Genomic DNA, 251174 nt, shown 5'->3' with positions numbered 1-251174 from the left:
CTCCAACCAGAACGACAGGCACTGGGGCTGAATCAGAGAACCAACCCATGCCTGTAGCAGTCGCCCCCATACACAAGAAGAATATTATGATTCAGGACTAGAGGGGCCCTGCCTCCAGCCAGGTGGAGGAAAGGGATAACGGGATTTACTGGACTGTGGATTAGATGGCCTGGCACATCTGACACACAGGAGTAGAAAGCTTTAGTGGACACTGGTGCACAGTGCACCTTAATGCCATCAAACTATATAGGGGCAGAACCCATCAGCATTGCTGGAGTGACAGGGGGATCCCAGGACCTAACTGTATTGGAGACCAAAGTGAGCCTAACTGGGAATGAGTGGCAAAAGCACCCCATTGTGACTGGCCCCGAGGCTCTGAGCATCCTTGGCATAGACTACCTCAGGAGAGGGTATTTCAAGGACCCAAAAGGGTACAGGTGGGCTTTTGGTGTAGCTACCTTGGAGGCGGAGGAAATGAAACAGCTCTATACCTTGCCCGGTCTCTCGAAGGACCCTTCTGTTGTGGGGTTGCTGAGAGTCGAAGAACAACAGGTGCTGATTGCCACCTCAACAGTTCACCGGCAACAATATCAGTGCACCAACCGAGACTCTCTGATCCCCATCCATGAGCTCATTCACCAACTGAGGAGCCAAGGAGTCATCAGGAAGACCCGCTCACCCTTTACCAATCCCATATGGCCCGTGCGGAAGTCTAATGGAGAGTGGAGACTAACAGTAGAGTATCGTGGCCTGAATGAAGTCACGTCGCCTCTGAGTGCTGCTGTGCCAGACATGCTAGAACTTCAATATGAACTGGAATCAAAGGCAGCCAAGTGGTATGCCACAATTGATATCAATAATGCATTCTTCTCAATCCCTCTGGCAGCAGAGTGCGGGTCACAGTTTGCTTTTACTAGGGGGGCGTCCGCTACACCTGGAATCGACTGCCCCAGGGGTGGAAACACAGTCCTACCATTTGCCATGGACTGATTCAGACTGTACTGGAACAGGGAGGAGCTAGAACACCTTCAATACATTGATGACATCATCGTGTGGGGCAGCACAGCGGAAGAAGTTTTTGAGAAAGGGAAGAAAATAGTCCAAATCCTTCTGAAAGCTGGTTTTGCCATAAAACTAAGGTGAAGGGACCCGCACAAGAGATCCAGTTCTTAGGAATCAAATGGCAAGATGGACGTCATCAGATTCCAATGGATGTGATCAACAAAATAGCAGCCATGTCTCCACCAACTAGCAAAAAGGAAACACAAGCTTTTTTAGGGGTTGTGGGTTTTTGGAGAATGCATATTCTTAGATTACAGACTGGAAACCCTCTCTATCAAGTGACCTGGAAGAAGAATGATTTCAAATGGGGCCCTGAGCAACGACAAGTCTTTGAATAGATTAAACAGGAAATAGTTCATGCAGTAGCCCTTGGGCCAGTCCAGGCAGGACAAGATGTAAAAAATGTGCTCTACACTGCAGCCAGGGAGAATGGTCTTACCTGGAGACTCTGGCAGAAAGCGCCAGGGGAGATCTGAGGTTGACCCCTAGGGTTTTGGAGTCGGGGATACAGAGGGTCCAAAGCCCGCTATACTCCAACTGAAAAAGAGATATTGGCAGCACATGAAGGGGTTTGATCTGCTTCAGAAGTTGTTGGTACTGAAGCACAGCTGCTCCTGGCACCCCGACTGCCAGTGCTGGGCTGGATGTTCAAAGGGAAGGTCCCCTCTACACACCATGCAACTGATGCTACATGGAGTAAATGGGTTGCACTGATCACCCAGCGAGCTCGAGTAGGAAACCCCAGTCGCCCAGGAATCTTGGAAGTGATTATGGACTGGCCAGAAGGCAAAGACTTTGGGATATCACCAGAGGAGGAGGTGACATACGCTGAAGAAGCCCCACTGTATAACAAACTGCCAGAAGATGAGAAGCAGCATGCCCTGTTCACTGATGGGTCCTGTTGTCTTGTGGGAAAGCATCAGAGATGGAAGGCTGCTGTATGGAGTCCTACATGACAAGTCGCAGAAACTGCTGAAGGTGAAAGTGAATCGAGCCGATTTGCAGAAGTAAAGGCCATCCAGCTGGCCTTAGACATTGCCAAATGGGAAAAGTGGCCAGTGCTCTATCTCTATACTGACTCCTGGATGGTGGCAAATGCCCTGTGGGGCTGGTTACAGAAGCGGAAGCAGAGCAACTGGCAGCGCAGAGGCAAAGCCATCTGGGTTGCCACATTGTGGCAAGATATTGCTGCCCGGGTAGAGAACGTGGTTGTAAAGGTACGGCATGTGGATGCTCACGTCCCCAAGAGTCAGGCCACTGAAGAACATTGGAACAACCAGCAAGTGGATCAGGCTGCTAAGACTGAAATGGCTGAGGTGGATCTGGACTGGCAGCATAAGGATGAATTATTTCTCGCTTGGTGGTTTAGCTGGCAACTCAGCCCCATACAGCCACTTGCTCACTCCCCCACCGGTGGGACAGGGGAGAGAATCGGAAGGGTAAACCTCGTGGGTTGAGATAAGAACTGTTTAATAATTACAATAAAATAACAACAACAGAAATGCAGTGGAAAGGAAAACAGTGAGAGGCACGAAACCTGGGGCAGGTGGAAAGGGGGTATGAACCACCAAAACAAACCACATGTGATGCAGCTGCTCACCGCCTGCCAACCCGCCGCCGCCAGTCCCCAAGCTGCAACAACCCCCGCGCACCAACTGCCTCCGACAATATACTGGTCATGGCGTCACATCGTATGGAATGAACATCCCATTGGCCAGTTGGGGCCAGTTGTCTTGGCTGTGGCCCTGCCCCTCCCGGCCTCTTGCCCACGTGGCAGAACTTGGGAAGCTGGAAAGGTCCCTGACTACTTCAGGCACTACCGTGAAGAGAATTAACTTTCTCAGCCAAAACCAGCAGAACACCCCAGGCCATCAAGGGAGACATGGACCATACAGAATGGGCTTGTGATTGAGACGTGGACTTGACCATGGACGCTATTGCACAGGTTATCCGTGAATGTGAAACATGCCCTGCAATCAAGCAAGCGAAGCGGGTAAAGCCTTTGTGGTATGGGGGATGATGGCTGAAGTATAAATATGGGGAGGCCTGGCAGACTGATTATATCATGCTCCCACAAACCTGCCAAGGCAAGCGCCATGTGCTTACAATGGTAGATGCAACCACTGGCTGGTTAGAAACATATTCTGTCCCCCATGCTACTGCCCAGAACACTATCCTGGGCTTGGTAAAACAAGTCCTGTGGTGATATGGCACCCCAGAGAGAACTGAGTCAGACAATAGGGTTCATTTCCAAAACAACCTCATAGACACCTGGGCCAAAGAGCATGGCATTGAGTGGGTGTATCACACCCCCTATCATGCACCAGCCTCTGGAAAAAGTGAACGGTAGAATGGACTGTTAAAAACTATGCTAAGAGGAGTGTTGGGTGGAACATTCAAGCACTGGGATACACATTTAGCAAAAGCCACCTGGTTAGTGAACACTAGGGGATCTGCCAATCGAGCTGGTCCTGCCCACTCAGAAATCTTATGTACTGTAGAAGGGGGTAACGTCCCTGTAGTGCATGTGAGAAATATGCTGGGGAAAAGAGTCTGGGTTATTCCTGCCTCAGGCAAAGGCTAAGCCATTTGTGGAGTTGCTTTTGCTCAAGGACCTGGGTGCGCTTGGTGGGTGATGTGGGAGGATGGAGGAGTCAGATGTGTGCCTCATGGGGATTTGATTTCGGGTGAAAACAGGCAATGAACTGAATGGTATACTGTTTATTGCTATATGGTGTTGTACGCCATCACTCCTATGGTTGCTATATGCCATATCAATGGTATCATGGTCGGAATCTCCCAAATTAATAAAAAATGAACTTTTCATTGAATCAAGCAAAGTCATGGAACAAGGACTGAGTTCAGCATGCAGTAATCCAACACCACACACACTATCTTCCCTGCCCTGAAAGACTTATGATAGATGGAGCCTGAAGTCATGGACTAAATGAACTCAGTGGAAATTTCATGCACATTTGACAGGCGTGGTCCATAGATTAAGGGAATGATAAATGGAATCTGTATATTCTGTTAAAGGATGAGATGGCAGGTAGGGGTTATTGAAGTTGTATTGGATAGTATAGGACCTGAGCATGATGTAAATGGTATGGAATAAGGGGTGGATACTGTCATGGTTTTAGCTGGGATAGAGTTAATTTTCTTCACTGTAGCTGGTATAGTCCTGTGCTTTGGACTTAGTATGAGAATAATATTGATAACACACTGATGTTTTAGTTGTTGCTAGGTACTGCTTGTAATAGTCAAGGATTTTTCTAGCTTCCCATGCTCTGTTGGGTGCACAAGAATCCGGGAGGGGAGGGAGCACAGTTAAGAGAGCGGATTCAAATTGGCCACAGAGATATTCCATATCACATAACGTCATGCCCAGTATGTTAATTGGGAGGAGCTGACCAGGAAGGGAGGCAGTAATCGCAGCTTGTGGACCCACACCATGGGTGGTGAGGAATTTTATCTTTTGTGTTTATGTTTTTTTTTTCCCCTTTTCCTTTTTATTATATTATAATTATTGTTATTAGTATAATAATCATTATCATTATTATTTTATTTTAATTATTAAACTGTTCTTTTCTCAACCCACAAGTTGGTTTTTTTTTTTGCTTTTTCTCTTCCGATTCTCTCCCCCATCCCACAGGGGGTTGGGGGAGTGAGCGAGCGGCTTCGTGGTGTTTAATTGGCCGACTGGGGCTGAACAATGACATCAATGTTACAACCATGTCAGAGAGCAAACACATTGGAAGGACGCCTCTGTTTCTGTAGACTGTAAATAATTCCTGTGATTGCTTTGTAGTAGCTTGCTTAGAAAAGACAAATTAGCCAGGTAGCCAGATAGTTATCCCAAAGGGATAACTGCTCCTTTAAGGTTAAATTAAAGCAAAAGTGGCTGATTGATCCCAGCATTTAAATATATTAATTGAAGATCAAGCTTAGAATCAAGATATCATTCTTCCTTTAAATTCAGATCAAGCAAAGATCTGGCCATTTGAATTCTGAAGGTTCTCGGTTCTACCATCAAATCAAGAGTGCTATGATATTTTTTTCCAGTAGTTAAGGCTTATTCTCTTCAGTCTGGGAGGATATTAAGAAAGCAAAATTTTCTGGGACCAGAGGGAACCTGGTTCTCACCCAAAGCTACTCAACAGGATTCAAAGCTTCTGGAAGAGTTCAGCCATTCTATTCTTAACCAAACTAGGTGATACTTCAAAGCATCCAAAAAGACTAGGGAGTTTATGTACAGCTGTGACCAGTACCCCCTGCTCCTGACCCCTGGTAATATGGTTAGCATAACTAATGCCATTTTATAAGGTAAACTGCCATTCTCTGTTACCAAGCTGATCCTGTACCAATCCTCTTTCCCCTCCTCATCAGGCCTTGAAGGTCCTGCACACCTGGCAGATGACTTCTCCCCTTCCCTATTGGCCTCCAGGTTTCTGGGCACCAGGCTGACTACTCCCCTCTTTACTAGCCTTGAAGGTCCCAGGCACCTGGCCAACCAAGTTGTGATGACCCTGACACAGAACAGGGAAGTGTACCAGCACCCAGAGCACTGTCTATAAAATCAGGACTTGTAACTGCTTAAGTGGGACTTGGACTGGAGCTGCTGCTGGATGTCAGAACCTGTGATCCTCTGGTGGTCAGGGATGCCTCCACTGTCTTCTGCTTCTTCCGAGGATTGAGTGACTCATATTCTTTAATGTATTTCAAGTCTAGATTATGATTGTTATATTGATATGGTAAGTCACGTATTAAGATTTGACATGATCTGCAGAGGGTCCAGGTGATTAGAAGCCCTAAGCTGTGCTATAAAATTCTGTGCTATGCTACTTATAAAATTGTGCTACACTGATTCTGCTTATTAAAAATCCTGTGCTACTCTGATCGTAATATTCTATGCTATGCTAATCATAAAAATCTATTTTAAAATAAAGCTTTAATTGAAACTACAAGTTAGCGTCATCATCATTTTGCCAAGGATCCCTAAAAGAGCCTATCTGTCTGTCGTGGTTTAGCCCATCAGCAACTAAGCACCACGCAGCCGCTTGCTCACTCCCCCCTGGTTGGATGGTGGAGAGAATCGGAAGAGTAAAAGTGAGGAAACTCATGAGTTGAGATAAAGACAGTTTAATAGGTAAACCAAAAGCTGCACAAGAAGCAAAGCAAAACAAGGAATTCATTCGCTACTTCCCATCGGCAGGCAGGTGTTCAGCCATCTCCAGGAAAGCAGGGCTCCATCACGTGTAATGGTTACTTGGGAAGACAAATGCCATCACTCCAAATGTTCCCCCCCCCATTCTTTCTTCTTCCCCAGCTTTATATACTGAGCATGACGTCATATGGTATGGAATATCCCTTTGGTCAGTTTGGGTCAGCTGTCCTGGCTGTGTCCCCTCCCAGCTTCTTGTACACCTGACACAGCATGGGAAGCTGAAAAAGTCCTTGACTAGTGTGAGCACTACTTAGCAACAGTGTTTTCAGCATAAATCCAAAACGTAGCCCCATACTAGCTACAATGAAGAAAATTAACTCTATCCCAGCTGAAACCAGGACACTGTCCTTGTAGCATCAGGTGACAAAAGCACTTAAAAAACCCAAACCAAACCAAAACCAAAAAAACAACCCAAACAAAAAGGAAAATGTTCAGGATATTATTTAGGTTAAGTTGCATTTTGGTTTCACAATATGATGGCCTTCAATCAAACCCTTCTTGACTCAAATAAAGAACTCTTCGTGGCTGTCTTCATGCACTGAAGTTTCTTTGTCTTATGATGTTGCAACAGAAAAATGTCATATCATGTCATGCTATACCTGCCAATGGCTACTTTGAAAAAAATACCCATTAGATTTGTTAAGGCAGACTGTGCCTCAGCTGCTCACTTGTTTTGATTTTTAAACCAATTACTTGATTTGATAGAGAAGAACATAATCTTACTGATGTTTTCCATTTTATTCTTTGTCAATCTAAAGCTATGAACAGTGCTTGAAGTTATATCCTTGAATAATGTAGAAAATGTGATAGACACTGATTTGGTGACAGCGCATCTTATTTTTATCATTTTGTCTAAATCTTTATTTTCATTTCTAGTGGGCATGATATAAATTATTGAGACCACATATTCATTAGGAGCTAAGAACATTATTAGCATATAATTGCTGCATCATTATCTGGAGACCCAAGACCGCTATTAAGGGCAAGTGATCAACTAAGATAATTTTTGCAAGAACAGAGGTTTCCTTAACAGAAGGATCCATATCTAAGAGAAACATGAATTGCTGATGCCTAATAACTTTGCAGAAGTTGATGACGGAAACATCTGGATTAACAGATAAACCACGAGGATGCTGACAGATAATGATGCTGCAAGGCCTACATAATATATTTTTGTAATGTATGTTACTATGCTGTACCACGTTTATGATTGGATAATTAGAAATATGCATTAGTAGGTAATTGGATGATTCATATCATACCCTTGTCGTGAAAGGTATAAAACCTCTAAAGAAAAATCCCTTGGGTGCACCCAGTTTGGCTGAGACATATCATGCACATGAGTAAATATTTACCTTTGTAAATCTATACTTTGTCTTAGCTTCTCTCCTCAGTCAGCACGGGCCGAATTTGTAACACAGGATATCCATAGCTGATTTTTCTTTCTTATGATGGCTTACACATTTTCTTTCCTATGATTGCAAGGGGGCAGCGGAGAGCCGCTGGCTCCCAAGGCCTGTTTAGGGAGGCGGTACCGCTGTCAAATCACTGTGGCCACCCCGCGAGGCAGCACTGGACTCAACACGGTGGGCCGACGGACGGGAGAAGAAAGGCGGATATTCACCGCCCCAGGGCCTACTGGCGTGCGTTTGGAGAAGGGCCAACAGACAACCAGCTGCAGACAAGCCCGCGCCACCCTCCGCTACGACCGCCGACAGACAGCAGTGGAGGAGGAGGGACGGCACAACTACGGGCGCGACTACGCGCTAGAGAATAGTGGTGGACTGGGTGGATGATTGCTTCCTGTGCTCTTGTCGCAGTTCGGAATTTGCAGTGCGCCTGCGCGTTGGTGGAGGAGAGGAGGGCGGTGTCCGGCCCTGTGTTTTGAACGTCTCGATGCGGGTAGCTCACTATTTGGCAGGAAGGTGAGGAGGTCGCTATCCTGGCGGCGGAGTTCGTGTACGGAGGGGACGTTCCAAATGTGGCAGAGGCGAACAGGAGGCAGCAGTGGTGACGGTGGAGGGGGACAAACGAGACAAGAGGAGCAGCTGTCCTTACTACTACAGCAGAGAATCTGAGTAGCCTAGTGAGATAGGAGGACTGCTGCGGCTGCAGTGCTAACGTTCCTAGGCCGTCCTCCTGGTACTCCCAGGCGCCTATCCCCCCCAGTAGGTAAGTGAGTAGCGAATGCCCGGGGGGGGGAGAAGCAGGAAAATATAGCCAGTCGCGCCGCCCTTGGCCTGACTTAGCCTAGATTAGTACTTGACAGAGCCGGAGGGAGTCGCTGTGGAATGAGCTTGGAACTGCTGCTCCTAGCTTTACCTCCTCTCCCCCGAGGCTGACGTTATTTATATACTTGCGGTGTTCCGTCTCTGTTACCTTTTCTTCATTGCCTGCCTCAGTGGCCCGCCCGGAAGCTGCGAGAGGCGGGCGAGAGTGGGGGCCCTTGGGCTCGTGTTGCCGTTTCTATGTTCTCTTCCCACGTAGCGCCCCAGCTCCTGGGCAACCCCTGCTCTTCCGGGCTCCGGGGGACTGCTGCCTTCCTTTAGCACGGCCCCTCTTGGTATTCTCCACACCCACCTACCCCCCTTTCTGGAGGGGTCGCAGCTGTACATCCCCCTTCCTCTCTGTGGAGCTATTGTATTGTGGGCTGGGGCCCGCTGAGGGGCTCCCGGCAGATAAGCCTCTCTGTCGATAGCGCATGTTGGGAGGGGGCATGCCTCTACCCTGTCGTCCGTCCCCTCTCCCCACGAGAAAATGGGGCGAAGGGAATGCGAGGGTGGTGGCGGGGTGCGGCTGCGCTGCGGTAGCCTAAGGCTGGAGCTGGGGGAGTTGCTAACGCGCCGGGCTGGCAGCGCTGGGGTTGCACACGCCACTACCGCTGTCTGGGACACCCAGAGTGTGAGAGAGTGTGTGTGCGCGCGCGCGCGCTCTGCTCGGTTCCTTTGTCTACTGCTGCCGCCGCCGCTTTCTCCTCCTCCTCCCTAGATTCCCTCTTTCTCCTCCCTCCTCTCCTTTCTTTCTCCCTCCCTTTTTTCTCTCTCTCTCCCAGACTCAGAACGGTGCTGCAGCTGCAGGTTTGTAAATACTGGACCAACACAAACATGGCTGACGTTCGCCCTGCTCCTTCACCAGGCTATGCTCTTTCTCCCTCTGTTTCCGTCGCTTAGCCTCTCTTTCATTTAGGCTTTTGTTTCTTCCCCTTCATCTCCCATTAAAAAAAAAAAAAGGAAAACCAATTCACCCTCCTTATTGCGCGCATGGTGGGATTTCAAGGGTAAGGATCCTTGCTTTGGAGGCTTTCTCCTTTCGTTTTGCTGTTTACAACAAAATGAAACCTAAAATCAGAGAGGATTTGAAAATCTAGGAAGGCCTGGAGGGAGGGGGTGAATTGGCTGAGCCCTGCTGAGAGAGGCTTGATTGGAATGCGCGTATCTCGGGGCTGCGGGGGGGCTGGTGCACAAAAGTGACGGCGGAGATTAAATACTGTATTGTGCTTGTGAAATTATCTAGTGCCGTTTCTTTCATTTTAGGATGTATTTCAATATAAGGTATCAACTCGGCACAGTCTTATTAAAAAGACCTAAACTAATTATGTTAGAATAGGCATTGTGTACTGAAAAACCATACTATAAGTTTTTTGGGGGGTTTCTTGGCTTTCTCTGTATCTCCTTGTCAGTATCTTAAATAGTTTGCAGATCACAGGATATAAAACTGGAGTTAACACTTCCCGGGTCTCTTTGTGGTGTTAGTTTTCTGTCACAGATTAACTTGTCCTTGTGATGATAGCACAAAGGGAAGCCTCGTTGTTAAAAGGAGTGCCTTTTAAAAAAAAAGTATGGCATCGTGAACTGAAGTGTGATACCGAACTACAAGACAGCATGTTTCTGACCTCTCCTAACACGAGGCAAATGTTCAGTTCAGCACCTCTCAACCTCAGTTATTCAGAGTACCCCCTTCTGGCTTCAATTAAAATAGTTTTGGTTTTCTGTTGTTTTTTTTTTTTTTTCTTAAATGACATAAAGCCAAATTAACATTTTATTTTCTTGGGCATTTCTAAAATGATCTGCTGGGGAATAGCGTATCTAGGTTTTAAATTAAGGATGAATGCTCAAGGTGCAAAGGATGTGATGCTTTCTAAACATATGTTACTATAACTCATAGTAGATGTTTCATTTTTCAAGTATTATATTTAAAAACACAGTCTTTATTCAAAGCACGTACACATTGATAGCCATGACTTAGCAGTGCCCTAAAGTAACGTCCTAACTCTTTGGCTATTTTGCTTTGGAAGTTTCTAGTGGAGAAGCACTGGCATAGCATAATCATAGTTGGTTTTTTTTGTTGTTGTTGGTTGTGGTTTTTTTTTGAGATAGAAGTAGTTACTGCATTTTAATGCTAGAATTAAGTATCATCTATTAAGAATTTCTTTAATCTGTTTGGTTTTTCTCCTGCTTTTTCCATCCCCATTAAAAAGTGTTAATTAACTGGAGGAGAAAACAATTAATAGTATTGAGTTTACCACAATGTAGAACTTGAGTGGAGTCATCCAACTTGCATTTTGGAATGTGTATTCATGTCATGGCTCCCAAGCCAACTGTACTACTTCTAGATGGAAAAGACTGAGCAAATGTCCGTAACTTGATGTGTCAGTGGATTTGTGCAGAACTCGGTTACTCATAACTATTGTTAACTAATTAACAAATTAGTTCACTAATTTGTATTTTATCTATGAACAACGAAGAATGGGCCTGGGATCACTAAAGTAACTTTCAAGTAACGGTGAAATAATTTGAATAATATGCAGTACTTATTACTGTTTTCACCATGTGACAGTGGTTGGATTTAACTTTTTGTCTTAATCTAAAATGTGAATTTGGTGATGGCATGCAGAATTTAGGTGAATTGATTTGGCTACCAGAGAGGTTGAGAATGTTTCTACAATTGGAGATGGCCTTTTTATATTTCTTTTGTGTAATGTACGTTGTAAAACTGCTGTAAATCCATGTTATGCAAGGCCTTGTTTGACTTGCTTGCTTGGAAACTTTATTGTATGTATTTCAACAAGCTGTAATGGTTCCACAAATTGTTGTCGTTAACTGTGGTGACTATATTAGATTTAAGTGTTACCTAATTGCATTCTAGTATTTGCAATTATTGCAAGGTGGTTGAGATGTGTTGTTAAATTACCTTTTATGATGGGATTTTCTTGGAGATCTATCTGTAAAATAAGAGCTACTGACAGTATACTGTGAACATTTACAGGTAGTTTTTTATAGTCTTTTTTTGGTAATGTTAGCTTTTAGTGACCTCTGTGGGAGAAAGTTGTTGACTGCCCTGTACTGGTTACAGTTGGCTCCAGCTAGATCAGCAATAATCCCATCGCAGGCCAAAGATGGGCTAATTGGTGAACTTTGTGGTGCCGGGGAGGGACATGACAAAACAACAACAAAAACAAACAAAAAATCCACCAAACCCCAGCAACCAAACAAAAAAACCACAACCACCCAACAACTAAAAGAATGGTAAATGCTGGAGGGGGGAAAAACAAAAAAAGAAGAAACAACACCAGAGCAGAGGAAAGAGGAGTCAGAAGACCATGCTGGAACAGGAGGAGAGCTGGAGCTCAAGTGGTAGCCTGAGCAGGGGCTGAGAGGTCTGACTTTAAAGGGACTGCTACCAGTAGAGGAACCACCACATGCTGACCCCAATTTCCTGCACCACCTTTTGCCCCATCTAAGAGACTGTTTTATATGTGGTGATGGGATTGGAGAATGAACAGGGGGCAGGAGAGGTTTTGCAGAGGCAAGGGATGATGAGGTGGATTGAAAACTGGCAGAATGGCAGGGCCCAGAGGGTGGTGATCAGTGATACGAAGTCTAGTTGGAGGCTGGTAACTAGCGGTGTACCCCAGGGGTCAATACTGGGTCCAGTCCTGTTCAACATCTTCATTAATGATCTGGATGATGGGGTGGGGCATACCCTCAGCAAGGGAGGAGCGACTGATACACTAGAGGGTTGTGCTGCCAACTAGAGGGACCTGGACAGGCTGGAGAAATGGGCTGACAGGAACCTCTTGCAGTTCAGTAAGGGGAAGTGTTGAGTCTTGCACCTGGGGAGAAACAACCCCATGCACCAGTATATGCTGGGGGCCACCCATCAGGAAAGCAGCTTTGAAGAAAAGGCCCTGGGGGTCCTGGTGGACACTAGGTTGAACATGAGCCGGCAATGTGCCCTTGTGGAAAAGGTGACTAATGGTATCCTGGGGTGCATTAGGCAAACAAAGCATTGCCAGCAGGTGGAGGGAGGTGATCCTTCCCTTATATTCAGTACTGGTGAGGCCACACCTGGAGTATCATGTCCAGTTCTGGGTTCCACAGTACGAGAGACATGGGCATACTGGAGAGAGTCCAGTGAAGGGCCATGAAGATGATGAAGAGACCGGAGCATCTCACATCTGAGGAAAGGCTGAGAGAGCTGGGAATGTTTGGTGTAGAGAAGAGAAGGCTCAGGGGAAATCTTGTATATAAATACCTGAAGAGAGGCTGTAATGAAGACAGAGCCAGGCTCTTTCCAGTGGTGCCCAGTAGCAGGACAAGAGGCAATGGGGGCACAGTGAAATGCAGGAGGTTCTGTCTGAACATCAAGAAACACTTTTTTAGTGTTAGAGTGACCAAGCACTGGAACAGGTTGCCCAGAGAGGTGGTGGAGTCTCCCTTCTTGGAGATACTCACAATCTGTCTGGACATAGTACTGGGCAACTGGCTCTAGGTGGCCTTGCTTGAGCAGGGGTATTGAACCTGATGACTTCCAGAGGTCCCTTCCAACCTCAACCATTCTGTGATTTTTGTGATTTCTGAGACTGAATGAACATGTTTGGTTTTTGGTGGTGTGTTGGTATGGTGTTTTTTTTTAATTTCAGTAAGAATTGATAATTAGAAATTTTGTAGTTGACAAATTAAATTGAAATTCCCCAAAAATCAGTAAAATTTTTTTGGCCCACAACACGTTTATGTTTTCTTGATATCCTTTTTCAAATGCTGTGTCAAACATAATGTCTACTAAAATTCAGTACAGTGCTTAGGTTTCTGGTATGCTTAGGTAATTATCATACTGATGAGTGTTTTGTCTGTTCTTCTGTATATCTGTAACTTATCTTTGGTCTTCAACTTGAATTGTAAAATGTTTGGAGAGTAAGGTGTCTTTTTTTTTTTTTTTTGAATTTTCTAGGAATGATACAAATAATGAAAATAAGACTTGGAGGATGTAGGTTGGTTAACCCATCTTGTACTCAAAAGACAGTCAGCTACATCTGTATGATTCTGGATGGTTGTTTGCCCATCCTGTTCCTTAATCTCATGTATTTTGGGCAGTCAGATCTTTGTCTTAATGCTGAAAGAAGACACAAGGTTTTGTTAATGTTTGGTTTACCATCAGTGGAACTGCAGTTATAAGAGATCTCATCTGTCAAAATATATGTTGACAGGAGTATCTTGAAAAAAACCAGCTTAACAGAAAACTCTTGTGTGGTGCAAATACTTTAAAAAAAAAAATCTGACTCTTAAATGCTTTTCGAGTTAGGGACTACATAGGTGTTTGGAAACTGGAGACCATTGGGTACTTAGAGTTGACATCATGTGAGTAGGGGGAGCATTCACAAAGGCTGACCTCAGACACCAGAGGGTTGCCTCTCTACTGAGGAAAAGTCTTTTTCTAGAAGTGAATTAAGATAGAAGTCTCTCTTATTCCATTGACTGCTGAGGGCACCTCAAGTGACTACTGTCTTGGTTTTTTGGTGGTGGTGGTATTAGGTTTTGTGAATTACACATCTCTTGATCTTCTGTTCCCCCCTTTATCAGTATAAACATACTTTACTGTTAGGTGTCAGCCATAAGACAGAGGGCAAGCAATCTCTCATCTGGTTTATGTGGATTCATTCCTACCCTCAGTTACAGCAGTGTTGGTTTGTATAGAGAGGTTGATGAGGCAAACTTAATTCATATGACTAGAGATGTAGCTGTATCAATATTGGATGAAAATTACATTTTTAAATGGTAATGACTTGGGACAGGATTCTTTTCTGTGAACAAGCATCCTAGTTGTCAGCCATGCTGAGGCCTCTAACCACAATTCTGGGAGACTATGTTTGGGTGGGGGTGGAGCAAGTTTAAATATGAAGCAGGGATGTGGTGGGTTGGCCCTGGCTGGCAGTCAAATTCTCAGCCAGATGCTCTTTCACCCCCTCCCCCAGCAGGACAGAGGGAGAAAATAGGAAGAACAGGAGCAGGAAAGCTTGTGGATCAAGATAAAGACAGGGAGATCACTTACCAATTAACTGTTACAGGCAAAATAGACTTAATTTGGGGAATTTAACTTAATTTATTGCCAATTTATATATGTATAAATATAAAAAATTACGGATTCAAGTATTGGGAAACAGAAACAAAACAAATAGTAAAAGACTTACGGAGAACACACTTAGGGAAAATACTTTTCCTTCCCTTTTTCCCAGGCTCAGCTTCACTCCAAACTCTTCCCTTTGCCCCTTGTTATGTCTGCAAGTTACACTCAGTCCCTTCTATGATGCAATGTGTGTGTGTGGGTTGTTATGGTCAGCATATAGCAGCTTCTCTCTGCTGCTTATTCCTTCTCACCTTTTCTCTGTTCTGGCATGGGTTCTCTACAGGCTGCAGTTCCTTCAGGAACATCTGCTCTGCCATGGAGCTCTTTCTGTTCTGACCTTGGTGTTCCCTCTGTTTTTCACTTCTTTTTGTTCTCTTCTCCCCTCTCCCTCTGGTGTCCTCTCCAATACGTTTTCAGAGGTGCCACCAGCTTTGCTGATTGGCTTATCTTTGGCCTGCTGTGGATCTGTTGCTGAGCAGGCTGGAACTGGCTGTGAAGGCACAGGGCAGTCCCTGACCTCTTGCTACATACACCCAATGCACCGTGAAAGGCAGAGGTGTCTGTTCTTGTGTATGCTCTGTTAACTATAGGATAGATTTCCAGAAAGCCTCACCTGTTTATAAGGGGAGGGATACCCTGCTTTCTGAGATCCTGATTTCCCCCCCCCCCCCCCCTTTCTGGGTTTCTGTTTTCTCCCTTTCTCTACACTTCAGTTCAGTAGACTCAACCTTATTTGAAGTACTAGAAGATAATTAGATAATTTAATCTGTCCCTCTGCAAATAAGTATGTGTCTTTCCAAAAGAAAAAAAAGCTTTATTACCAATACCTATATTTATGCAAAATCTCAGGAAATAGAAGACATAATTAGGTGTTTATGTTGCTGAATCTAGTTCAGGTCAGATATAAAGCTTTCTGCAAACATTTTCAAGAGAGGAGGATCTACCTTGTGTCCCTGCTAAAAGTTCTCACTATGAAGTCCTATCTTGATGAATGTAATTCCCCATTTATTTTCAATTTGTGCTGCATGTACAATAAATGAAACAATTTAGAAGCAGGGTTTTTTATAAAGAAGTTTATTATCAGAGAAAGAAATGAATACACATCGTCTGTAGGATAAGCAAGGTGTGGTGGTGGTGGTGGTAAGATTCCAAGATAGTCTTCATTCTTAGTCTTGACTTCCTTGTTGCCATAATTTTTCACCTCCCTGCTAATACAGGACAAGAGGAATCAAATGTTTGAGGCACGCTTTTTTTTTTTTGTCTGTAGAGGCAATTTCTCAAAGCCAAAGCCTATTCACAGGCAGTCCTTCCAGTTATATAATTTTTTGAAGTATAACAACATAATTACCTTCTTTCTTTGAATTCTCACATCTGTAAAGTACTTCTAGGTGTTGGTAAATGCTATCAAATACTACTCCAGTTCACAAGGGGGTGTTGTTTTCCCAAGATGCTAGGTATCTTGCATTCTAAAAAAAACATTCTAGCAAGGGGGGGGCATGAGTGAGCACTGAATACAGTGTGAATTCTTGAGCTACAGGTTGCTTTCGACAGTTCAGTTTAAAGAAATTCCTTGGCTTAAACCAGTTTTACTAATCTCTGAAGCAAAAAACTGTTTATAATACAAACTCATGCAGGTGTTCCCTGAAAGTACATTTTTCCATAGTCCAATAAAATAACTTCACACAATAACTTGAAATGGTTAGTCATCCTCTTAAATACTTCTTAAAGATCATCTGCTTCTTATTTTGATGGATATGCAAATATGCATATCCAAGACCTGTACATAAACAGAAAATAACATACAGTGTTATGATGCTGAGGGGTTTAATCCTTTGTAGGAAAAAAAACACAACCCCAAACCCACAACACAACAGTATAGTAAGCAGTTTAAGTTCTTTTCACTTGCCCTTGCTGATGATTTCAGTGTTGACTACAGTATTTAAATTATCAATATTGCAGGGCTCTGATTTCTCCTTTAAAGCTCTACTACTTTTCTACAAGCAACACTCTTCACTTTAAAGAACTATTTTTCACTGACCCTTCAAATTTATAAATATATATATAGAATAGTTAGCTGTAGTTAGAGCTCCTAATATAATGCTGAATTTTCTCAGTGCCTTACTATTACTACATTTATAACGTTGATAGCTAATGCAGCTATTCACTATTTAAAGTTGATAATCTCTTTAGGCTGAGATTTGTATTAATGTTGTAGGCAGTGAATATTCTGCTATTGGTCTGGAAATTAAGAAAAAGTCATGTTATTGGGTAGTACCCATGGCAAGACTTAAGTGAAAGCATTTGCTGTTAAATTCAAGTGACTGACTTTCCCAATGTAAAGTTACTTGAATGTGTTTACATGAGAACTGCTTTAATCTAAGCTAAAATGACTGATTTCTTAATTGTGCAAAGACAATGACACTTGCCACTGATTTTTAATTCCCTAATCTCCCAGGGAGAACTGATAACTGCTTTGTGTTTTGGGTAGGGGCTTATGAATTCTGTATCGGTGTCGTCGTGCATCACTATGCAAAATGCTAATGTTTACTCTTTCACTGCTAGTAACTTCTAATGAAATTATTTATCCATTTTATTGTGACTAGAGGAGGTTTCTTCAGTCCTACTTTACCCAACAGCTTCATTCTAATTCTTCCCCCAACCTACAGTTAGCTGATTTAAGAAAGATAATTAAGTTTTCTGCAGTCAGCATTTGGGTAGGATAGAGACCCAAGTTAATGCCTGTAATAAGCTCAATACTGTATGCCATGACTGTAGTTACTGTGGTGATGATTATGGAAGAAGTTTAAGAATGTGTGTCTTAAATCTGTTTATTCACTGATTTTTTTAAGAACAGCTTGTCATCGTTTTGATACAGAGCTAATATTGTGTAATTCCTTTTTCTAAACTGGTCCCTCGATGAAATGTTTTGTGGCTTTTTTTGGTGTGTCAAATAACTTATTTTTCATTATCCTTATTAGCTATTTAGCATTTGATTAATCTGAAAATGAATCTATGAATAATAGCTTGTCGTTATAAGAAATTTGAATGTTTATGGATTTTATCTACTTGCAAAACTGGTTGCTGTAGCACAAAATTAATAATGTATAATACACCATTTTTTGTATCTTCCAACAGATCTCTGGCCCTCTCCTCCAACTTGGTGGCCTGTCATTGCTTACCTTTAAAGACAAATAGTGATTATGTTGCAACGTGTTGTAATTGGGTGTAGACCCTAAGAATCAAGGGTTCCTAAAGCATGAACTATGCCACCTCTGAATGCAGGAAACAAACAAACAAAAATGTTCTTTATTGTGGCCCTTCATGAATAAAACTGTAGGAACCTGCTGCATTAGAAGAAATTTTGTTTCAAGTATGTCAGCAAGACATTTGCTCTTACAAAAATAAATGACCTCACAAATTAAGTGTAATTAAAATATTTTCCTAAACCAAACTTGTCACTGAAATTGGGAATAAACCTCTTAATGCCAGTGTAGCATTAAGAAGCAGGCATTTTCTTTATTGCAGTGCTGGATGCATGGGGGATTCTTCTGCCTAATGTGCAGACCTACTGGGGTTCATTTTTAACTTTTATGTATAAATGTCAACACACCATGGGTATCTAATACATAATAATTCACCTGACTGAGCATCCGCTTCTTCCATTGGTCTCTATCTTCTTTGCTTAAATTTAAAGCTACAGTGTGATTTTTTTTAATTCACTGAACATGCTTGGGGGGGTAGTCCTTTCGTCCCTCAACTGAGTCGGTGGTCGCAATCTCCCTCTGCCAGAATTACCTTTGGAATTACCTTTCCCCTAGCTTCTGTGCTTCAGCGCCTTCTGGGCCAAGATGTTCCTTTTTATCACTGCTGACTGACTTGTGGCCTTCCCTTACCTTCACAACCTTCTTTGTGGCAGGATGTTTCCACTGTCAGTCCTTGAAGTTCTACTGATTTGTATTCTTTTAGGAGGTTCTTGTCAACGAGGCATTAATTACTAATACCCTCCTATCTGGCCTAAGCATTATTTACTACCTTGTTAAAATTCTCAGGTGTTAGTTTCCACTCTGTCGTGGTTCAGCCTCAGCTGGCAACTGAACACCACGCAGCCGCTCGCTCGCCCCCCCACCCCACCCCTGTGGGATGGGGAAGAGAATCGGACGAGCAAAAGAACTTGTGGGTTGAGATAAGCACAGTTTAATGATTACAATAAAATGATGATGATAAATGATTATGATAATAATGACAATAATGTTAATATAATAAAAGGGAAAAGGAAGGAAAGGGAAAACAGGAAAAAAAACGCAGAAAACACGAACGATACAGCCGCTCACCACCCGCTGACCGACGCTGCCCGTCCCCGAGCCGCGATTGCTCCCTCCCTCCCCCGGCCAGCCCCTCCCAGGTAGCATACTGGGCATGACGTTACATGATATGGAATATCCCTTTGGTCAGTTTGAATCCGCTCTCTTAGCTGTGCCCCCTCCCCTCCCAGCTTCTTGTGCACCCAGCAGAGCATGGGAGGCTGGACATGTCCTTGACTAGTATAAGCGCTACCCAGCAACAGCCTAAACATCTGTGTGTTATCTCAACAGGATTTTTTTTCCCTGCTAATTTCAAAGCACAGCACTATACCAGCTAGAGTGAAGACAATTAACTCTATCCCAGCTGAAACCATGACAGTATCCACCCCTTATTCCATATCATTGACATCATGCTCAGGTCCCATACTATTCAGTACAAATTCAATAATCCCTATCCATCTTCTCATCCTTTAACAATATATATATATCTATACAGATTTTCATTTATCATTCCACTAGTCTATGGAACACCCCTGTAGAATGCCTGTGGAATGTCCATTGAGTTCATTTAGTCCATGACTGGATTTCATCTCTTGTAAGGGTCCTTCAGAGAGGCGGTGTGCGTGGGGTCAGGTTGTTGCATGTCAGTCCTTGTTCCATCACCGCTGCACTGGTAGTTCTTGTTCTCTCACTGCTGCACTTGGCCTGGTTCCATTGAAGGTTCATTCGCTATTATTATTAAATGGGAGATTCCCACCATGATAACATTCCATTGATGCAACCATAGTAGTGATGACATACAACATCATATAGCAATTAACAGCATATTATTCAGTTCATTGGCTGTTTTCACCCAAAATTAAATCCCCCTGAGGTACACACTGGAATCCTCCATCCTCCCGCATCATCCACCAAGTGCACCCAGGTCCTCGAGCAAACGCAATCCCACGAGTGGGTTTGCCTCTGCTGGAAGCAGGAATAACCCAGACTGTTTTGCCTAGCATATTTTTTATGTGCACTACAGGGACTCTATCCCCTTCCACAGTACGTAAGGATTCTGATTGGGCAGGGCCAGCTCGCCTGGCAGATCCCCTAGTGTTGACTAACCAGGTGGCTTTTGCTAAATGTGTATCCCAGTGTTTAAATGTTCCACCCCCCATTGCTCTCAGTGTCATTTTTAATACTCCATTGTATCTTTCGATTTTCCCAGAGGCTGGTGCGTGATAGGGGATGTGATACACCCACTCAATGCCGTGCTCTTTGGCCCAGGTGTCTATGAGGTGGTTTCGGAAATGAGTCCTGTTGTCTGACTCAATTCTCTCTGGGGTGCCATGTCGCCACAGCACTTGTTTTTCGAGACCCAGGATAGTGTTCCGGGCAGTGGCGTGGGGGACAGGATATGTTTCCAGCCAGCCAGTGGTTGCTTCTACCATGGTGAGAACATGGCGCTTGCCTTGGCGGGTCTGTGGGAGTGTGATATAGTCAATTTGCCAGGCCTCCCCATATTTATATTTCAGCCATCGTCCCCCATACCATGGAAGCTTTACCCGCTTCGCTTGCTTGATTGCAGCACATGTTTCACATTCGTGGATAACCTGCGCAACAACGTCCATGGTCAAGTCCACCCCTCGATCACGAGCCCACCTGTATGTTGCATCTCTCCCTTGATGGCCTGAGGTGTCATGGGCCCATCGAGCTAGAAATAGTTCACCCTTATGTTGCCAGTCCAGATCCACCTCAGCCACTTCAATCTTGGCAGCCTCATCTACCTGCTGGTTGTTTCGATGTTCTTCAGTGGCTCGACTCTTGGGGACATGAGCATCCACATGCTGTACCTTTACAACCAGTTTCTCTACCCGGGCAGCAATATCTTGCCACAATGTGGCAGCCCAGATGGGTTTGCCTCTGCGCTGCCAGTTGCTTTGCTTCCATTGCTGCAGCCAGCCCCACAAGGCATTTGCCACCATCCAGGAGTCAGTACAGAGATAGAGCACTGGCCACTTTTCCCGTTCAGCAATGTCTAAGGCCAGCTGGATGGCCTTTACCTCTGCAAACTGGCTCGATTCACCTTCTCCTTCAGCAGTTTCTGCTACTTGTCATGTAGGACTCCATACAGCAGCCTTCCATCTCCGGTGCTTTCCCACAAGGCGACAGGACCCATCAGTAAACAGGGCATACTGCTTCTCCTTTTCTGGCAGTGTGTTATACAGTGGGGCTTCTTCAGCACGTGTCACCTCCTCCTCTGGTGATAATCTAAAATCTTTGCCTTCTGGCCAGTCCATAATCACTTCCAAGATTCCTGGGCGACTGGGGTTTCCTACTCGAGCCCGCTGGGTGATCAGTGCAACCCATTTACTCCATGTAGCATCAGTTGCATGGTGTGTAGAGGGGATGTTTCCTTTGAACATCCAGCCCAGCACTGGCAGTCGGGGTGCCAGGAGCAACTGTGCTTCAGTACCAACCACTTCTGAAGCAGCTTGGACCCCTTCATATGCTGCCAATATCTCTTTTTCAGTTGGAGTATAGCGGGCTTCAGACCCTCTGTATCCCCGACTCCAAAACCCTAGGGGTTGACCTCGGGTCTCCCCTTGTGCTTTCTGCCAGAGGCTCCAGGTAGGGCCATTCTCCCCGGCTGCGGTGTAGAGCACATTTTTTATATCTTGTCCTGCCCGGACTGGCCCAAGAGCTACTGCATGGACTATTTCTCGTTTAATCTGTTCAAAGGCTTGTTGTTGTTCAGGGCCCCATTTGAAATCATTCTTTTTCCGGGTCACTTGATAGAGAGGGCTCACGATCAGACTGTAGTGTGGAATATGCATTCTCCAAAAACCCACAACGCCCAAGAAAGCTTGTGTTTCCTTTTTGCTAGTTGGTGGAGACATGGCTGTTATTTTGTTGATCACATCCATGGGGATCTGACGACGACCATCTTGCCATTTTATTCCCAAGAACTGGATTTCTCGTGCAGGTCCCTTAACTTTACTTTGTTTTATGGCGAAACCAGCTTTCAGGAGGATTTGAACTATTTCCTTTCCTTTCTCAAAAACTTCTTCTGCTGTATTGCCCCACACAATGATGTCATCAATGTACTGTAGGTGTTCGGGAGCTTCTCCCTGTTCCAGTACAGTCTGAATCAGTCCATGGCAAATGGTAGGGCTGTGTTTCCACCCCTGGGGCAGTCGATTCCAGGTATACTGGACGTCCCTCCAAGTAAAAGCAAACTGTGGCCTGCACTCTGCTGCCAGAGGGATGGAGAAGAATGCATTAGCGATATCAATTGTGGTATACCGCTTGGCTGCCTTGGACTCCAGCTAATATTGAAGTTCTAGCATGTCTGGCACAGCAGCACTCAACGGTGGAGTGACTTCATTCAGGCCACGGTAGTCTACTGTTAGTCTCCACTCTCCATTAGACTTCCGGACTGGCCATATGGGACTGTTAAAGGGTGAGTGGGTTTTACTGATGACTCCTTGGCTCTCCAGTCGATGAATGAGCCCGTGGATGGGGATCAGAGAGTCTCTGTTGGTGCGATATTGCCGCCGGTGCACTGTTGTGGTGGCGATCGGCACCTGTTGTTCTTCGACCTTCAGCAACCCCACAACAGAAGGGTCCTTCGAGAGACCGGGCAAGGTAGACAGCTGTTTAATTTCCTCCGTCTCCAAGGCGGCTACACCAAAAGCCCACTTGTAACCTTTTTGGTCCTTGAAATACCCTCTCCTGAGATAGTCTATGCCAAGGATGCACGGAGCCTCTGGGCCAGTCACAATAGGGTGCTTTTGCCACTCATTGCCAGTTAGGCTCACTTTGGCCTCCAATACAGTTAGGTCCTGGGATCCCCCTGTCACTCCAGCAATGCTGATGGGTTCTGCCCCTATACAGTTTGATGGCATTAAGGTACACTGTGCGCCGGTGTCCACTAAAGCTTTATACTCCTGTGGGTCAGATGTGCCAGGCCATCGGATCCACACAGTCCAGTAAACCCGGTTATCCCTTTCCTCCACCTGGCTGGAGGCAGGGCCCGCCTAGTCCTGATCATAGTATTCATCACTCGCTTCCGGTAAATATGAATCTCGGGTGTCTCTGTTAAGATCAGTCAGGACATCAGCACTTCTGCTCCTCTGTCTGGAGAATTGCTTATGGGAAACTGGGGCAGCAGCTCTCCTGGAGAAACTCCCCTGAGTAATTGTTCTCCCTTGCAGCTCACGTACCCGTGCCTCTAAGGCTGAGGTAGGTTTTCCATCCCACTTCTTCATGTCCTCTCCATGATCACGCAGGTAAAACCATAGGGTGCCCCGTCATGTGTATCCCTTCTCTTGAGCCAAGGGACGATTACTCCTAATGGCTGAGATACTGGTCCGTACTGGTGGGGAGTAGGACATATCTTCTTTGAGTTGCTGGACCTCTCGGGACAGTTTCTCAACAGCAGAGACGAGCGAGGAAGAGAGATTCGCTTCATATTCCCGGAGTCTATCAATCAACTCAGCCACCGTTGGTGTCTCGTCATCTTTCCAGGACATCACTGCCAATGAGTTTGCATACGAGGATGGTGCGCTCCGTACAAACTTCCGCCACATGGGTCGTGTGCACTTGGCTTCATCTGGATCTTTGGAGGACCGTTGATCGTCCAGGTCACCATAAACCACCTCAAGCACAGTTAATTCCCTTAGATGCTGAATGCCTTTCTCCATGGTCATCCATTTTCCTAGGCGAAATACAATATCTTCTTTGAAGGGATACCTCTCTCTCACTGCGGACAGGAGCCGCCTCCAGAGGCTGAGGGCTTGTGTTCCTTTTCCAATTGCTTTATCAATACCCCCTTCCCTAGAGAGGGATCCCAGTTGTTTGGCTTCCTTCCCCTCTAATTCCAAACTACTGGCCCCATTATCCCAGCATCGGAGCAGCCAGGTGATAACGTGTTCACCTGAATGACGCCCGAAATCTTTCCGTATATCCCGCAACTCACTCAAGGATAGAGATCGGGTAGTTTCCGTTTCTTGTACACATGGTTCCTCCTCCTCTTCTCGTGATGGCCCTGGTTCCTCGAAATCTCTTTCTAAACGAGTTGACCTTCTCTTCCATGATTTCTTCTTGCGTATAGGGGCGACTGATACTGGCACAGGTTGGTCCTCTGGTTTAGCTGCAACGCTTGGCACTGGGGTTTGAGTAGCTGCAGTGCCTGTCGTGGGGGTTTGAGTGGCCGCCGTGCTCGTCACCGGGGTTGGAGCAGCTGCAGTATCTGTCGTGGCGGGTTGGGTGGCCGCAGTGCTTGTCACTGGGGTTGGAGTAGCTGCAGTATCTGTCGCGGCGGGTTGGGTGGCTGCACTGCTTGTCACTGGGGTTGGAGTAGCTGCAGTATCTGTCGTAGGGGGTTGGGTGGCCACAGTGCTTGTCGCTGGGGTTGGAGTAGCTGCAGTGTCTGTCGTGGGGGTTTGAGTGGCCGCAGTGCTTGTCACGGGGGTTGGAGTAGCTCCCTTCTCTTTCCCTTGGGGGTACTGAATAGTGTTAAATAGGGCCCGATAGGCATAAGCCAGACCCCAGCACATGGCAGTGATTTGTATCTCTCTGGCATTGCCAGGGTGACAACATACTTCCTCCAAATGTTCTACTAATTTTTCAGGATTCTGCACTTGTTCAGGGGTGAAGTCCCACACCACGGGGGGTGCCCACCGTCTTAGGCATTTGCCCATACTTTCCCACATACCCTGCCACGCATAGCTATCGAGCCTTGGGACCGATCTCTGGATTATATTCTTAACTTGCTTACTAACCTTAGACAGATCTGATACCACCTGCCAAAGCAATATCAACAGATGTATCTTAACTACCCAAGGATGTTCAAGATACTGAAAAGTTGTTGTAATGAAGGAGGAGGCATTACATAAGATAGTAGCTACGGTGCCATTCTGTATTTCCTCCATAAAAAACTCCTCAGAGGAGGAGGTATAATTGCTAATTGCCTCCATGAGGTGGTAGCTGTAGTACAGTAACGGCTTCCATGCAAAACCTAAATAACCGATAACAGTCAAGGCCAGTGTTTTAATAACAGGTCTCCTAGGCAAAATATCTCTAATCACTGCAGAGCACAGCAAACTGACAAAACCAACAGCAAGTTTTAACATGTACTTTACAATCAGCATGGTAAAGACTGGACAAACTAATACTGCGAGCAGATGAATCAATGCTGTGACCAGCAACTGTTATTATCTCAAACCCTTCGTGCCCCACGTTGGGCGCCAAAAATAGACTGTCGTGGTTCAGCCTCAGCTGGCAACTGAACACCACGCAGCCGCTCGCTCGGCCCCCCCCACCCCTGTGGGATGGGGAAGAGAATCGGACGAGCAAAAGAACTTGTGGGTTGAGATAAGCACAGTTTAATGATTACCATAAAATGATGATGATAAATGATTATGATAAGAATGACAATAATGTTAATATAATAAAAGGGAAAAGGAAGGAAAGGGAAAACAGGAAAAAAACGCAGAAAACACGAACGATACAGCCGCTCACCACCCGCCGACCGACGCTGCCCGTCCCCGAGCCGCAATTGCTCCCTCCCTCCCCCGGCCAGCCCTTCCCAGGTAGCATACTGGGCATGACGTTACATGATATGGAATATCCCTTTGGTCAGTTTGAATCCGCTCTCTTAGCTGTGCCCCCTCCCCTCCCAGCTTCTTGTGCACCCAGCAGAGCATGGGAGGCTGGACATGTCCTTGACTAGTATAAGCGCTACCCAGCAACAGCCTAAACATCTGTGTGTTATCTCAACAGGATTTTTTTTCCCTGCTAATTTCAAAGCACAGCACTATACCAGCTAGAGTGAAGAAAATTAACTCTATCCCAGCTGAAACCATGACACACTCCTAACTGTGATCCTTTCTTAACTACTACTAACTCTGGCGCTATTCCATTTCATCCAAGAATATATGTATGTTTGAGGTAACATCACTGCAACACTAAATTGAAGATATATTTTCAGTGTATTGGACTCTTAAGGTCTGAAAGTGCATGCCCTAGAATAACTTGTTACTTATGGTCCAAAGGCCACTGGAGAGCCAAAAAGCTTGAAAGTGACCTGTCAAATGGCAGATCTATTCCCCCCCCCCCCCCCTTTAAAAATATGTTATCAAACAATATATTGCCTCAGAGTTAGCAGGTATGTGTATATTGGTGTCTGCTAACCTGGATAGTTGAGAACTGGCTGTCAAATGCTGCTTGGCACTTATTTTAATTAATCATTTTACATAAAATTCTTTAAGGCTTCTAGCTAAGTGGTAGTAACTTATTATTCTGCTACCTTCTTTAACAGCAGGGACATGTATGTTTGCACTGCACATTCTCTTTCAGAATGATTCGATGAGTCTCTTGATTTTTGGAATGATGTTTCTCAGACTTAGATAATATCAATTAAATTCAGTCTTCATACCAAGGCTAATGCTCTTAATATCATGTATGAGAAGACTCTTAGAGAATAGAAAATATTAAAATGGATGTTTCCCCCTCTATTTTCCAGAGATTTGTCTTCATCAGTGTTAATCAAACAAACCTATGTAAACTTGCTCACAACTATGATAAATTATTTGGGTCAACTTCATTTGTAAGAGAATGAATAAGGACAAAATACTTTCATTCTACTACTTGAAGTTCACCCACCAAGCTGTTCTGTCACTCCCCCTTGCCAACAGGATGGGGAGAAAACAAGATGAAAAACTCATGGGGTGAGATAAAGGCAATGTAATGAAGAAAAGCAAAGGCTATGCACAGAAGCAAAAAAGCAAAAAGACTTATTTTCTACTTCCCAACAGCAGGCAATGTCCAGCAACTTCCTGGGAAGTCCTGTCTAACTAATTTGATATCCTGCTATGATAAGGTCACCCACCTGGTGGATGTAGTTCAGGATTTTAGTAAGGCTTTTGATACTGTCCCTCACAGCATCCTTCTGGGACAAGTTGTCCAACTGTGAGATGAGCAGGTACACAGTGTGCTGGATGAGGAACTGGCTGAAGGGCAGGGCTCAAAGGGTTGTAGTGAATGGGGCTACATCTGGCTGGCAGCCAGTCACCAGTGGTGTTCCTCAGGGCTCAGTTCTAGGGCCAGTTCTGTTCAATGTTTTTATCAACAATCTGGACCCAGGAGTTGAATGCGCCCTTAGCAAGTTTGCTGATGATACCAAACTGGGAGGTGTTGTTGACTCTCTTGAGGGGCAAGAGGCCTTGCAGAGGGATCTAGATAGATTGGAGCATTGGGCAGTCATTAATGGCATTAAACTTAAGACCAAAGGCTGGATTCTGCACCTGGGATGGAGTATAACCCTTAGATGACAGTATAAATTGAGAGAGGAGTGGCTGGAGAATAGGCCTGTAGAAAGGGATATGGGGATGCTGTTTGACAGTAGGCTCAATAGGAGTCAGCAGTGTGCCCTGGCAGCCAAGATGGCAGTCTGCATCCTGGGGTGCATCAGTGTGTTGTGCTTTAACCCCAGCTGGCAACTAAGCACCACACAGCTGCTTGCTTGCTCCTGCCCAGTGGAATGGGGGAGAGAATCAGAAGGGTAAAAGTGAGGAAACTCGTGGGTTGAGATAAAGACAGTTTAATAGGTAAAGCAAAAGCCACGCATGCAAGCAAAGCAAAACAAGGAGTTCATTCACTAGTTCCCATCGGCAGGCAGGTGTTTGGCCACCTCCAGGAAAGCAGGGCTCCATCATGTGTAATGGCTTCTTGGGAAGGCAAGTGCCATAACTCCAAATGTCCCCCCTTTCCTTCTTGCTCCCCCAGCTTTATATGCTGAGCATGATGTCATATGGTGTGGAATATCCCTTTGGTGAGTCGGGGTCAGCTTTCCCAGCTGTGTCCCTTCCCAGTTTCCTTTGCACCCCCAGCCTGCTTGCTGGTGGGGTGCTGTGAGCAGCAGAAAAGGCCTCAACTCTGTGTAAGCACTGCTCAGCAATAATGAAAACACCTCTGTATTATCAACCACTGTTTCCAGCACAAATCCAAAACAGCCCCATACTAGCTACTGTGAAGAAAAATAACTCTATCCTAGCCAAAACCAGCACATTCTCCACCCCTAGTGGGTGGTTTCCAACGTGGGGCTTGCAGGGTTCCAGATAATGACAGGTTGGATTGGAACCAGGGGAGAGTGAGCAAGTGGCTGTGTGGTGCTTAGTTGCTGGCTGGGGTTAAATCATGGCACACAGTATAATGAACTGGTCAAAGGATGTGATTATCCTGCTGTATTTAGCAATGGTGAGGCCTCACCTTGAGTATTGTGTGCAGTGCTGGGCCCCACAATTTAAGAAGGATCCTTGAATGCTTCCAGAGGAGGGCAACAAATCTGGTGAAAGGGCTGGAAGGCATGTCCTATGAGGAGTAGCTAAGGACTCTGGGTTTGTCTAGTTTGGAGAAAAGGAAGCTGAGTGGGTGACCTCATTACTCCTTGCAGCTTCCTGAGGAGGGGAAGAGGAGAGGGTGGTGGTTATGTCTTCTCCCTGGTATCCAGTGACAGGATGCATGGGAATGATTCAAAGCTGTGTCAGGGGAGGTTCAGACTTGATGTTATGGAGCATTTCTTTACCGAGAGGGTGGTCAAACACTGGAACAGGCTTCCTAGGGAGGTGAAAGTAGAGCCCCAGTATGTGTAGTGGTTGCTTCTGAGACAAATGGCTTAATAGAGATTGTTACATGTGCCTCCCACCCTTTCTTTTAGGTTTTTATTGCTGAGTGTGATGTCATATGGTATGGACTATACCTCTGGTCAGTTTAGGTCGGCCGCCCTGACTTTTTGGGTGGGTGGGGGGGGTTGGAGAGGCAGCCTTGATGCTGTGCAAGCAGTGGTCTGCAGTAGCCAAAACATTGGTGAGCTACCAATGCAAAGCACAGCACTATGAGGGCTGCTATGGAGAAAGTTAACTTCATCCCAGCCAGACCCAACATAGTCTCCACCCCTTTCTTCTATACCATTTGTGTTGTGCTTAGGTCCTACATAATTTGATACATTTACATATCATCCCTTGTATCTATTTTGCATTACGGAAATCTCTTACTATGTGCTTAAGTCATCTTTATACCAAACATACAGATTTATATGTTCTCATTAACTACTGTTCCCTGCCCCTTAACAGGTAGACATTACTTTCCCATTCCATGGGCTTCCACTATTCCCCCAGATGTTCATAAGAACAGGCTATGACTTGGGCCCCATCAGTCAAGGTGATCTCTTAGGACAGGAGAAGCAGCATGTTCAATTGTTGGGCACAAACACCAGCTTTGTTTGAGACATCACTGCACTCGCCTGATTCCTTGTGAAGCTCGCTCTTCATTGGTTCAGGTAGTTCCTGCTATGCTGCTTCCTACAACATACAGCTCACATCACAGATTATTTTCCCCTAAGGTATACACTGGGTCTCCTCATCCTTCCATATTACCCACCAACTATACACAGGTCCTTGAGTGAAGACAACCCCCTGAATGGGCTTGCCTTTTCCCAGGGGAGGAGCAATCCACACTGCTGTCCCCAGCCACTTAGAGGTCTTTTTCAACCTTTATGATTCTATTCTATGATTTGAAGATCATCAAGTACAACCGTCAACCCAACACTACCATGCCTCCTAAACCATGTTCCGAAGTGCCATGTCTATGTGTTTTTTGAACATCTTCAGGGATGGTGACTCTACCACCTCTCTGGTCAGCCTGTTCCAATGCCTGACCACTCTTTCAGTGAATAAATTTTTCCTAATATCCAGTCTAAGCCTCCCTGACGCAGCTTTAGGTCATTTCCTCTTGTCCTATCGCTAGTAACTTGGAAGAAGAAACTAACACCCACCTCAATACAACTTCCTTTCAGGTAGTTGTAGAGAGCGATAAGGTCTCCCCTCAGCTTTCTCTTCTCCAGACTAAACAACCCCAGTTCCCTCAGCTGCTCCTCATAAGACCTGCTCTCCAGACCCTTCACCAGCTTTGGTGCCCTTCTCCGGACATGCTCCAGCACCTCAATGTCCTTCTTATACTGAGGGGCCCCATACTAAACACAGTATTCAAGGTGTGGCCTAACCAGTGCTGAGTACAAAGGGAAGATCACTTCCCTACTCCTGCTGGCCACACTATTCCTGATACAACCCAGGATGCTGTTGGCTGCCTTGGCCACCTGGGCGCACTGCTGGCTCACGTTCAGGTGGCTGTCAACCAACACACCTGGGTCCTCTTCTGCCAGGCAGCTTTCCAGCCACTCTTCCCCAAGCCTGTAGCATTGTATGGGGTTGTTGTGACCCAAGTGCAGGACCTGGCATTTGGCCTTTTTAAACCTCATACAATTGACCTCAGCAGTTGACTTCCCTTCCTTGGCTTCTGCTGAGTTTATATCCCAGTGCCCAATGCTCTCAGTATAGTCTTTAACAGTCCATTATACCTCTCAGTCTTTCTGGAGGCTGGTGGGTGATAGGCTATTTGATACACCCACTCAGTGCCGTGTTTCTTGGCCCAGGAGTTTATGAGGTTATTTTGGAAATGAGCCCCATTGTCTGATAATTCTTTCTGGGGTACCATGTTGCCACAAAATTTGCCTTTCAAGGCTTAAGATGGTGTTTTAGGCAGTGGCATGGTTTACAGGGTATGCTTCTAGCTACCTGGTAGTTGCTTCCACCATGGTGAATATGTAGTGCTTGCCTTTGTTGTGTTTGTGGCAGCAGTTCAATATAGTCAATTTGCCAGGCCTTGCCATATCAAAAACCCAGCCACCACCCTCTGTTCCAGGGGGATTTTACTCACGTGACTTGCTTGATTGCAACATGTTTCATATTCATGGGTGACCCATGTGATGGTCTCCATGGTCAGGTCTGCCCCTTTCCCATCTGTATGTTGTGTTTCTCCCTAGATGCCCTGATGTTTCGTGGGCCCATTGAGCTACAGATAGCTCACCCATACACTCCTAGTCCAGGTCCACCTGAGCCACTCCAATTTTGACAGCCTTTTCTACTTGTTCGTTGTTTCGATGTTCTTCAGTGGTGTGGTTCTTGGGCATGTGATCATCTATGTGCTGTACCTTCACAGTGATATTTTCTACCTGGGTAGCCATGTTTTATCACAGTGTGTCACGGTCCCTTTGGATCTCTCAAATTTACAGGACAACGTACTCTGTAAATTAAACTTATTTTATGAGCTCCTATAAGAAATATAACAAACATGACAAGCAAGGGCTCAGTCCCCTTTGTACAGACTAGTCTATCACATGAATTCACTTATTTACCATGTAAGTCATGAGGTTTCATAACTTATAACCCCTAACTTCTAACTCGTGCACCTATGAGCAAAATAGTTACCTAGCTGATGGTGAGAGTGCTCATCCTTCCTCTGTCATGGTGTGGGCATTCCCTGTATCACACTGGGAAGCATGAAAGCCTCAGCAGTCCAGCTGCTGTTGGATCTGCTTCAAAAGCTTTTTGGGTAAGCTGATGGTTTTATACCTTCTAACTTATAAATGGTATAGAGAAAAGTTCCATGAGCTAGTAGATTCTGATGAAACTGACAGATGCCAATATATAATGATGAGGCTGCAGGAGACAGCAATCTGCAGGTAATCGTGGCTGTATAATGGCCTTTTAGCTCTTTCTGGCCACCTGTCCTGCCTATGTGGTGCTCTCACTTTGACCTAATGGCACTGCTCCCAGCATATATTATCAGGGCTAAGCATGAGCTGTGATAGCCAAAATCTGAGTAGGAATTGAGTAACCAGTCACACAATGCGGCAGCCCAGATGGGTTTGCCTCTACGCTGCCAGTTGCTTTGCTTCCACTGCTGTAGCCACCCCCATAGGGCATTAGCCACCATCCAGGAGTCAGTATGGAGACAGAATACTGGCTGCTTTTCTCGTTCAGCAGTCTCTAGGGCTAGCTGGATGGCTTTCACATCTGCAAACTGATTTGACTCATGTTTTCCTTCAGTGGCTTTGGCAGCTTGTCATGTGGGACTCCATATAGCAGCTTTCCACTTCCGATGGATTCCTACCACATGACAGGACCCATCCAGTAAGCAAAACATAATGCCTTTCATCTTCTGATAACTCATTATATGGTGGTGCCTCTTGGGCACAAGCCACCTCCTCAGGCAGTGTTCCAAAATCTCTGCCTTCTGGCCAGTCCGTAATCTCTTCCAGGATTCCAGGGCGGTTGGGTTTCCCCAAGCAAGTTTGTTGCATGATCAGTGCTACCCACATACTCCATGTAGCACTGGTTGCGTGATGTGTAGGGGGGATGTTTCCTTTGAACATCCAGCCCAGCACAGACATTCACAGTGCCAAGAGGAGTTGTGCTTCTGCACCAACAACCTCTGAAGCAGCTTGAACCCCCTCATAATCTGCTAGTATCTCTTTTTCAGTTGGGGTATAGTGGGCTTCTGATCCTCGATACCCCCAGCTCCAAAACCCTAGACATCAACCTTGGGTTTCTCCTGATGTTTTCTGCCAGAGGCTCCAGGTGAGACTATGCTCCTTGACTGCAGTGTAGAGTACATGTTGCACAGCTGGTCCTGTCCGGACAGGCCCAAGAGCTACTGCATGAGCTATCTCCTGCTTTGTCTGTTCAAAGGCTTGTTGTTTCTCAGGGCCCCTGTGCTGGTTTTGGCTGGGATAGAGTTATTCTTCATAGAAACTAATATAGGGTTATGTTTTGGATTTGTGCTGGAAACAGTGTTGATAATACAGGGGTGTTTTCATTATTGCTGAGCAGTGCTTTCACAGAGTCAAAGCTTTTTCCGCTCCTCACACCACCCCACCAGTGAGTAGGTTGGGGGTGCAGAAGAAGCTGGGAGGGGATACAGCTGGGACAGCTGACCAAAGGGATATTCCATACCGTATGACATCATGCTCAGCAATAAAACTAGGTGGGAGGTTGGTGGGGGCGCCGCAGTTCAGGGACTGGCTGGGCGTTGGTTGGTAGTGAGCAATTGTTTTAATTTGTATCACTTGTCTTTCTTGGGTTTTATTTTCCTTTTTGTTACTTTTCTTTTCATTGCAAATTATTATTTTATTTCAATTATTAAACTCGCTTTATCTCAACCCATGAGTTTTCTCGCTTTTACCCTTATTCTCTCCACTGTCCTGCTGGGGTGGAGTGAGCAAGCGGCTGTGTGGTGCTTAGTTGCTGGCTGGGATTAAACCATGACAGTCCTTTTTGGCACCCAACTTGGGGCTCGAAGGATTTGAGATAATAACAGATTGACCAGAGTGTATTAGAAGAGATTTGTATCTATTAACAGTTTTGGGTCATGATATTGATTAATCTGTTCGTGATATTAGTTTATCTGATCTGCACCATGCTCTTTTTTTTCCTATACATGTTAAAGATTGGTGTTGGGTTTTGCAGTTTGCTGTGCTCTGCAATGTTTTGCTTAGGAGATTTGTTTTTAAAACACTGGCCTTGAGCTTTATCCTGTATTTGGTTTTTGTACTGAAGCCATTACTGTACTTTGGGTACCATCTCATGGAGACAATTAGCAATTATCTTTTCCTCTGAGAGGTTTTACAGAGGAAATACAGAATGGCACCTTTGCTACCTTCTTCTGTGATATTTTCTCCCTTGTTACAATAACTGTTCAGTATTTTGAAAGTCCTTGGGTAGTTAAGATACTTCTATTGGTATTTCTTAGGAATATTGCTTTGGTTTTGTCTAAGGTTAACAAGCAATTTAGGAATATGATCCAGGCTCCATGTCAGGATGGTCATGGGTGGCAAGGCATGTGGGAGAATATGGGCAGGTACTTAGAGAACTCCTCACCTCCAGTGGTCTGGAACTTCACTCCCGAACAACTGCAGGATCCTGATGAAGTGATAGAATGTTTGGAAAAGAAAAAAAAAATGGTGCCCTGGCTTTTCTGATGAGGCACAACTTACTGCACTGTGCTAGGCCTTGGCTAGCACCTACTAAATACTGCTCAATATTATGCAGCACTCTCAAGAAGAGAGGGAAAACAAACCAACAGACACTATGGCTAAACCATACACTATATCAGTCACCCTTATAAAAAGAAACAATTGAACTGGAAGTCAATTAATTTAGTAAGGGATGAAGAAGCTTCTCCTAAGAGGGAGCAGGAGAAAGAATCAGAAGAGGCAGCCTCTTCTGTAGCAGAGCAGTCACAAGAACAAGAGGAAGAAGCAACTGAAATGATAAATGAGACAGAAACCACCCGATCCCTATCCCTAAGTGAGCTGTGATATATATGAAAAGATTTTTAGCTGTCAACCAAGCGAGCTAATTCTCAGCTGGTTACTCAGATGCTGGGATATTGGGACCAATAATCAGGAATTAGAGGGTAAGGAAGCCCGGCAGGTGGGATCCCTTGCTAGGGATAAGGCCATTGATAAAGGGATTGGAAAAAGGGCGGGTGTCCTCAGTCTTTGGTGGCGACTCCCGTTGAGTGTGAAGGACAGGTCTTCAAGGAAGATCTTGCAAATTCCTGAAGCAAATGGACCACCACTGAGGGAGGTATCCAGTATCTGAGGGAATTAGCCGAGATGGAGGTGATCTTATAGCAACCTGGATGACAACCAGGCACCCGAAGACCTGGATGAAATCTGGTGCAGGCGGTCCACGTGGCAAATGTTTATATGAAATGCACAGATGCCATATGCCAACACCCTGGCGATAATGAGCTGGACAGACATGGAGGCACCAACTGTAGATGGACTGGCCAGACAACTCTGAGAATATGAAGATAATCTCACTTCCTCCATGTGGGTCTGCGTCTCAGCTGTGAAGGAACTGACCCAAAAAATGCCCAAGCAAGTCGAGAAGGACAGATCTTCCTCACTCATGCCAGCCAAAGTCTCAGCTATTAAGAGTCAGCCTTTTTCTGTTCAAGAGAGAGGGAGGTACTGGGGGTGCACACCATGTGTGACTCTGTGGTTCTTCCTGTGTGACCAGGGGAGGACGTGAGGAAGTGGGATGGTAAACCTACCTGGAGACTAGAAGCTCAGGTACAGAAACTGCAAGGAAAAACAACAGCCAAATGTATCTGTCCAGGAAAATGATTGCTCCAGTGTCTGTTGGGCAGAGTAGAAGTGTTGATTGTAATTTTGACACTGATGAAGGGACTTGTATTTTATAGCTTAAAAAACCCAAATAATAAAGACTCCAAACAGGAATAGAGGCACCCTCCCTTTGGCCAGGAGGAGGAAAGGGACAGCTGGGTTTACTGGACTGTGAGGGTTCAATGGCCTGGTACATCAGCCCCACGGGAGTATAAAGCTCTGGTGGACACTGACGATCATCAAAACAACTAGCAGGTGGATCAGGCTGCCAAGATTGAAGTGGCTGAGGTGGATCTGGACTGGCAACATAAGGGTGAACTATTTCTAGCTCAGTGGGCCCATGACACCTCAGGCCATCAAGGGAGAGATGCAACATACAGGTGGGGTCGTGATCAAGGGGTGGACTTGACCATGGACGCTATTGCACAGGTTATCCGTGAATGTGAAACATGCCCTGCAATCAAGCAAGCCAAGGGGGTAAAACCTCTGAGGTATGGGGGACGATGGCTGAAATATAAATATGGGGAGGCCTGGCAGATTGACTATATCACACTCCCACAAACCCATCAAGGCAAGTACCATGTGCTTACCATGGTGGAAGCAACCACTGAATGGCTGGAAAGATATCCTGTTCCCCATGCCAGTGCCTGGAACACTATCCTGGGCCTTGAAAAACAAGCCTTATGGCAACATGGCACCCCATAGAGAATTGAATCAGACAATGGGACTCATTTCCAAAACACCGTCATGGACAGCTGGGCCAAAGAGCATGGCCTTGACTGGGTGTGTCACATACCCTATGATGCACTAGCCTCCATGAAAATCGAATGATACAATGGGCTGTAAAAGATTACACTTAGAGCAATGCAGGGTGGGACATTTAGACACTGGGATACATATTTAGCAGAAACTACTTGGCTAATCAACACGAGGGAATCTGCCAATCGAGCTGGCCCTGCCCAATCAAAATTCCTGTGCAGTATGGAAGGGGATAAGATCCCTGTAGTACATCTGAGGAACTTGTTAGGAAAAACAGTCTGGGTTATTCCTTCCTCTGGATAAACCTATTTGTAGGATTTATTTGCTAAAGGAGTTTGGTGCGTTTGGTGGGTAATGCAGGAGGATGGGGGAGTCCAGTGTGTACCTCAAGGTGATTTAATCCTGGGTGAAAATATTCAATGATTTGAGTTGTATGATGGCAGTATTACGTGGTGCTCTGTGTTGCCGCTGATGTGGCTGCCATATATCAAAGTTGTTATAGCAGGAACCTCTCACCACTAGCCAAGCTAGAGGCAAGAGGAGGAATTCATTGCAGTGTTAAAACTTAAGGCCTAGTCCAAAGGGACCAGGGGTGGGGAATGTAATGGATGAACCTTTAAATTGTTGTAACCTATTATTTCAGTTGCATGTTATAGGAATTACTATAGCAGGAACCACCTGAACCAATAGAGGACAAGCCTTATAAGAAGCAGTGACCTGATCTGAGCTGGCTTTGTTGCTCGGTAAATCCACGCAACACGCCACCTCTCCTGTACTCAGTGACCACCATACCAGGTGCAGCCCAAAGTCATGGACTAAATTAACTCAATTGACATTTTATGGATTTATTTTTTTTTTACAGGGGTGATCCATAGAGTAAGGGAATGATATCTTTGTATTATATCAAAGGATGGAGATGGGAAGGGGGGTAGTGGTTAATGAGGTTGTACTGGATAGTGTGGGATCTGGGCATGACGTAAATGGTATGGAATATGGGGTGGAGAATGTGCTGGTTTTGGCTGGGATAGAGTTAATTTTTGTCGTAGTAGCTATTATGGGGCTATTTTTTAGATTTGTGCTGGAAACATTGTTGATAATACAAGGGTGTTTCTGTTATTGCTGAGCAGTGCTTACACAGCATCAAGGCCTTTTCTGTTCCTTATACTGCCTCGCCAGCAAGTATGCCGGGGGTGCAAAAGAAGTTGGGAGGGGACACAGCCGGGACACCTGACCCTAACTGACCAAAAGGATATTCCATACCATATGACATCATGCTCAGCAATAAAACTAGGGTGGAGGTGGGCAGGGGGGCTGCTGCTTGGGGACTGGCCAGGCATTGGTTGGTTGGTAGTGAGCAATTGTTTTTGATTTGTCTTTCTTGGGTTTTATTTCTCATTATTTTCCTTTTCATTACAAATTATTGTTATTTATTTTTATTATATTCATTTATTAAACTCGCTTTATCTCAATCCACAAGTTTTCTCACTTTTACCCTTCTGATTCTCTCCACTATCCTGCTGGAGTGGAGTGAGCAAGTGACAGTCCCACTCAAAATAGTTCTTTTGGGTTACTTGATAGAGGGGGCTCACAAGATGACTATAACCTGGCATATGCATTCTCCAGAATCTGACAAGGCCTAGGAAAGCTTGTGTGTGTTTCTTGTTAGCTGGTGGCGACATAGTTGCTGTCTTATTGATCACATCCATAGGGATGTGACTGTGTCCATCCTGCCATTTTGCTCCCAAGAACTAGATCTCCTGTGCAGATCCTTTGACCTGGTTTTTTTTTTTTTCCTTAATGGCAAAAACAGCTTTCAGAAAAATCTGAATTATTTTTTTTCTCTTCTTAAAACATTTCTGCTTTGTTGCCCCACATGCTGATGTCATCAATGTATTGTACAAGTTCAGGGGCATCACCCTGTTCCAGGCTGTGATAGTGTACTTCTGTCAGACTGGCAATATGGGACTATTAAATGGTGAGTCAGACCCAGGGAGTGTTGGTTGGTGCAATATTGTTGCTGGCGCACTGTCATGGTAGCAATCAGCACCTACTGTTCTTTGACCTGAAGCAACCCTGCAACAGAAGGGTCCTCTGAGAGACCAGGCAAGCTAGACAGCTGTTTAATTTTCTCTGTGCTCATGGTGGCTACACCAAAAGCCCATCAGTACCCTTTTGGGTCTTTGAAGTATCCTCTCCTGAGGTAGTCTATGCTATGTATACACAGGGCCTCCAGGCCCATCAGAATAGGGTGCTTTTGCCACTTGTCTCCTGTGCACTGATGTCTTAACAAAGCTTTGTACTTCTGTTGGTCTGATGTTCCAGGCCATTGAGTCTACACAGTCCAGTATACCCAGTCATCCCTTTCCTCTTCCTGGTCAAAGGCAGGGACCCTCTATTCATGTTCTTGGTCAGAGTATTTACTGCCTGACCCTTGCAGAGCCAGACCAGAAGTCCCCGTACCAGAATCAAGGAAGGTGATCTCAGTCCTTCTTCTATGTTTGGGAGATGGCAGATTGCTGCCTTGTGTCTCTATAGCAACTAAACTGACAGCCTTCTTGGATGGCCCCTTCTTAGCAGCTGTCTTCCCCCTCAGTTTGTGTACATGGGCTTCCATCTTAAAGGTGGGTTCACCATCCCACTTTCTCATGTCCTCCCCGTGGTCACGCAGGAAGCACCTGTCATGGTTTAACTCTGGTAGGCAGCTAAGCACCAAACAGCTGCTTGCTCACTGCCCCATCTCAGGGGGATGGGGGAGAGAATCAGAAGGGTAAAAGTGAGAAAACTTAGGCACTGAGATGAAGACAGTTTAATAATTAAAAAAAAAGGGGGGGGGAAGCTCAACACAAAACCACAAGAAAAACGAGTGATTAAAAAAAACCCAAAGCAACCCCACAATTGCTCACTACTAACCGAGCAATGCCCAGCTTGTCCCTGAGCAAGGGCAGCCCCTGCCAACCTCCACTCCCCAGTTTTATTGCTTATCATGATGTCATATGGTATGGAATATCCCTTTGGTCAGTTAGGGTCAGCTGTCCCGGCTGCGTCCCCTCCCAGCTTCTTATGCATGCCCAGCCTACTTATTGATGGGGCAGTGTGAGAAACAGAAAAGGCCTTGACGCTGTGCAAGCACTGCTCAGCAGTAACTAAAACATCAATATGTTATCAACACTGTTTTTAGCACAAATCTAAAACATAGTGCCTTACAAGCTTCTATGAAGAAATTTAACTCTATCCCAGCCAAAACCAGTACAGAACCTTAGGGTGCCATGTGGCCTGTGCCATTCCCTATAAACAGGGTTGGAGGGGACTGGCTCCGTGGTGTGCCCCTGACAGTGTTGGCCTGTGGGAGCAAGGAGGGAGAGAGATTTTCTTCATTGTTTTGGAGCCAGGAAGACACACTGTCCCCAGTTGGTGTATCTGAATCTGGGCAATATATTGTTGCTAAGCTGTTAGAATATGACACTAGGGCATTTGGGATCATCTTTCTTCATGTGGCCTGCATACACAGGATCTTTGGAGACCTCATCGTTGTCTAGATCACTGTAGTTGATTTATAGCACTGCTAAATCTCAGGTACTGGATGCCTTCGTCCACGGTAGTCTAATTTCGTTGGTAGTTCACAAGATCTTCCCTGAATGGATATCTTGCACTCACACTTGAGAGGAGCCATCTCCAGAGACTGCAAATTGCCTTTTTTCCAATTCTTCTGTCAATTCCCCAGTTTCTAGCAAGGGATCCCAGTTTTTGGGCTTCCTTACCTCCTAATTGCTGACTGTTGGCCCTGCTTGTTGGTTTAATAGATGAAGTAGTGTGCTGGTTTTGTCTGAGAAGGGGTTAATTCTCCTCACTGTGGGGGGGTGGGTGGGCTACCTTTCCAGCTTCCTGCGCTCTGCCTTGTCGGCAGGAGGCTGGGAGGGGCCGGACCACGGCTGGGGCAGCTGACCCCGACTGGCCAATGGGATGTTCATTCCATACCATGTGACACCATGACCAGTATATTAAGGGGGTGCAGTTTGTGGCTTGGGGGAGGTGTGGCATTGGGTCGACGGGCAGTGAGCGGCTGTGTCGTGTGCGGTTTGTTTTGGTGGTTCATTCCCCCCTCCCCCGGGGTTTTGTGCCTCTCGTTGTTTTCCTTTACATTGCATTTTTGTTGTTGTTTCTTTTAATTTTAATTATTAAACTGTTCTTATCTCAACCCACGAGTGTTACCCTTCTGATTCTCTCCCCCATTTACCGGTGGGGGAGTGAGCGAGCGACTGTGTGGGGCTGAGTTGCCGGCTAAACCACAACAAGAAATTTGGCAGAAAATAAAAACCCTTGCAATCCAGCTGGTCCTCAGATGCCAGAGGGGCTGGGGGTGGCTGGCTAGGCTTAGATTCTGAGTGATACCCAAGTTAGCACTGTTAGTCCACGAGGGATTCACTTACAGTACAATCACTACTAGCCTAGTTGTGCCCAATAAATCTTCATGGCCAGATTCCTGAACAGTGATATACAGGTTCCTGTTCGTCCGTGAGGGTTTCACTAACAGGATGATCAGTATTATTCTAGTTGTGCCCAATAACCCTTCACGGCCAGATTCACTAATAGTGTGGTTTATTGAAGCAACAGAAATACAGGTTCTTATTGGATTGCCGGTGATAAATACGCTGTCTGCAAAGCACATGCAAGTATAAAGCGCTAAAACACAAAACACAATAACAAGCTTATTCTCTAAATTTCCTGGGGGAATCACTCAGTATAACCAAGTGTTCGAGTCTTACCCAATAGGCGTCCCTATGGGGGAGAAGAGAGGTTCAACCCGTAGACTGATGCCAGTAGTCCATGATGGTATCTTCCCTAATGTCCCTCTCTTGGGGTAATTTTTATACTATTTTATGTTTTAGATGGAGCTTGAGTGACTCTAGTCATGCATACTTTCATTATTGATTGGTGTAGAAATTCCTTGCTTCGATTTAAAGGTATTGTTGTGGTTTAGCCAGCAACTCAGCCCCACACAGCCGCTCACCCACTCCTCCAACGGCGGGATGGGGGAGAGAATCAGAAGGGTAACGCTCATGGGTTAAGATAAGAACAGTTTAATAATTAAAATAAAACGATAACAACAACAGCAACAGTAATGCAATGAAAAGGAAAACAATGAAAGAGGCATGACACCCGGGGCAGGGGGGAAGGGGGAGTGAACAACCAAAACAAACAGCACGTGACACAGTCGCTCACTACCGCCTGCCGTGCCGACCTGACCCGACCCGACACCACCAGTCCCCAAGCTGCAACTGCCCCCCTGTGCGCCAACTGCCCTGGTTAATATACTGGTCATGGCATCACATGTTATGGAATGAATAGCCCATTGGCCAGTTGGGGTCAGCTGTCTTGGCTGCAGCCCTGCCCCTCCCGGCCTCTTGCCTACCTGGCAGAGCATTGGAAGCTGGAAAGGTCCCTGACTATTACAGGCGCTACATTGAAGAGAATTAACCCTTTCTCAGCCAAAACCACCAAGACTAAGAAAAATTCAGAGCACACGCTCAGTGAGGGGTGGTCATACCTTGGAGGCAGGTAACTTTGTGATGGAGGTGTGTGTTTTAGTTTTATAATGAGGTTATAATGAGCAAAGTTCACCCACAGGGCATGATGTCCGGGCACGGTTCTGTGGTACCATCCAGCCCCCATGTCTGCAGTGATTTATGGATGAGTTTGGCCATGAAGCCTTCACTCCACTCCCTCCTCCAGTTATCTCCCTTAGATTAGAACACCAAGCTCCCTCAGTGTTCCTAACATCTAAGAGTGCAGGTGGTGTTGCTTAGGGGACAATCACAGAACCAATTTCCAGCATGCCAACCACATTCCACTCTGGAAGTTAACTTTTATGAAATGTGGATATAACTTTAGCCTCAATAATTTCAACCTCAGTAATTTTACCCCCAGTAATCATTCCACACTGCTATCCCAGCATTGGAGCAGCCAGGCAGCAATCTGCTCACCTGGCTGGTGGCGGTAATCTTTCCGCATGTCTTGAAGCTTTTTCAAGGTCAGTGTCCTGGTTCAGCCTCATTTGGGAAGTAAACACCACACAGCCGCTCGCTCACTCCCCCCACCCCTGTGGGATGGGGGAGAGAATCGGAAGAGCAAAAGCACAAAAAAAAAATTATTGGGTTGAGGTAAGAACAGTTTAATAATGAAAATAAGATAATAATGATGGTACTATAGTAACAACAATAATGATAACATAATAAAAAGGGAAAAACCCAGAAACCACAAGGAATACAACCGCTCACTGCCCACCAACCAACGCTATGGGTCCCTGAGCTGCAATTGCTGTCTGCTTGCCCCGGCCAGCTCCTCCCAGGTAACATACTGGGCATGACGTTACATGATATGGAATATCCCTTTGGCCAGTTTGAATCTGCTCTCTTAGCTGTGCCCGCTCCCCTCCTGGCTTCTTGTGTACCCGGCAAAGCATGGGAAGCTAGAAAAGTCCTTGACTAGTACAAGCACTACCTAGCAACAACCAAAACATCTGTGTGTTATCTCAACATTGTTGTCATACTAAGTCCAAAACACAGCACCGTACCAGCAACGGTGAAGAAAATTAACTCTATCCCAGCTAAAACCATGACAGTATCCACCCCTTATTCCATGCCATTTACACCATGCTCAGGTCCCATGCTATCCAATACATTTTCAATAATCCCTAACCACCTTCTCATCCTTCAACAGAATATACAAATTCTATTTATCATTCCCCTAGTCTATGGACCACCCCTGCAAGATATCTGTGAAATGTCCATTTAGCTCATTTAGTCCATGACTTTCGGTTCCATCTGTTGTACGATTCTTTCAGAGAGGGTGGTGTGTGTGGTGTTGGATTGTTGCATGCTGAAGTCAGTCCTTGTTCCATCACCACTGCACTTTTCTTGATTCAATGAAAAGTTCATTTTTTAAAATTAATTTGGGATATTCCCACCATGATACTATTGATATGATATATAGCAACCATAGTAGTGATGACATACAACATCATATAGCAATTAACAGCATACTATTCTGTTCATTGGCTGTTTTCACACAAAATCAAATCCCCTTGAGGTGCACACCGGACTCCTCCATCCTCCCACATCACCCACCAAGCGCACCCAGGTCCTTGAGCAAAAGCAACGCCACAAATGGCTTAGCCTTTGCCTGAGGCAGGAATAACCCAGACTCTTTTCCCCCATATTTTTCATGTGCACTACAGGGACTTTACCCCCTTCCACAGTACATAAAATTTCTGACTGGGCAGGGCCAGCTTGATTGGCAGTTCCCCTGGTGTTGACTTACCAGGTAACTTTTGCTAAATGTGTATCCCGGTGTTTAAATGTCCCACCCCGCATTGCTCTCGCTGTAGTCTTTAGTAGTCCACTGTATCTTTCGATTTTCCCAGAGGCTGATGCATGATAGGGGTTTTGATACACCCACTCAATGCCGTGCTCTTTGGCCCAGGTGTCTATGAGGTGGTTTCAGAAATGCATCCTGTTGTTTGATCCAGTTCTCTCTGGGGTGCCGTGTTGCAACAGGACTTGTTTTTCCAAGCCCAGGATAGTGTTCTGGGCAGTGGCATGGGGCACATATGTTTCTAACCAGCCAGTGGTTGCTTCTACCGTTGTAAGTACATGGCACTTGCCTTGGCGGGTCTGTGGGAGTGTGATATAGTCAATTTGCCAGGCCTCCCCATATTTATATTTCAGCCATCGTCCCCCATACCACATAGGCTTTACCCACTGTGGAATAATCACTGCAGGTGACTTAGGAGTTAAACTTATGTTTTTAGAAAAGGTACAGCATTGAAGAAGCTGTCAGGGTGAAGTGCAGCTTCTATGTGAGGAATCCATTCCACGAAAGTTCCCTAGTAACCATAGATGTCAGCAATGCCAGGAGAACTTGGCATACTGAATCTAAGAGGAGTTGTCTGGAGGGTGGAGCGGTGTGGAGGCATCGCAGCCAGGCTCTGTGATAAATGGGAACTCGAGGTACCATGAAGCTGGTATGCTGCATATTTGCTACCCTGGGCCAACAGTCTGTCATACTTTTGACAAAATGCTGTCCTTTTGGTGAACTGTGCTCATTATAATATCATTATAATACCAAAACACACCTCCGTCTCAAAAGTTACCCGCCTCTAAGGTGCGACCACCCCTCACTGGGCATGCACTTTGAATTTCTTCTAGTCTACGCTTTTAAAAGTAAAGCGAGGAAATTTTACACCAATCATAATAAAGGTATGTATGACTAGAGTCACTCAAGCTCCACGTGAAAGATAAAAACCAGTATAAAATGTGTGAAGAGAAAGAGGGTGTTAGGGAAGATACCATCGCATACCACTCTGACTTCTGGGACCAGTCGACGGGCTGAGCCTCTCTTCCCCCCCACTGGGATGCCTTTGGGTAAGATCAAAACATCTGGTTATACCAACTGTTTGCCCGGAAAAACTTAGAAACCTCTCTATAGTTTCACTTTAAATCTCAAATGCTTCATAATTGCTTAATGCATTTGTAGCCTAGCAGTGTTACATATCTTCTTAGTATTTTTGTGTGTCTTGTAACCAGCAATCTTATCACCAGTAATCCAAAGAACGTGTGTATCTGTTGCTTTAATAAATTGTACTATTCATTAATCTAGCCACGATCATTCTCATTGAACGCTACCGGCTGGGGGCATCTGGCAAATTAGTTGCTAACAACAAATACTCTGATGAGTGGTTACTTCTACAACCCTTAGAAAATAAACCGTTGACCAAGTCTGAGACTAAGACTGGACTTAGCCGCACCTAGAGTCCTCTCTGAGAAGGAGTTTAGAAAGCAAGGGGGTCCTGTCTGAACCTCGTGACTCAACGGTAGGGTCTCCCCCTAGCCACTCCTCAGACTCTTATTATTAACGCAACACCTGCTTGGCTTGCTTGATTGCAGCACATATTTCACATTCACGGATAACCTCTGCAATAGCGTCCATGGTCAAGTCCACCCCTCGACCACTAGCCCATCTGTATGTTGCATCTCTCCCTTGATGGCCTGGGGTGTTGGCTAAACCATCGAGCTAGAAAAAATTCACCTTTATGCTGCCAGTCCAGATCCACCTGAGCGACTTCAGTCTTAGCAGCCCGATCCACCTGCTGGTTGTTCCGATGTTCTTCAGTGGCCTGACTCCTGAGGACATGAGCATCCACATGATGTACTTTCACAACCACGTTCTCTACCCGGGCAGTAATATCTTGCCACAATGTGGCAGCCCAGATGGCTTTGCCTCTGCGCTGCCAGTTGCTTTGCTTCCACTGCAGTAACCAGCCCCACAGGGCATTTGCCACCATCCAGGAGCCAGTATAAAGATAGAGCACTGGCCACTTTTCCCGTTCAGCAATGTCTAAGGCCAGCTGGATGGCCTTTACCTCTGCAAAGTGGCACGATTCACTTTCTCCTTCAGCAGTTTCTGCTACTTGTCATGTAGGACTCCATACAGCAGCCTTCCATCCCCGGTGCTTTCCCACAAGGCGACAGGACCCATCAGTGAACAGGGCATACTGCTTTTCACCTTCTGGCAGTTTGTTATACAGTGGGGCTTCTTCAGCACGTGTCACCTCCTCCTCTGGTGATATTCCAAAGTCTTTGCCTTCTGGCCAGTCCATGATCACTTCCAGGATTCCTGGGTGACTGGGGTTTCCTACTCGAGCCCGCTGGGTGATCAGTGCAACCCATTTACTCCATGTAGCATCAGTTGCATGGTGTGTAGAGGGGACCTTTCCTTTGAACATCCAGCCCCGCACCAGCAGTCAGGGTGCCAGGAGGAGCTGTGCTTCAGTACCAACCACTTCTGAAGCAGCTCGAACCCCTTCATATGCTGCCAATCTCTCTTTTTCAGTTGGAGTATAGCAGGCTTCGAACCCTCTGTATCTCCGACTCCAAAACTCTAGGGTTTGACCTTGGGGTCTCCCCTGGTGCTTTCTGCCAGAGGCTCCAGGTAGGGTCATTCTTCCTGGCTGCAGTGTAGGGCACATTTTTTACATCTTGTCCTGCCCAGACTGGCCCAAGGGCTACTGCATGTACTATCTTCTGTTTAGAGAAGGAGAAAATGCAGTTTAAAAGCTCATGGGTCAAAATAAATGCAGTTTAATGAAGAGAAGCAATGGCTTAATGCAGAAGCAAGGAAAAGATTTCTTCTCTATTTGCCATCAGCGGGCGAAGTCCAGCCTCTTCCTGGGAAGTAGGACCTCAGTACGTTTAGTGGTTGCTTCATAAGACAGATGCCTTAATAAGGAATGCTTCCCTTTCCTCCTTTCCCTTAGGTTTTATTGCTGTGCATTGATGTCATATGGTATGGAATTGCCATAAGTTTGGGTCAGCTGTTCTGGCTGTGTCCCCTCCCAACCTCTTGCCCACCCTCAGCCTATTGGTCTTTGAGGAGGTAGGAGCTTGGAGAGAGAGTCTTGATGGGGCAGTACTCATCAGTAGCCAAAACATTGGTGTGTTATCAACACCTTTCTAGCTACAAATGCAAAGCACAGCACTATGAGGGCTGCTATGTGGAAAGTTAACTCCATCCCAGCCAGACTCAGTACATTTCCACAGAATGGTAGCAAACACATAGGTTGTATAGTAATAAGCTGCTGCTATCATATCCTGGGTAGTTGTTATCTTTGTGCACATGTTGGGTTCAAGGGAAGAGGAGGATGGTTTCCTTTTATTAATGAGAATCTAAGCTACCTCATATTTGCCGTGATGCAAAAATGTGCAAATTAAGACAATCATGCTAACCTGTGACAGCTTGTTACCCTGGTGTCTGCATGTTCTTTCCTTGCTGTTAAATGTAAGGTAACTTGAAGCAGAGTGAATAATTAAGGATGAGTTACGAGTACCTTTATATTTTGGAGTTAAGATTTATAGTTGGGTGAAGGCATATGGATAAAATTTCTTGGATTTGAATAAGTAGTAGGTCTCTTAAGTTGTTGATTAAAGCATTATTTTGTAACATTTTTTTAAATATGGAGGACTGTGCATTTGTCGAATGAACAGTAAGTTGTAACATATGCAAGGTTTACTCAGCAAGCAGATTTTTATTACCTGTAAGTATGTGGATGCTTTAAAAACTCGTCGTGCTTCATAGAGTCTTGTCATATTGTGTCAGGAGGAATTGTAGCGATGAGGTGAATAGAAATGGAGTCACATCTTAATATTTCCAAATAAGTGATAAACTTTGTCACTTTTTTTAAAGCTAGTTGGATAAACTGTCATTGCTGTTTACGGTGGTTCAATAGAGGGTAGAATACTGAAATTGAACTGTTGAATTCCTGCCTTCCTAATCCTTGTTCTGTTGGCATAGACAAGTCATTTCAGAATAAATATGCATCCATGCTGTATAAGGGAGCAGAGCTCTGAAAGAGTTCTTTAAAAATGCTCTGTGCATGTCTTTAATGTCCTAGTACCTAAGGTGTAACTAATTCTGCAATGAATGATTATTAAAGGTTTGTGTATAGATAAATGTTTCACTAGTTCTTCCCAAGTGTTGAAAGGGAAATGACTCGAAATTGGAGTTTTTATTTAAATTATATATTGATAAAAGTACATTTTACTTTTTTAATTAAGTTTTTGTAAGCTCAATTGGCACTAGCCAATTCTCCTTCCTATAGCCTGATTCCTTTTTAGTGGACAGACGACATGTGTGCTTTTAGTACCAAACTTCAGATTCAACTTTCTGGATTCTTGTTTTCAATTTTAGTATGTGTTTTTTGGACTAATAAGGGAAACAATAAAATCTTCATAGGGCAAGTATATGGCAAAATGTCATTCAGTCCATTAGCCAAATATTATTGAATCTGGTTGTAATGTTGCTAATGTGGGAGGGAGATCAAATAAGAAACTATTACATTTAAATTATTTTAATTTTAGACTAATGTTTAATAGCTGGCTTTACTGTTGATGAGCCCTCCAAACCAGACCAGAACTGCAAGGCATTTTGGAATACATTGTCTTGGAGAACCTAACTTTCTTCTGGTTTTTGGGTTATTTATTTTTTTTAAATTGCAAGCATGTAACTTCCCCCCCCCCCCCGAAACCTGGAGGGAATTTCAGAAAGCTAATTTTATTTAGTATGAGACTAAATTTGAAACCTGTAATTAAAATGAGCTTTTTTTTTCCCCCCTCATCACTTTCTGAATGTGGTATGCATGTGTAATTTCCCACTCCCATCCCTGTTACCTCATTTTTCTGTACTGTTTTCATCACTTCAGTTTTGTATCAGTGCTTTTAATTTTTGCCTCTGTGTGTTGATATCCAGCTTTTTTTCCTTTTGGCAGAATCCTATGCCTATAGCTAATTGTAACTATCAGTTGACGTATCGATAGCTTGTCTGGTTTAGTGAACATGTTGTGTTATCACTGTCATTTATCTTATAATTAGCCTGCATGACTTCAGGTTTACTGTTTAAAGTCCATAACAACTGGTATGGTTCCTTCAGTATTGGGTTATAGGACTTTCTTGGTCTTTTTTTCTTTTTTTCTAAAGAATTGCAGGGACATACAGAGCAACATACAATTAAATAGAATGAAGAAGACTGATAAGATGTTCCAAAAGTATTTCCAGTTTATTCAAAGCCCAGCACAATGGGAGAAGCTATAATTTGTGAACTATTGAACTGGGCCAGCCAAGATGATCATCCTTTTTGCAGGTACCTCTATCTGTTCATCAAGGGAAGATCAAGAACTTTGAAAAGCTCTGGATAGAGACAATTTAATTCCTACACAACAGTACCCGTCTGTATGTTATATCCATCAATGGTTACATTCCTAATAAATTCTTCCTGCATTTGATATGAAAAGCAACAGATGAAAAATAGATAAAACATTATAAAAGAACACTTTTCCTCTGATGAAAGCAAAGTTAGTCACCTGCTTTCTGTCCTTTGTCTTATATTTCTTTGCAGTTCCACAAATGTAAAAATTAGCTGGCCTCTGGTTAGCTTGTTTGCTTGAGGAGGGGAAGGAATTAGTTTGGGGTTTTTTGTACATCTACATTTCCAGTGCTATTGTGTACATGGGTATATCCAGGTGTGGCTTGAGTCCGTACGCTGTGCAAGTTCCTAAAGTTCAGAGAAGTGTTTTAATTTGTTGGTTGTATCTAATACAAAATTCAAACATTTAAAAACTCTGATTTTAAAAATGCCTGTGTTTCTCAGTTGCCGAGGTGAGCAGCTCCAGTGCTGGCATGATCCGCAGCAGAGCGCTCTAGTGCAGTGTACAGGGGAGTTTCCTGAACGAGGGAAATCTCAGGTGAGCAGAGGGACCTGCCAGGAGCCCACTGCTTGCTCAACAGTGGCTGACAAGACCTGGGCAGGGCCAGAAGCAATGGTGGGAGATTTAAATACTGTGTAACCGAAATTAGCACTCATTTGCCGAGGTGAGCAGCTCTGGTGCCAGCACGATCTGCAGTGGAGTGCTCTAGTGTGGTATACAGGGGGGTTTCCTGAATTGGGGGAACCTCAGGGGGAGCCACGGGATCCACTGGGAGCCACAGCTGAAGCGACAGTGGCTGATGAGGCCTGGGTGGGGCCAGGAGCAATGGTGGCCAAGCCCCCCCCATATAAAAGAAGCCCCTAGGGAGTACTGGCAACCAGGAACACTGTGACAAGGGCAGGCAAACAGGGTGTGGTGCATCAGCAAAGGTATGGTGCAGCAGTTCATATGGAAGGGCACGGAGGGAAGTTCAACCAGGGAGCAGTGGTATTCACCTGGCAGAAGGCTATGTCCACTCTAGACTCTGCACCTCCCACAACGGCTGCAGCTTCCCAGAGAGAGCTCTGATGGGAACATGCTGCTACCCAGGTGTCAGGCTGCAGGGTGTGCCCTACTCTTATGGCATTACTGGATGGCAGTAATGAGTGCACCTGTGGGAGGTGTGCCCAGGTAGAGCTCTGGGAGGAGGTGATTAGGTTGACGAGTATCAGGGAGTCCAAGAGAGAGGTAGACTACTGGAATCGCACTCTACCATTCCTGGGACAGGCCTATCAGGCAGACAGGATATGTGATACAGAGGATTCCCTATCCTCTCTCCACCCAGCAGACCATGGTAACTTACGGGATGGGGGACAATGGTGACAAGTTCTGGCCCGGTACAGCAGGCGTGTCTCCTCCGTGACTACCCCACCTTCCCAGGTGACCTTGCATAATAGGTACGAGGCTCTGCAAGTGGAACCGAACAATGGCAAGGCCGATGGTTCATCTAGCTTGGAGGTGTCGCCAAGGTTAAGTCGGCCTACACCCTGCGTCAAAACTGCTTCCATAAAGAAAAATTAGATGAGTTATTGTCATAGGAGACTCTCTCCTGAGGGGAACAGAAGGCCCAGTATGCAGATAGGACCCACTTCTTAGGGAAGTCGGCTGCCTCCCTGGGGCCTGGGTTAAAGATGCCTGGCATGCATTGGGATAGCATGCCAATGTTTGTGGGACGGTGTGCTAGCAAGGTCCCTCAGTCTGCCATCTCAGTGGAGGTATGCGATGGAGATCCACATGGCAGCAAAGACGCAAGGGTTATTGATGTGTTAGAAACCATGGAAGTGCCTGAGAACAGTCACATAGGAATTAGGGCTTCTCCCCCAAAAAAGGTGGCAGGACCAATAGTCCAACTGAAGTGCATCTACACCAACGCACACAGCATGGGCAACAAACAGGAGGAGTTGGAAGCCATTGTGCAGCTGGAAAACAATGATATAGTTGCAATCACGCAAATGTGATGGGATGACTCGCACAACTGGAGTGCTGCAATGGATGGTTATAAACTCTTCAGAAGGGATAGGCAAGGAAGGAGAGGCGGTGGGGTAACCCTGTATGTTAGGGAGTGTTTTGACTGTCTAGAGGTTGACGATGGTGATGAAAAGGTCAAGCATTAATGGGTAAGAGTCAGGGGAAAGGCCAATAAGGCAGATATCATGGTGGGAGTCTGTTACAGACCACGCAACCAGGATGAGGAGGCAGATGAAATATTCTATAAGCAGCTGGGAGAAGTCTCACGATTGCTAGCCTTTGTTCTCGTGGGGGACTGCGACTTACCAGATGTCTGCTGGAAATATAATACAGCGGAGAGGAAACAGCCTAGGAGGATCCTGGAGCGTGTGGAAGGTAACTTCCTGACACAGTTGGTGAGCGAGCCAACTAGGGAAGGTGCCCTGCTAGAACTGTTGTTTGCAAACAGAGAAGAACTTGTGGGTGATGTGATGGTCGGAGGCCGTCTTGGGCACAGTGATCATGAAATGATAGAGTTTTTGATTTTTGGAGAAGTAAGGTGGGTGGTTAGCAGAACTGCTACCTTGGACTTCTGGAGGGCAGACTTAGGCCTGTTTAGGAGTGTGGTTGACAGAGTCCCTTGGGAGGCAGTCCTGAAGGGCAAAGGAGTCCAGGAAGGATGGACATTCTTCAAGAAGGAAATCTTAAAGGTGCAGGAGCAGGCCATCCCTATGTGCTAAAGGATGAGCTGGTGGGGAAGACGACTGGCCTGGCTGAACAGAGAGCTTTGGCTGGAACTCAGGAAAAAAAGAAGAAAAAAAAAAAAAAGAGAGTTTATGACCATCGGAAGGAGAGGCAGGCAACTCAGGAGGACTAAAAGGATGTTGTGAGGATATGCAGGGAGAAAATTAGAAGGGCCAAAGCTCAACTAGAACTTAATTTGGCTACTGCTGTAAAAGACGATGAAAATGTTTCTATAAATACATTAACAACAGAAGGAGGGCTAAGGAGAATCTCCATCCTTTATTGGACGTGGGGGGGGGAACGTAGTGACAAAGGATGAGGAAAAGGCTGAGGTAGTTAATGCCTTCTTTGCCTCAGTCTTTAATAGTAAGACCAGTTGTTCTCTGGGTACCCAGCCCCCTGAGCTGGAAGACAAGGACGGGGAGCAGAATGGAGCCCCCATAATCCAAGGGGAAATGGTTAGCAACCAGCTACACCACTTAGACACACACAAGTCTACGGGGCCAGATGGGATCCACCCAAGGGTACTGAGGGAGCTGGCGGAAGTGCTCACCAAGCCACTTCCAATCATTTATCAGCAGTCCTGGCTAACTGGGGAGATCCCAGTTGACTGGAGGTTAGCAAATGTGACGCCCATCTACAAGAAGAGCTGGAAGGAGGATCTGGGGAACTACAGGCCTGTCAGTCTGACCTCGGTGCCAGGGAAGGTTATGGAGCAGATCATCTTGAGCGCCATCAAATGGCACATACAGGGCAACTAGTTGATCAGACCCAGTCAGCATAGGGTTATGAAAGGCACGTCTTGTTTGACTAACCTGATCTCCTTCTATGACAAGGTGATGCGCTTAGTGGATGAGGGAAAAGGCTGTGGATGTTGTTTACTGTGGACTTCAGTAAAGGCTTTGACACTGTTTCCTACAGCAGTCTCCTGGAGAAACTGGCTGCTCATGGCTTGGACGGGCCATTACTGTGATTCTGTGATTCTGTGATTACTCTTCGCTGGGTAAAAGACTGGCTGGATGGCTGAGCCCAGAGAGTTGTGGTGAATGGAGTTAAAACCAGTTGGCAGCCGGTCACAAGCAGTGTTCCCCAGAGCTCAGTATTTGGGCCATTTCTGTTTAATCTTTATCAATGATCTAGATGAGTGTATCAAGTGCACCCTCAGTAAGTTTGCAGAGGACACCAAGTTGGGCAGGAGTGTTGATCTGCTTGAGGGTAGAAAGGCTCTGCAGAGAAATCTGGACAGGCTGGATCGATGGGCCAAGGCCAAGTGAATGAGATTCAAGAAGGCTAAGTGCTGGGTCCTGCGTTTGGATCACAACCACCCCATGCAACACTACAGCCTTGAAAATTGGCTGGAAAGTCACCTGGCAGAAAAGGACCTGGAGGTGTTGGTCGACAGCCAATATGAGCCAGCAGTGTGCCCAGGTGGCCAAGAAAGCCAACAGCATCCTGGCTTGTATCAGGAATAGTGTGGCCAGCAGGAGTAGGGAAGTGATCATGCCCCTGTACTCGGCACTGGTGAGGCCGCACCTTGAGTACTGTGTTCAGTTTTGGGCCCCTCAGTACAAGAAAGACATAGAGGTGCTGGAGGGCATCCAGAGAAGGGCAGTGAAGCTGGTGAAGGGTCTAGGAAACAAGTCTTATGAGGAATGGCTGAGGGAGCTGGGGTCGTTTAGTCTGGAGAAAAGGAGGCCCTCTTACAACTACCTGAAAGGAGGTTATAGCGAGGTGGGCGTTGGTTTGTTCTCTTAAGTAACAAGTGATAGGACAAGAGGAAACAGCCGAAAGTCGCGTTAGGGGAGGTTTAGATTGGATGTTGGGAAAAATTTATTCACCAAAAAGGTTATCAAGCTTTTGAACAGGCAGCTCGGGGAAGTGGTTGAGTCACCATCCCTGGAGGTATTTAAAAGTCGTGTACATGTGGCGCTTCGGGACATGTTTTAGTGGTGGACTTGGCAGCAGTGTTACGTTTACAGTTTGACTCTATGATTTTCAGGGACTTTTCCAACCAAAATGATTCTGTCATTGCAATAGTAGAGCTTTTAATTTTAAGTAATTAGCACATTTGGGAAACGTAGTAAAAATACCAGCATAGACTGGTTTTGGTGGGTGGTAGGTGCTGAATAAATAGGAAGATGCTGTGAGTCAATTTCTCACATTACTAGGAAGAAGGAAAACTTATTTGTTTATCTTGTCCCATACATGAATTAAATAGTAATGCATCTCTTGATTTGATCTAAAAAGGAATAAAGTATCTTTTGTTTTTTTGTCATCTACCCTTCTTCAAATTAGTAGTATTGTTTTCTTGAACTTTTTTAATGGAAGCTGTAGTATAAACTGGAAGGAAATTATAGGTGCACACTGAGAGGTAGTTTTCATTAGGAAGGTTAGTTTCTTCTACCTACAAGAATAAGCTGTAGATGAGCTTCTTGCATGGTCTTCTAGGGAGTTCTGATAAACCATACTTGGCATGTCCTTGGATTAGTTTTCATTCAAATTCCATTAGTGATTTTAAAGACAAAATATAGGAATGCTTACAAATTTTCAGACTCATTTTGGGTTGCATATTAATTCAGAAATAATTGGAAAGTACACAGAAGATAGTAAACAGAAAACACAAGAGTTGGAAAATATGGCTTAGCTATAATCAGAATACATGCACACAGAATCGTATAGGTTGGGAAAGACCTTTAAGATCATCGAGTCCAATCAATTTAACCTTCTGTCAAGAAAACCATTTAAAGTAGATGGTGGTTGGAGGCTGTCTTGGGCTCAGCGACCATGACATGATAGAGTTCTCGATTCTTGGAGAAGTAAGGAAGAGGGTCAGCAAAACCGCTACCCTGGACTTCAGAAGGGCAGACTTTGGATTGTTAAGGAGTCTGGTTAACAGAGTCCCTTGGGAGGCAGTCCTGAAGGGCAAAGGAGTCCAGGAAGGCTGGATGTTATTAAAGAAGGAAGTCTCAAAGGCGCAGGAGCAGGCCGTCCCCATGTGTCATAAGTTGAGCAGGCGGGGGAGAAGACCGGCTTGGCTGAATAGGGAGCTTTGGTTGGAACTCAAGAAAAAAAGGAGAGCTTACTGCCTTTGGAAGAAGGGGCAGGTGACTCAGGAGGACTACAAGGATGTTGTGAGGTTATGCAGGGAAAAGATTAGGAAGGCGAAGGCCCAGCTGGAACTTAAACTGGCTGCCACTGTTAAAGATAACAAAAAATGTTTTTATAAATACATCAGTGACAAAAGGAGGGCCAGGGAGAATCTCCCTCCTTTGTTGGAGGCAGAAGGTAACCTTGCCAGGAAAGATGAGGAGAAGGCTGAGGTACTTAATGCTTTCTTTGCCTCAGTCTTTTAATAGTCAGACTGGTCATCCTCAGGGTTGTCAGGCCCCTGTGCTGGGAGATGGAGATAGTATGCAGAATGAAGTCCCAGTTGTTGAAGAGGTGGCAGTCACCGACCTGCTCCTTCACCTGGATGTTCACAGGTCCATGGGGCCGGATGGGATCTACCCAAGGATACTGAGGGAGCTGGCAGAGGAGCTCACCAAGCCACTGTCCATCATTTATCAGCAGTCCTGGTCAACCGGGGATGTCCCAGATGACTGGAAACTAGCGAATGTGACGCCCCTCTACAAGAAGGGTCAGAAGGAGGATCCGGGGAACTACAGGCCTGTCAGCCTGACCTCGGTGCCGGGAAAGGTCATGGAGCAGATCATCTTGAATGCCATTACATGGCATGTGTGGGACAACCAGGGGATCGGGCTCAGCCAGCATGGGTTTATGAAAGGGAGGTCCTGCCTCACTAACCTGGTCTCCTTCTATGATAAGGTGACCCGCTTAGCGGATGAGGGGAAGGCTGTGGATGTTGTCTACTTGGACTTTAGTAAGGCCTTTGACACTGTCAAAGCATTCTCCTGGAGAAGCTGGCTGCTCACGGCTTGGACAAGTACACTCTGCACTGGGTTAAAAACTGGCTGGATGGCCGAGCCCAGAGAGTGGTGGTGAATGGAGTCAAATCCAGTTGGTGGCCAGTCACGAGTGGTGTTCCCCAGGGCTCAGTGTTGGGGCCGGTCCTGTTCAATATCTTTATCAATGATCTGGATGAGGGGATTGAGTGTACCCTCAGTAAGTTTGCAGATGACACCAAGCTGGGTGGAAGTGTCGATCTGCTGGAGGGCAGGAAGGCCCTACAGAGGGACCTGGACAGGCTGGATCGTTGGGCCAGAGCCAACGGTATGAGATTCAGCAAGGCTAAGTGCTGGGTCCTGCACTTGGGTCACAGCAACCCCATGCAATGCTACAGGCTTGGGGAGGAGTGGCTGGAGAGCTGCCTGGAGGAAAAGGACCTGGGGGTGTTGGTTGACAGACACCTGAATGTGAGCCAGCAGTGTGCTCAGACGGCCAAGAAAGCCAATGGCATCCTGGCTTGTATCAGGAATAGCGCGGCCAGCAGGAGTAGGGAGGTGATAGTGCCCCTGTACTTGGCACTGGTGAGGCCACACCTCAACTACTGTGTGCAGTTTTGGGCCCCTCAGTACAAGAAGGACATCGAGGTACCTGAGCATGTCCAGAGAAGGGCAATGAAGTTGGTGAAGGGTATGGAGAACAAGTCTTATGAGGAGCGGCTGAGGGAGCTGGGGTTGTTTAGTCTGGAGAAGAGGAGGCTGAGAGGAGACCTTATTGCTCTCTACAACTACCTGAAAGGAGGTTGTAGCGAGGCGGGGGTCGGACTCTTCTCCCTAGTAAGAAGCGATAGGATGATAGGAAATTGCCTCAAGCTGCACCAGGGGAAGTTTAGGTTGGATATCAGGAAAAACTTCTTCACCAAAATGGTTGTCAAACATTGGAACAGGCTGCCCAGGGAGGTGGTTGAGTCTCCATCCCTGGAGGTATTTAAAAGGGTAGATGTGGTGCTTGAGGATATGGTTTAGTGGTGGACTTGGCAGTGATAGGTTAGCGGTTGGACTCGATGATCTTAAGGGTCTTTTCCAACCTTAATGATTCTATGATTCTGTAATTTTGAGGACTCTTCCTGGCCTACTTATCTATGATGGTATATCATTATACATGTTATAGAGAGGGGGAATGCACTTAGTATGTGTCTGTGAACTCTTCCGCATATAGAATAGTTCAGGAATGACTGGATAAGCTGTAGACTGATAATATAGACATTTTTATGAAAACTTGCTTTCTTTTTTGTATGAGTTGGTAACCTTTTTTTTCCCAGTAGTGTTAATAAAAGAAAATGCTGATAAAACTTAAATATACTTGAGAATTTAGTTAAAGCATATTGTTTTGAATAACCATTTAAAAAATATTTGGGATTGTATGGAACATGTTGTTTACTGCAGAGGAAAGTTGTCTTCTTCCGCTATTCTCCAAAACAGTTAGGATAACTTTTTTCTTATAACTGTATGAAGAGAATTGAACAGTGTGATAAATTCTTCTTGCTTCTGACGGCCAGGATTAGCATACTTCATTAGGGGATTGGACTATCTGCATAATAGCAGAATGAAGTGTTAAGGCTCCCAATGGAAGAAATAAAATTCACCAACTTGTCAGTGAAGTCATAACTTAATTGCTGATGTACTGGGAAATTAAGGGAATAGAAAGGAGAGGTTTCTTTTCTACCAAATCTTGTTCATCTTTTTTATGTCACTACAGGAGAGACATTTGCTGAGGTGATCCATAACTTTACAAATACTGAAGAAAAACATCACTTTAACACTTCTCACAGAAACAAGATTATATTAAATCCCAGTGTTAACTTTTCCTGCTTAACAATTATACTGGATTAGTAGGAATACAGTATTTACATTGGTTATGGAACTTGATTCAAGCTCTTCAGATGGACAGATCTTACATGTGATAAAAACTAGGGGTTTTAGTTATTAAAAGATATGATTGCACAAGGTGTTAAAACATATGGTCCAGAGGACTCTCCATCTCTGACAGGAATAGGTGGAAAAGTTAGCTTCTGTTTTAGAGGACAGGCAAGATTCAACCTTACATCTGACTATTTTACAAGGAGGTACAACTCACATGCCCAAGGCTGAATTACAATAATTTTTTTTTTTTTTCAAAAAGAAAAAATACAATGCATTGTTAGTGGAGCTAGATACTTCTGGTGCTTCTGAAGGTCTTCTAGAAATAATTATGCTTGTAGAAAAACTGGAGATTAATTTTGAAATGCTTAGATCCTATAAAAATAGCATTAGAGGCAGACGTTGAGTTTCTAGAAAAACTGGCCAGATGTTCACAGCTAGAACATTTTGCTTCTAGAAGGATATTGACAATGTGTGAAGCATTTTTAATACCAGTAGCTCTTGTTGTTGCAGGTTGCCCACTATGTAGAGGAAAAAAGTCATGTCTCAAACTTGAAGAAAGATACTGTTGGAAATGAGAAAACAGTAACGGAACCATTTCTCCTCTGAAAACTTAAGCTGCAGAGAACAGGGAAGAAACTAATGTGTAGTTAGTAGTCATATGCTTACATATATACTGTTTCAACAAAGCAATGAGTGGTAAGCAGGTCTGAAAAAAGGATATTATATGATTGCCTCCCTGTAGAAGGGAAATGGTGTCTATGTTCCCCACCACCACCACTCAAAAGTCACTGTGTGCTTGAAACAGGAATGGATTTCCTTTCTGGCAATCTACAACTGACAGTCTTAATTAATTTACTGGCTTTAACTATAAAATAGGAAAACTTGTTTGGTCTTTCTCTAGAAATATCATTGATTCTGTTCCTTTTGTATACCTTGAAACTCTTAATTGCTTAATGTATGTAAAGTGCTTATCTGTTATTATTTGTTACTAATATTTTAACTTGTTTTCAGCTATACTAGATAAAGTTCTTTGTGGTTGTAGAGTGTGTTTCACCTTTCAGATTCATAAGGTAAAATGCTCACCTGAATTACTGGTATAGTTCTTTTGCTATAAACAGTTGTGTATGCATGGAGGATATATATGCTTAAAATTCATTCTGATCAGAATTTGTTTTCATTGATTCTCTTCATAAGTGTTGGCTGATGAACAGTGAGGAAAAAGAACTGTTTTCTGATGCACATTCACTTATCAAGGGGAGAAAGGCTGGTGGGGTTAGGGTTTATAAAGTGATATTGTGGTTACTGGGCAGGACTTAGCTTCTCAACAGTATTAACTAGTTTTAGTCCATTTGCAGAACTTGTTGGTAAAATTATTAATTTCAAAATGGAATCAAATTAAAAATTAAAACAAAACAAACAAAAAACCACTGTTCTCATATCCAGTGACTCTCTTCTATTTTTCTTAAAACTGGTTAGTAATATAAGATTAAAAAACCAAAACAACTATGAGCTGTTGGATTTTATGTACCAAAATGAAAGCAAATTGCTCTGGTTTAAAGTACAAAGGAAATAGTTTGGCAATAGTTCATATATTTAATTGTGAATGAGAGATTACCAGGTGGAAGGAGGGAAAGGAGCACTGAATCTAAAAATTTAAAGAGATATGCTTCCTCTAACAGAATGGAAACACCAGTATCTAGGAGCTGGTCAAAATTTGGATTGCTCCAAGGATTAAAACTGGTGCCCTCTTATTTTGGAGTTAATACAGCATGCTAGGGTAGATGACATAGCAGGTGGGAAATGCTTCTAAAGAAGGCATAGAATAATCCTTTGGTATTGGGAGAAAATAAAAATACTGCTGTGAGTCTGTCCATGGCTCTGTTTATGCTAGAAGCTACTTCATATTTAAATTTGGAAGTCCTTGTTTGCAATTGCTTTTGAATGCCCAAGATCAGCCATTAAGACTTGTATTTCTCATTATAGATGTATGCTTTAAGCTACTTGGAGTGAACTTCTAAGAAAACTTCAGCCAAAGAAAGAAACTGTAGCCTTTCTGGATCTATCATCTTAACTTTTAAAGCAGAGAGATGAAATTTTAGAGCACATATATCTTTGATAAGGACATAGCTTGTCCTAATGGAAAAACTGGTGAACTACTAATAAAAAAAAAATCAACTCTGGACAAGTAAGCACTGAGCAATTGCTGTTCACGCATGCTTAGCAAAGACACACTGGGGTTTGGCAACAAAGCTCTCTGAAGTCCACACGTATGTTTTCTTTCTATCCAGAATTATGTGGGGTGGGTAAAATTGCAACCATAATTGGGGAGCGTGGCATTTGTTGTGCTGTTGAAGACCAGAGAGACTTTTTGTGTTTGTCTTGTGTTCTGCTTTACACTCTTGATGTAGTTTGGGTATTGACTGAAATGCAGAGTTTTTCAGAGGTGAAAGCTAGAAGTTCTTTGTGACAAGCAGCCCTCAGTGAGAAACCAGAAACCACAGAGAGGCCATGTATTGCAGCTAGCTGTGCAAAGAGGCTAGGTCAGGAAGAAATGCTGCAGTGATCCTGAGACAGAGTATTATGAGGAACCGACATGCAGAAAAGTTAGGCAAGTGATTGAACTGCTTGTTGTCAGATAACTGAAATAATTTTTCTATAAAGCGATGGTAAAATGACTTGGATGGAAGGAGGGAAGCTGAAGCTGGGGAGAAGGATAATACAGAAAGAACATTTGTGTAAGGCAATGCTTGGAAAGTAAGGTCTTCAAAACAAGTTTAGGAAGAAGTGAAAGACCTCTTGTTTTGTTTGAACTCAGTATTGTGGAGTGGCAGATAGCGTTAACAATTATGGTTTAAAGACATGGTTTTGGCAGGTCAAGAGACCTAGCCAATCTGAAAGGAAAACTGATGTGTAATAAATGTGGGCAGAGCCAGGCAAACAAGATACTGTCAGTGGCAAGGACTTCTTAACCTGATACCCTCAATGGAAGTGCTTGGATGTATTGTGAGCTGTGGGATGAACACTTGCAGAAGGCTAAGTACCCTTACAGATTTAGAATGTAACCTATGTATGCAGTATTAATGGACGCTTTTGTGCGCTCATTAAGGCTTATCTCACCTCTAAAACAGTTAAAATCCAGATATTTTAAATGTTGTGGACTTCAGAAGAGCAGAGCTCTAAAGAACTTGGAGATAATTAGTTCAAAGCAGTATGTGACTAGAGTGAAGTAAATGTAACGTGTGCAAGATTGCCTTTAATATTTGTTTAACTCTTATTAAATAGTAATGTATTGGGCATGCAAAACACCAAGGATCCTATTGGAAGAAGAAAAATTTTGTAATGATTTAGCTACATACTTTAGAACAACAGAAAAATTTCCCAGAAGTTTCTGTAGAATAAAACTCTTGAGGAAAAAAATAAGTATTTATAATTAATTTAGAAGGTGTAGGTGGTAGGGGGTTTTTTGTTTGTTTGGGTTTTTTTTATTATTTATCAAGCAATGTTTGTAAACAGAGAGATTTAAATTTCTATTTCTGGGGATTGTTTTTTTAATTATACTTTTCTTAAATGCAATTTTTTAGAAGGTTCAAATATTTTTTTTTTATTTTATATTTAAAAGAAGAGAGATCAGTGAGTTAATAGTATTTTTCAGAGGTTGCAATTCCTACCTAACTTTATACTTAGGAAAATTAAGACGACACTTCCATGTATCTGATGGATCAGACTTTAAAGCTTTTTCCTGCCCCACTGAAGATTAAATTGAAAATCGAAACTGGTACAACCTGGAGTGTCATAACCCTGAAGATAAATACTGGTTCTCTTAAGGTGTGTTCAGACATACTTAAAAGGTTAAATCATGTTCGAATAGGATGAAAATACTGTGTTTATACACACAGAAGGTTCTGCAAAGGAAGAAAGGCCTCTATTCTTTTTAAGGACATACCGGAACAGCAGATGAAGACAATGGTATTATGCAAAAGTACCTGTCTACACGTTTAGGTAGATAAAAGATGATATGAAGACTGGTGGCAAGGAACTGACAGAGAAGGAGGGAAAGAAATAATAATGAAGCCCACACAGGCTGTACTACAGTACATGTTGTCTAGTTTTGACTGCTATGAAAAGACTATCTGTACTACCTTTAATCTAAATTAAAACAAAAACAAAAACAAACCAAAATGTATCTGAGGTACATCTCTGCTATCACTGTACAGATGTTCAGATAGCTATTGGGCTCTACCAGAATAACAGCTGACCTGCCACTTGAGTCATCTCAGGTCAATTTATCTTGAATAGTTCTGGTGGGTTGACCTTAGCTGGCTGCCAGGTGCCCACCAAGCCACTTTATCACTCCCCCTTCTCAACAGGACAGGGGGAGAAAAATATGATGAAATGTTCCAGGGAGATCACTCAGCAATTACTGTCTGTATTGGGTTTATGTGGCAAAGTTTTGGTAGCAGTGGGGGCTGCAGGGGTGGCTTCTGTGAGAAGATGCCAGAAGCTGCCCCCATGTCAGACAGAGCCAGTTCCAGCCAGCTCAAAGGCGGACCCATCGCTGGCCAAAGCTGAGCCAATCAGCGACATTGGTAGTGCCTCTGTGACAACATATTTAAGAAAGGGTAAAAAATGCTGCGCAGCAGCAGCTAGGAGAGAGGAGTGAGAATATGTGAGAAAACCAATACTGCAGACACCAAGGTCAGTGAAAAAGGAGGGGGAGGAGGTGCTCCAGGCACCAGAGCAAAGATTCCCCTGCAGCTCATGGTGAAGACCATGGTGAGGCAGGCTGTCCCCCTGCAGCCCATGGAGGTCCCTGTGGGATGGGGGAGAGAATCAGAAGGGCCAAAGTAAGAAAACTCGTGGGTTGAGATAAGAACAGTTTCATAATTAAAATGAAACAGTAATAATAATAATAGTAGTAGTATAATGAAAAAGAAAATAACGAGAGAGAGAGTAAGATGAAACCTTGGGAGGAGGGGAAAAACCCAAACAACAAGTGATGCAACCGCTCACCACCTGCTGACCAACGCCACCACTCCCCGAGCTGCGATTGCTGCCCACCCCCAGCCAGCTCCCCCAATTAATATACTGGGCATGACATCACATGATATGGAATATCCCTTTGGCCAGATTGGATCTGCTCTCTTAGCTGTGCCTTCTCCCTTCCCGGCTTCTTGTGCACCCAGCAGAGCATGGGAAGCTAGAAAAGTCTTTGACTAGTGTAAGCACTACCCAGCAACAACCAAAACATCAGTGTGTTATCCACATTATTCTCATACTTAGTCCAAAGCACAGCACTATGCCAGCTACAGTGAAGAAAATTAACTCTATCCCAGTTAAAACCATGACAAAAAGTAATCTAGTCCAACTCCCTTTGCAATGAGCAGGGACATCTTCAACTAGATTAGGTTGCTCAGTGCCCCATCCAACCTGACCCTGAATGTTTCCAGAGATGGGGCATCTACCACCTCTCTGGGCAACCTGTCCCAGTGTTTCACCACCCTCATCATAAAGAATTTCTTCATTATATCTAGTCTGAATCTACCTTCTTTTAGTTTAAAACCATTACCCTTTGTCCAGTCGCAAGAGGCCCCACTAAAAAGTCTCTCTCCATCTTTCTTATCAGCCCACTTTAAGTATTGAAAGGCTGCAATAAGGTCTCCCTGGAGCCTCTTCTTCTCCAGGCTGGACAACCTGAACTCTCTCAGCCTTTCTTCACAGGAGATGTGCTCCAGCCCTCTGATCATTTTTGTGGCCCTCCTCTGGACCCACTCTAACAGGTCCATGTTTTTCCTGTACTGAGGACTCCAGAGCTGGATGCAGGACTCCAGGTGGGGTCTCATGAGAGCAGAGTAGAAGGGCAGAATCACCTCCCTCAACCTGCTGGCCATGCTTCTTTGTATGCAGCCCAGGATATGGTCGGCTTTCTGGCCTGTGAGCATACATTGCCACCTCATGTCCCATTTTTCATCCACCAGTACCCCCAAGTCCTTCTCTGCAGGGCTGCTCTCAATCCCTTCATCCCCCAGCCTGTATTGATATCGGGGGTTGCCCTGACCCAGGTGCAGGACCTTGCACTTGGCCTTGTTGAACCTCATGAGGTTCACATGGGCTCACTTCTCAAGCTTATCCATATCCCTCTGGATGGCATCCCGTCCCTCAGGCATGTCAGCCGCGCCACTCAGCTTGGTGTCATCTGCAAATTTGCTGAGGGTGCACTGAATCCCACTATGTCACTGATGAAGACATTAAACAGTACTGGTCCCAATATGGACCCCTGAGGGACACCACTTGTCACTGATCTCCATCTGGACATCGAGCCATTGACCACTACCCTCTGGATGCGATGATCCAGCCAGTTCCTTATCCACCAAACAGTCCACCCATCAAATCCATATCTCTCCAAATTAGAGAGAAGGATGCTATGGGGGACCATATCAAAGGCCTTACAGAAGTCCAGATAGATGACATCCGTAGCCCTTCCCTTGTCCACTGATGTAGTCACTCCATCATAGACGGCCACTAGGTTGGTCAGGCGGGACTTGCCCTTGGTGAAGCCATGTTGGCTGCCTCGGATCACTTCCCTGTCTTCCATGTGCCTTAGCATAGCTTCTAGGAGGATCTGTTCCATGATCTTCCCAGGCACAGAGGTGAGGCTGACAGGTCGGTAGTTCCCTGGGTCCTCCTTTCTACCTGTGCTGGTTTTGGCTGAGAAGGGGTTAATTCTCCTCACTGTGGGGGTCAGCTACCTTTCCAGCTTCCCGCGCTCTGCCGCGTGGCGTGGCAGGGGGGGCTGGGAGGGGCAGGGCCGTGGTGGGGGCGGCTGACCCCGACTGGCCAATGGCAGGTTCATTCCATACCATGTGACACCATGACCAGTATATTGAGGGGGGGCAGTGGCAGCGCGCAGGCGGCGCGGCGTCGGGTCGGCGGGCGGCGAGCGGCTGCGGCGCGTGCGGTTTGTTCCGGCGGTTCGTTCCCCCCTCCCCTCCCTTCCCCCCTCCCCCGGGGCTTTGCGCCTCTCGTTGTTCTCCTTTACATTGCATTTTCTACTGTTGTTTCTTTTAATTTTCATTATTAAACTGTTCTTATCCCAACCCACGAGCGTTACCCTTCTGATTCTCTCCCCCATCTACCGGTGGGGGAGTGAGCGAGCGACTGTGTGGGGCTGAGCTGCCGCTAAACCACGACAGTCTTTTTGGCGCCCAACGTGGGGCTCGAGGGTTGGAGATAACAACAGCTGCTGGTCCCAGCACCATGTTGTCCTTTTTGCAGTTGGTGTTAAAAATCGGTGTTGGTTGTTTGAGTCTGCTGTGTTCTGCTGTGATTAGTAATGTTTTGCCTACGAGATTTGTTATACAAACACTCGTTTTCAGCTTTATCTGGTATTTGGGGTTTTTGCTGAAACCGTCACTGTACTTCGGATACCACCTTGTTGAGGCAATTAGCAATTATACCTCCTCCTCTGAGAGATTTTATATGGAGGAAATACAGAATAATACCTTTGCAACTTTGTTCTATGATGTCTGTGCCTTTGTTACAACAACGTTTTTGTATCTTGAACATCCTTGGGTGGTTAAGGTGCACTTATTGTTAGTTTTTGGGCATGTTGTTTTGGTTTTGACTAAGCAACTTAAGAATATCACCCAGAAATCTGCCCCAAGGCTTGATAGTTACGAGTGGCAGGGCATGTGGGATAGCATGGGCAAATACCTAGGGCAGTGGGCACCCCCAGTGTTTTGGAGTTTCACCCCCGAGCAAGTGCAGAATCCTAAAAAACTAGTAGAATATTTGGAGAAAGTATGTTGTTACGCTGGGAACTCCAGAGAGACACAGATAACTGCAACGTGCTGGGGTCTGGCCCATGCATACCGAGCCCTGCTCAACAGTATTCAGTGCCCCCAGGGGGAAGAGAATGTCTCTGGATTGAAATGCAAAGTGACTGGCACTGTAGACAATCCAGCCCTGACAACAGGCACTGCAGCCACTCAAACCCCCACAACAAGTACCGGAGCTAGCTCAGAAAATAAACCCGTACCAGTATCAGTTGCCCCCATACATAAGACGAAATATTGGAAGTGGACATCAACTCGTTTAGAACGGGATGATGAAGAACCAGGGCCATCGCGGGGAGAGGAGGGAGAAGTAATAAATGAAATAGAGACCACCCGATCCCTGTCCTTAAGCGAGTTGCGAGATATGCGAAAAGATTATAGCCGTCGTTCAGGTGAGCACATTGCCACCTGGCTGCTCCGATGCTGGGATAATGGGGCCAGTAGCCTGGAACTAGAGGGAAAAGAAGCCAAACAATTGGGATCCCTTTCTGGGGAAGGGGGCGTTGACAAAGCAATTGGAAAAAAACCACAAGCCCTCAGCCTCTGGAGGCGACTCCTGTCTGGAGTGAAGGAAAGGTATCCCTTTAAAGAAGATGTTACATATCGCCCAGGAAAATGGACAACTATGGAGAAAGGCATCCAGTATCTCAGGGAATTAGCTGTGTTTGAGGTGATTTATGGTGACCTGGATGATCAACGGTCATCCAAAGATCCAGATGAAGCTGAGTGCACACGACCCATGTGGCGGAAGTTTGTACGGAGCGCACCATCTTCGCATGCAAACTCATTGGCAGTGATGTCCTGGAAAGATGACGAGACACCAACGGTGGCAGAGGTGATAGATAGACTCCGGGATTATGACACAAATATCTCTTCCTCGCTTGTCTCTGCTGTGGAGAAACTATCCCAAGAGGTCCAGCAACTCAAAGAAGATCTCTCCTACTCCCCACCTCGACAGAGCAGTGTCTCAGCTGTTAGGAATAAGCGTCCTTTGGCTCAAAGAAGGGGATACACACCACGGGCCACCCTATGGTTCTACCTGCGTGACCACGGAGAGGACATGATGAGGTGGGATGGCAAGCCTACCTCGACCCTACAGGCACGAGTACATGAACTGCAAGGAAGAACAGTCACTCAGGGAGGCTCTTCCAGGAAAGCTGCTGCTCCAGTTTCCAGCGAGCAAGTCCCCAGACAGAGGAGTAGAAGCGCAGATTTTATTTCTAAGTGTAATAGAGGGACTCCTGATTCACATTTACAGGAAGTGAGTTGTGACTGCCATGATCAGGACTAGAGGGGCCCTGCCTCCAGCCGGGTGGAGGAAAGGGATAACCGGGCTTACTGGACTGTGTGGATCCGATGGCCTGGCACGTCCGACCCACAGGAGTATAAAGCTTTAGTGGACACCGGCGCACAGTGCACCTTAATGCCATCAAACTATATAGGGGCAGAACCCATCAGCATTGCTGGAGTGACAGGGGGATCTCAAGAGCTAACTGTATTGGAGGCCGAAGTGAGCCTAACTGGCAATGAGTGGCAGAAGCACCCCATTGTGACTGGCCCAGAGGCTCCGTGCATCCTTGGTATAGACTACCTCAGGAGAGGGTATTTCAAGGACCCAAAAGGTTACAAGTGGGCTTTTGGTGTAGCTGCCTTGGAGACGGAGGAAACTGAACAGCTGTCTACCTTGCCCGGTCTCTCAAAGGACCCTTCTGTGGTGGGGTTGCTGAAGGTCAAAGAACAACAGGTGCCAATCGCCACCACAACAGTGCACCGGCGGCAATATCGCACCAACAGAGACTCTCTGATCCCCATCCATAAACTCATTCACCAACTGAGGAGCCAAGGAGTCATCAGTAAGACCCACTCACCCTTTAACAGTCCCATATGGCCAGTCCGGAAGTCTAATGGAGAGTGGAGACTAACAGTAGACTATCGTGGCCTGAATGAAGTCACTCCACCGTTGAGTGCTGCTGTGCCAGACATGCTAGAACTTCAATACGAACTGGAGTCAAAGGCGGCCAAGTGGTATGCCACAATTGATATTGCTAATGCATTCTTCTCAATCCCTCTGGCAGCAGAGTGCAGGCCACAGTTTGCTTTCACATGGAGGGGCGTCCAGTACACCTGGAATCGACTGCCCCAGGGGTGGAAACACAGTCCTACCATTTGCCATGGACTGATTCAGACTGTACTGGAACAGGGAGAAGCTCCAGAACATCTTCAATACATTGATGACATCATTGTGTGGGGCAGCACAGCAGAAGAAGTTTTTGAGAAAGGTGAGAAAATAGTCCAAATCCTTCTGAAAGCTGGTTTTGCCATAAAACAAAGTAAGGTGAAGGGACCTGCACGAGAAATCCAGTTCTTAGGAATTAAATGGCAAGACGGTCGTCGTCAGATTCCAATGGATGTGATCAACAAAATAGCAGCCATGTCTCCACCAACTAGCAAAAAGGAAACACAAGCTTTCTTGGGCGTTGTGGGTTTTTGGAGAATGCATATTCCAAATTACAGTCTGATCGTGAGCCCTCTCTATCAAGTGACCCGGAAAAAGAATGATTTCAAATGGGGCCCTGAGCAACGACAAGCCTTTGAACAGATTAAACGAGAAATAGTCCATGCAGTAGCTCTTGGGCCAGTCCGGGCAGGACAAGATGTAAAAAATGTGCTCTACACTGCAGCCGGGGAGAATGGCCCTACCTGGAGTCTCTGGCAGAAAGCACCTGGGGAGACCCGGGGTCGACCCCTAGGGTTTTGGAGTCGGGGATACAGAGGGTCTGAAGCCCGCTATACTCCAACTGAAAAAGAGATATTGGCAGCATATGAAGGGGTTCGAGCTGCTTCAGAAGTGGTTGGTACTGAAGCACAGTTGCTCCTGGCACCCCGACTGCCAGTGCTGGGCTGGATGTTCAAAGGAAACATCCCCTCTACACACCATGCAACTGATGCTACGTGGAGTAAATGGGTTGCACTGATCACCCAGCGGGCTCGAGTAGGAAACCCCAGTCGCCCAGGAATCTTGGAAGTGATTATGGACTGGCCAGAAGGCAAAGATTTTGGATTATCACCAGAGGAGGAGGTGACACGTGCTGAAGAAGCCCCACTGTATAACAAACTGCCAGAAGATGAGAAGCAATATGCCCTGTTCACTGATGGGTCCTGTCGCCTTGTGGGAAAGCACCGGAGATGGAAGGCTGCTGTATGGAGTCCTACACGACAAGTAGCAGAAACTGCTGAAGGAGAAGGTGAATCGAGCCAGTTTGCAGAGGTAAAGGCCATCCAGCTGGCCTTAGACATCGCTGAACGGGAAAAGTGGCCAGTGCTCTATCTCTATACTGACTCCTGGATGGTGGCAAATGCCTTGTGGGGCTGGCTGCAGCAATGGAAGCAAAGCAACTGGCAGCGCAGAGGCAAACCCATCTGGGCTGCCACATTGTGGCAAGATATTGCTGCCCGGGTAGAGAAACTGGTTGTAAAGGTACGGCATGTGGATGCTCACGTCCCCAAGAGTCGGGCCACTGAAGAACATCGAAACAACCAGCAGGTAGATCGGGCTGCCAAGATTGAAGTGGCTGAGGTGGATCTGGACTGGCAGCATAAGGGTGAACTATTTCTAGCTCGGTGGGCCCATGACACCTCAGGCCATCAAGGGAGAGATGCAACATACAGGTGGGCTCGTGATCGAGGGGTGGACTTGACCATGGATATTATTGCACAGGTTATCCACGAATGTGACACATGCGCTGCAATCAAGCAAGCGAAGCGGGTAAAGCCTCTGTGGTATGGGGGACGATGGCTGAAATATAAATATGGGGAGGCCTGGCAAATTGACTATATCACACTCCCACAGACCCGCCAAGGCAAGCGCCATGTGCTTACAATGGTAGAAACAACGACTGGCTGGCTGGAAACATATCCTGTCCCCCACGCCACTGCCCGGAACACTATCCTGGGTCTTGAGAAACAAGTCCTGTGGCGACATGGCACCCCAGAGAGGATTGAGTCAGACAATGGGACTCATTTCCGAAATAGCCTCATAGACACCTGGGCCAAAGAGCACGGCATTGAGTGGGTGTATCACATCCCCTATCACGCACCAGCCTCTGGGAAAATTGAAAGGTACAATGGACTGTTAAAAACCACACTGAGAGCAATGGGGGGTGGGACATTCAAGCACTGGGATACACATTTAGCAAAAGCCACGTGGTTAGTCAACACGAGGGGATCTGCCAACCGAGCTGGCCCTGCCCAGTCAGAAATCCTACATACTGTGGAAGGGGATAGAGTCCCTGTAGTGCACACAAAAAGTATGCTGGGCAAAACAGTCTGGGTTCTTCCTGCCTCTGGCAAAGGCAAACCCATTCGTGGGATTGTTTTTGCTCGAGGACCTGGGTGCACTTGGTGGGTGATGCGGGAGGATGGAGAAATCCGATGTGTGCCTCAAGGGGATTTGATTTTGGGTGAAAACAGTCAATGAACTGAATGGCACAATGTGAACTGCTATATAATATTGTGTGTCACCTCTGTGTTGTATCAATGATATCAGAGTACGAGCCTCCCAACCCATGGAAGATCAACTATGAAACAAGCCGTGCAGCAGTGATGGAACGATGACTGACTCGGTATGCAGCAACCCAACGCCACACACCATCTCTCCCACCCGGAAAGACTGATACAACAGATGGAGCCCAGAGTCATGGACTGGGTGAACTCAATGGACATTTTAATGGACATTTTACAGGGAAGGTCCATGAACTAAGGGAATGATGTCTGTGTATTATGTTAAAGGATGGGAAGGGGAGGGGTGGTGGTTGGTACGGTTGTATTGCATCATATGGGACCTGGGCATGGTGTAAGTGGTATGGAATAAGGGGTGGAGAATGTGCTGGTTTTGGCTGAGAAGGGGTTAATTCTCCTCACTGTGGGGGTCAGCTACCTTTCCAGCTTCCCGCGCTCTGCCGCGTGGCGTGGCAGGGGGGGCTGGGAGGGGCAGGGCCATGGTGGGGGCGGCTGACCCCGACTGGCCAATGGCAGGTTCATTCCATACCATGTGACACCATGACCAGTATATTGAGGGGGGGCAGTGGCAGCGCGCAGGCGGCGCGGCGTCGGGTCGGCGGGCGGCGAGCGGCTGCGGCGCGTGCGGTTTGTTCCGGCGGTTTGTTCCCCCTCTCCCCTCCCTTCCCCCCTCCCCCGGGGCTTTGCGCCTCTCGTTGTTCTCCTTTACATTGCATTTTCTACTGTTGTTTCTTTTAATTTTCATTATTAAACTGTTCTTATCCCAACCCACGAGCGTTACCCTTCTGATTCTCTCCCCCATCTACCGGTGGGGGAGTGAGCGAGCGACTGTGTGGGGCTGAGCTGCCGCTAAACCACGACACTACCCTTTTAAAAAATGGGTGCAATGTTTCCCTTTTTCCAGTCCCCAGTGACTTCACCTGACTGCCATGACTTTTCAAATCTGATGGAGAGTGGCTTGGCAACTACATCAGCTAATTCTCTCAGGACCCTGGGATGCATCTCATCAGGTCCCATAGACTTATGTATGTTCAGGTTCCTCAGGTGGTCTCAAACCTGATCTTCTCCATTCTTTATTGGATACGGGGGGAACATTGACACCAAGGATGAGGAAAAGGCTGAGGTACTCTATGCCTTCTTTGTCTCAGTCTTTAATAGTCAGACCAGTTATCTCTAGGATATTCAGCCCCCTGAGCTGGAAGTAGGGGATGGATCACAGAATAAACATCCCATAATCCTGGAGGAAGCACTTCACATCCTGCTGCTCCACCTGGACACTCACAAGTCCATGGGACCAGATGGGATCCACCAAAGAGTACTGAGGGAGCTGGCAGAGGAGCTCACCAAGACGCTCTCCATCATTTATCAGCAATCCTGGTATAACGGGAGGTTCCAGAGGACTGGAGGCTTGCCAATGTGACGCCCATCTACAAGAAGGGCTAGAAGGAGGATCCGGGGAAGTACAGGCCTGTCAGCCTGACCTCGGTACCGGGGAAGGTTGTGGCGCAATACATCTTGAATGTGCTCACCAGGCAAGTGCAGGACAAGCAGGGGATCAGGCCCAGCCAGGATGGCTTCATGAATGGCAGTTCCTGCCTGACCAACCTGATCTCCTTCTATGACCAGGTAACCCACCTAGTGGATGAGGGAAAGGCTGTGGATGTTACCTACCTGGACTTCAGCAAAGCCTTTGACACTGTCTCCCACAGCACCTTCCTAGAGAAGCTGGCGGTTCATGGCTTAGACGTGTACTCTTCGCTGGGTAAAATCTGGCTGGATGGCTGAGCCCAAAGAGTTGTGGCCGGCCATGGATGGTGTTCCCCAGGGCTCAGTGTTGGGGCCGGTCCTGTTCAATATCTTCATTGATGATCTGGATGAGGGGATTGAGTGTACCCTCAGTAAGTTTGCAGAGGACACCAAGCTGGGTGGAAGTGTCGATCTGCTGGAGGGCAGGAAGGCCCTCCAGAGGGACCTGGACAGGCTGGATCGTTGGGCCAGAGCCAACGGTATGAGATTCAGCAAGGCTAAGTGCTGGGTCCTGCACTTGGGTCACAGCAACCCCATGCAATGCTACAGGCTTGGGGAGGAGTGGCTGGAGAGCTGCCTGGAGGAAAAGGACCTGGGGGTGTTGGTTGACAGACACCTGAATGTGAGCCAGCAGTGTGCTCAGGCAGCCAAGAAGGCCAACAGCATCCTGGTTTGTATCAGGCATAGTGTGGCCAGCAGGAGTTGGGAAGTGCTCGTCCCTTTGTACTCAGCACTGGTGAGGCCACACCTCGAATAACGTGTTCTTTTTTGGGCCCCTCAGTATAAGTAGGACATTGAGGTGCTGGAGCGTGTCCAGAAGAGGGCAATGAAGTTGGTGAAGGGTATGGAGAACAAGTCTTATGAGGAGCGGCTGAGGGAGCTGGGGTTGTTTAGCCTGGAGGAGGCTGAGAGGAGACCTTATTGCTCTCTACAACTACCTGAAAGGAGGTTGTAGTGAGGTGGCTGTTGGTCTCTTCTCCCAAAGTATTAGCGATAGGACGAAAGGAAATGGTCTAAAGCTGCGTCAGGGGAGGCTTAGATTGGATATTTGGAAAAATTTCTTCACTGAAAGAGTGTTGAGGCATTGGAACAGTCTGCCCGGAGAGGTGGTGGAGTCCACATCCCTGGAGGTGTTCAAAAAACGTGTAGACGTGTCACTTCGAGACATGGTTTAGGAGGCATGGTAGTGTTGGGTTGACAGTTGGACTTGTTGATCCTAGAGGTCTTTTTCAACCTTAATGATTCTGTGATTCTCTTACAGTGGGAGGGACTTTGCTCCCCTAGTCCCTGCCTTGCCATCCATCCATTTGAGAGGTGTGGGAAGAGAGGTTGCCCGTGAAGACTGAGGCAAAAAAGTAGTTGAGTACCTCAGCTTTCTCCTTGTCTGTTGTTACCAGTTTGCCAGTCATGTTCATTGGTGGGGTACACTTTATTTGACCTTACAAGCTACCAGTATGATCAGGGGACTTTCTTTGACCTTTGGGCTACCAAGATGATCAGGGCAATTGAGCATCTCCCTTATGAGGAAAGGCTGAGACACTTGGGTTTGTTCAGCCTGGAGAAGAGAAGACTGAGGGGGGATCTCATCAGTACCTATAAATATCTGAAAGTGTGGTTTTCAGGATGATGGGACTACACTCTCTTCAGTGGTGCCCAATGACAGGACAAGGGGCAATGGGCACAAGTTGAATCACAGCAAGTTCTATCTAAACATGAGGAAAAACTTCTTTACTGTGAGGGTGACAGAGCAGTGGAACAGGCTGCCCAGGGAGGTTGTGGAGTTTCCTTCCCTGGAGACATTCAAAACCTGCCTGGATGCGGTCCTGTGCCCCCTGCTCTAGGTGTACCTGCTCAAGCAGGAGGGTTGGAGATGATGATTTCTAAAGGTCCCTTCCAACCCCTACCATTCTGTGATTCTGTTTCTGCCTGACATACCTGTAGAAGCCATTCTTATTATTCTTTGCATCCCTTGCCAAGTTCAGTTGCAGCTGCACCTTGGCCTTACTGACTCCATCCCTACATAACCGGGCAGCATCCTTAGCCTCTTCCCAGGATATCTGTCCCTGCTTCCACTGCCTGTGCATTTCCTTCTTGCCCTTTGGTTTGACCAGCACTTCTCAACTCATCCATGTTGGTTTCTTGCCTTCCTTTCCTCATTTCTTACACCTGGGAATGGAGAGCTCTTAAAGAGTGTCCTCTAATGATCTGCCAGGTTTGTTCTGCTCCCTTGTCCCTGGAGGCAGTTTCTCAGGGGATCCCATTGACTAACTCCTTGAATAGCCTGAAGTTTGCTTTCCTAAAATTCAGGGTCCTTGCTTTACCCTTTGCCTGACCCATATCCCTCTGGACTGTGAACTCCACCAGTGCATGAGCAGTGCAGCCCTGGCTGCCTCCAATCTTGACACCACCAGTTAGCTCACTTGCATTGGTGACCAGCAGATCCAGTAACACATCCCATCTGATAGGGCTGTCTATTACCTGTCTTAAGGAGTTCTCCTCGATGCATTCCAGGAGTCTCCTGGATTTCCTACAGCTTGTCATACTACTTTTACAGTAGATGTCGGGGTGGTTGAAGTCCCCCAGCAGGATGAGAGCCTACAAGCGTGATGCCTCCTGTATCTGGAATAAGAAGGCATCTTCAGTAGGTTCCCCTTGATTGGGCAGCCTGTAGTAAACACCAACCACAAGGTTCCCTGTTGCCTCGGTGTCTAATTCTTACTCATAACCTTTCAACCTTCTGTTTAATAATCTACAGTTATATCAATATAGCATCTTAGAGTAAATGTGATTTGCAATTTTATTTTTATATATAAATATACACACACACACACACACCCCCTATGCACAGTTGTATACCAGTACAGCTTGTTTCTGTATACTTCTAGGCAAATAGCAATAAATCTATGGATAGAGGGAAAACTGTAGAGGATATCAGAGGGTAGGGAAAGTAGTGCTTTATTTGGGGTCTGTCAACTGATAAATCCATCATTGAAATGCATTGCTCATTGTGTTTGTCAGTTGTAAATAATTTTTGTGTTCGCATAGCTAGTTTACTATAATCTCTCTTCCCAGGTGACAGATGTTACTACTCCTACGAAATCCCAGTGTTAGGGAAAAAAAGTTCTTAGTAATTGAGATGCCAGATGAGTCTGTAAGATACTTTCATGCAGATTTGAAATTTGTGTGGCTGAATTTTCATACCTTAGGAAAGTGAAAATGTCCAACACAAACTCCTGTTATTTAGGAGATATTTTAACATTGATTGTCTTGGGGGGAGGGGGTTATACAGAAGACTTGCATAGGGTCACCCATTCTATTCATATGATAAAAATTAGGGAATCTGAATAACAGACCTGCCTCATCCAACTTGTTAGTGCCAAAACCATTATACTACTTCAGCTGAAATGTATATCAGCAATTCTGAATTGAGTTATGGAAATCAAAATATTATGTACCAAGAAAACTCTTCAACTGACATATTTCTTTTCAGAATTACTTTGCTCACAGAATAGTCTCATGTGGTTTACAATTAAGGGCTTACAGAGGGGATTAAACTGGTTCATGAGGAAAACTGTATGATCTGTGCTCTGAGTGTACATGCTGTTTTTTCCCTTCTTTTGCCTTTATGCTGAAAAAAATTAATAATTAAATATAGGTCTATTTTCATGTCTTGATATTGTGTCTTCCTCCTTACCCTGATAGCATGATTGTACTGTTATCATTAAAATTAGTACGGTGACTGACAATTTGTAGGCCTTGCTGGTTTTAGTCCATCGTTTAACCTTTCTTGTGTGAAACTGCAAAATAATTAGAACAGTATCATACAAAAGTATTTGTCTAAGTTGCACATTGTTTTTCATAAGTGTGTTCTGACCTAAGAAAGAAAACACTCTGAGTATTTTTTTGTAAGCAAAACACTTGGGCTGGTGAGTAGTTGTAGCTGATGGCTAATCAGAAGAATGTTCTTTGAATGAAACCTGCAGATGAACTGTTGATGACCTGTGCAGTCAGGTGTGGGGGCAATCAGTGCCTAAATGGTAGGCTGTGATGCTTTTCTAAAAGATACTGGTAGTCTGTAAAGGCAGTTATACTGTGTTCTGGGGGTGTCGGTTTGGATCAAAAAAAGCAACCTGTGTTTTATTTACTATATGAAAGAACAAAGTAGTGTTTTTAAAATTTGTTCGCTATACTATTATTAAAAATGCTGGCTTTCAGAAGTCATACTGAAATATTTTGAAGTGACTTAGCAGTTTCTTATTTTAAATCGCTCAAATACTAAATTCTAGTGCTGTCAACAGAATTATTCTCAAAAGTTAATTGTTTCATAAGTCATCTTATGTACATCCTTCTAACAAGGAATTTCCATTGTTCCTTAACAGTATGGCTTATTGTTACTTAGTATGTCATAAGCACATTAGAGATTTGTGTGTGTGCTAGGTTTTGGCTGAGAAGGGGTTAATTCTCGTCACTGTTCTGGTCGGCTACCTTTCCAGCTGCTGGGAGGGGCAGGGCCACAGCCAGGGCAGCTGACCCTGACTGGCCAAAGGGATGTTCATTCCATACCATGTGACACCATGACCAGTATATTAAGGGGGGGCAGTTGCAGCTTGGGGAGGTGGGTGGTGAGTGGCTGTGTTACCTGTGGTTTCTTTTGGTGGTTCATCCACCTCCCTCCCCCCTCCACCACATCCCCTGGGTTTCACGCCTCTCATTGTTTTCCTTTCCATTGCATTTTTGTTGTTGGTTTTTTTCACTTTAATTATTAAACTGTTCTTATCTCAACCCATGAGCATTACCCTTCTGATGCTCTCCCCCATCCCACCGGTGGGGGAGTGAGCAAGTGACTGTGTGGGGCTGAGCTGCCAGCTAAACCACGACAGTTTCTTGGTGCCCAACGTGGGGCTCAAGGGTTGGAGATAATAACAGCTGCTGGTCACAGCACCATGTTCTCATTTTTGCAGTTTGTGTTAAAAATTGGTGTTGTATGGTTTAGTCTGCTGTGTTCTGCTGTGATTAGTAATGTTTTGCCTACAAGATTTGTTATGCAAACACTCGTTCTCAGCTTTATCTGGTATTTGGGGTTTTTGCTGAAACAGTTAATGTACTTTGGATACCACCTTGTTGAGGCAATTAGCAATTATACCTCCTCCTCTGAGAGATTTTATATGGAGGAAATACAGAATGGTATCTTTGCAACTTTGTTCTGTGATGTCTCTGCCTCTATTACAACCACCTTTTTGTATCTTGAACATCCTTGGGTGGTTAAGGTGCACTTATTGTTAGTTTTTGGGCATGTTGTTTTGGTTTGACTAAGCAACTTAAGAATATCACCCAGAAATCTGCCCCGAGGCTTGATAGTTACGAGTGGCAGGGCATGTGGGATAGCATGGGCAAATACCTAGGGCAGTGGGCACCCCCAGTGTTTTGGAGTTTCACCCCCAAACAAGTGCAGAATCTTGAAAAACTAGTAGAATATTTGGAGAAATTATGTTGTTATGCTGGGAACTCCAGGGAGACATAGATAACTGCAACATGCTGGGGCCTGGCCCATGCATACCGAGCCCTGTTTAACACTATTCAGTGCTCCCAAGGGGAAGAGAATGTCTCTGGATTGAAATGCAAAGTGACTGGCACTGTAGACACTCCAGCCCTGAGGACAGGCACTGCAGCCACTCAAACCCCCAGGACAAGTACTGGAGCTGGCTCAGAGAATAAACCCGTGCCAGTATCATTCGCCCCATAAACAAGGAGAAATATTGGAAGTGGATGTCAACTCGTTTAGAACGAGATGATGAAAAAGCAGGGCCATCACAGGGAGAGGAAGAAGAAGTCATAAATGAAATAGAGACCACCCGATCCCTGTCCTTGAGTGAGTTACGAGATATGTGAAAAGATTTCAACCATGGTTCAGGTGAGCACATTGTCACCTGGCTGCTGGGATAATGGGGCCAGTAGCCTGGAATTAGAGGGAAAAGAAGCCAAACAACTGGGATCCTTTTCTGGGGAAGGGGGCGATGACAAAGCAATTGGAAGAAGAACACAAGCCCTCAGCCTCTGGAGGAGACTCCTGTCCAGAGTGAAGGAAAGGTATCCCTTTAAAGAAGATGTTAGATATCGCCTAGGAAAATGGACAACTATGGAGAAAGGCATCCAGTATCTAAGGGAATTAGCTGTGCTTGAGGTGATTTATGGTGACCTGGACGATCAACGGTCATCCAAAGATCCAGATGAAGACGAGCGCACACGTCCCATGTGGCGGAAGTTTGTATGGAGCGCACCATCTTCGCATGCAAACTCATTGGCAGTAATGCTCTGGAAAGATTACAAGACACCAACAGTGGCAGAGGTGATTGATAGATTCTGGAATTACGAAACAAATCTCTCTTCCTCGCTCGTCTCTGCTGTGGAGAAACTATCCCGAGAAGTCTAGCAACTCAAGGAAGATATGTCCTGGTCCCCAGCTGCACAGAGTAGTGTCTCAGCTGTTAGGAATAAGCATACTTTGGCTCAAAGGAGGGGATACACACCACGGGCCACCCTATGGTTTTACCTGCATGACCACGGAGAGGACATGAGGAGGTGGGATGGCAATCCTACCTCAGGCCTAGAGGCACGGGTACGTGAACTGCAAGGACGAACAATCACTCAGGGAGGTTCTTCCAGGAAAGCTGCTGCTCCAGTTTCCAGTGAGCAAGTCCCCAGACGGAGGAGTAGAAGCGGTGATTTCATTTCTAAGCGTAATAGAGACACTCTTGATTCACATTTACAGGAAGTGAGTTGTGACTGCCATGGTCAAGACTAGAGGGGCCCTGCCTCCAGCCAGGTGGAGGAAAGGGATAACCGGGTTTACTGGACTGTGTGGATCCGATGGCCTGGCACATCCGACCCACAGGAGTATAAAGCTTTAGTGGACACCGGCGCACAGTGCACCTTAATGCCATCAAACTGTATAGGGGCAGAACCCATCAGCATTGCTGGAGTGACAGGGGGATCCCAGGACCTAACTGTATTGGAGACCAAAGTGAGCCTAACTGGGAATGAGTGGCAGAAGCACCCCATTGTGACTGGCCCCGAGGCTCCGTGCATCCTTGGCATAGACTACCTCAGGAGAGGGTACTTCAAGGACCCAAAAGGGTACAGGTGGGCTTTTGGTGTAGCTGCCTTGTAGACGGAGGAAATTAACCAGCTGTCCACCTTGCCTGGTGTCTCATGAAGGACCCTTCTGTTGTGGGGTTGCTGAAGGTCAAAGCACAGCGGGTACCGCTCGCCACCACGTTGCACCGGCAACAATATCGCACCAACCAGTACTCCCTGATTCCCATCCATGAGCTCATTCGTCAACTGAGGAGCCAAGGAGTCATCAGTAATACCCACTCACCCTTTAACAGTCCCATATGGCCAGTGCGGAAGTCTAATGGAGAGTAGAGACTAACAGTAGAGTATCGTGGCCTGAATGAAGTCACATCGCCTCTGAGTGCTGCTGTGCCAGACATGCTAGAACTTCAATATGAACTGGAATCAAAGGCAGCCAAGTGGTATGCCACAATTGATATCGCTAATGCATTCTTCTCAATCCCTCTGGCAGCAGAGTGCGGGTCACAGTTTGCTTTTACTAGGGGGGCGTCCGCTACACCTGGAATCGACTGCCCCATGGGTGGAAACACAGTCCTACCATTTGCCATGGACTGATTCAGACTGTACTGGAACAGGGAGAAGCTCCAGAACACCTTCAATGCATTGATGACATCATTGTGTGGGGCAACACAGCGGAAGAAGTTTTTGAGAAAGGAGAGAAAATAGTCCAAATCCTTCTGAAATCTGGTTTTGCCATAAAACAAAGTAAGGTGAAGGGACCCACACAAGAGATCCAGTTCTTAGGAATCAAATAGCAAGATGGTCGTCGTAAGATCCCAATGGATGTGATAAAAAAAATAACAGCCATGTCTCCACCAACTAGCAAAAAGGAAACTCAAGCTTTCTTGGGCGTTGTGGGTTTTTGGAGAATGCATATTCCCAATTATAGTCTGATCGTAAGCCCACTCTATCAAGTGACCCAGAAGAAGAATGATTTCAAATGGGGCCCTGAGCAACAACAATACTTTGAACAAACTAAAGAGGAGATAGTTCATGCAGTAGCTCTTGGTCCAGTCCAGGCAGGACAAGATGTAAAAAATGTGCTCTACATCACAGCCAGGGAGAATGGCCCTACCTGGAGCCTCTGGCAGAAAGCACCAGGGGAGACCTGAGTTCGACCCCTAGGGTTTTGGAGTAGGGGATACAGAGGGTCCGAAGCCCGCTATACTCCAACTGAAAAAGAGATATTGGCAGCATATGAAGGGCTTTGATCTGCATCAGAAGTGGTTGGTACTGAAGCACAGCTGCTCCTGGCACCCCGACTGCCAGTGCTGGGCTCGATTATAAAGGAAAGGTCCTTTCTGCACACCATGCAACTGATGCTACGAGGAGTAAATGGGTTGCACTGATCACCCAGCGAGCTCGAGTAGGAAACCCCAGTCGCCCAGGAATCTTGGAAGTGATCATGGACTGGCCAGAAGGCCAAGATTTTGGATTATCACCAGAGGAGGAGGTGACACGTGCTGAAGAAGCCCCACTGTATAACTGTCAGAAGACGAAAAGCAGTATGCCCTGTTCACTGATCGGTCCTGTAGCCTTGCGGGAAAGCTGGAAGGCTGCTGTATGGAGTCCTATGTGACAAGTCACAGAAACTGCTGAAGGAAAGGGTGAATTGAGCCAGTTTGCAGAAGTAAAGGCCATCCTGCTGGCCTTAGACATTGCTGAATGGGAAAAGTGGCCAGTGCTCTATCTATACTGACTCCTGGATGGTGGCAAATGCCCTGTGGGGCTGGCTGCAGCAGTGGAAGCCAAGCAACTGGCAGCGTAGAGGTATACCCATCTGGGATGCCGCATTGCGGCAAGATACTGCTGCCCAGGTAGAGAACCTGGTTCCAAAGGTACGTCATGTGGATGCTCACGTCCCCAAGAGTCGGGCCACTGAAGAACATCGGAACAACCAGCAGGTAGATCAGGCTGTCAAGATTGAAGTGGCTGAGGTGGATCTGGACTGGCAACATAAGGGTGAACTATTTCTGACTCGTTGGGCCCATGACACCTCAGGCCATCAAGGGAGAGATGCAACATACAGGTGGGCTCGTGATCGAGGGGTGGACTTGACCATGGATGTTATTGCACAGGTTATCCACGAATGTGAAATGTGCACTGCAATCAAGCAAGCGAAGCGGGTAAAGCTTCCATGGTATGGGGGACGGTGGCTGAAATATAAATATGGGGAGGCTTGGCAAATTGACTGTATCACACTCCCACAAACCTGCCAAGGCAAGCACCATGTGCTTACAATGGTAGAAACAACAAATGGCTGGATGGAAATATATCCTGTCCCCCACGCCACTGCCCAGAATACTATCCTGGGTCTCGAAAAACAAGTCCTGTGGCAACATGGCACCCCAGAGAGAATTGAGTCAGACAATGGGACTCATTTCCAAAATAGCCTCATAGACAGTTGGGCCAACGAGCATGGCATTGAGTGGGTGTATCACATCCCCTATACGCACCAGCCTCTGGGAAAATTGAACGGTAAAATGGACTGTTAAGAACTACACTGAGAGCAATGGGGGGTGGAATATTCAAGCACTGGGATACACATTTAGCAAAAGCCACGTGGTTAGTCAACACGAGGGGATCTGCCAAGCGAGCTGGCCCTGCCCAGTCAGAAATCCTACATACTGTGGAAGGGGATAGAGTCCCTGGAGTGCATGCAAAAACTATGCTGGGCAAAACAGTCTTGGTTCTTCCTGCCTCAGGCAAAGGCAAACCCATTCGTGGGATTTCTTTTGCTCGAGGACCTGGATGCACTTGGTGGGTGATGCAGGAGGATGGAGGAGTCAGATGTGTGCCTCAAGGGGATTTGATTTTGGGCGAAAACAACCAATGAACTGTATGGCAAAATGCAAACTGCTATATAATATTGTGTGTCACCTCTGTGTTGTATCAATGATATCAGAGTATGAGCCTCCCAATCCATGGAAGATAAACTGTGAAACAAGCAAAGTGCAGCAGTGATGGAACAATGACTGCTTTGGTATGCAGCAACCCAACGCCACACACACCATCTCTCCCACCCTGACAGACTGATACGGCAGATGGAGCCCAGAGTCATGGACTGGGTGAACTCAATGGACATTTCAATGGACATTTTACAGGGAAGGTCCGTAGAGTAAGGGAATGATGTTTGTGTATTATGTTAAAGGATGGGAAGGGGAGGGGTGGTGGTTGGTAAGGTTGTATTGAATCGTATGGGACCTGGGCATGGTGTAAATGGTATGGACTAAGGGGTGGAGACTGTGCTGGTTTTGGCTGAGAAGGGGTTAATTCTCCTCCCTGTGGGGGGTCATCTACCTTTCCAGCTTCCTGTGCTGTGCCAGGTGTTGGCGGGAGGCTGGGAGGGGTAGGGCCATGGTGGGGGCGGCTGACCCCGACTGGCCAATGGCATGTTTATTCCATACCATGTGACACAATGACCAGTATATTAAGGGGGGGTAGTTTTGTGGCTTGGGGAGGTGCGGCATTGGGTCGGCGGGCGGTGAGCGGCTGCGTCGCATGCGGTTTGTTTAGGTGGTTCATCCCCTTCCCCCCCCCCCCCCCCCCCGGGTTTCTTGCCTCTCTTTGTTTTCCTTTCCATTGCATTTTTGTTGTTGTTGTTGTTTTATTTTAATTATTAAACTGTTCTTATCTCAAGCCATGAGCATTACCCTTCTGATTCTATTTCCCATCTGCCGGTGGGGGAGTGAGCGAATGACTGTGTGGGGCTGAGTTGCTGGCTAAACTACCACAGTGTGGAACTTGGCATTCTTAGGCTTATAAATATTATGAATGACGACAGCACATATAATGCTATCATGTAAATATTCCAAATCCTTAATATGGAAAATTATCAAGAAGAAAAATCAACCCACAAAATTCAAAATCTTTTATAACAAAACTAGTACAAAAAACCAATATATGTTTTATATTTTTCTTGTTTATTTCAATAAGGCAAACGACTTCAGAATTGTTACATATGCTTTAAAGTTCCACATGTTCTCAAAGTATATCAATTGATCTTCAGGAAATCTCATTTTTTCCCTCCTTATTAATGCTTTTAGAACTGTCAGTGTGAAACAGGGAAGTAAAGAATTCAGAATACTAATTTTAGGTAAATTTATTTTTAATTTCCTTTCTGTAAAAATAGTAAGTGTTGAATTTGTGGAAGTTACTTGCCTTAGTTTATAGAAAATGTTTGAATTGCTCAATCAGCTTTTCACTTCAGTAGTCTTGTGTCCTAGTGGTGGTGCAGCCCCCAGGCCACTCTGAGATCCCAGGATAAGCCCTATTGTGCTTTTATCTTGGTCATAAGGACTTGGGCTTCAGGTGGTCTCTGTCCACACCTGGGCTATTTGCTGCCTGACTTGTGTACCAGAATGACTCAGCACAAATTGTGGCCAGGATATAAAATACTGACCAAAGCCAATCATCTCAAAATCCTATAAACAGGGATTCAAGAGGGAGACCTTTTTGTGCTCTCCAGGACCGCAGTGGGCTGTGTGACCCAGTATCTCCCCCTGGGCTGGGACACCTCTCAGGGTAGATTTCGCGAGGATTGAAGGATTGCCCATCGATTTCACAAGGACTCAAAAGGCCTGACTTCATGAGGTTCACCAATCCTCCATTGATGAATGCCAGCACATAAAAGTGAGTAATTCATGAAACTCACGAAAAGGGAAATTTTATTCACAGGTTAACCTCGGGGGGGGTGTGTGTGTGTGCACGTGCAATTTGACTATATATACATATATATATTATCCCTATTTACATAAACTGTTGACCAGGTCTGAGACTAAGATTGGACCTAGCCGCAACTGGACTCCTCTCTGAAAGGTGTTTAGAAAGCAAGGGGGTCTAGTCTGAATGTCGTGACTCAACGGGAGGGTCCTCCTTATCCCCTGCATCCACAATCCCTCTGTGAATCATTCTAACTCGAGTGTAACTGAATCTTCCTTTGTGCACTTCTTCCATGTAAGTGATAGAATAAACCTTGCCATTCTTGAATCTTTAACTAAGTTGCTATCTTGATTGTAACAAATTCCATCAAATTGCTGTTTTAAACTGGCTGATGCTGTTAAGAATTATACAACCTAATACTGTGATCTATCTCAAAAATATTAATAAATCTTAAATTGCTAACTAAAGCCATGTAACAAATCATATTCATGACAAATTGGTATAGTTGGCAGTATCCACTTACCTGTATTTTCAACAGTCCTTAGGTTCAGAGAGCACAGTGAAATGCTGCTTTGCATTGTGACTTTAAAGGGGTTAGGAAGCCTTTTTCCTTCTAAGAGGAGTGTCTTTGTTGGCATAGTAGTGATCTGGGACAGATCATTCCAATAAAATGCTTACTAACTGGTAGAAAGCCAAAACTTGTGTGTTGTTTCATTTTTCTTTGTAAATATAGCTACTTAACAAAAAATGAAACTAAAATGTCTCTACAGTATTTTACAATTTCAGTTTGCATTGTGACTGATCAGTAAACCCCTACAATGGAAGAAGGCTCAGTGGGGATGGGCAAGGGCAAGGGTGATGCGCCCATGAAGCTCAGAGAATAATGCAGGGTGTGACTGACCTCAGCTGTTGCAAAGAAAGCTGGCTTTTAGATAACAGTTCAGTGGATCTGCCACCGAAATCGGGGAATAAACCTCGTAACACCAATGTAGTGTTAAAAGGCAGGCATTCTTTATTCAGGGTGCTGGATGCACGGGGGATTGCTCCTCCTAACATGCATACCTTACACACCTTTCCAATGTGATTTATATAGACCAAAAATATACACATTCATCTTATCCATGCATACTCAATATTATTCTCTTTGGTGATTGGTACAAACTTGCTCGCTTCACATGTAAATTATTGCGCAGGTTCAGTTGTCCTTTCCCATTGTTCTCTTTTGAGTAGGTGGTATTACTTGGGTTGGTGGTCGTGATCTCCCCCTGCCCGAATTACCTTTTACCTACTTAGATCTTGATCTTGGCAGTCCTGGCCAGTTTTCTCAGTCCACTGCATGAAACCACATTTTGTCATCCTCTTCTGACAGAAACACATTGTCTATTGTTTCATTCGCATTAATGTTTAACTAATGACTAAAATGCAGATCAAAGAATACACTGATTTGTATACTCCGTGTCCCCAGACTTGATGTCCAGTTGGATAGGGCTGTACAAGGAGTAGAGCGACATCCATGGTTGGTTAATTCCATCACTCTGGTTATAGATCAACTGGTAGTATGTTTCTCCCAAATTTCATTAAAAGAATGTGAATGTCTCCCTGAGTTAGCCAGAGCAGCATGGGGGGAATGAATAGGTGGCTCAGTCCAACATATAGTATAAAAACTAGGCAACTAACAAAAGAATTTTGAAGAGAGCAACAGGATTGTGCTGGCTTCAACGCATGTATTCCTTCCCGGTGACTGGGGATGCCCAGCATCGTGACATTGGGCATAGTATAGAGACCAGTAATGAGGATCACATTGGTATTGAACTGTATATTGCAATTGCTATATTTTGCTAAGTGTAGCTTACACTTGTACTGTGATTTGGTTATATTGTTGGATCACTCTGCTAAATCAGTAATCCCGTGTAACATCAACTGTCTTCAAATAAGTAAATTTGACATTAAACATCACACCCTCCATGGGTAGAATATATAAAGAGCCTGGTCAGAGAGCATTGGAGTCTGGCAGCTATGGATTGGAAATCTGAAAAAAAACCCCACATATAATACATACAGATATTATGAAATATTTGCAACTTCCTGGATGACAAGTCAACAACTTACTGGAAAAGGGTATTTTAATTAAGTGCTGATGTTTTTCATGTGTGTGCGGTTGGGTTTTGTTGTTTGTTTAGTATAGAAGTATAATGCTAGATTACAGTTCATCCTCTCCAAATCATAATCTCATCTCATCTGGAGGAAAAAAGTTAATTTCTCTTGCATGTGTACACAGTCCTTGTGAGACTGAATATGGAAGTGTATTTTAAGCTATAGTGAAATATTTTTGATGTCTTTGGTATAAAACATTTTCTTGTGTTCTAGTAAAATAGGCAAGCTAACTGCTTCCTATTGTTTCTTCAAATGTGTTTTAAACCTTGAGTATTGTTCCTCTGGTACTGTTCAGCATTACTGCGTATATAATGGGTAGATTTCAGGAAGAGATGAAATGTGGAAAAACTGATAAATTCCTTGAAATGGATATTTAAGTTTAATTTAACAAATTCTTATTGCTTCCTGACTGAATGACTGAAAAGTTAGTTTTCCCAAATATAGCAGAGATCTTTCCAGAAACTACAAATTGCCAAATATTTGCTTAAACTAGAAACACCAGAAACTAGTATTTAATTTTGTTTGTGTCTCTATCGCTCTTTATTCCTAGGAATATTCCTCTGCATTGATCTAATGTTCCTAGGAGTTAGTGGATGTGATTCATGGAAGAATTGGCAAAGTGTTAGTAGACGTAAATATCAGCATAGCACTTGTACTACACCTCAAGGCATGTCCTTGTATATTCAGTTGTTCAGTAAGGGACAAACATAAGGTACACCTTCTCCCACAGCTGGGTCACTAGTTAGGGCTATTGTCAAAATTAACAGCAAGTTTCAAAGCTGCGGTTGGGAAGAAAAAACATGAAAGGGATAACACCACTGATGACTGAGAACATGATTACAGCAATCACATTTCTTAAGGAAACCAGGCTAAAAGGATGAGCTGACCTAATCTCTTGTTTTAGCCGTGTGCAGCATGGAAATGAATGGATTAATTAGGAAAAATGCTTGCTGTCCATAAACATTAGTCTGAAATAGTTGATCTGTAATTCTTCAAGATTTTAGGTGATAACAAGTGTCTGTAACTTAAATCTTGGAAAAAGACTTTAAAGCATTGTCCTCCCATATCTCCCTAATCTAGAGTAATGTGATTAATAAATGTTTCAGGAAGCTTAATTTAGCTGTAGGGAATTATCAATGACTTTTGAAGATATTCTATGAACTAATGACTTAAGAAATTGGTAGTTTGAGTATCGCAATAGAATCTGTGGGGTTTTTACCTTTCAAGTGTTAATTTTTTTCTACAGTTTTTTAAACGTATCTGTATAGAAGGAATTCTGGTATGGGTGTGAAGGATTTTCATAGAATCATAGAATCATTAAGGTTGGAAAAGACCCTTAAGATCATCGAGTCCAACTGCTAACCTATCACTGCCAAGTCCATCACTAAACCATATCCTCAAGCACCACGTCTACCCTTCTTTTAAATACCTCCAGGGATGGAGACTCAACCACCTCCCTGGGCAGCCTGTTCCAATGTTTGACAACCATTTTGGTGAAGAAGTTTTTCCTAATATCCAACCTAAACTTCCCCTGGCGCAGCTTGAGGCCATTTCCTCTCGTGCTATCGCTTGTTACTAGGGAAAAGAGACTGACCCCTGCCTCGCTACAACCTCCTTTCAGGTAGTTGTAGAGAGCCATAAGGTTTCCCCTCAGCCTCCTCTTCTCCAGACTAAACAACCCCAGCTCCCTCAGCTGCTCCTCATAAGACTTGTTCTCCATACCCTTCACCAACTTCATTGCCCTTCTCTGGACATGCTCAGGTACCTCGATGTCCTTCTTGTACTGAGGGGCCCAAAACTGCACACAGTAGTTGAGGTGTGGCCTCACCAGTGCCAAGTACAGGGGCACTATCACCTCCCTACTCCTGCTGGCCGCGCTATTCCTGATACAAGCCAGGATGCCATTGGCTTTCTTGGCCGTCTGAGCACACTGCTGGCTCACATTCAGGTGTCTGTCAACCAACACTCCCAGGTCCTTTTCCTCCAGGCAGCTCTCCAGCCACTCCTCCCCAAGCCTGTAGCATTGCATGGGGTTGTTGTGACCCAAGTGCAGGACCCAGCACTTAGCCTTGTTGAATCCCATACCGTTGGCTCTGGCCCAACGATCCAGCCTGTCCAGGTCCCTCTGTAGGGCCTTCCTGCCCTCCAGCAGATCGACGCTTCCACACAGCTTGGTGTCATCTGCAAACTTACTGAGGGTACACTCAATCCCCTCATCCAGATCATTGATAAAGATATTGAACAGGACCGGCCCCAACACTGAGCCCTGGGGAACACCACTCGTGACTGGCCACCAACTGGATTTGACTCCATTCACCACCACTCTCTGGGCTCGGCCGTCCAGCCAGTTTTTAACCCAGCGCAGAGTGTACTTGTCCAAGCCATGAGCAGCCAGCTTCTCCAGGAGAATGCTGTGGGAGACAGTGTCAAAGGCCTTACTAAAGTCCAAGTAGACAACATCCACAGCCTTCCCCTCATCCGCTAAGTGGGTCACCTTATCATAGGAGGAGACCAGGTTAGTGAGGCAGGACCTCCCTTTCATAAACCCATGCTGGCTGAGCCCGATCCCCTGGTTGTCCCACACATGCCATGTAATGGCATTCAAGATGATCTGCTCTATGACCTTTCCCGGCACCGAGGTCAGGCTGACAGGCCTGTAGTTCCCTGGATCCTCCTTCTGACCCTTCTTGTAGAGGGGGATCACATTCGCTAGTTTCCAGTCATCTGGGACATCCCCGGTTGACCAGGACTGCTGATAAATGATGGACAGTGGCTTGGTGAGCTCCTCTGCCAGCTCCCTCAGTATCCTTGGGTAGATCCCATCCGGCCCCATGGACCTGTGAACATCCAGGTGAAGGAGCAGGTCGGTGACTGCCACCTCTTCAACAACTGGGACTTCATTCTGCATACTATCTCCATCTCCCAGCACAGGGGCCTGACAACCCTGAGGATGACCAGTCTGACTATTAAAAGACTGAGGCAAAGAAAGCATTAAGTACCTCAGCCTTCTCCTCATCTTTCCTGGCAAGTTTACCTTCTGCCTCCAACAAAGGAGGGAGATTCTCCCTGGCCCTCCTTTTGTCACTGATGTATTTATAAAAAAATTTTTTGTTATCTTTAACAGTGGCGGCCAGTTTACGTTCCAGCTGGGCCTTCGCCTTCCTAATCTTTTCCCTGCATAACCTCGCAACATCCTTGTAGTCCTCCTGAGTCACCTGCCCCTTCTTCCAAAGGCGGTAAGCTCTCCTTTTTTTCTTGAGTTCCAGCCAAAGCTCCCTATTCAGCCAAGCCGGTCTTCTCCCCCGCCTGCTCAACTTATGACACATGGGGACAGCCTGCTCCTGTGCCTTTGAGACTTCCTTCTTTAATAACATCCAGCCTTCCTGGACTCCTTTGCCCTTCAGGACTGCCTCCCAAGGGACCCTGTTAACCAGACTCCTTGACAATCCAAAGTCTGCCCTTCTGAAGTCCAGGGTAGCGGTTTTGCTGACCCTCTTCCTTACTTCTCCAAGAATCGAGAACTCTATCATGTCATGGTTGCTGAGCCCAAGACAGCCTCCGACCACCACCTCACCCACCAAGCCTTCTCTGTTCGTAAACAGCAGGTCCAGCGGGGCACCTACCGTGGTTGCTTGCTTACCAGCTTCTTCAGAAAGTTATCTCCCACACGCTCCAGGAACCTCCGAGACTGCTTTCTCTCTGCTGTGTTGTATTTCCAGCAGATATCTGGTAAGGTGAAGTCTCCCACAAGAACTAGGGCTAGAGATTGTGAGACTTCAGCCAACTGCTTGTAGAGTACTTCATCTGTCTCCTCATCCTGGTTGGGTGGTCTATAACAGACTCCCACCAGGATATCTGCCTTATTGGCCTTCCTCCTGATCCTTACCCATAAGCACTCAACTTTATTACCGTCGTTGAGTTCTAGACAGTCAAAACACTCTCTAACATACAAGGCTACCCCTCCACCTCTCCTTCCTTGCCTGTCCCTTCTAAAGAGCTTGTAGCCATCCATTGCAGTGCTCCAGTTGTGTGAGTCATCCCACCATGTTTCTGTGATGGCGACCACATCATAGTTTCCCTGGTGCGCAATGGCTTCCAGCTCCTCCTGTTTATTGCCCATGCTGCGTGCATTGGTATAAATGCACTTCAGTTGATCTATTGATCTCTTCTCCAACACAGGCATGCCACCCCCAGGCTCATTCCTGGCAAGCCTGGTTTTATCCCCTTCCCCCTTCATATCTGGTTTAAAGCCCTCTCAACAAGGCCTGCTAACTCCTGAGCCAGAATCCTTTTCCCCCTTTGCCACAGGTGAACCCCATCTGTCTCCAGCAGGCCTGGTGCCATGTAAACTGCCCCATGATCAAAAAAAACAAAATTCCACCAATGGCACCAGCCTCTGAGCCACGTGTTAATGAGATGGGACTTCCTGTTCCTTTCCATATGTCTCCCAGCTACCGATGGGATGGAGGAAAACACTACCTGTGCTCCTGATCCTTCAAGTAATCGCCCCAGTTCTCTAAAGTCCCTTTTGATTGTCTTTGCACCTCTCTCAGCTACCTCATCACTGCCGACCTGAACAACCACTAGCGGATAATAATTGGATCCTTTTACTAGCCTAGGGAGCTTCCTGGTAATGTCTCTCATCCTTGCCCCAGGGAGGCAGCAGACTTCCCTATGGGATGAGTCCGGTCGGCATATTGGGCCCTCTGTTCCCCTCAGAAGGGAATCGCCTACGACAATTACCCTTCTTTTTTTCTTACCAGTGGCCTTTGTAATGCGTGGGGCTGGCTGGTTCCCTCTAGTCAACCCCTTGGGTGGATCACTGTCTGTATCTTCGTCCTCCTGGCCCTCAGGTTCCAGAGCCTCATACCTATTGTGTAAGGGCACCTGGGGCAGCGAAGTCGGCCAGGAGAGGATTTGCCTACTGCGCCGAGCAGGGATCGGGATCTGCATCCATCTTCCGTCTCTTGGGTCCCCTCCCTCTGCCTGGCGGCACGAGGGCAGGGGAGCCACTCCTTCTCTTGATGCTTCTATCTGGTGTGCTTGTCTCAGGGATGGTAGGGAGCGGCTCCACCAGTCTAGCTCCCTCTCGCATTCCCTGATACTTCTCAGTCTTGCAACTTCTTTCAGCTCTGCCACCATGCTGAGCAGATCCTCCACCTGCTCACACCTCACACAGGTCCTGCCTTGGGAGCCCTCCATGACTGGAGCAAGGCTCTGGCACTCCCTGCAGCCAGAGACCTGGGTGGCTGCATGTTTTAGTGGGAGGTCTGTCTGCGTTGCCACATGCCTCCTGGTGATAGCTCTTGTCCGAGTGGAGACCATGGCTAATTTTGGTTTGTTTTCTAACAAATGGAAGTAGTTCATTTATGCTTTACCTCCAGTAAAGGTAGTGCAGTTTCTTTTGCTTTCAGGCAGGGTTTTTAAAGTAGTACTTGTTCTTATACTAAGCAAAGTTTTTGTTTTTTCGTTGTTTTTTTTTTTTAATGAGGTTTTTCTATGTGTATCTGTCTGTGGATGACTTTGAATTGATACAGAACTTAAACTGAGAATATGAGGAAAAGTACGAGCCTTAATATTTGGCTGTCTTCTTGCCTACCTGCCTTCTGTTTACTGAATGTGTCCAGAATAACAGAATATGAAGGGACTTCTCATTGAGCATAAAAGCAAAAATATTTTGTTTCACTTCAATATTTATTTTAACCAGTTCTCAAATCAGACTATACTTTCTGGTTTGTTTTTCAGAATGATATAATTTAAAGTGCTTCTCCTATATTTGAGGAAGAACAAATTGGTGATTGGATGGTGGATTAATAAGTAGCTGTTGTATTACAAGAGTAAGAAGATATTTTGGGAGTTGGGAAGAACTGGATTTTCACCCTAGTCCAGCAGCTTTGCTGCTCGCTTAAACACAGATGAATGAAGACCCCATTTGGAAAATCGCCAGGTCAGCGGTCCAGAGCTGATGCAGGTGAGGTGTTACTGAATTTGGGAGTTTTGTTTGTTGTTTTTTAGTGGGTAAAAAAGTATCCTTATTTTATAGATTTTCTTATGTACTCATGGCTTTATGAAGCTGTTACTGTTTGTTTGTGGGTTTTTTTCACTTTTTTTTTAAGATAAGAATTATTGTTTTCATTATAGAAACTGTGGAAGTGAAAGGTTATGCATAAATTTAATTAAGCTGTACAGACTTACATATAAGAAGTTGTACTGGTTTTGGCTGATATGGAGTTAAATTCATAGAAGCTTGCATGGTGTTGTGTTTTTGGATTTGTGCTGAAAACAGTGTTGCTAACATGCTGATGTTTTAGTTATTGCTGAACAGTGCTTACAGTGTCAAGGCCTTCTCTCTTTCTCATGCTGCATCCCCACAGCAAGTAGGCTAGGGGTGCACAAGAAGTTGAGAGGGGACACAGCCGGGACACCTTACCCCAAATGACCAAAGGGATATTCCATACCATAGACTAACACTTTAAGGGGAAAATTTCTCTTGCTCATCTCAGAAGTGCTGGAAAATAGACAATAATGTATTCACCATATTTATAGCTTGCTGTAAAATTTTTAATGATTTTATATAAATTGATCAGATAGTAATTGTGAATTACCATCTTTCAAAAACATTTCAGAAAGGTTTTTCTAAATGTACACAGAGATTACTGCTACATTGTGTGTTTCGTAAAGTTAAATAATTAGTCAAAGTATTTTAAAGAATTCTTTCTTTAAAGAATCTGAGTTTGAAGAAGCTCAGAATATGAGTAGCCACTTAGCCTATTATGACTGGTTAGGCTAATTTGAAGTTTTGCAGCTTGACAGACTAATGAATCTCAGTAAATCAGCAATGACACAACAAAAAATCGAGTTACCAGTCAAGAATTGTTCTGTATGCTGGTATTTGGTCTTGTATAAACTAAGCCAGAATGCTTTAGCTGTACATTCTGTTTGGCTAGTGTGCAGGACAGGGACTAGAAATTCTCAATTCCAAATTAAGAATTCTACAGACCAGCATTTTGTGGATGAAAATGTTTGTACTGGATTTGTGTGGCAAGGTTTTGGTAGCAGGGGGGCTACAGAGGTGGCTTCTGTGAGAGGTTGCTAGAAGGTTCCCCTATGCCCGACAGTCAGTGCCAGATGACTCCAGGACGGACCCACCACTGACCAAGGCTGAGCCAGTCAGCAACAGCAGTAGCACTTCTGTGATACCATATTTAAGAAGAGGAAAAAAACTGCTGCGCAACAGCAGCCAGAGAGAGGACTGAGAATATGTTAGAGAAACAACTCTGCAGGCACCAAGGTCAGTGAAGAAGGAGGGGGAGGAGGTGCTCCAGGCACCAGAGCAAGGACTCCCCTGCAGCCTATGGTAAAGACCATGGTGAGGCAGGCTGTCCTCCTGCAGCCCATGGAGGTCCACGGTGGAGCAGATATCCACCTGCAGCCCATGAAGGACCCCATGCCAGAGCAGGTGGATGTGCCCAAAGGAGGCTGTGGCCCCATGGGTAGCCTGCACTGGAGCAGGCTTCTGGCACAACCTGAGACCTCATGGAGAGAGGAGCCCACGTTGGAGCAGGTTTGCTGGCAGGACCTGTGACCCCGTGGGGGACCCATGCTGGAGCAGTCTGTTCAAAGAACTGCACCCTGTGGAAGGGACTCATGCTGGAGCAGTTTGTGAAGAACTGTAGCCCATGGAAAGGACTCACATTGGAGAAGTTAATGGAAGACTGTCTCCCATGGGAAGGACCCCACACTGGAGCAGGAGAAGAGTTTGTGGAGTCCTCCCCCTGAGGAGTAAGGAGCGGCAGAGACAATGTGTGATAAACTGACCGCAACCCCCATTCCCCATCCCCCTGCGCTTCTTGGGGAGGAGGAGGTGGTGGTGGAGAAATCAGGAGTGAAGTTGAGCCTGGGAAGAAGGGAGGGGTGGGGGGAAGGTGTTTCAAGATTTAGTTTTTATTTCTCATTACCCTACTCTTATGTGACTGGTAATAAATTAATTTCCCCGAGTCAAGTCTGTTTTGCCTGTGATGGTAATTGGTGAGTGATCTCTCCCTGTCCTTATCTTGACCCACAAGCCTTTCATTATATTTTGTCTCCCCTGTCCAGCTGAGGAGGGGGAGTGATAGAGTGCCTTTGGTTGGCACCTGGCATCCAACCAGGGTCAACCCACCACAGTGCTGAAAGTGAATTCATTCCTCTGTTTAATTATTTGCTTTTTAGTTGAACTTAGCAGACTAATGTAACTTTCCTTGTAGTTGTTTTCTCTCTTCTGGAATTACTTCATGTTCTTTGGCAGAGAGAAATGATGCCCTTCCTATTTTGTACTGCAGAACTCACTAGTGACCTGGCACAGTGAAAAACCTTGTAGACAAATGATGTATCACATCATATAACCCAGATAATTTATTACTGGTGCTTTCCAAAAAATCTCATGAAACCAAATCAATTTCATATAAAACTGGGAAAGCTAAATTAATTTTTAAAAGAACCAAGTGATAGGCCATTATGGTGCTTTTAAATACTTAGCCAATTCGTTCAGAAGTGAAGCAATTTATATTGGAAGATTTATTTGAAAACTTTTGGTTTCAAAACCAGACTATCAAAAATATTTTTACTTGTCACTAGCTTGCATTAAGGTTTTTTTGCTGTCACTAACTTGAAACATCTAGCGATTTCAAAGATAGTTCCTGAAAGTATTTCTAATAGATAGTTTTAAAGAAGAAGCACAGTGCAAAGTTGTGGTTTAGCCCCAGTCAGCAACAAAGCGCCACACAGACACTTGCTCACTCCCCACTGGTGGGATGGGGGAGAGAATAGGAAGAGCAAAAGCAAGAAAACTTGTGGGTTGAGATAAGAAGAGTTTAATAATTAAAACAGTAATACTAGTAATGGTAATGATAATTAATATGACAATAACAATAATAATGATAATATAATGAAAAGGAAAATAATGAGAGAGAGAAAGAAAACCCAGGGAAAAAATAAAGCAAGTGATGCAACTGCTCACCACCTGCTAACTGACGCTGCCAGTCCCAGAGCGGCGATCGCTGCCCACCCCCACCCAGCTCCCCCCAATTAACATACTGGGCAAGATGTCATATGATATGGAATATCCATTTGGCCACTTTGGATCCGCTCACTTAGCTGTACCCCCTCCCATCCCAGCCTCTTGTGCACCTGGCTGACCATGGGAAGCTGGAAAAGTTCTTGCCTAGGATAAGCACTACCTAGCAACAACTAAAACATCAGTGTATTATCAACATTATTTTCAAACTAAGTCCAAAACACAGCACCATACCAGCAACAGTGAAGTAAATGAACTCTATCACAGTTAAAAACATGACAGTATCCACCCCATATTCCTTACCATTTACGTCATGCTCAGGACCCATACTATCCAATACAACTTCAATAACTAAAACATGCCCTCTCATCCTTTAACAGATTATACAGATATAATTTCTCATTCCCTTAGTCTAATGACCACCCCTGTAAAATGTTTGTAAATATCCACAAATGTCCACAAAATGTCCACTGAGTTCATTTAGTCCATGACTTTGGGCTCCATCTATCATAAGAGACTTTCAGGGAAGGAAAGATGGTGTGTGTGGTGTCAGATTTTTGCATGCTGAAGTCAGTCCTTGTTCCATCACCACTGCACTTTGCTTGATTTAATCAAATTTCATTCTTCATTAATTTGGGGGATTGCTAATATGATATCATTGATATGACACATAGCAATCACAGAAGTGATGACATAAAATAATGTATAGCAATTTAACAGCATACTGTTCAGTTCATTGCCTGTTTTCACCCTAAATCAAGTCTCCTTGAGGTACAGATTGGACTCTTCCATCCTCCCACACCAACCACCAAGTGCACCCAGGTCCTTGAGCGAAAGTAAATCCACAAATAGGTTTGCCTTTGCCTGAGGCAGAAATAACTCAGACTGTTTACCCCAGCATATTTTTCACATGCACTACCGGGACCTTATCCCTTTCCACAGTTCTGATTGGGCAGGGCCAGCTCGATTGGCAGATCCCCTAGTGTTGACTAACCGGGTGGCTTTTGCTTAAATGTGTATCCCCGTACTTGAATGTTCCACCCCCCCATTGCTCTCAGTGTAGTCTTTAACAGTCCATTGTATCTTTCGATTTTCCCAGAGGCTGGTGCATGATAGGGGATGTGATACACTCACTCAATGCCATGCTCTTTGGCTCAGGTGTCTATGAGGTTGTTCCAGAAATGAGTCCCGTTGTCTGACTCAATTCTCTCTGGGGTGCCATGTCACCATAAGGCTTGTTTTTCAAGGCCCAGGATAGTGTTCTGGGTGGCGGCATGGGGCACGCGATGTTTCCAGCCGTTCAGTGGTTGCTTCCACCATTGTCAGCACACGGTGCTTGCCTTGGCAGGTTTGTGGGAGTGTGATATAATCAATCTGCCAGGCCTCCCCATATTTATGTTTCAGCCATCGTCCCCCATAAAACAGAGGCTTTACACACTTAGCTTGCTTGATTGCAGCGCACGTTTCACATGTGTGGATAACCTGTGCAATAGCATCCATGGTCAAGTCCACCCCTCGATCACGACCCCACCTGTATGTTGCATCTCTCCCTTGATGGCCTGAGGTGTCATGGTCCCACCGAGCTAGAAATAGTTCACCCTTATGTTGCCAATATAGATCTCCCTGAGCCACTTCAGTCTTAGCAGCCTGATCCACCTGCTAGTTGTTCCGATGTTCTTCAGTGGCCCGACTCCTGGGTACGTGAGCATTCACATGATGCACTTTCACAACCAGGTTCTCTACCCGTGCAGCAATATCTTGCCACAGTGCAGCAGCCCAGATGGGTTTGCCTCTGTGCTGCCAGTTGCTTGGCTTCCACTGCTGTAACTGGGTGTTATATGTCACCCAGGCAAGTGGACCATCATGGAGAGAGGTATCCAGTACCTGAGGGAGTTAGCCATGCTGAAGGTGATTAATGATGACCTAAACGAAGAGCATTTATCAACAATCCAGATGAAGTCAAGTGCACATGACCCATGTGTCGGAAGTTTGTACGGAGTGCACCATCGTCACCTGCAAGCTCATTGGCAGTAATGGCCTGGAAAGAGGGAGGAGAAGCAACGATGGATGAATTGGTAGGCCAACTCTGGCAATACGAGGAAAGTGTGTCTTCCTCCCTATTGGCCTGTGTTTTGGCTGTGGAAAAATTGTCCTGGAAGTTTCAGCAACTCAAAGAGGATATGTCCTACTCCCCACCTATACGGACCAGTATCTCAGACATAAGGAGTAAGCGTCCCCTTGCTCAAGAGAGACGATACACACCACGGGGCACCCTATAGTTTTAACTGCATAACCGCGAAGAGTATATGAGGAACTGGGATGGAAAATCTACCTCAACCCTCAAGGCACGGGTATGTGAGTTGCAAGGAAAAACAGTCACAAAAAAGGGTTCTTCCAGGAAAATTGTTGCTCCTGTTTCCAGTGAGCTCTTCCCAGACAGAGCAGAATGGCTCATTTTCCTTCTGATCTTAATAAAGGGATGATTGATTTGCATTTACAAGAAGTGAGTAATGAGCATTACGACCAGAAGTAGAGGGGCTCTGCCTCCAGCCAGGTGGAGGAAAGGGACAACCAGGTTTACTGGACTGTGTGGATTTGATGGCCTGGCACATCAGACCCACAGGAATAAAAGGCTCTAGTGGACACCACTGCCTAATGCCATCAATCTATACAGGGGCAGAACCCATCAGTATTTCTGGAGTGACAGCGAGTTCCCAACAGCTGATTATATTGGTGTCCGAAGTGAGCCTAACCAGCAATGAGTGGCAAAAGCTCCCCATTATGACTGACCCAGAGGCTCCGTGCATCCTTGGCATAGACCACCTCAGGAGAGGGTATTTCAAGGACCAGAAAGGATACAGGTGGGCATTTGGTGTAGCTGCCTTGGACACAGAGGAAATTAAACAAGCTTTATACTTTGCCCGGTATCTCAGAGGACCCTTCTGTTGTGGGGTTGCTGAAGGTCAAAGAACAACAGGTGCCGATTGCTACCACAGCATTGCACCGGTGGCAATATCGCACCAACCGAGACTCCCTGATTCCCATCCATGAGCTCATTCATCAACTGAGGAGCCAAGGAGTCATCAGTAAGACCCACTCACCCTTTAACAGTCCCATATGGCCAGTGCGGAAGTCTAATGGCGAGTGGAGGCTAACAGTAGACTATCGTGGCCTGAATGAAGTCACGCCGCCACTGAGTGCTGCTGTGCCAGACATGCTAGAACTTCAATATTAGCTGGAGTGAAAGGCAGCCAAGTGGTATGCCACAATTGATATCAATAATTCATTTTTTTAATCCCTTTGGCAGCAGAGTGCAGGCCACAGTTTGCTTCCGAGTGAAGTGGTGTCCAGGACACCTGGAATCGACTGCCCCATGGGTGGAAACACAGTCCTACCATTTGCCATGGACTGATTCAGACCGTATCATAACAGGGAGAACCTCCAGAACACCTTCAATACATTGATGACATCATCGTGTGGGGCAACACAGTAGAAGAAATTTTTGAGAAAGGGAGGAAAATAGTCCAAACCCTTCTGAAGGCCTGTTTTGCCATAAAACAAAGTAAAGTCAAGGGACCCACACAAGAGAGCCAGTTTTTAGGTATGAAATGGCAAGATGGACTTCGTCAGATCGCAATGTATGTGATCAACAAAATAACAGCCATGTCTCCACCAACTAGCAAAAAGGAAATACAAGCGTTCTTAGGCGTTGCGGTTTTTTGTAGAAAACGCTGTACTCCAAGTGAAAAAGAGATATTGTCAGAGCAATCGTGGCTCAGGGACTGGCGGCATCAGTTGGCGGATGGTGAGTGATTGCATCACTTGTTTGGTATTTTCCTCCCTTCTGAGGTTTTATCTCTCTCCCTCTCTCTCTCGTTATTTTCCTATTTGTTATATTATTATTAATAATATTTTTTATTAACTCTTACTATTATGATTGTAATTGTTAAGCTGTTCTTATCTCAACCCATGAGTTTTCTTACTTTTCCTCTTCCAGTTATCTCCCCCATCCTGCTGTGGCGTGGGGAGCGAGCGAGCGGCTGTGTGGTGTTTAATTCCTGACTGGGGCTAAACTACTACACTCCCACACCAGTGACTAAGGGCACCCAGGTCCTCAAGCAAAAGAAATCCCACGAATGGGTTTGCATTTGCCCGAGACAGGAATGACCCAGACTCTTTTCCATAGCATATTTTTATGTGCACTACTGGGACGTTATCCCCTTCCAGAGCTCTGATTGGTCAGGGCCACCTCGATTGGCAGATCCCCAGATCCGCAGTCTAGGTGAGGCTAGGTCCAGTCTTAGTCTCAGACTTGGTCAACGGTATTTATATACAATGTCAAAAATGTATCTTACAGAAAAATTATCTTTTTCAATTAAAAAATTTAAACGCTTCATGTTGTGACTGATCAATGAGCTCCTACAATGGAAGGAGGCTCTGAGGAGACAGGCAAGGACTATGTACTCAGGAAGCTAAGTGAAGAAGTAGGGAGTGACTGATGACAACTGTTACAAAAAGCTGAACTTAACACAAAGGAGATAGTAGGTAGTCTTTGTTCTAGATAGATGGCTAGAACAGTTGACAGAATCAGATGGCTGTGTAACTGCCCTTGAGTTAACAATAATAACAACTATAATAATAATAATAAGCAAATACATATCTTCCTGAGTTAGTGAGGCCAGAATGGGTGGGTGTATACGTGGCTCAGCCAAACTGAGCATTAAAAACTCAGTATAGAGCCAAAACCAAGTATAAAGACTCAGTATAGCATATACAGTATAAAAACTGTACAACTAACAGAAAGAACTTTGAAGAGAGCAACAAGCTTGAGCCTGTTTCAACCCACATATTCCTTCCCAACAACTGGGGATGCCCAGCATCCCAATGGAGGCCAGCAACTAAGCACCACACAGCAGCTTGCTCACTCCCTGCCCGGTGGGATGGGGGAGAGAATTGGAAGAATAAAAGTGAGAAAACTCATGAGTTAAGAACACTTTAGAAATTCAACTACAATACAGCAAAATAGTAGTAGTAGTAGCGATAACAACAACAACATACAAAGCAAGTGATACATGATACAATTGCTCATCAGCCACCAAATGATGCCCAGCCCGTCACCGAGCAGCAATCGCTGCCCTCTGGCCAACTCCCCTCAGCTTATATACCGAGCATGATGTCTTACGGTATGGAATAACCCTTTAGCCATTTTGGGTCAGCTGTCCTGGTTGCCCTCCCTCCCAGCATCTTGTGCACCTGGCAGAGCATGGGAAGCTGGAAAAGTCCTTTGACTAGTTGCAAATACAGATTTGTGTATCCTGCCGATTATGCCAAATTGTCACAAATAAAACCTTGCGGATATGGCCGACTACACCAAATTGTCTGGAATATGATTTGTTACACAGCATTAGTTACTGATTTAAGATTTATTAATATTTTTGAGAAAGATCACAGAATTAGGTTGTATAATTCTTAACAGCATCAGCCAGTTTAAAACAGCAATTTGATGGAATTTGTTACAATCAAGATAGCAACTTAGTTAAAGATTCGAGAATGGCAAGGTTCACTCTGTTACTTACATGGAAGAAGTGCAAAAAGGAAAATTCAGATATGCTTGAGTTAGAATGATTCACAGAGGGATTGTGGATGCAGGGGATAAGGAGGACCCTCCCATGGAGTCACGAGGTTCAAAATAGACCCCCTTGCTTTCTAAACACCTTTCAGAGAGAGGTCTAGGTGCAGCTAGGTCCAGTCTTAGTCTCAGACTTGGTCAACGGTTTATAAGAATAGGGATAATACATACATATATATATATATTTTTTTTTTTAATTACACACACACCAAGGTTAAGCTGTGAATAAAATTTCCCTTTTTGTGAGTTTCACAAATTACTCACTTTTGTGTGCTGGCATTCATCAGTGCACAGCCAGTGAACCTTGCGAAATCAGGCCTTGGAGTCCATGCAAAATCATCATCAGACAATCTTTCAATCCTCATGAAATCTACCCTGAGAGGCAGCCCAGCCCAGGGGGAGCTACTGGGTCATACAGCCCGTTGCAGTCCCGGAGAGCTCAAAAGGTCTCCCTCTTGGATCGCTAGTTATAGGATCGAGATGATTGGCTTTGGTCAATATTTTACATTCTGGCCACAATTCTGGTACACAAGTCAGGCAGCAGACAGTCCAGGAGTGGACAGAGATTGCCTGATGCCCAAGTCTTCTGACCAAGACAAAAACACAATAGGGCTTATCGTGGGATCTCAGAGTGGCCCGGCAGGGGGGAAAGGCTGCACCACCACACTAGTATAAGCACTACTTAGCAACAACTAAAACATCAGTGTCTTATCAACATTATTCTCATACTAAGTCCAAAGCACAGCACTATGGCAGCGACTAGGAGGAAAGTTAACTCTATCCCAGCTGAAACCACGTGTTCTGGTTTCAGCTGGGATAGAGATAATTTTCTTCGTAGTAGCTAGTATGGGGCTATGTTTTGGATTTGTGCTGGAAACAGTGGTGATAATACAGAGATGTTTTAGTTGTTGCTAAGTAGCGCTTACACTGGTCAAGGACTTTTTCAGCTCCCCATGCTCTGCCAGGTGCACAAGAAACTGGGAGGGGACACAGCCAGGACAGCTGACCCAAACCAATCAAAGGGATATTCCATACCATATGACATCATGCTCAGTATATAAAGCTGGGAGAAGAAGAAGGAAGGGGGGTACGTTTGGAGTTATGGCGTTTGGCTTCCCAAGTAACCATAACACTTGATGGAGCCCTGCTTTCCTGGAGATGGCTGAACATCTGCCTGCCGATGGGTAGTGATTGAATTCCTTGTTTTGCTTTGCTTTCGCGCGCAGCTTTTGCTTTACCTCCTATTAATCTAGGTAGTTATAAATGAAAGTCATAAATGAAATAGAGACCACCCGATCCCTGTCCTTGAGCGAGTAGCGAGATATGCAAAAAGATTTCAACCATGGTTCAGGTGAGCACACTGTCACCTAACTGCTCCGATGCTGGGATAATGGGGCCAGTAGCCTGGAACTAGAGGGAAAAGAAGCCAAACAACTGGGATCGCTTTCTGGGGAAGGGGGCGTTGACAAAGCAATTGGGGAAAAAACACAAGCCCTCAGCCTCTGGAGGTGACTCCCTTCTGGAGTGAAGGAGAGGTATCCCTTTAAAGAAGATGTTACATATCGCCCAGGAAAATGGACAACTATGGAGAATGGCATCCAGTACCTGAAGGGAATTAGCTGTGCTTGAGCTAAATCCAAATTTAGCTTGAGCTAAATCCAAAACACAGCACTATACCAGATACTAAGAAGAAAATTAACTCAATCCCAGCCAAAACCATGACAGGGATGATGGGGAATTCTGATGTGTGCCTCAAGGGATTTTGATTTTGGGTGAGAATAGCCAATGAACTGAATGGTATGATGTTAAATGCTACATAATACTGTATGTCATCACTTCTGTGGTTGCTGTATGCCATATAGATGGTAGTACTTTGTTGTGGTTTAGCCCCAGTTAGCAACTAATCACCACAAAGCCACTTTTTCTCTCCCCTCACCCCAGTGGGATAGGGGACAGAATCACAAGAGCAAAAGTAAGACAACTCGTGGTCTGAGATAAGAACAGTTTAATAAGTAATATAAAAGAGTAATAGTAATAGTACTACTAATAATAACAATAATAATATAATGAAAAAGAAAATATCAAGAATGGCAGGCATAAAAACCAAGGGCGTGGGGAATAAAAATCCAAACAAACAAGTGATGCCTTTGTCCGAAAAGTGCATTCATCCTCTGGTGTGCAATGAGTCAATAATCACACACTCAGGAGAGACATTGCTAATTTATTTCAGGGTTGCGTAAGCCTGGGTACTCGGTGGTTTTCCACAAATCAAGCACATTGAAGCCAGCTACTTCATTATATTTATACAATAATTTCATACATATTCCACCTATCTAATACATATTAATTCTAATCTACATAGGTTGCATAATGGCATTAAATCACTTCTCTTGGCTCCACTTCAGATCCTTCTGCGCACGTCTTCCTCTCTTCGGGGGTCTTTGGTGGTCTTCACAGATGAAGTACCCTAACCCTTTTTATCCATATATATGGTCACATGTCACCAAAGGACAACTCAAGGATATTTTCTCTTGCCAACTCTCCTTTATTTTCTTCCAAAAGGAACATTTGTCTTTGATTAAATGAATAATCACTGATAGCCAAGATATCCCATCCCTAAGTTTAGATTAAATAGTGAAACATAAAACAATGCTTGATCAAAAAGAAAGTAGTCTAGATTCATGCTGATTAAACATAGACAATAACCCTTCTTTCCACGGGGGGTTGTTCTCTCACAAACATCTCCCCCCTTTTTGAGGCTTGAGGTGTCTCAACACCTCGAAATCTCAAACCATTCCTTTGTATCTCCTCAGGGTACACTGAATAAGACAACAAGTGGTTTTGATTATTAATACAATTAATAAGATATTTACAAACAGTTACTGTAGCCATCCTAAATTGGGTTAACCAAGATTTGCTGGTTTTGGCTGAGAGGGTGTTAATTCTCTTCACTGTAATGCCTATGGTGGTCAGGGGCCTTTCCAGCTTCCTGTGCTCTGCCACCTGGGCAGGAGGCTGGGAGGGGCGGGGCCACAGTCAGGGCAGCTGACCCCAACTGGCCAATGGGATGTTCATGTGACACCATGACCAGTATATTAATGGGGGCAGTTGTGGCTTGGGATGGGGTGCTGTTGGGTTAGTGAGTTGGTGTGGTGTTTGTTTTGGTGGTTCACACACCACCCTCCCCCCCCTATTTTGTGCCTCTTGTTGTTTTCCTTTCCATTGTATTTTTGTTGTTGCTTTATTTCAATTATTAAACTGCTCTTATCTCAACCCATGAGCGTTACCCTTCTGATTCTCTCCCCCATCACACTGGTGGGGGAGTGAGTGAGCGACTGTGTAGGGCTGAGTTGCTGGCTAAACCACAACACAAGAAAGATCCAGTCCTTCCCTTTCATAAGCTCCAGAGGCTGATTTTCTCAATTGTTGTATTTTCTTTTCTAGTAACTGTGAATTATCTGAGAGATTGAAACACCACGTTCCTTTAAATTCCTCACAACCATGGTTGTGTCTTAACAGTAAATAGTCAATAGCAGCCCAGTTTTCCAAGGTGGCTTCTTGGATTTGGCTCATTTCAATATCAATGGCTGCCAAGGCCTGTGAAGTAAAATTTATATCTTTTACCAGCACACAAGCAATTAATTTTAGAATGGGATATTTCATAACTACCCTGACTTCAGGGGTGAGAATGGCAGCTGCTGTGATTTCACTTGGCCTATATAAAATGATTTGTGAATCACAGTCACTAGATAGCTGATAAACATCTCTTCTTTTTCTCAATTCATGTTGTAAATCTTTCTTATTTAAAGGTAAGGGGACTGTTGTGGCTTAGCTGGCAACTCAGCCCCACACAGCCACTTGCTCACTCCCCCACCAGTGGGACAGGGGAGAGAATCAGAAGGGTAAATCACATGGGTTGGCATAATAACAGTTTAATAATTAAACTAAAACAACAACCAAAAAAGTACAATGGAAAGGAAAACAATGAGAGGTGCAAAACCTGGGATGGGGAATGGGGGCAGGAAGGGGAATGACCCACCAACCCACACATGACATAGCCACACACCACCTGCCAACCCAACACCACCAGTCCCCAAGTCACAACTACCCCTGCATGCCAACTGCCCCCATTAATATACTGGTCATGGTGTCACATGGTATGGAATGAATGTCCCATTGGCTAGTTGGGGTCAGCTGCCCCTGCTGTGGCCCCGCCCCTCCCAGCCCCCTGCCCACCTGGCAGAACATGGGAAGCTGGAAAGGACCCTGACCACCACAGGCACTACAGTGAAGAGAATTAACCCCTTCTCAGGCAAAACCAGCACAGGGACCAATCTTCCTATAGAGCAAGGGCCTCTGGTTGTATTTGCTGAAACATAAGCATAAACTAATCTTCCACAAAGTAAGAACCATTCCAAAGGTAATTGAGTGTGGGCCCAGGTGTACCTTATGGTCTCTACTATTTTGCAAGTCAGAGGGGGTTGTAATCATGTAAAATTGTCACATTTTGCAGTGTAATTTACAAAAGTAATAAAATTCTTAGCAGGGAGCGTCCCTCGTACTTCAACTTTTAGCTTTCCTCTTCCTATACTTGTAGTGTTTTTCCCAGGCTGTAGAGGCTACTATAAGTTATATTTATTTAAAATGCTTTGAGCATGGTGTAATTCTTTAATAGTTCTAGGGGAGTGGGAACTCCTATCAAGCATGAACTATGCATTTGTCCTACTGAATTCAGACATCCAGAACAAAAGGAGGATCTACTGGTTTCCCCCTCAGGCTAGTAATTCCCATAGATTTTGATTTCTGTCCCATTGTGGTAGCATAATCTGTGAATCACAGAACCACAGAATGGTAGGGGTTGGAAGGGACCTCTGGAGATCATCTTGTCCAACCCCCCTGCCTGAGCAGGTACGACTAGAGCATGGGGCACAAGTACGCATCCAGGTGGGTTTTGAATGTCTCCAGGGACAGGGACTCCACAACCTCCTCTGGGCAGCCTGTTCCACTGCTCTGTCACCCTCACAGTAAACATGTTTTTTTCAGGTGGAACTTCCTGTGTTCCAACTTGTGCCCATTGCCCCTTGTCCTGTCATTGGGCACTATTGAAAATAGCCTAGGCCCATCATCCTGACACCTACCCTTTAGATATTTATAAGCATTGATAAGATCCCCCCCCTCAGTCTTCTCTTGTCCAGACTGAACAAACGCAAGTCTCTCAGCCTTTCCTCATTAAGGGAGATGCCACAGCCCCCTGATCATCTTGGTAGCTCTCCGCTGGACTTGCTCAAGCAGTTCCACATCCTTCTTAAACTGGAGGGCCCAAAACTGGACACAGTGCTCCAAATGTGGTCTCACTAGGGCAGAGTAGAGAGGGAGGCAAACCGCTCTTGATCTGCTGGCCACACTCCTTTTAATGCAGCCCAGGATACTGTTGGCCTTCTTGGCCACAAGGGCACATTGCTGGCTCACGGTCTGCAGCACTCCCAGGCCCTTCTCAACAGAGCTGCTTTCCAGTAGTTCAGCCCCCAACCTGGACTAGTGCATGGGGTTGTTCCTCCCCAGGTGTAGGACCTTGCACTTGCTTTTGCTGAATTTCATCAGGTTCCCCTCGGCCCAGATCTCCAGCCTGTCCAGGTCTCGTTGGATGGCAGCACAGCCTTCTGGTATATCAGCCACTCCTCCCAGCTTGGTGTCATCAGCAAACTTGCTGAGGTTACACTCTATCCCATCATCCAGGTCATTGATGAATATGTTGAACAGGACTGGACCCAGCACAGACCCCTGGGGAACACCAATACTTAGAGGCCTCCATCCAGTCTCTGCCCTGTTGATCACAACCCTCTGAGTTATGTTGTTGAGCCAGTTCTCTATCTACCTCACTGTCCACTCATCTAACCCACACTTCCTTAGCTTGCCTGTGAGGATACTATGGGAGATAGCGTCAAATGCCTTACTGAAGTCAAGATAGACAACATCCACTGCTCTGCCTTCATCAACCCAGGCAGTCATGCCATCATAGAAGGCTATCAGGTTGGTCAAGCATGATCTTCCCTTGGTGAATCCATGTTGACTATTTCTGATAACCTTCTTTTCCTCTGCATGCCTGGAGATGAACTCCAGAATGAACCTTTCCATCACCTTTCCGGGGATGGAGGTGAGGCTGACTGGCCTATAGTCCCCCAGGTCCTCCTTCTTGCCCTTTTTGAAGACTGGAGTGACATTTGCTTTCCTCCAGTCCTTGGGCACCTCTCCTGTCCTCCACGACCTTTCAAAGATCGTGGAGAGTGGCTCAGCAAGAACATCTACCAGCTCCCTCAGCACTCATGGGTGTATCCCATCGGGGCCTGTGGATTTGCAAGGATCCACTTTGCATAGGTGATCTCTGAACCAATCCTTCTCAACTGATGGTAAGTCTTCCTTTCTCCAGATTTTCTCTCTCCTCTCTGGGGGCTGAGATGCCTGAGGGCCAGCCTTAGCAGTAAAGACTGAAGCAAAGAAGGCATTCAGTAACTCCGCCTTCTCTGCATCCTGCATCACCAGGGCCCCTTCCTTGTTCAGCAGTGGCCTCACTGTATCCCCAGTCTTCCTTTTACTGCTGATGTATTTAAAGAAGCCCTTCTTGTTATCTTTGACATGCATTGCCAGATTTAATTCCAAGTGGGCCTTGGCCTTTCTCGTCACATCTCTGCATACCCTGACAACATTCCTATATTCCTCCCAAGTGGCCAGTCCCTTTTCCTACATACTGTGAACCTCCTTCTTCCATTTGAGTTTCTCTAGAAGCTCTTTGCTCATCCATGCGGGTCTCCTGGCTCCTCTGCCTGACTTCTTCCTAGGGATGCACTGATCTTGAGCTTGGAGAAAGTGGTCCTTGAATACTGCCCAGCTCTCTTGGACCCCCCGCCTTCCAGAGCCCTAGCCCATGGGATTCCTCCTAGCAGGTCTTTGAAGAGGCCAAAGATGGCCCTCAAAGTCCAAGGCTGTAACCCAAATCGTAGCCCTGCTTCTACCTCGCAGTATTCTAAACTCAACCACCTCATGGTCACTGCAGCCAAGGCTACCCCCAACTCTCACATCCTCAACCAGCCCTTCCTTGTTTGTTAGGATAAGGTTGAGCAGCACATCTCGCCTCGTTGTCCCCTCCACCACCTGCATCAAAAAGTTGTCCTCGATGCTCTGCAGGAACCTTCTGGATCGTGCATGGCTCACCATGTTACTTTTCCAGCAAATATCAGGGTGGTTGAAGTCCCCCATGAGGACCAGGGCCTGCGATTGCAAGGCTACTTCCAGCTGTCTGTAGAAGGCTTCATCAACTTCCTCCTCTTGATCAGGTGGCCTGTAGCAAACGCCCACAACAGTGTCACCCATATTTGGCTGTCCCTTAAGTTTTACCCACAAGCTCTCAACTTGTTCTCCTTCCACTCCAAGGCAGAGCTCGATGCATTCCAGTTGCTCCCTCACATAAAGAGCAACTCCCCCACCTCGCCTTGCTGGCCTGTCTTTCCTGAAAAACCTGTAGCCATCCATGATCACATTCCAGTCATGTGAGCTATCCCACCATATCTCTGTGATTGCAATGAGATCATGGCCCTGCGACCACACACAGACCTCTAGTTCCTCCTGTTTATTCCCCATGCTGCGTGCATTGGTGTACAGGCATTTCACAAAGGTGCTTGAGTGCACAGGTTTCCCTGGAGGGGCGTACAACGATCCGCTATAGCCATGCACACCATTGAGGTGGTTGGTCTCCTGGTTGCCATCGCATGAGGCCACCACAGCACCTTTATCACTGTTCAGGTTGTCCTGTCTTATTCCCCCATTGTGTGTGATGGCATTAGCATTGCCAGTTTGTTCCCCTCCCCCCAAGTTCCTCAGTTTAAAGCCCTCCTCACCAAGTTGGCCAGCCTGCTGCCAAAGATTCCCTTGCCCCTTCCTGACAGGTGTATTCCGTACTGCCCTATCAGCCTACAGTTGTTGAAGAACATCCCATTGTCATAAAAGCTAAAACCCTCACGTTGACACCAGCCACGTAGCCAGGAGTTGATTTGTATTATTTGCCTATTTCTGGTCACCCATTTTTCTCCAACAGGTAGTATGGAGGAGAAGATAACTTGGGCACCAACATTTTTCACTTGCTTTCCCAGAGCTTTATAGTCTTGCTTAGTTCTGCCCAGACTCTGGCTTGCAGCGTCATTTGTGCCCACATGGAAGAGTAGCAGAGGATAGTAATCAGTGCTTTTGACAAGTTGTGGCACCCTCTCAGTGATGTCTCTGATCTTAGCTCCCGGAAGGGAGAAAACCTCTCGTGACTCCCTGTCAAGTCAGCAGATGGGTGCCTCAGTGCCTTTTAACAGTCACCCACTACGAGCACTCTTCTCTTCTTTTTGCAGTATCTACTCTGTGCTGCTGGTACAGTTGCACCTTGTGGACCTTGCTCGTGGGTGTCTGCAGTAGCTAAAGCTACAAATCTGTTGCTGGTGGTGATACTGGGAGGTGGGGGCTGAGGCAGAGCCCTGCTTTTGCGGGTCACCAGGGTCCAAAACGCCGCCTCCTTCTCAGTGATGTCTGCTGCAGGAGCATGGTTCTGGTGCCGCCTATCTGTCTCTGCCTCAGTTCTACTAATACTACTCAGCCTTCTAACTGTCTCCTGCAACTCAGCCACCTGGCACAGCAGATCATCAACCTGTGCACACCTTGTGCAGGTACTTACCTTCTCACCAGGCAAGGGGTTGGGGCACACATTGCAACCTACCGTCTGTACTGAAGCCTCCAGCTCTGTCTGGGTGGATGCATCAGACCTCTCTGGGGCTTTCTCCGTGGGAACACTGGTACTAGCTCTGCAGCGAGTGCTCACCATCCTGGCAGAGACCTAGAGAACTTCCTGGGCTGTGGGCCTACAAGCCGGATGCAGCACCCTCCCTCCCCAAACTGCCGCGCCACACCCTGGTCGCTCGCGCTTCCTAGGGGCCATTTAAAATCTCCCGCGGTTGCTCGTGGCAACGCCCAGGCCGCGTCAGCCTCCCTTGCGAGGGCTGCTGGGACCTGGCGGGTGCTCTGTGCTTCCTCGGGCTTCCCTGGCTCCGGGAACCCCCTTGTCCGCCCCAATCTAGCACCCAGCCACAGAACTTACCGTTGCTGCTGCTGCGTTCGTTGCCGACTCACTTTTTCCCATCCAAATTATCAGAACACCTATAACAATTAACCATTTCACAAATAATTATCCAAATCATACAGAATTATTTTCCCTGGATCCAATCTTATTCGAGTAATTCAATATTGGATACGATTTAGCTTTAATTTCAAGGGTCCCTTTGGTGTGAAGTCTATGGTGGTGCTACAATGGGCTAACTGTTTTCTTGCGTTCACGGTGTTATTCTGGTTCTAAGTAATGCCAAAGACAAAACCTTGGTCCGTTTCCTCTGGATTTCTTGACATAATTTTCTAATTTGTTGTTTGTTTGATTCACTCTTTCCACTTTCCCACTAGATTGTGGTCTCCACGGAGTGTGTAAATCCCATTTAAACTGCAAAAATTTTGAAACTTCTTGGATAATTTCTGCTACAAAATGGGGTCCCCTGTCTGATGAAAATCCCTCAGGGACTCCAAATCTGGGTTTTATTTCTTTTAAAAGCACTTTTAATACCTCTCTGGCTTTGTTGGTGCAACATGGGAAAGCCTCTGGCCAGCCTGAAAAGGTATCGACAGTTACCAATAAATACTTATATCCTTTACACTTTGGTAATTCTGAAAAATCAATTTTCCAATAACTCCCAGGTACAGAATCACAGAACCACAGGTTGAAAGGGACCTCAGGGATCATCTAGTCCAACCTTTCTAGGCTTAGACAAGATGTCTAAGATGGCACCCTGTCCAGCCAAATCTTAAAAAGTGTCCAATGTGGTGGAGTCAACCACTTCCCTGGGGAGATTATTCCAATGGTTGACTGCCCTCAATGTGAAAAATCTTCCTCTCATGTCCAATCAGAATCTCCCCAAGAGTAACTTCTGTCCATTCCCCCTTGTCCTCTCCATGTGACTCCTTGGAAAAAGGGAGTCTCCATCTGCTTTGTAGCTACCCCTTAAGTACTGGTACATGGTGGTGAGATCCCCTCTGAGCCTCCTTTTCTCAAGGCTGAACAAACCCAGTTCTCCCAGCCTATCCTCATATGGCAGGTTTCCCAGTCCTTTGATCATCTTGGTGGCCCTTCTCTGGACCCCTTCCAGCCTGTCCACATCTTTTTTGTATAGAGGGGACCAGAACTGGACACAGTACTCCAGGTGTGGCCTGACAAGCGCTGAGTAGAGTGGGATGATGACTTCTTTATCTCTGCTGGTGATGCCCTTTTTGATGCAACCCAGCATCCTGTTGGCCTTCTTGGCCACAGCAGCACACTGTTTGCTCATGTTGAGCTTCCTGTCCACCAGGAATCCCAGGTCCCTGTCGTGGTTTAGCCGTCAGCTCAGCCCCACACAGTCGCTTGCTCACTCCCCAACCGGTAGTGCTTCTACTCCTCTGTCTGGGGACTTGCTCACTGGAAACTGGAGCAGCAGCTTTCCTGGAAGAGCCTCCCTGAGTGATTGTTCTTCCTTGCAGTTCATGCACTCGTGCCTGTAGGGTCAAGGTAGGCTTGCCATCCCACCTCATCATGTCCTCTCCGTGGTCACGCAGGTAGAACCATAGGGAGGCCCGTGGTGTGTATCCCCTCCTTTGAGCCAAAGGACGCTTATTCCTAACAGCTGAGACACTACTCTGTCGAGGTGGGGAGTAGGACATATCTTCTTTGAGTTGCTGGACCTCTTGGGATAGTTTCTCCACAGCAGAGATGAGCGAGCAAGAGATATTTGTTTCGTAATCCCGGAGTCTATCAATCAGCTCTGCCACTGCTGGTGTCTTGTAATCTTTCCAGAACATCACTGCCAATGAGTTTGCATGCGAAGATGGTGCGCTCTGTACAAACTGCCGCCACATGGGTCGTGTGCACTCGGCTTCATCTGGATCTTTGGATGACCGTTGATCATCCAGGTTACCATAAATCACCTCAAGCACAGCTAATTCTCTTCAGGTACTGGATGCCTTTCTCCGTAGTTGTCCATTTTCCTGGGCGATATGTAACATCTTCTTTAAAGGGATACCTTTCTTTCACTTTGGACAGGAGTCTCCTCCAGAGGCTGAGGGCTTGTGTTTTTTTCCTAATTGCTTTGTCAACGCCCCCTTCCCCAGAAAGGGATCCCAGTTGTTTGGCTTCTTTTCCCTCTAATTCCAGGCTACTGGCCCCATTATCCCAGCATCGGAGCAGTTAGGTGACAGTGTGCTCACCTGAACCATGGTTGAAAATTTTTCGCATATCTCGCAACTCGCTTAAGGACAGGGATCGGGTGGTCTCTATTTCATTTATGACTTCTTCCTCCTCTCCCTGTGACGGCCCTGCTTTTTCATCATCTCGTTCTAAACGAGTTGACGTCCGCTTCCAATATTTCTTCTTGTTTATGGGGGCAACTGATACTGGTATGGGTTCATTCTCTGAGCCAGCTCCAGTCGTGGGGGTTTGAGTGGCTGCAGTGCCTGTGGTCAGTGCTGGAGTGTCTACAGTGCCAGTCACTTTGCATTTCAATCCAGAGACATTCCCTTCCCCTTGGGGGCACTGAATAGTGTTAAACAGGGCTCGGTATGCATGGGCCAGGCCCCAGCATGTTGCAGTTATCTATGTCTCTCTGGAGTTCCCAGCATAACAACATACTTTCTCCAAATATTCTACTAGTTTTTTAGGATTCTGCACTTGTTCGGGGTGAAACTCCAAAACACTGGAGGTGCCCACTGCCCTAGGTATTTGCCCATGCTATCCCCCTTGCCCTGCCACTCCTAACTGTCAAGCCTTGGGGCAGATTTCTGAGTGATATTCTTAAATTGCTTAGTCAAAATGAAAACAACATGCCCAAAAACTAACAATAAGTGCACCTTAACCACCCAAGGTTGTTAAAGATACAAAAAGGTTGTTGTAATAGAGGCAGAGACATCATAGAACAAAGTTGCAAAGGTACTATTCTGTATTTCCTCCATATAAAATCTCTCCGAGGAGGCAGTATAATTGCTAATTGCCTCAACAAGGTGGTATCCAAAGTACAATAATGGTTTCAGAAAAAAAAACCAACTACCAGATAAAGCTGAAAACGAGGGCCCCCTCCATGGCCCTGCCCCTCCCAGCCCCCCACCACGGGGCAGAGCTCGGGAAGCTGGAAAGGTAGCCGACCCCCACAGTGAGGAGAATTAACCCCTTCTCAGCCAAAACCAGCACAGTCCCTTTCCACAGAGCTGCTCTCCAGCCAGGTGGATCTCAGTCTGTACTGCACTCCTGGATTATGTTTTCCCGGGTGCATGACCTTACACTTGTCCTTGTTGAACTTCATAAGGTTCTTGTTGGCCCACTCTTCCAGCCTATCCAGATCTCCCTGCAGAGCAGCTCTCCCTTCTGGAGTGTCTACTTCCCCACTCAATTTGGTGTCATCTGCAAACTTTATCAGGCCACACTTGATCCCACTATCCAGATCACTTATGAAGATGTTGAATAACATTGGGCCCAATATCGATCCCTGGGGGACCCCACTTGTGACAGGTTGCCTGTTTGAAAAAGAGCCCTTTGGGTGCGGCCTGTCAGCCAGTTCCCCACCCACTGCACAGACCACTTGTCTAGGCCATAATGCATTAATTTCTCCAGGAGGAGGCTGTGGGGAACCATATCAAAGGCCTTGGAGAAGTCCAGGTAGACAACGTCCACCACCTCTTTTCACCTATCCTGGTAAGGATCTCCTTTGAATTTTTGGATTAGTCCTTAAATAAGTCTCACATCCCTTTGTAATACCTTTGGCAATTTTTAGCATATCAATGCCTATTGCATATGTTTTTGTCATTTCTATTAATACCTCATCTCCCATATGAGTGGCACCATGTGTCTTTTAATAATTTCTCTCATTACTTGAGGAGTAACTACACATTGTCCGTCTGGAGTTTTCCACCATCCTTCAGAGGTCTTAATGCAATTTAGAAACTCAGCCACTCTATTTTCCTTCTCTGTATATTCAGGAACATTAATATCAAAAATTCTTTCAGGGACTAAGGCCACTATCCTTGTAAATAGAGCAGCTCTTTTCAGAGTCTCATTGCACCATGTGCATGTATTACCCCAAACGCGCATTTTGAGTCTGTATAAACATTGGCTCACTTTCCTTCCGATATTTCCAAGGCTCGAATCAATGCAATTAATTCAGCTTTTTGTGCAGAAGTGTTCTCTGGCAATGATGCTGCCTTTATTTCCCTTTCCAAAGTGACAACAGCATATCCAGCTTTCCATTCCCTTTTGGTGACAAAACTGCTCCCATCAGCAAACAATTCCCAGTCAGGGTCCTGTAAGGGGACATCTCTCAGGTCTGCATGGCTGGAGTACACCTGCTCAATAGTCTGTAAGCAGTCATGCGCTAACCCTTCTTCTTCACGTAAAGGCAATAGAGGTGCCGGATTTAAGGCGCTAGACACTCTCATTATTATGTCTTCTTGTTCGAGCAGGACCACCTGATACTGTACCATTCTGCTTGGGGACAGTCAGTGGTGTCCTTCCTGTTCCAACACTGCTGTAACAGCATGTGGCACATAAATGGTGATTTTCTGTCCCAAAGTCAACTTCTGTGCCTCCTGGTTCAGTAATACAGTGGCTGCCACTGCCCTCAAGCATCCTGGCCATCCGGCACTTACTTTATCTAGTTGTTTTGAAAAGTAAGCCATCGGCCTTCTCCAATTCCCCAAAGGCTGCAGTGCAACTGCTAACCACATGCTGACCTATGCCACCAGTCCCTGAGCCATGATCGCTTCTTCCCCCAGCCAAGTCCCCCCATTCAATATACCAGGCATGACGTCATATGATATGGAATATCCCCCCAGACAGCCCGGATCAGCTGTCCTGGCTGTGCTCTGCCCTGCCCTGCCCCACCCCATCCCCGCCCCATCTGCTCCCCTCCCCTCCAGGCCTCCAGCACACCGGGCACACCATAGGAAGCTGGAAAAGACCTTGACCAGTATAAGCACCACCTAGCAACACTTACTGCCAATTTAGCACCTACAATTAAAACATCAGTGTGCCATCAACACCATTCCCACAATAAATCCAAAAGACACCACACCAGCTAAAGTGAAGAAAACTAACTCCATCCCAGCCAAAACCATGACATCCAGTAGGAATCTTCCAAAGTAATGAAGAATGAACTTTGATGAAACCGAGCAAAGTGCAGCAGTGATGCAACCAGAACTGTCTTCAGCATGCAACCATCCAACACTTCACTCTGTCTCCTGCCCCAAAACTCTGTTATGACAAAAGGAGCCCAAAGTCATAGACTAAACGAACTCAATGGACATTTTAGAGGGATGGCTGTCATGGATTTAAATGGGATAGAGTAAATTTTCTTCCTAGTATCTGGTATAGTGCTGTGTTTTGGATTTAGTATGAGAATAATGTTGATAACACACCAATGTTTTAGTTGTTGCTAGGTAGTGCTTATACTACTCAAGGACTTTTCCAGCTTCCCATGCTCTGCCGGGTGCACAAGAAGCCGGGAGGGGAGGGGGCACAGCCTAGACAGCTGATCCAAACCGGCCAAAGGGATATTCCATATCATATGATGTCATGCCTATTATATTAACTAGGGGGACTTGGCCAGGGAAAGCAGCAGTCACGGCTTGGGGACTGGCAGTGTAAGTCAGTGAGAGGTTTGGTTTTTTCCCCGCTCCTGAGGTTTCGCCTCTCCCCCCTCTCTCTCATTATTTTGCTTTTCATTATATTATTATTATTATTATTACTGTTTTATTTTAATTATTAAACCATTCTTACCTTAACCCACGAGTTTTCTCACTTTTACCCTTCCAATTCTCTCCCCCATCCCACTGGGGTGGGGAGAGTGAGCGAGCGGCTGTGTGGTTGCCTAGTTTCTGACTGGGGCTAAACCACGACAGTCCTTCTTGGTGCCCAGCACAGGGCACGAAGGCTTTGAGATAATAACAGTTGCTGGTCACAGCATTGACTCATCTATTCTGAATATTAGTTTATCTGATCTGCACCATGCTCTTGTTTTTGCTGTACATGTTTAAAATTGGTGTTGGGTTTTGTAGTTTGCTGTTCTCTGCAGTGATTGGCGATGTTTTGCCTGAGAGAGTTGTTCTTAAAACACTGGCCTCTCAGAGGTTTTTTATGGAGGAAATACAGAATGGCACCTCAGCTACCATCTTCTATGATGTCTCCTCCTTCATTACAACAACTTTTCAGTATCTTGAACATCCTTGGGTAGTTAAGATACATCTATTGGTATTTCTAGGGAATATTGTTTCAGTTTTTACTAAGATTAATAAGCAGTTTAAGAATTTCATCCAGAGATCTGCCCCAAGGTTCGATAGTTATGGGTGGCAGGGTATGTGGGATAGTATGGGCAAAATGCCTAAGACGGTGGGCACCCCCAGTGATTTGGAACTTCACCCCTGAACAAGTGCAGAATCCTGAAAAACTAGTAGAGTATTTGGAGGAAGTATGTTGTCACCCTGGCAACTCCAGAGAGACACAAATCACTGCAACATGCTGGGCCTGACCAATGCCTACCGAGCCCTGTTCAACACTATTCAATACCCCCAAGGTGAAGAGAAGGCCTCTAGATCTAAAAAGACAAAGAAAAGAAGACAAAAAAAAAAAAGTAACAGGCACTGCGGCCACTCAAATCCCCACAACGGGCACTGCAGATGAACCAGAGAACCACCCCATGCCGGTATCAGTCATCCCTATACACAAGAAGAAATCTTGGAAGAGAAAGTCAACTCATTTAGAAAGAGATGGTGGAAGAACAGGGCCATCATGAGGAGAGGAGGAGGAAGAGGAAGAACTCATAGACGAGACAGAAACCACCCGATCCCTATCCTTAAGCTGCGAGATATGCGAAAAGATTTCGGCCCTCGTCCAGGCAAGCACACTGTCACCTGGCTGCTCCTATGCTGGGATAATGGGGCCAGTAGCCTGGAACTAGAGGGAAAAGAAGCCAAACAACTGGGATCCCTTTCTGGGGAAGGGGGCGTTGACAAAGCAGTTGGGGAAAAAACACAAGCCCTCAGCCTCTGGAGGAGACTCCTGTCCAGAGTGAAGGAAAGGTATCCCTTTAAAGAAGATGTTACATATCGCCCAGGAAAATGGACAACTATGGAGAAAGGCATCCAGTACCTGAAGGAATTATCCATGCCTGAGGTGATTTATGGTGACCTGGACAATGAACAGTCACCCGAAGATCCAGATGAAGCCCAGTACACACGACCCATGTGGTGGAAGTTTGTACGGAGTGCACCATCGATGCATGTAAACTCATTGGCAGCAATGTCCTGGAAGGATGATGAGGCAGCAGCGGTGGGGGATGTGATCAACAGACTCCGGGATTACGAAGCACATATCTCTTCCTCCCTCATCTCAGCTGTGGAGAAACTGTCCCAGGAGGTCCAGCAACTCAAAGAAGATATGTCCTACTCCCCACCTGAATAGACCCGTATCTCAGCCATTAGGAGTAAGCGTCCTTTTGCTCAAAGGAGGGGATACACACCACGGGACACCCTATGGTTCTACCTGCGTGATCAAGGAGAGGACATGAGGAAGTGGGATGGAAAATCTACCTCGACCCTCGAGGCACGGGTATGTGAGTTGCAAGGAAAAACAATCACTCGGGGGGGCCTCTTCCAGGAAAGCTGCTGCTCCAGTCTCCAGTGAGCAGTTCCCCAGACAGAGGAGTAGAAGCGCTGGTTTAATTTCAGATCGTAATAGAGCGATATTGGCAGCATATGAAGGGGTTTAATCTTCTTCAGAAGTGGTTGGTACCGAAGCACAGCTCCTCCTGGCACCCCAACTGCCAGTGCTGGGCTGGATGTTCAAAGGGAGGGTCCCCTCTACACATCATGCAACTGACGCTACATGGAGTAAATGCGTTGCACTGATCACCCAATGAGTTCAGATAGGATACCCCAGTTGCCCAGGAATCTTGGAAGTGATCATGGATTGGCCAGAAGGCAAAGATTTTGGAACATCGCCAGAGGAGGAGATAACATGTGATGAAGAGGCCCCACTAAGCAGAAAATGAGAAGCAATATGCCCTGTTCACTGATGGGTCCTGTTGCCTTGTGGGAAAGCACTGGAGATGGAAGGCTGCTGTATGGAGTCCTATACAACAAGTCACAGGAACTGCTGAAGGAGCAGGTGAATCGAGCCAGTTTGCAGAATTAAAGGCCATCCAGCTGGCTTTAGACATTGCTGAATGGGAAAAGTGGCTGGTGCTCTGTCACTGTACTGACTCCTGGATGGTGGCAAATGCCCTGTGAGGGTGGTTACAGCAGTGGAAGCCAAGCAACTGGCAGTGCAGAGGCAAACCCATCTGGGCTGCCACATTGTGGCAAGATATTGCTGCTCAGGTAGAGAACCTGGTTGTGAAAGTGCATCATGTGAATGCTCACATACCCAGGAGTCGGGCCACTGAAGAACATGGGAACAACCAGCAAGTGGATCAGGCTGCTAAGATTGAAGTGGCTCGGGGAGATCTATATTGGCAACATAAGGGTGAACTATTTCTAGCTCGGTGGGACCATGACACCTCAGGCCATCAAGGGAGAGATGCAACATACAGGTGGGGTCGTGATCGAGGGGTGGACTTGAACATGGATGCTATTGCACAGGTTATCCACGAATGTGAAACGTGCGCTGCAATCAAGCAAGCGAAGCGGGTAAAGCCTCTGTTTTATGGGGGACGATGGCTGAAACATAAATATGGGGAGGCCTGGCAGATTGACTATATCACACTCCCACAAACCTGCCAAGGCAAGCACCATGCGCTGACAATGGTAGAAGCAACCACCAAATGGCTGGAAACATATCCTGTGCGCCATGCCACCGCCCAGAACACTATCCTGGGCCTTGAAAAACAAGCCTTATGGTGACATGGCACCCCAGAGAGAACTGAGACAGACAACGGGACTCATTTCTGAAACAACCTCATAGACACCTGGGCCAAAGAGCATGGCATTGAGTGAGTGTATCACATCCCCTATCATGCACCAGCCTCTGGGAAAATCGAAAGATACAATGGACTGTTAAAGACTACACTGAGAGCAATGGGTGGTGGGACATTTAAACACTGGGATACACATTTAGCAAAAGCCACCTGGTTAGTCAACATGAGGGGATCTGCCAATCGAGCTGGCCCTGCCCAGTCAGAAGTCTTATGTACTGTGGAAGGGGATAAAGTCCCTGTAGTGCACATAAAAGTATGCTGTGGAAAAGAGTCTGGGTTATTCCTGTCTCAGGCAAAGTCAAACCCTTTCATGGGATTTGGGTGTACTTCATGGGTGATGCGGGTGGATAGGGAAGTCCGATGTGTACATTAAGGGCACTTGATTTTGGGTGAATACAGGCAATGAACTGAATGTTATGCTGTTAATTGCTATATGATATTGTATGTCATCACTACTATGGTTGCTATATGCTATAACAGTGGTATCACAGTAGCAATCTCCCAAATTAATGAAGAATGAATTTTGATTAAAATGAGCAAAGTGCAGCAGTGATGGTACAAGGACTGACTTCAGCATGCAATGATCCAACACCACACACACCCCCCATCTCTCCTGCCCTGAAAGTCTCTTATGATAGATGGAGCCCAAAGCCATGGACTAAATGAACTCAGTGGACATTTTGCGGTCATTTGTGGGCATTTTGCAGGCGTGGTCCATAGACTAAGGGAATGATATCTGTGTATTATATCAAAGGATGGGAAGCAGGGTGGTGGTTAATGATGTTGTATGGGATACTGTGGGACCTGAGGATGATGTAGATGGTATGGAATAAGGGGTGGATACTGTCATGGTGTTGTGGTTTAGCCCCAGTCAGCAACTAAGCACCACACAGCCGCTTGCTCACTCCCTCCTGGTGGGATGGGGGCGAGAATCCAAAGAGTAAAAGTGAGAAAACTCATGGATTGAGATAAAGACAGTTTAATAGGAGGTAAAGCAAAAGCTGCGCGCGAAAGCAAAGCAAAACAAGGAATTCAATCACTACCCATCGGCAGGCAGGTGTTCAGCCATCTCCAGGAAAGCAGGGCTCCATCAAGTGTTATGGTTACTTGGGAAGCCAAACGCCATAACTCCAAACGTACCCCCCTTCCTTCTTCTTCTCCCAGCTTTATATATTGAGCATGATGTCATATGGTATGGAATATCCCTTTGATTGGTTTGGGTCAGCTGTCCTGGGGAGCTGAAAAAGTCCTTGACCAGTGTAAGCGCTACTTAGCAACAACTAAAACATCTCTGTATTATCACCACTGTTTCCAGCACAAATCCAAAACATAGCCCCATACTAGCTACTACGAAGAAAATTATCTCTATCCCAGCTGAAACCAGAACACGTGGTTTCAGCTGGGATAGAGTTAACTTTCCTCCTAGTCGCTGCCATAGTGCTGTGCTTTGGACTTAGTATGAGAATAATGTTGATAAGACACTGATGTTTTAGTTGTTGCTAAGTAGTGCTTATACTAGTGTGGTGGTGCAGCCTTTCCCCCCTGCCGGGCCACTCTGAGATCCCACGATAAGCCCTATTGTGTTTTTGTCTTGGTCAGAAGACTTGGGCATCAGGCAATCTCTGTCCACTCCTGGACTGTCTGCTGCCTGACTTGTGTACCAGAATTGTGGCCAGAATGTAAAATATTGACCAAAGCCAATCATCTCGATCCTATAACTAGCGATCCAAGAGGGAGACCTTTTGAGCTCTCCGGGACTGCAACGGGCTGTATGACCCAGTAGCTCCCCCTGGGCTGGGCTGCCTCTCAGGGTAGATTTCATGAGGATTGAAAGATTGTCTGATGATGATTTTGCATGGACTCCAAGGCCTGATTTCGCAAGGTTCACTGGCTGTGCACTGATGAATGCCAGCACACAAAAGTGAGTAATTTGTGAAACTCACAAAAAGGGAAATTTTATTCACAGCTTAACCTTGGTGTGTGTGTAATTAAAAAAAAAAAAATATATATATATATGTATGTATTATCCCTATTCTTATAAACCGTTGACCAAGTCTGAGACTAAGACTGGACCTAGCTGCACCTAGACCTCTCTCTGAAAGGTGTTTAGAAAGCAAGGGGGTCTATTTTGAACCTCGTGACTCCATGGGAGGGTCCTCCTTATCCCCTGCATCCACAATCCCTCTGTGAATCATTCTAACTCAAGCATATCTGAATTTTCCTTTTTGCACTTCTTCCATGTAAGTAACAGAGTGAACCTTGCCATTCTCGAATCTTTAACTAAGTTGCTATCTTGATTGTAACAAATTCCATCAAATTGCTGTTTTAAACTGGCTGATGCTGTTAAGAATTATACAACCTAATTCTGTGATCTTTCTCAAAAATATTAATAAATCTTAAATCAGTAACTAATGCTGTGTAACAAATCATATTCCAGACAATTTGGTGTAGTCGGCCATATCCGCAAGGTTTTATTTGTGACAATTTGGCATAATCGGCAGGATACACAAATCTGTATTTGCAACTAGTCAAAGGACTTTTCCAGCTTCCCATGCTCTGCCAGGTGCACAAGATGCTGGGAGGGAGGGCAACCAGGACAGCTGACCCAAAATGGCTAAAGGGTTATTCCATACCGTAAGACATCATGCTCGGTATATAAGCTGAGGGGAGTTGGCCAGAGGGCAGCGATTGCTGCTCGGTGACGGGCTGGGCATCATTTGGTGGCTGATGAGCAATTGTATCATGTATCACTTGCTTTGTATGTTGTTGTTGTTATCGCTACTACTACTACTATTTTGCTGTATTGTAGTTGAATTTCTAAAGTGTTCTTAACTCATGAGTTTTCTCACTTTTATTCTTCCAATTCTCTCCCCCATCCCACCGGGCAGGGAGTGAGCAAGCTGCTGTGTGGTGCTTAGTTGCTGGCCTCCATTGGGATGCTGGGCATCCCCAGTTGTTGGGAAGGAATATGTGGGTTGAAACAGGCTCAAGCTTGTTGCTCTCTTCAAAGTTCTTTCTGTTAGTTGTACAGTTTTTATACTGTATATGCTATACTGAGTCTTTATACTTGGTTTTGGCTCTATACTGAGTTTTTAATGCTCAGTTTGGCTGAGCCACGTATACACCCACCCATTCTGGCCTCACTAACTCAGGAAGATATGTATTTGCTTATTATTATTATTATAGTTGTTATTATTGTTAACTCAAGGGCAGTTACACAGCCATCTGATTCTGTCAACTGTTCTAGCCATCTATCTAGAACAAAGACTACCTACTATCTCCTTTGTGTTAAGTTCAGCTTTTTGTAACAGTTGTCATCAGTCACTCCCTACTTCTTCACTTAGCTTCCTGAGTACATAGTCCTTGCCTGTCTCCTCAGAGCCTCCTTCCATTGTAGGAGCTCATTGATCAGTCACAACATGAAGCGTTTAAATTTTTTAATTGAAAAAGATAATTTTTCTGTAAGATACATTTTTGACATTGTGTATAAACACACTTTGTTGTTCAGTAATTCCATTATTTATATTGTAGGTCATGCAGGAGTCTCTGCGAGCATGATGAAGAGAAGAACTTCCCATAAGTAAGTTGCTAATATCTTTCCTAAGTGTAGTTCTCAATAACTGGAAGTACTGTTCTAGAAATGTATCTGTATTGTTCTGGTCATTTTGCTCTTGAAAATCATGTGGAGTAGTATTCAGACAGTGTATGTGTGTAGAGTCAGACTTTAATTCTTTTGGGAGGACAGTGGGAAAGAATGCACCGTTGGTAGAGTTCTAAACATCATTTTGAATGTTACCCTGAGAGAAATTATCCTGTCAATACAATTCTGTAATTTACTCTATAATTCAGAGACAAGAGGTTGCAAACCAGAAATTGGGCATATGTGCTCTAGGATTCATTACATACAGCTTTAGTTTTTGAAAAGGATTTTTCGCCTTTTTTTTTAAATAAAGAACTTGCTGAAATACTTCTGTAAGGTGGCTACTATTTGCGAAGGATACTTGCTTATCCTATACATTCATGGTATGTATTATTCTCTCTACTACATTTTGAAATAGTGGCAGCTAAATGCTGCTATGAGTAAATGTGAGAAGATAGAGGTAATAGCTTAGACATGATTGACCTTAGTGTCTAGCAGCTAGATGTTGCATCTGGCTGCATCTCTGGTGGGTGAACTCTAAAGAAACTGGGGAAAGGTGAAATTTATTAAAATGCTACTAGTTATATTTTGAGTATGAAGCCCTATAGTAGTGATATACAACATGCATCAATCCAAAGCAATTTGTCTGTCAGAGATATCTTCTGTGAATAACATTTGAATTAGTATTAACTGTTTTCCAGACACAACACCTGATGTAAAACTACTCTAATTCCTTCCACCAACTCTTCACTATTCAGTCTTGTCTATCTCCTTACAAGGCAAAGATAAACATTTATTTGTCTAGAGACAGGTAGAGTTAAAATTTAATTTCTCTTGTTCTTTTTCAACCTCTCAGAGAAAGGAGTGTATGATGGGAAGACTATCAGAGGTGGGTTGCCTTTTGTACTTGAGGGTGGTTAGATTTGTCTTTATTGTTGTGTTGATATACACTTAATTAAATACCTAAATAGGTTGTATATTTTTTAGCATAAAGGCTTTTATAGGGTTATATTAAGTCATGATCCTAAGTCACATGATTTTGAGGCATTTAACTTAAACGCCCAACTGAGTTTTATGTTAATTTAGCCTAGTTTAATTGTTTAAGAATTGTTTGGTAAAGATTTTATTTTGTACCAAACCAAGATAACTTTGTGTGCTGCTCACTGACTTCTCTGAGAAAGACAGACTAGTATAGAGTTGGTTTTATTTAATATTCATTGCTTACATTTTTGAAATGAACAGTAAGTAGTGCTGTAGACATGTTTATAGTAAACAAGTAGGATATGAATCACTATTTTAAAATGTATGCTGATACTACTATGAGCTGTTACAGCAGACCATGAATTAGTAATGCATACTTTGTCATTGATTTAGTTATGATGACTTTTACATTCCTCATTTAAAGAAAAAGAGGAACAAGTCTACTGGCACTTGAGGGCCATAAGGGAGATTCTAAACTAGGTTCAGAAGTTCATGGGGGAGGGAAGAGCCAACAGGATGGAACAGGGCATGGTCCAGTGTTGTGGTTTAGCCGGCAGCTCAGCCACACACAGTCACTCGCTCACTCCCCCACCAGTAGATGGGGGAGAGAATCAGAAGGGTAATGCTCGTGGGTTGGGATAAGAACAGTTTAATAATGAAAATTAAAAGAAACAACAACAGAAATGCAATGTAAAGGAGAACAACGAGAGGCGCGAAACCCCGGGGGAGGAGGGAAGGGGGGGGAGGGGAACGATCCGTAGAAACAAACCACACACGAGACAGCCACTCACCACCCGCCAACCCAATGCCGCACCGCTCCCGAGCCACAAACTGCCCTGCCTTAATATACTGGTCATAGTGTCACATGGTATGGAATGAACATCCCATTGGCCAGTTGGGGTCAGCCACCCCTGCCATGGCCCTGCCCCTCCCAGCCCCCCCCGCCACGCAGCAGAGTGCGGGAAGCTGGAAAGGTATCCGACCCCCCACAGTGAGGAGAATTAACCCCTTCTCAGCCAAAACCAGCACACAGTCCTGTCAGGAAAACTCTGCTCTGGCATGAGTTCTCCATGGGCTACAGATCCTTCAGTAAATATCTAACTGTACCAGCATGAGTCCTACACAGGCAGCAGTGTGGATATCTGCTCTAGCACCATGGAATACCTCCTTTTCTGAACTTGGTGTTCCCTCTGCTGTTTCTCACACTTCCCCCCCCCTTTTTTTTTCCCCTTCCTTCTCTGCCTGTCTAGTGGGTTTTTTCCCCTTACTTAAATACGCTTTCACAAAGGCACTACCAACTTTGCTGATTGGTTCAACTTTGGCCTACAGTGGAGCAATTGCCAAGCCAGCTGGATCCAGCCGTCTCTGGCACAGGGCAGCCCCTGACTTCTTCTCATTGAGGCCACCCCTGCAGCTGTCTTCACATGTATGTGTATGTGTGTCTGCTACCTAAACTTTGCCACGTATACCCAATACACTTATAATCATAAGAAAAATAATTTCACAACTGAATTATGGCTTTTTGAATGAGTACAGAAAGTACTTTAAAACTTATGTCTCTAGCAATGAGCTTCATAGTCTGAATATTGAGGAAAAATAGTTTATAACAATTCTCTGATTATACAATTCCCTGTTAGTGACAGTCTGTAGTAAGATCAAAATTCTAATTTGGGTCTATTTTTAATAACTTTTCTACATGGCACCATGAAATAAAGAAATTGTACTGACCATTGCTACTCTGCTTCATTTGCACTATTTTCTAAATTTCTTTGAAGTTTCTGTGATCTGGTTCTGCTAATAAATCTTTTTCCTGTAACAAGATTTTACTTATCAGTTTAATGCCTTCAAGATACTCAGTAGCTGAGGTGAGCAGCGCCAGTGCCTGCATGATCTGCAGCAGAGCGCTCCAGCGCAGTGTACAGGGGAGTTTCCTAAACCAGGGAGTCCGAGAGAGAGGTAGACTACTGGAATCGCACTCTACCATTCCTGGGACAGGCCTGTCAGGCAGACAGGACGTGATACAGAGGATTCCCTATCCTCTCTCCACCCAGCAGACCATGGTAACTTACGGGATGGGGGACAATGGTGACAAGTTCTGGCCTGGTGCAGCAGGCGCGTCTCTGCTGTGACTACCCCACCTTCCCAGGTGATCTTGCATAATAGGTACGAGGCTCTGCAAGTGGAACCGAACAATGGCAAGGCCGATGATTCATCTAGCTTGGAGGTGTCGCCAAGGTTAAGTCAGCCTACACCCTTGTCGTGGTTCAGCCTCAGCTGGCAACTAAACACCACATAGCCGCTCGCTCACTCCCCCCCACCCCTGTGGGATGGGGAAGAGAATCGGAAGAGCAAAAGAACTTGTGGGTTGAGATAAGCAGTTTAATAATTACAATAAAATAATAATTATAATAATGATTATTATAATAATGACAATAATGTTAATATAATAAAATGGAAAAGGAAGGGAAAGAAAAAAAAAGGAAAAAAACACAGAAACATGAACGATACAACCGCTCACCACCCGCCGACCGGCGCTGCCCATCCCCAAGCCGCGATTGCTACCTCCCTCCCCCGGCCAGCTCCTCCCAGTTAACATACTGGGCATGATGTTACATGATATGGAATATCCCTTTGGTCAGTCTGAATCCGCTCTCTTAGCTGTGCCCCCTCCCCTCCCGGCTTCTTGTGCACCCGGCAGAGCATGGGACGCTAGAAATGTCCTTGACTAGTACAAGCGCTACCCAGCAAAAGTCAAAACATCTGTGTGTTATCTCAAAATTTTTTCCATGCTAAGTTCAAAGCACAGCACTATGCCAGCTAGAGTGAAGAAAATTAACTTTATCCCAGCTAAAACCATGACAACCCTGCATCAAAACTGCTTCCATAAAGAAAAATTAGATGAGTTATTGTCATAGGACACTCTCTCCTGAGGGGAACAGAAGGCCCAATATGCAGATGGGACCCACTTCTTAGGGAAGTCGGCTGCCTCCCCGGGGCCCGGGTTAAAGATGCCTGGCGTGCATTGGGATAGCATGCTGTCGTGGTTCAGCCTCAGTTGGCAACTGAACACCACACAGCCGCTCGCTCACTCCCCCCCCACCCCTGTGGGATGGGGAAGAGAATCGGACGAGCAAAAGAATTGTGAGTTGAGATAAGCACAGTTTAATGATTACAATAAAATGATAATGATAAATGATTATGATAATAATGACAATAATGTTAATATAATAAAAGGGAAAAGGAAGGGAAAGGGAAAACAGGGAAAAAAACCACGGAAACACAAATGATACAACCGCTCACCACCCGCCGACCGGCGCTGCCCATCCCCAAGCCGCGATTGCTTCCTTCTCCCCCGGCCAGCCCCTCCCAGGTAACATACTGGGCATGACGTTACATGATATGGAATATCCCTTTGGTCAGTCTGAATCCGCTCTCTTAGCTGTGCCCCCTCCCCTCCCGGCTTCTTGTGCACCCAGCAGAGCATGGGAGGCTGGACATGTCCTTGACTAGTACAAGCGCTACCCAGCAACAGCCCAAACATCTGTGTGTTATCTCAACAGGTTTTTTTTCCCATGCTAATTTCAAAGCACAGCACTATACCAGCTAGAGTGAAGAAAATTAACTCTATCCCAGCTAAAACCATGACACATGCCAATGTTTGTGGGACAGTGTGCTAGCAAGGTCCCTCAGTCTGCCATCTCAGTGGAGGTATGCGATGGAGATCCACATGGCAGCAAAGACGCAAGGGTTATTGATGTGTTAGAAACCATGGAAGTGCCTGAGAACAGTCACATAGGAATTAGGGCTTCTCCCCCAAAAAAGGTGGCAGGACCAATAGTCCAACTGAAGTGCATCTACACCAACGCACACAGCATGGGCAACAAACAGGAGGAGTTGGAAGCCATTGTGCAGCTGGAAAACAATGATATAGTTGCAATCACGCAAATGTGATGGGATGACTCGCACAACTGGAGTGCTGCAATGGATGGTTATAAACTCTTCAGAAGGGATAGGCAAGGAAGGAGAGGCGGTGGGGTAACCCTGTATGTTAGGGAGTGTTTTGACTGTCTAGAGGTTGACGATGGTGATGAAAAGGTCAAGCATTAATGGGTAAGAGTCAGGGGAAAGGCCAATAAGGCAGATATCATGGTGGGAGTCTGTTACAGACCACGCAACCAGGATGAGGAGGCAGATGAAATATTCTATAAGCAGCTGGGAGAAGTCTCACGATTGCTAGCCTTTGTTCTCGTGGGGGACTGCGACTTACCAGATGTCTGCTGGAAATATAATACAGCGGAGAGGAAACAGCCTAGGAGGATCCTGGAGCGTGTGGAAGGTAACTTCCTGACACAGTTGGTGAGCGAGCCAACTAGGGAAGGTGCCCTGCTAGAACTGTTGTTTGCAAACAGAGAAGAACTTGTGGGTGATGTGATGGTCGGAGGCCGTCTTGGGCACAGTGATCATGAAATGATAGAGTTTTTGATTTTTGGAGAAGTAAGGTGGGTGGTTAGCAGAACTGCTACCTTGGACTTCTGGAGGGCAGACTTAGGCCTGTTTAGGAGTGTGGTTGACAGAGTCCCTTGGGAGGCAGTCCTGAAGGGCAAAGGAGTCCAGGAAGGATGGACATTCTTCAAGAAGGAAATCTTAAAGGTGCAGGAGCAGGCCATCCCTATGTGCTAAAGGATGAGCTGGTGGGGAAGACGACTGGCCTGGCTGAACAGAGAGCTTTGGCTGGAACTCAGGAAAAAAAGAAAAAAAAAAAAAAAAAAAAAAAGAGAGTTTATGACCATCGGAAGGAGAGGCAGGCAACTCAGGAGGACTAAAAGGATGTTGTGAGGATATGCAGGGAGAAAATTAGAAGGGCCAAAGCTCAACTAGAACTTAATTTGGCTACTGCTGTAAAAGACGATGAAAATGTTTCTATAAATACATTAACAACAGAAGGAGGGCTAAGGAGAATCTCCATCCTTTATTGGACGTGGGGGGGGGAACGTAGTGACAAAGGATGAGGAAAAGGCTGAGGTAGTTAATGCCTTCTTTGCCTCAGTCTTTAATAGTAAGACCAGTTGTTCTCTGGGTACCCAGCCCCCTGAGCTGGAAGACAAGGACGGGGAGCAGAATGGAGCCCCCATAATCCAAGGGGAAATGGTTAGCAACCAGCTACACCACTTAGACACACACAAGTCTACGGGGCCAGATGGGATCCACCCAAGGGTACTGAGGGAGCTGGCGGAAGTGCTCACCAAGCCACTTCCAATCATTTATCAGCAGTCCTGGCTAACTGGGGAGATCCCAGTTGACTGGAGGTTAGCAAATGTGACGCCCATCTACAAGAAGAGCTGGAAGGAGGATCTGGGGAACTACAGGCCTGTCAGTCTGACCTCGGTGCCAGGGAAGGTTATGGAGCAGATCATCTTGAGCGCCATCAAATGGCACATACAGGGCAACTAGTTGATCAGACCCAGTCAGCATAGGGTTATGAAAGGCACGTCTTGTTTGACTAACCTGATCTCCTTCTATGACAAGGTGATGCGCTTAGTGGATGAGGGAAAAGGCTGTGGATGTTGTTTACTGTGGACTTCAGTAAAGGCTTTGACACTGTTTCCTACAGCAGTCTCCTGGAGAAACTGGCTGCTCATGGCTTGGACGGGCCATTACTGTGATTCTGTGATTCTGTGATTACTCTTCGCTGGGTAAAAGACTGGCTGGATGGCTGAGCCCAGAGAGTTGTGGTGAATGGAGTTAAAACCAGTTGGCAGCCGGTCACAAGCAGTGTTCCCCAGAGCTCAGTATTTGGGCCATTTCTGTTTAATCTTTATCAATGATCTAGATGAGTGTATCAAGTGCACCCTCAGTAAGTTTGCAGAGGACACCAAGTTGGGCAGGAGTGTTGATCTGCTTGAGGGTAGAAAGGCTCTGCAGAGAAATCTGGACAGGCTGGATCGATGGGCCAAGGCCAAGTGAATGAGATTCAAGAAGGCTAAGTGCTGGGTCCTGCGTTTGGATCACAACCACCCCATGCAACACTACAGCCTTGAAAATTGGCTGGAAAGTCACCTGGCAGAAAAGGACCTGGAGGTGTTGGTCGACAGCCAATATGAGCCAGCAGTGTGCCCAGGTGGCCAAGAAAGCCAACAGCATCCTGGCTTGTATCAGGAATAGTGTGGCCAGCAGGAGTAGGGAAGTGATCATGCCCCTGTACTCGGCACTGGTGAGGCCGCACCTTGAGTACTGTGTTCAGTTTTGGGCCCCTCAGTACAAGAAAGACATAGAGGTGCTGGAGGGCATCCAGAGAAGGGCAGTGAAGCTGGTGAAGGGTCTAGGAAACAAGTCTTATGAGGAATGGCTGAGGGAGCTGGGGTCGTTTAGTCTGGAGAAAAGGAGGCCCTCTTACAACTACCTGAAAGGAGGTTATAGCGAGGTGGGCGTTGGTTTGTTCTCTTAAGTAACAAGTGATAGGACAAGAGGAAACAGCCGAAAGTCGCGTTAGGGGAGGTTTAGATTGGATGTTGGGAAAAATTTATTCACCAAAAAGGTTATCAAGCTTTTGAACAGGCAGCTCAGGGAAGTGGTTGAGTCACCATCCCTGGAGGTATTTAAAAGTCGTGTACATGTGGCGCTTCGGGACATGTTTTAGTGGTGGACTTGGCAGCGTCAGGTTTACAGTTGGACTCGATGATCTCAAAGGTCTTTTCCAGCCTCAGTGATTCTATGATTGCTATGAAATAAGAGGCTCCAAAAATTAGTGCAATTGAAGGGCCCTTTACAATGAGGGCATAACTGACACATCAAGAACTATTTTTAGGACTTGGTGTTATTTGCTTTTCCTGGCTCCTTGGGTTTTATATATGTAGGGAAATTGAAATATTGAATGTCTAGGGTATTGAAATGTTATCCCAGTCTTTAAGAACAAAACTTTGTGGAATTGTAAAGATAGTTCTAATAAAACAGAAGGGAAACATTTTGGGCTTTCTGATTATAGCATCTCAAAAGGTTATATAGGTACATGTTACTCTGCTTATCACAGAAATAGCATACTACTGAGATTAAAAGAGGTTTGAGAAAGTTGCTATTATCTTATAGAAAAGTATAGTGGTAGCTCTTATTGCACACCCATTTTTAATATTATCACACCGATTTTGAAAAATGATAATAAGGAAGACCCTAGGAACTAACAACCAGTCAGCCTCACCTCTGTGCCCGGTAAGGTCACAGAGGAGATCCTCCTGGAAGACATGTCGATACATGTGGAAGACAGAGAGGTGATTAGAGATAGCCAACCTGGCTTCTCCGAGGGCAAATCGTGCCTGACTAATCTGGAGGCCATCTACGATGGAGTGACTGCACTGGTGGATAAGGGAAGAGCAACATTCTGGACTATAAATTGGAGAGAGATTTTTTTGATGGATGGACTGTTAGACGGATAAGGAATTAGCTGGATGGCTGCATTCAAAGTCAATGGCTCAATGTCTAAGTGGAAACCAATAAGGAGTGGTGTCCCTCAAGGGTCCGTACTGGGACCAATACTATTTAATATCTTCATCAATGACATAGACAGTGGGATTGAGTGCACTCACAGCAAGTTAGCAGATGACACCAAGCTGAGTGGTGCAGTTGATTCACTAGAGGGAAGGGATGCTATCCAGAGGGACCTTGACAGGCTTGAAGAGTAGGCCTGTGTGAGCCTCATAAAGGCCAAGTGCACAAGGCCGAGTGCAAGGTCCTGCACCTGGGTCAGGGCAATCCCTAGTATCAATACAGGCTGGGGGATGAACGGTTTGAGAGCAGCCCTGCAGAGAAGGACTTGGGCATACTGGTGGATGAAAAATTGGACATGAGGTGGCAATGTGTGCTTGCAGCCCAGAAAGCCAACCATATCCTGGACTGCATACAAAGAAGCGTGGCCAGCAGGTCGAGGGAGCTGATTCTCCCCTTCTACTCTGCTCTCATGAGACCCCATCTGGAGCACTGAGTCCAGCTCTGGGATCCCCCAGTACAAGGAAGACATGGACCTGTTTGTTGGAGTGGGTCCAGAGGAGGGCCATAAAAATGGTCAGAGGGCTGGAACACCTCTCCTATGAAGAAAGGCTGAGAGAGTTGGGGTTATTCAGCCTGGAGAAGAGGAGGCTCCAGGGACACCTTATTGCGGCCTTCCAATACTTAAAGGGAGCTTATGAGAAAGATGGAGACAGACTTTTTACCAAGGCCTGTAGTGACAGGACAAGGGGCAATGGATTTTTAACTGAAAGAGGGTTGATTTAGATTAGGCATAAGGAATATTTTTTTTTACAATGAGGGTGGTGAGACACTGGAACAGGTTGCCCAGAGACATTGTGTATGCCCCATCATTGGGAAGTGTTCAAGGTGAGGTTGGATGGGGCTTTGAGCAACCTGATCTAATGACAGGTGTCCCTGCCCACGGTAGAAAGGTTGGGACTAGATGATCTTTAAAGGCTGACCATTCTAAGATTCTATTAGTTGTAGTCAGTTAGAAACCTATGTTTTCTTTCTTATTACATGTTCAGATACAAGCAAAAATAGGGTTTTTTGTCAATTTATTCATTTGAAAAGCATATTTCTTGCTATATGAACCAGTACAAATGAGAATGAGTGGCTGTCTAGTAGTACAGCCTTCAGACAAAGAAAAACTTGAACTGCAAGTATACCTAGCTACTGCTTGATTTGTAACTGCATTTGTAATGCTTTTTGCTCTCTCCAAGGCATTTTAAAAGGTAGTTAGCAATTTTGACTTAATTATGTAGTCTTCCTTCATCTTATTTTTTAAAATTACTGATGCTTTTCACTTAATTGTGCAAATTTGAATGTTATGATTATGCTTTATAGGCAGAAAGTAAAATTGACTGTGTGGTTAAACATGAACAGTATTATTTTACCTTTTTCAACTTTAACTTTTAAGCTTCAGTAGAAGTTGGGTTTATTCGGTGAGGATGCCTTAAAATGGAATTAAGATTCATTAAAACTAAATGAGAGTGTCTGGAAAGCTGCCTGGCGGAAAAGGACCTGGAGGTGTTGGTCGACAGCCAGTATGAGCCAGCAGTGTGCCCAGGTGGCCAAGAAGGCCAACAGCATCCTGGCTTGTATCAGGAATAGTGTGGCCAGCAGGAGTAGGGAAGTGATCGTGCCCCTGTACTTGGTGCTGGTGAGGCAGCACCTCGAATACTGTGTTCAGTTTTGGGCCCCTCAGTACAAGAAAGACACTGAGTTGCTGGCGCATGTCCAAAGAAGGGCAGTGAAGCTGGTGAAGGGTCTAGAGAGCAAGTCTTATAAGGAGAGCTTGAGGGAACTGGGGTTGTTTAGCCAGGAGAAGAGGAGGCTGAAGGAAGTCCTTATGTCTCTCTACAACTACGTGAAAGGAGGTTGTAGTGAGGTGGGTGTTGGTTTCTTCTCCCAAGTTACTAGCAATAGGACAAGAGGAAATGGCCTAAAGCTGCATCAGAGAAGGTTTATATTGGATATTAGGAAAAACTTCTTCACTGAAAGAGTGGTCAGGCATTGGAACAGGCTGCCAAGAAAGGTGGTGGAGTCACCATCCCTGAAGATTTTCAGAAGGCGTGTAGACATGTCACTTCAGGACATGGTTTAGGAGACATGGTGGTGTTGGGTTGACGGTTGGACTTGATGATCCTAGAGGTCTTTTCCAACCTTAATGATCCTATGATTTTATGATTCCAAATAAATTAATTGCATGCAGAACAAACTCATTCTCATTGTGCCCAAGAACCAGATCGGTCATTTCTTCACAATAAAATATTACTGAGACTATTATATTTTTTAAAAAGAAAGTAAGACTTGAGCAAGGACTAGTATTTGAACGTGTTCAAGTTTCTGTGGAAAATTAGAACCAACTTTGCTGGGGAGTGCTTCTTACCTGGAAGAGGTTATTAGCATTTCTATAATGCTCCTAACTTTGACAACACTGCTTATGAATGCAGACTGACCTCCTTGATAAGGTTAAATCATCACAAAAGTTAAATTTGACAAAAGATACTGTGGAACTCTGCTAAGATTTTAATGGAGAATGAAAGTCTGGGGGTGGGACAAGCTGCTGAAGGAATTGTACATCTTGTTTTTAATAGAGTTATCGTTACATCTTCAGCATTACTGATTTTATATACTGTTTTTATTCTTTAAGACTAATTATGAGACTTTACTGATATGATTGCTATTTGTGTCTTTTGGGTGATACATGGGCTTCACTGTGAGCTTTCACTGTTTCTGGAGACATTTTTCTTTGGTCACTGCCACTAATCTAAGGATGGATGTTGTTTTCTGCAACTGATTTTTCTTTTTTTAGATATTGTTTTTAAGCATGCTAGTGATGTGTATATTTTATTGCCATTTAAATGAAGTTTACTATAACGGGTAACTAATGCAGAAATTTATTTTGGAATTAGCTAACATTAGTGAGAATTTCAATCAGGCAACCCTCTAAATATCTTTTTAGGAATTAATATGCATATTGTAGCATGCTAAATTAAAGATAATATACATTTATCACCAATGTACTGTCATAATGTTCATCTGTTTCTTCACTTGCATTCACAACTGTCAGTTACTGGGTTTTTCTTTTAACTGAGTAGAATAAAACTTGTGTAACACTGTTTTAGTGGGTTGAAACTGTCAAATAGCTTACATGACTGTTTATCAGAGCAACTGATATTCACCAGAAGGAATATTTCTGTGCAAGTTGGATTAAAAAACTGAGGAAGGGTAAAAAATATATGTAATCTATGATCCACTTTAAAGAGTATCCCTTCTATTGCTGTGACCTTTGCATATCATTTTTCTTGTGTTGTACTAAAAAGGAATGTTAGAAGAAAATTGTCACTACCATGTGTCTTTAAAAACACCTGAAGTCAAAGATACCTGTAAGTGCAGAGGGAAGTGAAATTTCCTTCAGATGACAACACAGGTTAGGGAAAACAAATGCTTTGAAAAATTTTAGTCAACCACCACTAATGTTTCCACTGACTTCTTCCTCCTGGGGTAAGGGAATTATGTTTACTGTTTTGCGGAGAGCAACAAAGTAGCAAAAGTATAATACTGTTAGGTAACATTGCTCTTTGAGACCTGATTTAGGGGTTTAACAAGCAAGTTTTACTTTTGATGTTCAGTGTAGCAGTGGCTAAAATAGTTCTTTTGGCTTAAGCAAACTGGTTTTAGAAACTACTATTATGAAAGCAACCTTATACAAAATGTTGACAGTGTTCCACTGCTTTTCAGTGTGTTTTTTCTTTTTCCATTACAATGTAATATGTTTTATACCCTAATTTGAATAAGGTGCGCTAAGCTGTACGTGTTAGAATTTAATGTATCTTTATTAACATATAATATATTGTCTTCTTAAAGCATACGGCTCTTGTCCGGAGTAGAATTTTGAGTATGTACTTGTTTAATGTTATGTTTGTATCTGTGTACAGAAAGCATAGAAACAATGTTGGACCAAGCAAACCTATTTCTCAGCCACGAAGAAACATTGTAGGCTGCAGAATACAGCATGGCTGGAAAGAAGGGAGTGGACCTGTAACACAATGGAAGGGCACAGTTCTTGATCAAGTTCCTGTAAATCCCTCTCTCTATCTTATAAAGTATGATGGATTTGATTGTGTGTATGGACTAGAACTGCACAAAGATGAAAGAGTTTCAGCACTTGAAGTCCTTCCAGACAGAGTTGGTAAGAGGTTTTCTTCCTATATGTGCATGTGTTGTCAGAACATTTAAATTTTATTAAATTACTTTTCATCACGTGGCAGATAATCTAAATACTCTGTTCAATTTTTCTTGATTTCACAAAGATTTGATACCAGAGAGCATAATGCTGTCTTTTGTCTTTAAGTGGTATGCAGTAAATTCTGTATTTTTTCTTGTTTAGAGTCTTATCTGTAACAAGCTTATGTACATATAACATTGATGTTTCTATTAAAATTTAAACTCTGAGCCAGCTAAGAAATGTCCTGGCTATGTTGTCTTGTGTGTGTTTGACAGTAATTATGGTTTGGGGTGTGGTTTTTTTCCCCCCATGTGCTTTCTCTAGGTATTAATACAAATGGAGGGAAAAAAGCATTTTCTAAGTTAAATAACTTGACTAGTAACAAGGCTTTGTTGTTTTTCATAATTAGCACTGACTGCAGGTTTTTCCAAACTGTAAAGTTCAAAGTTTACTCTAGTAATTACTTATTTCTGAATGGAATAAGTTCTTGGTTTTCCTGACTGCAAAGAGATCAGTAGCAGTCTCTAGAATGGGGTTGGGGGGAACCAAACTGAACACCTTCATTAATAACTTCGTACAGCTGCTCTGTGATTTAAGCTCTCTTCCTCCCCTCCCCCCACAATACAAATATTTAAATACAGACACTATTCTTTGCTGTGGCCTATATTTGTCTCCCTTTACCTTGCAGTATGATAGTTTGATTAATGGGGGCGGGGGCGGTACAATGATGGAAAATGTCGATAAGAGTGTTAACATGTTAAAATAATTCTTCAAGTTCTGCAGTTCTTTGGTCTTCAGCTCTCTGGAATGGACAGTATTTGTTTTGTATGTGAATTGACTAACTTTCAAACAAATCTATTAATGAATCTGGATAAAGATTATTTTTTACAAAGACTTATTTCTGTACTTTTGAATGGACATACTTATGAACTGCTACCGTTTCAGCTTCATCTCGAATTAGCGATGCCCACCTGGCAGACACAATGATTGGCAAAGCTGTGGAACATATGTTTGAGACAGAGGATGGCTCAAAAGATGAATGGAGGGGGATGGTCTTGGCTCGAGCTCCTATTATGAACACATGGTTTTATATTACCTATGAGAAAGATCCTGTCTTGTACATGTACCAACTCTTAGATGACTATAAAGAAGGTGACCTTCGCATTATGCCTGATTCCAGTAAGTAAGCCATTTACTTTTTTTCTTCTGGAAAGCAGCATCTACCTGTATTATTGTTTGGCTTATGGTTTATGTATAGAAAAGAGAGTTGACAAGCAAGGATCTTTTTAAGTATCAAAACTAACAAAGGTTACAGTACAACAGAAAATACATCTGTATTAAACAACTTATAAAATATTTTACTTGAATCAGTGGTGAAATATGCAATAAATACTGGAAAATCCTCTTCTGTAATAATTCTGAATTCTGATAAATATATACATACTATTGTGGAAGAGATTACACTTAGATTTCTTTAACAGAAACTGACAAACTAGAAGCTTTCCACTGTTATTTTCTTATAGAAGTGTCACAAATCAAGAGCCATCTCAAGGAGCTGTATTTCCAAAGCAGTTCTTATAAGAATAATGTTTTGGGGCTAACTAAAATAGTCAGATTAATTTAGTTTGGGTAGGCATCTTCAGTTTGGAAAGCTTTTGAATAGTTTCTTGGAGGAAAGAAGCACTAATCTTTTGAAAACTCATTTTCTCTCACATGTTTAAACACATAAACAGGAAAAAATTTTCAATAGGTTAGGAGGGATATTCTTTCTTCCTTTCCTGAAGTGAAAGTTATTGGGTTTTTCCCTATAAATATAGAAGGATTTTCACAGAATCAGTATTGATCAAGAAATTTGGATAGCTAGTACAAAAAAAGAAGTTAAATGTTTGTCAAGAATATTGTACTCTCATTTCTCTCCTGCACCTCTAAAGTACTTCTCTGAACGAGATTGATTATTAATTATTAATTACATAACTAGTGTTTGGCTATGAAATGCACTGCATAAATATTATTTAAAATTCATTCATTGAGTTTCTGAGACTGTCTTCCTTCAGATCTAGCACTGATAGCAAATAGTCTGATGGTTGAGTAAACAAGTGCTACTTATTTGCATAACCTCTGTAGTAATCCTATGTTTTTAGGTTTTTTTCCAGCCTAACAAAAAGCAACATATCTGTGGCTTGAAGAGCGTGAGCCACAAATGTTAATGGAAAAAGTGACCTTCCTATTCCTAAAGAAACAAATAAAGCAAGCTCTTTCAGAGTTGGCATCTCCAAATACCTTGCAATTCCTTTTTAAATTCTGCTTTGCTTTCTTCCATCTTAGAAAAATAAGCAAAAAAGCTTATGCTTTCCATATTTAAGGAATAAGTTATTAATGCACTCTTTTTTTCCTGACACTCTCTACTGCTTACCTCTGTTCCTAAGACACTCTGAACTATGAGCTACCTTCCCTGAATCTGGATCTTTTACAGACAATGTGAATTGTGTCCTTAAGGATACTTCTGGGTAGATTTTGCTAGAAAAGCTAATAATATAGTTAGACTTCTCAACAGTATCCATTCTAGTGAGAAAAAAAAGCCCCTTTCAACAGGATTATTGATTAAGGAGTTTACACTTAGCTTGGAAGACGTGGCTTTGTTGCAATGGCATGTTTGCATTGACATTTTGGATAAAGCATGTGGGGAGAGGGAGTTCTAGCACATCTGCCTTTCTGTTAAAGAGACTCGGTGCCTTGTTCTGCTGGGGGCTTAAATTAAATTATCTACAAACATGTTCTGTAATTGGTGTGTAAACCTTCATGTGAAAAGATTTGCTTTTCTAACCAATTGAAGTGCTATTGTTTACTTCATAAAATTGAAGTCATTATTAACTAAAATAAAATCTGTGACTGTACTTTCTAGAAGCATGGCAGTAGTTAGGTGCTCATCTGAACAACTCAACTTGTTTTAGACATACTCTGCATTTTAAACCTGTGATTGTTTCTTAACTTTTAAAGAAGGCTCTGCAGTTCTGTATATTGGAAAAAATCCATAAATGTCTACCAAAGTACATTGTATTTCCATATTACAGATGATTCACCTCCTACAGAACGGGAACCAGGTGAAGTTGTGGACAGCCTGGTAGGCAAACAAGTGGAATATGCCAAAGAAGATGGCTCAAAACGGACTGGCATGGTCATTCATCAAGTTGAAGCCAAACCATCTGTCTATTTCATCAAGTTTGATGATGATTTCCATATTTACGTCTACGATTTGGTGAAGACATCCTAGGCGTCATCATGAACTTCTGCCAGATTTGTGGAACTATTAAATGTAAAATTTGTAGACACAAAGACTTGACTGTTTTTCAGTTAAATGAAAGCTTAAATGTCCCTGCGAACCCACAATCTCTGCCAGCAAAACTGTTTTGTTCTGAATAATACAAATTTATGTGAATGTGACACATTTTGTGTAAGAGAACTCCTTTTCTGGAAGGAAGTCAATATATTTGGATGGGAGGGAGTTAAAAGCAAAGAACAGCTGCAAATTCAAGCTACTATTGTAATCTTGATTTTTTCCCATAGATTTTAACATTTTCTTCAACCTTGCACTCACCTGCTCAACTGCCACATGCAAGTGTAGCTTGCTATTTTCGATATATCTTCTTTTGTAACATTAAATTTAATTTCTTGGCTACTGGCAGTCCTTGTTTTCTGAGTTGGGACAGATGTGACTTTTCTGAAAGGTTTAAACAGTTTGTGCAGCAGTAAGGAGTGCCTAACCCAAGTAACAGCAATCTACTGTGTTTCTACACTTTATTTCAAATTAAGCTTTTTAAGGACTTGCAGTACATGGAAATACTTGTGCATTTTACTAGTCACAGAGCAGTAGGATATCAAGTGTTTGACTTACACACCTTTCAGTGAAAAGGCTTTAAACTATAAAAATATATTTAATCTGTATAACCAGTTAATTAGAAAATGCAGGTTAAGTGCCTGTGTTTACAAGTTGTAGGAACCAGTAAAATACACACAACAAAGCTGCCTTTAACCCTAAATGTTGTACTCTGTTTTGTTATATGCATTTCTCAGCAGAACCCAAGTGCTTGGTGCCACAAGTTTAACAGTATATATGCTACTTAAGAAGACTTTAGACTACGCATTGGCAATCGGTAGTCTCATTTAATATCAGACCCTAGCAACCTGAATGTTTGTGTGTGGACTTAGAAACCTAATAGTAGTTAATCTTTTACATGGTAAATACAGTCTTATGGGGGTGGGGGGGTCCTTTTACACTGAAGACCTCCTTTAGAGAAGCAGCATTTTTTGCCTTCTGCTCAGTCTGCTGTATTCCTTTGCTTTGTTTTGTTATGGGTTTTGCTATTGTTTTTAACCATTTTGGTTCAAGAAGGCATCTTCTCAATGTATTATTTTTCTGGCTTTTCCACGTAAGGAGTGTCCAGACAAATCTACAGTTTAAACCTGTTGTTGCCTTCTGTGGTACCCTTGCTTTGAAGTATGCTGTTAACATAATTTTCATTCTATGAACACTAGAGTTCTGCATGCCAGTGGTGTACTATCTAATGGGAGCTATAGACAGTCTCAGTGGTTCAGTCATCTGCATTAGATTGTGGATGTAAATAGCAGCCCACAACAGCAGAATCCTTTCACAGTTTTAATCTTGCAAGATAGTTGTAAATCAAGGTTAGGGTATTTGTTGTTTTTTTTAAGTGTAGCAACTTTTAAAAGCATCAGAATTGTAACAAGGATCAGCACAGCAACAAAATTGTCATGTTTCAGTCAAAGCACTGCTTCATCAGTCAAAGCACTGCTTCACAGAAATAGAGTATGTGAAGACTGAATACAGTCAACACTTAAAAAGAAGGAATGCATAGATATCCAACCTTATGCTGTTAGTGGAAGGATGCAGGAGAGGTGCTGTTAATCTGAGATCAGAGGTCTGACCTCTTTTGTGGGTATTCTTGATATCAAAGACTCAGTGGTTTAAGCCCCTTTCTGTCCTTTTTTTTTTTTTTTGCCTGATTTCATATTTTAGCCTTAAGGCTTGTGCCTCATTATGCTGTTAAATGGTAACACTGTATAAATATGGTATCTTAACTCTTTGTCCCTTGCTACTATATTGCATTATGTCCTCTATTTCATCATGGGCAACTAAAGGCAGGCTACTGTCTTTCAGTTCACAGCTTCTCAATCCAGTCTTTAAGCACTGAGTCAGTAAATTTTCATTGTGTTTTAAACAAAGTGAGCAGATTTGCAACACAGTGCTTTCATCCTGCAGATCTGTTATGTGCTTTCTATTGACTCTTAAGAGTCCTGCATGTAAATCTCAAAGCTGAGCCTGGCTCCATGAGCCCAAGTTGATATTTGTGGCACAAGACTGAGTGTATTGATTACATGCAAAATACATTAATAACTTAGTATGATGGATTTTGGGCTTTACATCTAAGGAATACAAGGTTTGTTTTGAAATATTTGAGGTTTAGGTCTACTGGAACATTTTTAGCATTAGGCTTGCATTTGTGGGGTTTATGCAAGCCACTCTAATATACCACATATTTTGCTAATTAGAATATAATCTATACACTGTCAAATTTTATGGTTGTTTTTAGATGTCCCCATTGTCTGTTGCATGGGTTTTTTTTCTTTTCATCTTTTTTCTTAAGTTTGGGGGGGTGTTTTTGTTTTGTGGTTGGTTTTTTTGATAGCTTAAACCACCTTTTTGAGATTTGAGACTAATTCCACTCCCTGCCATCTGCTTTGGGCTTTGTTTTAGGCTCATGTTTCAGATCTGCATGCAGTGCTTGCATTACCCTAGTAACTACATGTTGGTCCCTTGTTCTAAGGGTTCAACATTACTTTTAAAATTTATCATAGGGCTTGTGATGGCACAAGCCATAGATCTTTGTATAAAAGTTATTGGCCTCTCTCATTTACCTGCTATAGTATTGTTGTATATTGTGTGTGTGCATGATGTCAGACTGCCATGTAAAACTTCTAAAAGGAAAAAAAAACCTTAAATGCAGACCATCCTTTTTTGCATGCTTAGAAGTTTAGAACGTTCAATGTAACAAACTAAAGTTGCATGTTATAATGTTTAGGTTTGGGTTTTGTTAAGTTTTTATTTTGTGTTCAGTTTTTTGTGAATTTGCTTGTTGTGCTGTTTGAATGGTTGTTAATAGGATTAAATGCACTGGTGAGGCAAACATAGTTCCAACAGAAGGTAATTTTCCAGTTGTATGTGTCATACAGCATTTGAAGGGACCATGTATTCTGTTCAAGAATAAATAAAATCACAATCGATAAGTAAAACACTACATTTTTTTTTCTTTTGAGTGCCAAACCCTAAACTAAGTTGGACTACATAAAGACTGAAACACTTTGGGTAAAATCCTATTTATTGAAATAGGTATAAGCCTTCCTTAAATGAATTATTTAAAAATAGAGGCTTTATCTTCAGATAGAATAGATTACAGTTGCTTCAGGGAAAAAGAATTATGGTAAAAGCAGTTTCTGGTTCCTTGAAAATGCTGTGCTTTTCGTATTTTACATCATTAGTGCAATTTGGATGGTTCTTGGTATATGTATAGTTCAAAGGTCTTCGTGTTCACATTTTAAAATTAGGTAATGACTTCATCTTTAGAGCTCAGTTTCATTATTTTTATTTTATTTCTCTGCATTTAGAAGTATGAACACTTTAAATCTGTTACTTAATTCTGTAAGTAATTTTTATAATTATGATGTAACTCTATCCTTAAAACATTTAAAATAAATCCTTTATGTGCAAGTCATGACTGTAAATTTTATTCTCATGAGCAAAATGTAGTGATGTGACTTCAGACTGTGAAGAAGCAGTTTCTTCAGTATTTTAATAAAAAAGAAGTTAGTATTTTAAAGTTGAGCCATGTATGCTGGTATAATACTTTCCCCTATGAAATAAGTTTGCTTGCTAAGTCAAATCTTTTTTTCTTTTTTTCTTTTTTTTTTTTTTTGGCCAAAAAAGTATGAATGTCGATAAGATGGAATTTGACTGAGGTGAAGCATAATGCTTAAATTGCATTTCACCAAAAGCAGAAAAATTCCTCCTCGGGGATTTATGTGAGTCTGTGAGGGAGCCTCTTATTTCTAGAACACACTGTAGCTCACACTGTTAGCAGTAGTTCAGCAGTGGGGAACAGTAGAAGTGTTTGTCAGTGTTTAGCTGATACATTTGTCTGCTTTGAATTAATGTGCTTAACTAAAATTTGAATTTTATTTTACTCACTAGATTAAAAAAAAAAAAAGTAGAATTTATTCAAACCTAGAGGTGATGAGCAGTGAAAAGAATAATGCCACAGTGCTGTGAATTTCCTTAAGACACATAATTTCTTCATACTAATGCATGAGCACTTAATTATTTTGATTTTGAATACTGAAGTGATGAGATTTTCCTTATTCCTTCCTCTTCCCTGATTATAGAGGGGGAAATCTTATACAGATACCCCAAAATATATTTTTGGCACCAAGTTGCCAGCATCCCTGGACAGTGGGAAGGACTGCACCCTCAGCAAGTTTGAAGATGATGCAAAACTGGGGGGAGTGGCTGATACACCAGAAGGTTGTGCTGCCATCCAAAGGGACCTTGACAGGCTGGAGAAATGGGCTAATAGGAACCTCATTAAATTCAACAAGGGGAAGTGCAAAGTCCCACACCTGGGGAGGAACAATCCCATGCACCAGTACATGATGGGGGCTGACCAGCTGGAAAGCAGCTTTGCAGAAAAGGGGAGGTGGGGAGGGGGCATGTCCTGGTGGATGCCAAGCTGAACATGAACCAGCAATGTGCCCTTGTGGCAAAGGCGGCTAACAGTACCCTGGGCTGCATTAGGATATTGTTGCCAGAAAGTCGAGGAAGGTGATCCTCCTCCTTTATTCAGCACTGGTGAGGCTGCATCTGAAGTACCACATCCAGTTCTAGGTTCCCCAGTACAAGAGAGACATGGATGTACTGGAGAGAGTCCAGCGAAGGGCCACAAAGATGATTAGAGGACTGGGGCATATTTCCTGTAAGGAGAGGCTGAGTGTCACCCAGCTCTATGGGGACAGACAGGTTCTTTTGGGGTTCCTTGGCAGAATGATGACAACACTAAGATATAGTTAAAATTAAAGCTTTATTTTTTAACAGAGTTTCATGATCAGCATAGAATCTTATGATCAGAGTAGCACAGGATTTTTAATAAGCAGAATCAGTGTAGCACAATTTTATAAGTAGCATAGCACAGAATTTTATAGCACAGCTTAGGGCTTCTAATCACCTGGACCCTCTGCAGATCAGGTCAAATCTTAATACGTGACTTACCATATCAATATAACAATCATAATCTAGACTTAAATACATTAAAGAATATGAGTCACTCAATCCTCAGAAGAAGCAGAAGACAGTGGAGGCATCCCTGACCACCAGAGGATCACAGGTTCTGACATCCAGCACTGTTTCTGTTACAAATCCCACTTAGGACTTGTAACTGCTTGATTTTATAGACAGTGTTCTGTGTGCTGATATGCTTCCCTGTTCTGTGTCAGGGTCATCACAACCTGGTTGGCCAGGTGCCTGGGGCCTTCAAGGCCAGTAAGGAGGGGAGTAGTCAGCCTGGTGCCCAGAAACCTGGAGGCCAATAGGGAAGGGGAGAAGTCTGCCTGGTGTGCAGGACCTTCAAAGCCTGATGAAAAGAGGAAAGGAGGCCATTACATGACCAGCTCAGTCACAGAGAATGGCTATTATTTGCCTTATAAAATGGCATTAGTTATGCTAACCATATTGTCAGGAGCAGGGGGTACTGGTCACACTGAGAGAGCTGGGACTGTTTAGCCTGGAGAAGAGAAGGCTTGGAGAGGTTCTCATCAATGTGTACAAATACCTGATGGGAGAGAATGAAGAAGAGGGACTCAGGCTTTTCTCAGTAGTGTCCAGTGACAGGTCAAGAGCCAATGAGCACAAAGGGAAATGCAGGCATTTCTGTCTCAACATCAAGAAACCCTTTTTTTACTGTGAGGGTGACTGAGCGCTGGAACAGGTTGCCCACAGAGGATGTGGAGTCTCTCTCCTTGAAGATATTCAAAAGCTGTCTGGACATGGTCCTGGGCAACCAGCTCCAGGTGACCCTGCTTGGAGGGACGGGCATGTGGACTAGGTGACTTCCAAATGGTTTCTTCTAACCTCAACCATTCTGTTATTTTTAGGATTGGCAGCCTGGGAAAAGTTATCAGGCTTCTAAGCATTCTTTTCAGACTTTGCTCTTCCCATTTTACTAGTTTACTGCTCTGAATTCCTCAATTCCTCTTCCAAATTTGGAGTGCAGCAACAGTATACATACAACTTAATGTAGCTGAGGTCCCACCAGTGTCAATAAGCTGGTATATACATAACACAGCTATTCTACTTGGATTTTAATTACTGCTTTCTGCTGCATGTCCCTTTTCTTAAATCATTGTCATGATTTATATAACTTCAGTTGTACAAAAAATGTCAATATCTTTTGTAGTCCAACAGTTAAAATACATATATATTTTGGCATTTTTTTTCTCCAATCAATCCTTAAATTTACTTGTGAAAGTCAGACTCTGTTGAATACAAGCCCATTTTTTAACATCTCCATGGTTTTTGCTGCTACAGTTAGCTTTCTACACCAGACTACCCTGTTCAAAGCTGACTCTGGTAATGAATACTGACATCTATGCACTTCAGTTTGAGCAACCTTCTTTTTTTTTTTCCTTTAGTGTGTTCCACCTAGACCTGACATTTGAGAAGCATATTTCTGTTAATAAATTAAGATAATCACCATAACTTAAAGCACACTTTATGCTACTTTAAATGCACATTCAAGTTAAATCAATGGAAGTTACATAGCCACTATTTTGGTAGGGAAGAGGGCTGTTTTATTATTTACAATGTCTAATAATATTTGTGTGGAAGACAGCTCTGAAAGGGCATCTAATCCTTTAAACATGTATAAGGAAATATAAGATCCTTACTCATTTTGCATAAAAATGCAATTTGGTGCCACTGGAGTCAGACTGAGAATGTAGGTGCCCTACAACCTGTGGTGTCAGCTACTGGAGTGAGCGGGGGTCCTAGCATCAGTAGTTGGAGGGGCCATAGCTGTCCAGATCTAGGGAGGCTCCTGCAGACTTTGTGCCCGGGGTGCCAACTACTTTGGCAACTGGTATGAGTGGACTGGGTGCCAGCTACTGGAGTCAGACCATGGTGTAGATACCCCTGGCCTGTGGTGTCAGCTACTGGAGTGAGTGGGGGTCTTTAATCTCCAGCCACTGGGGTGGGAAGGGGGGGGGGTGTGTGTATGTGTCCCAAAAACCAGCTACTATGAAGGATCAGCATCAGTGAGGTGAATGAGGGGCTCAGCACCAGCAGCTGGATCAGGACTGTGAGTCAAAGCATGTGTGAGCCGAGTGTCTGTATCTTCCCCAAACCTGGTGTGCATGTGTAATTCCCTAGCAAACTTCTAGTAGGAACCTGTGAAGCAGGTAAGAGGGCCTGAGATCTGGGCAGGGATACTGGATGGACAGAGGGATGTGCCATATGCAAAGTATCTGCGGCTGTGCATGTATTTGTGAATCTACGGAGCACTGTGTGCATGCCTTCACTGTTGACCTTCTATCTCTACCAGTCAAAAAGGAGGAAGGGGACTTGACTGTTTGGTTTATGTGGGTCCTGTATGTAGGTGCTGTTGAAGACAGCAACTTGTATGTGGCAGTCTGTGTAACCAGCTGTGTGTGTCCAGCTGTGTGTGTCTCTGGGATATGTGTTCATCTTTGCTACTGGTTGAACCTGCAAATGGGAAAGGTGGCAGTCCCTCAGCTTGGGCAGAGACCCCAGGAGAACCAGGCTGGGCTCTGGCGGCTGGGAAGGAGGAAGTCCTTGGCCAGAGATGCTGGAGGTGGTGGTTGTGCTCTTAATATCACTTAACAAATTGTTGCCTGGGATGGACAATGATCTCTACTGCTATAAATCCAAACAACATTCTGCTGGTCCATAACTTCATATTTAAAAAACAAGAGTGTACATGGAGGAAGACGCATAGTATTTAAAAAATAATCAAATTACATAGGCAAATGGCTTAAATTAACCTCACGTGTACTCCAATTTCAGAATATTTACAGTTCAAAAAATAATGTTAGTTACACTCTTACAGATAATCTGAAAGAGCATGAAAAGGGAGATCTGAATTGCCAGAGATTTATAGAACACAGTAGTGTGTGGAAGGAAGGAAAATTAATGATGAGTGCTAAAAAAACGCACTGTAGGAAATTTGTGATGCATGCAGTCATCTCCTTCAAATATCTTTCATTTCTCACTTTATGTTGAGATGTTCCTCTATGAAGTAAAAACCTCTGCATTCAATACTGGATCCAAACTGCAAAGAAAAGTGGTGCTGATGACTTTTTTCCACTGAGATCAATAAAGAGCAAGAGAAAGACTGCACAGTGCTGCTGAAGAGAGAAATTTGAATCCCGTGCGTTCTGTTTTCAAATATATTGCCACTTTTGAATAAACTATCTGATTATCTCTCTGATAAACATTTTAGAAATAATCAATGTGATTTCAAGCTTATTTTTCTGACTGTCTTATTTGGTTTTGTGACTGAGATTAGCCATTAATCTTGAATGGCTACTTGATAGGATAAATGAGCAGAAATAACTGTCAAAGTACTTCTGGACCTTTCTCACTATTGGAATAGCAGTGAGAAAGCAGCCTTCAGCAAGGTGTAATGGCAAGTGAATCAACTGATGGATTTTTACTAGACTCCTTACCATAGCTATAAGGAGAGATAAATGCTCAGTAGTGAAGCAATAATCCTTTAATCCCTGGGCCAGATTATGGTTGGTCCTGTCCAATGCATAGCTCACTCTTTGCAAGGTGATTAACAACAGGCAAGGAAGGCTCCGTCTCAACATTCAGTGATACTTGGGGAGCCCTATCCCATTCTATTATTTGTTTTCAAGCATGTCAAAACCCATCTCAGAAGAAGAATTTGTGCCATAGCTAAACTGAGATCCAGATTCTGATGTTATTTCAAGGTACTGAAAACTTAAGTTTTGAAGCTTCTTTGAAGCATCTTTAAAGCTTAAGTCCCTATATATGCAGACAGCAAATCTACTCTGCTGCCCTGTAGAGCTTCCAGGTCCTTCCATCCTGAGCCTGACTTTCTGCATCTTCACTGTGTCCAGCTGCATTAATCTGTTCCTGTGGCTTTGCCCCAGAACCACCCCTGGAGCAGCCTGTTTTCAGAGAAGACTGAGGGGGGATTTAATCAATACCTATAAATATCTAAAGGGTGGGTGTCAAGAGGATGGGACTAGACTCTTTTCAATAGTGCCCAATGACAGGACAAGGGGAAATGGGCTCAAGTTGGAACACAGGAAGTTCCACTTAAACATGAGAAAAACCTTTACTGTGAGGGTGGCAGAGCAGTGGAACAGGATGCCCAGGGAGGTTGTGGAGTCTCCTTCCCTGGAGACATTCAAAACCCGCCTGGACGTGGTCCTGTGCCCCCTGCTCTAGGTGTACCTGCTCAAGCAGGAGGGTTGGACAAGATGATCTTGAGAGGTCCCTTCCAACCCCTACCATTCTGTGATTCAGTGATTCTGTGAATGTATTGGAAAGTGTAGGATCTGGGCATGATGTAGAAGGTCTGGGACAAGGGGTGGATACTGTCCTGGTTTTAGCTGGGATAGAGTTAATTTTCTTCCTAGTAGCTGGAATAGTGCTGTGTTTTGAATTTAGTATGAGAATAATGTTGATAACACACTGATGTTTTGGCTGTTGCTGGGTAGTGCTTATACTACTCAAGGACTTTTCCAGCTTCCCATGCTCTGCTGGGTGCACAAGAAGCCGGGAGGGGATGGGGCACAGCCAAGACAGCTGAGCCAAACTGGCCAAAGGAATAGTCCATATCATATGATGTCATGCCCAGTATGTTAACTGGGGGGAGTTGGCTGGGGGAAGGAGGGATCATGTCTCAGGGACTGGTTGTGTTGGTCTACTGGTGGTGAGTGGTTGCATCACTTGTTTGTTTGGGTTTTTTTATTTCCCTCTCCCCTTGTTATTTTAATTTTCATTATATTATTGTTGTTTTTATTATTATTACTATTACTGTTTTATTTTAGTTATTAAACTGTTCTTATCTCAACCCACAAGTTTTCTTACTTTTGCTCTTGTGATTCTCTCCCCCATACAACCAGGGTGGGGGAGTGAGTGAGTGGCTGTGTGGTGCTTAGTTGCTGACTGGGGCTAAACCATGACAAGAATCCACTAACTTATGGCAATCATATAGATCAAGCTTCTAGTTTGGAAAGCATAAATTTATAAATTTACCCAAAAAGTTTTTGGAGCAGAGCCAACAGCGGCCAGACTAAGGCTCTTGTGCTTCCTGGCATAATACAAGGAATGCCCACACCATTATGGAGGACTAAGAATGAGCACTCTCACCATCAGATAGGTAACTATTTTGCTCATAGATGCATGGGTTACTGGAGTTAGAGTTAGTGAATTTATGAATCAGTGAAGTAACAAATTAGAAATTTAGCAAGTTATACCTGTCTGCCAAAAGCAGATTGAGCTCTTGTCAATTTTTACCTAATTAGTTCATGAAATAAAGTTTCATTCACAGAGTATATTGACCTCAAAATTTGTGAGATCAAAATGAACCGTGACACCTCCTTCCAGCAAAAACTCTCAACACAAATAGGATTAGACGATGGTTCTTGGAGACTATAGAGGATAAACTAGATTGTGCAGGAAGTCTCACCCAGCCTTCCATTTCTAATAAGGCATAGAACTATAGGATCTAATATTAGATGATTCTAACCTTAAAAGAGATGGAGCTCATCAGAGGTCTCATCACAAAGAAATGTCTAGTTAATTATACTGAACTACTAAAAGGCTAAAGAGTGTCTGAACTCAAATGAACTTGAGGAGAATTTTATTTCAGTATTTTTCCATTGCTGCAAGCAGAAATGTTATTTGTTCCCATGCTGCTGCTGTAGTAGATTACTCTGAATTGCTTCCCTATTGTACCTGACTGGAAGTCAGAAATGCTACAGTACTGACATTTAGACTACCTAACACTAATTGGAAATTTGGTACACGCTAGCTAGCGTAAAGTTGAACACAAAGAATGTCTGAATCAGGCTTTACATTCTGCAAGGAGAAATTGGTATACCTTTGCTAATTAACTTCATGACCCTAGTGACAGAGAAGCCACTCAGTCGAGGTGCTCTGCTGGACTGTCATTCAAGCTACAAAATTATTTGATTAAATAAAAATTTGTATAAATTGTACAAATGCTAAATTTTTGTGGCGTATTAAAAAATACACTATACTCCCTGTAAAAAAGAATAGATTAGATGAAGAGGTGGGCCCGGAATACCATTTTGTACAAGAGCTATGTCAACTGTCAACTAGTGACCCCTCATGCAGTAGTACCTGATCCCTCTACGATATTTTTACAAATATTGCATTGGGTAAGATACTTTACTGTGATTGATCTAACCACTGATTTCTTTAGCATCCCTTTAGATGAGGACAGCCAGCTTTTTTTTGCCTATATGTGGAAAGGATAATTAACCTGGACATGTCTCCCACAAGGGTTTCCAGGGTCTCCTACAATATTTTCACAAATCACAGAATGGTAGGGGTTGGAAGGGACCTCTCAAGATCATCTTGTCCAACCCTCCTGCTTGAGCAGGTGCACCTAGAGCAGGGGGCACAGGACCACATCCAGGCAGGTTTTGAATGTCTCCAGGGAAGGAGACTCCACAACTTCCTCTGGGAAGCCTGTTCCACTGTTCTGTCACCCTCACAGTAAACATGTTTTTTCCTCCTATTTAAGTGGAACTTCCTGTGTTCCAACTTGAGCCCATTTCCCCTTGTCCTGTCATTGGGCACCACTGAAAAGAGCCTAGGCCCATCGTCCTGACACCCACCCTTTAGATATTTGTAAGCATTGATAAGATCCCCCCCTCAGTCTTCTCTTGTCCAGGCTGAACAAACCCAAGTCTCTCAGCCTTTCCTCATAAGGGAGATGCCACAGCCCCCTGATCATCTTGGTAGCTCTCCGCTGGACTTGCTCAAGCAGTTCCACATCCTTCTTAAACTGGGGGGGTGCAAAACTGGACACAGTACTCCAAATGTGGCTTCATTAGGGCAGAGGAGAGGGGGAGGATAACCTCCCTCGACCTCATGGCAACACTCCTTTTAATGCAGCCCAGGATACTGTTGGCCTTCTTGGCCACAAAGGCACATTGCTGGCTCATGGTCAGCTTGCTGTCCACCAGCACACCCAGGTCCTTCACAACAGACCCGCTTTCCAGCATGTCAGCCCCCAATCTGGATTGGTGCATGGGGTTGTTCCTCTCCAGGTGTAGGACCTTGCACGTGCTTTTGTTGGATTTCATGAGGTTCCCCTCAGCCCAGCTCTCCAGCCTGTCCAGGTCTCGTTGGATGGCAGCACAGCCTTCTGGTGTATCAGCCACTCCTCCCAGTTTTGTATCATCAGTGAACTTGCTGAGGTTACACTCTATCCCATCATCCAGGTCACTGATGAATAATTTAAACAGGACTGGACCCAGTACAGAGGCCTGGGGAACACCACTAGTGACAGGCCTCCATCCAGACTCTGTGCCGTTGATCATGACCCTCTGAGTTCTGTTGTTGAGCCAGTTCGCTGTCTACCTCACTGTCCACTCATCCATCCCACACTTCCTTAGCTTACCTGTAAGGATGTCATGGGAGACAGTGTCGAATGCCTTACTGAAGTCAAGATAGACAACATCCACTGCTCTCCCTTCATTGACCCAGGCAGTCATACCATCATAGAAGACAGAGTTACTGAATGCCTTCTTTGCCTCCGTCTTTACTGCTAAGGCTGACCCTCAGGCATCTCAGCCCCCAGAGAAGAGAGGAAAAATCTGGAGAAAGGAAGACTTCCCTTTGGCTGAGGACAATTGGGTCAGAGACCACCAAGGCAAACTGGATTGTCACAAATCCAGGGGCCCCGATGGGATGTACCCACGAGTGCTGAGGGAGCCGGCGAATGCCACTCTCCAACATCTTTGAAAGGTCATGGAGGACAGGAGATTCACCTTCTCCTTCAGCACTTTCTGCTACTTGTCATGTAGGACTCCATACAGCAGCCTTCCATCTCCGATGCATTCCCACAAGGTGACAGGACCCATCCGTGAACAGGGCATATTGCTTCTCATTTTCTGACAGTTTGTTATACAGTGGGGCTTCTTCAGCATATGTCACCTCCTCCTCTGGTGATATCCCAAAGTCTTTGCCTTCTGGCCAGTCCATAATCACTTCCAAGATTCCTGGGCGACTGGGGTTTCCTACTCGAGCTCGCTGGGTGATCAGTGCAACCCATTTACTCCACGTAGCATCTGTTGCATGGTGTGTAGAGGGGATGTTTCCTTTGGACATCCAGCCCAGCACTGGCAGTCAGGGTGCCAGGAGCAGCTGTGCCTCAGTACCAACAACTTCTGAAGCAGCTCGAACCCCTTCATATGCTGCCAATATCTCTTTTTCAGTTGGAGTATAGCAGGCTTCGGACCCTCTGTATCCCCGACTCCAAAACCCTAGGGGTCGACCTTGGGTCTCCCCTGGTGCTTTCTGCCAGAGGCTCCAGGTAGGACCATTCTCCCTGGCTGCAGTGTAGAGCACATTCTTTACATCTTGTCTTGCCTGGACTGGCCCAAGAGCTACTGCGTGGACTATTTCCTGTTTAATCTGTTCAAAGGCTTGTCGTTGCTCAGGGCCCCATTTGAAATCATTCTTCTTCCAGGTCACTTGATACAGAGGGCTTACGCTCAGACTGTAATCTGGAATAGGCATTCTCCAAAAACCCACAACGCCCAAGAAAGCTTGTGCTTCCTTTTTGCTAGTTGGTGGAGACATGGCTGTTATTTTTTTGATCACATCCATTGGGATCTGACGCCGACCATCTCGCAATTTGATTCCTAAGATTTTGATTTCTTGTGTGGGTCCCTTCACCTTACTTTGTTTTATGGCAAAACCAGCTTTCAGAAGGATTTGGACTATTTTCTCTCCTTTCTCAAAAACTTCTTCCGCTGTGTTGCCCCACACAATGATGTCATCAATGTATTGAAGGTGTTCGGGAGCTCCACCTTGTTCCAAAGCATTATGGATCAGTCCATGGCAAATGGTAGGACTGTGTTTCCACCCCTGGGGCAGTCGATTCCAGGTGTACTGGACGCCCCTCCAAGTAAAAGCAAGCTGTGGCCTGCACTCTACTACCACAGAGATGGAGAAGAATGCATTAGCGATATCAGCTGTGGCATACCACTTGGCCGCCTTTGACTACATTTCGTATTGAGGTTCTAGCATGTCTGGCATCGTTGTATTCAGTGGCGGAGTGACGTCGTTCAGGCCATGATAGCCTACTGTTAGCCTCCACTCTCCATTAGACTTCCGCAATGGCCCATATGGGACTGTTAAAGAGTGAGTAGGTCTTGCTGATCACTCCTTGGCTCTCTAGTCGATGAATGAGCCCATGGATGGGAATCAGAGAGTCTCAGTTGGTGCGATATTGCCGCTGGTGCACTGTTGTGGCGGCAATCAGCACCTGTTGTTCTTTGACCCTCAGCAACCCCACAACAGAAGGGTCCTTCATGAGACCGATCAAGGTAGACAGCTGTTTAATTTATTCCGTCTCCAAGGCAGCTACTCCAAAAGCCCACCTGTACCCTTTTGGGTCCTTGAAATACCCTCTCCTCAGGTAGTCTATGCCAAGGATGCACGGAGCCTCTGGGCCAGTCACAATGGGGTGCTTTTGCCACTCATTCCCGGTTAGGCTCACTTCGGCCTCCAATACAGTTAGCTCTTGGGATCCCCCTGTCACTCCAACAATGCTGATGGGTTCTGTCCCTATATAGCGTGATGGCATTAGGGTGCACTGTGCGCCCGTGTCCACTAAAGCTTTATACTCCTGTGGGTCGGATGTGCCAGCCCATCGGATCCACATAGTCCAGTAAACCCCGTTATCCCTTTCCTCCACCTGGCTGGAGGCAGAGCCCCTCTAGTCCTGATCATAGTGTTCATCACTCCCTTCCCGTAACTATGAATCACAAGTGCCTCTATTAAGATCAGACAGAAAATCATCGCTTCTGCTCCTCTGTCTGGGGAATTGCTTACTGGAAACTGGAGCAGCAGCTCTCCTGGAGAAACTCCCCTGAATGTTTGTTTTCCCTTGCAGCTCACATACCTGTGCCTCTAGGGTCAAGGTAGGTTTTCCATCCCACTTCCTTATGTCCTCTCTGTGGTCACACAGGTAAAACCATAGGGTGCCCCATCGTGTGTATCCCTTCTCTTGAGCAAAGGGACGCTTACTCCTAATGGCTGAGATACTTGTCTGTACTGGTGGGGAGTAGGACATATCTTCTTTGAGTTGCTGGACCTCTCGGGACAGTTTCTCAACAGCAGAGACGAGCGAGGAAGAGAGATTTGCTTCATACTTCCGGAGTCTATCAATCACCTCTGCCACCGTTGGTGTCTTGTCATCTTTCCAGGACATCACTGCCAATGAGTTTGCATGCGAAGATGGTGCGCTCCGTACAAACTTCCACCACATGGGTCGTGTGCACTCAGCTTCATCTGGATCTTTGGATGGCTGTTGATCGTCCAGGTCGCCATAAATCACCTCAAGCACGGCTAGTTCCCTCAGGTACTGGATACCTTTCTCCATGGTCATCCATTTTCCTAGGCGAAATACAGTATCTTCTTTGAAGGGGTACCTTTCTCTCACTCTGGAGAGAAGTCGCCTCCAGAGGCTGAGGACTTGTGTTCCTTTTCCAATTGCTTTATCAATGCCCCCTTCCCCAGAGAGGGATCCCAGTTGTTTGGCTTCCTTCCCCTCTAATTCCAGACTACTGGCCCCATTATCCCAGCATCGGAGCAGGCAGGTGATAATGTGCTCACCTGAACGATGCCCGAAATCTTTCCGTATATCCCACAACTCACTCAGGGATAGGGATTGGGTAGTTTCTGTTTCCTGTACAAGTTCTTCCTCTTCCTTCTCCTCTTCTTGTGATGGCCCTGCTTCTTCATCATCCCTCTCTAAATGAGTTGACCTTCTCCTCCAAGATTTCTTCTTGAGTACAGGGGCAACTGATACTGGCACAGGTTGATCCTCTGATTTAGCTGCAACGCTTGTCACCGGGGTTTGAGTAGCTGCAGTGCCTGTCGTGGGGGTTTGAGTGGCCGCAGTGCTTGTCGCTTTCCTTGTCTTTGTCTTTTTAGATCCAGAGGCCTTCTCTTCCCCTTGTGGGTACTGAATAGTGTTAAATAGGGCTCGATAGGCATGGGCCAGGCCCCAGCACATCGCAGTGATTTGTAGCTCTCTGGGATTGCCAGGGTGACAACATACTTTCTCTAAACATTCTACTAATCTTTCAGGATTCTGCACTTGTTCAGGGGTGAAGTCCCACAACACTGGGGGTGCCCACCGTCTTAGGCATTTGCCCATACTATCCCACATACCCTGCCACCCATAGCTATTGAGCCTTGGGGCAGATGTCTGGATTATATTCTTAACTTGCTTATTAACCTTAGACAGAAGTGACACTGTCTGCCACAGCAATACCAACAGATGTATCTTAACTACCCAAGGATGTTCAAGATACTGAAAAATTGTTGTAATTAAAGAGGAGACATTATAGAAGATGGTAGCTGAGGTGCCGTTCTGTATTTCCTCCATAAAAAACCTCTCAGAGGAGGAGGTATAATTGCTAATTGTCTCCATGAGGTGGTAGCTGAAGTACAGGAACAGCTTCCATGCAAGACCTAAATAACCGATAATGCTCAAGGCCAGTGTTCTAATAACAGATCTCCTAGGCAAAACACCTCTAGTCACTGCAGAGCACAGCAAACTACAAGAACCAACAGCAATTTTTAACATGTACTTTACAATCAGCATGGTAGAGACTGGACAAACTAATATTAAGAACAGATGAATCAATGCTGTGACTAGCAAATGTTATTATCTCAGACCCTTCCTGCCCCACATTGGGCGCCAAAATGGGCTGTTGTGGTTCAGCCTCAGTTGGCAACTGAACACCACGCAGCCACTCGCTCACTCCCCCACCCCTGTGGGATGGGGAAGAGAATCGGAAGAGCAAAAGAACTTGTGGGTTGAGATAAGCACAGTTTAATAATTACAACAAAACTAATAATTATAATAGTGATTATAATAATAATGACAATAATGTTAATATAATAAAATGGAAAAGAAAAAAAAAAAGAAAAAAGCCACAGAAACACAGACAATGCAGCCGCTCACCATCCGCCGCCCGACGCCGCCCGTCCCCAAGCCACAATTGCTCCCCCGCTCCCCCGGCCAGCCCCTCCCAGTTAACATACTGGGTATGATGTTACATGATATGGATATCCCTTTGGTCAGTTTGAATCCGCTCTCTTAGCTGTGCCCCCTCCCCTCCTGGCTTCTTGTGCACCTGGCAGAGCATGGGAACCTAGAAATGTCCTTGGCTAGTACAAGCACTACCCAGCAACAGCCAACACATCTGTGTGTTATCTCAACATTTTTTTCATGCTAAGTTCAAAGCACAGCACTATGCCAGCTAGAGTGAAGAAAATTTACTCTATCCCAGCTAAAACCATGACAAATAGATATATTGGAGAAAGGAGAACCTTTGTTAATACCCATTAGATCTTTGGATGAGCTCTCCACAGCTATTACAAAAGCTGTCTGTATTCAGGCCATGCACGAGCAAAGTTCCCTTGATATTCCCATCTCAGAAACTGTAGACTATGCTATGCTAAAGCTATTAATAAAGGGAAACCCTGATGTGCTCAAACCTTATCTTTTTGCAAAAAGAGATCAGATCAAGAGGGACACAGATTTTAATGCTCTGTTATCCATAAGGGATGTTGTCAGTGATGAAGATGGCCAAGAAGCAACCTTGCTTCAAAGAAACCTCCCCACTTGGGCAGGACTAATGCATGACATTATAAATCACGGACAAGAAGTGGGATGGAATGATGTGTCCAGTGAAACAAAAATATAGGTCGAAATGTTAGGTTAAACAAACACCTCAGAGGACCGGGACCCACTAATCAACAGTCGAGGGCCTGGGAAGAGAGAAATGAATTATGGAAACAAGCCCTGGCAATGGGTATTCCCAGAGTTGCTATTCATAGACAACCGGCTAGGGTTATTCTAAGCTTGTTAGAAGCTTTTCAAAAGCGAGACATAGCACTGCTACCTGCTACTGCCCCACCCCAACCAGCTTCTACGGGACCGCCTAATCCTTTTTCCCCTCGGGGAAGGGAGTTAAAAGAATTGCAGAAACACAGAAACAGGAATCAAAAAAATGGGTAAACCCCAGACAGCTATTGGGCCTGCCTGTCCAGAAAATTGATGTTCATCAATGGATAAGTGATGATGGCCCTCATGTTATGCTTCCTGTAGGTCCTCAACAAAAAACCAACTAAATTCCTAATAGATACAGGAGCACAAGTATCTATTCTTACCCAAACTGATGCAATCACTTTAGGATTACGACCAGGCTGACCTAAAGTTAAATTAACTGGCATTAATGATGGCAGCGAACTATGCCCCACAGTTAAAGTAAAAATTTGGCAGCTACCAAATATATGGTCATTCAGATCGGGAAGTCTCGGGGTGGAATCTGCCAAGATCCACCTTTTGCGAATGGCACCTGCACTCCCCAGCTCCAGTCTCACTAATGTTCCCCAGTATCCAGTGTCAGCTACTGCCAAAAATAGAATTTTGGCTGTTATTGTGGACTTGGAGTCTCGGCAAATTATTTTTAGGATGCATTCTCCATATAATTCTCCTGTATGGCCTGTTCGCAAACCTGATGGTTGATGGTGCCTTATGATTGATTATCATCGTCTTAATGCCAACACTGCACCCTTAACAGCAGCAGTTCCTAATACTGCAAACTTAACTGCCACTCTACAAGCAGCTGCCCATAAATGGATGGCTGTTTTAGATATCAAAGATATGTTCTTTATGGTCCCCTTGCAAGAACAGGATAAACCCCGTTTTGCATTTACTTGGGAAAGAGTACAGTATACTTTTAACAGGCTTCCCCAAGGTTACAAACACTCCCCTACTATTGCTCATGGAGCACTAGCAGAACTTTTACAGCAAGTATCAATTCCACCAGAAGCCCCTCTCTACCAATACATAGATGACATTCTGATTGGGGGCAACTCCCCAGAGGCAGTAAGAACAGCAGCTGCCTCTGTATGGGAAACCTTAAATAATGCTGGAGTAGTCATACCACTAGACAACTGTCAGGGACCTGCCCAAGAAGTAAAATTTCTAGGAACCTGGTGGATCGCTGGTAGTGCTTCAATTCCACCTGATACCTTGGAGAAGATAGAAGCCTCCCCGATCCAAAAAAGAACTCCAACAAACATTGGGAACATTAGGATATTGGAGGAAACACATACCTGGATTCTCAATTATAACCAGACCCCTCTATTCCCTCTTACAGAAAGGAAAGGTATGGGAATGGACGGAAGAGCATAACAAAGCTATGAAAACCTTAATGAATGAACTGTGAACATACCAATCCCTTGGGCCTCTACACTCCTCTGATCCTATCATTGTAGAATGGGGATTTGCTGAACATGCAACTTATTCTAACCTGTTTCATACTGGTCCTAATGGACCAAAATTACCTTTACTGTTTAGTTCAACTGCATTTAAAGAGACAGAACAATGATACTCTGAATGGGAGAAAGGGCTTTTATCCTTAGAGCTGTAAAACAGGTTGAGAAAATACATCAGGGACAACCTATACAGACTAGAGGACCATTTAATATACTAGAGGCAATCTTAAAGGGAACTGCTCCTCCAGAAGGAATTGCTAAAAAACCCACAGTAAGAAAATGGTATGCCTACCTAACAGGAGTTGCTGAGAATATGCGATTAACTGAAGGACACACTAAAGGTTCCAAATTACAGATACCTGTAAATACTGACCCTTTAGCTTTTCAGTAACCTTTCAAACCTTCACCAATTCTAGATGCTCCGCTCTTAACTGAGAATATGCCAGCTGAGGGTATTCAGTTCACAGGTGCCTCAGCCCAAAGGATAAAAGGGAAATGGCAATATAGAGCCATGGCAATATAGAGCCATGGCTCTTGACATCACCACTGGCAAACAGGTAGTAGAAGATAGAGAAGGTAGTGCACAGGCAGGAGAACTCAGAGCTGTAGTACTTGCTGCTCAAAATGGAGCAAAAGCTATATACACGGACTCTTATGCTGTTTGGGCAGGTGCAACACAGTGGCTCTGTCAATGGGAAATCCTAAAATGGGAAGTGAATAGATCCCCAGTTTGGAGAAGCAATGATTGGCAGTTGTTATTAGATATAGCCAAGAAAACACCTTTCAAAATGGGATGGGTGAAGGCTCATGCTAAGGATGACCGACCAGCTACAAAGTGGAATCAAAAGTTGGATGAACTAACTAGGATTAGGAAAGTCACTATAGATCCCAATTGGAACCGGCTAGGAGAATGGTTACACCTCAAGTTAGGACATAGTGGAAAGGATGTCCTTTACTTTGTAGCACAAAGCTGAGGCTGGCCCCTTGACAGAAAAGCATGTGAAACCATACTTAATGTGTGCCCTCAATGCCGACTCAGATTGCCAACTGATCATCCTGCTAAAGCACCACCTCTGCACATTAAAGAAGGGAAAACAATATGGTCTACCTGGCAGATTGATTATATTGGTCCTTTAAAATCATCTGCTGGGTATAGATATATTCTGACAGGCATAGAAGTGGTGTCTGGACTTTTAATGGCCACTAAGTGCCCAAAAGCTGATGGGCAAAACACCATCTGAGGCCTTTCATCATGGTTCTCAATTTTACCCATTCCTGACTCTATTCAGAGTGATAATGGCTCACATTTTGCTAACAAAGGAGTACAAGAATGGGCAAAACAAGAAGGAATAAAATGAGTGTTCCACACTCCATACTATCCACAATCTAATGGTATGGTTGAATTGGCCAATGGACAACTGAAAAGATATCTTAAGCCACATGAAGGACAATGGGATGCCCCCTTTCAAAAACCCTACACCAGCTAAGCAATACATATGGTCCCTATGGAAACCCAGTTACTTGAGCTTTCTTGATAGCTCCTTTAGATAAGCTCCTAGATAACGGACATAGCTGTTCTTCAATGAAACCAGGACAACCTGTCATGGTAAAACTACCATCTATTGGAACCATACCAATGATTCTGACTAAACCACGAGGAAAAACTGGCATGGGAAGCTATTGATAATAGTGGAGCAGAACATAAAATCAATGCTAGACATTATATACTAATGAAAAGGAGTGAGACTGGATAAATTGTAAGATTAAATATCCTTTACAGACAACTGCTAAATATATAACTATCATTTTGGCATAATTAGATTAACAACATTTTCTGAGTTCTATAACTATCCTTATAGAAACTAGGCTCTTAATCTCTAAGTAGACAAGTCCTGTTTCTTAAGCACAGTTCATCGTGGGTCTCTGGTGAAGAGTTCATCTTTCCAGGTTCGTACGCAGACAGTGTCTTCTGGCTGGAATGGGTGGACTGGTGCATCCAAGGGAAGAGGAGCCCCTTTGATTTAGGTACCTGTGTAGTGAAGACAAAGTCTGCGAGAGAGAAATCAAATATTCCTTGATGGCAGCCTGTCCTCTTATATGCATTTCTTCTCCCATGATGTTTAAGAGGTTGTTGGGATATGCCTTCCCATATATGATCTTAAAGGGGCTTACTTCCTCCTTAACCCTAGTGGTTATTCGAATTTGCAAAAGAGCTAAAGGTAAGGCTTCTATCCAGTTAAGGTGTGCTTCCTGGCAAAGTTTAGAAACTTGCCTCCTGAGAGTCTGATTCAGCCTTTCTACTGTTCCACTAGATTGAGGCCTCCCGGGGGTGTGTAATTCCCACTTAATCTGCAACAACTTGGAAATTCCCTGTACTACTTCTGTAATAAAATGAGGCCCATTGTTAGAATATATTTCCTCTGGAATACCAAATCTAGGAACAATTTCTTTCAGTAAAATCCTAATCACTTCTCTAGCTTTGTTGGTGTGACATGAGAAAGCCTCTGGCCAACCAGAGACAGTATCTATAAAGTACCAATAAATATTTATACTGATTACATCTAGGTAACTCTGAAAGGTCTATCTGCCATTATTCCCCAGGAGTTATTCCTCGTCTTACAAGTCTTTCCATAATCTTCTTCCCAAATTTTGGGTTACTAGCACAACAGTCAGTACATTTTTTTTATTACAATATCCACTATAGTTTGCATCTTGGGCCCAAAAAATGCTTCTCTTGGTTTTTGTTACCACCACGTATCCAGCTCTGCATTTTCCTTCCAACAGGTAGCTACTACCATCGGTGAAGAGCTCCACTTCTGCATCAGGCAGAGGTTCGTCCCATAAATCTGGTCTGCTGGAATACACTTGTTCAACTGTGGTTAGACAGTCATGCTGTAATTCATCGGACTCATAAAGTGGGCATGAAGTGGTAGCATTTAAGGTGAAAGTTAGGGAAAGCGTGACATCATCTTGTTCTAGTAACATGGTTTGATATCTCGCTAACCTACTCGGGGAAACCTAGTGGTGTACTTTGTTTTCAAGGAGAGATGATACAGCATGAGGTACAAACACAGCAATTGGTTGACCCAGTGTCAGTTTTCGAGATTCCTCAATTAAGGCTACAGTCACTGCTACTGCCCTCAAGCAGGCAGGCCAGCCTTTACTAACTTCATCTAATTGTTGGGAAAAGTATCCCACTGGTCTTTTCCTGCTCCCCAGCTTCTGTGTCAGCACTCCCACTGTCACTTGTTGTCTTTCATATACGTATAATTGAAGGGGTTATAATGAGGATAGATCACCTGACGGGCACTTTGTTTTAGTTCTTATCGACATCCAAATTAGTTGTTCTCCTTGACTATATACTTTATCACCCTGTTCTCAGTGTCTTCTGAGGTGGGATGTTTGCTTTGATCAGTGTCTTAGCTCTCCTCAAGGATATAGTCCTACAACAAGTGCTTCTCTATCTCTCAGTTCCCTTCTCTGGCCGTCAAATTCTGTTTTGCCAGGCTCACATAGTTCATTGTTATGGCTTAGCGGAAAATTCCAGAAATTCCATTTTCTTCAGGACATCAAGCACATTTAATGAAGTTTTAATTGTTATGGAGGTTGACAAAACCTGAAAAAAAATTCCCTCAAATTTTGATTGGAATGTGTTATTGTCTATTTATAGGCACAGAAGCAAGAGGCGACCACACCACCAGTTTGTGGAGAGATGACTTTGGTCATGGGGTGGAAGAATGTGGTGGTGTCCCCCACCCCCCCTTTAGAATTTTTTATTAATTTTAAAAAAATTATTAAACTGCCTTTATCTCAACTTATGATTTTTCTCACTTATACCCTTCTGATTCTCCCCCCCCATTCCACTGGGACTGGGGAGTGAGCAAATGGATGTGTGGTGTTTAGTTGCTGGCTGGCATTAAACCACAACACTTTCCTTACTGGAAAGTCTGTCTAAGCAGCTCTTTCCCTTCAAGGTTGTCCTTGCCCCTTCCCCTATCTCTGCTCCAGCTTTCTCCTTCCAGTTCCTCCCTGGCAAGGGCTGCCTGTTCTGCACTGTGGGAAATGGTGTGGAGCTGTGCACATAGGACTGATCTCCTTCAGAAATACCAAGAGAACTGAAAAGGCAGTGTCCTGACTGAAACATCTGATTTCAGCCCCTCTCTATACTTCCACTTGAGGCTAAGTGCTGCTGACATGAAGAAAGTAGACAGAGGGAACCTTTTTCCTTGCTCCAGACTGTATGCTCTATGGTATTGCTTTAGGAGAAAAGCGGGTAAGGTGTTATTTCTTGCTGTTATTTTAAGGAAAAATTAAATAATGATTTCAATAGTGATGCTTAGTATTGCAACCATTCTTTTCTTGTCAGTAAACTTTTGATCATATGCTAATACCATCTGTGGCATATTTGTTTCCCACAGACAGATGGCAAGATACTGTGGGCCAGACTCACAAGCAAGTTACTCTGACTAAAAAAAAGTGCTGAGTATATGTGAAGCTGCAGTCTGTAGGCATGCTCTAGGCTTGTGGCAAAAGCAGAGTCAGGAGACTTAGTTGCAATCTTTTCATTTTGTATATTGCTTCAATATCAGTCTAAGGATAAGAAATAAAGAATGAGCTTATAATAAAAGAACACTGCAATTCACATAGTAAATTGCTCCCTTACATTCTGGGCATGAAATAGTATACAAAATGGCAGTTGCTCTTTGTAAGAGGCTGAGGGATTCTTGGATAATTAAGGATAATCCTTCTAGAAGTAGACATTGATTTATCAAGAAAATCACATTTTGAGTGGTATATTTGGTTCTCAGAGTCCTCTTATTTAAAAAAATAATATCTTTCAATTTAGCCAGTAAGGCAATAAAGACTAACTGCACAGGTCACGTGGTGAGTTAGTGACTCAGCTAAGATTAGATTATTGACTTTCATTCTTTCAGCAGCAGCAGTTGCCACATGCTGAGAGAAGTGTGAGGCTTGAGAGGTACCCGGGGGGTGTCTGTGGGGTGTTCTGGGCCCCTGATACCCTTGGGCTGCGAGTGGGGGAGCGACCAGGTGGTGGCATGGATGACCAGCTGCTGGAGGATACCAAGGTGCTGGGAGACTGCAGCTTCACCAGCCAGACCGCCTGCCCCCAGGCCCCCACCACTGCTCATAATCCCTCTGCAGGGAGCTCAAGCAGTGGTGACCACCCAACAGAAACCTATGTCCTTGCATCACCTCTGGTATTGGCACCCACTGGGACTGATGAAGCTGCCCAGACAGAGCTCCAAAGGGAACATGCAGCCATCCAGCTCTCCAGCTGCAGGGCATGCCCAAGGTTTTTACTGGTAGTTGAAGGCAGTAGCAAGAATGCCTGTGGGAGGTGTGGCCAGTTAGAAGATCTGTTCAGATTGGTGGCCGAGCTTCCGAAGGAAGTAGACAGGTTGAGGAACATCCAGGAGGCCAAGAAGGAGATTGGTGGAACCATACTCTACTGGAACAGAAGTGTCAACTAGGCATAACACATGACAAGGGGGATCCTGCACCCTCTCTCCACCAGGCAGAAAGCAGTGACTTGAGGGATAGAGGTAAACAGAAACAAGTCTTTGCTTGGGGCAGCAGGAGAAGCTCCTCCTTGTCTAAATTGCCTTCCCAGGTGCCCTTACACAACAGATACAAGGCTCTGGAATTGGAAGGACAGGGGCATGATGAGGTGAATGATGATCCATCTATGCTTGAGGAGTCACCAAGGCCAGGTCAGCCTATCCCCTCCATCATGAACACCTCCATGAAGAAAAAAATGGTGGGTTATTGTCATAGCTGACTCCCTTCTGAGGGGAACAGAGGGCTCAATCTGCTGACTAGATCCACCTTTCAGGGAAGTTTGCTGCCTCCCTAGTGATCAGGTTAAAGATGTTACCAGGAGACTTCCTAGCCTGGTACAGCCGCTATTGCTTTTTCATGTGGGTATTGATAGAGTTAGAACTGTTGTGACTAAAATTTGTTGCTTTGGGGGAGTCAGAAAGGCTTCAAGACAAGAAGCACCTAAACAAATTTACAATGACAACATTTGACCTTAGAAGAAGCAGGTGTACAGAGCCATAAAGATAAGGAACTGCAGAGCAAACACTAAACCAGAACAGACCGTCCCTCAAGGACAGTATATACGTGATCTCAGAACTGAGTTTGCGCGAAAGCAAGGGTTAACTAGCGGACACAGTGAGAAAGAGTATATCCTTCATCCAGAGACCCCTGACTACCACCCAGAGACACCAACAGGCATGTGCAAAGGGCATTTGCATATGATGATGAGTTATTGAAAAAATCAGTGAATATGTATATCTTTTCTCGGAAAACTAATGAATATGCATGTGACGCTTGTATAAGCTATGCAACTAACCCTGTGTGGGCAAGCACATTAGGAGGAGTGATCCCCTGTGTGTCCAGTGCTGCAATAAAGAATACCTGCTTAATAGTCGTTCAGACTATTGAGTCCTGATTTCGGATTTTCGTGGCATCAGTTTGGCAACCCAGATGGGACCCTCTCTGCTCGGCTGCAGGACCCGCTGAGAACACTACTCCCTAGGGTACCCCTGGGATTTCCTGGAGGGACTCCTCGCCTCAGTCGGATCATTGCGGGAGCAGACAAGGACCATCTAAAGAAATAAAGGTATTTTAAAAAGTTTTTTGGTTTTCTGTTTTGGAATTTGGGACCGGTCATTTGGGGTTCTCATAAGCCGTAGGAGATGTCCTACGCAGAGCGCCATATCCAGGCTACTAGTGCCTGAGGGATACATTTGGTGGTGCACGCTCATCGTGGGTAGTGTACTTTGGTTGTTCTGTATTGGGTACAAAACTTTTATAAGTGTTTGTACTTTTGGTTTGTGCACACTTGTTGTGAGTGGTGTAGTCTGGTATTTAGTATGTGGGTATGGGTGCGGGTTAGGCTTCGCACTTTTGCAGCAGCATACTTTTGGTATTGGTACACTTATGTAACATGCATAAGTTTTGTGCTTCTGGTGGTACAGATTTACTGATACTGAACTCAGATACTGGCTTGTTGACATTGAATTTGGATATACCCGTCAGGCATTGTAAAATTGATTACCAAGTATGAATGAGCTGAGTTAACTCTGGTGTGACTGGTGAATGAATGACTGACTGAGACGCAGCACAGCTGCAAAGCGAATGTGGAGTTCTGACCCTTGGTTCCGCTATCCCACGAGGGGTATGACCGGAACAAAGCGATTGTTAATTTTATTACGGACCAATATTGTGCTATCTACATACACACTGACATCCTGTGTGCCTCGTAAATAAGAAAATGGAATGGGGGGAATCAGAGCAGTGAAATTCCAAAGAAAAGCCCCCTAGGATGTATCCTAGCACACTGGAAAGATATAGGGGGACCATCAGGTGGGACTGGGAATAATAAAACACTGTATTGCAGCTGACGTCATTTTTAAGGAAAGAAGGAAAGTGGGATGAGGTTATGTATGCAGATATGTTTTCCACTTTGTGGAATCACCTGAGTGGCAGAGACATTGCGATATTAATCTTCCACCAGAAGATGCCCCAGTTTTATCTTTAGAAAAAGGAAAGAGAAGTGAAAAGAAGGAGCGGGAGAAAATAAGGAGATGCTGTTCAGCATGTAGTATTGGACAAAGATGTTTGAAAATAACAAACCCCAGAAAGAAAAGGGAGGAGATAGAGGATCAACCTGATGATTTGGGATAGCCCCCTCCAACCCTTAATCTGTCTCCCCCTCATCCATCATTGTTATCTGAAACGGATGATAACAGCGAGGAGGAAGGAGCAATAAGTGCTTTTACTCTGGTTACAGCATGGACCAGGAGTAGAACAAAGAAAACTCCACAACTCCTGACTCCATTACGAGAGGTAATGGGGGCAGGAGGACCGGCTAGAGTAAAAGTACCCTTCTCCACTACTGATTTAGATGCCTGGAAAGAGGTAGCTAGGGGACACCGGGACCACCCCACTCAAGTGGCAAAATGATTTGAATTAATAATAAAAAACCCTGACTGGACAGATGTAGATCTGATTTTGGGGGAAATGACAGAAACAGAAAAACAATTAGTATTAAAAACTGCACGGACTCATGTGAAGGCCCAAATTATTGGGGGAGCCTTACAAGGGAATGTGGACAATTACATTCACCTGACGGACCCACATTGGGACCCCAATGACGGGCATGATTATAGATTATTAAAAAGATACCGAGATTGGATAAAATTGGGATTTGAAAAATGCAAAAGCTGTAAATTGGTCAGCATTATATGCTATCAAACAGGGGCAGAAAGAGACCCCTACTGAATTTTTGGATCAATTGAGGACTGCCATGAGAAAATACACTACCCTAGATCCCTCCTCGGATGTGGGACAAAAACAACTTGTTTCTCTGTTTTTGGGGAAATCATCTACAGATATAAGAAAGAAGCTACAGAAACTAAAGGAACCAGAAATAAGAAACTTAGAGAAATTGTTGAGGAGGCATGGAGAGTTTAGAGGGATCAGGAGAATGTAGATAGAGGAAAAATTGACAAAAGTGATGGTGACAGGTACGGTGGCAGCCTTAGATCAGAGAGGGATGGTAAACAGAGGAGGATTTAGAGGACGAAGAAGGGGAAGGCCCTTTGGAAATAGAGGGGGACTGGGAAAGAATCAGCGTGCGCATTGTTGGGAGGAAGGACATTGGAAAAATGAATGCCCAAAACTCAAGGAGACCCCGCAGACTTTGGTAGCCGAAACAGAGGTCGATTGACGGGGACCTGGGGCATCTACCCTAGCAGATCCACTGGTTAAAATAAAGCTAGGGAGACAAGAGAAAGAGATAGAATTCTTAGTAGATACAGGTGCTTCTTTCTCTGTTTTGAATCAAGAACTGATACCTACAAGTAAAGATTTTGTGAATGTAATAGGAGCTACTGGTCCACAGGAAAGGGCGTTCTTTTTAAAGCCGCTCAAATTTAAATTAGTAAAGCCGATTGGAATACACCAATTTCTATATTTACCAAAATCACCCAAACCATTATTGGGATGGGATTTATTAGAACAATTAGAAGCAGAAATAGTCTTTAAACAGGGAACCATGGAACTAAAAGAGAACCAATTAATTGAAATTTTAATTTTAGCCCTAATGTACCCTGAAAAGTCTGCTGTATCAGTGCCCAAAATTGAAGAGATTATCAATCAGGTATATCCAGGATTATGGGCTGCGGGAACCTCAGGGAGGGCAAAGAATGCCATTCCCATAGCAGTAGAACTTAAACAAGGGATAAGCCCAGTACAACAAAAACAGTACCCCTTGAAGTTAGAAAACTGGAAGGGAATAGAAGGACCAATTAATAACTTCTTACATCATAGGCTATTAGTAGAATGTGAATCAGAATATAATACCCCATATTACCAGTAAAAAAGCCGGATGGAATTTATTGGGTAGTACAAGATTTAAGAGAATTGAACAAAATTATTAAGGACCTACACCCTGTGGTAGCTAATCCTTATACCTTACTTACTAAATTATGAGATAATCAAGTATGGTTTACAGTATTAGATTTAAAAGACGCATTCTTCTGTTTGCCTTTAGCCAAAGAAAGTAAAAATTTATTTGCATTTGAATGGAAAAGCCCTACCACTGGTAGGAAGACCCAGCTTACCTGGACAGTGTTACCCCAAGGTTTTAAAAATAGTCCAACAATCTTTGGAAATCAATTATCATGAGAACTTGAAACGTGGGATCCTCCCTCCAGGGAAGGAGTCCTTTTACAGTATGTGGACAACTTATTAATAGCAATTGAAACAAAACCTGACTGTATACAATGGACTACCAGTTTGTTGAACTTTGGGGGACTAAATGGGTATCAAGTCTCTCAACAGAAAGCTCAGATGGCGTGCCAACAAGTAACCTACTGTCATGGTTTAGCCGGCAGCTCAGCCCCACACAGTCGCTCGCTTACTCCCCCACCGTTAGATGGGGGAGAGAATCAGAAGGGTAACGCTCGTGGGTTGGGATAAGAACAGTTTAATAATTAAAATTAAAAGAAACAACAATAGAAATGCAATGTAAAGGAGAACAACGAGAGGCGCAAAGCCCCGGGAGAGGGGGGAAGGGAGGGGAGAGGGGGAACAAACCGCCAAAACAAACCGCACGCGCCGCAGCCGCTCGCCGCCCGCCGACCCGCCGCCGCGCCGCCTCCACGCTGCCACTGTCCCCCCTCAATATACTGGTCATGGTGTCACATGGTATGGAATGAACCTGCCATTGGCCAGTCGGGGTCAGCCGCCCCCACCACGGCCCTGCCCCTCCCAGCGCCCCCGCCACGCGGCAGAGCCCGGGAAGCTGGAAAAGTAGCCGACCCCCACAGTGAGGAGAATTAACCCCTTCTCAGCCAAAACCAGCACATTCTCCACCCCTTATTCCATACCATTTACACCATGCCCAGGTCCCATACGATGCAATACAACCGTACCAACCACCACCCCTCCCCTTCCCATCCTTTGACATAATACACAGACATCATTCCCTTAGTTCATGGACCTTCCCTGTAAAATGTACATTAAAATGTCCTTTGAGTTCACCCAGTCCATGACTCTGGGCTCCACCTGTCGTATCAGTGTATGGCGTTGGGTTGCTGCATACCAAGTCAGTCGTCATTCCATCACTGCTGCATGGCTTGTTTCATAGTTGATCTTCCATGGGTTGGGAGGCTCGTACTCTGATATCATTGCTACAACACAGAGGTGACACACAGTATTATATAGCAGTTCACATTGTGCCATTCAGTTCATTGCCTGTTTTCGCCCAAAATCAAATCCCCTTGAGGCACACATAGGATTTCTCCATCCTCCCGCATCACCCACCAAGTGCACCCAGGTCCTCGAGCAAAAGCAATCCCACGAATAGGTTTGCCTTTGCCCGAGGCAGGAAGAACCCACACTGTTTTGCCCAGCATACTTTTTGTGTGCACTACAGGGACTCTATCCCCTTCCACAGTATGTAGGATTTCTGACTGGGCAGGGCCAGCTTGCTTGGCAGATCCCCTCGTGTTGACTAACCACGTGGCTTTTGCTAAATGTGTATCCCAGTGCTTGAATGTTCCACCCCCCATTGCTCTCAGTGTAGTTTTTAACAGTCCATTGTACCGTTCAATTTTCCCAGAGGCTGGTGCGTGATAGGGGATGTGATACACCCACTCAATGCCATGCTCTTTGGCCCAGCTATTTATGAGGTTGTTTCGGAAATGAGTCCCATTGTCTGACTCAATCCTCTCTGGGGTGCCATGTCGCCACAGGACTTGTTTTTCAAGACCCAGGATAGTGTTCTGGGCAGTGGCGTGGGGGACAGGATATGTTTCCAGCCAGCCAGTCGTTGTTTCTACCATTGTAAGCACATAGCGCTGGCCTTGGCAGGTCTGTGGGAGTGTGATATAGTCAATTTGCCAGGCCTCCCCATATTTATATTTCAGCCATCGTCCCCTATACCACAGAGGCTTTACCCGCTTCGCTTGCTTGATTGCAGCGCATGTATCACATTCGTGGATAACCTGTGCAATAATATCTATGGTCAAGTCCACCCCTCGATCACGAGCCCACCTGTATGTTGCATCTCTCCCTTGATGGCCTGAGGTGTCATGGGCCCACCGAGAGAGAAATAGTTCACCCTTATGCTGCCAGTCTGGATCCACCTCAGCCACTTCAATCTTGGCAGCCTGATCCACCTGCTGGTTGTTTCGATGTTCTTCAGTGGCCCGACTCTTGGGGACGTGAGCATCCACATGACGTACCTTTACAACCAGTTTCTCTACCCGGACAGCAATATCTTGCCACAATGTGGCAGCCCAGATGGGTTTACCTCTATGCTGCCAGTTGCTTTGCTTCCACTGCTGCAGCCAGCCCCACAGGGCATTTGCCACCATCCAGGAGTCAGTATAGAGATAGAGCACTGGCCACTTTTCCCATTCAGCAATGTCTAAGGCCAGCTGGATGGCCTTTACCTCTGCAAACTGGCTCAATTCACCTTCTCCTTCAGCAGTTTCTGCTACTTGTCATGTAGGACTCCATATAGCTGCCTTCCATCCCCGGTGCTTTCCCACAAGGCGACAGGACCCATCAGTGAACAGGGCATATTGCTTCTCATCTTCTGGCAGTTTGTTATACAGTGGGGCTTCTTCAGCATATGTCACCTCCTCCTCTGGTGATAATCCAAAATCATTGCCCTCTGGCCAGTCCATAATCACTTCCAAGATTCCTGGGCGACTGGGGTTTCCTACTCGAACCCGCTGGGTGATCAGTGCAACCCATTTACTCCACGTAGCATCTGTTGCATGGTGTGTAGAGGGGATGTTTCCTTTGGACATCCAGCCCAGCACTGGCAGTCAGGGTGCCAGGAGCAGCTGTGCCTCAGTACCAACAACTTCTGAAGCAGCTCGGACCCCTTCATATGCTGCCAATCTCTCTTTTTCAGTTGGAGTATAGCGGGCTTCAGACCCTCTGTATCCCCGACTCCAAAACCCTAGGGGTCGACCCCAGGTCTCCCCATGTGCTTTCTGCCAGAGGCTCCAGGTAGGGCCATTCTCCCCGGCTGCAGTGTAGAGCACATTTTTTACATCTTGTCCTGCCCAGACTGGCCCAAGAGCTACTGCATGAACTATTTCTCGTTTAATCTGTTCAAAGGCTTGTCGTTGCTCAGGGCCCCATTTGAAATCATTCTTTTTCCAGGTCACTTGATAGAGAGGGCTTACGATCGTACTGTAATTTGGAATATGCATTCTCCAAAAACCCACAACGCCCAAGAAAGCTTGTGTTTCCTTTTTGCTAGTTGGTGGAGACATGGCTGCTGTTTTGTTGATCACATCCATTGGAATCTGACGACGACCATCTTGCCATTTGATTCCTAAGAACTGGATTTCTCGTGCAGGTCGCTTCACCTTACTTTGTTTTATGGCAAAACCAGCTTTCAGAAGGATTTGGACTATTTTCTCTCCTTTCTCAAAAACTTCTTCCGCTGTGTTGCCCCACACAATGATGTCATCAATGTATTGAAGGTGTTCGGGAGCTTCTCCCTGTTCCAGTACAGTCTGAATCAGTCCATGGCAAATGGTAGGACTGTGTTTCCACCCCTGGGGCAGTCGATTCCAGGTGTACTGGACGTCCCTCCATGTGAAAGCAAACTGTGGCCTGCATTCTGCTGCCAGAGGGATTGAGAAGAATGCATTAGCAATATCAATTGTGGCATACCACTTGGCTGCCTTTGACTCCAGCTCGTATTGAAGTTCTAGCATGTCTGGCACAGCAGCACTCAACGGTGGAGTGACTTCATTCAGGCCATGATAGTCTACTGTTAGTCTCCACTCTCCATTAGACTTCCGGACTGGCCATATGGGACTGTTAAAGGGTGAGTGGGTCTTACTGATGACTCCTTGGCTCCTCAGTTGGTGAATGAGTTTATGGATGGGGATCAGAGAGTCTCTGTTGGTGCGATATTGCTGTCGGTGCACTGATGTGGTGGCGATTGGCACCTGTTGTTATTCGACCTTCAGCAACCCCACCACAGAAGGGTCCTTTGAGAGACCAGGCAAGGTAGACAGCTGTTCAGTTTCCTCCGTCTCCAAGGCAGCTACACCAAAAGCCCACTTGTAACCTTTTGGGTCCTTGAAATACCCTCTCCTCAGATAGTCTATGCCAAGGATGCACGGAGCCTCTGGGCCAGTCACAATGGGGTGCTTCTGCCACTCATTCCCAGTTAGGCTCACTTCGGCCTCCAATACAGTTAGCTCTTGGGATCCCCCTGTCACTCCAGCAATGCTAATGGGTTCTGCCCCTATATACTTTGATGGCATTAAGGTGCACTGTGCGCCGGTGTCCACTAAAGCCTTATACTCCTGTGGGTCGGACGTGCCAGGCCATCGGATCCACACAGTCCAGTAAGCCCGGTTATCCCTTTCCTCCACCTGGCTGGAGGCAGGGCACCTCTAGTCCTGATCATGGCAGTCACAACTCACTTCCTGTAAATATGAATCCGGAGTCCCTCTATTACACTTAGAAATAAAATCTGCGCTTCCACTCCTCTGTCTGGGGACTTGCTTACTGGAAACTGGAGCAGCAGCTTTCCTGGAAGAGCCTCCCTGAGTGACTCTTCTTCCTTGCAGTTCATGCACTCGTGCCTCTAGGGTCGAGGTAGGCTTGCCATCCCACCTCATCATGTCCTCTCCGTGGTCACGCAGGTAAAACCATAGGGTGGCCCGTGGTGTGGATCCCCTTCTTTGAGCCAAAGGACGCTTATTCCTAACAGCTGAGACACTACTCTGTCGAGGTGGGGAGTAGGACATATCTTCTTTGAGTTGCTGGAACTCTTGGGATAGTTTCTCCACAGCAGAGATGAGCGAGGAAGAGATATTTGTTTCGTAATCCCGGAGTCTATCAATCAGCTCTGCCACCGTTGGTGTCTTGTCATCTTTCCAGGACATCACTGCCAATGAGTTTGCATGCGAAGATGGTGGGCTCCGTACAAACTTCCGCCACATGGGTCGTGTGCACTCGGCTTCATCTGGATCTTTGGATGACCGTTGATCGTCCAGGTCACCATAAATCACCTCAAACACAGCTAATTCCCTTAGATACTGGATGCCTTTCTCCATAGTTGTCCATTTTCCTGGGCAATATGTAACATCCTCTTTAAAGGGATACCTTTCCTTCACTCCAGACAGGAGTCACCTCCAGAGGCTGAGGGCTTGTGGTTTTTTTCCAATTGCTTTGTCAACGCCCCCTTCCCCAGAAAGGGATCCCAATTGTTTGGCTTCTTTTCCCTCTAGTTCCAGGCTACTGGCCCCATTATCCCAGCATCGGAGCAGCCAGGTGGCAATGTGCTCACCTGAACGATGGCTATAATCTTTTCGCATATCTCGCAACTCGCTTAAGGACAGGGATCGGGTGGTCTCTATTTCATTTATGACTACTTCCTCCTCTCCTCGTGATGGCCCTGCTTTTTCATCATCCCGTTCTAAATGAATTGACGTCCGCTTCCAATATTTCTTCTTGTGTATGGGGGCAACTGATACTGGTACAGGTTTATTTTCTGAGCTAGCTCCGGTACTTGTTGTGGGGGTTTGAGTGGCTGCAGTGCCTGTGGTCAGGGCTGGATTGTCTACAGTGCCAGTCACTTTGCCTTTCAAGCCAGAGACATTCTCTTCCCCTTGGAAGCACTGAATACTGTTGAGCAGGGCTAGGTATGCATGGGCCAGACCCCAGCATGTTGCAGTTATCTGTGTCTCTCTGGACTTCCCAGCGTAACAACACACTTTCTCCCAGTATTCTACTAGTTTTTTAGGATTCTGCACTTGTTCGGGGGTGAAACTCCAAAACACTGGGGGTGCCCACTGCCCTAGGTATTTGCCCATGCTATCCCACATGCCCTGCCACTCATAACTATCAAGCCTCGGGGCAGATTTCTGGGTGATATTCTTAAGTTGCTTAGTCAAACCAAAACAACATGCCCAAAAACTAACAATAAGTGCACCTTAACCACCCAAGGATGTTCAAGATACAAAAAGGTTGTTGTAACAAAGGCACAGACATCATAGAACAAAGTTGCAAAGGTACTATTCCGTATTTCCTCCATATAAAATCTCTCAGAGGAGGAGATATAATTGCTAATTGCCTCAACAAGGGGGTATCCAAAGTACAGTAACGGTTTCAGCAAAAACCCCAAATACCAGATAAAGCTGAAAACGAGTGTTTGTATAACAAATCTTGTAGGCAAAACATTACTAATCACAGCAGAACACAGCAGACTCAACAAACCAACACCGATTTTTAACACCAACTGCAAAAAGGACAACATGGTGCTGTGACCAGCAGCTGTTGTTATCTCCAACCCTCGTGCCCCACGTTGGGCGCCAAAAAGACTGTCGTGGTTTAGCCGGCAGCTCAGCCCCACACAGTCGCTCACTCACTCCCCCACCGGTAGATGGGGGAGAGAATCAGAAGGGTAACGCTCGTGGGTTGGGATAAGAACAGTTTAATAATTAAAATTAAAAGAAACAACAATAGAAATGCAATGTAAAGGAGAACAACGAGAGGCGCAAAGCCCCGGGGGAGGGGGAACGAACCGCCGAAACAAACCGCACGCGCCGCAACCGCTTGCCGCCTGCTGACCCGATGCCGCGTCGCCTCCGTGCTGCCACTGCCACTGCCCCCCCTCAATATACTGGTCATGGTGTCACATGGTATGGAATGAACCTGCCATTGGCCAGTCGGGGTCAGCCGCCCCCACCATGGCCCTGCCCCTCCCAGCCCCCCCCCCCCGCCACGCGGCAGAGTGCGGGAAGCTGGAAAGGTAGCCGACCCCCACAGTGAGGAGAATTAACCCCTTCTCAGCCAAAACCAGCACACCTACCTTCGATATGAATTATCTGGAGGACAACGGGAATTAGGAACAGAACGAAAAGAAGCCATCTGCAGAACCCCCTCCCTCAGACGGTAAAAGAACTCAGGATCTTTTTGGGAATGACAGGTTGGTGCCAGTTATGTATTTATAATTATGGAATAATAGTAAAACCTTTGTATGAACTTTTGAAAAAAACAACCCCACTCGATTGGTCTGGTCCAAAGAAGCTCAAAATGCATTCAAGACACTTAAAAGGAACTAATGAAGGCCCCAGCCCTGGGCCTACCTGATGTGACTAAACCTTTCTGGCTGTTTTCCCATGAAAGACAAGGTATAGAGCTCTGGGAGTCCTAGATCACCGTCTAGGGCCCTACAGAAGAGCTGCGCCCTATTTTTCTAAACAGCTTGACGAAGTAAGCAAGGGGTGGCCAGGGTGCCTGCGAGCTGTGGTGGCTGTGGTCTTGAATACTCTGGAGGCCCAGAAATTCACCTTAGGCCAAAAGATCACAGTACTGGTTTCACACACAGTATCAGCTGTGTTGGAACAGAAAGGGAATCACTGGCTTTCCCCATCCCAATTTCTACAATACATGGCCATTCTGGTTGAACCAGACAATACTAATATTGAAGTAACTACTGTTACGAACGCAGCTTCTTTCCTCAGTGGGGTGACATCTGAGTCATTGACACACAATTGCTTAGAGACTATAGAGACTGTATATTCTAGCAGACCATATTTGAAAGAAGAACCTCTGGAAGATGCACAAGATTCCTGGTTCATGGACGGAAGCAGCTTCGTCCAACAAGGTATTCGAAAGGCCGGATACGCGGTGATAACAGCGAACAAAATAACTGAATCTCAATCACTACCTGCTGGAACATCAGCTCAAAAGGCTGAAATTATTGCCGTGATGAGGGCCCTGGAGCTGGCAAAAGGGAAAAAAAAAATATGGACAGATTCTAAATACGCCTTTGGAGTTGTCCATGCTCATGGAGCAATTTGGAAAGAACGAGGGCTACTAACTACACAAGGAAGGCAGATTAAGCCCACTGAGGAAATCCTGCACTTATTAGAAGCAGTCCAATTACCAAACAAAGTTGCCATCATGCACTGTCGAGGACACCCGAAGGGTAACACTGAACAGGAAAAAGGTAATAGATTGGTTGACTCTGAGGCTAAACAGAGAAAATGCAAGAGATTTTAGCCTTAATTCCAGATAACAGAAGTAAGAGTCTAGGTGACCAAGAAAATATTGAATATCCTAAGGCCGACAAATAATTAATCGAAGAAATGGGAGGGCGGGTTCCCTCCAGAGGATGGGCCCATTTGAGTGACAGCCAAATTATAATACCTGCCAAACAGATATGGGGAATTGTTAAAAAGGACCATAATAGAACACATTGAGGGGCAGACTCCCTGTATAACTTTTTAAATCAGAAATTAATAGGGAGAAATGTATATGCTACACTCTGGCAGGTGACTCCGCAATGTGAAATATCACAGAATCACATGTTGGAAGGGACCTCAGGGATCATCTAGTCCAACCTTAATTCAAAATATGTTTGAAAAATAATCCTAATATGGGTAACTGGGTACAATTGGGGAATATTGGGAAAGGAAATATACTGGGAGACTATTGGCAAATTGATTTCTTGGAACTTCCAAGAAAAGGAGGGTATAGATACCTATTGGTACTCACAGACACCTTTTCTGGATGGCCAGAGGCATTTTCTTGTAGAACAAATAAAGCAAGGGAAGTTACTAAGGTACTATTAAATGAAATATTACCCCGATTTGGGGTACCTACGGTAATTTCATCAGACAGGGGCATACATTTTTGTGCAGTAGTGCAGCAAGTCAGCAAGCTATTGGGAATCAATTGGCAATTACATACACCTTACAGACTACAAGCCAGCAGACAAGTAGAAAAAAAAAGGAATCACATGATAAAACAACAAATAGCAAAGATATGCCAGGAAGAAAGCCTCTTTTGGTAACAAGTGCTACCTATTGCATGACTTTGAATACATGTAAAATCTAGGGCTAAAGAAAATTTGAGCCCTTCTGAGATACTATATGGTAGACCATCTCAGGCTAAGTACCATGGGGAGGATTTGAACCAGTTGGGAGATCATTACTTAAGAAATGTTATATCCTTAGGAAAACAATAGGAAAATATTAATAAAAGTGTTTTGGGAACCAGGGCCAAAGGATTAGATCATCCGATACCCCCATTCAGCCCTGGAGATTGGGTTTATGTTAAGAATTTTTCAGGTAATCTGCTGGAAGAGAAGTGGATGGACCTTACCAGATGTTGCTGACCACCGTCACCACAATCAAGATTCAAGACTGTAAAGAATTTGCAGATGGAGGTGTCATCCCTTAGTAAAGTTGTGCTGCAAAATTGAATGGCATTAGATTTTTTGACTGCCAAAGAAGGGGGCGTATGCATGATCATTAATGCCAGCTGCTGTGCATATATCATTAAAGATAAGCAGATTTGAATGTGCCTTGGAAAAAAACACAAATATCTCTATATGACACTTCTTTAGGGTTTTAAGATTTGTGGATAAACTGACTTCTTGGCTTCCTAATCTAAGATGGTTAAAACAATTATTCATTGGATTGTTTACGCTAATGGTTTTAGGAATGTTTGTTTGTGTGTCTCTTAGATGTTTTCTCTGGTGTTGTCGAAATTCAGCTGAGACATACGGCACTTGGAAAAGAAATAAGATTAGACACAGAATCACAGAATCACAGGTTGGAAGGGACCTCAGGGATCATCTAGCTCAACCTTTCTAGGAAGAGCACAGTCTAAACAAGATGGCCCAGAACCCTGTCCAGGTGACTCTTGAAGGTGTCCAACGTGGCTGAGTCAACCACTTCCCTGGGGAGATTATTCCAATGGCTGACTGTCCTCAATGTGAAAAATTTTCCTCTGGTGTCCAATCGGAATCTCCCCAAGAGCAACTTGTGTCCATTTCCCCTTTGTCCTCTCCATGTGACTCCTTTTAAAAAGGGAGTCTCCATCTGCTTTGTAGCTACCCCTTAAGTACTGGTACATGGTGGTGAGATCCCCTCTGAGCCTCCTTTTCTCAAGGCTGAACAAACCCAGTTCTCCCAGCCTATCCTCATATGGCAGGTTTCCCAGTCCTTTGATCATCTTGGTGGCCCTTCTCTGGACCCCTTCCAGCTTGTCCACATCCTTTCTGTATAGAGGGGACCAGAACTGTACACAGTACTCCAGGTGTGGCCTGACAAGCGCTGAGTAGAGTGGGATGATGACTTCTTTATCTCTGCTGGTGATGCCCTTTTTGATGCAACCCAGCATCCTGTTGGCCTTCTTGGCCGCAGCAGCACACTGTTTGCTCATGTTGAGCTTCCTGTCCACCAGGACACCCAGGTCCCTTTCCACAGAGCTGCTCTCCAGCCAGGTGGATCCCAGTCTGTACTGCACTCCCAGATTATGTTTTCCTAGGTGCATGACCTTACACTTCTACTTGTGGAACTTCATAAGGTTCTTGCTGGCCCACTCTTCTAGCCCATCCAGATCTCCTTGCAGAGCAGCTCTCCCTTCTGGAGTGTCTACTTCCCCACTCAACTTGGTGTCATCAGCAAACTTCATCAGGCTACACTTGATGCCGTTATCCAGATCACTTATGAAGATGTTGAATAACATTGGGCCCAATATCTCTCTCTGGGGGACTCCACTTGTGACAAGTTGCCACTTGGAAAAGGAGCTATTTATCACCACCCTTTGGGTGCGGCCTGTCAGCCAGTTCCCCACCCACTGCACAGACCACTTGTCTAGGCCATAACACATTAATTTCTCCAGCAGGAGACTGTGGGGGACCATATCAAAGGCCTTGGGGAAGTCTATGTAGACAATGTCCACTGCCCGCCCCATGTCAACCAGGCAAGTCACTTTGGCATAGAAGGCCACCAGGTTTGTCAAACACGATCTGCCTTTAGTGAAGCCATGTTGGCTTTTCACAATCATGTGCTTCATCTGACTTGTGATGGCCCCCAGGAGGATTCATTCCATAGCTTTCCCAGTGTGCTGGTTTTGACTGAGAAGGGGTTAATTCTCCTCCCTGTGGGGGGGGCGTCGGATACCTTTCCAGCTTCCTGTGCTCTGCCGCGTTGGTGGGAGGCTGGGAGGGGCAGGGCCACGGCAGGGGCGGCTGACCCCAACTGGCCAATGGGATGTTCATTCCATACCATGTGACACCATAACCAGTATATTGAGGGGGGGCAGTTTGCGGCTTGAAAAGAAACACCGCGTTGGGTCGACAGGCAGTGAGTGGCTGCGTCGCATTCGGTATGTTTTGGTGGTTCGTTCCCCTCCCTGCTCCCTTCCCCCCCAGGTTTCGCGCCTCTCGTTGTTCTCCTTTACATTGCATTTCTGTTGTTGTTTCTTTTAATTTTAATTATTAAACTGTTCTTATCTCAACCCATGAGCGTTACCCTTCTGATTCTTTTCCCCATTTACCGGTGGGGGAGTGAGCGAGCGACTGTGTGGGGCTGAGCTGCCGGCTAAACCACAACACCCAGGGATTGAAGTAAGGCTGATGGGCTTATAGTTACCCGGATCCTCCCTCGAGCATTTCTTGTAGATAGGGGTAACATTTGCCTTCCTCCAGTCCTCTGGGCCATCCCCCGTTCTCCATGACTTCTCAAAGATTATGGAGAGCGGCCTTGCAATGATGTCAGCCAGCTCTCTCAACACCCTCGGGTGGATGGCGTCAGGGCCCATTGATTTGTAGGGGTCAAGCTCCTGTAGTAATTCATATACTAACTCTTCCTTCACTGGTGGTGGGTCGGTGTTTGGATCAATCAGCAATTTCATTCCCAAAGCCTGGGACGCAACAGTGTCGGTAAAGACAGAGGTGAAGAAGGTGTTGAGGACCTCTGCCCTTTCTGCATTGTTGGTGATTGATTCTCCTTTTCCGTTTAACAGTGGGCCTATGTTTTCCTTCTTTTTCTCATTATGGTTGACATGTCTGAAGAAACTTTTCTTGTTATTTTTCATGTCTACAGTCAGTTTCAATTCAAATTGGGCTTTTGCTTTTCTAACTGCGTCTCTGCACTCTCTGGCTATGCCCTTGTAGTTCTCGGTGGATAATCCTCCACTCCTCCATCTCTGGTATGCTTCCCTTTTGGATTTGAGTAGACCCAGGAGGTCATGGTTGAGCCATGGGGGCCTCTTGCTCCGCTTACTTCCCTTTCCCTTGTAGGGGATAAATTGGCTTTGTGCTTCCAATAGAGACTTCTTGAAGAATTCCCAGCACTCACTAGCTCCTTTGTCTTCCATGGAAGCTTCCCATCGAATCCCTCCCAACTGAGCCCTGAGTGAACTGAAGTTTGCTCTTCTAAAAACCACAATCCTTGTCTTAGAGGTGACCTTCAGCACACTCATCAGGATCCCGAACTCCAGTGTTGTGGTCACTGCAGCCAAGGCTATCACTAAATGAGATATTACAAAGCAGGCTTTCTCGGTTTGTGAATAGCAAGTCCAGCAGCGCCTCCTTCCTGGTTGGCACATCTAACATTTGTATCAGGAAACAGTCCTCTATACATTCCAGGAACTTGGTGGATGACATGCGAGCTGCCGTATTGTTCTTCCAGCAGATGTCTGGGTAGTTGAAGTCACCCATCAGGACCAGGTTCTGTTGGCCAGAAGCTTGCTTTAGTGCCCCAAATATCACTTCATCAGCTTCATCATTGTGGTTCGGAGGTCAATAGCAGATGCCCACTGTGAGGTCCTGCTTGGAGATGACCCCTTTGACTTTAAGCCAGAGGCATTCGATAGAGCAGTCGCAATCACCATAGTTGACTTCGATACATTCAGGGTGTTCCTTGATGTAGAGTGCAACTCCTCCACCTCTTCTACCCTGCCTGTCCTTATGAAAGAGCCTGTAACTGTCCATTGCGATCCCCCAGTCAGTTGAGTTGTCCCACCATGTTTCAGTTACTCCTATGATGTCATACCCTTCTGAGTGGGCATGGAGCTCCAGTTCCTCCTGTTTGTTACCTAGACTGCGTGCATTTGTATACATACACTTGAACTGATTACTCTTCTGTCTCACCTCTTGGGAGACAGCTAATGGGTAAGGGTCAGGGGGAAGGCCAATAAGGGAGACATCCTGGTGGGAGTCTGTTATAGACCACCCAACCAGGATGAGGAGACAGATGAAGTACTCTACAAGCAGTTGGCTGAAGTCTCACAATCTCTAGCCCTAGTTCTTGTGGGAGACTTCACCTTACCAGATATCTGCTGGAAATACAACACAGCAGAGAGAAAGCAGTCTCAGAGGTTCCTGGAGCGTGTGGGAGATAACTTCCTGATGCAACTGGTAAGCGAGCCAATCACGGGAGGTGCCCCGCTGGACCTGCTGTTTACAAACAGAGAAGGCCTGGTGGGTGAGGTGGTGGTCGGAGGCTGTCTTGGGCTCAGCGACCATGACATGATAGAGTTCTCGGTTCTTGTAGAAGTAAGGAAGAGGGTCAGCAAAACCGCTACCCTGGACTTCAGAAGGGCAGACTTTGGATTGTTAAGGAGTCTGGTTAACAGAGTCCCTTGGGAGGCAGTCCTGAAGGGCAAAGGAGTCCAGGAAGGCTGGATGTTATTAAAGAAGGAAGTCTCAAAGGCGCAGGAGCAGGCCGCCCCCATGTACCGTAAGTCAAGCAGGCGGGGGAGAAGACCGGCTTGGCTGAATAGGGAGCTTTGGCTGGAACTCAAGAAAAAAAGGAGAGCTTACTGCCTTTGGAAGAAGGGGCAGGTGACTCAGGAGGACTACAAGGATGTTGCGAGGATATGCAGGGAAAAGATTAGGAAGGCGAAGGCCCAGCTGGAACGTAAACTGGCCACCCCCATTAAAGATAACAAAAAATGTTTTTATAAATACATCAGTGACAAAAGGAGGGCCAGGGAGAATCTCCCTCCTTTGTTGGAGGCAGAAGGTAACCTTGCCAGGAAAGATGAGGAGAAGGCTGAGGTACTTAATGCTTTCTTTGCCTCAGTCTTTTAATAGTCAGACTGGTCATCCTCAGGGTTGTCAGGCCCCTGTGCTGGGAGATGGACATAGTATGCAGAATGAAGTCCCAGTTGTTGAAGAGGTGGCAATCACCGACCTGCTCCTTCACCTGGATGTTCACAGGTCCATGGGGCCGGATGGGATCTACCCGAGGATACTGAGGGAGCTGGCAGAGGAGATCACCAAGCCACTGTCCATCATTTATCAGCAGTCCTGGTCAACCGGGGACGTCCCAAATGACTGGAAACTAGCGAATGTGATGCCCCTCTACTAGAAGGGTCGGAAGGAGGATCCAGGGAACTACAGGACTGTCAGCCTGACCTCAGTGCCAGGAAAGGTCATGGAGCAGATCATCTTGAATGCCATTACGCGGCATGTGCGGGACACCCAGGGGATCGGGCTCAGCCAGCATGGGTTTATGAAAGGGAGGTCCTGCCTCACTAACCTGGTCTCCTTCTATGATAAGGTGACCCGCTTAGCGGATGAGGGGAAGGCTGTGGACGTTGTCTACTTGGACTTTAGTAAGGCCTTTGACACTGTCTCCCACAGCATTCTCCTGGAGAAGCTGGCCGCTCACGTCTTGGACAAGTATACTCTGCGCTGGGTTAAAAACTGGCTGGATGGCCGAGCCCAGAGAGTGGTAGTGAATGGAGTCAAATCCAGTTGGCAGCCAGTCACGAGTGGTGTTCCCCAGGGCTCAGTGTTGGGGCTGGTCCTGTTCAATATCTTCATTGATGATCTGGATGAGGGGATTGAGCGCACCCTCAGTAAGTTTACAGATGACACCAAGCTGGGTGGAAGTGTTGATCTGCTGGCGAGCAGGAAGGCCCTACAGAGGGACCTGGACAGGCTGGATCGTTGGGCCAGAGCCAACGGTATGGGATTCAACAAGGCTAAGTGCCGGGTCCTGCACTTGGGTCACAACAATCCCATGCAACGCTACAGGCTTGGGGAGGAGTGGCTGGAGAGCTGCCTGGAGGAAAAGGACCTGGGGGTGTTGGTCGACAGCTGGCTGAACGTGAGCCAGCAGTGTGCTCAGGCGGCCAAGAAGGCCAATGGCATCCTGGCTTGTATCAGGAATAGCATGGCCAGCAGGAGCAGGGAAGTGATAGTGCCCCTGTACTTGGCACTGGTGAGGCCGCACCTCAAATACTGTGTGCAGTTTTGAGCCCCTCAGTACAAGAAGGACATCGAGGTGCTGGAGCGTGTCCAAAGAAGGGCACCAAAGCTGATGAAGGGTCTGGAGAGCAAGTCTTATGAGGAGCGGCTGAGGGAGCTGAGGTTGTTTAGTCTGGAGTAGAGGAGGCTGAGGGGAGACCTTATCGCTCTCTATAACTACCTGAAAGGAGGTTGCAGCGAGGCGGGGGTCGGACTCTTCTCCCTAGTAACAAGCGATAGCACGAGAGGACATGGCCTCAAGCTGCGCCAGGGGAAGTTTAGGTTGGACATTAGGAAAAACTTCTTCACCAAAAGGGTTGTCAATCAGTGGAACAGGCTGTCCAGGGAGGTGGTGGAGTCTCCATCCCTGGAGGTATTTAAAAGAAGGGTAGATGTGGTGCTTGAGGATATGGTTTAGTGGTGGACTTGGCAGTGATAGGTTTGCAGTTGGACTCGATCTTAAGGGTCTTTTCCAACCTTAATGATTCTATGATTCTATGATAATGAACCTTTATCACCACACTGCTTGGCCTGACTTACTCTCCCATTGGACGTGCTGGTGTGAGTGCTTTTGCAACGGATCCCACCCCCCACGTCCTTCAGTTTAAAGCCTGCCTCACTGAATTAGTCAGCTTAGTGCTGAAGATTCCAAGTGGAAACAAGACACCAAGTGGAAACAGCGTAATATTTTGTTTGGGCCCTTGAAAACGATGCATAATTATGAAATTTGCAAGCAAACGTAAAACACTTCTATAGTAGTCTCCATTTGAGACTTAGTAAATTCTTATATTGAGGACTGTAGCAGGTAAGTTACAAGTCCTCAAAAAGAAAAGGAGGGTTTGATAGAGTTAGAACTGTTGTGACTAAAACTTGTTGCTTTGGGGGAGTCAGAAAGGCTTCAAGACAAGAAGCACCTAAACAAAAATTTATGACGAAAACATTTGAACTTAGAAGAAGCAGATGTACAGAACCATAAAGATAAGGAACTGCAGAGCAAACACTAAACCCGAACAATCTGTCCCTCAAGGATAGTATATACGTGATCTCAGAACTGAGTCCGCACGAAAGCAAAAGCTAACTAGCAGGCACAGTGAGGAAGAGTATATCCTTTATCCAGAGACCCCTGACTACCACCCAGAGACGCCAACAGGCATGCACAAATTACATTTGCATATGATAATGAGTTATTGGAAAAATCAATGAATATGTATATTTTTTCCTCAGAAAACTAATGGATATGTATGTAAAACTTGTATAAGTTATGCAACTAACCCTGTGCGGTCAAGCACATTAGGAGGAGTGATCCCCTGTGCGTCCAGCGCTGCAATAAAGAATACCTGTTTAATAGTTGTTCAGACTATTGAGTCCTGATTTTGGCTTTTCATGGCATCAGTACGTGTGTGTAAAGATGTGTGGAATGTGAGAATGCTTATTGCTTATTTTAGTTTTATTTTTCTTTTCCTTTTCTGTTGCAGTAATATTACCTGATTAAAGGCATTGTCAAAACTGGGAAGACAAACACAGAGACATAAAACCTGATCTATTAAAACCTTTCCAATTAATATTGGTGAAGCAAACCCGATCAGTCACACTAATTGGTAAGGTTATGTGGAATGTGGGAATGTTAACTTTTTGCATCAAGATTACCTGACACGGAACCCTGTAAAATTAGCATGATGAGGAAAAGGAGAAAGACAAACCCACTGAGTCATAAATCTAGCCAATTAGCACTGATGAAAACAATGACCAAAACAAACCTGATTAGTCATAATAATTGACAAGGAAATGTAGAGTGTGAGAATGGTTTTTTTCAGCACGGTTATCCTAGGGAGGACTTCGTAAATTGTAAATTGGAATGATAAGAACAGAGAGGACAATAAATTAACAGACTGAATCACAGACCTGACAAAACGAACATAAAGACAGTGACAAAAATAAATTTTGCCAGGCTCACTAATTGAGTGGGCCATTAAGTGATTATAGGAAACATTCCCAAGAAATTTAGAACTGATAAGTCTGTAAATCAGGGGAAGATCCCAGACATTGGACTGGAGCTAGTGAAGGCGTTAACAGAACCATACAAACTGCTGATGAACTGTCCTGGTTTCATCTGGGATAAATTTATTTTTCCTCCTAGTAGCTGGCATAGTGCTGCATTTTGGATTTAGTATGAGGACAATGTTGATAACACACTGATGTTTTAGTTGTTGCTAAGTAGTGCTTATACTAGTCAAGGACTTTTCCAGCTTCCCATGTTCTGCCAGGTGCACAAGAAGCTGGGAGGGGACACAGCCAGGACAGCTGGCCCCAATTGACCAAAGGGTTATTCCATACCATATGACATCATGCTCAGTATATAAGATGGGGGAGTTGGCTGGGGGCCAGCGACTGCTGCTCAGAAACTGGCTGGGCATTGATAAGTGGGTGGTAAGCAAGTGTATAATGCATCAGTTGCTTTGTACATTATTATTATTTTTAGAATTATTTTTAAATTATTACTACTACTGCTGCTGCTACTACTACTACTGTTTTACTTTATTTTATTTATTAAACTGTTCTTACCTCAATCCATTAGTTTTCTCACTTTTACTCTTCCAATTCTCTCTCCCATACCACTGGGGGGGGGGGGGCTGAGCAAGTGGCTGTGTGGTGCTTAGTTGCTGGCTAGGTTTAAACAACAACAGTCCATTTATGGCACCCAGTGTGGGGCACAAAGGGTTTGAGATAATAACAGATTAACTAGAGCGTGTTAAGGATTTTATATCTGTTACCAGTTGCTGGTCACAATATTGATTCATCTGTTCTCACTATTAGTTTATCTGATCTGCATTATGCTCTTGTTTTTGCTGTACATGTTAAAAATTGGTGTTGGTTTTTGCAGTTTGCTGTGCTCTGCAGTGATTAGTGATGTTTTGCCTGGGAGATTTATTATTCAAACACTGGCCTTGAGCTTCATCTGGTATTTAAGCTTTGTACTGAAGCTGTTACTGTACCTTGGGTACCACCTCATGGAGACATTTAGCAATTATACCTCCTCCTCTGAGATGGTTTTTTTACAAAGTAAATACAGAATGGCACCTTAGCTACCATCTTCTGTGATGTCTCCTCCTTCATTACAACAACTTTTCAGTATCTTGAACATCCTTGGGTAGTTAAGATATATCTATTGGTATTTCTAGGGAATATTGTTTTGTTTTTGTCTGAGGTTAATAAGCAGTTTAAGAATATCATCCAGAGATCTGCCCCAAGGCTTGATAGTTATGGGTGGCAGGGTACGTGGTATAGTATGGGCAAATACCTAGGATAGTGAGCACCTCCAGTGTTTTGGAACTTCACCTCTGAAAAAGCACAGAATCCTGAAAAACTAGTAAACTCTTTGGAAGAAGTATGATGTCACCCTGGCAGTTCTAGGGAGACACAAATCACTGCAATGTGCTGGGGCCTGGCCCATGCCTACCGAGCCCTATTCAACATTATTATTCAACATGGTTCAACAGTATTCAACACTGAGGCCCAGGCAGCAGATGGAGGCTCTACAAGAGGCAGAGAATCCTGTACCCTCTTGCCACCTAGCAGAAGGAGAGGACCTAAGAGACGGAAAGGGAATGGAAACAGGTCCCTGCTCAGGGCAGCAGGCAAATCCCCTCCCAGCCTCCCTCATCTTCTCAGCTGCCCTTACACAACAGATAGGGGGCCCTGGAACTTGAGGGACAGGCAAATGAGGATCTAGGTGAAGGTCCATCCAGGGGGTTGCCTAGGGTGAGTAGGTCAGTCCCATGCATTAGGACCACCTCTGTTAAGAAGAAAAGGAGGGTAATTGTTGTAGGTGATTCCTTTCTGAGGGGAACAGAGGGCCCAATATGCTGACCAGACCCATCCCACAGGGAAGTCTGCTGCCTCCCTGGGGCCCGGGTCAGAGACATTACTAGGAGACTCCCTGGTCTGTTACGGCCCTCTGATTATTACCCACTATTGGTTATGCAGGCTGGCAGTGATGACATTGCAGAGAGAAGTCCAAAAGTGATCAAAAGGGACTTCAGGGCACTGGGGTGACTGGTTGAAGGATCAGGAAGGAGCGCAGATAGGGTTTTCCTCAATCCTGTCAGGGGCAGGGAAGAATACTGAAAGGAACAGGAAAACTCACCTCATTAAGATGTGGCTCAGAGGCTGGTGCCATCAGTGGACTTTTGGTTTTTTTCCATCATGGGGAGGTCTACACGGCACCAGGCCTGCTGGCATCAGATGGAGTTCAGCTATCTCAAAGGGAGAAAAGGATTCTTGCACATGAGTTGGTGGGGCTCATTGAGAGGGCTTTAAACTAGGTTCGAAGGGGGAAGGTGATATAGCCAGGCCCACTAGAGAAGAGCCTAGGGGTGGCATGCCATGGTTGGGTGTGAAATCATAGAATCGTAGCATGTCCTGAGTTGGAAGGGACCCACAAGAGTCATTGAGTCCAACTCCTGTCCCTGCATAGGACAACCCCAAAATTCATGCCATATCTCTGAGGGCGTTGTCCAAGTGCTTCTGGGATATTGTCAGGCTTAGCACCATGGCTACCTCCCTGGGGAGCCTGTTCCAGTGCTCCACCACCCTCTGGGTGAAGAACCTTTTCCTAATATCCAACCTAAACCTCCCCTGGCACATCTTCCTGCCATTCCCTCAGGTCCTACCATCGGTCACCAGAGAGAAAAGATCAGCACCTCCTCCTCCCCTTGTGAGGAAGCTGTAGACCATGATGAGATCTCCCCTGAGTCTCCTCTTCTCCAGGCTGAATAAACCAAGTGACTTTAGCTGCTCCTCATATGGTTTCTCCTCTAAACCCTTCACCAGCTTCGTGGGCCTCCTCTGGATAAATCAATAGCCTAGCTCCAGTGCATCTACACCAATGCACGCAGCATGGGCAACAAACAGGAGGAGCTGGAAGCCATTATGCAGTGGGATAGCTATGACTTAGTTGCCATCACAGAGACATGGTGGGATGACTCTTACGACTGGAGTTGCTGCAGTGGATGGATATAAGCTCTTCAGAAGGGACAGGCAAGGAAGGAGAGGTGGTGGGGTGGCTCTGTATGTTAGGGAGTGCTTCGATTGTATAGAGCTTAGTGATTGTGATGATAAGGTTGAGTGCTTATGGGTAAGGATGAGGGGGAAGGCCAGAAAGGCAGATATACTGGTGGAAGTCTGATATAGACCACCCAACCAGGATGAAGAGGTAGATGAAGTATTATACAAGCAGCTGTGAGAAGTCTCACATTCACTAGCCCTTGTTCTAGTGGGGAACTTCAACTTACCAGACGTCTGCTGGAAATACAACACAGCAGAGAGGAAACAGTCTAGGAGGTTCCTGGAGCGTATGGAAGATAACTTCCTGATACAGCTGGTAAGTGAGTGTGCTGGTTTTGGCTGAGAAGGGGTTAATTCTCCTCACTGTGGGGGTCGGCTACCTTTCCAGCTTCCCGCGCTCTGCCGCGTGGTGGGGGGGGCTGGGAGGGGCAGGGCCATGGTGGGGACGGCTGACCCCGACTGGCCAATGGCAGGTTCATTCCATACCATGTGACACCATGACCAATATATTGAGGGGGGGCAGTGGCAGCGCGGAGGCGGCGCGGCGGCGGGTCAGCGGGCGGTGAGCGGCGAGTGCAGTTTGTTTCGGCGGTTCGTTCCCCCTCTCCCCTCCCTTCCCCCCTCCCCCGGGGCTTTGCGCCTCTCGTTGTTCTCCTTTACATTGCATTTCTACTGTTGTTTCTTTTAATTTTAATTATTAAACTGTTCTTATCCCAACCCACGAGCGTTACCCTTCTGATTCTCTCCCCCATCTACCGGTGGGGGAGTGAGCGAGCGACTGTGTGGGGCTGAGCTGCCGCTAAACCACGACAGTGAGCCTACATGGGGAGTTGCCTCGCTTGACCTGTTTACAGAGAAAGACTGGTAGGAGATGTGGTGGTCACAGGCCATCTTGGGCTTAGCAACCATAATATGATAGAGTTCTTGATTCTAGGCAAGGTAAGCAGGGGGTAGTTCAGCACAACCACTACCATGGACTTCCGGAGGGCAGACTTTGGCCTGTTCAGGGCACTGGTTGGGAGAGTCCCTTGGGAGGAAGTCCTGAAGGGCAAAGGAATCCAGGAAGGCTGGGATTTCTTCAAGAAAGAATTCCTAGAGACGCAGGAGTAAGCTGTCTCCATGTGCCACAAGATGAGCCAGCAGCGAAGATGGCTGGCCTAGCTGAACGGGGAGTATTTCCTGGGACTAAGGAAAAAAAAGGAGAGCTTACCACTTTTGGAAGAAGGGGTAGGCAACTCAAGAAGACCACAGGGATCTTCTTAGGTCAAGCAGAGAGAAAATTAGAAAAGCAAAAGCCCAGCTAGAACTCAATCTGGCCACTGTTGTAAGGGATAGCAGAAAATGTTTTTACAAATACATTAAGAAGAAAAAAAGAACCAAGGAGCATCTCCATTCTTTATTGGACGTGGAGGGGAAAATTGCCACTGAGGATGAGGAAAAGGCTGAGGTACTGTTATGGTTTAGCTGGCAACTCAGCCCCACACAGCCGCTCGCTCACTCCCCCACCGGTGGGACAGGGGAGAGAATCGGAAGGGTAAAGCTTGTGGGTTGAGATAAGAACAGTTTAATAATTAAATTAAAACAGCAACAACAAAAATGCAATGGAAAGGAAAACAATGAGAGGCGCAAAACCTGGGATGGGGAAAAGGGGAATGAACCACCAAAACAAACTGCACGTGACGCAGCCGCTCACCACCCACTAACCCAACGCCGCCAGCCCCCGAGCTGCAACTCCCCTCGGCACGCCAACCGCCCCCATTAACACACTGGTCATGGCATCACGTAGTATGGAATGAACATCCCATTGGCCAGTTGGGGTCAGCTGCCCTGGCCATGGCCCTGCCCCTCCCAGCCTCCTGCCCATGTGGCAGAGCATGGGAAGCTGGAAAGGTCCCTGACCACCACAGGCACTACAGTAAAGAGAATTAACCCCTTCTCAGCCAAAACCAGCACAGGTACTTAATGCCTTCTTTGCCTCAGTCTTTAATACTCAGACCAGTCATCCCCAGAATATTCAGCCCCCTGAGCTGGAAGGCAGGGACAGATCAGAGAACAAACCCCCCCATAATCCAGAAGGAAGAAGTTTATGACCTGCAAAGTCATCTGGACACTCACAAGTTTATGGGGCCAGATAGGATCCACCCGAGAGTACTGAGGGAACTGGCAGAGGAGTTGGCCAAGCCACTCACCATCATTTATCAGCAGTCCTGAGTAACGGGGAGGTCCTAGAGGACTGGAGGCTTGCCGATGTGATGCCCTGTAGATGGGCCAGAAGGAGGATCCATGGAACTACAGGCTTGTCAGCCTGACCTCGGTACTTGGGAAGATTATGGAGTGATACATCTTGAGTGAGCTCACCAGGCAAGTGCAAGACAACCAGGGGATCAGGCCCAGCCAGCATGGATTCACGAAAGGCAGGTCCTGCCTGACCAACCTGATCTCCTCCTATGACCAGGTGACCCACCTAGCAGATGAGGGAAAGGCTGTGGATGTTGTCTACCTGGACTCTAGCAAAGCCTTTGACACTGTCTCCCACAGCATCCTCCTAGAGAAGCTGGCAGCTCATGGCTTGGATGGGCGTGCTCTTCTCTGGTTTAACAAGGCCAAGTGCCAGGTGCACTTGGGTCACAACAACCCCATGCAACGCTACAGGCTTGGAGAAGAGTGGCTGGAGAGCTGCCCAGTGGAAAAGGACCTGGGGGTGTTGGTTGACAGCTATCTGAAAATGAGCCTGCGGTGTGCTCAGGTGGCCAAGAAGACCAACAGCATCCTGGCTTGTATCAGGAATAGCGTGGCCAGCAGGAGTAGGGAAGTGATTGTGCCCCTGTGCTCGGCACTGGTGAGGCCGCACCTCAAATACTGTGTTCAGTTTTGAGCCCCTCAGTACAGGAGTGGCATCGAGGTGCTGGAGCGTGTCCAAAGAAGGGCACCAAAGCTGATGAAGGGTCTGGAGAGCAAGTCTTATGAGGAGAGGTCGAGGGAATTGGGGTTGTTTAGTCTGGAGAAGAGGAGGCTGAGGGGAGACCTTATTGCTCTCTACAACTACCTGAAAGGAGGTTGTAGAAAGGTGGGTGTTGGTGTCTTCTCCCAAGTAACTTGTGATAGGACGAGAGGCAATGGCCTCAAGTTGCATCAGGGGAGGTTTAGGTTGGATAGTAGGAAAAACTTCTTTACTGAAAGAGTGGTCAGGCATTGAAACAGGCTGCCCAGAAAGGTGGTGGAATCACCATCCCTGGAGGTGTTCAAAAAACATGTAGACGTGTCGCTTCAGGTCATGGTTTAGGAGACATGGTATTGTTGGGTTGACAGTTGCACTTGATGATCCTAGAGGTCTTTTCCAACCTTAATAATTCTACAATTCTATGATTCTATTCAGTACCATCAAGGGGAAGAGGATGTATCTGGATATGATGAGAAAGTGACTGGCACTGCAGCTACTCCAACCCTGGTGACAGGCACTGTGGCTACACGAGAGAACCAGTCATGCCAGTATCAGTTACCCCTATATACAAGAAGAAACCTTAGAAAAGAAAGTCAACTCTTTTAGAAAGAAATTATGAAAAAGCAGGGCCATTGCAAGGAGAGGAGGAGGAAGAAGCACCTGTATAAAGAGACAGAAACCACCCAATCCCTATCCTTGAGTGAGTTGAGAGATATGCAAAGCTATTTTGGCCGTCGTCTAGGTGAGCACATTGTCACCTGGCTGCTCCGATGCTGGGATAATGGGGCCAGTAGCCTGGAATTAGAGGGGAAGGAAGCTAAGCAGCTGGGATCACTTTCTATGGAAGGGGGCATTGACAAAGTATTTGGAAAAGGGACACAAGCCCTCAGCCTCTGGAGGTGACTCCTGTCCAGTGTGAGAGAAAGGTATCCCTGCAAGGAAGATATTGTATATCACCTAGGAAAATGGACCACCAACAGTGGCGGAGGTGATTGATGGACTCCGGGATTACAAAGCAAATACATCTTCCTCCCTCATCTCAGCTGTGGAGAAACTGTCACAGAAGGTCCAGCAACTCCAAGAAGATACGTCCTACTCCCCATCAGTACGGCCCAGTATCTCAGCCATTAGGAGTAAGCGTCCCTTTGCTCAGGAGAGAGGATACACACCACGGGCCACTCTATGGTTTTAATTGCATGACCATGGAGATGACATGAGGAAGTGGGATGGAAAAATCTACCTCAATCCTAGAAGCACGGGTACGTGAGCTGCAAAGAAAAACAATCACTCAGGGGGGTTCTTCCAGGAAAGCTGCTGCTCCAATTTCCAGTGAGCAGGTCCCCAGACAGAGGAGTAGAAGCGCTGATTTTATTTCTGAGCTTAATGAAGAGACTTCTGATTCGTATTTACAAGAAGCGAGTAGCAAATACTACAAACAGGACTAGAGAGGCCCTGCCTCCAGCCAGGTGGAGGAAAGGGATAACCGGGCTTACTGGACTGTGTGGATCCGATGGGCTGGCACATCTGACCCACAGGAGTATAAAGCTTTAGTGGACACTGGGGCACAGTGCGCCTTAATGCCATCCAGCTATATAGGGGCAGAACCCATCAGTATTGCTGGAGTGACGGGGGATACCAAGAGCTCACTGTATTGGAGGCCAAAGTGAGCCTAACCGGGAATGAGTGGCAAAAGCACCCCATTGTGACTGGCCCAGAGGCTCCATGCATCCTTGGCATAGACTACCTCAGGAGAGGGTATTTCAAGGACCCAAAAGGTTACAAGTGGGCTTTTGGTGTAGCTGCCTTGGAGACAGAGGAAACTAAACAGCTGTCTACCTTGCCCAGTGTCTCAAAGGACCCTTCTGTGGTGGGGTTGCTGAGGGTCAAAGAACAACAGGTGTCGATTGCCACCATAACAGTGCACCAATTGGGACTCTCTGATTCCCATCCATGGGCTCATTCATTGACTGGAGAGCCAAGGAGTGATCAGCAAGACCCACTCACTCTTTAATAGTCCCATATGGGCCATTGCAGAAGTCTAATGGAGAGTGGAGGCTAACAGTAGACCATCGTCGCCTGAACGAAGTCACGGCGCCGCTGAGTGCTGCCGTGCCGGACATGCTAGAACTTCAATACGAACTGGAGTCAAAGGCAGCCAAGTGGTATGCCACAATTGATATTGCTAATACATTTTTCTCAATCCCTCTGGCAGCAGAGTGCAGGCCACAGTTTGCTTTCACTTGGAGGGGCGTCCAGTACACCTGGAATCGACTGCCCCAGGGGTGGAAACACAGCCCTACCATTTGTCATGGACTGATCCATACTGCACTGGAACAGATTAGAGCTCTGGAACACCTGCAATGCATTGATGACATCATCGTGTGGGGCAACACAGCAGAAGAAATTTTTGAGAAAGGGAAGACAATAGTCCAAATCCTTCTGAAGGCTGGTTTTGCCATAAAACAAAGTAAGGTGAAGGGACCCGCACAGGAGATCCAGTACTTCAGGAATCAAATGGCAAGACGGACGTTGTCAGATCCCAATGGAGGAGGTCAACAAAGTAACAACCATGTCCCCACCAACTAGCAAAAAGGCAACACAAGCTTTCTCTGACATAGTAGGTTTTTGGATAATGCATATTCTAAATTACAGTCTGATCATAAACACTCTCTATCACCCAGAAGAAATATGATTTCATTATTAACAGTATAAGCTTACTTGCAGTAGTGTTCTTCCAAGTAAAATCAGAATGTGGGAGACTTCTATATTATTTGTACGCATTGTTGGTGTGAGTCACTGTACCTGTTTACACTAATTCTGCTTTTTATCTGCCCTAGTGATGGTTAAGTTCTTTCTGGATACAGTCATGTAAAAGAGGCATAAGTAGACACGTGCATGTTATCCTGCTTTCGGACAGTTGATCCAAAATGGCCAAAGGGATATTCCGTACCATATGATGTCATGCTCAGTATATAAGCCTGGGGGAGTTGGCCTGGTGACAGCACTCGCTGCTCGGGGACTGGTTGGGAATCGGTCGGTGGGTGGTGAGCAATTGTATTGTGCATCGCTTGCTTTATATATTATTATTATTATTATTATTATTATTATTGCTGCTACTCCTACTGCTATTTCTTTTTTTATTTTATTTTAATTATTAATCTGTTCTTATCTCAACCCACGAGTGTTCTTATTTTTGCTCTTCCAATTCTTTCCCCCATCCCACCAGGGTTGGGTGAGTGAGGGAGTGGCTGTGTGGTGTTTAGTTGCTATCTAGGGTTAAACCATGACATGAACGAAAGAGGAATGGGGAGGGGATGGCAAAATGTAATGGGGTTATAAACAGGGGACTGGTTGCATGTAAAATGTACAGTATGCTTGTCTGTCTGTCTGAGCCCTGTGCCTGACCACAACAGTATGTCCTGTCTACTTATTAAATCTTTTCTTAACTATCCCTCTGCATAATCTCACTCTCCAGCCCACATGTATCTGTGGTGCAAGGACTAAGTGTAGTACTGGTGAGATTTGTGTCTGTGAGTGAATTGTGGTGCCAGCTGCTGGAGTCAGATCAGGGGCGTGGGTGCCCTGCAGCCTGTGGTGTCAGCTACTGTAGCAAGTGGGGTCTCTGCCTCCAGCCACTGGGATGGAAACAGTGTGTGTTCTGAAAAACAGCTACTGGGGGAGACTGGTGTGACGGTGTGAAAGAGGTGAAAGGCTCAGCACCAGCAGCTGGAGCAGGACCACGAGTCACAGCCTGTGTGCCTGGTGCTGGCTGCTGGAGAGGGGGGCTAGTGTCTGTATCTTCCCCAAACCTGGGGTGTGGCAGGGGATGTGCCTGTGTATCCACTAGCAAACTTCAAGATGGACTAGCCAGAAAGTAGAAGGGGTAGGGCACCTTGGGTCCAGGTTGGCATATCAAATGGACAAGGGTCGGTGCTGGTAGGCCCAGGGGGACTTGCAGGTGTGGCGCTGTAACCGGTGTCCCCTACTCCTAACCCCTGGTGCACCACCCTGTGGGGCAGATGGCTGTTGGCTATGGGTAAGCTGGTCATATACCCACTTCTCCTTTAAAGGGGCCAAGCAGAATGACACATGTTGTGGAACAAGGAAGCGTAAGAGCAGATGACGCGCTACCTGTAAAAATGTGCAACAGCAAGTTCCAAGTTGAATTTAGGTTGGAATTTTTCTTGTTAGGTGGCATCCTGTGATCCCTTGGTGGTCAGGGATGCCTCCATCATTGGCTGTTTTTTCTGAGCCTTGAGTGAGTTCTGTATATGTACTCTGAGCTCAAGTTATGGTTAATGTGTTAAAATGACCTGATCTGTAGGAGGTATTGGATACTATTTTTTTTAAAATGACCTGATCTACAGAGGGTTCAGGCTAATATAAAGCTTTGACTGGAACAACTCTGTTGTGTCGTCGTTTTACCAAGGATCCCTAAAGAATCAAACTGTCCCCATAGTGTTGGGTGACAGAATGATTTGGTGTAGTAGGCAGGATCCTTGGGTTATAATGATGACTGATTCCCCTGATAAATGGGATTTATTGCAAAAGGGGTTTATGAAAAATGGATGACAAGATCCCAAGTGGAATAAGGAGTGACTAAGGGCAATAAGACACCGTCCAAAAGTCGTATGGAATTAATTCAATAAATTGAAGGATGTGTATAAAATAAAGACAGAAGGAAGGGGTATGCTGGCTGTTAGCTGCAGTATTGATAACTGAGAATGAGCAGGCTGAGAACTTAGAATCACAGAATCACAGAATGGTAGGGGTTGGAAGGGACCTCTCAAGATCATCTTGTCCAACCCCCCCACTTGAGCAGGGACACCTAGAGCAGGGGGCACAAGACCATGTCAAGGCAGGTTTTGAATGTCTCCAGGGACGGAGACTCCACAACCTCTCTGGGAAGCCTGTTCCACTGCTCTGTCACCCTCACAGTAAACATGTTTTTTCCTCCTATTTAAGTGGAACTTCCTGTGTTTCAATTTGTGCCCATTTCCCCTTGTCCTGTCATTGGGCACCACTGAAAAGAGCCTAGGCCCATCGTCCTGACACCCACCCTTTAGATATTTGTAAGCATTGATAAGATCCCCCCCTCAGTCTTCTCTTGTCCAGGCTGAACAAACCCAAGTCTCTCAGCCTTTCCTCATAAGGGAGATGCCACAGCCCCCTGATCCTCTTGGTAGCTCTCCGCTGGACTTGCTCAAGCAGTTCCACATCCTTCTTAAACTGGGGGGGCCCAAAACTGGACACAGTACTCCAAATGCGGTCTCACTAGGGCAGAGTAGAGGGGAAGGATAACCTCTCTCGATCTGCTAGCCACACTCCTTTTAATGCACCCCAGGATACCGTTGGCCTTGGCCACAAGGGCACATTGCTGGCTCATGGTCAGCTTGCTGTCCACCAGCACTCCCAGGTCCTTCTCAACAGAGCCGCTTTCCAGTAGATCAGCCCCCAACCTGGACTGGTGCTGGGAACAACCTGGGTTGTTCCTCCCCAGGTGTAGGACCTTGCACGTGCTTTTGCTGAATTTCATGAGGTTCCCCTCGGCCCAGCTCTCCAGCCTGTCCAGGTCTCGTTGGATGGCAGCATGGCCTTCTGGTGTATCAGCCACTCCTCCCAGTTTTGTATCATCATCAAACTTGCTAAGGTTACACTCTGTCCCTTTATCCAGGTCATTGATGAATATGTTGACTAGGACTGGACCCAGCACAGACCCCTGGGGATCACCACTAGTTACGGGACTCCATCCAGACTCTGTGCTGTTGATCACGACCCTCTGAGCTCTGACATTCAGCCAGTTCTCTATCCACGTCACTGTCCACTCATCTAACCCACACTTCCTTTGCTTGTCCATGAGGATGTTATGGGAGACAGCCTTGCTGATGTCAATATAAACAACATCCACTGCTCTCCCTTCATCTACCCAGCCCGTCATGCCATCATAGAAGGCTGTCAGGTTGGTCAAGAAGAAATTATAAAGTTGAAAAGTGAATTGTCAACCAAGGATTTAGAATTACATATAGCTAAATTAAAGGCTGACAGCAAATCTGGGAAAAGGTCACATCTCGAAAAACAGTTCGCACCACAGGTTATAGAGAAAGCAAGAAAACATCATGAAAAACTATTACAAGGTAGCGATGTAGACTCCATATAAGTATGCGCAGCTATGTATCATGCCAACTGGGATGGAGACTTTTGGAATAGCCCAGATGAGTCTATGAGGAAGTAAGTAAACTATGTGACTCTGTACCAGTGTGGCCCCTGATTAAACAAAAGGTCACTGCTGACAACCCACAAGGGGATGAAACACAGAGATGGGATACCACTGAAGTTTGAATTTTTAATGACATTTAATGCATTTAATGAATCACTTAAGCAAGCACATGTGAGGACGTGGCCACTAACAATGTGAAAAGCATGTGATTTCATCTCCACTTGTGAAACGTGTACATAGGTCCAAAAACACTGTAAGGAAGGTCAAACCTTTGCCAATCTCAGAGGCAAAGTCCCTTTGTCCATTTGGCAAGTTGATTACGTTGGACCTTTCCCCTGAAGCCCCAAGAGGTGGCGTCTCATCCTCACCGGAGTTGAGGTAATATCAGGCTTAGGTAAAGCTTTCCCCTGCAGGAAAGCCTATGGTCTTGCTACTGTGGCAGGGCTTAGTAGATGGTTGTGCTGACTTTAGTATGATCGGGTGAGAGGAGTGTCTCTATTTGTAAGAGAAGCAGAAGATTTAGACCTAGGCCCTGGAATTTTCCTCACCCTCTGAGAAGATGCTGCTCGGACCTTATGGACTCTGGCTATTTGATGGGCAAGAGCGGTCCATTATCAAGATTAGGGTGAGGAATCCATGTTTCCTTGGTGGGGCCCAGATGAATTGCAGGGAGCATTGGTACAAGTGGCTGTTATAACCTTATTGCATCAAGCCAAAGTCCAAGATGATGAACCTAGTCCTTGAGACATTCCTCCTGCATCCCCTGATTTGAGATCTGTTGGGAAGGGAGCCATGGGGCAGTAAAATTAGTTTTAATGCAAATATGCCAGGGACTACCTGCAGAAACCCCTTTTTCACGAGTGCTCCAACACACTGTTGCTCAAATATGAGACCTATACCCTGACCCTTCCATACAGAAGGTAACAGCATTGGGTCTTAATCATCTCAGCCTGATCTGGAGGTCGAATGTGTGCCCTGCGAGGCCAACAGGCTAATCCAATCAAACAAAACAATACTGTTAGGGGCTTTACCAATCAAGCTCAGAGCGAGCAAGCCAGCCACACGAAACAAGGGGTGGCATGTCTGTGTAGATCACAGGTACACAACTGACTTCATGTTTATTAATCACCCTTCAATGAGTAAAATGTCTGTCACTATTATTCCCCCAAGGAAAAGGCATTTGGAAAATCATCTCTAAATGGGTACTTCCTTTACCTATCACTGAGGCTTAGATAGCTTCTAAGACTGGATAATCCTTTTGTCCCCTTAGGTAATGAGCTGTACTTGGATGGATTCTTTAGCTTGGACCAACCTGGAGTACGCCCAGGGAATCATTACTTTCATCTTAGCTGTATTGTTCTTCTTCACTATTTTATTTTTGTGGAATCCTCGACTGTGAAGGATGACCATGATGTCTACTGTATTTTGCTTATTTTTATTTGTATGTTATCTTTCTTTATCTTGTGAATGGAACAATTACTGTATCATTCAATTTATTAATATAATTTCCCCAATAGATAATAGAACAAACTGTTGGTATTGTTTATACCATTCTCAATTTGCTGATGCTGACCTTGGATGGCTGGGAGAGCCTATTAATGAAACATCAATGGTGTAAGGAATGTTGAGCACATAAAATTTTTTGTGAGGCTTGTGGTCTACCATTTTAACACCCAAATGGGTCTGGCTCTGTGGCATCAATGCCTATAAAAGCCTGCCGCCATGGTGGACAGTCACTTGTCTTGCTCCTTATGCATTCCAATCAAAAAATTTAACTTTTACCTTTTTATACAACCTCTATCCTGTATACAAAAATAGTAATGTGGAGAACCCCTTAGCAACATGATCAATGAAATTCCATCAAGTTATGCAAATGTTATTTCCATAGTTCGACATTGCTGAACTGGAAAAGGCCATTGTAAATATTTCTGTTGCACTTAAAATGATTCAAAATATTACTTTTGATGCTTTTAAAAATTTACAATCTGAAATTAACTCACTTTCACAGCTAACCATTGAAAATTGTTGGGCTTTAGAGTATTTTTTATCATCACAGAAAGGCATGCGTACGTGATACTGAACACAACTTTTTATTTCTATGCTAACCAGTATAAACAGATCGACTATGATATAAACATGATTCAACAAGTTTGCACTTTTCACCAAATAGCTCAAGAATGGTCCATATTAGAAGGTTTATCAGATGATGGGTCTTGTCTATGGTCCTGGTTACTTGACTTCGGAACATGGGCACGTTGCATTCTATTCATATTAACTCATCATAGCTGTTGGAACTATATTATGTTGTGTTATATCCTGTTTCAAATCTCTATGTATATCTACTACTAAAATGACTGTTCTGTATTTTCCTATCTTCAGATGAACTGCCCTCAGACAACATATAGCCTGTTGCTATGGAGTCCTTGTTATGACCCCACTGTTAAGCTGTAGGTGATGGGCAAGAGGTGACAGTACCACCACTGCTGGCATCCTTCCCTGTTCCTGATGGTGTCAAGGGGTGGAGCTGTGACTGGTGACCCCTACTCCTAACCCCTGGTGTGCCATCTTGCGGGGCATATGGCCATTGGCCATTGTCGTGGTTTAGCCGGCAGCTCAGCCCCACACAGTCGCTCGCTCACTCCCCCACCAGTAGATGGGGGAAAGAATCAGAAGGATAACGCTCGTGGGTTGCGATAAGAACAGTTTAATAATTAAAATTAAAAGAAACAACAACAGAAATGCAATGTAAAGGAGAACAACGAGAGGCGCAAAGCCCCGGGGGAGGGGGGGAAGGGAGGGGAGAGGGGGAACGAACCGCCGAAACAAACTGCACGAGCCGCAGCCGCGCATTGCCCGCCAACCCGACGCCGCGCCGCTCCTGAGCCGCAAACTGCCCCCCCTCAATATACTGGTCATGGTGTCACATGGTATGGAATGAACATGTCATTGGCCAATCGGGGTCGGCTGCCCCCACCACAGTCCTGCCCCTCCCAGCCCGCCCCCTCCCACCACCGTAGCAGAGCGTGGGAAGCTGGAAAGGTAGCCGACCCCCACAGTGAGGAGAATTAACCCCTTCTCAGCCAAAACCAGCACATTCTCCACCCCTTATTCCATACCATTTACACCATGCCCAGGTCCCATACGATGCAATACAACCGTACCAACCACCACCCCTCCCCTTCCCATCCTTTGACATAATACACAGACATCATTCCCTTAGTTCATGGACCTTCCCTGTAAAATGTACATTAAAATGTCCTTTGAGTTCACCCAGTCCATGACTCTGGGCTCCACCTGTCGTATCAGTCTTTCAGGGTGGGAGAGATGGTGTGTATGGCGTTGGGTTGCTGCATACCAAGTCAGTCGTCATTCCATCACTGCTGCACGGCTTGTTTCATAGTTGATCTTCCATGGGTTGGGAGGCTCGTACTCTGATATCATTGATACAACACAGAGACGACACACAATATTATATAGCAGTTTGCATTGTGCCATTCAGTTCATTGCCTGTTTTCGCCCAAAATCAAATCCCCTTGAGGCAGACATCGGATTTCTCCATCCTCCCACATCACCCACCAAGTGCACCCAGGTCCTCAAGCAAACGCAATACCACGAGTGGATTTGCCTTTGCCTGAGGCAGGAAGAACCCAGACTGTTTTGCCCAACGTATTTTTTATGTGCACTACAGGGGCTCTATCCCCTTCCACAGTACGTAAGGGTTCTGATTGGGCAGGGCCAGCTCGGTAGGCAGATCCCCTCATGTTGACTAACCAGGTGGCTTTTGCTAAATGTGTATCCCAGTGCTTGAATGTTCCACCCCACATTGCTCTCAGTGTAGTCTTTAACAGTCCATTGTACCGTTCAATTTTCCCAGAGGCTGGTGCGTGATAGGGGATGTGATACACCCACTCAATGCCATGCTCTTTGGCCCAGCTATTTATGAGGTTGTTTCGGAAATGAGTCCCATTGTCTGACTCAATTCTCTCTGGGGTGCCATGTCGCCACAGGACTTGTTTTTCAAGACCCAGGATAGTATTCTGGGCAGTGGCGTGGGGGACAGAATATGTTTCCAGCCAGCCAGTCGTTGTTTCTACCATTGTAAGCACATGGCACTTGCCTTGACGGGTTTGTGGGAGTGTGATATAGGCATTTTGCCAGGCCTCCCCATATTTATATTTCAGCCATCGTCCCCCATACCACAGAGGCTTTACCCGCTTCGCTTGCTTGATTGCAGCGCATGTGTCACGTTCGTGGATAACCTGCATAATAGCATCCATGGTCAAGTCCACTCCTTGATCACAAGCTCACCTGTATGTTGCATCTCTCCCTTGATGGCCTGAGGTGTCATGGGCCCACCGAGCTAGAAATAGTTCACCCTTATGTTGCCAGTCCAGATCCACCTTTTGGGTCCAAACCTCTGTTTTAAGGATTAAAGCCTCATTTTTAGGTAGCAGTAATTCAGGGAATAAATAGTTAAACATTACTAATGCAGTCTAGTGTAGCTCAAGAAATGTTGGGGCCTGGAGCCAAAACTTAGCCAGGGTAATGAGGTAGCCTTAACAGGAACAGCCTGTAGAATGACTAAAACTTGTTGCTTTGGGGGAGTCAGAAAGGCTTCAAGACAAGAAGTGTCTAAACAAAGTTATGAGGACATTTGATCTTAAGAAAAGCAGGTGTACAGAGCCATAAAGATAAGGAACTGCAGAGCAAACACTAAACCAGAACAGACCGTCCCTCAAGGACAGTATATACGTGATCTCAGAACTGAGTTTGCGCGAAAGCAAGGGTTAACTAGCGGACACAGTGAGGAAGGGTATATCCTTCATCCAGCGACCCCTGACGACCACCCGGAGAGACCAACAGGCACGTGCAAAGTACATTTGCATATGATAATGAATAGGTATATCTTTTCTTGGAAAAGTAATGAATATGTATATAGAACATGTACTTAACCTGCACAATTAGATCTGACGGTGTGCACGTTAGAAGGAGTGAAAGGAGTGATCTCCCCCCCCCCCCCCCGTGAGTTGTAGAGTTTTTTTCCACGCCTCACTCACATAATTAATTGTTATAGCTTAGTGGAAAGTTCCAAAAATTTCATTTTCTTCAGGATATCATTTACAGTTCATATACTGCAGCCTTTAGTTATGGGAGAGGGAAGGAATACCACAGGATTTTTCCTTTAAAATGCGCTACAGTTATGTAGCAGTCAGTCATGACCTATGAGGGTTACCTGACATGCGGGTGTGTAAAGATCGTGACCATGGGGTTCTCAAGTTTCCGCAGTACACAAGGACGTGGAGGTCTGGGTTTCTGCGAATTTATTATAAATTACTACAAAACTACTATTAGTATAACAAATATACAAATCACTACAAAATTACCACTAGGAAAGAATACATATATATTACAAGAGTAGAGCAAATATATGTATATTGCAAGTTATTACAGGATTCCAACTAGTGAAGTAAGTATATACTTGTGAACCTTTACCTGTGCGGACACCTATAAATATATTATTATGTGAGGTGTTACGGGTACGACACTCACCAAACCGCTCCCAGGAGTGGGGCTAATCAACGACGGAAAAAGTTTCACTTCAAAGATGATCCGTTTCATGAAGTCTGGAGTCAGCCAGGCGTCTCCGGCAAGGGCCCAGTCTGTCTCTTTTGCAGAGAAGCTCATTTTGGGTAGGTGCGAGTTACTTTTTATACTTTTTCGTGTAGATGTATAAGTAGGCATATGACATCAGTTCCAGGAGTAGTTATCGCTGAGTCCTGTTTTCATTGACAGTCAGTTTGTTATTACAGTTTCTTTGTCTTGCACCCATCAGGGTTTCTTTGTCCTGCCAACTACTTCCCATCAAGGAGGTTTCAGCTGAGCTTATCAGGGTTGTCTCGGGGCTCTGGCTAAGGCGGTATCCTGCTTTGTCAGTATGTTTACTGGGTTGCCTTTGTGGTGGCTCTCGTCAAGTTAGTAATTTGTTTTTAAAAAAACAACTTTGCACTACTCAACTTCTTTGATCTGAATATGTTTATAATGCAGTATATTGTTCTACATCCAAAAGATATTTTGCAAATAAGATCAATTTATAGAAAAGACCCATATAGCTTGGAATGGGCATTGTATTTCACAGTGCTGTATACATTCTGTATTTAAAAAATAAAAAGTAGAAGAAATGTAATATCTAGTTTCTGTTTTGCTACTCCTTAGATCAAGTATTTGTGGCTGACATTTATGCTTAATAAGAACTGGGACGTTTTTTATTTTTCACTGCAGGATGTCATTTTGCTGCTATGTGGACTTTTGAATATACCCTTAGTATTTCTCAGTTTTTCAGAATTAAACCAAATATTCCATTGAATTGAAGATCCATTTCATATTTTTCTTGGGAGTGAATATCAGTGGTGAAAGAAAAAAACATCTCTTAAGCCCGTTGCCAGACATTGGTAAAATACTTCTCTTCACACATAGGTTTGTATGTAATCCTGCATTAAAATAGAAGGATGTTCTATCCTAGCTAACGCTGAGGATCCTTTTGATCCAGGTCCTGATGATCCTGAACAGGAGCCGGATTTGTACCCACCCCAGCTCACTCCTGTAAAAATGATGGCTGCTTCTGCCCCTACGGCAGACGAGATTTTGCAACAACAATGACAAAAAAGTCTTTCACATTTATCTTTGACTCGTCTGCCTCCTTTTGTGCCCCCACCACCCATTTATCAATTGCAAGGAGCTGTTCAACCTACAGCTCCGGGTGGGCTGCTTGATGAGTGTCAGACAGAAGCATTAAAAAGAGGGGATATATCACTCCTTCAAGCCATGCCTGTGTTATATCAACCACATAGGCCACTGGAGTATACTCATTTACCATATGAGGTGATAAAGAAGCTGCATAAGTCAATAAAGGAATATGGTTTACAGGCATTATTTACAATGAATTTGCTACAAGCTATAGCAGAATCCTATGTAATGACACCCATGGACTGGAAATTCATTTTGCACCTTATCTTGTCTGCAGCACAATATTCTGTGTGGGTTTCTGAATACCGTGAGCTAGTTCAGGTCCAGGCAATGGACAATTTATTGGCTGGAATCGCTATCGGTGTTAACGAGTTGATGGGGGAAGGGAATTATGCTACCGGGACAGCACAAGCTGGTATGCCACGAAATGTTTTTACTCAGGTGGCAGGGTTAGCCTTGAGCGCACTCCGACAGGTGCCAAATTTTGGAAAACCAGAATTATCATTTGCTGCCATTCGTCAGGGACCTCAGGAACCGTATGTACAATTTCTAGATCATTTACAGACTGCTATACAGAGACAGGTAGAGTCTTCTGAGGCAGCAGAATTATTATTGTTTCAGCTCACCATTGAGAATGCGAACACTGACTGTAAACAGGCTATTGATCCTATTCGCAATCGAGCAAAAACCTTGAATTGTGTTATTAAAGCATGCCAAAATGTAGGTTCTGAGCGACATAAGGCAGATATGTTAGCTGCTGCCTTAGCTCAACAGTTGGTGGTCGCAAGAGCTGCTACTAACTGTTTCTCCTGTGGTCAGGAGGGACATGTAAAGAAGAATTGCCCAAAAGCAAAAGAGGAGGACAAGGTCAAGGAGAGCAGGGACAGCAACCTACTCAGCTATGCCCTCGCTGTCAAAAAGGATACCATTGGGCTAACCAATGTTGTTTTAAGTTTGACAAACAGGGCAATACCCTCCCTGGAAGCGCATCGGGAAATAGGAGGAGGGGTGTGAGGTCCGGCGCCCCGAGAATGCACAACAGAACCCAGCTTCCATTGGCGCAGTCCTTGACGTGGCCGGCGCATGTAAGCAAGATGAGCACCATCAATCTACAACAGCTGACTTGGCTGACAGACAAGCCAGTATGGATAGACCAGTGGCCTTTGAAAGGTGAGCGGCTAGAAAGGACTAATGAATTAGTGCAAGAGCAATTGAAATTAGGTTGTATTGTCCCTTCCACGAGCCCTTGGAATACCCCTATATTTGTTATTCCTAAAAAGTCTGGTAAATGGAGATTGTTGCAAGACCTCCAAGCTATTAACACAGTGATGGGACCTATGGGGTCTCTACAACTAGGAACTCCAAATCCAACTATGATTCCAGATAACTGGCATTTGAGGGTTATTGATTTGAAAGACTGCTTTTTAACTATTCATTTACATCCTGATGATTGTGTTTGTTTTGCCTTTTCAGTTCCTGTGATTAATAATGATTGACCTATGCATCGGTTTCATTGGGTAGTTCTACTGTAAGGGATGAAAAACAGCCCAACCATATGTCAAGTGGTGGTCAGTGAAGCCTTGTCAAATATTTGCAGACTGTATAATAACATCGTGTTATATCATTATATGGACGATATTTTATTAGCTGTTGAAACTGAATCACTTCTTTCCCAAGTTTTTGAAGGCGTAGTAACTGAGCTTCAGTGATACGGCCTCCAAATTGCGACAGAAAAGGTGCAATCAGTTCCTCCATGGAAATACCTTGGTTGGAAACTTCTTGATTCGTCTGTATATCCATAGTCGGTCCGACTTGCTACCACAGTGAGTACTTTGAATGATTTACAAAAGCTGTGGGGAACAATTAACTGGCTTCAACCTCTGTTCAGTAGGACAACACACGAACTGTCACCTCTGTTTTCTTTACTGAAGGGGAATCCTGAGCTAACTTCTAGACAATTGACAGAAGACACTCAATCAGCACTTCAAACAGTGACAGATAAAACTAATTCCACATTCGCTCACCAGATTTCCCTCCAGTTGTCAGTTCGATTGTTTGTCATTTATCATTCTTTTCAACCATATGCTCTTCTAGGCCAATGGGACGAAAAAGCGCAGAAGGAAGAAGATGCTTTGTGCATTTTAGAATGGCTATTTCTACCACATTATTTTGCCAAGATGTTAACCACTGCCCTAGAGATGACTGCCAGACTTGTTTCACAAGGTTGTCTGAAATGTCAACAAATAACAGGACAAGATCCTGTCTTTATCCATTTACCATTAACAAAAGAAGAGTTTCATGCTGTGTTGTATAACAGTTTAACTTTTCAGGATGCCTTGGATGATTACACTAATGTTGTTCTGCATTCTCTGCCACGTCATCGTTTATTAGGTTCTTTACACTGCTTACCTCTCCAACCACGATCTTTGTTGACTTCTGTTCCTTTGCAAAATGCACGTATTGTATTTATTGATGGTTCTGGTAAAACAGGTAAAGCTGCAGTTGTTTGGTGGTGAACAGACTGTGAAGAATGGGCCTCAGATGTTTTGCATCTATCTGGGTCTACACAAACTGTGGAATTAGCTGCAGCAGTTGGTGCTTTTGAATTATTTTCCAGGGAACCACTTAATATAGTTGCAGATTCCGCATACGTCACGGGTATTATTCAGTGTTTAGAATCTGCTTTTATACGGGAGGTGGACAACAAACAGTTCTTTGATTTATTGTTAAAACTGGTGCAGCTTTTGAAAACGAGACAACGTTTCTATTTTGTCGTCCATATTCGATCTCACACTAACCTACCAGGACCTCTAGTTGAAGGTAATGCAGTAGCAGATCGATTTACAATGGCTGCAGTTTCTCCTCGGCGTTTTGAGCAGGCCAAATTGGCTTATGAATTTTTTCATCAAGATGCACATTCCTGTCATGGTTTTAGCTGGGACAGAGCTAGTTTTCTTAACTGCAGCTGGCATAGTGCTGTGCTTTGGACTTAGTATGAAAACAATGTTGATAACACACCAATGTTTTCATTATTGCTAGGTAGTGCTTGTACTAGTCCAGGACTTTTCTAGCTTCCCATGCTCTGCCAGGTGCACAAGAAGCTGGGAGGGGACAGGGCACAGCTAAGAGAGCAGATTCAAACTGGCCAAAGGGATATTCCATATCATGTAATGTCATGCCCAGTATGTTAACTGGGAGGAGCTGGCCGGGGGAGGGAGGCAGGAATCGTGGCTCGGGGACGGGCAGCGTTGTTCGGCGGGTGGTGAGCAGTTGTATCGTTTGTGTTTCAGAGGTTTTTTTCCCCTTTTTCCCTTTTCCTTTTTATAATATTGTTATTATTGTTATTACTATAATAATAATCATTATTATTATTATCTTATTTTAATTATTAAATTGTTCTTATCTAAACCCACAAGATTTTTTCCTTTTGCTTTTGCTCTTCCGATTCTCTCCCCCATCCCACAGGGGTGGGGGGAGTGAGTGAGTGGCTGCGTGGTGTTTAGTTGCCGACTGGGGCTGAACCACGACAGTCCTTATTGGTGCCCAAAGTGGGGCATGAAGGGTTGAGATAATAACAGTTGCTGGTCACAGCATAGACTCTGTTCTCAATATTAGATTATCCAGTCTGCACCATGCTCTTGTATTTGCTGTGTCTGTTTGTCGTGGATCAGCCTCAGCTGGCAACTAAACACCACGCAGCTGCTCACTCACTCCCCCCACCCCTGTGGGATGGGGAAGAGAATCGGAAGAGCAAAAGAACTTGTGGGTTGAGATAAGCACAGTTTAATAATTACAATAAAATAATAATTATAATAATGGTTATGATAATAATGAAAATAATGATAATATAATAAAATGGAAAAGGAAGGGAAAAAAAAATGGAAAAAACCACAGAAACACGAACGATACAGCCGCTCGCCACCCGCCGAATGACGCTGCCCGTCCCCGAGCCGCGATTCCTGCCTCCCTCCCGCGGCCAGCTCCTCCCAGTTAACATACTGGGCATGATGTTACATGATATGGAATATCCCTTTGGTCAGTTTGAATCCGCTCTCTTAGCTGTGCCCCCTCCCCTCCCAGCTTCTTGTGCACCCAGCAGAGCATGGGACGCTAGAAATGTCCTTGACTAGTACAAGCGCTACCCAGCAACAGCCAAAACATCTGTGTGTTATCTCAACATTTTTCCATGCTAAGTTCAAAGCACAGCACTATGCCAGCTAGAGTGAAGAAAATTTACTCTATCCCAGCTAAAACCATGACACTGTTAAAGATTGGATTTTGTTTGTGTAATCTGCTGTGCTCTGCAGTGATTAGTGATGTTTTGCCTGGGAGAGTTGTTTTTAAAATATTGGCCTTGAGTTTTATTTGGTATTTGAAGTTTATATTGAAGCCGTTACTGTACGTTGGGTGCCACCTCATGGATTCAATTAGCAATTATACCTCCTCCTCTGAGAGGTTTTTTATGGAGGAAATACAGAATGGCACCTTAGCTACCATCTTCTGTAATGCCTCCTCCTTCATTAAAACAATTTTTCAGTATCTTGAACATCCTTGGGTAGTTAAGATATATGTGTTGATATTGCTTTGGCAGATGGTGTCACTTCTGTCTGAGGTTAATAAGCAATTTAAGAATATCATCCAGAGATCTGCCCCAAGGCTCAATAGCTATGGGTGGCAGGGTATGTGGGATAGTATGGGCAAATGCCTAAGACGGTGGGCACCCCCAGTGTTGTGGGACTTCACCCCTGAACAAGTGCAGAATCCTGAAAAATTAGTAGAATATTTGGAGAAAGTATGTTGTCACCCTGGCAACTCCAAAGAGCTACAAATCACTGCAATGTGCTGGGGCCTGGCCCATGCCTATCGAGCCCTATTTAACACTATTCAGTACCCCCAAGGGGAAGAGAAGGCCTCTGGATCTAAAAGGATGAGGACAAGGAAAGCAAGAAGCACTGCGGCCACTCAAACCCCCATGACAGACACTGCGGCTACTCAAACCCCGGTGACAAGTGTTGCAGCTGAATCAGAGTATTAACCTGTGCCAGTATCAGTTGCCCCTATACTCAAGAAGAAATCTTGGAAGAGAAAGTCAACTCGTTTAGAAAGAGATGATGAAGAAGCAGGGCCATCATGAGGAGAGGAGGAGGAAGAGGAAGAACTTGTACAAGAAACAGAAACTACCCGATCCCTATCCTTGGGAGAGCTGCGAGATATGCGAAAAGATTTCACCTGTCATTCAGGTGAGAACATTGTCACCTGGCTGCTCTGATGCTGGGATAATGCTTTTGCTCTTTTGATTCTCTCCCCCATCCCACGGGAGTAGGGGGAGTGAGCAAGCGGCTGCGTGGTGTTTAGTTGCTGAGTGGGGCGGAACCACGACAGCAGAGAATCACTTTATTATAAAATTGTCTATTTATATATAGCATTTCTGTAAAGGGGAGGCCCCTTTACTCCCCAGTCACCATCCAATTCATGTTCACAGTATAGCTCAATGCTTATATTTTATGTTCCTTCTGGCAGGTGCTTGACTCTTGTTTCTCAGCTCCTTTTCTCCAGAATTTAGCCAGCCACCTGTTGTTTGCAGACTGCTGGAACATGCAGAGCTTTCTTTGTACGTGCCCTTTCTTTGATCCATCGTCCTTGGCTGTTTCAGCAAACAGGCCGAAGCTGCATATTTCTCATGCCGTTTTTATTAAACAAGATGTTGCTCTCCACACCTAGAAAAGTATCATCTTGGGTTACTTGGAGTAAGATATTTGCATGGTCCCAAACTTTTTGGATATCAGTTTCTATTGTACCCGATTCATTCACAAAAGTACAGCAGCTTAGAATCATAGAATCATTAAGGTTGGAAAAGACCCTTAAGATCATCGAGTCCAACTGCAAACCTGTCACTGCCAAGTCCACCACTAAACCATATCCTCAAGCACCACATCTACCCTTCTTTTAAATACCTCCAGGGATGGAGACTCCACCACCTCCCTGGACAGCCTGTTCCAATGATTGACAACCCTTTTGGTGAAGAAGTTTTTCCTAATGTCCAACCTAAACTTCCCCTGGCGCAGCTTGAGGCCATTTCCTCTCGTGCTATCGCTTCTTACTAGGGAGAAGAGTCCGACCCCCGCCTCGCTGCAACCTCCTTTCAGGTAGTTATAGAGAGCGATAAGGTCTCCCCTCAGCCTCCTCTACTCCAGACTAAACAACCTCAGCTCCCTCAGCCGCTCCTCATAAGACTTGCTCTCCAGACCCTTCATCAGCTTTGGTGCCCTTCTTTGGACACGCTCCAGCACCTCGATGTCCTTCTTGTACTGAGGGGCTCAAAACTGCACACAGTATTTGAGGTGCGGCCTCACCAGTGCCAAGTACAGGGGCACTATCACTTCCCTGCTCCTGCTGGCCATGCTATTCCTGATACAAGCCAGGATGCCATTGGCCTTCTTGGCCGCCTGAGCACACTGCTGGCTCACGTTCAGCCAGCTGTCGACCAACACCCCCAGGTCCTTTTCCTCCAGGCAGCTCTCCAGCCACTCCTCCCCAAGCCTGTAGCATTGCATGGGATTGTTGTGACCCAAGTGCAGGACCCGGCACTTAGCCTTGTTGAATCCCATACCGTTGGCTCTGGCCCAACGATCCAGCCTGTCCAGGTCCCTCTGTAGGGCCTTCCTGCTCGCCAGCAGATCAACACTTCCACCCAGCTTGGTGTCATCTGTAAACTTACTGAGGGTGCGCTCAATCCCCTCATCCAGATCATCAATGAAGATATTGAACAGGACCAGCCCCAACACTGAGCCCTGGGGAACACCACTCGTGACTGGCTGCCAACTGGATTTGACTCCATTCACTACCACTCTCTGGGCTCGGCCATCCAGCCAGTTTTTAACCCAGCGCAGAGTATACTTGTCCAAGACGTGAGCGGCCAGCTTCTCCAGGAGAATGCTGTGGGAGACAGTGTCAAAGGCCTTACTAAAGTCCAAGTAGACAACGTCCACAGCCTTCCCCTCATCCGCTAAGCGGGTCACCTTATCATAGAAGGAGACCAGGTTAGTGAGGTAGGACCTCCCTTTCATAAACCCATGCTGGCTGAGCCCGATCCCCTGGGTGTCCCGCACATGCCGCGTAATGGCATTCAAGATGATCTGCTCCATGACCTTTCCTGGCACTGAGGTCAGGCTGACAGTCCTGTAGTTCCCTGGATCCTCCTTCCGACCCTTCTAGTAGAGGGGCATCACATTCGCTAGTTTCCAGTCATTTGGGACGTCCCCGGTTGACCAGGACTGCTGATAAATGATGGACAGTGGCTTGGTGATCTCCTCTGCCAGCTCCCTCAGTATCCTCGGGTAGATCCCATCCGGCCCCATGGACCTGTGAACATCCAGGTGAAGGAGCAGGTCGGTGATTGCCACCTCTTCAACAACTGGGACTTCATTCTGCATACTATGTCCATCTCCCAGCACAGGGGCCTGACAACCCTGAGGATGACCAGTCTGACTATTAAAAGACTGAGGCAAAGAAAGCATTAAGTACCTCAGCCTTCTCCTCATCTTTCCTGGCAAGGTTACCTTCTGCCTCCAACAAAGGAGGGAGATTCTCCCTGGCCCTCCTTTTGTCACTGATGTATTTATAAAAACATTTTTTGTTATCTTTAATGGGGGTGGCCAGTTTACGTTCCAGCTGGGCCTTCGCCTTCCTAATCTTTTCCCTGCATATCCTCGCAACATCCTTGTAGTCCTCCTGAGTCACCTGCCCCTTCTTCCAAAGGCAGTAAGCTCTCCTTTTTTTCTTGAGTTCCAGCCAAAGCTCCCTATTCAGCCAAGCCGGTCTTCTCCCCCGCCTGCTTGACTTACGGTACATGGGGGCGGCCTGCTCCTGCGCCTTTGAGACTTCCTTCTTTAATAACATCCAGCCTTCCTGGACTCCTTTGCCCTTCAGGACTGCCTCCCAAGGGACTCTGTTAACCAGACTCCTTAACAATCCAAAGTCTGCCCTTCTGAAGTCCAGGGTAGCGGTTTTGCTGACCCTCTTCCTTACTTCTACAAGAACCGAGAACTCTATCATGTCATGGTCGCTGAGCCCAAGACAGCCTCCGACCACCACCTCACCCACCAGGCCTTCTCTGTTTGTAAACAGCAGGTCCAGCGGGGCACCTCCCGTGATTGGCTCGCTTACCAGTTGCATCAGGAAGTTATCTCCCACACGCTCCAGGAACCTCTGAGACTGCTTTCTCTCTGCTGTGTTGTATTTCCAGCAGATATCTGGTAAGGTGAAGTCTCCCACAAGAACTAGGGCTAGAGATTGTGAGACTTCAGCCAACTGCTTGTAGAGTACTTCATCTGTCTCCTCATCCTGGTTGGGTGGTCTATAACAGACTCCCACCAGGATGTCTGCCTTGTTGGCTTTCCCCCGATCCTTGCCCATAAGCACCATCCTTATCATTAGCATCGTTGAGTTCTAGACAGTCAAAACACTCTCTAACATACAAGGCTACCCCTCCACCTCTCCTTCCTTGCCTCTCCCTTCTAAAGAGCTTGTAGACATCCATTGTAGCACTCCAGTTGTGAGCAATCCCACCATGTTTCCTTGCATTGATCAGAGTACGGACTCCTCCTATATTTGCTGTTATCATACCTCCAAAGATATTAAACAGGGTTCCAATAATCTTATTGATAATCTTATTGAGCTTAGCAGGTGCAGTCCTGGATACAAATGCTTACGTACCCCTTGTGAAAAGTGTTGTAAAACACACCAATGTTAGTTATTGTTGGATATGTGGACAAGCGGATAACTTCAACTCTCTACTTTTTGGAATTCCTACGGACAACTGGACAGATCAAAATCTGTATGCTATGCATAAGACCTCTTATTCATGTCGAACAGAGGACTCCACTTTAGAGCAGGTAGAGTTTACATTAACACTAGTAAACTACTCTGTGCCGTACATAAGTTATAATACTTCAGGAGAAGAATCTGTAGGACAATTTAACCTCACGAACTTGGGCAAATGGACCACAATACCTTTAGTGGTAAGTGTAGCTGACGATTATCAAGTAAAATATATATTTCATCTCTGCTGCTCCTTCTTCCTCACACTTTCCCCTGTTCCAGTGTGGGTCCTCTCCATGGGCTGCAGTTTCTGCCAGAACTTGCTCCTGTGTGGCCTCCTAACAGCCCACAGTTTCTTTAGGAAACATCCACCTGCTCTGACAGCTCAGGCTACAGTGTGGATATCTGCTCCACCATGGTCTCTTCCACAGGCTGCAAGGGAATCTCTGCTCTGGCACCTGGAGTACCTCCTCCCCTTCCTTCTTCACTGACCTTGGAGTTATCACTGCTGTTTCTCACCTTCCTCCCCCTCACTTCACATTCCCATGTGGCATTTTCTCCCCTTTCTTAAATATGTTTTTACAGAGGTGCCACCAGCATCTTTGATTGGCTCAGCTTTGGCCAGCAGTGAGTCTTTTGCTGGGCTGGCTGGAACTGGCTGTGTACAGCCTAGGGCAGCCCCTGGCCTCTTCTCGCAGAGGTCACTCCTGTAGCCCCACTGCTATCAAAACCTTGCCATGTACACCCAATACAGCAAGTAATAAACTTCCCTGATGTATTTAGTATCCTTTAAAGCTGGGGTTTTTTTTGGATTGGTGGTGTTTGGGTTTTCTTTTATTTTACATCTGTACAGAAATTATTTTGTTGGAAGCTTAGAATGAGAATTCAGTTTTTCATTATTGTGATAATATTAAACAATTTTGGAGGGTTCTTTGTTGTGCCTAGTACTCGGCTACTATGTGCTGTTCAGTTAGCTAAAAAAAGATATGCCCAATTGGGAGACTGTTTAATAAGTAAGTAGCTGGTAAGTACTTCTGTTTTTTTTTTTTCTCTGATGCTATGCCCCCCTTACTAACCTCTTTATCTGATGATAAAGCAGCATTTTATAAGGCCTCTCTCATCTGACCTTACATAGTTCTGTGGTAGAAGTGTTTAGGTACATAGGTGGTGTAAAAGTGAGTTCTTTGCCAGCTGAGGAGGGACACAAGGATGCTTAGCATAGAACTACCAAAGGAATTTGGCAGAATCGGAATCACAGAATGGTTTAGGTTGGGAGGGACCTTCAAAGATCATCTAGTCCAACCCCCCTGCCATGGGCAGGGACATCTTTCACTAGATCACATTGCTCAAAGCCCCAGCCAACCTGACCTTGAACACTTCCAGGGATGGGGCATCCACAACTTCTGTGGGCAACCTGTTCCAGTGTCTCACCACCCCCATAGTAAAGAGTTTCTTCCTTGTGTCCAATCTAGAATAGAATAGTTCAGTTGGAAGGGACCTACAAGGATCATCTAGTCCAATTTATTCTCTTACTTTAGCTATGTGCATAGCAGTGCCCCAGCCTAATGCATGGAGGACCCCGATATAGAGGAAAGCAGGGTTTATATATGTTACAATACAGTTGTAATCAGTATGTACTTATTCCATGCAGGATCAGTACATGCTTGTCCTGTGCAGGTGGTGTGGCCATATGGTCAGTGGTGTGTTAATCTACATTGTTCTAAACCGATGTCCTGTGCAGGTGTGTGTGGGGTTTATATTGGATTCTGGTCAACTGCTGTTGTGGCTGTGATTATATGCCTGGTTTCACTGAAGGGCAAATCTCATCTTGTTTTATCATTGATTATGGGGTAGTCTCAGCCAGTAAGAGCTGGCTTAGGTTGGGTCTTTGGGTTACATCAACCCTGAGGCAAAAGCTCATAGTCTCAGGTAGTGTTCATTCTTCTAAGCAAGTTGTATTGCAGTTAGCATCTTGCCTTTCCCAGTGGAAGTGTATCAAAAAGAGTGGGGAAGGTCCTTCTTGTTTTAGTGGGCCTCGAGGTTTCAGGAACCTTAGGTTTGCTGTAGTTAAACTCCCAAGTCTGAAAAATTTTAGGAGCAGCTGGCTGTTTCTTGCATTAACATAAACAGGTTTGTCAAAGTTTGCATGAGGACACATTGAATTTAGTAATTTATCTCTATACAGTACATTATTATAACTTCCCAGTTTGCATGTTCTCTCTTGTGATAGTAGGAAAGACTAACCCTGCTATGCCTTGTGGTGTTTGAGACTGTCATATACATGTGGGTAAAGTTGGTTTGTTCTCTGGAATTCTAGTTACTTCTTAACCTGGAGTGATAGGAAAATATATAGATATGATATTGTAAACATATCTTTTTATGTGGTTTTTAATCTCATCTTGTAATACTTGAATTTATTCTGAAATATTCAGAGAAACCACACAAGAGATTCTGCTCGTTTATCTGAACTTTTTGTTACAGTTCTTTCAGAAATCAACTAACAGAGATAGATCATTGTATTCTTGAGCAGGAGTACTTAATGCTTGCCTATGCAAGGTGAACGGAATTAGCTGTGTTAATTTCTATGCATTTTTTTTTTTAATGCATAGAATGCTGTGCTTTAATTTCCAATCTTATTTCCACTTCTTATTCCATACCATTTGTGTCATGCCCGGGTCCCATGTTATCTGATACATCTAAGTATCCTTTGACCGTCCCATTCATATGTTGTTTCATTTCTATAACCTACTCAAATCTTTCAATTTACCTAACCCACACTGTATTGTGACATTTGGTCTTTCTGTCCCATACCTTGTGTTTTCCTTTCCATTCTATTTCTCATTCCTGGAATTCCCTCTTACTAACACCTAACTTATACTGCATACTAGCTTTACATCTAAAAGTTATGTTTATACATTCTCATTAGCTACTCTTCCCTGTCCTTGGATGTATACACAGATATTATTTCTCCATTCCATGGCCCTCTGTTCTGCACTGGTGGGGAGGGGAGGAGGGCACATGTGCGTGAGGAGAGAGAAACTGTGCTGAGTTTTGGATCTCAATAAGAAAGGCCTGACAACAAATGACTTAATAAAATAACTATTTAAATAAGACAGACTAACAAGTGGAATATAGATAGCAAGTAAATCTTGCATCATCCTTTCAGATGCTGGGAATCCTGCTTTTGTGCAGCTTTGGACAGCCCCTGGATGGATTTCTCCCACAGCATGCTGTACAGATCCTGTCTTTGGCAATTCGAACTATTATATAATTTTCTTACAAAACCCCCTCTAATCATAAAGGATGCTCGCATGAGAACTTCTTGCTGCAGTTTTAGATAAAGGCAAGACTGCAAGTGCCACGTGCCGGTACTGAGTGGGAGCTGCCTGCGGGCTCCTCTGTTACAATGAGCTGGCTAAGTTTATCCTGTGTGGCCAAGGAATTTGTGCAGCACAACACAAGTCTGAAGGCCAAGCTGTACGTGCAGCATAGCATAGCACAGCACAGCACAGGCCTGGGCCCACTCAGGTTAACTGTTATGTGGATCACTAACTCTTCCTCCATGTACAGCAGTCTCCCACTACACTGCATGCCCCGCCCCAAATGTGCATATGTCCATAAGAACAGTTGATGACTTTTTCCCCCATCTGTCAAGGTGATTGTTCAGGATAGGAGAAGCAATGTGTTGTATTGCTGGGTGTCAAAACCATCTTCAGTTGGTTTATTGCTGCACTCACCCTTGTGAGGCTTATGCTCTGTTGGTGGCTCCTGCTGCGGCACTTTCTATAACGTACAATGCAAATCATGGGTTATTTTCTTCCAAGGTTAAATCTCCTTGAGGTACGCACCAGATTACCCACATTACCCACTGAGTGTACCTGGGTCTTTGAGCAAAGATGATCCCATGAATAAGCTTGCATTTCCCAACTAAGAATCAACACCCATTGCCTTTTCCAGACACTTCCTTCAAAATCTTTGACCACTTGTCATGTGGGACTTAGCACAGAAGCTTTCCGCTTCTGATGGTTTCCTATAACACAACAGGATCCGTAGGTAAACAGAGCATACTGCCTTTCATCATATGATAATTCATTGTATCCTGGCACCTCTTGGGCATGAGTCACCTCCTTAGGAGATGCTCTGAAATCTCTGCCTTCTGGCCAGTCCATGATCTCTTCTGGGATTCCTGGGCAGTTGGGGTTCCGCATCTGAGCATGTTACATGATTGATGCTCCCCACTTGCTCCACATACTGTCAGTTAATGATGGGTAGAGGGGACCCTTCCTTTGAATATCCAGTGCAGCACAGGCAGTCATGGTGCCATGAGGAGCTGTGCTTCTGTACCAGCTACTTCCGAAGCAGCCCAAACCCCCTCATTTACTACTAGTATCTCCTTTTCATTTGGGGTGTAGCAGGCCTCAGATCCTTGATACCCACCAGCTCTAAAACCCTAGAGGTTGACCTCAAGTTTCTCCTGGTATTTTCTGCCAGAGGCTCCAGGTGAGGCCATGCGCCCTGGCTGCAGTGCAGAGCTCACTTCACACAGATGGTCCTGTCTGGACTGGCCCAAGGGCTACCGCACAAAGTATCTCCTGTTCAAAGGCATATATAAAAATTTGTGTATCCCCAATTGTTTCCCTAATTTGAATTTAAGAGGTTTTAGAAAGTACACCTTTTCACTCTGGACAGTAGCTCCCCTTACTGTTACAAAGTCATCATCTATAGGTGTCAGAGCTTGATTTAAAACCGAGAAAGTTGCCCCAGTGTCAACTAGAAATTCCATGCCCTGTTGTTGTTTCCCTAGCTTTAATGTAACCAGTGGATTCGCCAGGGTAGATTCCCCAGGTCCCCGTCAGTCCTCCTTGACATGGGCCTGTATCCTTCCCTTCCCTCTCCATTTCTCTGGACACTCATTTTTCCATTGTCCCCTCTGTCTACACCACGCACACTGGTCCTTTCCCAAAGGCCTCTTAGGTCTCCCACTTCTGAATCCTTTACTCTCTTGTAGTGCCGCTACCAATGCCCGCTTGTCTTTCCTTTGGTCCTCCTCTTCTCTATTGCTAAACACTCTCCATGCTTCATCTAATAAAATCTACAAATTTCTACTTTCTGCTGGCCTCAATTTCTGCAACTTCCTCCGGATATCACTTGCTGACTGTCCAATGAATAGAGACACTAACTGCTGGATTCCTGTCTCCAATCCTGGGTCTAGAGGAGTGTGTCGCCTCATAGTGTCCCGTAATTTATCTAAAAACTCCAAGGGGGTTTCCTTTGGGACTTGCCAAATGGTATATAAGGCTGACCAATTGATTGTTTTAGGGATGGCCCGCTCCATTCCCTTTATGATCCAGTCCCTGTATTCATTCAATAACCTCATGTGGGTCCCTCTATTAGGGTTCCAATGTGGATCTTGTAAGGGAAAGTGTTCCTTTATGTCCCCTCCTGTACCCTTAAGATGATCATTAGCCAGATCTTGGGCCATTTTTAAGATTAGCTGCTTTTCAGTTTCTGTCATATGGTCTAATAACAATTGAATATCACTCCAATCAGGATTATGCTGTTTTACCAGGAACTGGAAATGCCTGGTTACCCCCACAGGGTCACTTCGGTAACTTTTCACCACATTTTTCCATGTTTCAAGATCAAACGAGGAAAAGGGAACTTGTATCAGGATAGGATCTCCTCCGGTCCTACTGCTTGCCTTAGGGGCGCCTGCAATACTACTTGTTCCTTCTTACTCCGGGTACAAGAGGATACTGGACTCCCTGGAGGGGTTCCAAGATTGGAACCCTCACTCTCCTCTTGTTGTGCCCTTAGCTGGGTCCAGCCTCTTTCTGGTGGTTTATAATACTCTGGTAGATCCCCTGTTTCAGGATCTCTTACCTTCCCCGGCTTCCTACATCTCTGCCCTATGCTACATGCTGAGCAACATCTCTTCAACTTTCCTTTCCCTTCTTTCTTATTCTCCTTCTCTAAAGCTAACACCATTGGGTCCTGCGGGACTGTCAGTCCACAGTCAGTTTGGTACTCGGGGTGACTTCGGAGGGCAAAGAACACGCCCGCATATGAGACCTCATCCCACTTCCCCTCTCTCCTCAAAACAACATCAATTGCAATAAGGTATTATAATTCAGTGTTCCGTTAAAGGGCCATTTCTCTCCATCATCTAATTCATACAAGAGCCACTGCTGATTGCAATACTTTATTAGTTTTCTTATCCATACCGCCACCTGGCGGTCCCCCTATGTCCTTCCAATGGGCTACAATGCAGCCTAAAGGGCTCTTCTTTAGCATTCCTTTACTTTGTCCGTGACCCATGGTGTCCGCTTATTTTCTTAACCAAGGAACACGGCCTGATTATACCGACAACAGTAAAACCTAACCCAGGGCAAGCCGGGTAATGACGTACCTGCCCCGCAACGGCTACAACTAAACTCTAGGCAATTACTAAGATAGTGTTCCCTTCCACTGAAGGAAGTAAGGCTGGGGGAGGGAGGCAGCAATCGCGGCTCGGGGGGTGGTGAGCAGTTGTATCGTTTGTGTTTCTGGGTTTTTTTTTGTTTTTGTTTTTTTTCTTTTTATTATATTATCATTATTATTTTATTCTAATTATTAAACTGTTCTTGTCTCAACCTACAAGTTTTCTTTTTGTTGCTTTTGCTCTTCTGATTCTCTCTCCCATCCCACAGGGGGCGTGTGTGTGTGAGCGAGCGGCTGCATGGTGTTTAGTTGCTGACTGGGGCTGAACCACGACAGTCCTTTTGGCAAACAACAATGCTTACAAAGCGGACAGACACTAGTTCGTGCTCCGTTCGGAGGGCTTTTATATTTTACCTTTTCGCGCTTCCTCCCATACAATAATTAGATAACTTGCCCTTATCGTGCCTTTCTACTGAGTCTTTATATTTCCTAAATTCCCAGATTGCCTGCTTAAGTTCGCTTGAACGCTCGATCTTATCCCAGTCAGACCAGTTTCCTTGACATCAGGTAAACAAAGATTGGATTATATGAGAAATCCCAAGGTCCGTCTACAGGACACCAAAAATTAACACTTGGTTCGAATAACACTGTACCGAAGTCTATCATACGCTTCGCTCGTCTCTGGCCACTCTCCTCGCAGAGAACACGGAACCGCGGATCAGAACTCCACATTCGCTCCGCAGCTGTGCTGCGTCTCACTCATACAATGCAGACACTCTGTCACACAAAAGGGCCCGTTACGCTTCTCACTCTCACCACACACTATATCAGTTAGAACAATAGTCAAGCTCACATGTAGCTTTAATTGTAAACCGTTAACCATTTGCCACAGGTCCACACCGATCAGCATAAATTAAATCATAATACGTGGTACCGGATTTTTACAACTGATGACAATAATTAGGGCAATGCCGTATACCGCTCCCGCCACCACGGCTAGGAGGACCCAGGACTGGACCTAGGATACCATTAGTCAGGGTACAGAACTTACCCTGCCACCACCTTGTGGGGACTCAAACCCCAAACCCCAACCTTCCAGGGGCGAGCACCAATGCTCTTTACCTCACGTAGGACGTCTCCTCACGACTTACAGGTATCCCCTTACTTAATTATAACATACCTGGTCCGCTGATGATGGTCCTTGTCTGTCCCTGCGGTGATCTGGGTGAGTGGGGAGTCCTCCCGAGAAATCTCGGGGGCACGCAGAGGAGTCCCGTCCTCAGCAGGTCCCGCAGCCAGACAGAGAAGGTCCCACCTGGGGTGCCAAATTGAGGCGCAGAAACAAACTCTATGACTCACAGAGAGTTATAAAGCAAGTATGTTTACTGCAGCGCTGAGTGCAAGGGGGATCGCTCCTCCTAATGTGCACGCCATCAGATCTAATTGCAAAGGTTAAGTACATGTTCTATATACATATTCATTACTTTTCCAAGAAAAGATATACCTATTCATTATCATATGCAAATGTACTTTGCACGTGCCTGTTGGTCTCTCCGGGTGGTCGTCAGGGGTCGCTGGATAAAGGATATACCCTTCTTCACTGTGTCCACTAGTTAACCCTTGCTTTCGCGCTAACTCAGTTCTGAGATCACGTATATACTGTCCTTGAGGGACGGTCTGTTCTGGTTTAGTGTTTGCTCTGCAGTTCCTAATCTTTATGGCTCTGTACACCTGCTTTTCTTAAGGTCAAATGTCCTCATAACTTTGTTTAGACACTTGTCTTGAAGCCTTTCTGACTCCTCCAAAGCAACAAGTTTTAGTCATCGTGCAGGCCGTCCCTGTTATCTTACAGCCCAAGGCTACCTCATTATCCTGGCTAAGTTTTGGCTCCGGGCCCCAACATTTCTTGAGCTATCCTAGATTGCATTAGTAACGTTTAACTATTTATTCCCTCAATCACCGGCAGCAATATCACACCAACCGAGACTCCATGATTCCCATCCATGGGCTTATTCGTCGACTAGAGAGCCAAGGAGTGATCAGCAAGACCCGCTCACCCTTTAACAATCCCATAGGGCCAGTGCAGAAGTCTAACGGAGAGTGGAGGCTAACAGTAGACTATCGTGGCCTGAACGAAGTCACTCCGCCACTGAGTGCTGCCCTGCCAGACATGCTAGAACTTCAATACGAACTGGAGTCAAAGGCAGCCAAGTGGAGTGGTATGCCACAACTGATATCGCTAAGGCATTCTTCTCAATCCCTCTGGCAGCAGAGTGCAGGCCACAGTTTGCTTTCACTTGGAGGGGCGTCCAGTACACCTGGAATCGACTGCCCCAGTGGTGGAAACACAGTCCTACCATTTGCCATGGACTGATTCAGACTGTACTGGAACGGGAGTAGCTCCAGAACACCTACAATACATTGATGACATCATCGTGTGGGGCAACACAGCAGAAGTAGTTTCTGAGAAAGGAGAGAAAATAGTCCAAATCCTCCTGAAAGCTGGTTTTGCCATAAAACAAAGTAAGGTGAAGGGACCCACACAAGAGATCCAGTTCTTAGGAATCAAATGGCAAGATGGACGTCGTCAGATCCCAATGGATGTGATCAACAAAATAGCAGCCATGTCTCCACCAACTAGCAAAAAGGAAACACAAGCCTTTATGGGCATTGTGGGTTTTTGGAGAATGCATATTCCAGATTACAGTCTGATTGTAAGCGCTCTCTATCAAGTGACCCAGAAGAAGAATGGTTTCAAATGGGGCCCTGAGCAACGACAAGCCTTTGAACAGATTAAACGAGAAATAGTTCATGCAGTAGGCCTTTGGCCAGTCCGGGCAGGACAAGATGTAAAGAATGTGCTCTACACCGCAGCCGGGGAGAATGGCCCTACCTGGAGCCTCTGGCAGAAAGCGCCAGGGGAGACCCGGGGTCGACCCCTAGGGTTTTGGAGTCGTGGATACAGAGGGTCCGAAGCTCGCGATAGTCCAGTCAGGGTTAGGAGGGCAAGGGCAGGCTGAGTAGCTCTTGCTGCTGTCACCAAATGTCTACTGATTCTTCCAGAATTTTCATCTGATGTGCAATATAAGACAAAGATGCCCATTTAGATTGCCATCTATAGTGATCCTGAACCGAAGACCGTTGTACATTAAAGAGTTAGTGATGCACATAACAGAACCCGAGTAGGCCCAGGGCTATGCTGTGTTGAACAAATCCCTTGGCCAGAGGATAAATTCAGCCAGTTCAGTGTAACAGAGGAGCCTGCAGGCAGCTCCCTCTCTGTACCGGCGATTAGGCTACCTGAGTGTTCTCGCCTTTATTTAAAAGTGCAACAAGAAGTTCTCATGAGAATATTGCTTCTGTTTGGCTATAGAAATGATAAATGGAGTTGTTTCCTTGTTATAAAATCCTATAATAGCTTGAATGACAGAAACGGGAGGATCTCTTCTATGGATGGGATCTGCCCAGCATGCTGTGAACCCTGCACCACCCAGGGTTCCCAGCCTCTAAAGGAACATATGATTATCTATGCTATTCTCTTCTTATAGTGTTAGCACTAATAAATAGCATTATGAATGATGCCTTACAGAGTCTGAGTGCCTTTCTTACTGGGATTGTAACAGACGAGTACCTCCTGGTGCAAAATACCCTCTTAATAAGAGGAGGGGAAACATGGATTTAGGAAAGTTCAATATGCAGCGAAAGTTTGAAACTTTAGGAAAGTTCAAAACTGCAATGTGCAGTTCTCCACATAGTGCCCATGCAGAGAACAAGAATTTCACATAAATGATGTGGTCTGCCTATACAGAGAAACTTTTGAGATCTGGATCCTTATGTAAGTTATGTTAGTGCTGTAAGATGTATGTATGAAGAGTTCTATTATTATCCTCATCTTTTTAATTGCTGCTATGTTTCTCAATATTCAGCTATCCTAATGAAGAGTCAGTATTGGATTTACATCTTCTAGTGGTGGTAAAACACATATTTGTATGTGTACTCTATATGTATCAAACTATTTTTTCATGTATTTTAAAAGAAAATGTCAAAACTATTTACACTTCCATAAAAAAGTACAAATACTTTTTGAATGGCAACCAATAAAGTATAATTTATTTTAATAAGGTATACCTCATAGTTTATTTTCTACATTTTTAATCAGTTTACCTAGGAAATCTTATACAAAAATTTAGAAACAACTAAAATTCCCAAACTTGCATTTGGGTTATGTCCTGGTTACAGCTGGGATAGAGTTAATTTTCTTTCTAGTAGCTGGTATAGTGCTGTGTTTTGGATTTAGTATGCGAATAATGTTGATAACACACTGATGTTTTAGTTGTTGCTTAGTAGTGCTTATACTAGTCAAGGACTTTCTTAGCTTCCCATGCTCTGTCGGGTGCACGAGAAACTGGGAGGGGAGGAAGCACAGCCAAAACAGCTGATCCAAACTGGCCAAAGGGATATTCCATACCATATGACATCAAGCTCAGTATATTAACTGTGGGGAGTTGGTTGGAGGGAGCAGGGATCGCGGCTCAGGGACTGGTGGTGTCGGTCAGCAGGTGGTGAGCCGTTGCATCACTTGTTTTGGTTTGTTTTTTTTCCTGGGTTTCACCTCTCTCTCTCATCACTTTCCTTTCATTACAATATTATTGTTGTTGTCATCTTCCAAAAAGCGGATTAATCGCCCGGTGTGCAATGAGTCAATCATCACACACTCAGGAGAGACATTGCTTATTTATTTCAGGGTTGCGCAAGCCCAGGTGCTCAGTGGTTTTCCACAAGTCAAGCACACCGAAGCCGGCTCCTTCGTTATATTTATACAAAAAACTCATGCATATTCTGCTTATCTAATACATATTCATTCTAATCTACATAGGATGTGTAATGGCATTAAGTCACTCCTCTTGGCTCCACTTCAGATCCTTCTGTGCATGTCTTCCTCTCTTCGGGGGTCCTTGGTTGTCTCTGGTGGTCTTCACAGATGAAGTACCCTAACCCTTTTTATCCATATATGGTCGCATGTCACCTAAGGACAACTCAAGGCTATTGTCTCTTGCCAACTCTCCTTTATTTTCTTCCAAAAGGAACGTTTGTCCTTGATTAAATGAATAATGGTGATGGTCAAGATATCCTGTCTTTAAGCTTAGGTTAAATATTAAGACATCAAACGCTACATAAGCAATGCTTGATCAAAAAGGAGTTTAGATTCACGCTAATTAAACATAGACAATGCCTCTTCTTTCCAAGGGGGGTTGTTCCTTTACATCATCATCATCACCATTATTATTACTACTACTACTATTTTAATTATTAAACTGTTCTTATCTCAACCCACGAGTTTTCTTACTTTGGCCCTTCCGATTCTCTCCCCCATTCCACTGGGGTGGGGGGAGTGAGCGAGAAGCTATGTGATGTTTAGTTGCTGACTGGGGCTAAACTATGACAGTTAAGAAACCTGCAATAAAATTTTGGTCCTGTTGAAATCAGTAGGAAACTAGTGTAGCCAGAACTCCACATACAGTTCTTAAAGCTGCTTTATAAACTGTTCCTAGGAAAACAAGCTATAAACAGAAGGGGAAAAACCAGTTTTTTTAATGTTGTCGGGTCTGTTTTGCTCATGAGGGTAATTGGTGAGTAATCTCCCTGTTTTTATCTCACCTTGTGTTAATCTTATTTTCTCCCCTGTCCAGATGGGAAGGGGGGAAGTGAGAGAGTGGCTTGGTGGGCACCTAGCAGCCAGCCAAGGTCAACTCACCACAGTGGGCTGCTGATAAAAAAAAAATTTATCCAAGTATGTGTGTCAGCATTAGTGCCTCTCACAGCTTCAATTTTTTTTTTCTCATTAGAACAGTCAGTCAGATCTATTACATGACCAAAGACACTACATGGAAACAGAAAATTAAATTAACTTTCTTTTACTTTAGAAGCACAAAAAGGAGAGGAGACTGAAGCACACTGTAGACAGGGAATGCAAAAGGAGATTATAGAATCATAGAAGAGCTCACTTCACATAGATGGTCCTGTCTGGACTGGCCCAAGGGCTACCGCACAAAGTATCTCCTGTTCAAAAGCCTGTTGCTGAGGGGCCCACTCAAAATAGATCTTCTTTTGGGCTCACAAGCAGACTGTAACCTGGAATGTGCATTCTCCAGACACCCACAACGCCTAGGAAAGCTTGTCTTTCTTTTTCATTAGCTAGTGGTGACACGGCTGTCATCTTATTGATCACATTCACATAGATGTGATGATGCCCACCTTGCCATTTTATTCCCCAAAATTGGTTCTCCTGTGCAGAGCCTTTGACCTTGCTTTGTTTTATGGCAAAACCACCCTTCAGAAGGATCTGGATTATTCTTTTCCCTTTCTCAAATACTTCTGCTGTGTTGTCCCACACGATGATGCCATCAATATATTGCAGGTACTCAGGTTCTTCGTCCTGTTCCAGTACAGTCTGTATCAGTCCATGGCAAATAACAATGGCTGTGCTTCTACCCCTGGGGCAGTCGGTTCCAGGTGCATTGGACACTCCTCTACGTGAAAGCAAACTGTGCCCTACACTGCTGCCAGAGGGATTGAGAAAAATGGATTTGCAATATCAATTGTATCATATTGCTTGGCTGCCTTTGACTCCAATTCGTATTGGAGTTCTAGCATGTCCAGTACAGCAGCACTCAGTGGTGGCGTGATTTCATTCAGGCCACAACAGTTCACTGTTAACCTCCACCCTTGGTCAGACTTTCACACTGACCATATGGGACTCTTAAAGGGTGAGCGAGTCTTGCTGATCACTCCTTGGCTCTCTAATTGAAGAATCAACTTATGAATGGGAACCAGGTCTCAGCTGGTGTGATATTGTTGTCAGTGTGCCATCATGGTAGCACTCGGCATTTGCTGGTTTTGGGTGTGTAGCAATGCCACAACAGAGGGAACTTCTGAGAGGCTGAGCAAGATAGACATCTGGTGAATCTTCTCTGTATCCATAGTGGCTACACCAAGGACCCTTTTGGGTCCTTGAAGTACCCTCCCCTGAGACAGTGTATGCCAAGGACACATGGGGCCTCTGGGCTGGTCACAATAGGATGCTTCTGCCATATCTTCCCTGTTAGGCTCGCCTTGGCCTCCAACGCAGGCACCAGTTGGGATCCCTTTTCTCTCCAGAAATCCAAATGGATTCTTCCTCCTTGTACCCTGACGGCATTAGGGTACACTGTGCACCTGTGTCCACCAGAGCCTTATATTCCCGTGGATCTCATGTGCCAGGCCATCAAATCCACACAGTCCAATAAACCTGATTGTCCCTTTCCTTTGCCTGGCTGGAGGCAGGGACCCTGTACTCCTGGTCAGAGTACTCACTATCTGACCCCTGCAGTGTCAGACCAGAAGTCCCTTCACCAAAATCAGGAGGAGAGGCAATCTCAGCCCTTCTTCTGTGTCTGGGGGATCACTGGTTGCCTTCAACCATCTCAACAGAATTGGAGTGATGACCTTCTTGGATGGCCCCTTCTTAGCCAATGTATTCCCCCACTGTTCACATACATGGGCTTCTACCTTAGAGGTAGGCTCACCATCCCACTTCCTTATGTCCTCCTGCAGTTACGCAGGAAAAAACAGAAGGTGCCACATGGTATGCACCTGCAGGAGGTTGGCTTCATGGGGTGCCCTTGACAATCAAGCTGCTGGCCTGAGGGACAGTCTTTCCGCAGTTGGTGTATAGAGGGCTGGCTAGTCCATTATTGCAATGGTGTTAGAACATGATGCTGGTACATTTCATCTGTCACAGAATTACTGGACTGTAATTTAGATCAGCGGCTATACTTGTCTTCTCCTGCTGTCCTATATTATTTTGTTGAAAAGGTGTCCTAACAATACGAAGATTCAAAAATTTGAACAGTACTTTACTAACATGCTTCAATCCTTTGCACCTTAATTTCTGAGAAAATGAAAGCCCCTTCCTGGTCATTCAAGCTGTAGAATTATTTGATTAAATGAAAATGCGTATACATTATACAAGCCCTAAATTTATGTGGACTATTAAAAAAGGGAGAACACATACTGAAGTGCTTCAACTTTCCTTTTTCAGTATTAGCTGTATCTTTAGATATACTCATTAGTTCAGTGACTGCAATAAAGCACTACATTGCTATCATTCTGTTCTAAAATAACGTTGAGAATAGAGAAATAGCTAAAAAATATGCACACAAGAAATTTGGAGCAAACCAATTTTGTCATATGGCTGCAGTCATCCCCCCTTTGTTGGTATGGGCCACACGAGTAAGGGTAGGTATATCTGTTATTACTCCCAAAGCCATTTTTGCCTGCAGTTTGCAGGGAGATGTAAATCACTCCAGCCAGGTTCACTGCAGGGTGCTTCTTGCCTCTTGGGTAGCTGTAGTACAATTAGTGTAAAGTGATCAAGTGAACTATAGCCTGAAACCCCTGCGAGAAGTTTTTCAAGCAATAGGAGAGTCTCCCTATCTCTCCTTTACTATCTTCTCAGGAATATTTCCTAGGAAGAAATCCCTGGGCACATCTCAGGAGCTTGAGCAATCCCACCCTGCCCAGCAGTTTTATGGGGTTGGGGAGGTGTCTCAGTTTCGGCTGATTAACCCCCACCTTCTTTATCCTTAAATACCTAATCTCAGTCAGTGGTGGTCGAGTAGTTACTTTAGAGCATATTCAGCATGAACTGAAACATTAAAAGCCTTTTTTTTTTTTCCTGCTTTGGTGAATGAGCCTGATATCTCTGGCTCTCTGGCAGGAGGGAGGGTTTGAGTATTATTTCAGCCCCTTCCCCCGCAGTGACCCTTTTCACCACTGAAGCTGCTTCCACCTTTAGTGCTTACATTCAAGATGGGGTGGGGAATGTCTTGCAGGACAACACTGAAACTGTAACCCTATTCCCAAATTGTTATCATTCTTAAGGGCAGAACCTTTTAAGGAACCCTAGTGTTTTCCCCAAAAGTGGGTTTGTTCGCCCGGTGTGAAAAATGCCAAACTACAAACAGAGCAGAGGCATTTTATTAAATTCATTTTTGTGCAAAGATGGGTGCTAGGTGGTAACTCCATAGAGCTAGTGGAGTTTTCTGGCCTATGGGTGTGATTTTTAGTATTATAATGAGGATAGTTCACCTAAAGGACACTTAGTTTTAGTTCTTATCAACATCCTAATTAGTTGTTCTCCTTGACTATATACTTTATCACCCTGTTGTCAGTGTCTTCTGAGGCAAGATGTTCCCTTTTATCAGTCTCAGCTCTCTTCAAGGATGTAGTCATAATGATACCTGATACAGGCTTCAAATGAACATATGGTCCCCTCTAATTGGAGCAACATAGCTAAGTTTTCAAATACTTGGAATACTTTACAAATAAGATAGTCTTAGAATTAGCTATATGTGATTATATAGAAAGGAGTCTGGATACACTGTATCCTTGAGTAGAATAAATAAGGAAGATGTGCTAGAGTAAACTAGTTGAGTATCAGTAAGAATTGTGTAACCAAGCCAAAGACGAACTGAGCATGCCCAAAGACTGTGTTCAACCAATGGACACAGTGAGGAAGACTATTGATGACCACCAGAGGACCCTGGAAGACCATCAATGAACATGAATTCACATGCGTTAAGGACATTTGCATATATTAATGAGTTCCAAGAATAGTATGAATATGATAATTTCCTAGAAATCTAATGAACATGTATATTTTGATTGCATATAACCCCTGTAGTAGAGCAGCTCGGTGCACACACTAGGTGGAGCGATCCCCTGTGCCCCCGGCGCCGCAATACAGAATGCCTGCTTTCTAAAACTACAAATTGAGTTTTAGAGGGTTCTTATATTTGCCAACTTACGGTATCAGTTTTGGCGACCCAGATGGGACACTGCTTCTGAATCTCAACAGATCCGTGGGATCGCAGGACCTCTAGCCGGCACCGAGCGATTCTCAGGGAGAACCTCTGATCCCCGTACCAAAGAGCTCAAAGCATGACCCCTGGTAAGTTTTAAGGCATTATTTCAATTTGGTTTGGTTTGTTTGCCTGCTCATAGGACACAGTGAAAGCTATGCAGGGTTGGGCTATAAAGGTACCTAAGGGGTTAGTGTCCCCAATTGGGTAATCCCAAACAAAAGTTTGCATAACAGCCGGGTTTGGAACTGGGTGCGAGTCCCCAAAGTTTAAGGAGTGGGTTAGAGTCCCACTGAAAGGGGTTCGAGTCCCCAGTTTGGTTAATAGTTTTTATTGGTCTCTGAATCTTCATAGAATCATAGGATCATATAATCATAGAACCATTAAGGTTGGAAAAGACCTCTAGGATCATCAAGTCCAACCGTCAACCCAGCACTACCATGTCTCCTAAACCATGCCCTGAAGTGACATGTCAACACATTATTTGAACACCTCCAGGGATGGTGACTCCACCACCTCTCCCAGTAGCCTGTTCCAATGCCTGACCACTCTTTCAGTAAAGAAATTCTTCCTAATATCCAATCTAAGCCTCCCCTGATGCAGCTTGAAGCCCCTTCCTCTCGTTCTATCGCTAGTAACTTGGGAGAAGAGACCAACAGCCACCTCGCTACAACCTCCTTTCAGGTAGCTGTAGAGAGCCATAAGGTCTCCCCTCAGCCTCCTCTTCTCCAGACTAAACCCCAGTTCCCTCAGCCGCTCCTCATAAGACTTGCTCTCCAGACCCTTCATCAGCTTTGGTGCCCTTCTTTGGCCACGCACCAGCAACTCAGTGTCTTTCTTGTACTGAGGGGCCCAAAACTGAACACAGTATTCAAGGTGTGGCCTCACCAGGGCTGAGCACAGGGGCACAATCACTTCCCTACTCCTGCTGGCCACGCTATTCCTGATACAAGCCAGGATGCTGTTGGCCTTCTTGGCCACCTGGGCATACTGCTGGCTCATGTTCAGCCAGCTGTAAACCAGCACCCCCAGTGGGATTGCAATGGGTCTGGGTAGGACAGACTTAATTTTCTTCATAGCAGCCCATATGGTGCTGTGTTGGATTTGTGCCTAAAACAGCATTGATAACAAACCAGTACCTTGGCTATCACTAAACAGTACCTGCACAGAGACTCTCTTTTTTTCCACACTCTTCTTCCTAAAATGAATATGCTGGGGGTAGGCAAGAAGTTGGGGAGAACACAACCTGGACAGCTGACAAGAATTGACCAAAAGGATATTCCATACCATATGACATCAGACTCAGCTATGAAAACTGAGTGGAGGGGGATTTTGGGAAGGTAGCCATTTGTCGTGGTTCAGCCTCAGTCGGCAACTAAACACCACACAGCCGCTTGCTCACTCCCCCCACCCCTGTGGGATGGGGGAGAGAATCAGAAGAGCAAAAGCACAAAAAAAACTTGTGGGTTGAGATAAGAACAGTTTAATAATTACAATAAAATAATAATTATAATAATAATAATTATAATAATAACAATAATGATAATATAACAAAAAGGAAAAGGGAAAAAAGGAAAAAATCCAGAAACACAAATGATACAACTGCTCATCACCCACCAACCGACACTGCCCGTCCCCGAGCCGCGATTCCTGCTTCTCTCCTGCGGCCAGCTCCTCCCTTTTAACATACTGGGCACGACGTTACATGATATGGAATATCCCTTTGGCCAGTTTGAAACCACTCTCTTAGCTGTGCCCCCTCCCCTCCCGGCTTCTTGTGCACCCGGCAGAGCATGGGAAGCTAGAAATGTCCTTGACTAGTACAAGCACTACCTAGCAATAATGAAAACATCTGTGTGTTATCAACATTGTTTTCATACTAAGTTCAAAGCACAGCACTATGCCAGCTACAGTGAAGAAAATTAACTCTATCCCAGCTAAAACCATGACACCATTACTGGGAGACTTGCTGGTATTTTGGGTTTATGTGGCAAGGTTTTGGAAGCATGGGGTAGCTCCTGTAAGAAGACACCAGGGGTTGCCCCCATGCCAGACAGAGCCAGTTCCAGCCAGCTCCAAGACAGACCCACTGCTGGCCAGAGCTGAACCAATCAGCAAAGCTGGTAGTGCCTCTGTGAAAACATATTTTAAAAAGGGTTTAAAAAAAAAAAAGAAAAGCTATGCAGCAGCCATGAGAGAGAGGAATGAGAAAAATGTGAAACAGCCCTGCAGACACCAAGGTCAGAGAAGAAGGAAGGGGAGGAGGTGATCCATTTGTCAGATCAGAGATTCTCCTGCAGCCCACAGAGGACCCCATACAGGAGCAGGTGGATATGTCCTGAAGGAAGCTGCGGCTCACGGAGAAACCACACTGGAGCAGTTCTTGAAGGACTATAGCCTGTGGGAAGGACCCGTGCTGGAGCAGGGGAAAACTATGAGGAGGAAGGAGCGGCAGAGACAAAGTGTTATGAACTGACCACAACCCCCATTCCCCATCCCCCTGCGCCACTTGGAGGTGGTGGGGGGGAAGGAGGTAGAAGAGTCGGGAATGAAGGAGTGAAATTGAGCCTGGGAAGAAGGGGTGGAGGAAAGCTGTTTTTAAGTTTTATCTTTGTTTCTCACTATCCTACTCTATTTTAATTGGCAATAAATTAAACTACTCTTCCCTGAGTCGAGTCTGTTTTGCCCATGATGGTAATTGGTAAGGGATCTCCCTGTCTTTACCTCGATCCATGAGCTTTCCCATCTTATTTTCTCTCTCTGGCCTGTTGAGGAGGGGGAGTGAGAGAGCAATTTGATGGGTACCTAACAGCCAGCCAAGATTAACCCACCACAGCTGGGTATCAGTCTACTTGTGGGAGGCAGCAATTGATTACTTTTGCATCACTTGTTTTGTGGGTTGGTTTGTTGGGGTTTTTTTCCCCCCCTTCCTCTTTCCTTACTTTTGACCTTCCAGTCCTCTTCCCCATTCTGCTGGGGGAGTGAGCGAGCAAGCGATTGGGTGGGGACTTAGCTGCTGGCCCAGGTCAACCCACCACAATGATGGAAATAGGGATAGTGAGATAACCCTGTCTGACAACATACCCATTAGCCTTACCTAATTTTAGGGGGCCACTATACCCAAGAAATGCCACTGGAGTTTAGAAAAGTACAGAATTCAATATTTGCCCACTGAAAAAAGTTTAGCACAAAAAATAATGTTTGCATTCTAGAAACGGCAGTATCTGCCATCAGTTTCTAAGAAGTTGCTACTTTTTTGTTTTTTACTATAGGAATATTAACTATACAATTTTTCTGAATCCTACAAGAATGCTTGTAATTGGGAATCAACTTCCACAGATACTATGCAGCCCTGAAGACACCTACGTCCTCATGCATATTTTCTCTTGCCCTCTAAGCCTGGACAGTTATGAACCTAATACAGAAGCAACACAAAAAACCCCATGCTAGTCTGTCCTGGTTTCAGCTGGGATAGAGTTAAATTTCTTCATAGTAGCTAGTATGGGGCTATGTTTTGGATTTTTGCTGGAAACAGTGGTGATAATGTGGAGATGTTTTAGTTGTTGCTAAGTAGCGCTTACACTGGTCAAGGACTTTTTCAGCTCCCCGTGCTCTGCTGGGTGCACAAGAAACTGGGAGGGGACACAGCCAGGACAGCTGACCCAAACTGACCAACAGGATATTCCATACCATATGATGTCATGCTCAGTATATAAAGCTGGGGGAAGAAGGAGGAAGGGGGGATGTTTGGAGTGATGGCATTTGTCTTCCCAAGAAACCGTTACGTGTGATGGGGCCCTGCTTTCCTGGAGACGGCTGAACACCTGCCTGCCCATGGGAAGTAGTGAATGAATTCCTTGTTTTGCTTTGCTTCCGCACGCAGCTTTTCCTTTACCTATTAAACTGTCTTTATCTCAAACCATGAATTGCCTCACTTTTACTCTTCCGATTCTCTCCCCCATCCCACCAGGGGGGAGTGAGCGAGTGGCTGCGTGGTGCTTGGTTGCTGACTGGGGCTAAACCACGACATAGTCCCTCAGTATTTCTCTGCATTACAAGAAAAAAAATTCATAGAATTCCATTCATTTCTTTTAGAAATAGTGATATCCTGAAGAAAATGGACTTTTCTTCTAAGCAATAACAAGGAACCATGTGAGCTTGGCAAAACAGAATTTGGCAGCCAGAGAAGGGAGCTGAGTGATAGGGAAGCATTTGTTTTGCAACTATATCCTTAGAAGAACTGAGAGACTGATAAAAGGGAACATCCCGCCTCAGAAGATGCCAAAAGATGGGTGATAAAGTATATAGTCGAGGAGAACAACTAGTGGGATGTTGATAAGAACTAAAACTAAGTGTCCATTAGATAAACTATCCTCATTATAATACTAAAAATCACACACATAGGCCAGAAACCCCGCCCCCCCCCATTCAAATAAGCCCCTTACTCTCTGAGCATGCATGGCAAATTTAAAGGGAGCTGTACCTTTAAGGTGAAGTGAGAAAGAAACTAATCAATTATTAGTTGGGCGGGGTGTGAATATTAGCTGTTACTGACACATTTAACTGTATAAATAACCTTGTAGTTTCTTGGTGTGGTGTGCTAGCTTTGTGGAGTTACTGCCTAGCACCCATCTTTGTGCAAAAATGAAATGAATAAAATACCTCTGCTCTGTGTGTATTTTGGCATTTTACATACCGGGCAAACAAACCCGCTTTTCAGGAAAACAGTTTTGGTGACCCAGATAGCACCACGCTGACAGCCTTGCCTGGATCGTGTTGCTGCACCCGATGAGGAGAAGCAGACCGATTGGAGTCCAGCGCGCACCAACCTGTTGATTGGGGACTCCATCAGCTCCTCTCCTGTAGTCGGGCAGTGAGTGACACAATGGTGCAACACTATTCAAAAGAGTTATTTTAAGTGGAAAAGGGGGGAAGAGTGAGATCTTTTAAGGAAGCAGTTGGAGTTGGGTTTTGTATTTGATCTGCATAAGACGCAGCAGGAAAGTTATGCAGCAGAAGCATGGTTTTGTTTCTACATGTTGTATTTGTAATGTAGGGACAAAATTCCTTGGTTTGCATTTGGAATCTGTTGTGTATTAAATGTTGGTTTGGTTTTCAGTACCAAATTGGTTTCCACTGCTTCCAGGAAGGCTCCTCTTTGTTCTCCCATGGGATGCATCCTAACGAATTGGAGTAAATTTGGAGGGGACCCCATGACTAAGAATAAATTAAAACAGTATTGCAATCAATGGTGGCCACAACATCAACTGGAGGATGGTGAAATATGGCCTGAAAATGGGTCTTTGAAATATAACACTATAATACAGCTAATGTTGTTTTGTTGGAAAAATGAGAAATGGGACAAAATGCCATGTCAATTTGTTCTTTATGTTAAGAGATGACTGGGATAATAGAAAGAACTGTGGCCTGGTGGATTCAAAACACCAGAATGGAATATATTCTTTAACCAAGAAAAGGGAAAAAAGGAAAAAGAGAGTTTGTGCTGTACTGACTGTAAGATGAGAAAACCAGATCAGAGGATATGAAGGAAGATACTCGGCTATTCCACCTGTCTGGAAGGGGTAAGGGAATCTTTGGCAGCAGGCTGGCAAACTTGGTGAGGAGGGCTTTAAATTGAAGGACTTGGGGGGGTGGGAGCCAAAGTGGCAATGCTAATGCCATCACATCCAATGGGGGAATAAGCCAAACCAACCGGAGCAGTGATAAAGGTGCCTTAGCTGCCTCATGAGATGACAACCAGGAGACCAAACACCTCAAGGGTGTGCATGACTACAGTGGGTCCTCGTGCACCCCTCCAGGGAAACCTGTGCACTCAAGCACCTTTGTGAAATGCCTGTACACCAATGCACGCAGCATGGGGAATAAACAGGAGGAACTAGAGGTCTGTGTGCGGTCGCAGGGCCATGATCTCATTGCAATCACAGAGACATGGTGGGATAGCTCACATGACTGGAATGTGGTCATGGATGGCTACAGGCTTTTCAGGAAAGACAGGCCAGCAAGGCGAGGTGGGGGAGTTGCTCTTTCTGTGAGGGAGCAACTGGAATGCATCGAGCTCTGCCTTGGAGTGGAAGGAGAACAAGTTGAGAGCTTGTGGGTAAAAATTAAGGGACAGCCAAATATGGGTGACACTGTTGTGGGCATTTGCTACAGGCCACCTGATCAAGAAGAGGTAGTTGATCCCCTGTGCCCCTGGCGCTGCAATACAGAATGCTTGCTTTCTAAAATGACAAATTGAGTTTTAGAGGGTTCTTATATTTGCCGACTTACGGTATCAATAAAACAAATGCTTCCCTATCTCTCAGCTCTCTTCTCTGGCTGCCAAATTTTGTTTTGCCAAGCTCACGTGGTTCAATGTTATTGCTTAGCAGAAAATTCTATTTTCCTTGGGATATCACTTTCACCAGGCTGCAATTCTTCACTAACTGCTCCGGCATGGATCCTTTCCATGGGGTGCAGTGATTCAGGAACATACTGCTCCAACATGGGTCCTCTGTGGGGCTACAGGTCCTGACAGGAGCCTGCTCTAGCTCAGGCTCTCCACAGGGTCACACCTTCCTTCAGGGTACATCCACCTGCTCCAATGTGGGGTCTACCATGGGCTGCAGGTGGATATCTGCTGCACTGCTAATCTCCATGGGCTACAGGGGGATAGCCTGCCTCACCATGGTCTTCTCCACAGACTGCAGGGGAATCTCTGCTCCAGCACCTGGAAGGTCTCCTCCCTCTCCTTCTTTTCTGACCTTGGTGTCTGCATAGTTGTTTCTCTCACATATTCTCACTCCTCTCTCCCAGCTGCTGTTGTGCAGCAGTTTTTACCCCTTCTTAAATATGTTATCACAGAGGCACTACCAATATCATTGATTGGGTCAGCTTCAGCCCATCTTGGAGCCATCCAGAACTGGCTCTGTCCAACATGGGGGCAGCTTCTGGCATTTTCTCACAGAAGTCACCCCTTCAGCCCCCCCGCTATCAAAACCTTGCCACATAAACCCAATACACCAAATTACGTATCACAGATAGTAGCCATTATTTAAGGCTAACAACTAATAATAAAGGCTCCTCAGCCTGACTAGGAAATCTATATGCAATGCAACATCATTTTTGTTAGACAGGATTTACACATATACCTTTAAAGTGACATAGATGTCTACATGTTTTTCAGTAGACTCTGCACTCTCTAAAGTGTTGGGGTTTGGTGTTTGTTTTTTTTTTTTTTCTTCTATTTAAGCTCACTTAAAGTAATGCAGGAGGTTCCCTGTCCCAAATTATGAGACGTGACTTGCTTTCATCTCAACTCTCCCCTTTGTGATTTTTCCTTTTCTAGAAAGAGTTTTCTTCCCTACGTGGAAATAAAGGCTTGTACAAATGGGAAGCATGAATTATTAGTCCTGTTCCTGTAGAAACATATGCCCACACATATCTTCAGCTAGGTGAAGGCATCAGTCCTGCAACTATTCCTGCTGCAAGCAGACCCCTCTACTGATGTGTCAGCTGTGCAAGCCCAACTCCTAGATGACAGAAAGACAGTTCACCATGAGGACCCCTTACGAGTCCTTGTATCTGTACAGGGAGTATGGCACCCCGCTCCCAGCTCTTGTACCCAGCAAAGGGATGCCCTGGGGCAAGCAGGAAGGCCTTGGGGAAGCAGCTCCAGTCCTGGTTAAACAGAGGCGGTCCCAGATGACTGGAGGCTTGCCGATGTGACACCCATCTACAAGAAGGGCCGGAAGGAGGATCGAGGGAACTACAGGCCTGTCAGCCTGACCTCAGTACCAGGGAAGATTATGGAGCGATACATCTTGAGTGAGCTCACCAGGCAAGTGCAGGACAACCAGGGGATCAGGCCAAGCCAGCATGGATTAATGAAAGGCAGTTCCTGCCAGACCAACCTTGATCTCCTTCTATGACAAGGTGACCCACCTAGTGGATGATGGAAAGGCTGTGAATGTTATCTACTGGTCTGTAGCAAAGCCTTTGACACTATCTCTCACAGCATCCTCCTAGAGAAGCTGGCAGCTCATAGCTTGGACAGGTGTACTCTTCGATGGGCTAAAAACTGGCTGGATGACCAAGCCCAGAGAGCTGAGGTGAACGGAGCTAAATCCAGTTGGTGGCCAGTCACAAGGGGTGTTCCCTAGGGCTCAGTCTTGTTTAATATCATTATCAATGATCTGGATGAGGGGACTGAGTGCACCCTCAGTAAGTTTGCAGACGACACCTAGTTGGGCAGGTACATTGATCTGCTTGAGAGTAAGGAGGGTCTAGAGGGAGACCTGGACAGGCTGGATCGATGGGGCGATGTGCTGGGTCCTGCACTTGGGTCACAACAACCCCATGCAACACTAAAGATTTGGGGAAGAGTGGCTGGAAAGATGCCCAGTGGAAAAGGACCTGGGGGTGCTGGTTTACAGCTATCTGAAAATGAGCCTGCGGTGTGCCCAGGTGGCCAAGAAGACCAACAGCATCCTGGCTTCTATCAGGAATAGTGTGGCCAGCAGGAGTAGGGAAGTGATTGTGCCCCTGTGCTCAGCACTGGTGAGGCCACACCTTGAATACTGTGTTCAGTTTTGGGCCCCTCAGTACAAGAAGGGCATCAAGTTGCTGGAGTGTGTCCAAAGGGGAGGGCAAGAAAGCTGGTGAAGGGCCTGGAGAGCAGGTCTTATGAGGAGAGGTCGAGGGAATTGGTGGTGTTTAGTCTGGAGAAGAGGAGGCTGAGGGGAGACCTTATCACTCTCTACAGCTACCTGAAAGGAGGTTGTAGAAAGGTGGGTGTTGGTCTCATCTCCCAAGTTACTAGTGATAGAACAAGAAGAAACTGCTTCAAGCTGTGTCAGGGGAGGTTTAGATTTGATATTAGGAAAAATTTCTTTACTGAAAGAGTGGTCAGGCATTGAAACAGGCTGCCGAGAGAGGTGGTAGAGCCACCATCCCTGGAGGTATTTAAAAGACATGTAGACATGGCAATTCAGGGCATGGTTTAGGAGGCATGGTAGTGTTGGGTTGACGGTTGGACTTGATGATCCTAGAGGTCTTTTCCAACCTTATGATTCTGTAACTGGTCAGGGGATAGGAGGGAAGGGAGCAGGGGAATGGGGGGGCTATCACCACCTCACTGCCTCAGGCCAAACCCAGCCCAACTGCCTCTCCAACGACATAGCAAGGAACCACTGCAGCCCCCAAACCCAGTGCACTGGTCTGCCCACACACCCCACGGAGTGGCACAGCAAAATGACATCATTACACAGTATTTACAGCAGGTCACTGTGAAAACAGAATAGTTAACACCTCATAGGCCTCACTAGTTAAGAAATATTTGCAGCATGACCTAATAGTCTCACCAAGTCAGCACAACTTAATTAACAAAGGAGTGAATTGTTGATAAAAAAGGTACTATCTAAAACTTCCTTAACTGTCTAGAACCTCCCTATCTGAAGTAATGCATGTTACCACTCTTTGTTGCGTTTCACTGTAGTCTGACTTATCCGACATGGTTTAGTGAAAGAACAAGTTGTATAAACTAAAATGAATATAAATTCTGCAACTGGCTATGTTCTCTCCTATAGCTATGAGCTGCTTTTCTGTTCTGACCTGACCAAAACTGCATTCCAGTTATTCTACAACATCATTTATGTCTCTCTGGCACTATATCACCTTTACCGTATCAATGATATTGTAAGACTGTATTCAAACAAGTTATACTGAGGCACTATAAAAAAAATAATCTAATTGCAGGGCTACTACCATAGGGCCCCATGATACAACAGGGACCAGTTTGCAGCAACTGATCACCTCTGAGCTTGTTTGTTATATTGAGTTCATATACTTGCTCACCTATGCTGACACACAACTTACTAAATAAGGACTGATTAGAGTTTTACTGTATTAGCTATGACCTGTTATACTTGAAGAAATTGAATGCACACTGTTCTGCTACCAGCAAGGTTTGTTAGATGGAAAGCACTGTTTACTTTGACCACACTTCTAAACCACTGCTATCCACACCCAGGAGTACAAGCTAGCTTCTAGGAATAAAATAGATAAATACATAAATAAAACCACAAAACCAAAAAACCACCACCAAGATAGGAAGTGCAGGCTAAAACCTGACTGAAAGATTGGGGCAGAAAGATAAATTGTTACTACTAAAATAACTTAAGTATTAAAAAGCTCAATGAAGTTTTTAATAAGTATACTTAGGAAAAGTTTACACCATAGAGATAGCTTAAGTCACTGCAGGATAAGTAATCACATTACAACCAGCATCAACTCTAGAATCCTATAGTTTCAGGCCCTCAGAGGCTAGTTTGAGTATTACCTATCACTGCCACCTTTCTTTTCCGGTTACTTAGCTGCTATTTGGGATCTAGTCACAGGCAGTTGCAGAACTCACTTGATTTACTTTTAAACTTTATATTTTTATAAGAGAAACTCAAATAAGGGTCAGAAACTTAGGACTGCAGGGTAAAACAATTCCTGCATAGAAACAAAGTAGCTTTGCCAAGTTAAATTTTCTTCTCAGGTGGGTACCCCTTCTAACATGTTAGGCAAGAATATTAGTTTTGTCTGGTTAATTAGGACATTCAGATTTTGTAAGCATTAGAAGTTTATTCCTTTATGCCTACTACTGAACAGATGGAGCCACTGGATTTGAACATGCTAAACTGTTCAGTAGAAAAGATAAATGTCAAAGTTATTAAACACAGGTAACAAGTGATTATCTAGTCAGAACATGCAATATGTAAACTTAAATTAGATTAAAAATCAAATAGGCAATTACATTAAAGATAACTTCATTATGATAGCAGCATACTTGGAATTGCATTTGACTGAGCTTTGTTGCTGTAAATAATACAGCTCATGCACAGGTATGGATGTATATTTTGTACACTTTCAAGTATTCACTGAATACTACCAACGCTCATACACATAAAGCTCCAGAAGATTTAGGAGATTTCTAGAAGGCAGTTCATTTTTGCTCATCCTTTGGAAGAGGTCTTCTGAAGAGAAGAATATGTGGCTCTGAAAATAAAATTGAACAAAGCATCAGCCTGTCACTCAAGTTCCGATTACAGATACTTCTTTGATTTAAAAGAGCTTGAACAATAATTGAAGCTTCCTGTCAGATAACAGGCAGACTAAGTCCACAGGAAGGCTCTCCATGTATAGTATTTCCAGATCAACTTCGTAGTAACCATGGAATAGCCACAGATACTTTTGAAAGTTTAATACCAAAAGTTGTCAGTTTCATAAGCTTAAAGTACTAAAAAAAAAAAACACCCCAAAAAAACACCAAAACAAAAAACCAAAACCCACAAAACACCCCCCCAACCCAAAAACAAAACAAGAAAACCCACAAACTGCCCACCAACCCCCCAAAAAAAACCAAAAAACCAGCAGAACTGGTACCAGTTCTGCCTCTACAGTGGGCTATTTAATGAGCTTTATCACTGTAACTTACTCTAATGAACTAGTGATTCTGTCCTGGTCAGGTATGTACTAACTGACAAGCATCAAAAGCCGCTTATGTTATTGATAACTTAAGTTGACTGCATTAACATTGACTTAATCATAAATACCTTCCAAAAAAGCCCAAGGCAATACATTAAAAATATCAAAGGTGTCCAGATAAGACAAACACTAAAAGATGAGGCTAATTACTTCTGGTTCTTTGGAAGCTTAGAACTCCATGGAAGTAACTGCAATTCATTTATCACCAGTTAAATCACCATTGACAAGACTGACTAAAAAGGTATTTAGAATGATCATTCTCAGTATTTTATACTTAGTGAAGCTTTAGAGCTTCACAGCCCAGTAACTAAAAAGACCCTGGCTTCAGTGTCATTTTTAGCAGGTATTATAGCTAGAGCTCAAACTATGCTATATTTTTCATAGCATTGATACAGGACCTCATCTAGGTAAGCATCTATTAGTTTTTTTACGAGGTAGGTATGTCAATTTCATTATACAAATATGTGCTACTGAATGAAGTTTGGGGCAGTCACTGAGATACTAACATAACTCAAGATCTCACCAAAACCTCTTTTTATAGGCAGAGAGCGCAACATATTGAAATCTATCGTGTTTTGTCTGCTAAGAGGCTGCAGATACCTAGAAAGAAGCTAGGATTTTGCATGTCCAGTTCTGAGAGTGAGGGGTGAAGGTTTAGAATAAATGTTGCTATACCACTTATGTTGGTAAAAATAACAGGCTGCTAGAGTCTAAACATTTAGTAGGAAACTCCAATAGGATTCTAGAGGAAAGTAATTACATACGGAGCTTCAGTTTGAAGCACCAGAGAGTATTTTAGACTCCTTTGCTCATCTTGCTTTGTTTAGCTGTGCTTACCTGGCTCATGAATCATATAGTGAACCCAGCCAAGGCTTTGCTGAACACCAAGTCGTCTCCATTCCTCTTCAGACATTAGACGAGTTTTTGGTACTTGCTTTGAAAGTTCTCTTGGCAGCATCACATGTCTGTAGAAGTTTAATTATTAAACTCATATTACACACACCAACATCCATCTTAGTATACCCTAAAAAACTTGCACAGATCTATACCGAAAAACAAGCCAGTTCAGTTATGAATACCAAAAGCCTCCTAGAAAGAAGCCTACAGTGTAAATAGATACTAATTTACATCAAATATATACAAATCATTTTACATTGAACATTCAGATCATTTACAATTTATACAAATACGTTACAGCTTTAACATAACTGTACACTGAAATCTTCGACTTACTGCCTAAAACAGAAGATTCAGTCCCCTACATGCTCTAATCACAGTACTTATGGTACACAAGTACATTCACGGCAATTAACTATCGTATCAGCAGTTAACGTGATTAGAAAAATACGGACTTGGCACTTTTAGAAGTCACTCCTGCTAGCATCAGCTACAATCCAGAACAGACTGGTGCCACAGAATTGCTGTAAAAGAACATATAGAAGGCTACCCAGGTCTCAGCAGCTAGGGTCGAGCTCTTACCGTCCAGCAGTGCTGCCCTCCACTCGGCAGCATCCACCTCTGCCAGTCACCGCACCAGGGAGACTTCACCCCCAGCGTTTCTTTCAATGCCCTCTAACCGGAGCTGGCATTGCCCGCTTACTAGAGACGACTCCAGAAAGGGGACAAAGCCAACCAAAAACAGCAATCGAACCGCCCGATTCCACACACACCCCCCCCACCCCCCGAACAGTCTTTATCGCAAGTGCCCGCGATAAAGAGGCAAAACACTACTCCTCTGCGGGAGCTTTAAGCTACCCTGGCTCCGCAAATGTGAGCTAATAACGTCGCTCTCTAAGGGTTGCACTCACCGCCGACATCGGCGAGGCTTACTCTCTTAGTCACTTCACAGTCCGAGAAAGAAGCACCCGCCCAAATCATATCTTTCCCTCCCCTCAAAGAGAGGCCTTTCCAGGACCTTCAGCCAGCCCAGCCCTCCCCTCCCCTCCCGGTCTCGCACCGATACTCGTACTCCTCGTCAAAATACTTGTCAGAATAGTAGATCTGCTTATTAGCCATAACAAGCGGAGACAGCAACAACACTTGCTCTTCTCACAAGCTAACCGCACAACTCCACGCCCGTTTCAATTTGAATCTACCAGTTCAATGCTTATTGGTGGACTAGGCCAGCCAATGGCGTGCTGCGTGGCCATGCCAGCGGAGATGATTGCGTAATTTCAATGCTTGTCTTTCCACCAATCCCTTAGAGCTATGAGGGTTGATTCTCTAAGAGGGTGAGGGTTGGGGGAATTGGTGCGGTTAGGTTATATGTACGGTCGGTCTGGGCGTGAATTCTGCGCTTTACACAGGTACTTTGTGTAAGCATCAGTGGTGTGGTGATAGGCTGATTGTAGCTGGGGATTCGGTGGTTACAGCAGTTTCTAGAGCACTCTGGGCTACATGGGTATGAGTTTTGGGGGATTGTTCATGGTTGCCATTCCATTGTGTGAGGATCTGCTGATATGGCTCCTGTGGCTGCCTAGGTACCCTCACGTAAAACAAGCAGCTGTAATCACAGACCTTCTGTGGATTGTTGGTACTATGCTACTGTTTTCCCAAAAAGCGGATTAGTTCGCCCGATGTGCAAAATGCCAAACTACACACAGAGCAGAGGTATTTCATTCATTTCATATTTGCACAAAGATGAGTGCTAGGCAGTAACTCCACAAAGCTAGCACACCACACCAAGAAACTACAAGGTATTTACACAGTTAAATGTGTCAGTCACAGCTAATATTCACACCCCTCAGCTGATCGTTGGTTAGTTTCTTTCTCGCGTCACCTTAAAGGTACAGCTCCCTTTAAATTTGCCATGCACGCTCAGAGAGTAGGGGGTTTATTTGAATGGGGGGGTGGGGGGAGGGGTTTCTGGCCTATGGGCGTGATTTTTAGTATTATAATGAGGACAGTTCACCTAATGGGCACTTAGTTTTAGTTCTTATTAACATCCTAATTAGTTGTTCTCCTTGACTATACACTTTATCATCCAGCTTTCAATGTCTTCTGAGGCAGGATGTTCCCTTTTATCAGTCTCTCAGCTCTCTTCAAGGATGTAGTCATAAAACAAATGCTTCCCTAGCTCTCAGCTCCCTCCTCTGACTGCCAGATTCTGTTTTTCAGGCTCACATGGTTCCTTGTTATTACTTACCAGAAAATTCCATTTTCTTTGCGATATCAGTTTTCCCCCCTTTGAGACTATGAGACCTTTTTTCATGAGTCTCATAAGTCTCACTCCTTTTCATAAGCAGTATATAATTTCTTACTATCATACTCGTAATACATCCAACTAATACACAATCAAAATTGTAACAAGCTTTGCAAACATCCAGTAAGGGAGAATCCACGTTTATGTAATATTTTGTTTAACTATTCAATTTTTATTTAAGCCCTCGGGTCATGGCTTGACTGCCAATTGTTTTGTTCAGTCTAATTAATCATCCAGATTTTCAGCAATGTTTGAGGTGTGAACACAATGATCCTTATCACTTAAATTTGTATGTGCACAAACTCCATGACCATGTAGTAACATCCAAATGCAATTACTTTACCCACTGTTATTGAATTATTAGCTATTACATTTTCAAAAGTTCTATTTAAATCTAGAACTAATATTCCCCAGTCTGGAGGGGTTGCAATGGATTTTGGTAGTGGAAGACATGCAGCCAAACTGCTACTATTGTGGATTCTCCCATATGGCTGGATAAGTTGTAAGATTAAATTTCCTTTACAGACAAATACTGAATATACAACTATCATCTTGGCATAGTTGGATTAACAGCGTTTTCCGAGGGGGTCCTATAACTATCCTTATGGGGAAAATAGGCACTTAATCTCTACATAGACAAGTCCTGTTTCTTAAACACAGTTCATCGAGGGTCTCTGGTCAATTGAAGTCTAACTTCTCCAGTTGGGGTGGAGGTCCATTTATCTTGATCTGGCCTTGGTGCCCTCTATATGCATGTATAATGAATCCAGGAATCAATTCCTTCTACCTTAACCGCAGTATTAAGTCTTCAGTAGTATAGGGTCCTTTCCACTTTTCCTTCAGCAGTTCATCTTTCCAGGTTAATACGTAGACAGTGGCCCCAGGCTGGAATGGGTGCACTGGTGTGTCCAAGGGAAGAGGAGCCCTTTGATTTAGGTACCTGTGTAGTGAAGACAAAGTCTGCGAGAGAGAAATCAAATATTCTTTGCTTGCAGCCTGTCCTCTTATATGCATTTGGTCTTCCTTGATGTTTAAAAGGTTTGTGGGATATGCTTTCCCATATATGATCACAAAAGAGCTAAAGGTAAGGCTTCTATCCATTTAAGGTGTGCTTCCTGGCAAAGTTTAGAAACTTGCCTCTTGAGGGTCTGATTCAGCCTTTCTACTTTCCCATTAGACTGAGACCTCCAGGGAGTCAATACTGCAGTATTTCTGCAATAAAATGAGGCCCATTGTCAGAGGAGATACCTTCTGGAATACCAAATATAACTGTAATTTATTTCAGTAAAATCCTAATCACTTCTCTAGCTTTGTTGGTACGACAAGGGAAAGCCTCTGGCCAGCCAGAGAAGGTATCTACTAATACCAATAGATATTTATACTGATTACATCTAGGTAACTCTGAAAAGTCTATCTGCCAGTATTCCCTGGGAGTTATTCCTTGTCTAACAAGCCCTCCCATAATCTTCCTGATTTTTGAGTTATTAGAACAACAGACAGTACATTTTTTCACTACGATATTCTATATATGATATGCTATATTCTGCATCTTGGGCCCAAAAATGCTTCTCTTAGCAGTTAATACCAGTGCATCTGCTCCTGTGTGCGTTTCTTGGTATAGCCTTGTAAGTAAATTTGGTGGTGGTAGTTCTAAATGAGATCCTGGAATTAAGGCTCCTTCAAATTTTGGTTCCTTCAGGGATACCTCTTTAGCTAACTGATCCGCTTTTTGATTGCCTTTCTCAATTTCACTATTTCCCTTTTGGTGAGCTTTACAGTGTATTATTGCAACCTCCTTTGGTTGAAGAACAGCTTGCAGAAGTTTCATAATTTCTGTTCCATATTTTATTGGAGCCCCTTGTGAGATTAATAATCTTCTTTCCAAATTGCCCCATGTGCATGTACCACTCCAAATGCATATTTGGAATCGGTATATATATTAACTCCTTTCCATTACTCAGTTCTAAAGCTCAAGCCAGTGCTATCAATTCCAACTTTTGAGCAGATGTATTACCAGGCAGTGCTCTGGTTTCCAATGTTTGGGTATTTGTTACCATCATGTATCCAGCTCTGCATTTTCCTTCCAACAGGTAGCTGCTACCGTCGGTGAAGAGCTCCACTTCTGTGTCAGGCAGAGGATCATCCCATAAATCTGGTCTGCTGAAATACGCTTGTTCAATGGTGGTTAGACAATCATGCTGTAATTCATCAGACTCAGAAACTAGGAGTAAGGTAGCAGGATTTAAGGTGAAGGTTAGTGAAAGGATGACATCATCTTGTTCTAGTAATACAGCTTGATATATTGCTAACCTATCTGGGGAAATCCAGCAGTGTCCCGTGTTTTAAAGGAGAGATGGTACAGCATGAGGTATAAACACAGTAATCAGTTGATCCAGTGTCAGTTTTCGAGATTTCTCAATTAAGGCTACAGTTGCCGCTACTGCCCTAAAGCAAGCAGGCCAGCCCTTACTAACCTCATCCAATTGTTGGGAAAAGTATCCCACTGGTCTTTTCCAGCTCCCCAGCTTTTGTGTCAGCACTCCCAGCATCACTAGTTGTCTTTCATGTACATATAATTGAAAGGGTTTTCTCAAATGCAGGAGTCCCAAGGCAGGAGCTTCTGTTAATTTTCTCTTATATTCCAACTGACATTCCCTTAATTGTCCACGTTCTAAAAAGGACTTTATCACTGGTTCTAATCCCTTCTGGGCTTCCAATTTAATAGGGTATTGTTTCTTTTTTACCAGCTGGGTTCCCAGTTTTAGTTTGATCTTTATCGGAGTCACATTCTTGGCTCATCCCAGCATTCCTGATGACCACACCATGGGTATGACTGAATCTAATACTTCGTCTGGAATATTTCCTTCTTCCTCAGGATCCTTCTTAGTTAGCAGGCATATCTGGGCTCTCCATGCATTCTCTGGGGGAATATGTAACTGGACAGAATCTTCAGAGAACATTAATTGCAAAATTATTTTACAGAGTAAATCCCATCCAAGCAATGATAAAGGACATTCTGGCATATAGAGGAATCCATGTAGTTAATTTAGTATTCCAAATCGTGAGCTCCATAGGCTGTAAAAATGGCCTCAAAGTTCTTTTCCCTGTAGCACCAACAACGCTAACCTTAGTCTTGCTTAAAGGTCCCTTACAACTAGTTATCATCCCATATATTTCTGATCATGGGACACCAGCTTGTACAAGATAAATCCACATTTAACTCCTCATGCTGTAATTCCTTTTGGTTTTGCTGACTTTCTTTTATTCACCACCCAAATGGATGGTCCTGAAATTACAGCCCCAATTTCCCTCAAGGTATTTGCTAGGGTGCCTGCATTACCTGTTGCATTTGTTACTGCTGGTATAATCAAGGGTTTTAGCGAGGCAGGCACTCCTCTCAAAAACTACATTTTGATACTTCTCATTACTGCTACCCTGTCTGGATTGGATCCCGTAACCCACACGTGAGCCATTGCTGTTATCAAAATGTTCCCAGGCACAGCAGAGTCAGATGATAAGCAGTACAGCAAGCAGCGAAAGCAAAAGAGCAGCCACTAAGGAGCACTAATTTTTAATATATAGTAAGGCAAGCAAGCCCCATGGCAAGCACAGAAGCCTGCCCGTTAATATCTAAACAGCAGTAACAGCTATCGATTCAATCCAGCACATTCCAATCAAACGTGTCGGACACTGCTGTGCTTGAGTAGTAATTGCTTCTTGTGTGATTGCCTTTGCATCTTGTAAAGTCCTGACTTCCTTTTCCGCTTCTCTCATTTTACTCCATAATGCAACAACTTCAAAGTCAGGAGCTCTAAGACTGGTAACTAATAACCATCCCAATCTCCCCACTAACTTGTGTTGCATTAATAGTAGGAGTCTGAGGAGTGACGAGGGAGAAACTCTACCGTTGAGTCACGAGGTTCAGACAGGAGCCCCTTGCTTTCTAAAGTCCTTGTCAGAGAGGAGTCTAGGTGCAGCTAAGTCCAGTCTTAGTCTCAGACTTGGTCAACGGTTTATTTTCTAAGGGTTGTAGAATTAACCGCTCATCAGAGTTTTTGTTGTTAGCAACTAATTTGCCAGATGCCCAGGCCGGTCGCAGTCAATGAGAACGATCACGGCTAGATTAATGAATAGTACAATTTATTAAAGCAACAGATACACAGGTCTTTGGATTACCGGTGATAAGATTGCTGGTTACAAGACGCACAAATACTAAGAAAATGAGTAACACTGCTAGGCTACAAATGCATTAAGCAAATATGAAGCATTGAAGATTTAAAGTGACGCTATAGAGAGGTTTCTAAGTTTTCCCGGGGAAACAGTTGGTATAACCAGATGTTTTGATCATACCCAAAGGCATCCCAGTGGGGGGGAAGAGAGGCTCAGCCCATTGACTGGTCTCAGAAGTCAGAGTAGTACGCGATGGTATCTTCCCCAATGCCCTCTTTCTCTTCACACATTTTATACTATTTTTTTATCTTTCACGTGGAGCTTGAGTGCCTCTAGTCATACATGCCTTTATTATGATTGGTGTAAAATTTCCTCACTTTACTTTTAAAAGCGTAGACTAGAAGAAATTCAAAGTGCATGCCCAGTGAGGGGTGGTCGCACCTTAGAGGCAGGCAACTTTTGAGACGGAGGTGTGTTTTGGTATTATAATGAGCAAAGTTCACCAAAAGGACAGCATTTTGTCAAAAGTATGACAGACTGTTGGCCCAGGGCAGCATACCAGCTTCATGGTACCTCAAGTTCCCATTTATCACAGAGCCTGGCTGCGATGCCTCCACACTGCTCCACCCTCCGGACAACTCCTCTTAGAGTCAGTATGCCAAGTTCTCCTGGCATTGTCGACATCTAAGGTTACTAGGGAACTTCTGTGGAATGGATTCCTCACATAGCAGCTGCACTTCACCCTGACGGCTTCTTCAATGCTGTACCTTTTCTCAAAACATAAGTTTAATTTCTAAGTCACCTCCAGCAATTATTCCACAACTTGCGAGAAGAATCCAATGCCTCTTTCCATGGCAAACCACACATAGGCGTTTCAATTGTCTGGGGAGGGTAACCACCGCCCCATCATCTATTTCAGGCCATGCTTCTGGTGGAGCCAATGTAGCCAGGAAAGTGGCCATGGGGATCCAGTGCTCAGTACTGGGCCGTCCCAGAATACAGGGGGTCACCACTGTGGCCTCCCCAGTACGCACCTTTTTGCTAGTCATGCTCTGAGTTTTTCTGGATCCTGCCAACTACGCCACCTCTTTGAGCCAGCACAGGCAGGACTCAGGAACAATCACAAAACCATGGCTGAAATGCAAAGAGTAAATTTATTTTCATTACCTCGCCAACCAAGGGATCCTCAAAGCAGCACCCGGGCAGAGGCACAAAAGCAGGGACGCAGGCACCGAGGAGTTCGGTCCTTGCAAGGGGATTGCTGAACCTGCAGTTTTCACCTCTTTTAAGGGATTCGCGCAGGCATAATTCGCCACTGTGCTTTGATCTTTCCCACAGCAGGGCAGGAATGTGAAGCGTGTTCAATAGGCTGCCTCTAAATCTATCCCAGGCTTATGTTATCTAAATACAGATGTTTTACTTGTCTGTCATGGTTTAGCCAGCAGCTCAGCCCCACACAGTGGGGCTCCTCTACATTTCTTTTGATTCCTAAGAACTGGATCTCTTCTGCGGGTCCCTTCACCTTACTTTGTTTTAGGGCAAAACCAGCTTTCAGAAGGATTTGGACTATTTTCTCTCCTTCCTCAAAAATTTATTCCGCTGTGTTGCCCCACATGATGATGTCATCAATGTATTGAAGGTGTTCTGGAGCTTCTCCCTGTTCCAGTACAGTGTGAATCAGTCCATGGCAAATGGTAGGACTGTGTTTCCACCCCTGGGGCAGTCGATTCCAGGTATAGTGGTGTCGTGGTTCAGCCTCAGCTGGCAACTGAACACCACGCAGCCACTCGCTCACTCCCCCCACCCCTGTGGGATGGGGAAGAGAATCGGAAGAGCAAAAGAACTTGTGCGTTGAGATAAGCACAGTTTAATAATTACAATAAAATAATAATTATAATAATTATTATTATGACAATAATGTTAATATAATAAAATGGAAAAGGAAGGGAAAGAAAAAAAGGAAAAAAAACACAGAAAAATGAATGATACAACGGCTCACCACCCCCGACCGACGCTGCCCGTCCCCGAGCCACGATTGCTGCCTCCCTCCCCCGGCCAGCCCCTTCCAGGTAACATACTGGGCATGACATTACATGATATGGAATATCCCTTTGGTCAGTTTGAATCTGCTCTCTTAGCTGTGCCCCCTCCCCTCCCGGCTTCTTGTGCACCCGGCAGAGCATGGGAAGCTAGAAATGTCCTTGACTAGTACAAGCGCTACCCAGCGACAGCCCAAAACATCTGTGTGTTATCTCAACATTTCTTTCCATGCTAAGTTCAAAGCACAGCACTATACTAGCTAGAGTGAAGAAAATTAACTCTATCCCAGCTAAAACCATGACAGTATCCACCCCTTATTCCATATCATTTGCATCATGCTCAGGTCCCATACTATTCAATACAGTTTCAATAATCCCTACCCACCTTCTCATCCTTTAACGGGATATACAGATTTTCATTTATCATTCCCCTAGTCTATGGACCACCCCTGTAAAATGCCTGTGAAATGTCCATTGAGTTAATTTAGTCCATGACTTTGGGTCTCATCTATTGTAAGAGTCTTTCAGAGAGGTGCTGTGTGTGGTGTTGGATTGTTGCATGCTGAAGTCAGTCTTTGTTCCATCACTGCTGCACTGGTAGTTCTTGTTCTCTCACTGCTGCACTTTGCTTGGTTCAACTGAAAGTTCATTTGTTATTATTATTAACTGGGAGATTCCCACCATGATACCATTGATATGGCATATAGCAACCATAGTAGTGATGACATACAACATTATATAGCAATTAACAGCATATTATTCAGTTCAGTGGCTGTTTTCACCCAAAATCAAATCCCCTTGAGGTACACACCAGACTCCTCCATCCTCCCGCATCACCCACCAAGTGCACCCAGGTCCTCAAGCAAACGCAATACCACGAGTGGATTTGCCTTTGCCTGAGGCAGGAAGAACCCAGACTGTTTTGCCCAACGTATTTTTTATGTGCACTACAGGGACTCTATCCCCTTCCACAGTACGTAAGGGTTCTGATTGGGCAGGGCCAGCTGGATTGGTAGATCCCCTCATGTTGACTAACCAGGTGGCTTTTGCTAAATGTGTATCCCAGTGCTTGAATGTTCCACCCACCCATTCCTCTCAGTGTAGTCTTTAATACTCCATTGTATCTTTCGATTTTCCCAGAGGCTGGTGCGTGATAGGGGATGTGATACACCCACTCAGTGCCATGCTCTTTGGCCCAGCTGTCTATGAGACTACTGCAGAAATGAGTCCCATTGTCTGACTCAATTCTCTCTAGGGTGCCATGTCGCCACAAGACTTGTTTTTTACAAGCACAGGATAGTGTTCCAGGCAGTGGCATGGGGCATGGGATATGTTTCCAGCCAGCCGGTGGTTGCTCCCGCCATTGTAAGTCCATGGCGCTTGCCTTGGTGGGTTTGTGGGAGTGTGGTATAGGCAATTTGCCAGGCCTCCACATAGTTATATTTCAGCCATCGTCCCCCATACCACAGAGGCCTTACCCGCTTCGCTTCCTTGATTGCAGCGCATGTTTCACATTCACGGATAACCTGCATAATAGCGTCCATGGTCAAGTCCACCCCTCGATCACGAGCCCACCTGTATGTTGCATCTCCCCCTTGATGGCCTGAGGTGTCATGGGCCCACCGAGCTAGAAATAGTTCACCCTTATGTTGCCAGTCCAGATCCACCTCAGCCACTTCAATCTTGGCAGCCTGATCTACCTGCTGGTTGTTCTGATGTTCTTCAGTGGCCCGACTCTTGGGGACGTGAGCATCCACATGATGCATTTTCACAACCGGGTTCTCTACCCGGGCAGCAATATCCTGCCACAATGTGGCAGCCCAGATGGGTTTGCCTCTGTGCTGCCAGTTGCTTTGCTTCCACTGCTGCAGCGAGCCCCACAGGGCATTTGCCACCATCCAAGAGTCAGTACAAAGATAGAGCACTGGCCACTTTTCCTGTTCAGCAATGTCTAAGGCCAGCTGGATGGCCTTTACCTCTGCAAACTGCATTGGTTCACCTTCTCCTGCAGCACTTTCTGCTACTTGTCGTGTAGAACTCCATACAGCAGCCTTCCATATCCGGTGCTTTCCCACAAGGTGACAGGACCCATCAGTGAACAGGGCGTATTGCTTCTCATCTTCTGACAGTTTGTTATACAGTGGGGCTTCTTCAGCACGTGTCACCTCCTCCTCTGGTGATAATCCAAAATCTTTGCCTTCTGGCCAGTCCATAATCACTTCCAAGATTCCTGGGCGACTGGGGTTTCCTACTCGAGCCCGCTGGGTGATCAGTGCAACCCATTTACTCCACGTAGCATCACTTGCATGGTGTGTAGAGGGGACCATCCCTTTGAACATCCAGCCCAGCGCCGGCAGTCGGGGTGCCAGGAGCAGCTGTGCTTCAGTACAAACCACTTCTAAGCAGCTCGAACCCCTTCATATGCTGCCAATATCTTTTTCAGTTGGAGTATAGCGGGCTTCGGACCCTCTTAATCCACGACTCCAAAACCCTAGGGGTCGACCTCGGGTCTCCCCATGTGCTTTCTGCCAGAGGCTCCAGGTAGGGCCATTCTCCCCGGCTGCGGTGTAGAGCACATTTTTTACATCTTGTCCTGCCCAGACTGGCCCAAGGGCCTACTGCATGAACTATCTTCTGTTAAATTTGTTCAAAGGCTTGTTGTTGCTCAGGGCCCCATTTGAAATCATTCTTTTTCTGGGTCACTTGATAGAGAGGGCTTATGATCAGACTGTAATGTGGAATATGCATTCTCCAAAAACCCACCACGCCTAAGAAAGCTTGTGGGGTTTTTTTGCTAGTTGGTGGAGACATGGCTGCTCTTTTGTTGATCACATCCATGGGGATCTGATGACCATCATCTTGCCATT

General features: G+C 45.1%; 2 protein-coding genes across 9 annotated transcripts; one reads left to right on the top strand and one right to left on the bottom strand.

Moving 5' to 3' along the window:
• The first annotated feature begins 7702 nt into the window (after nucleotides 1–7702).
• On the top strand, nucleotides 7703–140788 carry LOC142049258 (spindlin-Z-like). Of its 8 annotated transcripts, XM_075076757.1 has the most exons (8): nucleotides 7703–8458; nucleotides 82522–82719; nucleotides 90649–90874; nucleotides 112300–112380; nucleotides 121184–121232; nucleotides 133715–133968; nucleotides 134950–135183; nucleotides 137076–140788. In XM_075076757.1, the coding sequence occupies exons 3-8, from the start codon at nucleotides 90823–90825 to the stop codon at nucleotides 137273–137275; spliced, it is 870 nt and encodes a 289-aa protein (XP_074932858.1). In that variant the 5' UTR covers nucleotides 7703–8458; nucleotides 82522–82719; nucleotides 90649–90822; the 3' UTR covers nucleotides 137276–140788. The 8 variants fall into 8 exon arrangements, with proteins under 8 accessions (XP_074932858.1, XP_074932857.1, XP_074932863.1 ...); XM_075076756.1 differs by lacking the exon at nucleotides 82522–82719; XM_075076762.1 differs by lacking the exon at nucleotides 112300–112380 and having other exon boundaries at nucleotides 7706–8458.
• A 97185-nt stretch (nucleotides 140789–237973) lies between these two features.
• On the bottom strand, nucleotides 237974–240982 carry LOC142049317 (cyclin-dependent kinases regulatory subunit 2). Its single transcript, XM_075076924.1, has 3 exons — nucleotides 240854–240982; nucleotides 239734–239861; nucleotides 237974–238407 (listed from the first exon to the last, which is right to left on the bottom strand). Exons 1-3 carry the CDS (start codon nucleotides 240910–240912, stop codon nucleotides 238355–238357), a joined length of 240 nt encoding a protein of 79 aa, XP_074933025.1. The 5' UTR covers nucleotides 240913–240982; the 3' UTR covers nucleotides 237974–238354.
• Nucleotides 240983–251174: the final 10192 nt, after the last annotated feature.

This window comes from Phalacrocorax aristotelis, chromosome W (assembly GCF_949628215.1).
Source record: "Phalacrocorax aristotelis chromosome W, bGulAri2.1, whole genome shotgun sequence".
Classification (NCBI taxonomy): domain Eukaryota; kingdom Metazoa; phylum Chordata; class Aves; order Suliformes; family Phalacrocoracidae; genus Phalacrocorax; species Phalacrocorax aristotelis.
Note: the sequence above shows the minus strand (reverse complement) of the source record. Positions and strands in the feature narration are given on the sequence as shown.

What these genes read in the sequence shown, in the direction of transcription:
- LOC142049258 (XM_075076755.1), top strand. Translation starts at nt 97,562, where the DNA reads ATGAAATGGCAAGATGGACTTCGTCAGATCGCAATGTATGTGATCAAC. An exon ending in AAGAGAAGAACTTCCCATAA is followed by an intron (nt 121,233 to 133,714) that starts GTAAGTTGCTAA and finishes ATCTGTGTACAG; the next exon opens with AAAGCATAGAAACAATGTTG. An exon ending in AGTCCTTCCAGACAGAGTTG is followed by an intron (nt 133,969 to 134,949) that starts GTAAGAGGTTTT and finishes CTACCGTTTCAG; the next exon opens with CTTCATCTCGAATTAGCGAT.
- LOC142049317 (XM_075076924.1), bottom strand. Translation starts at nt 240,912, where the DNA reads ATGGCTAATAAGCAGATCTACTATTCTGACAAGTATTTTGACGAGGAG. An exon ending in GACGAGGAGTACGAGTATCG is followed by an intron (nt 239,862 to 240,853) that starts GTGCGAGACCGG and finishes AAACTTCTACAG; the next exon opens with ACATGTGATGCTGCCAAGAG. An exon ending in CTATATGATTCATGAGCCAG is followed by an intron (nt 238,408 to 239,733) that starts GTAAGCACAGCT and finishes TTTTATTTTCAG; the next exon opens with AGCCACATATTCTTCTCTTC.